We start from the raw sequence: 288358 nt of genomic DNA on the forward strand, positions 1-288358 counted from the left end.
CATTTCTTCTAGACCGTCCAATTTTTTGGCATATAATTGTTCATAGTAGTCTCATGATACTTTGTAATTCTGTGGTCTCAATTGTAACATCTCCTCTTTTATTCCTGATTTTGTTTATTTGAGTTCTATCTCTTTTCTTGGTGAGTCTAGCTAAAGGTTTGTTAATTTTGTTTATCTTTTCATTCAACAATGGTTGGTTTCATTGATTTTTTTATTGTCTTTTCAGTCTCTATTTAATTTAATTCTGCTCTGATCTTTATTTCCTTTTTCTTACTAACTTTGGGCTTCATTTATTCTTCTTTTTCTGGTTCCTTGAGGTGTAAAGTTAGGTTGTTTATTTGAGATTTTTATTCTGAATGTTTTTAACTTCAGCATTTTACATAAGGAGAATCTAAATTTGATTGGATCTAAATTCCAGGGGAGAAAATGTTAATGAAATCTGTTTGACTAATAATGAACTACTGTCTTAAAATGCACCTATTTTTGCATGCAAATATGTAAAAAACCATTTAAAATGACAATATTATGTTCTCTAGAAACAGAAAAATAAGATGAAGTATCTGGATTTTTATCATCTTTTATATTTTAATGGTTGACTTCCCTGGGAAACCAAGGAAGGTACAATGATTATAATTACAAAAAAAAAAAAAAGATTTTATATATATATATATATATATATATATATACACACAAAGAAAAATATATCGACCTAATCAGAATTTCATGAAAAACTTTAAATAGATTTTATTGAAACTGCAATTTTTTGTCATGCCAGCAACAAGTATTATTACTGATTAAATGTATATCTTAACTCAATGAGCTATGACTCAAAAGGCTAAGATCAAATTAAATCCTGCCTCCTATCTCTAGTAATTAATCTAATGTGTTGAACTGTCATTAATAACTAAGTTACTTAAGCTTACAAATATTAACCTGTAAAAGAAGGACATTAATGAATTCCACTTAGTCTGCTCTTATTTGGAAATACATAATGATAAGAGGCATTCTTCTGGGTACCAAAAGAGGCAAAATGAAGGAAAAGGTTATTAATAAAAATGTGAATTTATTGAAAGACAGAACTGGAAGAGCAGAACTCTATTGGTACCCTAATTACTAATTATTTCTAGTATTTACCTAATTTGTAAAAATTTTTGGCTTACAAGTAATACAAGTTGTCATTAGATTGTATGACATGTGATGACATTTCTACATTTAGAAATTTTACTCATAGATCAAAATGGCAATATTTTACAGTGTTTGAAGCCATCTGTACCATATAAGACTTTAATGTCTTTTTCAAATATGTTTTAGGAGTGATCATAAATACATTAACGCTGCATCTTTATGCTAGTCCTATAATTGGTGATGCATCTGAAAATGAGACTGCACTCTGAAAGTGTTAAACATTTTTAGTAGTTCTTTTTCTTTGCATTTTTTCCAAATTAAAGTTTTAGTAAATTTATGTCAATCTATACCCATTGGTCTGCCTATGTCAGTCCTTTTACTTAATATTTGATCTAAATTTTATTGGTTTCATAACTCAGCATGTACTGTGAGAGTGACAGATTATGTTATTTCCATTCTGAGTTTAAAATAAAAAAGTGACAAATGGGCTATATTTACTAACATTACTACCACCAAGAATTTGTAAATCTAAACAGTCTAATATTGAGTTCTGCAAGCACTTTATTCCTTAGCAACCTTTTCTTGCCTGCATATACAAGGGTTAGAAGATGAATGGTGTTATTTGCTTGGTGCCCTTAGGAGGATATTAAATATTTATTCAAAGTATGTTTTTTACCTTGATAACAAATCCAATAAACAAGTGCTTTGATTAATGAATATTAACATTTCTTATTGTAAGATGCATGGATTCCTTATAGCTTGAAGGCAATTTTAGGCACAGTTTTATGGGGGAGGAAGTGGCATTTGTTCCAGCTTTGAGGATTTAAAGAAATGGTTTTGGGACAGGAGTAAAAAAGTTGGATTCTTGATCCAGCACTGACATCTTTTGGCTAAGTCACTTTAGATAAGTCACTCAATGTCCTTAAACTCAGATTTTTTTCATTTCAAAATTGAGTTTAAAATAATACTTAATATATTCATGCATAACACACCCTGGCATTGTAGAATGCAAGGAAAAACATTCTTACGCTACAAATAACTACATATAACATGTTATTATGTTTAAGATGCAAAATGAACACTGTTGGCTAAACTGTTTTGCTTGTGAACTCTTCCATGGCTTTAGTATTTATTTTCTCTCCCTTCTTTGACTTTATGTTCTACTTACTTACATGTAACTTAATATCTTTTGTAGACATCTTTGAATTATTTTTAAGTGTTTAAGTGAGAGACTATACATCCATTGTAAGAGCTTTGGGGAAGAAACTGTACTTCATTATTATTATATTTTTTAACTAGCATCATCATTATTATTTATTCCTCAATTTTGGAAAAATATTTTCAGGACTTCTAAAGGAAATGCAATTCAAATCACATCTACCACTTAATGACAATATGAGTTTAAGCAAGTTACTTATCAATTCTTTGCTTCATTTATTGTTTTGTAAAACAGGAGCAATACCAATCTCTTAGGGTTGTGTAAGGATGAAATGAGAGAATTTGCCATATATAATTCTTCCAGAGTACCCTGAATTAATATGAGGGTACTTTCCATTGTATATATTAATGAGTTTCTTTCAAGTCCAAATCATAAAGGAGAAGTTATGATAAAGGATGTTTCCTTCAATAAATCAGCTGTAAGACCCAAAACTTTCTAACTTATTGGCCTGTTTATTTCAAAGATTATGGAGATAAACAGAGATATTGAGACAAGAGTAGATTAACTATATTGTCCCATACCACAGAAGAGTTATAGATTAAAAAGTAGAGATTTATTATTCTGGAAAAATTCCTACTGACTACTTGAGTGTCTTTTTGTTAGTTTATTTTAAAATTTGGAGTCCAAACTCTTACGTCAATAAAATATTAGGAGGATTCAATCTCAGAGTAGATTCATGAATGAAATATTTTTATACATGTTGTTTTTACGGTAGGTTCTTTAGAGAAGCTGTAACTATGTTTTCCATGGTTCAAGCTTTATTAAATGATATTATTTGGGTCTCAAAAATGCACCCTGTTTGGCTAAAATACCCAAAGTAGAACAAATTCTGCAATGGATGTATAAAACTGGAGGCAGCTCAACTCTATCTGTGATCCTTGGCAGTCAGTGGGATTTTTAATAGACTCCATGCATTTACGTCTGCATATCATTTAGCTAAGTCCCAAATGCCAAATGCAGTCTTATCTTCCAAAATTTATTAATATTAATTTTGCTTTGGTAAACTAATTATACACATTCTACTAGCAGGGTTAGTCAGGTGAGGAGTTAATTCTTGAAGAATATAATATAAAGTATAAAATCCATCATATTATATAAAATGTAATTGTCTTAGTCAGCTCCAGCTGCCATAACAAAATACCACAGCCTGGATTAAACTACAGAAATTTATTTTCTCACAGTTCTGGAGGCTGGGGAACCTGAGATCAAGGTGCAGGCCAATTCGGTTCCTGGTGAGAATTCTCTTCCTGTTTGCAGAGGGCTACTTTCTCAATGTATCCTTAAATGTTGGAGAGAGAGCTCTGGTATCTCTTCCTTTTCTTATGGGGCACCAGCCCTACTGGATTAGAATCCTGACCTTATATACTCATTTAACCTTTATCATCTCCTCTCCAAATACAGTCCAGTCACACAGGTGTTAGGACGTCAACATATGAATTAGCAGGAGGTGGTAGAGTGGGCACAGACATTCAGTCCATAAGAGATTTCAAGAACCCATTGTGATTCTACACTAGTAAATTGTGTCAGCAGATACCTATGTCTTTAATTTGAACACTTATGGTTTCATTTTTATTTCACCAATTATTTACTTAGTGTTGATTATCCAGGCTCTATCCTAGATGTGAGAGGACAGAGAGGAGGAATTAACCCCATCTCAAGGAACTCCTGATCGACATTGTTACAAGACAAAATGTGAATTTTTCTGTGGGTACACAGATTGACATTTGTCAATCTCAGAGATACAGATAGTGATGGTACAATAAGGAAAATGTAACTAATTTGTTATCACTGTGAAAGAATGATGACAAATGTTGCTGATAAAATAGGGCAGGACAACTTGATGAGAAGAGTTACCTGCCAAATTTTTGCATTTTCTGTTTTTAACAGGAGCTGTGGAAACCATTTATCTTAGAATCTAGCAATAAGTGCACCCAAACAAAAGAACTGTTCTAATGTTTTCTGACCATTCATTTTAAAAGTTACCATTATAGTAAATGAAAAGTGATGAGGTAAAATGTGTCTGATTTATCACCTATGAATAACATTTTTAATTAACTAACCGTCAAAATTTTCTGGTGTTAAGAACATAAGATGAAGGCTAAAGTGGGTATAACAATAATTTTATTAATTCTGAAAAAGCCAAAAATTTATTGAGCTGAGTTTTTTGGTGTCAGATAGTGTCCTCAATTAATTACATATATTTTCTCCTTCCAGGCTTGCCATAAATCTATAAGAGTGATACAGTTATCTCCATTTAACAGATGAGGAATTTAAGCCTCAGTGAGATTCAAGAATGTAACCAGTTGCCTCAGCTAATAAGTAGGATTCCAGTCATATCTATCTGGCTTTAAAGTCCCCCCACTTTCCATTATTCTACCTTCATCCTCTTGAGAAAGGGACTTAGGTTATGTTAACTTGCATCATATAATTGATTGAGGATTTTAACCAGTCACCCTCAGTGGAGAGACTTATGTGGCACCAGTCTGCAACATTAGAAGAACGTCAGTGGAAAGATAGTTGGTTAAGAAGATATTAACTGCAATGTGTCCTTTAGTCTTGTAAGGAAATGAAAGATAATGAGCCACTAACGATCTTTCAGGTTCTTTCTTGCTTTCATACGGTCATTTCCGTTTAGGAAAACTAAAAAGAATTAATTTCCTCTCTAACATTATAACTGTTGATCATTTTAAATGTAAGATAGTTTACTCTAAAGCAATATATTATTATTATTATCATTGTGAATGTTATCTTACATTTAAAAAGGTACATTAAGACTCAGTATCCTTAAATATTACTCATATTCATATTGTATGTTATTTGTGAAAACTGCATAAAATTTAAAACTTTATTGAAAATATATCAGCATTTTTCAGCATCTTTGTATGTTGTAGAATATATGCAATATATCAGGCTCAGTGTTTGGGGACTGTGATAGACACACACTAAGGTGACTCCCAATGAGTCACCCCTCTTTTGAGTACAGGTGAGACATGACTTGCTCTCTAACCAAAGTTGACACCCACTAAGTCTATGCCATCCTCTATTGTAAATATTTTCCCAGGATTTAATCTGATCTGTTTTTTTATGTTGTTGTTCTTGTTTGCTTGCCTGCTTGAATGTGGTTTCCATGAGGGAAGAGATTTTTATCAGTTATGTTCCACTTCTGTATTTCCTGCACCTACAGCAGTACCCAGAAAGTTGTTGGTGCTCAATATAAATCTCTGTTGGATGAATAATTTATTTGCATATTATATATTTGTTTTTCTTTTCTATCTAAAATTAATAGAATTCTTAATAGAATAAGAGATCAGGATAATTATCATCTAACATTTTTACTACTATGTTAAATACATCTAGAGCAGTATTTAGTACATCATAAATAATAATTAAAATTTATTCAATAAATACTGCTTAATAATAATATTTATATGACACTTTACATATTACTATATTGAAACATACAATTTTGCCAGTATGTTTACATAAAGGGCTATTTCATATAACCTGACTGTACAGTCTGTTTCTATCTGATTTATTTCTCACAGTAACCCAATAAGGGAAGTATTACTACTAAGGGAAAACTATAGACTGTAATGGCTTTGATGGATGAAAGAGCAGACTTGAGAGCAATTAATCTTGGGAAATGAAGACTTGTTAAATGGAGAAAGACATGGTTACTTCCTTTTTCTTTGTAGTCTTGAATATAACCTGGACTCATCTTCTATCATCATAACCCTGAAATGGCTTTCGCATCTTTTCATGAAGCCACGTTACATATCAGATACAGTTTTAATTATTGATACCCGAATTTTTTTTCTCATCCTTATCCATCCTACCATTGAGTACCTGCAGCTCCACCTCTATGTTCACCATCTCCTCTGTTACCACTTAGGACAAATCACCAGTATCTGTCACCTCTGATAGGAGATATCAGTTAGGGAGTTAACTAGTTTCCGTATTGCATATATTCTCATTCACACTTCACTCAGCTGCTAATGTTGTGCTTTAAACATGTAATTAAGATCATATCATTCCATTTTTTAAACATCAACCAAGAGATTTCCATTTTCAAAATTATAGTCTTTTCCCATGTCCTATGCTATGACACTCTACATGAGCTATTAAACTAGCTTTTAAACCTCTGGTTGTACCACTTTCATTCTCATAAAATTTGCTGTTCCCACATTGGACTTTTTTCCATTTCTCTAGCAAGCCTTGCTGTCTTCCTCCAGCTCTTTGCAGTTATCCATTCTCTGGTTCTAGTCCAAGTGGTGACTTCCTTCTTTTCATTCTGGTCTTAAATATGATGTTATTCCTCAGAGATAGTGTGGTATCATCATTTCTATTTAGCGATGCCAACCACTGATCACACCCATCAATCACACTGTATCACTTAATTCTGCTTATTTCCTCATGATAGTTTCACTATCTAAAATCTTAATCCTTGTTTCTTTAGTTGTTTATTGTCAAACTGTCCTACTTTTTGTCAGCTCCATGAAAAAGATTGTTTTTTTGTCCTGTTCACTTTGCTATCCTGAGCATCTTGAAAATTATCTGGCATATATAACAACAAATATCTGTTAAGTGAATGAATATAAAATTTAATTTAATGAATCCAAAATACTTTCTCTAAAATGCAACGTGATAATGCCATTACCTGCTTAAAATCTACAGTGGCTCCCCATTACTGGTAGAACCACTCTTTAGTTTGAAATACACACTCTCTCCTATTTTGTGCTGTGCCTTCTGTTTATCATAACTCTAGCCTCATTAAACTATGTGCAGTTTCATCAATATAAATCCAGCTGCCTATCCCTGAATGCTCTTTCCTTGAAGAGAGACTGACTAAAGAGTTAACTGAAAACTTAACAGAGCCTCAGTCTATAAAGGTACAAAACTTGAAGAATTTACACAACATTTGGGTGTGGCTGATATTTCTGACTTGTTCTTATTTGAGTACTTTCATTTTCAACCCTTGCCACACCCCTCTCTTTTTTTGTTTGTTTGTTTCTGATTTATAACATTTTCTTCTATTATCCCAATTAACTATTAGAACAGTTGCTTTTATTAGGAATTTTTGGTTATTGCAAATAAACTTAAATAAAACATGGGACCACTATTGTCCAAATTAAACTAAATCTGGTATTCAAAGGGAAACACAATTCAGCAACCAAAATTAATGAAAGGGGACTCAATCCGTATTTTGTTCTTTAAAGAAATACCAAAGAGAAGTGTGTTTTCTTAAGGCAAGCAAATAGTAAATACCTCTTCTGATTAATGCCTACTTCACTACACTTTGCACTGGTGGTAGCTGCTCTCTAAAGTTGACCGATTTTCTCTATGTTAATTCTCGTAAAATAATAGCAATTATATATAAAATACTATGCATCATGCTGTTGTATTCTAATCATTTTACATATATTAATTAATCTTTACAATTCTATGAAATAATAATTATTTTTAAAGATAAGCATTTATATAATACCTTTATTTTTTGATTGTTCTTTGGGATTAAAAAAAGATAAAAGAAATAGCTTATGAATTCAAAGACTTTAAAACTTCAGCTTAAAATGTTATAGAGGCACACATGTCTGCATTCATCCTCTCACCACCCTAGTTTAGAATCAAATATTGGATTCTATGGTACGGATTCAAAGGAAGATGTTCATTTGTCATAGAATGCCCAAGCAAACCTCCCTTTAGTTGGAATAGTGCTGGCCATGAAGTCCCTTAAAGCAAAAGGTGATAAACCCAACTTAGGCATAGAAGGAGACACTTGAGGCTGGCAAACAGGTTTCTGTTCTGTTTCTGTCAAGAACTTCTCAATTTAACTTAATTTCACAAGGGCGCTGTATGCAAATTTTCAGTATTTTCACTCTTAGAAATTGCTTAGATAAAAAAGTTGGTTTCAGTTACATCCATGTACTAAGACCCAAGCATCCAAAGCAATACCATGTGGCAGACAGGACATTCTTCAGTCTTTATAAGATGGTTAGAAATGTGATATGTGAAGAAGCAGGGTAGATAGAGCAACAGGATTAGTTTAGACATTATAAGTAAAGATATTTGAAGTATCAATGACATAGTAAAATACCTTCAAGAAATCTTTGTGGGAGACAATGGGAATTTGTACGGCTATATTATCTAAAATATTCTTTTAAGTATGATATGAAAATGCAAGTTTTTGAAATATGCTAGAGTAAGAAATTACATATTTAAAGATGAAAGTACAAGGAGAGGACTTTCAAGATAGCAGATGAGTAAGATGTGGAGATCACCTTCCTCTGCACAAATACATCAGAAATACATCTACATGTGGAACAACTCCTACAGAACATCTACTGAATGCTGGTAGAAGACCTCAGACTTCTCAAAAGGCAAGAAACTCTCCACATACCTGAGTAGGGCAAAAGAAAAAGGAAAAAACAGAGACAAAAGAATAGGGACAGGACCTACCCTCTGGGAGGGAGCTGTGAAGGAGGAAAAGTTTCCACACACTAGGAAGCCCCCTCACTGGTGGAAGTGGGGGGTGAGTGGGGGGAAAGCTTTGGAGCCATGGAGGAGAGCACAGAGACAAGGGGGCAGAAGGCAAAGTGGAGAAATTCCCTCACAGAGGATCGGTGCCGACCAGCACTCACCAGCCTGAGAGGCTTGTCTGCTTACCTGCCAGCACAGGTGGGGGCTGGGAGGTGAGGCCCGGACTTCAGAATTCAGACCCCAGGGAGAGGACTGAGGTTGGCTGTGTGAATACAGCCTGAAGGGGGCTAGTGTGCCGCAGCTAAGTGGGAGAGAGTCCGGGAAAAAGTCTGGAACAGCCTAAGAGGCAAAAAACAATTGTTTCGGGGTGCGCGAGGAGAGGACATATAGAACACCACCTAAACGAGCTTCAGAGACGGGCATGAGCGGCTGCTGTCGACGCGGACACCAGAGATGGGCATGAAACGCTAAGGCGGCTGCTGCAGCCACCAAGAATCCTGTGTGCAAGCACAGGTCACTATCCACAATTCCCCTCCCAGGAGCCTTCCAGCCTGAAACTGCCAGGATCCCATGATCCAGGGACAACTTCCCAAGGAGAACACACAGCGCACCTCAGGCTGTTGCAACGTCATGCTGGCCTCTGCCACCGCAGGCTCGCCCTGCATTGTGTACCCCTCCTTCCCCTCTGCCCTGAGTGAGCCAGAATCCCCTAATCAGCCACCCCACTAACTCCCTCCTGTTTGGGAAAAAAACAGATGCCAGAGGGTGACCTACACGCAGAGGCAGGGCCAAATCCAAAGCTGAACACCAGGAGCTGTGCAAACAAAGGAGAGAAAGGGAAATTTCTCCCAGCAGCCTCAGGAGCAGCAGATTAAATCTCCACAAGCAACTCTATGTACCCTGCATCTGTGGAATACCTGAATAGACAGCAAATCATCCCAAAATTGAGGTAGTGGACTTTGGAAACAACTATAGACTTGGGGTTTGCTATATGAGACTGACTACTGGCTGATTTTTCTGTTTATTTCAGTATAGTTCTTAGTGCTTGTTATCATTGGTGGATTTGTTTATTGGTTTGGTTGCTCTCTTCTTTTTTTAAATTACTTTTTAATAATTAAAAAAATTTTATTTTAATGACTTTTATTTTATTTTCTTTCTCTCTTTTTTTCTCCCTTTCCTTCTGAGCTGTGTGTTGACAAGGTCTTGATGCTCTGGCCAGATGTCAGGCCTGAGCCTCTGAGGTGGGAGGGCCGAGTTCAGGTCATTGCTCCACCAGAGACCTCCCGGCCACACATAATATCAATCGGAGAGAGATCTCTGTCTCAAAGTTAAGACCCACCTCCACTCAATGACCAGCAAGCTACAGTGCTGGACAACCTATGCCAAACAACTAGCAAGACAGGAACACAACCCCACCCATTAGCAGAGAGGCTGCCTAAAACCATAATAAGTTTACAGACACTCCAAAACACACTACCAGATGCAGTCCTGCCCACCAGAAAGACAAGATCCAGCCTCATCCACCAGAACAGAGGCACAAGTCCCCTCCACCAGGAAGCCTACATAAGCCACTGAACCAACCTCACCAACTGGGGGCAGAAACCAAAAACAACAGGAACTATGAACCTGTAGCCTGCAAAAAGGAGACCCCAAACACAGTAAGTTAAGCAAAATGAGAAGACAGAGAAATAAGCAGCAAATGAAGGAGCAAAGTAAAAACCCACCAGACCAAACAAATGAAGAGGATATAGGCAGCCTACCTGAAAAAGAATTCAGAGTAATGATAGTAAAGATGATACAAAATCTTGGAAATAAAATGGACAAAATACAGGAAACACTTAACAAGGACCTAGAAGAAATAAAGAGCAAACAACAATGATGAACAACACAATAAATGAAATTAAAAATTCTCTAGAAGGAATAAATAGCAGGATAACTGAGGCAAAGAACGGATAAGTGACCTGGAAGATAAAATAGTGGAAATAACTACCACAGAGCAGAATAAAGAAAAAAGAATGAGAAGAATTGATGACAGTCTCAGAGACCTCTGGGACAACATTATGCACCAATATTCAAATTATAGGGTGGGTCCCAAAAGAAGAAGAGAAAAAGAAAAGGACTGAGAAAATATTAGAAGAGATTATAGTTGAAAATTTCCCTAACATGGGAAAGGAAAGAGCCAATCAAGTCCAGGAAGTGCAGAGAGTCCCATAGAGGATAAACCAAAGGAGAAAGCCATCTAGACATATATTAATCAAGCTAACAAAGATTAAACCCAAAGAAAAAATATTAAAAGCATCAAGGGAAAACCAACTAGTAACATACAAGGGAATCCCCATAAGGTTAACAGCTGATCTTTCAGCAGAAACTCTGCAAGCCAGAAGGTAGTGGCAGGACATATTTAAAGTGATGAAAGGGAAGAACCTGCAACCAAGATTACTCTACCCAGCAAGGGTCTCATTCAGATTTGAAGGAGAAATTAAAATCTTTACAGACAAGCAAAAGCTAACAGAATTCAGCACCACCAAACCAGCTTTACAAGAAATGCTAAAGGAATTTTTCTAGGCAGGAAACACAAGAGAAGTAAAAGACCTACAATAACGAACCCCCCAAAATTAAGAAAATGGTCATAGGAACATACATATTGATAACTACCTTAAATGTAAATGGATTAAATGCTTCAACCAAAAGACATAGATGGCTGAATGCATACAAAAACGAGACCCTTATATATGCTGTCTACAAGAGACCCACTTCAGGTCTAGAGACACATACAGACACATACAGACTGAAAGTGATGGGGATGCAAATGGAAATCAATTGAAAGCTGCAGTATCAATTCTCATATCAGACAAAATAGATTTTAAAATAAAGACTATTACAAGAGACAAAGAAGAACATTACATAATGATCAAGGATCAATCCAAGAAGAAGATATAACAATTGTAAACATTTATGTACCCAACATAAGAGCACCTCAATACATAAGGCAAATGCTAGCAGCCATAAAATGGGAAATCAACAGTAACACAATAATAGTAGGGGACTTTAACACCCCACTTTCACCAATGGACAGATCATCCAAAATGAAAATAAATAAGGAAACACAAGCTTTAAATGACACATTAAACAAGATGGACTTAATTGATATTTACAGGAAATTCCATCCAAAAACAACAGAATACACTTTCTTCTCAAGTTCTCATGGAACATTATCCACAATAGATCATATCTTGGGTCACAAATAAAGCCTTGGTAAATTTAAGAAAATTGAAATCATATCAGGTATCTTTTCCAACCACAACATTATGAGACTAGATATCAATTAAAGGAAAAAAACTGTAAAAAATACAAACAAATGGAGGCTAAACAATATATTAATAATCGAGATCACTGAAGAAATCAAAGTGGAAATCAAGGAATACCTAGAAACAGGTGACAATGAATACACAACAACCCAAAACCTATGACATGCAGCAAAAGCAGTTCTAAGAGGGAAGTTTATAGCAATACAATCCTACCACAAGAAACATCTCAAATAAACAACCTTACACCTAAAGTATAAGAGAAATAAGAACACAAAAAACCGACAGCGATAGGTAAGAAATCATAAAGATCAGATCAGAAATAGATGAAAAAGAAATCAAGGAAAAGATAGCAAAGCTCAATAAAACTAAAAGCTGGTTCTTTGAGGAGATAAACAAAATTGATAAACCATTAGCCAAACTCATCAAGAAAAATAGGGAGAAGACTCGAATAAACAGAATTAGAAATGAAAAAGGAGAAGTAACAACTGACACAGCAGAAATACAAATGATAATGAGGGATTACTACAAGCAACTATATGCCAATACAATGGACAACCTGAAAGAAATGGACAAATTCTTAGAAAAGCGCAACTTTCCAAGATTGAACCAGGAAGAAAGAAAATATGAACCAGCCAATCACAAGCAGTAAAATTGAAACTGTGATTTAAAATCTTCCAACAAACAAAAGCCCCAGATCAGATGACTTCACAGCCAAATTTTATTAAAAATTTAGGGAGGAGCTAACAGCTATCTTTCTAAAACTCTTCCAAAATATAGCAGAGGGAGGAACCCTGCCAAACTCATTCTACAAGGCCACCATCCCTCTGATACCAAAACCAGACAAAGATGTCACAAAAAAAGTAAACTACAGGCCAACATCACTGATGAACATGGATGCAAAAATCCTCAACAGAATACTATCAAACATAACCCAAGAGCATATTAAAAGCATCATACACCATGATCAATTGGGGTTTATCACAGGAGTGCAAGGATTCTCCATATACACAAATCAATCAATGTTATACACCATATTAACAAATTGAAGGATAAAAACCACATGATAATCTCAATAGATGCTGGAAAAGCTTCCGACAAAATTCAACAGCCATTTATAATAAAAACCCTCCGGAAAGTAGGCATAGAGGGAATTTACCTCAACATAATAAAAGCCATATATAACAAACCCACAGCCAACATCGTCCTCAAAGGTGAAAAACTGAAAGCATTTCCACTAAGATCAGGAACAAGACAAGATTGCCCATCTCACCAGTATTATTCAACATAGTTTTGGAACTATTATCCACAGTACTCAGAGAAGAAAAGAGAAATAAAAATAATCCAAATCGGAAAAGAAGAAGTAAAGCTGTCACTGTTTGCAGATGATACGATACTATACCAGAAAGCTACTATAGCTAATCAGTGAGTTTGGTAAAGTAGCAGGATGCAAAATTAATGCCCAGAAATCTCTTGCATTCCTATACACTAATGATGAAAAATATGAAAGAGAAATTAAGGAAATACTCCTACTTACCATTGCAACAAAAAGAATAAAATACCTCTGAATAAACCTACCTAGGAGACAAAAGACCTGTATGCAGAAAACTATAAGACAATGATGAAAGAAATTAAATATGATACAAATAGATGGAGAGATATACCATGTTCTTGGGTTGGAAGAATCAACATTGTGAAAATGACTTTACTACCCAAAGCAATGTACATATTCAATGCAATCCCTATCAAACTACCAATGGCATTTTTCACAGAACTAGAACAAAAAATTTCACAATTTGTATGGAAACACAAAAGACCCTGAGTAACCAATCTTGAGAAAGAAAAATGGAGCTGGAGGAATCAGGCTCCCTGATTTCAGTCTATACTACAAAGCTACAGTAATCAAGACAATATGGTACTGGCACAAAAACAGAAACATAGATCAATGGAACAGGATAGAAAACCCAGAGATAAACCCACACACATATGATCACCGTATCATTGATAAAGGAGGTAAGAATATACAATGGAGAAGAGTCTGCCTCTTCAATAAGTGATGCTGGGAAAACTGGACAGCTATATGTGAAAGGATGTAATTAGAACACTCCCTAACACCATACACAAAAATAAAATCAAAATAGATTAAAGACCTAAATGTAAGGCCAGAAACTATCAAACTCTTAGAGGAAAACATAGGCAGAACACTCTATGACATAAATCACAGCAAGATCCTTTTTGACCCACCTCCTAGAGAAATAGAAATAAAAACAAAAATAAATAAATGGGACCTAATGAAACTTCAAAGCTTTTGCACAGCAAAGGAAACCATAAAGAAGACAAAAAGACAACCCTAAGAATGGGAGAAAATATTTGCAAATGAAGCAACTGACAAAGGATTAATCTCCAAAATTTACAAGCAGCTCACGCAGCTCAATAACAAAAAACAAACAACCCAATCCATAATGGGCAGAAGACCTATATAGACATTTCTCCAAAGAAGATATACAGATTGCCAACAAACACATGAAAGAATGCTCAACATCATTAAACATTAGAGAAATGCAAATCAAAACTGCAATGAGGTATCACCTCACACCGGTCAGAATGGCCCTCATAAAAAAAATCTACAAACAGTAAATGCTGGAGAGGGTGTGGAGAAAAGGAACCCTCCTTCACTGTTGGTGGGAATGTATATTGGTACAGCCACTATGGGACAGTATGGAGGTTCCTTAAAAAAGTAAAAATACAACAACCATATGACCCAGCAATCCCACTACCAGGCATATACCCTGAGAAAACAATAATTCAAAAAGAATCATGTACCGAAGTGTTTATTGCAGCACTATTTACAATAGCCAGGACATGGAAGCAACCGAAGTGCCCATCGATAGATGAATGGATAAAGAAGATATGATATATCCATACAATGGAATATTATTCAGCAATAAAAAAATGAAATTGAGTTATTTGTAGTGAGGTGGATGGACCTAGAGTCTGTCACACAGAGTGAAGTAAGTCAGAAAGAGAAAGACAAATACCGTATGCTAACACATATATATCAAATCTAAAAATCAGAAAAAATTGTTCTGAAGAACCTAGGGGCAGGACAGGAATAAAGACACAGACGTAGAGAATGGACTTGAGGACATGGGAAGCAGGAAGGGTAAGCTGGGACGAAGTGAGGGTGGCATTGACATACATACACTACCAAATATAAAATAGAGCGGTAGTGGGAAGCAGCCACATATTACAGGGAGATTAGTTCGGTGCTTTGTGGCCACCTAGAGGGGTGGGATAAGGAGGGTGGGTATATGGAGATATATGTATATGTATAGCTGATTCATTTGTTATACAGGAGAAACTAACCCAACATTGTAAAGCAATTATACTCCAATAAAGATTGTTAAAAAAAAAAAGAATGGCACTTCTAAATTTTAAAAATTCATGTATATCTATTATGATAACAAAAGGGGTATAATTTGTGCCATGGAGAACTTTCGTGGTGCAAGATTCTAACAACAGCATTTACCCACCACCTCCATGTTACATGTTTTTTCTTTTTAATGTGACTTGCAGGAATAAACTATGGTCCAACACTCAAAAAAAAAAGAAAAAAGAAATATATGGGAATTTATAGACATACACATCTGAGCATATATGTTTTATATCTAGTCAAAAATAATGATTACAATGATAGAATTGCCTAATTGTGTCCATCAAGCTTCTATCATTAATGTACCAATGTAATGCCAATTATTGGCTTCTTTTGAAATAAAACTAGTAAAGAAAATAAAATAAAAATGAAGGTATAGTTTTTAAAATATTAAACTTTCTTTAATACAGTTGTAATAATCTACTAACTGTTCTTTAAATAGCCTTAAATTTCATGTTAGTAAAAATTAAGAATTGCTATGGAAATTCTTCAACAAAATCAAGTGTTGACATACATTGAAGTGCGTGCCTTATGTTTTCCTCAAATACATGAATATTACAGCCTATTAATATCTGAACATATGCACAAAAATCATGCAATTCTCATCATGTGTTAAAATAATCAATATTGATAACAATAACTATGTTAGACTTTAATAAAATCTTCCATGTATGAAATCATATTATTCACAAAACAGTAAGATATATATTATAATCTTAACTTAGTCTTCAAACTAATTTACAAAAGCTAAATTAATACAAATAATATAGCAAATAATCTTACCTATTTCCTTTCCTTATGGAATATTAATTATTTACAATGTTAAGTTTTTAGTATGCAAATTAAAATAATATGGTTTTAAAATGTTTAACACAATGGATATAAGGGATACATTTAAACACATTGGATATAAGGGGTATTGTTATGAAGAAATCTCAGTGGTCATTTATTGATTGCAAGTTAAAAATAAGAAAGTCCAGATTCTGTAATCACCCATGTAGAGTGAAGTTAGACTAGATTTTTAACAATTATCTTAAATGCATGCTAGTTTCGAAAATAATTATAATAAATATGACAAATACATTGAATAGTTGTTACTGTTGATATTTGAATGCTATGTGTGTAGATCCCAAATCTAAAGCAATAACAATTACTGAGGGGGAAAATAAAGCAATAACATGATGTAATTACTATCAACTAGGCATATTTCAAACAATGCATTTGGTTGAATCAGAATAACCTTATATAATGGATTTTTTTGATTTCGTAGGACACATGGATTGTTATCTTCATGATCTTAAGTGTAGAGCTTAATGGTTCCAATTATGTACAAAATAAAATCAAGTTGAAGGAAACTGAACTATGAATCAGTAATACATGTATTAAGACAATTATTGTCCACACTGTTTATGAATGTATTTTATATTTGAAAAATACTCAAACAATGCTTAGATTTCATTGCTTAATCAATACATTCTACCATAAAGATTATTACAATGTTTCATTATGACTACAGTGAAATTTTGCTTATAAGAAATCATTTAAATGTTTTAATATATAGAATAATTCTTAAATATTGCAAAATTTAGTGCTTTTTCTCATATAAACATAAATATTAGAGGCATGAAATTGTATATTATTAGAAAATTACATTGTGTTTTTCGTGTAAACATCTGTAATACAATACGAAATACATAGTTGGTATTTGTCCTCAGTGCCTAAAAGAGCTTCTAAAAACCTTGGAATTTCCTGAGTGATAGGGGTGATAGGAGCATCTTTCTGGTTATTTATAATAAGCCTCTGTCACCCATACCTGAGTTTATGCAATAAGGTGACTTTTAGAATCTTAGGGCCCCCAAGATAGTTTCAGGATGGATGCTTGTCTCCGGAAAGACCAAGGCATGTTTAGAGGGTTGTAACTTTCAGCCCCGCCACTGACTTGGGGGGGTGGGGTGGGAGAGAGCTGGAGGTTAAGTTAATCACCAGCGATCACCTATTTAATCAATCATACCTATGTAATTAAATCTCCTGTTTGGTGAATACGTTGAGGTGCTGGGAGGTGATGTGCCCAGAGAGAGCATGAAAGCTCCATGCCCTTCCCCTATACCTTGTCCTTTGCATCTCTTCCATTTGGCTGTTCCTGAATTGTATCATTCATAATAAAGTAGTAATAGTAAGTAAAGCACTCTCCTGAGTTCTGTGAGTCATTCTAGCAAGTCATCAAACTGATTTATAGAAGTCAGTCAGAAATATGGGAGGCCTGGGATTGTGATTGGCATTTGAAGTGGAGGGCAGTTTTGTGTGACGGAGTCCTCAACTTATGCAGTGTTATCTCCAGGTAATTAATGTCAGAATTGAGTTGAATTGTAGGACACCCATTTGGTGTCCAGAAAGTTGGAGAATTTGTTGGTGTGATGAAAAACCCACACATTTGGTGTCAGACATGTTGTAAATAAAAACAGTTTATAGCATCCCACACTATAATGTAAGTATTGCACTTTTATCAAATAGATGTGGAGAACTGTTTTTGCTATTTAAGATATTCCAAATGGAAAAGAGAACCTTAGGTCAAAAAATTATCACAAAATCATATTTTTAGAAGGTGTCTCAGAAGCCCAAATATTTAGTCCAAAAGGGCTTCACCTAAGTTATGAGGAGAAATGTTTAGTTTGTCTAGCCTTAGAATCTGAAAAAGTCAAGCTTTACAGACACATTTTAGCATAGCCACTGAAGTACAGATACAATAATTGCAAAATTACTAAATCAACATCTCTTTTCCTTCTACAAATTGGTTCATGCCTAGGTCAATATATGACTGTTAGTTTCCAGGTCCAGGACAGTCATTTTTTAATCCCTTGAGAAAAATAATATTTAATGAATATTAAAAAGAGTCACTCTGTGAACTGAGGAACAAAGTTAAAAGTAGAAAAGCTTATTTTAACATTTTTTGAAGAAGAATATTAATCTTGTTTAGCTTAACTCAGTTGTATTATAACTTGAGAAGTGATACCACATGTAATCAAATATGTTTTAAAAATTAGCTTATGAGTGATATTGATATCATCTGAATATAATGATAGAAGTTTTATAAAAATAAGACAAAGTGCAAACAATAAAGCCAAAGGAAGTAAACACTTATTCAAAACCTCAAAAAATATTTCTTCAGTTTATAATTAAACAAATATTTCAAGTTAATGGGGAAAGGATAACTGCTTTAATAAATGGCCTGGAAAATTGGCTATAAATTTGAGAAAAAGAGTTTAATTCCCTCCCACATGCCATATAAAAATTAAAGTTTAGAAGAATTAAAGAGATAAATATAATAAGCTGAATGATAAAAGCATTATTAAAAAAATAAATTCAATTACTTTGAAAATTTGGGGATGGAAAATGCTTTCTTAGGTAAGACACAAAATCAGAATTCATTAAAAAAAAAGAATGATAAGATGATTTTTAACTTACAGCATGTATTCACCAAAGATGGTGTAAATGGTACTAGTAGACAAATGACAGGCTGGAATAAATATTTAGATGGCTGTTATTAACAAAAAGTAAATAATATAATATAAAATCTCTTATAATGCTGTACAAAAATAAGTATTAATCCAGCTTGCCAATGTACAAAGGTGATATGAATATGTAATCCCTAAATTCCAATACAAATACAAAATAATCCACAATTTCACATTTAGTCAGCAGTGAAGACACAGATATAGCATCCCAACATTTAAATATGAGAAACATTTTAAAAAATTGATACTGTTTATTTTTGCCAAGAACTGGCATTGAGATTCCAACAAACCACTTTACTAGATTCCAACAAACCACTCTCCAACACTGTTGGAGGAAATTCAGAATTAGACAAAGTTAAGAAAGTGTGCATCTCTTCTGCCGCAGCAATTCTACTTCTAAAATCGGTCTAACAGAAACACACACATGCACAGAGATGTATGCACAAGATGTTTATTTTAACATTGCCTGTAATAAAGGGGGGAAAACCCTAAAAATTCAATTAGAAAAATGGTTAAAGAATTTATGACATATCCATGGAATAGAATATCATGCTGCTTTAAAAATTGGACATTTATGTTGACACAGAATGATATTTAAGTTTTTAATTTAAAAAGCAAATTGTTGAACCATATGCATGGTATGATCCTATCAGTTTAAAATAAAAAATGTACATATATATGTATATATGTATATATGTGTGTGTGTATATATATATATATATATATGTATTTACATCATGCATATAAAAAGGATTGGTTGGATGCACCAAGTTTTATCTCTTGGTTTAGGGTATGAATGGTAAGTACAGAGGGAGGATGCTGACGAAAGAGGACATTCAGATGCTAATATTATTCTTTATTTGATAACTTAAAAAAACAATACATATTATATATCACTTGTAAGAGAAAAAAATGATAAGCTCCTGCTTTCAAACATGTATTTTATGTTCTGTTATTATTTTAATCAGAGACTCTAATATTTAATTAATATATTCTTCCAATGTACTTTTTGGTCTTCTATTATACAATAAATATTGATACTCTGTTAACATTTCAGAAAACCTTTATATTTATCCCTTCTGAATATAAATGCCTTGGTATCCAATTTCATGAAAAAGATAGCTCAATCTGTGTGAGTGACTCTGGGAAGATCCAGGCGAGTAAATTAAATAACTTCAGTATTACACTTGATGAATTAGCACATCACTATTAAAAAACAACAAAGTTGTAGAAAATATGATGCTACTTTGGAATTCACTACTTCTGCAAATTTGTAATTTGTTTAATGTTTCCCTCCAACAAATATCCTCAGTCATCAACATGAGGGAAAATGCTTCTCTATCAAATGTTTTAATTTTCTTGCAGTTTATGTGTCATAATGCTTTATCATGAACATGTTACCTAGTTGGAGCAACATGGTTGACATTTCCTTGCTAATAGGCCAGTTTGCAGCAGACATTTGTGTGAGTGGAATATCAGAAGGACCAGAAAAATAATATCTCTTGATATCTATACTGTGAAAATGATCTGAAGCTAGAAAAACCTATATGCAAGCTAAATAAATATTTTTCTCTTAGTATATAGCGCCACCCAGTGTTATAGAATTCTCTGTGGAACACTCTACAGAGGAGGCTCTTGTGTCAAGGTAGAAAGGAACACAAATGACACTACGTGTCATACTGTGTCATACTATGAACATACTAAGATGTTCATCTTAAAGTTTATTTAGGGATATTTCACATGCCGACTTGTTAAAAATTATTAAATAGGAATGCAAAATCAATATGAAACAAACTGAAATGGTCACTCCAGTCTCTATATCATGGTAATTATTCCCTTTTGGATCTTTGTTTTTGCTTGAAAAAAAAATTCATGAAAATTGCTGCAGTTTTATTAATTCACTATGTATTTCAGCGTACTTTAAGACATTCCAAAGAGATAATTCCATTGGCCATTATAGATTCAGGCATACTTCATGTTTCTGCATGTCTAAAATAATAACTTTTCTTTTGAATTAAATAACAGATGAAAATGAGAAGGCATTTACAGAAAGAAGCAGTGGAACTTTTAGTTTTCTATAGTGGCTTTTACCACAGGGATTTGATGCTTTAGAGAGATGCTATTTGGCAATTAAGCAACATAATTAGAGCATAAATATTCATATTAAGGAAGATCTAGAAATAAAAAGGAATAAAAAAGATACACTTCATTACTTATTTGCTGTAGTGATAAAGAAAATGTAAACTTCCCTTTCTAAGTCCTCAGAACTTATATACATTTGATAAAAGTAACTCAATCTTCGAAGATAAAACTCTTCTCATTTTATTCAGTTTCTTGAGTGTTCTTTAAGACTCTGCTCCACCTTTTCTTGCTGCCTTTTAAAATTCTGTCTCTGTTGATGCCTGAGTCTTCAAGTGACTCAGGGCTTCTCCTTTGTACAACCCACAGTCACATCACCTTTGGAATTTCTATAACTCAGTAATTTTCCTCACTTAAATTACTCTCTTTCCAGGTTCTGTCCCTGCTGCTAACATTGTTTTATTTTCCTCTGCTTGAAATGTTTCAGTCAGCACTTAGCAAATATAACCTGTTATTGTTCTCGCTGCTCTCACCCTTGTTATTATTATCATCATCATCATTTTTACTCCTCTTTCTTTTATTTCTCAGGCCCTGTCTCCTGGTATACTGACTCCTTTTTTTGTGTCTTTCCTGGTTTGCTCTTGTCATTCTCATGACATCATTATGATCTAGGCCTTTGTTATCTCAAATTGCTATTACAAATTTCTCCTACCTAATCTCTCTCTTGTTTCCATCTTCTTCTTTCAATCCGACCTGCACAGAACAAAATTAATACATTGAAAGTGTTTATCATTGTCTTTCCAAATAGACTGCTAAAAAGTAAGAATTGTGCCTTTCTATATATACTATTGGTATTTGACACAGTGTGTACTTATTTGACCAATGTGATATAGGAGTAACTATGTGACCATGGAGTAACAAAGCACTAATGCAAAACAACTACTGATTGTGTTTTGAATTCAATGGTGTTAGGTGAGAATATTCATGGAATTTACATTGTTTTGTCAGTGGAGATCACTCTTGTCAGATGAAAACATATGTCAGCTTTCTGCAACAAAGTTAGTTTAAAAAGTCTTTCACCATATGTCTGTTTTTGTGCCAATACCATGCTGTTTTGATTACTGTAGCTTTGTAGTATTATCTGAAGTCTGGGAGGGTTATACCTCCAGCTTTGGTTTTTTTCCCTCAGTATTGCTTGGCAGTTCTGGGTCTTTTGTGGTTTCATATAAATTTTAGGAATGTTTGTTATAGTTCTGTGAAAAATGTCATGGATAAGTTGATAGGGATTGCATTAAATCTGTAAATTGCTTTGGGTAGTATGGCATTTTAACAATTCTTCCAAACCAAGAACATGGGCTATCTTTCTATTTCTCTGAGTCATCTTCAGTTTCCATTATCAATGTTTTATAGTTCTAAGCATATAAGTCTTTTGCTTCTTTGGTCAGGTTCATTCCTAGGTATTTTATTTATTTTTTTATGTGATTTTAAAAAGGATTCCTTTTCTTCTTTCTCTTTCTGATATTGATTTTTAGTGTAAAGAAATGCATCAGATTTCTGTATGTTAATCTTGTATCCTGCTACCTTGCTGAATTTGTTTATCAGTTCTAACAGTTTTTGTGTGGAGCTCTTTGGGGTTTTCTATATAGAGTATCATGTCAACTGCATATAATGACAATTTTACCTCTAAGTGCCCACTGACAGATGAATGGATAAAGAAGATGTAGTATATTTATACAATGGAATATTACTCAGCTATAAAAAATGAAATAATGCCATTTGCAGCAACATGGATGGACCTAGAAATTATCATACTAAGTGAAGTAAGTCAGAGAGAGAAGGACAAATATCATACGTTATCACTTATATGTGGTGTCTAAAAACATGATACAAATGAACTTAATTACAAAACAGAAACAGACTCACATAGAAAACAAACTTATGTTTACCAAAGGGGAGAGGTCGGGGAGGGATAAACTAGGAGTTTGTGAGTAACAGATACACATTACTACATATAAAATAGATAAACAACAAGGTCCTGATGTATAGCACAGGGAACTATATTCAAAATTTTGTAATAACCTATAATAGAAAAGAATCTGAAAAAGAATGTGTGTGTGTGTGTGTGTGTGTGTGTGTGTATATATATATATATCTGAACCACTTTGCTGTACACCTGACACTAACACAACATTGTCAACCAACTATACTTCAATTAAGAAAAAAAATCTTTCACCTATCCTGAGCAGAGCAAGAACATAGACCCCACTCAGAGAAATATACTTCCAGGGATCTGGTTAGACAGAAAAGGAAAGGAGTATTATATAATCATTACCAAGATTAAGAAGTAAAAGAATAATGACTGTCTGTGATTAATGACGGAACACTAATGTAAAACTTCTGCAAGGCAGCCAGGGATACACAACAGGATCAAATATATACAAAATGGAAACTAGTAGAATTTGAAGCAAACTCTTAGTTCAGGTATTCTAGATCTTTTCCTGTTTCTGGATAAGGAGGAAAGAAAAGCTGTTATTAAAGTATATTTTATCATTATTAATTTTATATTTTTTATGCAGTGAAATTTAGATATTTTAATAACTGTCTAAACTCTTTTCTTTTTAATGGATATTTTTATCATCTTTACCCATTCCCTAGTTAAAAATTATTTACAGCATATAGATATCTGAAAAAGGTGGATGTTGTTTGATATTTAGGGTTGAAGCTTTGGTGACTATACTGGAGGATGGGGAACATACTCTTAGGAAGAACATAAGCGATAGTGAATTCTCAGGTGATTTCTGATCAAGGTGGCTTTGTGAATTCATATTTTAAACTTCCCCTTTCTTCTAAACATGAAAAAACTAAAATTAAAAAAAATTATTTTTATAAGTTGGTAACAGTATTATGAGCATCCTAATGTTAACAACTTTAAGCAGAGGCATCATCACATTTTACCTCCTGTGGGGTGAAGATATTGAGTGGCAAATCACTGGGACAGAAGAAAAGAACCAGCTGCGTGACATGGAGATGAAGACTGGAATAAGACTTCCCATCCATGTAAGAAAGGTGACCCGAAAAGAACTGAACATTTCTAAGAGCTATGACTTTCATAAAGCAGCTAATCTTGAAAGAATGAGGAAAGTGAAGAAATCATCCCAGATGGGGTCTGGGATAACCTACCCATTAGCTCAGTGACTACATCTGGAATAGCCCTTGGCTGTTGCAGTAGGAGAGCTGATACAAGTCCTAATTCCAGAACGGGGCTGGGGAAGCCAGGTGAAAGCAGATGCAAAACCATTGGACAAAGATGGAGGGAGGAGGTAGGGAAAGGGGGGATGGAGAGAGAGAGGGAAAGAGAGAATTCACATGTGAGGCTTTTGCAAATATGTCAAGCACATGAGAAGAGCAAACACTGAAATAAATTGATCAGCAAAACCAACAGTTGAGAAATAGGAGCAAGGCAATGAAATGCAAGCATTAGAGCAATTTCAAAATGATTTTAGTGTATGTTGACAATCATTTAGACAATGTTTCTAAAAGAGAAAATAGAAAAAATATAACATCCCTAAAAACAGTAGGAAATAATGAAATAAAGACAGAAAGACTCATGTAAAAACTGGTGGATACTAAAATCCAATTACAGATCTTGGATACTAAAATACAGTAACACATAAAAATAAAACTTCTTATGGCAGCATAACCTTCACCATAACAAATTGGAAGTGTCCTGAGAAGTTCACAAGGAATGCAGCATAGAATGATAAAAAAATTAAAAATGAGAAATTGAGAGTATAGAGAATATACTTATGACTCAATCATAGCTAATATGAAAGGAAAGTAGATGGAAAGCTTATCTAGAATGAAAATGGCTAAGGAATTTTCAGAATTGAAGAATTATCTTGTCTTCAGATTGAAATACACACAGACTGCTAAAAGGATAAATACAATTAATCCATCCCTGCTCCATTTTAGTGATACCGCAGAACATAGTAGAGAAAAAAAAAAATCTTTAAAGCTGTAAGAGAGAAAAGAAAATTTGACTACAAAAGAATGACCAATGGTCTGAAAACAAACTTCTCATCAACCAAAATGGATGGCAGATGGCAGTGAAATATATTCAAAGGACAGAGAGGAAGCATACATAAACATACATATAGGCACACACACTATCATTTCTGGATGTGTCAATGGTTAGACTTACCTATTTTATTTGGTTCCCTTAAATAAAATAAAACATAAAGACAATAACATTTACTAAAAATTAATCCTTTTATATAAGTAATGCAGTTTTTAGAAAATACAAAACAATTCTAAACATCTAATTACACAGTTGTTAAATCTAAATCCAGATGCCATTTACTGTTTAGAAATTTCTGTGACCTTAAACTGCCATATTTAGAGCCAGTATTCTAACATTTTCTGCAATTAGAAAAATTAATGGAGTAATTTATTTAAATAATAGTTACTTAAAAAACAATCATTAGATTCTAGTTATTTATTGCTTCATAAAAAATCCACTCCAAAGATAGTAGCTTAAAGAAACAATTTATTTTGCTCACAATTTAAGACATATGCATTTGGAAGGTGATTGGGTGGATGGTTTGTATCTGAATGTGGTTTCTGTCAGCCAGGGCTACTAAAGCTGGATGAAGCACTTTCAAGATGGCCTTTTGCTTACATGTCAGGTGCCTTGGAGCTCCTTGGACTTGGTCTCTGTCTTTCCATGTAGTTTCATCTTCCATGGCCTCTGAAAGTGGCTTGGGTTTTCTATAGCTGAAAGAAACCAGTTAGTACTTTCAACTTCCTTTCTGGATATCTCCTTCTCTGGATTCATTAAAAACATTTTCTGTTTTCTATGTTATCATAGGCACCAGTTTCACTAAACTTTCCACCAGTACATAGTCTGCTTTCTCTAGTCTGAACACAATTCCCTTATTGTCTTCCAGTCTCTCCTTACAGTCTTTTTAAGACCCCTCCAGTTTCCTCTCTCTTATTATGGCAGCATCCTGCTTCCGGTTAACAAAACCCATGTGAAAAAATTAATAAAAACACCCTGAAAAGTAATCATGTAAAAATTATTTTATTTTGCCCAAACTTTTATGTTATTCTGGAAGAGAATGATACAGGTGGTTTATTTCTGATCTATGTGGTATTGGCTGGGGATTGAGCTTTCACTTTTAAAATGGATTTTTTTTACTCAAATGTCTGGAACCTGGATGATTCTGATCTCTGTTTCTCTGTCTCTGTCTGTCTCTACAGGATAGCTCACCCTCCATGAGCATGAACTTTGAACTTTTCATAGCATGTAATTGTACTTCATAAAGCTGAGCAGCTTCCAAGTGACAGGCAGTAGAAGCTTCCAGGCTAGTTAATGGGAACCACTGGACCTGGCACAGCATCATTTCTGTTGTATTCTATTAGTCAAGGCTGTTATAGGACTTAACTGGGTTAAAAGGGGTGTTTACAGACACTCCATCTCTTGACAATAGAGTGACAATGCCACATTACAGACGAGCGTGTCTGATAGGAGATAGCCTTTGTGACCTTTCTTGGAGAGTATAGTCTGTCACAATTATCATTCTTTAATATAACTCAAGTATAAAAATAATAAAATATGCAGGTAGACAACTGTCTTAGTCTGTTAAGGCTACTTTAAGAGAATACCACAGACTGTGTGGCTTATACGTAATAGAAATTTATTCCTCACAGTTCTGAAGACTGGAAGCCTGAGATCAGGGTGCCAGCACGGTTGAGTTTTGGTAAGGGGTCTCTTCTGGGCTACAGACTGCCAACTTCTCATTGTATCCTCACGTGACAGAGAGTGGAGAGGGGAAAGCTGCTCTCTCCTGACTCTCATAAATCTAATCCATTCATGAGGGCTTCCTCCCCCATGAGCGAATCACATCCCAAAGACCCCATCACCTAATACCATCATCTTGGACATTAGGTTTTCAGCATATGGATTTTGAGAGACAGAAACATTCAGACAATGGTAACAATTAAAGTTAACACCTTAACTTGCTAATATGACTATTTTAAGGAAATTAGAGTTTTCCAAACAAACTCTGTGAAATTTGGAAGGTATTTAACAGATTTTCATCAAAGTATAACTCCAACTGGGATATTATTATAAAGAAACATTTTAGTACATAAATTAAACCACCATAATATAGAGTAGACAAATCCACACACAGTAAATTTAAGAATATATAGAAAAGAGATGTCTTTGTTACAAAAATGCTCTCTTAAATACCAAAGAAGGATTAAATTATATTAATCTTTTTAGTTTTTCACATTGACAAAGTATGATTATTTTCTTTGAGTTGTGTAATTCAACAGAATTTTAAAAGAATTGAAGATGAGGCAATGTGAATGGTTTAAAAGCAGAATCCATAGTCCATTACACATCATTATTAAAATAATAATTCTGTGACTGTCATACAGAGTGAAATAAGTCAGAAAGAGAAAAACAAACATCGTATATATCATATATATACCATAACGCATATATGTGGAATCTAGAAAAATGGTATAGATGATCTTACTTGCAAAACAAAAATAGAGACACAGATATAGAGTACAAACATATGGACACCAAAGGGGAAGTGGGGAGTGGGATTAATTGGGAGATTAGGATTGACATATATACACTACTGATACTATGTATAAATGAGAACCTACTGTATAGCTCAGGGAACCCTACTCAGTGCTCTGTGGTGACCTAAATGGGAAGGAAATCCAAAAAAGTGATGACATATATACATATAAGTATAACTGATTCACTTTGCTGTACAGTCGAAACGAACACAACCTTGTAAAGCAACTATACTCCAATAAAAATTAATTAAAAAAATAATCCTGTGGATGAGATTTTACATTGTTATTGGAATAACAGTTGATTAGCTTTACCCAATTAAAAGGAAAACAGATGGCTTTCACAGTTGGAAGATGCTCTTTATGGGCTGAATGTTTATCATCCTTCAACATGTGGTTTTAGTAGTGAATATAAGATTCCTTTTCCTTCATTCAGAGTTGAGTTTTTTACATGTTTAACCTCTTTCTTTCAATTTTATAATACAAAAACATTATTTCAGCATTATTGTTTGGTTTTACTTCATCATTGATCTTAGTCATATCATCATATTGTAGCCACAGCAGCTGATTAATATTACAGGGCCACTTTCTTATGTGGCCATTAAAACTCTCTGTTTTATTTTCAGTGTTTTATCAATGTAGTTATTTAATTGTATTTCCATTTAAGATTTACTCAGTTTAGTAAAATGTGTTGTATGTCACTGTTGGAAAAATCCACTTACATGAAATATAATAGCAGAGTAGGCAAACAATCATTAAGAATCAATCCTTTAAAATCCCACTTGAAATAGTTGTAAGAAAATGGTTAAAAACAAGATAAATTCAAGTCCATTTTCTGTGCACTGCTGTGTTCCAGGTAACTCACCAAGGGAATGTGGTGATTTAATTGTCTGGCTGGCACAGCAAGAGATGCTCTGAAGTTAGCCTGAAGTTGGCTCTGTAGTATCTTGCTTCTGTTTCAAACAAACTCATACTTTCTTTGGATACTCAGCATGATATTCAGTAAGCATAGGTGTGAGAGGCTAACAAAGAAGAAACTCTGTTATTTATTATTCAGTACTCTCCTGGGGTCCCTTGCCACTTAGAGTTAACATCCTCACATATGAAATATTTAACTCTTGGTAGTTCATTCCAGTTAAAACCAAATCAGTCAATATACATAAGTCAAGAAAACCAGCATTAAAAGCTTGAGATTTTATCAATCTAAATCCTTTTAAAAAATGTGGCTAAACAAAGGCTTTGTGAATAATTCCTGTATACCTTGAAAAGATATTAGAATTTATCTCTAGAAATCTTTGCAGTCAGTTCTCACATCTCCATAGGCATATTTATCCACATTGTCAAAATCTTTAGTAAAACAAATGTTCCTGATTGCTTCTTGTTTGCTTTGTTAACGCTTTTTCACTCTTTATTTACAAATACTTTGAAAAGATTGTAAAAACAAGTAAGAAAGATAATACTTGCTAACCCCATGATCCACAAAAGATTTAAGGAACCAGTGTTCCATGAGTATGTGCTTGGGAGAGCACTGTTTATTCCTCACATGCAAATTCTTTACTCTTGTTTTTGAGGGGGGGGAGTCTGTGTTCACATGTAGAATTTTTAAATTTTCATTCCCGTTACTGAAAAGGAGAAAATATATATTTTTATGTTGGCTGCTGTATTAATTTTTTATTGTGATATAAAAAATTACCACAAACTTAGTGGTAATTATGAAGAGGAAAGAAGAAAGTGGTAATTACTTCAGGGGTAATTACTTCAGGGGTAACATCAGGGGTAAGGAGGGATTCTGGCTAAACCAATGTGACAGAATTCTTGCTGAACACAGGCCAGGGTGATCAGATACCCAGGGTGGGGAGCCAAGGAATTTGATCTGATATTGAGTGTGATCAGATATTAAGGGTGAGGATTCTTGCTAAACTCACTCAGCAGGATTTTTGCTAAAACTGGGCAATGCAAAGATGGACATGGAAGTCTAAAGGTAAAGACCTAGTTGAGAAGAGGGTTCAGAGGAACCTGACTAAAGTTTGGACAAGGAGAGCATCTTGTAGGCAGGGTCCTCTGCTTATAGTCTCGTGAGGATGCAGTAGAAGATTCAGCCAGATTGAATTTTCATCAGAGGTTCCACTGGGGGAAAATCACTTTCAGGTTACCTCAGCTTGCTGGAAGAATTTACTTTCTTATGATTGTAGAACTCATGGTGGCTTACTTCTCTGAGGCCAGCAGGACAGTGAGTCTCTGACTTCAGGATGACCACCAGTCCCTTTTTTAAGGGCTTTAACCTGATTAAATTTGGCCCACCTAGGATAATCTCTCTTTTGAGGAATTCAAAATCAAGTGATTTAAGACTAATTACATGTGCAAAATCCCCTCACCTTTGCCATATTCTGTTGGCCAGCAGCAAGTCAAGTTGTGTTCCCACTCAAGGGGAAGGGATTATACAAGGTTGTGAGTCAATGGGGTTACCTTAGAGTATGTCCACTATCACTATCTTAGGAGAAACTGTATCATTGACAGAATGAATCCTTAGTATGAATGTTCAGAAAAGTCACTGTTTTCTATCAAAAATCTGTGTATTTTATTTCTATCAAAAATTGTAAGGATAAGATAAAAAATAGTCAAAATGAGCAGTATGATATGTTTATCTTCGCTTATAATTAAACATTTAACAAATATGTGTATAATTAATGGCTAAAGGGCATTATCTACATTTTGACCTTACTTTTAGTAATGAGAATATTAATAATACTTTCTACAAGTCATAGATTTCAAAATAACTGGAACAATTAAAATGACAACAATAGGGGACTTCCTATTGGTGCAGTGGTTGGGAATCCACCTGCCAGTGCAGTGGACGTGGGTTTGAGCCCTGGTCTGGGGGGATCCCACATGCCGTGGAGTAACTAGTCCCGCATGCCACAACTGCTGGGGCTCGCGCGCCTGGAGCCCGTGCTCTGCAGCGGGAGAGGCCACCACAGTGAGAAGCCCTCGTACAGCAATGAAGAACCAATGCAGCCAAAAATAAACTAAATAAGTTTTTAAAAAAAATTTTTTAAAAATGACAATAAAAATCAAGAAATTTAATTCCATGACCTCACATACTGTTATTGAATATGGCAAACATGAAACAGCCTAGCTTTTCTTTTCTCTCACTACTTCCCACCATGCATATCTGCTGCATATCAACTACATTCCTCTCTTTTCATGTGTCCATTGCTTTGCAATTTCTATATCTTTGTTGATAGTATTGCACCCATATATCAATAGAATGTTGTATTCTTCTGCCCTGTGTATCCAAATCCTACCTTCTCATCAAGGTCAAGCTTTAAAGCAAGTTATCATAGGACATCATTTTTGGAGAAATTTCTGCAGAAAGAAATAGGTCCCTTTTCTGAACTTTCATAGTTCTCTTTTGGGATATCACTTTAATGCACTTATAACTAACTTTATCTTTTTTAGAGATGTTGTGTTTGCATGGAAGAATGTATGTAACATGCTTAATGGCATTCCTAAGACTTATTAAGCACTTAACGCATTATAAATATACATATATATATATATATATAATATATATATATTTTTTTTCTTCCATACTACTGTGTCAAACTTTTCCATGGAACCTATTCCATTGCCTCTTACAGCCATAAATGAGGCATAAAAACAAACAAATTTTTTTGTTTGTGTTCAGTAATAATGTACTGTACAGGCATACCTTGACTTGGAGACATTGCAGGTTTTGTTCCAGACCACAGCAATAGAGCGACTTTCACAATAAAATGATTCAAGCAAATTTTTTGGTTTCCCAGTGCACGTAAATTTTTGTTTACACTATACTGTAGTCTATTAACTGTGCAATAGCACCTGTCTAAAAAGATCACTGTATACACCTTCATTTAAAAATGCTTTGTTGCTAAAAATGCTACCCATCATCTAAGCCTTCAGTGGGTTGTAATCTTTTTGCTGGTGGAAGGTCTTGTCTTGATGTTAATGGCTGCTGACTGATCAGGGTGGTGGCTGCCGAAGGTTGGGGTGGCTGTGACGATTTCTTAAAATAAGACAACAATGAAGATGGCTGCATCAATTGACTCTTCCTCCCATGAATGATTTCTCTTTAGTATGCTGTTTGATAGCATTTTTACCCACAGAACTTCTTTGCAGATTGGAATCAATCCTCTTAAACCCTGCCACTGCTTTATCAACGAAGTTTACGTAATATGGTAAATCCTCTGTTGTCATTTCAAAAATCCATTAAGTTCATTGTCTTATACGGGCACAGTTCAAGATGCCCCCAAAACAATTACAACGGTAACATCAAAGATCATTGATCACAGATCATCATAACAAATATAATAATAATATAAAGTTTTGAAATATTGTGAGAATTACCAAAATGTGACATAGAGACACAAAGTGAGCAAATGCTTTTGGAAAAATGGTGCTGATAGACTTGTTCGACACAGAGTTGCCAAAAACCTTCAATTTGTAAAAAATACAATATCAGCGAAGTGCAATAAAGCAAAACATAAAAGGGGGTTATACCTGTAATGCATAATGTAATATTTTATTCATATGTAAATATACTATAAAATACATTTTGTGAAAAGGTGAACATGGACAAACTGTTCTTTAAAACAATAGAGTAAAAGGTATAATGTAACTTGGGATGTTAATCACAGAATAAGTCAATAATTATTTTCTGCCATTTTTGGCTTCACTGATTTATTATTGCTCAATTATAATCTGTAGTGTCATTTAAATTTAATGGTTTTAAATATTTTTAAAATTTAACTTGGACTTTTTTTGACTTATTTTCTTTAAGGTATCTTGTTTTATTATCTTACTAATATTATGTGTGTCTTACACGCATGATGGTTCCCACCAAGGAATTTTGTAAATATCACTTAATATTAGTTATTGCTCAACACTTTTACCTTCATTTTCATTTTATTGAACTTTTACCACATACTTTTAGTGAGAGGAATGCTTTTTGATACTTTTGGCTGTAACAATCTAGCACTTTTTCATCATTGTCTCCTGGATATTTTCCATCTTTCAAAGTCCAAAACTCAGTAGGTAGCAAAATATGGCAACCCTCTGTGTGTGTGTGTGTGTGTAAAACTCTATTTTGATCTTTCTTACTTTCATATCAGCCAACGTACTTCGAGGCACAGATATTCATGTATTCACATTTGAAGTGGTAGAGTTTTCTTTTCTTATCTTCTGTTAGACCTTGCCCAAACCACATGATGTTAACCTATATAGTGCTTTCAAATTTGCCACTTTTAGACCATTTCTCTGCGGATATTTTTGCCCATTTGACTTTTATATCACTCTTACCAAAAGCATAGGCTTTCAGATTTTTCTGTAACTTGGCACCCAAGGGAATTTTCTACCATTTCTATTGTTGTTCTTACAGATCACCCCAAAAAGGAGGAAAGTGACAGATGTTGATTATTTTTTCCTGCCAAGCCAATCTTCACTCTGATTCAACTAGTTTCTTCCTAACACTAATATTTTTATCTAAACATACTTTTGAACAAAAATATATTTACCCTATTTGATAATGCTCTCTGGTTCATAATTTATTCAATTCTTCTTAACCTTTAACTCTTTTGAATTATAGCATTCTCATATCTGTCAGTGCTTTCTCATCATTTGATTTGTACTTTTGCAGATCCATACATCAGTTATTCTGGTCTTTTTCTTCAACATTTCTTTGAATATCTTTGCCTCTTATTCCCAGTTTCCTCTTATTCTTTTATTTGCTTTTGCTCACTTCAATACTGGGAATAGACAGCCAATTAAAATCTGTCAAGCTGTCAAACTTTCCCTCAGCAGGCAAAATCTTCCAAGCTTCCTTCTATCTATAAAATTACAAACAATTTTTCTTTACATACATACCATTCCCATGTGTTCAAATGTAGACTTCTCTGGGTGAAGACCAGCCTATTGGAATCCTTACTCTGGTAAACCCCAAGATGCTATATTTCTGTGGAGCAGTAACACAATCATGACATAGTAAATATATATATATTTTTTCAAAGGACCAGGGGCTTTTTTACAATGAAACTTTACTTTTTAATGCAAGCCTAGATTCAGAAGGCACATGATTAAATTCACATTCTAATAAATAAAATAAGGTATTGATTCCCTTGTAAAAATACTTCTTTAAAAAAATACTGCCACACAAAATTTGTAGAACTTGCAAATAACTTATAATGATCATCAAATGTGCATTCATCATAGGAAAAATCCTTTGAAGTCATGAGAAATTTATGTATCATAAATGTTCATTCAATTATTTATTTTCTGATTTACTAAAAATTTCCAGCTCTCATGTAGCTAACATTTTTACACAGATGATAAAAACAAACAAATAAATAAACAACTGCATTAATAAGTGAAACGTGTATTGACCAAATGATCATAGCAAATATAGAGAAATACAAAGAAAGGGAGGAAGGAATGTGAAGTTTCAGCAGAATGGTACTTTACAATTTTAAATAGGTTATTCACTGAGAAAGTAAAACTTCAGCAAAGATCTAGAGGAAGTGAGGGATAATCCATGAGAATATTTTTTTCTTTCTCTCCTTTCTTTCTTTCTTTTTTTCACCAAACTCAGGTTTGGCTGCTTGCTACCCAAAAGCCATTAATTTGAGATGCATGTGTCAATAGAAAGGAAAGGTGCTTTAATCAGAAAAACCAGCAATATGAAAAGAAGGTTGACTCATGTCCTGAGACCAACTCCAAAGATTCTGCTGAGCCATGACAGTTTTTAAAGGGAAAAATGGTGGAAGAATCTCAGTGACTCTTTGAGGCAGGAGGTTAAGTCCTGCATTGTTCTCCATTGTGTGCAGGCTGGCTGACTCTCTTTTCAGAAGTTATCATGCTAGTGTGATCTGCCTGCAGTATTGATAAGGGGGCTGTTGGGGGCAGAGAGCTAGTCATTCTTTAACTACTTAATTCTTCTTTTCATCTAGGAAAAGAATCAACAGATTAATTAGGTTCTTTCAAGTTTAGAGGGGAACAGAAATGGGCAAACAGGAAAAGGGGCAAAAGAGCTGCTTTCATTTCTCCCTTCCTTCCTCTCTCCCTCTTCCTTCCTTCCTTCCTTCCTTCCTTGCTTCCTTCTTTCTCTCTTTCTCTTTCTTTCTTTCTCCCTTTCCTTCTTTCTTTCACTCTCTCTCTTTCTTTTCCCATTAATTTTATGTTAGACCTTTTGTAGATGTCCCAAAGTCCTCGAATATTATGTTTTGTTTTCTTTAGTCTTCTTCCTCTTTACTTTTTGGTTTTCAGTTTCTACTGATATATATCCTGTAGCTCAGAGATTTCTTTTCCTCAGCTCTGTCCTATCTACTAATAAGCCCATCAAAGGCCTGCTTTATTTCTCGTACAGTTGGTGTTGTTTTAATCTCTGGCATCTCTTTTTGGTTCTTTCTTTCTCAGAATTTCTCTCTCTCTGCTTACATTGCCCATCTGTTCTTGCATGTTGTCTACTTTATCCATTAGAGTCCTTAGCGTATTTAATCATAGTTGTTTTAAATTCCAGCCTGATAATTCCAACACCCCTGCCACAGCTGATCCTCATGTTTGCTCTGTATTTTCTAATTGTGTTTTTGGCCTTTTGTTAGGCCTTGTAATTTTTCTTGACAGCTGTACATGATAAAAGAAACTGTTATAATTAGGCGTTAGTAATGTGGTTGTGAGGAGTGGGGGAAGGGGAATCATCCTATAGTCCTAGGATTAGGTGTCAGTCTTTTAGGAGCCTGTTCCTCTGGGCTGTAAACTTCCCAAGAGCTTCTCAGAGCTTCCCTTTCTCTAGGGGGCCGTTATTCTGCCTAGAGTGGGCTGGACTTGGATATTCCCCTTCTCCACATGGAAGGCTAGAGTCAGGTGGGATCCAGTATTCCCCTTCCCCAGGTCAAGTAGGCTCTGATAATCCCACAGGTTAGGATCTGGTTAGTTTCACCTGAGGCCTAGATTGTTAAGAAGAACAGAGTGTTCTGCTGTATTTCAAAATGGTTCCTCTTCTCCTCCTGCTTGAAGCATGGAAGTATTTTCCTGCATTATTTACTGTGAGAATCTGGTTAAGTTCTTGGAGGTAAAACACAAAAGTGTGTGACCTCCCACCTGCATGACTGGGACTTCCTGGAGCTTCTAACTCCCAGAATTATCCACAAAAACCTCAAGCAATTAGTCATTTACAGTTCAGTGTTTCCTCCCAAGGCACTGATCCTGACGGCAGTTTCCACTCATGAGTCATTGCTCTGGTAAGTCGTGACTCCCTGTATTCAACTGTGTGTCTCTGCAGTCTTGGGGGTTGCAGTTTGCCTTGTGTCTTCCCTTTTCTTACAGATTCAAGAAAAGTTATATTTTATTCTATTTTTATTTGTTATTAGGATGACTTCTAAGCTTTTTCCAGGCAGAATTAGAAACCAGAAGTTCACTCTTCTTTTCTTTCTCTTCCTCGTTCTTTCCCTCCTCCCCTCTTACACCCCCTTTTTCCCCCTCTTCCCATTTTGCAGAGGAGCTTTGAGTTTAATTTGAATTTTCCTGGTTACTAATGAAGTCAATTATTATTCCCTCTGTTTACTGACCAATTTACTCTATTTTCAGTAAAGTTCAAGTTCCTTACCAAATTTTCAAAGTGGTCTTACTTTTCTTGGAGATTTATAGGAGTTCTGTTTATGTATTATATAATACTATATATTGCAAATATATTCTCCCACTCTCAACTTTGCCTTTCTACACTTTTAATGGTGACTTTTGATAAATATCAATATATCATGAAGATATTCTCCTAGATTATCTTCTAAGATCTTTGCTGCTTTGCTTTACATATTTAGAAGTTTAAATAATTATTTTTCTAAATATTAAATATATTAAATATTATTTTTCCAAATGGTTACACTTTTATCCCAGCTCATATATTGAAAAGATTGTTATTATTGATTTTTAAAGTCATCTCTTACATAGATGAAGTGTTGATATATGTATGAGACTATTTCTGTTTGTTGCTATTGTTACAAATTACCATAAACTTAGTGGGTTAAAACAATGCAACTTTATTATCTTACAGTTCTATGGGTCACAAGTTGGATACTGGTCTCACTGGTATAAAACCAAAGTGTTGGCAGGACTGCCTTTCTTTCTGGGATTTTTGTTTTCTTATTTAGCTTGTTGGCAGAATTCAGTTTCTTGTGATTGTAGGACTAAGAGCCCTTCTAGGATTACAAGGAATGTTACCTGCATTCCTTGCCTCCAACAGCAAAGCCAGCGATGTTGGATCGTCTCTCTCAGACTTTGAATCTCTTCTGTCTCCACATCTACCGTCACATTTCTCTCATTAACTCCTTTGCCTTTCTCTACCATTTTTAAGGATTTGTGATTAAACTGGGCCCACACAGATAATCCAGGATAATCATCCTATCTTAAGGTTCTTAACCTTAATCATAACTGAAAAAATCTGTTCTACCATAAAAAGTAACATATTCACGCTGCCTGCCGATGCGGGGGACGTGGGTTAGTGCCCCGGTCTGGGAGGATCCCACATGCCGTGGAGAGGCTGGGCCCGTGAGCCATGGCCGCTGAACCTGCGCGTCCGGAGCCTGTGCTCCGCAGCGGCAGAGGTCACAGCAGTGAGAGGCCCGCGTACCGCAAAAAAAAAAAAAAAAAAAAAAGTAACATATTCACAGTTCCTGGGAGTTAGAACATGAAAATCTTTAGGGGGCCGTTATTCTGCCTACTACATTGTCTAAATCACTATAACACTATAGTAAGTCTAGAAATGTGGTAGGCTCAATTCTTCCATTTTTTCTTCTTACAAGAAACTTTCCTGTTCTTAAATTTTAGAGTAAGCTTGTTTAGTGCCCCAAAGAAATATATTCTGATGTTTTGATTATATTAAATTATATTGAATTGGGAATATACTGACTAAAGACCAATATCAGAGAATTGGTATTTTACACTATCGAGACCTAATCATAAATACTGTTTTTTCTCACAATTATTTATGTCTTTTTCATGTGTTTAAAGGATTTCTTTAACTTCTCTGAACAAAGTTTTCTATTTGGCCTTAGAGATTGCAGTTTATTTTTTTTAATTTTTATATTTATTCCCAAGGATTTCACATTTTAAAATTCTATTGTAATGTTATTTTAAAATAAATTCCAGTTTTAATAGTCTGACTTCATATAGGAAATTTGTAATCTGTCCTTAAGAATTGCTGTCATTCTAGCTGAAAAGCTCTTTTCATACTCCATCCACATACAGCTTTACCTACTCATGTTTGGGCACTTTACTGTTTTTAGCACTAGATTAATGTCATTGTCTCACATGGGTAATTAACCAAATTATACCTCTAGTTTTCTGAAATAAAAAATGTAGTGTTTTCAGGGTGACTTCAGAGACATAGGTATATGTACTAAAAGAATATCGTTCATAGGCTATAATTTAATGATCTAAATTATAAGTGTGTCAAAAATGAAAAATAGTACATCATTGCCACTATTACTACCATACTGTAGTTCTTTATGTAATCGTGTTATTCACTTAACATTTTCTTATTCCAGTCTCTAGTCATTACACTTCTATCTAAAACAACTAACTTATCTTTCTAAATATTGACACTATTCAAATGGTTTCAAAGTTTCTGTGGCAAACAGTAAAATCTAATGTCTTTGTCATTTACAATTCTAAAAATATATGGCTTTAAACAATTCGCTCACTTTTTTCGCCAACTTTTTCTTGCCCATAGATCTCCTTCTGACACTAAATTTCCAGTCACAACAGGCACCTATGAAAGCCTCTAGTAATCTGTGCAATTTCATGCTTATAAGTCCTTTTTATGTTATTTACTTTAGCTAGAATCCTTTTACCTCTTTCAGCAAAATCATGAAACTTCTTCAGTGCCCCATCGAGTGCAACCTTCTTTTTAAAGTTTTATTCAGCCCTACAGTTAGAATTAAGCAGTCCCTCTTTTGTACTCCCTATAAACCTAATTTTTGCTTCGGTTTATCAAAAATAGTAAACTTCTTAAGTACTAAGATTGTTTCTTATTCAACTTTTTATATCTGGGAACAGCAGGAGTACCTATTGTGTAGTAAGCATTCACTGCTTATTTTTAACTTAAATCATGCTTTATTGTGTGTAAAATACATTTATTTATACACTTGTTATGTTTAATTGAATTCAAGAGAGTGAAGTGAATGAATGGTTTTTTCAGGTTTCAGTGTTCATAGTTATATATAAACTAGACATAGATCAACTTCTATGTTATTCTCAGTAAAACAAGCTGTGCCTTGTATTCTCATTTCTTTGAACCTGAATTCTGTCAGATTTCAGAGAAGAAAGAGATTCAGAATCTGCCAGTTCTGGGAACTCTGTGAAACATTTGTTTCTCTAAGAAATATATCTATGGTTTAGCTGAAGCTAATCTTTCCCCCAGGCCAAAAAAAAGTACACTAAGCCAATTTGAAGGGGTTAGGGATAAGGAGATGTATGGCCATCCTAAATGCAATAGTTGATGAAGAGTCCTAAATATAAATGCCTCTCACAATTTTAAGTGTTCCTCTTTCCCTACATTGTGTCAATGCAAGGCACATCCCAGTGTGGCATCTTTTCAAAGTGAAGGGGATACATATTTGAGATACAGCGCTGTGCTAAAAAGAAAGAAATTTCATGGAATCCAAGGAAAATACAAGTCTTACATCTCACAGATGAGTTGGAAAGATAGATGAATATCAATGTCTGCGTTTGAATATCTAAAGCCTTTTATAACGTATCTTTTGCTCTCAAGCACACAGTTCTTGTCATGAAAATACTTCCAATATTTTAGTTAACAAAAGAGTACTCTGAACAACTACATGGATAAGAGAAGTTGACACATAAATTGTATCTCCAAATATAAAGATGTAGAGAGAATGTTCAAAAAGCAATTCAGTGAGTTAGGTAAAATGCTAGGCATTATCTAGCAATGTTGTATAAGTGGCTATTGTTAATTCTACTGGAGGATAGGTAACAATTTCAGATTAGATTAGTATGCTTTTTTCTTTTGGAAGATTTCTTATTTTAGTGTTTCTTACTCATAAACATTGGAATAGGGTCACTCATTTTCCTATTCTAGACAATATTTACAGCAAATTGTGTCTTCTTTAAAAGTGAGGATTATCTAAATTAATTAATATATTCATTCAAAGGCAAATATTTTGGAATATACATCATGTGTCAGACACTATGCTAAATGTTAGGACACGTCAGTGAACAAACAAAACAGCAAAATAAATCTGATTACTTGAAGCCTATAGTCTAGAAAGGAATTGTAGGTAGAAATTAATAAATATAATGAATAGGTATTGATAGAAAGTAATAAACATAATGAGTAGAAAAAATATTGTATGTTTAATGATGATAAACGTTATGGGAAAAAAAAGTAGACCAAGTTCAGAGGAATGATGTATACTAAGGGTGGAAACGGATGGGTAAGTTTCAGAAATCAAGATAGGCACTGATGAGGTCATTTTTGAGCAAAGACTTGAAGGATGTGATTGAGTTGGTAGTGTGGATTTATAGGGAAAATTTTTTAGAGGGATTACACAACTTGCTATTTATGAACTATTTGAAGGGAAGTGATATGTCTATGACAGAGCTAGACTCTAAAGTGAAATTCTTGTATTTTCTGTCTGTTTTTGAGAGTGTATTAAGTACCAGGAAGTTCGCTTTGTACTACACTTTGTGATTTCCAATCCAATAACAACACTTCGAGGCAGTTTTTATTATTCCTGTTTAACTGATGAGAAAATTAGTCTCAGAGAAATGAAAGATACTTTAATCACTCGTAACTAGTAAGCAGTGGGTCTAGCAGTCTAATAAGAGCATGTGTGTGTATGAGTTTATTTAAAATTTTGAATTCTTTTCAGTACGCAAAATTTTTGTTATACAAAATCTCATGAATATTGTTTGTTTTTTCTGACAACCAGTGGTAAGTTTTTGCATGGAAAATTCAAAATTTGTTTTTGCATGGAAAATTCAAAAGTTTTGCATGGAAAATTCAAAATTAGTTTTAAAATTCATTAATGAGAAATTTGTCCAAGGAATTTTATTCAAGTCATCCTGGGTAATTAGAGTTTAGAGTCCTTGCTCTTTATTTCCTCTTCATCTACGTGAATTAAAATATACCATAGCTTTGAAACAAAATCCTATATTTGGGTCTCTCTGTATTTTAACTTAGTAAGATAGAGAACATTATTCATACTTTTGATCATGTTAGTCATTTTGGCAGTAGACTTGAAACCAATTACCATGTCCCTTTTTCCAATTGCCTATATTTATTTTTAAAATGAGATGTTTCCAATTTGTACAGTTAATCAGATATCTTTATAATGTATTGGACAATAAATTTCATCCATGTAGGTCCCTTACAGGCCATTCCCCTCCTTTTAACTTATTCTTTATATATAATATAGTATGTTTTATATGGTCATGCTTCGATTCTATTTCAAGTTCTTTTGCTTGGTATTTTAACTTTACCAGAGAGAGAGCTTATCCCCACTACAGTAGATAGCTAATGGTATCCTTTAAGTAAAATTTATTTTAACCAGTTAACTCCCAGAAAGCCATCACATTTCTTTGAGAGAATTACATTTTACCCTCTAAAAAGCTAACTACAGGATGTTTTGTATATTATTTGTCTAGGCAACAAAAAAATACAATTGTACACATAGAGCTGGATACAGGATTCAGCTAAGATAAATTGGATTTTGTGGGTTCTGGAGTAGGGGGATGAAGAAGAAATTTAATCTGTCTTAATTGGTTTCATGAAGGATCCAATGACATACTTTTTCAATTTTTTACTGCATATCTTAGTGAAATGATAGACGGCTACTTTACCATAGTGTTCTCTAAGTATCAAATGTTGCAGATTTAAATTATTTTATATGGTAAAGGAAAAGCCACCCACTGTTTTCCATTTGAAAATACTGTTAACTTGAAACTTAATAGTTTTGGCACTCGAGGAATCTGGCTGAAATTCTTACCTTTTTTGTATGTATGTATGTATGTATTTATGTATGTATTTAAAAACCTAGAAACCAGTTGTTTGATTTTCAGATTTAGTTACTTCTGGTAAAGCCAGTCTCTCAGTGGTCCTTCTTTCCCTAGTTCAGCCTTTCATTGGGGTTTTGTGGTTCACTTTCCCTACGCCCTTCAAACTCAGAGTGACCAGATGTCACAAAATACACTTCATTCATAGTGTCCCATGAGATTTGTGGTTTATTACATATGTATTATGTATTTTGTTGAATGGTACTACCATTTACCGTTTTCTCTATAAATGTGCTGGGAGTCATTCATTATTTTGAGTATTTAATTGGTTTTGTATTATATAAATTTGATCCCCATTTCTTGTTATTTATTTAATTTCTCTTTTCTCTCATTCTTCTAAATTTTAAAAATAGCCTCTGAACTCTCTCTTCATGTCCCTCCAATCTATTCTCTATACTACTGCTAATATAGACTTTCAAAATGCAAGTCTTATTACTATCCTGCTTGCATTTCATTTGTATTATATTATCTGTAAGGGGGAAAAAAACCTTGGATTGGCATTCAAGGCTTTCCATGTCCTGGCTATGCATCGATCCTCATCTCCTGCTACTATGAGGCATGTCCTAGATAGTTGTATTTTCTTAAATATATTGTGTTGTAATTATTTCTTTAAATATAACTTCTCACCTATTAGACCTTGAAATTATTGAGAACTTGAATTTTATTACACTTATCCTTGGATCTAGGTGTCACATTCAGTGCCTGACAAGTTCTTATTTTGGTATGTTAAATTTTCTTATTCTTTCAAGTATTTTAACTTGAGAAGTATTTTTAAAGTTAACTGTAGTTTAGCAGATTATTGGATAAAAGAAAATGAGCAGCGAAATGGGAATCAGAAGTGCTAGTTTATCATTTCAGTACTACTACCTATTAGCCACCTGACTGTGTAAACCCTAGATTCATTATCTATAGAGTAGGAAGGACTGTGTGGGTCATGAGTGATGATATTTATAGAGATACTTTGTGCATGATAAATTTCAATAAAAATAATATATATTATTGCTATTAAAGCAAGGTGAAAATACTGAATATTTTACCTATTCAGTAAGCACAGTAATATGAATGGCAATGGTTGTTTAAATAAGTATTACTCAAATATATTCCTCTGTAAAAAGAAAGTTTTTGCCTTATGACGCTTTTGAAAACCTTCGTCTATGTTCTTATGGAGGAGGTTTTGTGTATATTTCTGTTTACGTGTATGTGGTTATTGCTTACTATGATAGGAAGAGTTATGACTTTCTCCTCTATATTATTTAAGGATTTGATAAAACTATGTTCATTTTATGATTTGCATACATAGAAGAAATTCCAATCATTTTAATAGTCCTGTTATTATATCTTCTATAGAAACATATTATTGAGTAGTAAATTAAAATTATATGGAGAATAAATGTTAGGATCACAATATTGATCATTTACAAATTTCAGTGACAATAAAAGGAGGAGGAAAGAAACTAGAATATTTTTCTTTGTATTATGTACATTTCTAAATATCAAAGATATGAAATAGTTCTCAGATACTCATTTTTTAAAAAAATTTATTTTAAAGAGAGACAGATGGGAAGAGTGTTTCAGAAATTGATGGATGTTTTAATCCAGGAAGCAGGTTTCCGAGTGTTGAATATACCCTGCCAATTATCAACAGTAGCTTTGCTTTCACACTCAGATCATTGCTTCAGTGTGAAAAGAGAACCAACAACTGATACTGGTGTTGCTTGCAGACACTGACATGACCCAAGAAGTGTTGTTTGTGGGAAAGTGACAGTGGTACCGCCTGTAACAAGAATGATTAACAGCTGTGAGATATCAGTGAAAGTACTTATCAGAATGTTAAACTTTTGAGATCAATTCTGGGGACAGGCAAAGAAGATATTGAGTTATAATAAACACTTTCTATCTTGTCCCACACTACTTTTTATCATTTGCTACTTTTTACTGTTCATTCCCATAAATTCATTTTGTATTTGTTAATAGAAAGCAAGAATAGTTCTTTACCTAACACTTTGCAAATGTCAGGCCCATTTAATCTTTCTTTCCATACTAGTTTTCAAAAGTATGTCCTTAATAGTCACATAAACTCTATAGATTTGATAATAATTGATTATAATTTAACTTAGTGGCATTATTTTCATTTTAGTCATAATTTCCTAGGGAAATTATAATATTTTTAGAATGATATAGAGCTGGTCAGTTCTGCCTCCTTTTCTCATCTTATTCTTTTCCTTCTTGAGCCTCAGTTTATAATTTAAGCAGAAAAAAAACAAAGTTTTATATATATATATATATATAAAGAATTCCTTACTGAACTATTATTGAAGTCAACACCGTGTCTGAAAGCATTATTGTTGGCTCAGCTGCAAGTTGCTTTTGAGAAAGAAATAAATATTGATATTTCTATTCTTTCACTTATTTTTCTGGCTCACCTTTCAGCAGTGCAATTATATTAACAAGCTAATGAGCACTCATTATTACCTGGGTCTGCACTAGAGGCTTTATAGGCAATTTCATATTTAATTCTCATAACTGGGCTACAGATGACAGCATTGAGGCCCAGATTGGCTAATTTTCCCAAATTCACCCAGCTCATCTGACTGATGAAACAGGAAATCCCATTAAGATATATGTGACTCTAAAACCAGTGCTCATTTTATTATTAAAGAGAGCTCTGGGTTTTATCTTCTAAAATTCATTTTCTGTATCAGTAATCTGGCTTGCACTTTGTGGGATTTTCACATGGTTTCCTCTTTCATTTTTATCCAAAGAGACTTACTGTAGAGAATGTTAAGGCAGATTAGGCAACCAGACAAGAGAAAGAGGTCCAGGATCTCAAACTTAGATTCCAGTCATCACTCAACCAATTTTAAACTGTAAGGCCCCCCGCACAACAACACCATTCCAAGTCCTAATTTTCACATACGGAAATTGAGGATAATAAAAAAAACAGATCTTGCATGAGAATTCAATGAGATAATATGTAAAATATTAATATAAATATTTAACATGGTGCTTTATACACTGTCATACTTTTTTGAATTGTATTTTATTTTATTTTTTTATACAGCAAGTTCTTATTAGTTATCTATTTTATACATATTAGTGTATATATGTCAATCCCAAACTCCCAACTCATCCTACCACCACCCCGCCCGCCACTTTTCCCCCATTGGTATCCATACGTTTGTTCTCTACATCTGTGTCTCTATTTCTGCCTTGCAAGCCAGTTCATCTGTACCATTTTCCTAGATTCCACATAATATGTGTTAATATACGATATCTATTTTTCTCCTTCTGACTTACTTCACTCTGTATGGACAGTCTCTAGGTCAATTCACGACTCTGCAAATGACCTAATTTCATTCCTTTTTATGGCTGAGTAATATTCCATTGTATATAGGTACCACATCTTCTTTATCCATTCGTCTGCCTATGGGCATTTAGGTTGCTTCCATGACCTGGCTATTGTAAATAGTGCTGCAATGAACATTGGGGTGCATGTGTCTTTTCTTTTTTTTTTTTTTTAACATCTTTATTGGAGTATAGGGGCAGGACAGGAATAAAGACACAGACGTAGAGAATGGACTTGAGGACACAGGGAAGAGGAAGGGTAAGCTGAGACCAAGTGAAAGAGTGGCACTGACATATATACACTACCAAATGTAAAACAGATAGCTAGTGGGAAGTAGCCACACAGCACAGAGAGATCACCTTGGTGCTTTGTGACCATGTGTCTTTTTGAATTATGGTTTTCTCTGGGTATATGTCCAGTAGTGGGATTGCTGGGTCATATGGTAATTCCATTTTTAGTTTTTTAAAGACCCTCCCTACTCTTCTCCATAGTGGCTGTATAAATTTACATTCCCACCAACAGTGCAAGAGGGTTCCCTTTTCTCCACACCCTCTCCAGCATTTGTTGTTTGTAAATTTTCTGATGATGCCCATTCTAACTGGTGTGAGGTGATACCTCACTGTAGTTTTGATTTACATTTCTCTAATAATTAGTGATGTTGAGCAGCTTTTCATGTGTTTCTTGGCCCTCTGTATGTCTTCCTTGGAGAAATGTCTATTTAGGTCTTCTGCCCAACTTTTGATTGGGTTTGTTTTTTAATATTGAGCTGCATGAGCTCTTTATATATTTTGGAGATTAATCCTTTGTCCATTGCTTCATTTGCAAATATTGTCTTCCATTCTTATTGTCGTCTTTTCATCTTGTTTACAGTTTCCTTTGCTGTGCAAAAGCTTTTAAGTTTCATTAAGTCCCATTTGTTTATTTTTGTTTTTATTTCCATTACTCTAGGAGGTGGAACAAAAAAGATCTTGCTGTGATTTATGTCAAAGAGTGTTCTTCCTACATTTTCCTCTAAGAGTTTTATAGTGTCCAGTCTTATATTTAGGTTTTTAATCCATTTTGAGTTTATTTTTGTGTAGGGTGTTAGGGAGTGTTGTAATTTCATTCTTTTACATGTAACTGTCCAGTTTTCCCAGCACCACTTATTGAAGAGATTGTCTTTTCTCCATTGTATACCCTTGCCTCCTTTGTCATAGATTAATTGACTATAGGTGTGTGGGTTTATCTCTGGGCTTTATATCCTGTTCCATTGATCTGTGTTTCTGTTTTTGTACCAGTACCATACATGATTACTGTAGCTTTGTAGTATTGTCTGAACTCAGGGAGTCTAATTCCTCCAGCTCCGTTTTTTTCCCTCAAGGTTGCTTTGGCTATTTGGGGTCTTTTGTGTCTCCATACAAATTTTAAGATTTTTTGTTTTAGTTCTGTATAAAATGCCATTGGTAATTTGATAAGGATTGCATTGAATCTGTAGATTGCTTTGGATAGTATATTCATTTTCATAATATTGATTCTTCCAATCCAAGAACATGGTATATCTCTCATCTGTTTGTGTCATCTTTGATTTCTTTCATCAGTGTCTTATAATTTTCTGAGTATAGGTCTTTTACCTCCTTATGTCCGTTTATTCCTAGGTATTTCATTCTTTTTTGTTGCAATGGTGAATGGGATTATTGCCTTAATTTCTTTCTGATCTTTCGTTGTTAGTGTATAGGAATGCAAGAGATTTCTGTGCATTAATTTTGTATCCTGCAACTTTACCAAATTCATTGATTAGCTCTAGTAGTTTTCTGGTGGCATCTTTAGGATTATCTATGTATAGTATCATGTCATCTGCAAACAGTGACAGTTTTACCTCTTCTTTTCCAGTTTGTATTCCTTTTATTTCTTCTCTGATTGCTGTGGTTAAGACTTCCAATACTATGTTGAATAATAGTGGTGAGAGTGGACACCCTTGTCTTGTTCCTGATCTTAGAGGAAATGCTTTCAGTGTTTTACCATTGAGAATGATGTTTGCTGTGGGTTTGTCCTATATGGCCTTTATTATGTTGAGGTAGGTTCCCTTTGTGCCCACTCTCTGGAGAGTTTTTATCATAAATGAGTGTTGAAGTTGTCAAAAGCTTTTTCTGCATCTGTTGAAATGATCATACAGTTTTTATTCTTCAATTTGTTAATATGGTGTATCACATTGATTGCTTTGCATATATTGAAGAATCCTTGCGTTCCTGGGATAAACCCCACTTGATCATTGTGTATGATCCTTCTAATGTGTTGTTGGATTCTGTTCGCTAGTATTTTATTGGGGATTTTTGCATCTATATTCTTCAAACACTGTCATACTTAATATGTTTATTACTGTGTGGCATTTGACTTAGCATTTGGATTTTTTATTTAAAAATATAATTTTTATGTGCCTGTGAGATTTTTTCCTCCTTGATGACACTTTTTTATGCAGAGATTTCTGAAAGTGGTTGTCATATAAAAGAATCTCTCGGAAAAAATAGAAGCTTACTTCAAATATTGAGACATACATGGCAGGACTGGGGTGACTAGAGGTCCTTGGATAAAAAAGTGTGACTCAATAACTTCTGCCTTTGGTGAATGCAGTAATTTCTGTAGAGAAAGCCGTTGCTTTATAGATTATAACATGCAAGCCCTTTAAACCTCTAACATATGTGTATTATAGTTTAGCTAAGAGACACATGCTTTATACTGTTTTCAACATTTCAGTTAATTTGGTATTGCATGTGCATGGTTTCATGAGGCATTGTAGAGAGTTTTTTTTTTTTTACTAATATCACACTATCATATCTCTTTTTACTTCTGAAGATTTTTTAAATAACAGGGTATAGTCTTTGATCACTAGTGGGATACAGGCAGTCAAGTGTTGGTAATTGTTTAACAACCAATATTTTAGGATAAAAGAAACACACACACGAAAACACTACTCTTCCAATACACAAAAAAAACAGGACCTTATTTATATTTTTCTGTTTTAGCATTCTTTCTGCTTTCTGCTTGCTCTACTCAAATTCATAGTTGAAGAGCCACCAGGTTCTTTCTCAAATGCAGTTTAACCACATTATTCCTTTGCTTAAAAACATTCAAGGATTTTCTTTCACTTGTGGGGTACTTTACCTTATATTCAAGGGTGGCCATGAAGTGCCCTCTGACTGTTTCCCAGACACATATCTAGTCATGCTGTGCCTTGTATTTTATGTTTCCAAAGATCCAATTTAGTTCTGTTCTCCCCACGTTCATTGTGCTACTTTTATTAGCATTTATTGTTTCTTATTTCTAGAATATCATTTTCTCCTCTCTGAGTCTAAGTAATCTTTACTCACCTACTGAAATTCAGCCTGTTCCTTTGGAAAGCTGATTCTAACTAACTGCAGTTTGGAATAGCTGTCCCTTCTTTTGTTCACATAATCTGTACACATTCATGATCACTGCATTTGAAATTAAGTCATGAGACTTCAGGATTAAGCCTGTAACTGTTGTATATTAGACAATTAATAGTTACTTAGTGGATAAGTAAATGAATACGTAAAATATGCTAAAGAAAGTTTTCTGATGTTTCCCACTGGAACAGAATATCTACATGCATTACAAATGTTTCAAATGTTTTTTATAGGGAAATGGGAGGAATATGCTCACCTTTTTTTATATTATACACTTAAATCTTCTCTTCAGAATTGAAACAAACTAAAGCACTTGCCCAGGACCATAAATTACTTTGGTAAATATCAACACACATGCACTTTCAATAGCTTTAGAAAACCTCCTTATATATTTACTAATATTTCTCAGTATATTCTTTTTTGGACAGATACATTCAGTTGAGAGGTGAAGACTTTTCCTTTGTTAGAACCATGATTTTAGAAGTCAGTTATTTTACTCTGAATGGTAAATCCCCTAAAGTTTCTTTTTATACTTTGCAATGATTCATGAAACCAAACAGACAACTGCTCATGTTGAACAAATCACTTTTTCCTGGTTAAATAAACATTTTGATAACCTTTAACTAGCAAAACTTTATTCTGTTATTGAAGCCAAACACTCCATTCTTATTCACAGGGTTTGCTTTTCAAAATGTTAGTTGTTGACCTTAGAAATAATAAGTCAATAGGCAATAATTTAGTCAATAGAAAGGACCATTTAATGAAAAGTTATGAGGACACTTGAGGACAGAAAATTTTTTTAAAAGGTTATTTTTCCAATGGGTTTCTTAAGCAATTCTCTAGATTCAGTACTTATGTCAGTGAACTATTTTTGCAACAACCCAATTTAAAATTTACAGCAGTACTTTCAATGTCTACTGATGATCTAATTCACTTTCAGTCAACAGATAACATGAGATTTTAATATAGAAATATTTATTATAATCATAAAAATTGTATATCAGAAAAAATACCCTTAAGTTAGTTTTTATTTCTTTGTGTTATCTGAAATTGTATGCCATAACTCTGACATATGGGGTTATCACATCAAATAAAAGCATAAACCATTTTCACTTTTTCAGTTTAATTGGAAAAAAGCTTATTTCAAAAAAGAAATGTGGCTGAATGCTTATTAAATGGCTTTAAAAATACATTATTATCTTCCAGGATTTTTTAAGTAGGTCGCTGGAATGTCACATTTAGGATTTATTTATTTTATGTGGTTGAATACCTAGGAAGATTGTGCATTGGATTTATCAATGCTTATTAATTATTTATGGTACAGAATGTTTCTTTCATTCTTTGTGTGAATACTATACTTGAACATTTTCTTCTGTTATTAAGGATTTTATGCATTTTTTCTTTATGGTCTCAAATTATTATAAAAGTATTCATAATTTCTTATGTTAAATGTAACTCATCTAGGAAAATAATTAATTACAATTTTAAGTTACAAAAGCAACATTAACATCATGTAAAATAATTATTACTATAAATAAAACAACCATTTATAAAAAATAAACAAGGAAAGGCAATTTAATATTGTTCCTGAAGCTAGACTAGAAGATAACTAAGACACTGACAAGTTATTCTTTACTTACTGCTGATCCAGGGAAATTAGGAAACTGGTTTTGATTTATTTTTCTTGTATTTCTTGTATTTGCTCTTGTATTGAGCAAAAGTTCTCATTAATGAACACAATTTAAATTCAACAAATATATCAAGTTCATAATGTTTCCAGATATTTGTTTTTAAAAGAATATAAACATGAGAAAGGTATGATCCTTCCCTTTAATATAGTAGAAGGGAAAGAGCATATGCCTATAGTCATATAAAACAAGACAGTACACATATGTGATGAAACATACATGCACACACATTGATACACACACACAGAATAGTCCCAATTCAGGGAATTAAAAATGAAAGAATCATGAGGTGGATTTGAAAGAAGTAGGGTTTGTAGAAGCAGTGATGGTTGTACAACAGAGGCAGAAGGAAATGAAATAGCTTAGGCCCTAAGGTGGGAAAACATAGAACATATCCAGTAAAAAGCAAGTTTCTCAATATGACTGATGCATATAATAACTCATTTTTCTGGATAAGGTCATGTAAAAAGGCTGATTTAGATATGAAAACAGTAAGCCATGATTGCCATGGTGAGTCATCTGCACATTATCTGTAGCCAAGGGGGTATACATAAAGCTTTTTGAGGTCTGACTTAATGAAATTTACCCTCTCTAGTAACGGTATATAGGCTGAATTCTAACAGCGATCAAATAGGTATACACTGTTGGCAGAATATTGTTGTCTACATGATGACAGGCATATCCATCACTATGTTTATTATATGCTCCATAGAAGTACAGGAAGAAATAGTAGAATGTCTTTATTTAAATTTTTTATCTAAATCATGAAAGCATTTAGTTTTCACAACTTAATATATAGCTTGTTATTGGAACTCTAGCTCATTTCATAAAGTATATAGTCTCAGGGAGGCAGAGGCTTGTCACTTTGCTGTCACTGTGGCATATACTTTCAGCTGATTTAACATACTATAGTTGTGAACCAACAATCCTAAACATGGTTACTACTATAATAAAACACATTTTAATTGTAAAATGTTATTATATTTTCTATTGAGATAAATTATCATGAAAATCTTTGTACAGACTAACATAGTTACTGTTATGTAGTCCCTAAGAATTGTCAAAGTTAAAGATGAATTATATATTTTTCTCTTACAAAAAAATTATTGCCCTGAATTTGTTGACATTTTACTAAATGATAAGTGATTGTCAGTAATAACCTATTGATAAACTGTTTGTAAATTGAAAATAAATATAAAAGTTATTTCAACATAAAGGTGACCTTTTTACAATAAATGATAGAGTTAATGCTTTTCAAAAGAAATTTGTGCTATGAACAGTGTCATTTTGAAAACAGGTGTCTGGAATTGTAACAGTTACCATATGACTTTATTGTCATAATGAGATTAGTAACATCTTTAAAATCTTATGTAATGCACGTAAAAACAGAAAAAAAGATAACTGCAAATAGGATTTTCTTATTTCTTTAAAATCTTCTAAATGAAGAGATTCAAGAGAGGTTTCTACCATTTTAATAACAATTTCAAAAACATTCCCATTCGTTTCTAAATATTTATTAGCAACCTTTCAGTAAAAACCCATGAGCAGTTCGTTGTTTGGGTTAAACATGCTAATCAGCATAAAGTCATCACAGCCACTGATGGTTTTCTTCCTTTTAGATCTGTACATCTTTCATGGTATAGTTTTCAGGTATGATGGTCGTTAAAATACAGTTATGAAATATATTTGTATGGAACAAGGCTTATAAATAGTTATACCACAAATTTCTAAAAATGTTCAAAAATAGAGATGCATAATCAATCCTTTCATTAAAATATTATCAATATTAGATTTTAATGAGGCCTGAAACCTTGTTTAATAATTAAAATTAAAATGTTATGATCCTTTAAAATCTCTGGTATACATGATTATAATGAATAAGATATTTACAATGGCATGAAATTTAATGACTAAATACATATTAATATTTGAAGAGGCAACAAGTCCAGCTCAGTAGTTTCTATATCTTTATAGCAATGGACTCTTTCCTTCAAATAAAATCTTTGTGAAAATCCAATCACGTACATTAATAAAAACAAAATTATTATGATCCAGATAGATTTGCTGTGGGCTTTGGATTATATGTGAGAAATCCCAATCACTTACCATCCTCTTGCTTGACTCTTCTCAACATCTGGAAAGCTCTGGACTCTGATAGCACAGTTTGAAAAGCATTCATTTAAATGACAAAGATTGTTTTCAATCGGGTAATGGCATATATATATATATATATATATATATAATATATATATATATATATATGGCACATTCTATCAGTTGCATTGTTTTACCTTCCACACCTAGAACAGCATTTTTACTCCTGTTTATTCTAACAATTCAGTCATCTTCTTCTGAACAATATCCTAACAGCATATACTCCATAGAAGCTTGATTCTTGACCCTCATTAGTATTCCTAAATTTGACTTTAATCAAAGTTGTCATTCTTAAAATGGAAATTCATATATAGAGATTATGGGGACAAATTCAGGCATGCTACATTTTATTTCCTGACCTCCCTTCATTTGAAAGACATTTCTGGAAATCCCCCAGCATATAGGTCCCCTTGATGTAAAAAACAGTGAATATAGGACAAATGCTGGTTGGACTGGTCTCAGAAGCTTGCTCTACCCTTGGACTCTACTGTTATCCATCCATGGGAAATACTGAGAATAAACTGTATCCCAGCAAGTGTCTTTCTTTTAGAAGCCACCTATTTTAACAATTATCCCTCCTGGGCTTGATGTTGGTTCTGAAAGATAATGATTGACAGGGAGTGATTTTAACCTTTTCCTGAGACTATTTCAAATCTGACATAGAGAAAATTGAGTAGTTGGTCCAGCCTCCTGAGCTAATGTTCAGATGGGGAGATATATAGCTTGTACTCTGCTATTATCTATCTTTATAATTTAATACTTTGTGCATAGTTAACAAAATATAATGGCATTTTAAAAATCATTATTTTATATAGAACCTTGAGATATATTTTCCTGACATATATTCAAGTCACAGTTACTGTTATTTAAACTGCAATAAGTACTGTTAATTTTCTTATATTAAAAAAACCCCATAATTCTACTTAATAGCAGGTATTAAATCAGAAACACAAATAATTCAAACAGAAAACACATGTAGATGGTGAACATATCCTTAAATTATTGACAATTTTATTACACTATCTTTACCTATATCCCTTTAAAAGTTAGTGGACACAATGTTTTAAAAAAATTTTTACTGGGGTATAATTGCTTCACAATGGTGTGTTAGTTTCTGCTTTATAACAAAGTGAATCAGCTATACATATACATATATCCCCATACCTCCTCCCTCTTGCGTCTCCCTCCTTCCCACCCTCCCTATCCCACCCTTCTAGGTGGTCACAAAGCACCAAGCTGATCTCCCTGTGCTATGCGGCTGCTTCCCACTAGCTATCTATTTCACATTTGGTAGTGTATATATGTCCATGCCACTCTCTCACTTAATTCCACCTTACCTTTCCCCCTCCCCGTGTCATCAAGTCCATTCTCTGCGTCTACGTCTTTATTCCTGTCCTGCCCCTAGGTTCTTCAAAACCACTTTTGTTTTTAAGATTCCATATATATGTGTTAGCGTACGGTGTTTGTTTTTCTCCCCCTGACTTACTTCACTCTGTATGACAGACTCTAGGTCCATCCACCTCACTACAAATAACTCAATTTCGTTTCTTTCTATGGCTGAGTAATATTCCATTGTATATATGTGCCACATCTTCTTTATCCATTCATCTGTTGATGGACACTTAGGTTACTTCCATGTCCTGGCTACTGTAAACAGAGCTGCAATGAATATTGTGGTACATGATTCTTTTTGAATTATGGTTTTCTCAGGGTATATACCCAGTAGTGGTATTGCTGGGTCATATGGTAGTTCTGTTTTGTAGTAAGTAATGTCTAATGCATCTTCTCTTACCTAAAGAATTACATGGCCTTATCTCTCCAGCCACAGGGGCGGTTATGTGGCTCAGGCTGGCTAACCAGGCCCCTTTTTCCATGCTACAATATTGTTATAGGTACTGTCCTATGACAGTCCTATAAAGTCTGTCCACTCAGGTTATTCCATGGACATCTGAGCAAGTGAAAGAGAGTGAAAGCAAGAGAGAGATAACATAGTTTGAACCGTGTGTCTAGCCTCTCTTGGAAACTAACTGGATTTTTTTAAGTAGCCAGTATATTTACCTACTCTTCTTAGTCTTCTCTATCAATCTGACAATTTATTGTATATTGTTTCATTTTTTATTTCAAATTTTTTTCTTAAGCTATATTGTTTCATTTTAATTGAAAGATATCTGACCAGTTAATCATGTACACAAATCCATACATAAAATCGTGACAGATTAAAAATGGCCACAAATTCTTCGACATTCCTCCCTTTGAAAGATAGGAACTATATCCCTTCCCCTTGAATCTAGGCTTGGAGCATGACAGAACTAATGCTTGCCAGTTTGGGACCTAGCCTTTAAGAGACTTGGCAGTTTCCACTTCCTTTTTCTTGGAGCACTGACCTTCATTGGAGAAGTCAGACCATTCTGTGTGCAAGCAGTGTGAAAGCTCAAGGTAGTAACATCAAGAGGCCTTGGGGGAAGTAAGGAGAGAGACAGAGACAGAGTCTCTCTGGACAGAGAAGCTCCACCAGCTCTAGTTGTTCCAGCCCCAGCCATTCAAATCATCCCAGCAGAGACAGCAGATGTTGAGAAGTTGAGATAAGCCCCTTGACCCCACCCAGATTCTTGACCCACATAATATTGAAATAAAATAATGATAAATTGTTTTAAGCCATTGATTTTGAGTAGTTTAACAAAATGGAAAAAATTGGTGAAATAAGTATCAAAGATGTTTTTCTTGATTATATTCTTATTTTCCAAGTTTTCTGTCCTTAGAAGATATTATTTCTGCAAACAAACAGAAAAGCCAACTGATACATATTAATAATAAATCACTAATTAGTTTTTGTTTGGCTTTATTACTGTTCTAAGTACTATAACTGAGAATACAGCCCCATTGTTGGCTGCATCTGGTATAGACAAATTCTATCACCCCAACTCTTCCATTCCACTGCCAGAGAATACCCAGACTCTTTACACTTTTCTCTTTCATCTTCATATATTTACAAAATGTTACCATCTTTTTGAGTAGTTTGTATACCATTTAAAACTTTTGCGATATACTGTGATCATTTACTTGACAATAAATATTTTCATATAAGTGATTTAGATATCTTCACATTTCATTATTTTGCTTAAAATCTGCTATTTAATATTTACTTTTTATAAATTTGGTTACTATTACTTTCCCTTATGTTTTCAAAATGTCTACTGTAGGTTTAATCTCATGCCCATGTTCAAGGCAAGAAGATAAAAAACAGCAACACCTGCCTTTGTCACTTTTTAACAAAAACTTAGATACCTTAGAGTTTTTCACCATTGAGTATGATGCTTGCTGTGTCTAATAAGAAACGTTTTTGCTTTAAACAGGATTTTCTTATGATTACAGATATACTTTGGAATAATTACTTTGACAGTCGTAAGTAATTTGGATTAGAAAGTTTAGAGAAGGCACTTAAAAAATGCTGAGTGCCTGCTAACACAACATCCATTTTGCAGCCCATGAATCAAGGAGTAATTTTGACTTTCAAGTCTTACTATTTTAAGAAATATATTCTGTAAGGCTATAACTGCCATCAATAGTGATTCCTCTAGTGGGTGTGGGTGAAGTCTATTTGAAAACCTTCTGGAAAGGATTTACCATTTTAGGTGCCATTCAGCACATTCATAATTCATAGGAAGAGGTCAAATATCAACATTAGCAGGAGTTTGGAAGAAGTTGACTTTAGCTCTTATAGAGGGGTTCAAGACTTCAGTGGAGGAAGTAACAGCAGGTGTGTGAAAATAACAAGAAAACTAGAATTAGAAGTGGAGACTGAAGGTGTGACAGAAGTGCTGCAGTCTCATGATAAAACTTTAACGGATGAGGAATTGCTTCTCATGGATAAGGAAATAAAGTGGTTTCTTGAGATGGAATCTACTCTTGGTGAAGATGCTGTGAAGATTGTTGAAATGACAACAAAAGATTTAAAGTATTACATAAGCCTAGTTGATAAAGCAGCAGCAGGGTTTGAGAGAATTGACTCCAATTTTGAAAGTTCTACTGTGTGTAAAATACTATCAAATAGCATTGCATGTTACAGAGAAATCCTTCATGAAAGGAAGAGTTAATCAATGTGGCAAACTTCATTATTGTCTTATTTTAGGAAATTGCCACAGTCACCCCAACCTTCAGCAACTAGCAGCCATCAACATTAAGGCAAGACCCTCCACCAGCAAAAAGATCACACCTTGCTGGAGGCTCAGGTGATGATTAGCATTTTTTAGCAATAAAGCTTTTTTTTTGGTACGCCGGCGTCTCACTGTTGTGGTCTCTCCCGTTGCGGAGCGCAGGCTCCAGAGGCGCAGGCTCAGTGGTCATGGCTCACGGGCGCAGCCGCTCTGCAGCACGTGGGATCTTCCCGGACTGGGGCACAAACCCGTGTCCCCTTCATCGGCAGGCAGACTCTCAACCACTGCGCCACCAGGGAAGCCCTGCAATAAAGCATTTTTAAACTAAGATATGAACATTATTTTTAGACATGATGCTGTTGCACACTTAACAGACTACAATATAATATAAACAAATTTTATATGCACTGGGAAAAGAAAAAAATCATGTGACTCACTTTATCACAATATTGGCTTTATTGCAGTGGTCTGGAAATAAACCTGCAGTCTTTCCCAGGTATGCCTGTACTTTCTGTTTATTTACTGTGAGTTTTTGAAATTGATGTATATAATGTAATTATAACGTTCTTACTTCATTCTTAAGAACTTGGATGCTTTCAGTGGGGCACTTTACCCTTCAAATTGCTAGATGATATGTACTATTGCTTAATGTTTCTGGCTCTCATCCCACATGCTTATCTCAGTTTAGAAATTGCCTACATTTGGAGTAGAAGTAATTTTTCTTTTCTTCAATTGTGAAAAAAAGAGCTAAGCTTCAAATATTAACTGAGATTATATTTCTCATCATGCTAAACTTTAATAGACTTTTTGTCCCAAATATAAAGTACAGAAAAAAAAATCATGTGAAACCCTGAGGTTTGTAGTCTTAGGAAAAATGTTTGACATGAATTATGGCTGAAGCAATTATTATTGGAGAAAAACTGATGAAAATTTTAAAAAGAGGAAACAACATTTTTTCCCTATCTTTTCTTTTTAACTTCACTTCTATTTGGAGTCCTGTCTATTGCATGCCTCACTCTTTTCATTTACATTACGTGTTAAATATTTTTGAGCAACTATAAGTCAAGGACTGGGAATACAATGGTGAACAAGATAGAAATAATCCTTGTGGTAAGAAAACTTGTAGTCTAGTTAGGGATACAAGAAGTTAAGGGTCTTATATCATTGTTCTCAGTGGTCTGAAGAAGTGTTGTATCTAATTATAAATCAAGGTTTTTAATAGAGGTATGGCTAACCTCTACCACAAGCAAATGTTAATAATGCTGTGCTTAGCTCAAAATATTTCTGAAAATTTAAGAACTGTCTCTGGAGCACCAATATGAGCCAGCTTCAGCACACTACTGTATAGTAGCCTGATAGGAGTGGATTGAGGTACGAGTAGAGATGAGGGACTAGATAAAATAAAGATTAGACAACAGATTACAGAAGGTTAGCTGTAAAGGAAATCAAAATTATATTAGGTGTGGACCTGTGCATGTACACATGACAGGTGTGCGGGCGTTGGTGCATCCTTATATATATACATGTTTTAAGAAGAAAAAAATTATTGAGCATATGTATGTAATGAACCAGTGGAGAGAGAGTTTAAAGAAAAAGAATTAATGACTACATTACATTACTAGCTCACTATTGGTTCTCATCTGGATGAAATCATTTCACTCATGTCACGTGTCAATGACAAACTGCTAATAGTTCATACCTCATTTGTTATTATTGGTATTAGATATAAAATGATATATTAAGTGTAATGCACTTAAAACATACTACTGAGAAAATGATTTGAAAGTTGAAATATAACTAATTAGGCAATGTGTAGATTAATTTTGATCATATATAATTTTGATCATATATCTATACACTTAGATGGAATTATTAACATTATTTAATCCCTTCCTCTCTCCTCTTCCCTTCAGTTCAAAAATAATGAGTGGTTTGATTTATAGTTAGCTTATTCATTCAAACATGTAATTGTTTCTTAACTCATAAAATATTCTGTACTTCATAGAAGTTTGGGGCTGACAGATCTAAAACAAAATATGAGACAAACATATTACTGAATTAACATTGATTATAGCTAATGAATTATTCTTCTGTTCTTGGACATATTTCCTGTAATTTTCTCTCATTCCACCAAGAGTTGTCTCACTTCAATAGCTCAGGCTGTTGGGAAGTATTAATCATCATTTGGCATTAATATTTTTAGGTTACTTCGTGAAAAAAAGGAAATGAATAATATACCTAATAAATAGGACTGATATTTTGTGGATAAGAGTAAAGAAAACAGAAGAAATAATTCACTGATTTGCTTGGAATGAGGAAAGTTTTATGTTTTCCCACATAACTCAATTATGCTATTTGACTCACACCATCAAAGAGGCTTATCTCCACGTATTGATCTTGTTTAAAGAGACTTATATCTGAGCCAAAGGTACACCAGGCATCCTAATATACAGTAAATATATATCTAAATATACACTGCATCTAAATATAATTCTATAATCTGGCTATAGTGATTTTATTAGAAGCTTTAAATGTAGTTTTTAAAATTAATTTTTTTCTAAGAACTATTTGACCAATAAATTCAACTAGTCATATGAAGGCAGCATGGTAGAGTGGGTTAAAAATACAGACTTTTGGGCTTCCCTGGTGGCACAGTGGTTAAGAATCCTCCTGCTAATGCAGGGGACACGGGTTCCAGCCCTGGTCTGGGAAGATCCCCCATGCTGCGGAAAAACTAAGACTGTGTGCCACAACTTCTGAGCCCGCGTGCCACAACTACTGAAGCCCGCGCACCTAGAGCCCATGCTCTGCAACAAGAGAAGCCACTGCAACAAGAAGCCCGAGCACCTCAAGGAAGAGGAGCCCCCGCTCGCCTCAACTAGAGAAAGCCCACGTGCAGCAATGAAGACCCAACATAGCCAAAAATAAATAAATTAAATAAATTTATTAAAAAATACAGACTTTTGCATTTATATATATATATGGGTTTAAAACTCTGCTGTATGATTTAGTGCCTGGATGAACTTCAGAAAATTTCTTAATCGTGCTTCAGTTTCCTCATCTATAAAATAGACATAATAATAGTACTTATCTCATGGAAAAATGTGAAATTTATGTGAGTTCATACTTATAAAGCACTTGGAACTGTACCTGAGGCATATTAGTGATGATGTGGTTGTTGTTATTATGATTACCATCATCATCATCTTTCTCCCCTATACCCAGTCCTGTTCTGACTTATCTTTTCTGTTAGTGGTATGAAAAAAGCACTCAAAATACAAAATTATTTTTTATTTTATTTCATTTTTTATTCTCAATCAAGTAATTGCCTATTGTTGGTTTTTCCTCTTTGAAATCTCCATTGGTATATAATTTATATTTCCATTATCATCAATGTAATTCAGAACCTTATGATTTTTCACTAATATAATCACATGAGCCTGTTAATTGAACTTCTGCCTACCTTTCTTCACTCAGCATTTTTTAAGTGCCTTCTCTAAACTTTCTAATACAAATTACTTGCCACTGTCAAAGTAATTATTCCAGAGTGTATCTGTAATCATAAGAAAATCCTGTTTAAAGCAAAAATGGTTTCTTATTAGACACAGAATAAAATAACTTGGAAAGCATGAAAGTTCCCCCCCACCAGGAGCTTAGCTCAATGTCATTTCATTTCTTACTATTCCCCTTCACAGAGGATATATTCCCAGCCAAGCAAAATTAATCAGTATTTCCAGAACACAGGAGTGTATTTATAATAAGTTATTAGATTTTTGAAATCAGTTTTGGAGACTCCATTTATTAGAATTTAAACACAAACTGAAAAATAAAACAAAGAGGTAAACTAAAATACTATTATGTGAGTAATGGGTAAATCACTAATGATGAAGCTTCCTGAAGATATTGAAGTATTTGAAAGTTTATTCTATGCATGAGAAATTAGATATTGGTTTTTAAGACCTCAAAAATGGACATACAGAGGATGGAACATATAGGGAGATTGATTTCAGTTCAAGTGAGGGAAAAACTTTTTTTAACAGTGGGAGTAATCTTCAGATAGATTATGCCTCATAGAATAACATTTTTTTTTGTCCAAAAGCGTTTTTAAAAGTGTTTTATTTTCACATATTATGAATTCAGAAAAAGAGGGATTTGAGTCAAATTGCCTGAGATTTGCTTAAATAAAGTATGCTTAAAATAGAATCCAAGTGGTCTATTTTAAAAAATTTTAGGCAATATTATGTATGTCTGTATATGTGTATTTTCTGTTTTGATAGAGAGGGGGACTGTGGTTTTAAATACTGTTAAATGGCTCAGCAAATACATACATACCTTTCTGTCTATATCTCCATCCAGAAAGACAGAGGCAAAAATGGCAAAATATTAGCAATTAATGAATTGGCATACTAATATTATTTTTATAATTATTTATATGCTTTTCTTCTGAAAATTTTCATAGAAATCGAAGGAACTGGAGAGCAAACGGACAAAATGAATTTCTAAATATTATTAAATTACATTTATATTTATTTCTTATTTAGGGTTTTAAATGGGAGAAAAATAATCCCTTCACTCTTATAATCTTTTTACCGTAAAGTAAATAAAATTGGTCTGCTTGTGACCATGGTGGAGTAACTGGTACCAGAAATGCCCTTCTGATGCAACTATATAGCTAGGCAAAAAATGAGTCAACTGTTTTTAGACATTAGCAAATAGGCAGTAAAAACTGTATTCTTGAGGAGACAGCTGGATGCTAGACTCTACTTTCTCATCGGAGGCACATTCTAGACCAGAATACATGAAGATAAAATAAGAGCAGGGTATGGTAGTATTTTGAGATGAGGAAGCAGAGATGGATGTTACAGACTGTAAAAATGGTTCGAACTTGTGGGACAGTGTACTGTAGAGAAGGGAACTCTGAAGCAGATAACCCCATATACTGTGCGAGGTACACTGCAATTTTTTTTGGCAGAAGTTTGGAATATATAAGCACAGAATTGGCAAGGCTTAGCACAGAGCAGTTACTACAAAGCTGAGAGGTAAGTGGAGACACACAAATTTGCACAATGTTGAGAAATGTTGCATTTCTCACCAAGCCACTGTAGAGTGATCTTATTGTGTATTCCAGGTGTTTAGTTGAGATTCCAGAAAGAACATACTTTAAGAGAAAGAAAATAAATTAAAAAATAAAAGAAACCTGGAAAGATTGAAAGAATTTACCAGAAATATAAGTGGTTACTCAAAAATATTTCAGTATCCTTTAAAGGGAGGTCATATAATCCAGGCTCCACCCAATGTGTCACATAATGTCCAGCATGTAGTTACAAATTATTATACATGTAAAGAAGCAGGAAAAGACCTTTAATCAAGATCCCAGTATGGCCTGCCGGTTAGAATTGGCATACAAAGACTTTAAACATCCATTAATATATAAGGAATGTGAGCAGAGAAATGGAACGGTTAAAAAGAACAGAAGTTCTAGGGTGAAATGTTACATTATCTGAAATTTTTAAAAAATCAATTGATGAGCTTAACCAAATATTTGAGACTATATAGAGAAAAAAAATTTGTGAACTTGGACACAGATTAACATAAATTATCACACTGAAGAACAGAAAAAGAAAATGTGAACAGCACCTTAATAACCCATAGAACAATATCAGGCATTCTTACATAGGCATAATTAGAGTTCCAGATAGAGAGCAGATATTATGGGGCAGAAAAAAAAAAAAAAAAAACTAGAACAAAATGATGCCTTTAAATTTCCCAAAGGTGGTCAAAAATATAATATCACAGATCCAAGAAGTATAATACCAAGTTAAAAAAATACAAATAAAATCACAACAGTGTACATTATAGTTATATTGTTATAAACCACAGAGAAAAAGTTTTAAATCAGAAAAATTACACAAATGGGAATATGATGTATTCACTAGCTAATTTCTCATCAGAAATGATGAAGCTCAAAAGACCATACAATGACATCATCAAAGTACTGAAACAAAAAAACACTGTCATGATAGATTCCATATTCCATAAATTTATCCTTCAAAATTGAGAATAAAATAAATATATTTTCAGAAAAATTAAATGTGAGGAAATTTGTTACCAATTGACCTGTATGATAAGAAATGATTAAGGAAGTTCTTCAGTCTAAAGGTAATGATAACAAATAAAAAACAGATTTTCAAGAAAAATGAAAAGCACCAGAAAGTTTACTCTGTGAACAATATTTTTTTAAAAAAGCACAAAATGACCTTTACTTTTTATCTCTTATTTCTGTAAGAGACAAAGAATAAATTATATTAATGTATTCATAAAATAGGTAGAAATAAAATATATGACTCCATTAGAAAAAAAGGAAAGGCTGAAAATGAAATTATACTGTTGTGTACCTATTACATGAAGTCATAATAGTCAATCTAAATAGAATAAACCTATTAAAATAAAAAAAGAGCAAAAGCTAAAAGTTAATTAAAAAATTTGAAAATGAAAAATAATGAAAAACAAAAGAATGCACAGATAAGTTGAAAGCAAAGGGTTGGATAAAAAAATACTATAGGAAAGCTAATATGTATTATATTATAGTTAAAGTAGACATAGGGAGTGTTATCAAAGTTAAAGATGGACAATTCATTATGATAAAAGGGGAAGTTCTGATAGTTTTATGGGTGTTTGTCCTTAACATTAGAATGCCAATGTACATGAAACATAAATTAACAGCACTGAAAGGAGAATAGATAAATTCATAATAGTAGTTGATTTAAACAGAGCTCTCTCAGTAACTGACAAAACAAGTAGACAAAAGAACAGTAAAGAATTTCTGTTTCCCTTCAGTTCCCCATTGCTTAAAGAAGATTCATTTGTTTTTCTATTGCCTTCTCTTCCTCTCTCTTTTCTTCTCTTGAGATACCAGTGCTAGCAACATCTGTGGAGGAGTACTATAAAGTTGGGTGTTGGAAATGGCAGGACTGACAGGGACTGGCGGAAGATGGCAGTCAAGACTGACAAGACCAGCAAAGTCAGCAAAGCCCGTTTAGGTGTTTTGGGGCCAAGGAGGGGATTGGTAGTTTCGTGTGACTGGATATATTGTGTATACGGGTATGTGTCTGTGACCAAGTCAGAAAATATAATGAGGATAATGGGAACCATATATTTTTACTTTCAGAGAAGATACCAATAAGGAAAATACAAGAATAAATGAACACTGTAGTGTTGGCTTAGAATTGGAGCTATAAATGAGAAATAATTTTTTTACTATACATATAAATGTATAGATATAAATACACATACATACATACATACATATATTTTCTAATTCTCTCTTTTGAGAGGACCTAATAGCAAGGAGCACAAATAGTACTTAGATTTTAGTTTCTATGTACCATTCTCCACTAAATGGAAACTGAGATACCAGGAGAAATAGCTGATCCCAGACTGGGACAGGAAGAGAAAACAAGCTTGGGATATCTTGACGTGCCCCAAAGTAAGGAAGTACTCAATGTTTATTCTAGGAAATCATTGCTTACTTCAAAGTTGTAAAATTTTCTCTTTTGTTTTCTTTTAGAAGCTTAACATCTTTAGGTTTTATTCACAGATCTAATACATAAATTAATTTTGGTGAAAGCTGTGAGATGGAAGTCAAGGAGTTGTTTTTGTTTTGGATATCCAAATTGATATCCACTTGTTTCAGCAGATTTTTTTCTTGAAAAATTGTCAGTTCATCATAAAGTCACCTCAGTTCCTTTGGGCTCTGTTCTGTTCCATGGATATATTTGTTTATTCTTATGCCAATAGGTTACTCTTATTATTACTGCAACTTTAGATTAGGTACTATAACTTCACCACGTTTTATTCTTCTGTTTTCAAAGAAAAAGATTCCTGTCCAGAATCCAGTAACATTTTATCTTATTTTATTTGCATTTCATTATGATATCTCTTAGTTTCCTTCAGTAGGAAACATTTTCTCAGATGATTCTTTTTCTTGTGTAACCGTGAAATCCTTAAAGACCACAGACTAATTATTTTGTAGAATACCCTTCAATTAGATTTTGTCTAATATTTCTTCATGATTATGTTAGTAATATTCATTTTTAGCAGGAATGCTTCAAAAAGTATGTTGTGTTCTTAAGTGTATATCATCTTATGGGGCATCCAATATCAACGTGTCCTATTATTATTGGTGATACTAGATCACTTGATTAAGGTGTAATCTACCAGATTTCTCCATTGTAAAGTTATAATGTTTTCATTTTTAGTAAATGTTTTTTGTGGAGTGATATTTTGAGAATATGTAAAAATCCTATCCCTCAATAAACATTCATTTTATTAACATCATTTTATTAACATCCATTGATATTTTTTTTCATTTTATTAACATTTTATTAACATCCATTGATATTTTTTATTTCAATAAATTATTACTCTCATGGTGACTAAATGATGATTTTTCTAATTCCCTCCTTCTACATTTTTTAGTTAGTGTTCTACTGTAAGAAGGAAATTTCTCATCTCTCCGATTTAATTACTTATTTATATCAGTATGGATTTCAGGATTCCTGTTTTTTTAAATAAACTATCATTTATTCCTCTCATAGCTTTATTGTACAATTTACCCCAGATGTGGCCAGTGGGAGCCCTTCCAAAACTGTTACTACATTGTTTGAACCTCTTTTCTTGTGTACTGCTGATGGCATGGTGAAATGGTACAACTACTTTGGAAACTGGTAATTTCAATACTACCTGTTCATCTAAGAGATATCAATGCATACATCCACAAAAAGACTTGTACAAGATTGTTCATATTAACTTTGTTAATAAAAGTAGCAAAATAATGACATATGCTACAACAGACAAAATTCAAAAAAAAAGTATATTGAGAAAAGCCAGCCACAAAATTGCAAAGTTTGATTCCATGTACATTTATATTTAGAAGAAGCAACCAACTGTGGTGATATAAATTAGATTAGTGGTTGTCTGATGTATGTGTGGGTGGGAGGGGTGGAGACTGACCATAAACAAGAATATGGGAACTTCCTGGGCAGATAGAAATATTTAATATTTTGATTGCTGTGGTGCTTACAAGATTCTGTCAGATCTCCTTGAACTTAAAAAAAAGTGTATCTATACCTAAATATGGGTATCTTATTGCATAAAAATTAGAGCTCAGTAAAATTGATAAAATTGAAAAAGCTTGAAAATATACTGGTAATATATATAAAATATAAAATATCACTTTATTTCTGGTAAAAGTGGTACTATTTTAAATCTTTAAGTTCTAGTCTGATTATTGTTGTGAAAGAGGTTGTTTGTTAATTGAATCAGTGTGTTTAAATGAACCATCTACTACTATGATTAGTAGCTATTTTCTCTTAAAGGAGACATAATTTGCTCTTGAAACAATTACCTTTTTTTCTTATACCTGAATGTAGATATTCATTCTACCTTTGGTTATTTAACATTAACTGAGCACAAAATAGTTCTGAGCACTTTCCTGGGAGCTGGGAATAAAATAATAAAGCTGAATATGTTTGCTGTCTTATGAAACTCACACTCCAGTGATTAAAGAGAGAGAATATTTAAGTAATAACAGAAATATGTGCAACATTTCACCATAATAAGAACGGTGACAGAGTGGTAAATGGTGCCAATGGTAACAGAAAATTTGACCCAACCAGGATGGAAAAAGGTTATGAGGATCTCAAATTTGAGCTGAGACCTTAAAGATATAAGAATTAACCAAGAATTAAAGGGAGAAAATAGCATTCCACACAGAGGGACCGACAAGAGATGATAGTGGGGGTGACTATGATTTATATGAGTGAATTAAACACAGATTGTATAGAGAAAAGCATAAACGGGATGTGGTGCCAGGGAAATTTGGAGAGGTAAATAGGGACTAACTAGTGATGGTTTTAGAGGTCACATTAAGGGTTTTCTCTTTACATTAAGAGATACAGCGAAAGAAATATTCAAGCATTTTCAACAAAGATCCAAAGAATGTGTTTCACATGAAAATATCTGTATTTTAGCAAATCACAGACACTGCCTTGAGAACTATTTGGAAGAGAATATGTGAATAAATATAAAATGTTTAGTAATCTACTTGAGTAACCTAATTGAGAATTGATGTAGGATGGACTAAGGTAGTGGTGGTGGAGATAGAGCAAATGGAGGAATTGCACACATCAGGAGGCATTCAACAATACTTGGTAATGGATTAGATGTTTGGATTTAATTGTAAAGTGTAAAGTGTAAAGGTATGTATGTTGGGCTCAGGTAAGGGAAATTGAAGGGTCAGGTATAACGCCCTTACTCCAATAGTTTCATCATATGAATGACAAATCCATTTAATGACCTGAAGATCACTGAAGATGGCCAGTAACTTTTCTTTTTTGTATATTTTGGTATACTGGACTAGGAAAAAATAATGTCTTATATTGATATTGTGTTGGCTTTGATATATATAATTCACAGTGTCAATTAAATAGCTGAATGTTGATGTTTGGAACTCTGTGTAGCATCCCAGGATGGAGAGAGAAATATGACTTATCTGGGTATGGATGATAATTGAAGCCATATGAGAGATGATTTCTCCTAGGAAAAACGTGGATAATTAAATACAAATTTTTTTTAATTCATGAAATAAAAATTTGACATCTACATTGAGGAAATGAGTTAACTGTGTGGCTTAGAAAAGTAGCCAGTGTAGGAGACTTCCCTTTTCTCCACACCCTCTCCAGGATTTATTGTTTGTAAGGTTTTTGATGATGTCCATTCTGACTGGTGTGAGGTAATACCTCATTGTAGTTTTAATTTACATTTCACTGATAATTAGTGATGTTGAACTTCTTTTCATGTACTTTTTAGCCATCTGTATGTCCTCTTTGGAGATATGTCTATTTAGACCTTTCACCCATTTTCTGATTGAGTTGTTTTTTGTTTTATATTGAGCTGCATGAGCTGTTTGTATATTTTGGAGATTAATCCCTTGTTGGTTGCTTCATTTGCAAATATTTTCTCCCATTCTGAGGGTTGTCTTTTCATTTTGTTTATGGTTTCCTTTGCTGTGCAAACGCTTTTAAGTTTAATAAGGTCCCATGAGTTTATTTTTGGTTTTATATTCATTATTCTACGAGGTGGATCGAAGAAGATCTTGCAGTGATTTATGTCAAAAAATGCTCTGCCGATGTTTTCCTCTAAGGGTTTTATAGTGTCTGGCCTTCATTTAGGTCTTTAATCCATTTTGAGTTTATTTTTATGTATGGTGTTAGGGAATGTTCTAATTTCATTTGTTAACACTATACTGTTGGTGAGAATGTAAATTGGTACAGCCACTATGGAGAACAGTATGGAGGTTCCTTAAAAAATTAAAAATAGAGCTACCATATGATTTAGCAATCCCATTCCTGGACATATAGCAAGAGAAAACCATAATTGAAAAAGAAAATGCACCCCAATGTTCATTGCAGCACTATTTACAATAGCTGGGACATGGAAGCAAACTAAATGTCCATCAAGAGAGGAATGGATAAAGAAGATGTGATTATATATATATATATATATATATATCAACAGAGGAATGGATAAAGAAGGTGTGATACACACACACACACACACACACACACACACACACAATGGAATATTACTCAGCCATGAAAAAGAATGAAATAATTCCATTTGCAGCAACATGGATGGACCTAGAGATTATCATACTGAGGGAAGTTAAGTCATACAGAGAAAGACAAATGTAATATATCACTTATATGTGGAATCTAAAAAAAGGGTACAAATGAACTTATCTATAAAAGAAATAAAGTGACAGATGTAGGAAACATACTTATGAAGACTGGGGGTAAGGGAGGGAGGGATAAATTGGGAGATTAGGATTGACATATACATACTACTATACTATATATAAAATTGATTAGTTAATAAGGATTTACTGTATAGCACAGGGAACTCTACTCAATACTCTGTAATGGCCTATATGGAAAAAGAATCTAAAAAGGAGTGGATATATGTACAACTGATTTACTTTGCTGTACACCTGAAACTAACACAGCATTTTAAATCAACTATACTCCAATAAAAATTAAAAAAAAGAAAATTAGCCAGGAGAGTAATGAGCACCAAAAAATAGTGGGTCAAAGAAGCCAAAAGAATTCTCCCAGCTCTGCTTCCCCTTTTGGTCAGAAACATTTGGTCAGCTTCTGAGTTTCACTTTTCAGGGATTGAACTATTTCCTTTAGTTCTAGTTAAAAACAAAAAAAAAAATATAGTGGCATTTTAGATACAAGCTCAACACTGCCTTACTTGTGGTTATATAAGTGAATTGAGTATTCTTCCAATAAATTCCCATTACCTCCTAAGATGCTTTGAATTGGGCTTCTGTAATTTCAATAATATAATTCTGAATAATATATTTGTAACTTGTGTGGTATTGCTGTTGTTAAAATCACGTTCAGTTTGTGAAATATCAAAACAGCATAGTCTTAAGCTAAATACCTCAGGCAACAATTACTTTCTTTAGAAATGAATTTACCAGCTTAAAAAAAAATGGTGGCAGAAATGTTTTACTATTTACAGTGAACAGTTTACCTGTGTTTGTTGTTAATACTAGTTTACTATTTCAATAGTAATACCATATGTATGAGACATTTATTAAGAGCTGTGAGGAAGAAAAAGGATGTAAGCTTAGACTCCACATTTTAAAAATATAATTTAAAAATGACACATCTTTCAAAAACCTCCTACATATTCTATATAAATGCATAAGAATTCATAGGAATAAATATTATTTATAATGATAATTATTTTTACAATTTTTCTTATTAACTGTGCATATTTAGAGAAAAGCTATGTTGGAATGAAGTCGTGAACATAAAGAAAAAAATATGTCTAATGTCTTTTAAAATGTGTAAGAGGAATTAATCAAGAGAGTGAAAAGTAATCAAGGACTTGAATAATTAAAATAGAATCAATTTGAGAAAATGACAAAAATAATAGGTTATAAACCTTAGATAGTGAATTTAGCAGAGCCCTGCATTCATTTTGTGGAGGTATAAAAATGTATGCACTGAGATTAGGAACGAGGATGGCAGAGTAGAAGGACGTGCTCTCACTCCCTCTTGCGAGAACACCAGAATCACAACTAACTGCTAAACAATCATCAACATGAAGACACTGGAACTCACCAAAAAAGATACCCCACATCCAAAGACAAAGGAGAAGCCACATGAGATGGTAGGAGGGGCACAATCACAGTAAAATCAAATCCCATAACTGGTGGGTGGGTGACTCACAGACTAGAGAACACTTGTACTACAGAAGTCCACTCACTGGAGTGAAGGTTCTGAACTTGATGTCAGGCTTCCCATCCTGGGGGGTCCGGCAACGGGAGGAGGGATTCCTACAGAATCAGACTTCCAAGTCTAGTGGGATTTGATTGCAGGACTTTGACAGGACTGGGGGAAATAGAGACTCCACTCCTGAAGGGCACACACAAAGTACTGTGTGCTTTGGGACCCAGGGGAAGGAGCAGTGTCCCCAGAGGAGACTGAACCAGACCTACCTGCTGGTGTTGGAGGATCTCCTGCAGAGGCAGGGGGTGGCTGTGGCTCACCATGGGGACAAGGACACTGGCAGCAGAAGTTCTATGAAATACTCCTTGGAATGAGACCTCTCAGAGTCCACCAATAGCCCCACAAAAGAGCTCAGGTAGGCTCCAATGTTGCATTGCCTAAGGCCAGACGACCAACAGGGAGAGAACCCAGCCCCACACATCAGCAGTCAAGCAGATTAAAGTTTTACTGAGCTCTGCCCACCAGAGCAAAGGTCAGCTCTACCCACCACCAGTCCCTCCCATCAGGAAACCTGTACAAGCCTCTTGATAGCCTCATCCACCAGAGGGCAGATAGCAGAAGCAAGAAGTACTACAATCCTGCAGCCTGTGGAACATGAACCACATTCACAGAAAGATAGACAAGATGAAAAGGCAGAGGGCTATGTACCAGATGAAGGAAGAAGATAAAACCCCAGAAAAACAACTAAATGAAGTGGAGATAGGCAACCTTACAGAAAAATAATTCAAAATAGTGATAGTGAAGATGATCCAGGACCTCAGAAAAGATGGACACAAAGATGGAGAAGATGCAAGAAATGTTTAACAAAGACCTAGAAGAATTAAAGAACGAAAAAACAGAGATGAACAATACCATAACTGAAATGAAAACTACAGTAGAAGGAATCAATAGCAGAATAACTGAGGCAGAAGAACGGATAACTGACCTGGAAGACAGAATGGTGGAATTCACTGATGCGGAACAGAATAAAGAAAAAGGAATGAAAATAAATGAAAACAGCTTAAGAGACTTCTGGGACAACATTAAACACAACAACATTCGCATGATAGGGGTCCCAGAAGGAGAAGAGAGAGAGAAAGGACCCAAGAAAATATTTAAACAGATTATAGTCAAAAACTTCCCTAACATGGGAAAGGAAATAGCCACCCAAGTCCAGGAAGCGCAGAGAGTCCCATATAGGATAAACCCAAGGAGAAACACTCCGAGACACATAGTAACCAAATTGGCAAAAATTAAAGACAAAGAAAAATTATTGAAAGCACCAAGGGGAAAATGACAAATAATATACAAGGGAACACCCATAAGGTTAAAAGCTGATTCTCAGGAGACACTCTACAAGCCAGAAGGGAGTGGCATGACATGTTTAAGTGATGAAAAGGAAGAACCTACAACCAAGGCTATTCTATCTGGCAAGGATCTCATTCAGATTCAGTGGAGAAATCAAAAGCTTTACAAACAAGCAAGAGCTAAGAGAATTCAGCACCACCAAACCACCTCTACAACAAATGCTAAAGGAACTTCTCTAAGTGGGAAAAGCACGAGAAGACAAGGACCTACAAAAAGAAACCCAAAACAATTAAGAAAATGGTCATAGGAACATACATATCAATAATTACCTTAAACGTGAATGGATTGAATGCTCCAACCAAAAGACACAGGCTTGGGCTTCCCTGGTGGCGCAGTGGTTGAGAGTCCGCCTGCCGATGCAGGGGACACGGGTTCGTGCCCCAGTCCGGGAAGATCCCACGTGCCGCAGAGCGGCTGCGCCCGTGAGCCATGGCCGCTGAGCCTGCGCGTCCGGAGCCTGTGCTCCACAACGGGAGAGGCCACAACAGTGAGAGGCCCACGTACCGCAAAAAAAAAAAAAAAAGACACAGGCTTGCTGAATGGATACAAAAACAAGACCTATATATATGCTGTCTACAAGAGACACACTTCAGACCTAGGGACACATACAGACTGAAAGTGAGGGTATAAAAAAGATATTCGATTCAAATGGAAATCAAAAGAAAGCTGGAGTAGCAATACACATAGCAGATAAAATAGACATTAAAATAAAGAATGTTACAAGAGACAAGGAAGGACACTACATAATGATCAAGGGATCGATCCAGGAAGAAGATATAACAATTATAAATATATATGCACCCAACATAGGAGCACCTCAATACATAAGGCAACTGCTAACAGCTATAAAAGAGGAAATCGACAGTAACACAATAATAGTTGGGGACTTTAACATCTCACTTACACCAATGGACAGATCAGCCAAAATGAAAATAAGGAAACAGAAGCTTTAAATGACACAATAGACCAGATAGATTTAATTGATATTTATAGGACAGTCCATCCAAAAACAGCAGATTACACTTTCTTCTCAAGTGTGCATGGAACATTCTCCAGGATAGATCATATCTTGAGTCACAAATCAATCCACAGTAAATTTAAGAAAATTGAAATCACATCAAGCGTCTTTTCTGACCACAACGCTATGAGATTTGAAATGAATTACAGCGAAAAAAATATAAAAACACAAACACATGGAGGGTTAAAAATACATGACTAAATAACCAAGAGATCACTGAAGAAATCAAAGAGGAAATCCAAAAATACCTAGAGAAAAATGACAATAAATACAAGATGATCCAAAACCTATGGGATGCAGCAAAAGCAGTTCTAAGTGGGAAGTTTATAGCTATACAAGCGTACCTCAAGAAACGAGAAACATCTCAAATAAACAATCTAACTCTACACCTAAAGGAACTAGAGAAAGAAGAACAAACAAAACCCAAAGTTATCAGAAGGAAAGAAATCATAAAGGTTAGAGCAGAAATAAATGAAATAGAAACAAAGAAAACAATAGCAAAGATCAATAAAATTAAAAGCTGGTTCTTTGAGAAGGTAAACAAAATTCATAAACCATTAGCCAGACTCATCAAGAAAAAGAGGGAGAGGACTCAAATCAATAAAATTAGAAATGAAAAAGGAGAAGTTACAACAGACACCACAGAAATACAAAGCATCCTAAGAGACAACTACAAGCAACTCTATGCCAACAAAATGGACACCCTGGAAGAAATGGACAAATTCTTAGAAAGGTATAACCTTCCAAGACTGAACCAGGAAGAGACAGAAGATATGAACAGACCAATTACAAGTAATGAAATTGAAACTGTGATTAAAAATCTTCTAACAAACAAAAGTCCAGGACAAGATGGCTTCACAGATGAATTCTATCAAACATTTAGAGAAGACATAACACCCATCCTTCTCAAACTCTTCCAAAAAATTGCAGAGGAAGGAACACTCCCTAACTCATTCTATGAGGCCACCATCACCCTGATACCAAAACCAGGCAAAGATACTACAAAAAAAAAATTACAGGCCAATATCACTGATGAATATAGATGAAAAATCCTCAACAAGATACTAGCAAACAGAATCCAACGACACATTAAAAGGATCATACACCATGATCAAGTCAGATTTATCCCAGAGTTGCAAGGATTCTTCAATATATGTAAATCAATCAATGTGGTAAACCCTATTAACAAATTGAAGAATAAAAACCATATGATCATCTCAATAGATGAAGAAAAAGCTTTTGACAAAATTTAACACCCATTTTTGATAAAAACTCTCCAGAAAATGGGCATAGAGGGACCTACCTCCACATAAAAAAGGGCCATATATGACAAACCCACAGCAAACATCATTCTCAGTGGTGAAAAACTGAAAGCATTCCCTCTAACATCAGGAACAAGACAAGGATGTCCACTGTCACCACTATTATTCAACATAGTTTTGGAAGTCCTGGCCATGGCAATCAGAGAAGAAAAAGAAATAAAAGGAATACAAATTGGAAGAGAAGTAAAACTGTCACTTTTTTCATATGACATGATACTATACATAGAGAATCCTAAAGATGCCACCAGAAAACTACTAGAGCTAATCAATGAATTTGGTAAAGTTGCAGGATGCAAAATTAATGCACAGAAATCTGTTGCATTCCTATAAACTAATGATGAAAAATCTGAAAGAGAAATTAAGGAAACACTCTCATTTACCACTGCAACAAAAAAATATATAATACCTAGGAATAAAGCTACCTAGGGAGACAAAAGACTTGTTTGCAGAAAACTATAAGACACAGATGAAAGAAATTAAAGATGATACCTTAGATGGAGAGATATACCATGTTCTTGGATTAGAAGAATCAATATTGTGAAAATGACTATACTACCCAAAGCAATCTACAGATTCAATGCAATCCCTGCCAGATTACCAATGGCATTTTTTACGGAACTAGAACAAAAAATCTTAAAATTTGTATAGAGACACAAAAGAACCCAAATAGGAACAAGATAGAAATCCCAGAGATAAACCCATGCACCTATGGTCAACTAATCTATGACAAAGGAGGCAAGGATATACAATGGAGAAAAGAGAGTCTCTTCAATAAGTGGGCCTGGAAAACTGGTCAGCTACATGTAAAAGAATGAAATTAGAACACTCTCTAACACCATACACAAAAATACACTCAAAATGGATTAAAGACCTAAATATAAGACTGGACACTATAAAACTCTTAGAGGAAAACATAGGAAGAACACTCTTTCACATAAATCACAGCAAGATCTTTTTTGATCCACCTCCTAGAGTAATGGAAATAAAAACAAAAATAAACAAATGGGACTTAATGAAACTTAAAAGCTTTTGTATAGCAAAGGAAACCATAAACAAGATGAAAAGACAACCCTCAGAATGGGAGAAAATATTTGCACACCAATCAACAGACAAAGGATTAATCCCTAAAATATATAAACAGCTCATGCAGCTCAATATTAAAAAAACAACCCAATCCAAAAATGGGCAGAAGACCTCAGTAGACATTTCTCCAAAGAAGACATACAGATGGCCAAGAAATACACGAAAAGCTGCTCAACATCACTACTTTTTAGAGAAATTGAAATCAAATCTACAATGAGGAATCACCTCACACCAGTTAGAATGGGCATCATCAGAAAATCTACAAACAACAAATGCTGGAGAGGGTTTGGAGAAAAGGGAACCCTCTTGAACTGTTGGTGGGAATGTAAATTGATATAGCCCTATGGAGAACAGTATGGAGGTTCCTTAAAAACTAAAAATAGAATTGCCATATGATCCAGCAATCCCACTACTGGGCATATACCCAGAGAAACCATAATTCAAAAAGACACATACATCCCAATGTTCATTGCAGCACTATTTACAATAACCACGTCATGGAAGCAACAAAAATGCCCATCGACAGATGAATGGATAAAGAAGATGTGGTACATATATACAATGGAATATTACTCAGCCATAAAAAGGAACGAAATTGCGTCATTTGTTGAGATTTGGATGGATCTAGAGACTGTCATACAGAGTGAAGTAATTCAGAAAGAGAACAACAAATATCGTATATTAACGCATATATGTGGAACCTAGAAAAATGGTACAGATGAACTGGTTTGCAGGGCAGAAATAGAGACACAGATGTAGAGGACAAACGTATGGACACCATGGGGGGAAAGTGGCAGGTGGTGTGGGTGGTGGTGTGAGGAATTGGGTGATTGGGTTTGACATGTATCCACTGATGTGTATAAAATTGATGACTAATAAGGACCTGCTGTATAAAGAAATAAAATTCAAAAAAAAGAAATTTATGTCATTGGCAAAAACTTTGATTTTTCCTTTACAATGTTTCTACTTGTGTACTTTTTTCCCTCTTTTCATTTTGCATTGGTTAGAATGCCCAGGATAAACCCAAAATTTATTGGTGATAGCAAATATTCTCATCTTATTCTGGATACGAATAGGAATGCCTCCATTGTGTCACCACAAAGTAAAATGATAGATGATCATTTGAAATACATTATTCTTTATTATGTCAAGCAATGTTTTTCTTCTATTACTAGTTCAATAAAATGTTTTAAAATTAAAAACAAAATGTATGCACTGAAATAATCCTTTGGTAAATCGTTTTTATCCCCCCTCACTCTCTGAATGAATTGGAATCTGGAAGCCATAGAAATAATACTGAAACTATTAATCTGTCTTTAAAATGTTTACTTACAGTTATTTCTGTAGATGGATTCAGTGGCATTCTATTATTTTTGCCACATGTTATTTTATCTATTGGATTACTTCATAAAAAGGAAAACATGACAAATTTTATAGCTCCTGCAGGTCTATTTTAACTTATTTTAAAAAAATCTCTCTACACCGTCAATACTAACAGCCAATAATATCATTCCTAAAATAGCTAGAGGATCAAGTTGGATTAATAAAAAATATAGATACCTTGGGTATTAAGAAAACTTGATAGTAATGCACTATCTGTTTATTTACTTGTCCTGACATGCTGAAAGTCTGATAAAGCAAAGTAGATTTTCCACATAATTACATTATAAAATTGCTGTTAGTGTTTGAGTAGGCAGAGCAAATTTCAAGCAATGCCACCTGATACATCTGATAAAACATTCCAGCAAGTTTAAGGGAAAAGTTGTGGATATTTAGAAGTCAAGAGTTTGTAGGATGTTTCATGAAGTTCTACTTTGTTAAATTACTGAAATAACTTGAATAAGAATTGATGCAAAATTAACACACCCTCACCATGGTTTAGACCTAAATATTTGTTTTTTAATGATATATTTTAGTATGTATTTAATAAAATGCTTTACACGAAATACAAGTTAATAACTGGTTACACCAAAATCGACTTCTATTGGTTTACAAATAGTGGTGATTCCTCATTTCACTCACTTCGTTTTGTCATTCTTTTCTAATTCTCACTTTCAAACTTGCTTTTTTTCTCTGTCACACCCGCAAACAAAGGACAAACAAACATATGTATTCCAACTTGCCTACTGTTGTGATTTTTATGAGCTGGTATCATTAGTATGTAGAGCAGAAAAGTGAATTCAAAATTCTATGCTATTGTGTTTCTTAAATATTTTGTAACGTGTGAAACTCCTTTTTTTTTTTTTTTTTGTGGTACACGGGCCTCTCACTGCTGTGGTCTCTCCCACTGCGGAGCACAGGCTCCAGACGCGCAGGCTCAGCGGCCATGGCTCACGGGCCCAGCCGCTCCGCGGCATGTGAGGTCTTCCCGGACCGGGGCATGAACCCGTGTCCCCTGCATCGGCAGGTGGACTCTCAACCACTGTGCCACCAGGGAAGCCCTATTGTATCTTTTAAATGGATTATACTCCCATTGTTTGTCTAAGAGTCCTAGGCATAATGTTCACATTAAATAAATATTTATTCACTTTAAATGGAAAAAGAAGGATATTCTTAAAAACACACAAGTAGCAAGGTAAAACTTTCAATTACACACACATGTAAATATATACACCCATATACATGTGTATATATGCACATACGTAATTTGTATAAACATATATAATACAAATATATATACGTGTGTATATATATTTGTATGTATTAATTTTAAAGTATTAATATTTAAGATTCTGAGTGAACTGGAAGAGTTATATGACTGCTGGAACTGGGTCAAGAAAATGACTCTTTAACAAGTTTAAATTAGTTAGTTACAAACAACATGTTTCAGTCAAAAATAAGGTTGGGACATTTTAGTCTATATATTATGCACTCTCTTCTGACTGTTGCATAAAGAATATAGAATACTACAAGTTAAAATGTGTACTCTATGTTTTTTGTTTGTTTGTTTGTTTTAATATTTATTTATTTATCTCTGGCTGCATTGGGTCTTCGTTACTGCGCCCGAGCTTTCTCCATTTGCAGCGAGCGGGGGCTACTCTTCGTTGCAGTGGCTCCTCTTGTTGCGGAGTACAGGCTCCAGGCGCGCGGGCTTCAGTAGTTGTGGCATGTGGGCTCTAGAGCACAGGCTCAGTAGTTGTGGCGCATGGGCTTAGTTGCTCCGCAGCATGTGGGATCTTCCCGGACCCGGGATCGAACCCGTGTCCCCTGCATTGGTAGGTGGATTCTTAACCACTGTGCCACCAGGGAAGCCCTGTACTCTATGACTAATCTTTTTTTTCTTCTAGTTAATTTATCTCATATTAAACACAATCAGATCTGTTTCTAAGGTGATGAAGAAGAAACAAAGAGTAACACTTACTTCTTCTGATCATCAGCATTATTATGGAGCTAAAATAGAACACCCACATGAATTGTAAGCATGGGTTATACAGAATGGCATATAGAACATGATTTCTGTGTGTTCACATAGTAGTAGCACTGTTAGACAATTTCTCTCCTCTCCACTTCTAGCTGTTGGCAAGTACCAGGGAAACTGTTTATTACTGTGTGAAATTAGCAATACTTCTAGTGATGATAGTCAATGTAGTAAGAGTTAGTTTTATGTAAACATGTTCCAGTTAATGTTTGTTAACAGAAGTCACAAGGGAGCCAATTCTAAGCCAGAAATGAAAATCTGAAGATTCTGTAGTCCCACAATAACTTCTTTATAATTTATAGTTTAAGGAGAAGAGAAAATGTGAGTATTCCTTATATTTAGATGTCCAGAATCTCTTTTCCACTGTTTCTTTCCTTTTTAATAATTTGATTACTAATGATCATCAGATTTGTGGTAGCAGTTTTCTGATATGGTACAAACTAGGAATGGCTCTGAATATGATTTAATTCAACTTCAACATGGATTCGTTTAAGAATTGCTAGATGTATTTATACTATCAAGGTAGAACACATCTTACAATTAATCATAATGTAGTATTTTTATTTGGACAACTCATTCACAGTATTAATATACATAGAAATCGAATATTTGTACTCTGTGATAATTCTCAGCCCATTTTCCTATGAAACTATTTTTTGAAATATAATGTTTTCTTATTAGATATATCTAAAAGCAAATAGAATGCTTTTATACCTAAGTCCCTCTCTAGGCTATATAGAGCTAATTTTTATGCAGAGTCCTGATAAGCAGTTATTATTGAAAAATTTACTAACTATCTATAGGTCTTCATGGTTAGTCCTGGAATGGATCTGGAGATTAAAATACATATAGAAAATGAAAAAAACTACTAGGTGTTTCAGTGTTTTTTCTTTTTTTCTTGCCATCTTTGGAGGTACAGATAAAAAGGCCTCAATGTTTATTAACAAGTTAATATAATTTTGACAGATTTTTAAAAATTTTTGAATATCTCTACTTTAACTTTTTTGTGTGATTATTAAAGACTTCCCAGTGAAGTATTTTATTCCCAGGTTAGGACAATATGTTAGAGAACAATGACTACAAAACTAACAAGAAAATTTTAAAAAGTGAAACAATAAAGCGAAAACATTTAATCCAAATACCATGATTTGGACAAAGATCATTAGAAACTTCCTGTCAAATAGAGAAAGATGCGACCTCATTTAAGTGCTTGTAGTTTTCCTCATTTCAAAGGATTATATTAATTTCTTGACTTTCTAGAACACTTATTCTTTGCTTAGGTAGGAAAGACTATACAAAGTTTTAGATTCTATTTGTTTAATGACTTTTTCATTCAGATATATAGAGAGAGTATAACAGACAATAAAATAGCAAGGATGGAGTTTTCTAAATATTTTTTATAGTATTTAATGGCTAATGTGTAGAGAAAATGCTTTCTTCCTAATGTGCTCTCTAGAGAGATAGCCATAGTTAGAACCATATTTGAATGCTGAGTATACTTAATTTTGTAGTGCAACTAAATTTGAGAAGGTTGGACAGTAAATTATATATCAGCTGCTTCTTTACGTGTTTGATGGTATCGAATGTGTACTATCTTAGTTTATTCTGTGTGGTCTCAGGTGGATAGCTTCCCAAACTTTTGGAAATTAAAGTAAAAAGATTTCATATGAATATATTTATGAAATTATTTCTAATAGTCTTTCAGTTATAAAATAGGCTTTCTTGGGGTGTACTGAGTCTCTACTATTATAGATATTCAAACGTAAACTTTGGTTATGATTTTTTTAGAAAAGAAATAACAGTATAAAGATCCAAAGAGTAATTAAATTTCCTTTAATTTTTTTATTTTTATTTTTTTAAATTTATTTTTATTGAAGTAAAGTTGACTTACAATTTTGTGTTAGTTTCAGGTATACATCAGTTATCCATACATATATATCTATTTTTTTCAGATTCTTTTCCCTTATAGATTATTGCAAAATTACAAAATATTGAGTACAGTTCCCTGTGCTCTACAGTAGGTCATTGTTGGTTATCTTAGAATAGATTTCCATTAAAATCAGTCCCAACACTTAGTTTTTTTTTTCACTGACTGGTTGAATAAAATTATTCAGAGTGAAATTCAATTTTCCCTAGTAAGAATGACAATCAAACTTTACAAATCCTTATTTTTATTATTCCAAATAATTAAAAAATTTTGCTGTGATAAATCATTTTCACATTTTATCTACCTGTTTCATCAGTTCAGTGAAGTTCATATCTACTTTATGATATCAAATTCATCTTTTCATACTTTGTAGCCATAATAGCATTGTATGGTCAACACCAAAGTTCTATTTTTTTTTTTTAATTTTACTTCCATCTGTTACACAGAATTTGAAGACCAAGGGGTTTGTACTTAAGCTAGTTCACAGGAATGCTTGTGTGTTCCTGATTTAATTTAATCATTTTCTTTCGGTGACCATCAAGAGCCATGTTAAATGACGTGTTATTAAAGTGAAGTGCTCTGGTATTTAGAATCCACGATGTGGGTATGGGGAGTGTTACTTGCACAGAGTAAGGACATGGACTATGACATTTAAATGCAGTGCTCTTTTCTTGTAAAGTCAGTGATAAAAAACCTAGAGAAATCTTCCAAAGTGGTCCAAAAAATCAATTTATAAGATAAGTAGCACAATTTATTTTGATTGCACTTGCAGGGAGAATGCGAATTTCAAAGCAAGCATAATTTTCCAAGGCAGTGTTAATGGATTGTCCCCTTTTGCCCAATATGATAGATGTGTTGTAATAATCAGCTAAAAAGTAAAGGGTTGAGAAAACAAAAGCACTTATAATCATTTTTTATAAGAACAAGTTTAATATGCATAGGATACAATTTTGCAAATAAAAAACATACTAAGGATGTATTTAATTAATATTATAAATAAAATTATTTGAATATGTTTGAATATATGATTTCCAAACATGTAATACTATAAAATGTGGGTTCTGTTGTATAATCAAGGGATTTGAAGCCCCTGAGAAGGCATTCTAAATGTTATTATGTTCATCTTTGGCAAAGTTGTAGAGATGCTAGTACGAGTATCAGAAATAATATATTTTGTTAAATGATTTAGCAGTGATAGAAAGTATATTGACCTGTTATTATCTTTGACCAACTCAACAGTGTTCTGCACTGTCTTCAAAGATGATGAGTTAACATAAAGTGCATATATGAATTTCTTAAGATGTTTTTATAGCAATAAAATGCACTTTTCAGAGATATGTTGTTCTAATAAGAATAGGAGATATCTTGGGTTATAAAGGATGAGGAGGGATGCAGCAAAGTAAAAAAAAAAAAAAAAGAAAAGAAAAATACAGCTTGTGTGTGAATTTCCTAATGGAAGAGAGAGGGAGAAAAATGGAAAGATAGAGACAATGATTAGAAGAATTCCCTGAATGTAAACATGTAAAAGGGAACAGATTAGCATATTTATGTTTTTAGGGGAAATAATTAGTATCAAGAATGACTATGGTTCTCATAACAACTGGAATTAGAATTAAATATTGAAAGGAAAAATGACTAATCACTTGGGAATTCCAAGTAATGCAGCTATTCAATCTCAGGCTATTTGAGTATCTTCCTTAAATAAAAAAATCACAAAATATATGAATCAGGGCCAAATTTCAATAGAGCATGGCAGAAATTCACAGGAACAAGTAACATCGAAATGAGTCTATGTCGTATTGAGGATTTTATAAATTACGTAAATAAAACAAACTTGGCTTAAGAAAAATCAAACTTACATGTAAAGTTCTGAGACATTCAGACAAATTTCGTGAGGTTAGGATTCAGTTGGATATACACAAAGCCAGAAAATATTTAGGATGCTATTATGTCTCTCTTTTCTATTCTTCATTATGGTATATTACCTTCTTTAAACTTTCTTGGCCTAAGCCAAATTATGCTTAGTATGCTTTCTGGAGATGAGACAATACAATTTCTCTCTCTAACAGTAACAGGAAAATAAATAAATGAGTGAAAAATGAGATGAACAAGCAGCTATCCCAGTTCCTATTGATGATGTCTTGTAAGAAAATAATGTGGGAAAATGTCCTATGAAAGAAAGTTTTCCCACACATATGACTTCAAAATTTGGCAATAAAACTCCGTTGACTAAAGCATTTAGAATGTAAAATAAAATAAAGTTAGATTCCAGGGAAAATGGTAGGATTCAAAATAAAGAAATAAAATCTTTTTAAGAGACATTTTTATAAAGTACTTTTCCTTTGTTAGTGTTACTTCACACTGTTTTTTTGAGTTTTATAGGAATTTTATATATGGAAAACTCATATCACTATTCTCTTCAACCTTAGTTGCAATAAGGCACCATATTTATATTCTTATTACGGAATTTTAGTCTGTAATCTTTTTGAAGTCCTATGGTATGTTATCCTTCTGGAGATTTATATGACCCTGAAATACAACCTGTAGGAAAAAAAAATCATCCTAGGTTCTCGCTTAGAACTTAGTGCCAGCTCCAAACAAAACTATGCCATTGATCAAGTTTATCTTTAGTATACATACTCCTTCCTTTTGAAACATCTTCCTTTTCTTTGGTGACAACTCCCCTTCTCATTCCTCTGACCCAAATACTTTACATTTTCTCATCTGTTAAATACAATTTACAAAAAAGGAAATCTGTGTTTTCACCGTTTTCAAGACTTTGATAAAATACCACTAGACACAGAATAAATTCGATGATTGTAGTGGTGATGATGACATTTGAAGTCTTTCCAGGTCTGATCATATTTTATATCATAATTTCCTCTACAACCCATTCAGTTAGCCACTCAACCTATTTTTTACACATTCTGTCCATTATCGAACTTAGTACTAACTTAACATTATTCTCTGGAGTGATATTCCTTCCACTTGACTTGTCAATGTGTTTTCCAGTCTTTAGTATTGAGGAAAAAAAAGCCAGTATTAAATTAGATGTTCTCTTACTCTCTCCCTCCTTCTTTTGCTTGAGTGCCAAAAGTTTTTTATTAATGATTTTGTTTTATCGTATTTGTTGTCTGTCTAGTATTTTTCTAATGGTTTCATTTATTAACTAGCTAGCAATTTGAAGGTATGGGTTATTATTTGTCCTTTATAACTTCTATATAGCATGAAATACAATATACATATTAGTTATATATATGTACCTACTAACTCTCCTTTTACTACAGGTATATTGTATCATTAAGTGTGTGTGTGTATGTGTGTATACTTACTGTATTTTTAAAGAAGCATTTAGAGTAGTGACATGTTGAAGCAGATGATATGAAACAGCAACAACAAAACCTATGTAGATTGTTGGCTTTATCTATTACCAAAATTTTATTGGTTTTATCCTCCCATTCCTATTTTATAAGGACTAAATAATTTTGAAATCAAAGTCTACCTTTTCTTGCAAAAAAACTTTAAAATGCCATTTTTCTCTCCATTCTTGTTTTCCTAGTCATTCTCTGTTTTTCACCAACATAGTAACTCCCGTGATTCCATGTTGAAAATAGATTCTGATTCACTATATTTTCTTCTCTGTGCTTTTTCTTTTCTCAGAGATCTCATACCATGTTTAAGCCTTAATAGTGACTATTGTTGAAAATTAATTATTATTTCTAAGATTGTAACTAAATATATAGATCAAAAAGATAAGACTTTCTAGAGATACTTCTGAAATAGCAGCGTGATCTCTTAATTAGGATTCAGCTTTTTGTTTTTGATTCCATGACAAGAATCTATCTTACATCAATACATCAATTTTTGGGATAAATATAATATTTATATATGAAGACAGGCAATATCTTAGTCATTTTCATAATCTGTCTTTGTTACAGTGCTGTCGTAATATGGCATTTTTTTCTTTTTTTTTTTTTTTTTTGCTGTACGCGGGCCTCTCACTGTGGTGGCCTCTCCCGTTGCGGAGCACAGGCTCCGGACGCGCAGGCTCAGTGGCCATGGCTCACGGGCCTAGCTGCTCCGCGGCATGTGGGATCTTCCCGGACCGGGGCACAAACCCGTGTCCCCTGCATCAGCAGGCGGAATCTCAACCACTGTGCCACCAGGGAAGCACTATTATGGCATTTTTTGAATGCCTTCTTTTCCTTGGGATCCTGATAGGGGTATTCACTTTCATAATTCATATATTCAAGATAATTTTATAATGTGTGCATTAGTATAGGTGTATTTTGAAAAACTTTAAAAATATATCTTAGATATTCATGATGATTTTAAGTATTGCATTTTAGCATAACTATTTTAAAATATTACATATGATTCATTTATTACATGTTGCTATTATTATCAGTTTATTAATAAAACATTTGTTCTTCAGTTCCAGGCTAAATTGTCATTTTCTCTCATATATATTCTGTCATTTTCTCAAGCATCAATTTTATTCCCTAAACACCCATTACACTTTTTATATCATCTTAGAACTTACATAGTTTATTTCTCTCTTTCACTGAATTTTATAATTCAGTAATAAAAATAATCATTGACTACTGAACTACCAAAAAACTAGTTAATACCTGCTCTTGGAAAAACTTATTTTGCAAAGATGAAAAATCATGCACATGTATTTGCTTCCCTGAAAAAACTGAAAGCCAAACCTTACAGAAAAGATTATGGTGAGGTTTTCAATTTGAGTAGGAAAGTAGACTCTAACCCAAATCATGTAGTTTGCTCCAATACAATTTTACACTCTTTGATTCTTTTCAGCTGATTTTCCAAGACAAGTGTTTGTTTTGGAGACTTAATTTTCAGGTTTGTTAATCTTTTAAGATTTATTTTGAAGCTCCATGCAGTTATGTTCTAAAATACTACCTAGCAATATTTTAATATCTGCACAGTTTTAAAATAATCCATAAATTCAAAACATTTAAGATATATTGAATTTTTCCATTTTGGTTTTTTAAAAAATGACTCACTCATCACTTAGCTTACAGTAAGCAGATAGCAAATTAATTATTAGACATAAAGATACCATCTTCCTTATTATATCTTTCTAAGCCTAAGTTACAAATTAAGAAGTTTGATCTCTACTATAAAAGGCACTAGTGTCTGATATTCTTACTTCTGAAATAAAAGACTTTAAAATATTTTACATTTATATATGTAATTGTAATTAGTATGTCACTAGCCGGATAGTATATTTTTTGTCATTTGCAAGATGATCAATGTGTCATCAATCTCAGTTCCCAGTAAAGAATATATTTAGAAGGCAGTGATGTTCACCACTATACCACCAATGCCAGTGTTAAGTAAAGAATATATTTGAAATTGAGTGATTGACATTTGTCTTCATAATAAAATTGTCATGCTATCATGACTCATAAACTCTTTTCCAAAATATATGGAACTGCCTGAGTTCAAAATAGATACCTCAACCACTTACCTTGATGACACAAAATTGTTTGTTTATTATTAGTGAGGAAGAAACACAAAATATAAAGAATTTCTTCCCAAGATACCACAATGGTTTAAAACTCCAGTCTAGTATTCTGTCTTTTGTTATGAATTTGACAGAAAAAAAACCATGTAAAAGCAAGACTTATACATGCCCCACAATATCTGACATTTGTTTTTAGGAGAAAAGTTGCACACATACACACACAGGCATATATGAATAGTATGTATGTAAAGGTTATCTCTCTATATATAGATAACCTTTTTGTTTTTACACATTTGTCAGATATCTATGGACTTCCTTTCTTTCCTAGAAACTGATTTTAGCCTTAAACCACAAGAGAAGATAAAGATATAATCATATTCTGAACGTCTAATGAACATGCTATTTCCCTTTTATGTCATGTAAAATATTTTCAAATTAATATCTCTAATCTTATAAAATGATTTTTTCTCTCAATTCAATGTTTAATTCAACTCTCATATTTTTTCTGTGAAACCAAATTTATGCAAATCAATAATAATTCATTTGGCAAACTATTGAGTATACTTTCTAATGGAATTCCAAATTCTTTGGAGAAAGAAAAGGCTTGTGCAACAATTATGTCCAAGCTTGTGGTCAAATAAATTTCACTTATTTATTTTTTTAATTCTAATTTCTTAAAGAATCTGGGTTACCTCCCATTTACTTAAAATATAATTCTCTATTGGTTTAGAGAAAGATCTTAGAAGAGTGATTGAATATATTTATAATGGCTAAGATATAGATATTACATTTTTCATAAAGAGTAAGCCCCAATTTAAAAGTGATTTTAAACCCAAAATGTGGTAACCCCAATCATGATGTGGTGGAGGTTGCTTGTGAGAGCCAATGGTTAAATTTCAGTAATTTTTGTAATTTGGTTGTTAAACACAGCTATTACTAAAAATTAAATTGTATAAAGCTACAATTAAAACTTATGAACAAAGCTCATAATTATTTAATTTTTACCATTACTTCCTAATTATCTTACTGATTTATCTTTTGCCTATGCTCTTGATCTTATATCTATTGTATGTATAGAGTAGAAATTTTACATCATGATGTATTGCTGCACATCTCTTCCCAAATTCATGTGCAGTGAAAGCTCCCTTGGTAGCTTGGAATCTGGCATGGTTGCAGGGTTTACACCATGCAAATGGATGAACATTACAAATTAGGGCTTGATTTATTGTTCTGCTGATTGCCTAGAGTTAGGAAAATAATGGAGAACATTTTGATGTAGATTAAAGTCTATCATATAGGTAGCCCTTATGTTATAAATAGAACCAAAAAATTGAGGAAATATTGCACCTCACTCTTTTTGTTTTTTTAATTGGGGTATAGCTGTTTTACAATGTTTGTTAGTTTCTACTGTACAGTGAAGTGGAGTTCCCTTTGCTATACAGCAGGCTCTCATTAATTATCTATTTTATACGTATTAGTGTATATATGTCAATTCCAATCTCCCAGTTCATCCCACCACCACCCCTTTCTCCCCTTGGTGTCCATACGTTTGTTCTCTACATCTGTGTCTCTGTTTCTGCCTTGCAAACTGGTTCGTCTGTATCATTTTTCTAGATTCCACATCTATACGTTAATACACGATATTTGTTTTTCTCTTTCGCACATCACTCTTAAAACAATCAGATTTAGCAAAGAATTCACTCATGTCATTGAGAATTGAAGTTCTGGCATAGATCTTCATTGTTTCATGTTGGCTTACCTATTAATGTACATGAAGATCTCAAACAATATTCATATTGGAACTATGCTTATGAATCACTGACTTGAGTGATTCCTTCCCCTTTCATTAGTAATCAAACATTATTCAGAATCTGATTTTGTGAAATTGTCATAAGTGCCAGAATGATAAAAATTTGTAGTAGATTTTGTGAGAAATAGCCAGTCACACTGAATTTAAAGGAGTATATTTTTTAAGTGTATGTAGTTTTGTTAAATTGCTGTTTATTAAATTATGTAAAGGAATAACCAAAATAGTAAAACTAACCCTCAAGTGGTATTGTGAATTTTACTAGCACATATAGGTACACACACACACACACAATGCACACTGCATCCCATACATACTTTCCTTTTGAAGAGCGATTAGTAAACATTTTCCAGGATATGACTGCCCAACATCATAGTTTAGGCATTCACCACCTCTCACTGGAGCTCTGCGATAATCTTTCACATCATTTACCTACTTTCCACCGTACCACTACTCCCTGCTTTTTGTGAGCTTTACAGTCTAGTAGTCAGGACAGACATATTTCTCCTACATAGCCTACGAGGTTCAGTGACTTCATGACTTTTATCTTCATAATTCCTTTGTTTAAAATGCTTTTTCTTCTTTTTGGACTAGTGAAATTCATCCATCATGGTCTGGCTGAGGTGCTTCACGTACATAGTAAATGTTCCATTATTTATCCCTTGGTTTCATATTATTTTTGCTTTGTTTTAATTTATGTAAATTTGTTTATTCAAATGTTAAGTGGATTGTTACTCCCTTCTGCACATATTTACTCAAGTCTGATATGTGTCAGGCATTGCTTTAGGTGGTAGGGTGGGATCGGGTCATTTTAAAAGGCAGAAATTTCTGACCTCACAGTGTCTATTGATGAGGCATCATCTAGACTAGTGATGAGATGTGTAAAGCCTTTGATCATTGTGAACATTTGTCTTAGTGAGCCTGCTGCTGTAACAAAATACCAGAGACGAAGTGGCTTATACAACAGCAGACATTTATTTGTCACAGTTCTGGCCACCTTCTAGCTGTATCCTCACATGACAGCGAGAGGAAGCTCTGGTGTCTTTTTCTCTTTTTATAAGAGCACTAATCCCAAAATAGGGGCTTCCCTGCTATGATCTTATCTAAACCTAGTTACTTCCCAAACACCACAGGTGCTAATGTACCATCGTGTTGGAAGTTGGCTCTTCAATATATGACTTGGAGGGGGACACCAAAATTCAGTCCACAGCAGCATTTAAACTTTAGTCATGATGATGATGATGATTCAAAACTGAATAATTTTTCCCTAAACTTAGCTTCTTTATGATTTTATTCATTTACATGCCTTAAGATGAAGTTTCTTTGTAAATTCTTCATTGTCCTTCCCTTGCTTGGGGCTCCCATATGTTTGTGATTCATTACCTAAGGATAGATTGAATATTAAAAGAGGAAAAATCAAATGTATGTTTTTGTACGTTTTAAGGTTACAGTTCGTGGATTTACATGTTTAAGAATTCAGTTTATAGAGCTAATGTTGGTATTTTGTTAAAGAATAAACAGTGGTTTGTATGAATTTTGGAAATATAAATAAGCAATTTAGAAACTGTAAATTGAAAATATATATTGCCAATTTAGATTTTTGAAGTCCCAAAGTCAATTTAGTAGTTTGTTCTAAGACATGACAGAGTGCTGATTGCTATCATTTCCTCTGAGTAGTGTTCAAGGCAACTTTAACTGGGAAAAATATTTCCATTTCTATCCAATAGCATGTTTCTGAAAGCTTTTGATCATAAATATATATTCTTAATTCTTTTATATAATATTTAATATGTTTCCATTTACAATAAACCAGACATGATCATTGCTTAAAGATATTTAATAGAATTGATTTGTTTTTCAGTATTTCAAAACAGGCATATCTGATTTTATTGCACTTCACTTTAATTGCATTTTTTTTACAAGTTGAAGTTTTGTGGTAACCCTGCATTGAACAGGGTTCAATTTTTCCAACAGCATTTGCTCCCTTTCTGTCTCTGTGTCACATTTTGGTAATTCTCACAATATTTCAAGCTTTTTCATTATTGTTATATTTGTTATGATGATCTGTGATCAGTAATCTTTGATGTTACTATTATAACTTGCTGAAGGCTCAGATTATGGTTAGCAGTTTTTAGCAATAAAGTGTTTTTGTTTAAGGTATATACATTGGTTTTTTGGCACAATGCTATTACAATAGACTACAGTATAATGTAACATTTATATGCACTGGGAACAAAAAAATTTCTGTGACCATTTTATTGCAATATTTGCTTTACTGCAGTGGTTTGGAACTGAACTCTCATTACCTCCAAAATATGCCTATATAGCTACAGCTGCATATCTATTCATAAGTCATGGGTTCATTATCACATAATATATATGTGTGTGTACATATATATTTACTTCATTTATTTCACATATACTTATGCAGGAAATTTCATAACATTCTAGATGAAGAAAAATCAAGATCATCGAAATTTTGAAAGCCTATTTCAGTGTAGTTCCACATCTCTTGCTTCATCTCAAGACACACTATATATAAAATTACAATTTGGTGATGAGCTTTATTAAAGAGAACAGATGGTTTCTATGAATAATAAGATCACAATAATTTTTCATAAATGACTCTAGCCAGAGTTCATGTGAACTGACATGAATTATGGTACAGCTCAGAAGATTTAATTTGGCATGTGACATAGAGTAGAACAAAACCTAGCTTACAGTTGAAGAAAAAAGTAAATATTTGAATCAATTATTAGGTCTTGAGATTTAAAATTATGGGTTATGGAAAAATAGTAATAGAAATATTTATAGCATCTTTGATTTAAAAAGCTTTGATTTTGAAAAATAACCTAAAATATCAAAATTTAGATATTTATCTTTCTGGGCCATTTATTACAACTATTCACTAATTATATATATATATGTGTGTGTGTGTGCATATATATGCACACATATGCATATATATAAACATATATATATGCCTATACATATATATTAAATTAGTGCATATATATTTATAGCACATATGCACATATATAGTATACATAAACATGCTATGTAAGGATTTTAAATATTTCAAAATCTAATATGTTCTTAAGAACATTGATGATTTAAAATAAGGTCATTTTTCAGGTTAAGCATTATTGAATAAGTAGAATAAGTAAGAAGACCAGTGTTGTGATAAGATCTATCAAGAAGTTTCAGTACGTAAAACTCCTGCCTATTATAGTAAAGGGGATAAAACAATACCTGTTCCTTAGTCACTTATTAAGTAAATGTATTTTTTGGCTATTTTAGCATCACCATTTTTGTGTTATTGCCACGATCATTATGTGTCATTGCCAAAATCAACTTCTTTCCATGTGATATCCACATTAACCATATTTTGGGATTGCAGAATAAATAAATATAAACTGTTAAATATTATCATTTTACTATTATTGTTCTTCTACTTGAGTTCTCATGATAGAGTAAAAAGGACAGTTTGTCTCAACATTTTGTAAACCTAATTTAGATAAAGGTAAGCAATATATAGAGGTTAAGAACTTGTTGTATAAGAAAAACCTCTTGTTGTTGTTTAATTTCTAATTAGTGTATAAGAACATTTAAAACCTTGACTGATAAGCACTCTTCTAACTTATTTACAAGTATGTTCTTTGTATTCTTGTAATGCATAGGTATTCTTGTAATTTAATGTGATTTATTTTGTCCTAGTGCTTTAAATATTTTTAAAGAAAATGTATTATTTTATGAATCTAAACATGTCACATCAAATGAATTTTTTAAATACCGTATGGTCAGAATACTTTGGAAAATTATACATTTTCAGAATTTGGAAGGATCTTAGAAAATTTCTATAAATTTTCTTTTCAGTGCCCAATGGAAAGGCCTGGAGAGTAGTCGTTAGGAGTGCAGGATCCAGAGTCAGACTTGCTAGATAGGAATCTTGTCTCGACACCTAATAGTCAACTACACCTAACATGTGAACCTAAGTCAAGTAACTTAACTTCTCTAAATGTCAGTTTTCTCAGTAACCACCTTACATAATCCTTAATACAAACAAGGGGAGCCCAGGTTGATAAATCTATGGATCCTGGGTTTGTTCAGTATACGTAATCCTTTAGCCAAGAATGTCTTGCTAAGGACATTTCAGATAAGATCTCTTCCTTTTAGAAATTTTTATTGGTATATTTACATGGAGATCCATTTGCCGATGAGATTACATCCGGTATAACAATAGTAATAATAAAAGGAACCTAGGTTCATGTTTCACTTGATATTTACCAGTTGTGTGACCTTGGAAGAGAAAGTCCTCTTACCTTTGTTCAGCCCCAGTTTCCTCAACTGTGAAAGGACATAATAGTGACTACTCTGATTATCTCATAACATTTGACATTCATCAAATGATATTTTGTTGATTTTTTAAGATTTTTTTATTAATTAATTTTTATTGTAGTATAGTTGCTTTACAATGTTGTGTTAGCTTCTACTGCACAGCAAAAGGAATCAGCCATACATATATCTCCTGCCTTTTGGATTTCCCTCCCATTTAGGACACCACAGTGCATTAAGTAGAGTTCCCTGCACTATACAGTATGTTCCCATCAGTTGTATATTTTATACATAGTATAAATAGTGTATGTGTGTCAATCACAATCTCTCAATTCCTCCCACTCCCCCCCACCTTGGTATCCATACATTTGTTCTCTACCTCTGTGTCTCTATTTCTTCTTTGAAAATAAGGTCATCTATACCAGTTTTCTCGATTCCACATATATGCGTTAATATATGATAATTGTTTTTCTCTTTCTGACTTACTTAACTCTGTTTGACACTCTCTAAGTCCATCCACGCCTCTACAAATGACCCAATTTCGTTCCTTTTTATGGCTAATATTCCATTGTATATACGTACCACATCTTCTTCATCCATTCCTCTGTTGATGGACATTTTGAAATATAATTGACATGTAACATCATATTAGTTTCAGGTATACAGTGTAATTATTTGATGTTAAAGGTTCTTATCGGGCTTCCCTGGTGGCGCAGTGGTTGAGAGTCCGCCTGCCGATGCAGGAGACACGGGTTCATGCCTTGGTCCGGGAAGATCCCACGTGCCGCAGAGCGGCTAGGCCTGTGAGCCATGGCCGCTGAGCCTGCGCGTCCGGAGCCTGTGCTCTGCAACGGGAGAGGCCGCAACAGTGAGAGGCCCGCGTACCGAAAAAAAAAAAAAAAAAAAAGTTCTCATCACAAGAAAACAAAATTATAACTTTCTCTGGTGATGCATATTAATTAAACTTATTGTGGTGATCATTTTGCAATATATCACAAACTTTTAAAAATTACTCATTCCCAGTAAATGCAAACTTCAGAAAATAAACACCTTAGATTTGGTCTGTTTAAGACGGTGTCTGTAAATGTGTTTCATTGTTTTTCAGTTTGGTGTTAGGGCTTCTCTTTCTGTGTTAAAATTCAAACATTAGATTGAGGCCTTTTCTTGCAAAACATCTTTAATCTTTTTGAGATTTTGTTCCTATGTTCAATTATAAATAAAGCTGAATTTGAGCTTCCTAATAGAGGCTACACCTACATTTAAAAATAACTAACACTTTAGCTCGCTTTAAAATTCAGCATATTTTCAATTATTTAGCATAATTATATGTATCTCAATTACTTTTTAAGAATGTTTTGTAGCTAAGAATGTTCCTTATTATAGATAACTGTAATTCAAAACTTGACCAAAAACTTGTTTATTGAATGTACATAGCTACTTGGGGGAAGGCCCATCTAAAATCATGTCTTTGTCAACTCTATTTTATCATGTATTGTTCCAAGATAAAAAGAAGAGGTCAGTGTCTTCCTTGCTCACATTGCCATTTTGGATGATTATTTTGCTACCCAAAAGATTATCTGAATATTTGAGAGATATAGTCTCCAGTTCTGCCATTTTTTAAGAACATCTGATTATTTGAGAGATATATTATCCAGTTCTGCTATTTTGTTAAAGGTTATAACAGATATTTTTCTTCCAGTTGTATTGACATATAACTAACATACAGCACTGTATAAGTTTAAGGTATACAGCATACATTTATCATGAAATGATAATCACAGTAACTTCAGTGAATGTCCATCATCTCATAGAGATACCAAATTAAAGAAATAGAAAAAAATTTTTTCTTGTGATAAGAACTCTTAGGATTTAGTCTCTTAACAACTTTCATATATAGCATACATCAGTGTTAATTATATTTATTATGTTGTACATTATGTCCCTAGTACTTATTTATCTTATAACTGTAAGTTTGTACCTTTTTTGTTTTTGCGGTATGCAGGCCTCTCACTGTTGTGGCCTCTCCCGTTGCGGAGCACAGGCTCCGGACGTGTAGGCTCAGCGGCCATGGCTCATGGGCCCAGCCACTCTATGGCATGTGGGATCTCCCCGGACTGGGGCACGAACCCGTGTCCCCTGCATCGGCAGGCGGACTCTCAACCACTGCACCACCAGGGAAGCCCAGTTTGTACCTTCTGACTGCCTTCATCCAATTCCTCCTCTCCCTCTACTCCACCTCTGATAACAAATCTTACCTCTTTTTTTATGAGTTTGTTTGCTTTTGAAGTATAATTGACCTATAATACTATGTTAGTTCCTGTTACACAACATAGAGATTCAATATTTCTATACATTTCAAAATGATCACCAGGATAGCAATATGTCACCATACAATGATGTTACAAAGTTATTGACTATATTCCCCACATTGTACATATCATACCTGTGACTCATTTATTTTGTAACTGGAAATTGGTACCTCTTAACCTCCCTCACCTACTTCTTTCCTCCTCCAACCCCCTCCCTTCTGGCAACCACCTATTTGTTCTCTGTACCTATAACTCTATTTCTTAGTCATCATTATTGATTTGGGGTTTTTTGTTTGTTTTTTATATATTCCACATACAGGTGAAATCATACAGTATTTGTCTTTCTCTGTCTGACTTATTTCACTTAGTATAATACCCTCTAGATCTATGCATGTTGTTGCAATTGGAAGATTTCATTCTTTTTTATGGCCAATATTCCATTGTATATTCCATTCCGGTTCTGCCATTTCTGTCCCTACATTTTGCAATCATTTATGGACTTCACATGAGTCTTGTAATTTATTAACAATTTTGGAACCAGTCTTAGAGTCTTCTTCACCATAATTTCTGCCAGGTTTTGGAATGACTTCAATATTCATATGATGAACGAGGCAGTATTGTGTCTCTCAGTTTCATTTCTGAAATGATTAGTTTGTGCTGACACAGGTAGCTCAGCTCTTTCCATCAGAATAATTCTAACTTTCTTTATACTTTGAACAACAGTACCACAGTCTGGAATTTAGAATACAGCTATATTCCACAAGAAGCTTTATATGCCAGTGTCTTCTAGCAGAGAGTTCAGAAATAACTCAGTATTCAGAAATAAATATTATGCTTTATTTCCTTTGCTGGTGCCTCATGAGATAGAACCAGAGAAATTGTCAGTTATATAATTCAGGATTTTTTTTTTTTTGTCTGAAAAATAGAAGTGGTGTTCAAGGAAGCATTTGCTGGTCAGGCATGAAATATTCTCTCACAGCCTTCAGAAAAGGAGAGTGGTTTTGGTTAGATCTTTGGTATGTCATGTGGATCAGCATCATTCCTGATGACCTGTTCTACTTAAGTATTAAAGAAGTATTTATTGAGCTCTTCTTATTTTCCAGGTCCTGTTTGAGTTGTGAATGAAAGAGAAAAGACCCTAGCTCTAAAAGAACATACATATAAGTTGGGTTAGGAAAAACATAAACAAACCAATGATAAAGAGTAACATTCACAGAGGGATCACAATATAAAACAGGGATTTTGGAGGACGAGTTAAAGGAGGGACAATTTGGATAGGATGATCGGGGGGAAATAAAGCTGTTAGAAATAAGGACTTTTGAGAAGAGATTAATGATTTAAAAAATCCATACATTTCAGGACTTGGAGAGAAGATTTGAAGTAGAGGGAAATTCAAAACAATACCTTTAGGCAGACGTAAATTTCAATTATATGAGAAACAGAGATGTAACTAATGTGGCTGGAGTTTAATAAATGATGAAGAGAGTCATGTGAAGGCTGATAGTCCAGACAGAAGATAACTGAGGCCTGGATCAGGGTAGTAGAAGGAAAGTTAGTGAGAAGAGTTCAGAGAAGGGTAGAGAGATTAAGCAGCTTTAGCTGGATGGTGGCACCTCTAGACTTGAGAAAACGAGGAAAAGAGGTTTGAGGTGGTTAATCAAGATGTCTGTTTTGCACTGTTATAGACTGAACTGTGTCCCTGCCAAATTCATATGTTAAAGTCCTAACACCCAGTACCTTAAACTATGACAGTATTTAAGGAAATGGCCTTGAAAGAGGTAAAGATAAAATAAGGCCCTTGTGGTGGGGCCTTAATCCAATGGTGTCCTTATAGAGAAAGATAGCAGGGATGCATGTACACAGAGAAGAGCCCATGTGAGGACACAGCAAGAAGGTTGCTCACTGCAAGCCAAGCAGAGAGGACTTAGGAGAAACCAACCCTGCCAGCACCTTGATCTTGGACTTAGTTTCTGGAACTGTGAGAAAATAAATTTCTGTTGTTAAGTTACCCAGTCTCTAGCATTTTGTTATGGCAGCCCTGGGAGAATAATACATGCTGTTTGCATTTGAGATGCACAGTAGAAAACCAATGCAGATGCCAAGTAAACTATTGGAGTGAGAAGATGCTAGGGTTCAAAATTCAAATTTTAAAGACATAAGCATTTCAATAAATAAGCAAAATTATCTAGATACTGTCTATTGATCTCAGTACCATTCCTGTGGATGGAAAGGCAAATTCTATTACTCATATTTCAGCTGAGCTAAGAGATAATCTATGAAAAGCTTTTTGGTTCTGTTTATTGTTTCTGCAATGCCATTGTAGGGGAAACAACACTATTATAGAGTTCTAGAATTGACAAAAAGATATATAGTCCAGTTTTAAAATTTGTCTCCAATAATACATAGGTGGAAGCCTGCCAATTACAAAGGATCAGTCTAAGAATGCTAATTTCTTATAAAGGTTAGGTAAAATCAGACACAAAAAAATTAGACATTACTCTTTGTAGAGATTGTTTTCAAGAATGGCTTTCTACTCTAAATCCAGACAGTAGACTTGAAACAACACTAAAAAAGTATATCCTGAAAGAGTTTCTCTGATGCCCCATTTGGTCTTTGAAACATTGATCAAAAGAGACTGAAGGTATGGCTGGCAAAGTTGAACGACAAAGTGGAGGCCTTCAAACCTGCACAACACTAAGAAAATATTATGAAATCTGAGAAGTTTTAAATAAGACAGTGGCCCTCATGCTATGAGATAAAAGTGGTTTAACTGAGTAAAGGTAAGGACTATTTATCTGATTGGGAAAATGTTATTATTTCCAAAAAAGATAGTAAGATACTTGTTTAGTATCTCTCTTAATTTCTAATGATCATGTAGACCTGAAGAGATAGGCTCCTAATATACTGAGGAGACCATTTTGTGCCTGGTTTCTTTCACCCATTCTCCTGACTATGTTGGAAATTACTGAGTTGAAAATTTTAAGAAAAGCTCATGCCTTATCCTGGTGTTGAATTTAGAAATTACTGTCATTTCTAAGACAGAAAATAAAAGGTTCTTTAAGGCAATGATTTATGTCTACTTAGCACCTACGCCTCTTACCTTTGTTTCCCCAGGAAAGCATAAACTTTGCTCAGCTTGTGCCTCAGGGAACCCCCAGCTCACCTCAGATGAGGCCTGCTTGGCCCAAGGGGAAGTCAATTCCCCTTACTTGTATTTGCTTTAGAAAATGGACATGTGACCCATATCTTGCCAATAGTTCATGAGAAAAGTTTGTTGAGGGTCTTCTGGAAAAAAACTTGCTGCATGAAGAGAAGGTGTCTGTTTTTTGGGGGGGGATACATTCAAATCTATATATGATGCCTAGAATGCTTTACACAGACTATAAAATAGAGAATGACACTGCAAGGAAATGAAAATAATCTGTGTCTTTGGTGGCATCATGAATCCACTGAATCAAGCAGATTTGAAACTTGCCCTACCTTGGGACTTACTGTTATATAAGAATATACTTATTTCATAAACCATTTTAGGTCAGGATTTCTGTAACTTAATGGTGAAACCATCCTATCTGATACACGAGGAGAGCTAACATTATTGATCGACGATTAAGAGAACTCAAAGGCATGCTGCTTTTCTGGTAGAAATATTAAAAATAAACTTCAATACTTCTATTTTTGCTCATAGGCCTGAAGCCATCTCCTGCATGTGAATGAAACAGAGCTGCAACAAATTTTGATGTATTGGCTGAATCTCTGGATACTACTTAAGACTCTTAAGACATAGGATTGAGTTAGGAAGCAAACTCTCTTCCCAAGAGAATAGATAATACTTGGAATGAATTTTGTTTATGGGATGGAGCAGAAAACTTGAACTTGAGGATAAACAGACATAGGTAGGAGTGAAAGAAACTTTCATTGGAAGTTCCCACTGGGAGCTGGCATGCATTGATAATCCGTTCTTTAAAAATGTTCAGCGAAGGGCTTCCCTGGTGGTGCAGTGGTTGAGAGTCCACCTGCCGATGAAGGGGGCACGGGTTCGTGCCCTGGTCCGGGAAGATCCCATATGCCATGGAGCGGCTGGACCCGTGAGCCGTGGCCGCTGAGCCTGCACGTCCGGAGCCTGTGCTCCACAACTGGAGAGGCCACAACAGTGAGAGGCCCTCATATGGCAAAAAAATAAAAAATGTTCATTGAAAAGTTCAGGTTAGTTAGAGATTTCACCTTTGTTTCTCCAGCATTGGAACTTTTTTTCTTAGTTATTTATATTTTGTATGGAGTCTGAATGTGTTATTTTGTGGAGGCTAAAGAGTCAAGATGGCAAGGGGAAAGGGCACCTCCTATACCTTAAACTCTCCCAGAATCCTAGAGGGATAGGATTTTTCCCACAAGGAGAATTAAGGCCAGCTTGCCAGGCTGATTAGTGATATCAGAAGAAAGAGACTCAAAATCCTAGAAAAATTTCTGAGAGGGACGTATACAAGAAAAGAAAGAAAAGGGCTCAGTAAATTTCTTGTCTTTATAATAATCAGAAAATAATTCCTACGTAGCAGACAGTAATACTTGCCAGAATATTTAGAAACATGACAGCGCTAGTCTCAGTGTTCACTTATGCAATGTTAAGATAAATTTTCCAATTTTATTTTAATTCTAGTTTTGAACTGGAAAGAAATGAATACAAGAAGTAGTAGTGTGTGATACTGAGTGAAAGTTTTTTTTACTCCTTTTTCCTATTCCTTGATGTTGCTGTTAAACTATGAAACTCAAGAATTCTTTTAAATGGATATAATTCTTCTTAAATGAATTATGTTATCTTAAAGAATAATGCCTGAGTCGGTTTGTTTTGTGAAATTGGAGAATATTAGGTAATAAGACATGTTTCAGGAGAATAATCAAGAACATAAAGGAAATCCTATATCACAGATACCCAAAATACACCCTTACTCTAAAGAGAGAACTGGAATTAGTTTGTCCCTGTCAAAAGTGAGAGATAACTCTGGTAGTGGAAAATGTTGAAAAGTGAAATCACATCACCTAAGAAACAACAAGCAGATGAAGTTAAATAAAAAAGAAAAGATCTTTAGATAAAGATAGAAGTTAGGTCTTAAGGGAGAGAGAAATGATTTGGTGGTTGGATGATATTAAAATCTTAATGTCATTTCGGTAAGCATTCTCATCTTGTACTTTTTAAATTTAGTTTTTATTTTATATTGGAGTAAAATTGATTTACAATGTTGTGTTAGTTTCAGGTGTACAGCAAAGTGATTCAGTTGTACACATACATATATCCATTCTTTTTCAGATTCTTTTCCCATATAGGTTATTATAGAATACTGAGTAGAGTTTCCTGTGCTATAAAGTAGGTCCTTGTTGATTATTTATTTTATATATAATAGTGTGTATAGGTTAATCCCAAACTCCTAATTTATCTTCCCCTCCACCACCACTTTCCCCCTTTGGTAACTGTAAGCTTGTTTTCAAAGTCTGTGAGTCTGTTTCTGTTTTGTATATAAGTTCATCTGTACCATTTTTTTTAGATGCCACATATAAGTAATATCATATGATATTTGTCTTTCTCTTTCTGACTTACTTCACTGAGTGTGATAATCTCTGGGTCCATCCATGTTGCTGCAAATGGCATTATTTCATTCTTTTTTATGGCTGAGTAATATTCCATTGTATATATGTACCACATCTTCTTTATCCATTCCTCTGTTGATGGACATTTTGGTTGCTTCCATGTCTTGGCTATTGTAAATGCAATGAACATTGGGGTGCATGTATCTTTTGAAATTATGGTTTTCTCCAGATGTATGCCCAGGAGTGGGATTGCTGGATCATATGGTAGTTGTACTTTTAGTTTTTTAAGGAACCTCGATACTGTTCTCCATAGTGGTTGTACCAATTTACATTCGCACTAACAGCGTAGGAGGGTTCCCTTTCTCCACACCCTCTCCAGCAACTTATTGTTTGTAGACTTTTTGATGATGACCATTCTGACTGGTGTGAGGTGATATCTTATTGTAGTTTTGATTTGCATTTCTCTAATAATTAGGGATGTTGAGCCTCTTTTCATGTGCTTTTTGGTCATCTGCATGTTTTGTTTGGAGAAATGTCTGTTTAGATCTTCTGCCCATATTTTGACTGGGTTGTTTATTTTTTTGATATAGAGCTGCATGAGCTGTTTATATATTTTGGAAATTAACCCCTTGTCAGTTGCTTCATTTGCTAATATTTTTTTCCCATTCTGTGGGTTGTCTTTTCATTTTGTTTATGGTTTTCTTTGCTGTGCAAGAGCTTTTAAGTTTAATTAGGTCTCATTTGTTTATTTTTGTTTTTATTTTCATTACTCTAGGAGCTGGATCCACAAAGATACTGCTGTGATTTATGTCAGAGTGTTCTGCCTATGTTTGCTTCTAAGAGTTTTATAGTATCTGGCCTTACATTTATGTCTTTAATCCATTTTGATTTTCATATTGTACTTTGTTTAGAGTTAGCTGCAAGTAGCTGTCTTTCCAATGTTAAACAAGTCAAGATAAATTGTTTCCTGTTTTTCTGACTTGAAAGAAGTTTGAAGAAGTGGATACATCAAAGTTGTATCACTGTCAGGTTGGTTACCTCCAGTGATTTGGGTAGAATGTAGATGCCCAGTGTGTTGGGTCAAACTTTTAATTTTCCATATGAGGAAACCTAGGCTCAGAAAACTTAACAGATATGAAGGCAGCTAGTTGGTGGAGGAGCCAAGACTAAATATCGGACTCCCCACCTTGTGAATACCTTTCCTTTTATGATTGTTTTAATCAAGTTTTCACATAAAAACATGGTCAGAAATATGATAGACTGGTATCAGCTTTTATTGCCACATAGCCCGGGCATCAGAATAATAGTTTTTGACATGATAAATTGCAATATACATTTCACTTCTATCAGGACTTTTAAGTTTGTGATCTTAATTCCCATTTTTAACTTAAAAGGCCACAAACTTGCTGAACATGTATCTTTATGTATCTTTACTGTTTTTCCATAGGTTTTCCATGGAGCAGCAGTATACATCAAATAATTTTCTTTAAGGGTGCCAAACAAGGACACTTTATTGGTTTCCTAGAGCTGCTATAACAAATTGTCACCAACTGGGTGGCTTGAAACAACAGAAATTTATTTTCTCACTGCTTTGGAGGTTAGAAGTCCAGAATCAAGATATCAACAGGGTTGGTTCCTTCTTGGTGCCTTGGGGGAGAATTTGTTCCATGCCTCTCTCCTAGCTTCTGTCGGTTACTCACAATCCTCAGAACTTCTTGACTTACGGATGAACCTCTCCAATCCCTGACTCTGTTTCACATGGCATTCTCCTCTCTGTATGCTTGTATCTCTTCTCTTGTAAGAACACCAGACATATTGGATTAGAATCCACTAATCAAGTATGACCTCATCTGAAATTGATAACATCCACAAAGACCCTATTTCTAAATAAGATTATCTTCACAAATACTGGGAGTTAATCTCAACATATCTTTTTGGGGAACATAGTTTACCCCATAACAGATACCAATATAGTTACTCTGACCCATGTTAGACCTTTCAGAATTAAATATTTCTTCCTTATATCATTGAATGTTTTACACAATATCTTCATCCACCTAAATACTGATCACAAATAACTCTATTGCTTGATTAGCCAAAATCAGCTGATACCTTGTTGAGCGTAATATCACAAAGGGACAGTGTGGACAGGTGTTCCTGGAGAGAGAAGGGAGATATTAAAATGGAGAAGAATCTAAGACAACTTACAATATTATGATTTGGGCATTGCGGCCAGCTCAAAACCTTAAAAGTTTGTTTTGTCTTCTCTGAAGGACATTTTACGAAAGGATATTTATTTACCTCATATTTCTTAACCAAGACTAGATCTGTTGCATATATGCAAGCAGCTTTGTGATAGAAAATATAATCAGTACATTACACTAGAAACTAAACTTTTTCCCCAGTTCTAGTATTAGCATCTTGAGGAATTATAGGAAAAGAAAAGGTCTATCAAATGGAAAGCTGCCAAAAACAGTTGCAAAGGAAATTATAATGTTTTTATGAATTTGATTACTTAACCTATCTAGAAAAGCATGTTTGTAAAATAAAGAGAATCCATGATTCAAAGATGTTTTTAAATAATAAATACTGATAAGTTTTCAAAGCTGAATTTTAAAGTTCAGCTTTGAGATACTTATTTTAGGAACTATTTTCAAAGTCATAGTAAAGAGACTATTGCATTCACAGGAGTCACAGAATCCTAAGGGGACTTCAGAATGTAAGGTGATATTTAAGTAGAGAAAAATAGCATCCCTGAGATACACTAAATCTGACATCTAGAAATCTGCATTCAAATAGGGGATTAAAGTGGCCCTGCTGAGTGGACTGGATGGGCATACTGATAACAAAAAAGTGTATGTTGAGGCAAGATAATTTTTTGTCCTTTCAGCTTGTTAGAGATTAATGACTACAGGCATTTGTTTGGAATCTTTTATTCTTACTTCTTTTATTGTGAACTCTTGACTAGAATTGCTTATGTTAATGAATCTATTTCACAATATGAAAATATAGTAGCTCAAGAAAAATAAATGATTTTATCCATTCATTTCCAATTATGAAGATGAAAAATATAGTTACATATATATAAATTGTGTTGTTAATTTGTATTGTAGGAAGTATCCATTTATATTTAAAATAATATAAATATAAGTATGTTATATAAAATATTGTATAATGGAAAAACTTTGTGCGGGCTTTTTTTTTTTTTTACATCTTTATTGGAGTATAATTGCTTTACAATGGTGTGTTAGTTTCTGCTTTATAACAAAGTGAATCAGTTGTACATATACATATGTTCCCATATCTCTTCCCTCTTGCGTCTCCCTCCCTCCTACCCTCCCTATCCCACCCTTCCAGGCAGTCACAAAGCACTGAACTGATCTCCCTGTGCTATGCGGCTGCTTCCCACTAGCTATCTACCTTACGTTTGGTAGTGTATATATGTCCGTGCCTCTCTCTCGCTTTGTCACAACTTACCCTTCCCCCTCACCATAATCTCAAGTCCATTCTCTAGTAGGTCTGTGTCTTTATTCCTGTCTTACCCCTAGGTTCTTTCCTACTTTATTCTACTACTATGTTGGGTTTTATTTATTTATATTGAACCATTTTGCATATCTCATCTTTAATTCTGTATGTAGGATGCTTTGCTTTTCGTCAAAGGATTCTTTTTAAAAAAAAATAACAAAGAAGGACTATAGTTCTATATTGCACGGTATAAGTGCAGACATTACTAGTATTTTCATAGGTAGTCACAAATATACTAAATATTTTGGAGTGCCCAGGTAGAAAAAAAACACATTTGAAAATTTTCTAATACATTATATCAAGAAGTCTGGGGTGGGGAGAGAAAAAAGAACTCTTGAAAACATGCTTAATTAATATTTCTGGGAAATATAGTTTTATTTCACCTTTTAAACTAGAAAATGTTCTTTCCTACAGAGATTTTAGATAAGTAAGATAGTTCATTTTGGGGGCTAGAACTGTTTCAGTACAGAAGTACAAATACATATATCTTAAAAAGCTTGCGTGCTGATGCAAGGCCCCTCTCCCAGCACACTGAAGTGCATTTGTATGCATACAGTCATACCCTGTGCTGGGTAGGTATTGCCTCACCTCTGAATGGTTCAGTGTTCATCCAGCAGCCATATGTTTAGTCCATCAATGTTAGATGAAAAAATGTAAAATGGTTACTAGTGAGTCACAAGAGAGGTGTGGCAAGAGCATGTGGGAAAATAGAATCTTATACAGAGAAGAGCATGTAGCTCCTGAGCTTCAGAGAGAATTCTAAAATGATCCTTGGAGATGTCAGTGCTGGGCTTCAGCTCTATCTGACAATGGCTGGTGACCTGATAAGGAAGATCTATCAGAGCTAATTAGGAGAAGGGACTTCAGAGCTTCCTGGAAAATATTCTCCTAAGGAATTCATACATGGTCAAGTAACAAAGTGTTGTTCCCTGACAGAGGGTTTGGGTGATTGGGAATGCAGCATTCTGGATGTCTCACAAGGATTTTTCTTCCTGCCTAGCACCTTGTGGTTTTCCCATCCAGCACATCTGAGACGTGTGGAGGGATTTTTAAAAAGCTATATGTGGAACCACAGTAGCTTTTTTTCCAAAAAGCTTTGTGTTTTGGTACTAATGTGGTAAATTACAACACAAAATGATAGAAGGATATAATTGATTGACTTCTGTAGGAAACATACCGTACCTTTAACACCTTCTACATATTAAATGCTTCCTAGACTATGGCACTCAGCTCCAGAAAGTTTCCAACAGATCAGGGTGCCTGTGATCCTGGTGAAAGTGCCAGGGTCCCATTAAAAGAAAAAAAAAAAGTACCAATGGAAGCAGAAATGTGCCTACAGGGAGCAGAAATGCTATACAGGCATGTTATCTGTAGTACATGATAGTGCCCAACAGAAGAGTGCATCAATAAACAAAGGGAAAATTGTAGATGCCTTAGGGAAACTGAACCTGAAGGTTCTCATTAATGAACTCATGTGGGACATCTTCAAACTACATAGGAGGGACCTTTGTGGAGGCTAGTATCCATCCTGAGTAGGAGCAAGAATCAGAGGAAAGTGGAAGAAATAAAGATGAATAAGTGATAGTTGATTGATAAGTGATAGATAGATGGTTGATGGATAGATAAAGACAGATAAACTTAGTCTGGCTATTTTGGTAAGGCTAGTAAGAAAGAAAAGGAAATAAATCTGTATTGGCCAGTTGATATGCTCTTCTATGGTGCTGAGAAATTTTAAATACAAGTGTTTTTTTGAACTACAAAAATAGTTTTGTCATGCCTCTGGAATACATTGGTGGTGATATTTTTGATGTCCACTTATATGGCATATGTAAAGAAATGTACTTTTAAAACTTAAAAGAATTGACAAAACTGTCTTCTGTGTCCATCTCCACTTTGTAAAATTAATATAGGCATCCTGAGCTCCCCACAGAGCCACAAGAGATGGAGGTTAAGACATTGAAAAAGGATGGGGAAATATTAATCCCAGGACCAGGCATGCTCTAGTCTCTGGTACCATGCTTTTCCTAGAGGATGCTTTCATATTGTTGGTATGCTTGTGCCTGCTTGAGTGAGTGAGATAAGAAAGGATCTGGGGAGGAAGAATCAGGTGTCCAGGCTGTGAGTTGCCATAGAATTTCAGCTTGAGGTAATCATGTTGGAGTAGTTTTGCCCAAGATCTGGGGTTAAGGAAAGAGAGTGAGATCTCTGCCAACATCCAAGGTACATTGAAGAAATTTGCCCCAAATCACTCAGGAAGTGTCAGATCCTAGAACTGGAAGTAAGACTTTTCTCTATTTCCATATTTTAGGTATTGAATTTACATGTGAATACTTCCATGTAAACTACAAATTTGGTTAAACAAACAAACAAAAACCTGTCTGAATCAAGTCCTCTAATAAATCCCTTGTCTCTGGGTAAAACCGAATGTTTACAACATAGACCTCAGCTAACTTTCTACCATTGTTTGAAAATAAGGCACAAGTTTCTGAGTTATTTATTGATCACCTCCAGGTGTTGGAACATCCAGTGCCATTTGACTAGAATGAATTTCCCACCTTGAACTCCTTGAAAAGTCTTATATTTTTAGGACTCTGCTCAAAATATCTGCCTATTTGGAAAATTTACTTGGGATCTTCAGTAATACTTAAGTGCTTCCTTTTATGTGTTCCTAGGCACCTTCTGTATTCTACCTTTATCATAGCTTTCATTAGTTTTGATAGAGGTTGGACACTTTTTTCTACCTTTATCATAGTTTGCATTAGTTTTGATAGAGGTTTAGCACTTTTTTTCTTTACTTGAAACAAAATATCATATAAAAATAGAAGATAATCTGCTATGGGTGTAGTGTACAAAATAAAGTCAACACAAATGACAAACAGTACACCCAAGCCCAAAGAAAATACTTTGTACTTGCAATAAAAATTTGGTGAATGAATATTAATAAATATAAAATATTGACATCCGTGGGATTTTATTTTTCTGATTTCCAGTTTTTGAGGAATTTTTAAAAAATTACCCAACTCTATTGATTTGGATAAGAAGTAATCTGTTGTGCTTAGTAAATATTTATTTAATTAAAATTAATCTACTGTAGTGCTGGGAGTAAAACTTTGGGAAGGAGAGTAGATATTTAAAATAGATTCATTCTAAAACTTGGGAATATAGTCAAATTATAACATTCTTTGACAGTGAGATCAAAAGTATAAAAATAGATGTCTTGAGACGTTCTACATACAAGCAGCATTAATTTCCCTGGAGCTGAAATATTGTACAAACTCCTCATCTACTTTTATTCTGACAAAATGCTTGTAAAACAATGTTGTTGCTAATTGAATTCTGCAGGCACTTAGAAATTAGGAAGGAGATCTTGGCATGCCAACACAATTATTCCACTATGTTTTGTTTTTTTTTTAACATTTTATTTTATATTGGAGTATAGTTGATTAACAATGTGGTAGTTTCAGGTGTACCACAAAGTGATTCAGTTATACATATATAAGTATCTATTCTTTTTCAAATTCTTTTCCCATTCAGGATTTTACATAATATTGAGCACAATTCCCTGTGCTATACAGTAGGTACTTGTTGGTTATCCGTTTTAAATATAGCGGTATGTACATGTCAATCCCAAACTCCCTAACTATCCCTCCCCACCACCTTTCCCCCCAGTAACCATAAGTTCGTTCTCTAAGTCTGTGAGTCTGTTTGTGTTTTGTAAATAAGTTCATTTGTATCATTTCTTTTTCAGATTCCACATATAAATGATATCATATAATATTTCTCTTTCTCTGTGTTTTTAATTACAAATAAATAAGTTGATATTATGATTAAGATATAACTTTCTATAAATCTGTTTAAAACTTATATGTAATATAAATCATATGGAATGTGGCCATTAATAAATAATCCGATAAATTTGATTGTCTGACAATAAAACTTTAGTATCTCTCATTAAGAAGAAAACCTCCTCTGATACCTAGAATGAACAGCTGGATACTCTCTTTTCTTTTGAGCCCAAATCACAAAAATAGTAATCACATATTAGACATCAAAGGGATGAATGTAATTATGTATCAGATATGTACATGTGAAGCTCTGGACTATACTAATGTACATGACTTTTATATACTCATACTTCGGTTTGGATAAAACTTCTTGTGCTGGGAAATAGGCAAGATTATATTCTAATATTTTTAAGTTTCACTTTATCAAAATGCATTTTATAGGTAGTGGAGAATTTAAGACATGCAATAAAACCGAACGGAGAAGAGTTCCTTTCAAGAGCAAACCTCTGTTAGATATTTTATAGCTTATTATGGTTGAAATTGGCAAATCACCTATGAATTTAAGCTTTCATTTGAAATCTGATATTAAGGAATGATTCTAGGTCATATTTGAAAGTTTAATTCTCTGTATGTAGTCAGTGATTCTTGTCATTCTGTTCAAACTCCCTGGACTAATGTTAAACTTGATAATATCCTAAAAAGTTGGTTATTACATGGTTTTCTGATGACTTACACACTTGTCACCAAAGTACACAACAACGAGTAGATTATACATATTCTATAACATATAATTATACATATTTTATATGTGTCTGTATGTATATATAATCTTTATAACTAATACTATTTATTAAATGTTAGATGTTAGATTTGGTTTGAAAGTCACATTTTATCTTTTTTATTTTCTTCATAAATAGAGTATATGTTTCATTCATTAAGAAACAATTGCTGTATGTACTGAACTAAAACTTTTGAAGTTTACTGTTTCATGAAAATTTGATACTTTGAAACTAGCTTGGAAAAATAAGTTATAAAAAATAAACTTCAGAGCATGAAACTAATTTTTTTATTTAAAAATCAGAAGACTTCTGTTGCTCAAATAAATGCATCAAAAATTTACAATAATTATTCTTTTTTTTCTCGATCTTAGAATCTCAGAATAAAATATTGAGCTCTATTCTTTAACTAACATTTCTCTCACTAGAGGACACCAAGTTAAACCAGAATTTCGAGAACCAACAAACTTGTGTGTTTGGCACAGTAAGCCAAAATTATTTTTACATAATGTAGGAGGAAAGTGGGAAAAACTTTCCAGTTTAATTTTCTTAGATTATCTAATTTTAGATTAGATATCTAATTTTCATTAGCATTAGGATTAATTACTCTCTGTGAAATTTTTGAATGCAATAAATTTGTTTTCTAGAACCAGGCCATTTTTAAACGATATAAACAATCTAGTTTTTAGATTTTTAAAGAGTAACCACAATGATAATTATAGCTGATACTTACTATGTAATTATTAAGTACAAGACACTATATGTATTAACTCACTTAATTTTCACTGCAACACTTTGACCTAGGTTAGTACTCTTAACCTTTAAAGGTGAAAAAGTTAACATGTGGAGTAGTATCTTGCACAATAGCACACAGCTAATGTGTGGAATCCTCAGTATTCAAATGGAACCAGTCCTGTTCAAGAGTTGACTATGGCATCTTCAAAGGTCAATGAGAAAAAGTTTCAAATACCAATAAACACAAAAATGAACTTCTTAAAGAAATGCCACTTCTAACTTCTCTACATTTTCTACAATGAGCTATTTTTGTACAATATTTACCAAAGCCAATAATCTTTGTTCCCAAGAAACATACATAAAGAATATCAACTTTTATTTCAATAAAGTTAGTGCTCCTCAATTGTTTTTTGAAGGGGACAGGTAGTAAATCATAAATTTTTTTAAAAAGTTTCTGTTTTTTATCTCCTTTTCCATCATAGACACAAGTCTTGAATCCTTAGGTCATCTATAGCTCACTAGATAAAAATATGTGCGCCTGGCACTTAGAGTTGAATAAAGTACTGCTGGATAAGCAGAAAATAAAAATGTAAAATAAGATTGGAATAGAAACTTGAAGTGTTATATGAAAGTAAAGGGGAAAAGAAAGAAAGCATAATGAAGAACAAACAATGAAAATTAAGAAATAAAACAGATAAAGGAAGAAACCTGTATTCTGGACACTCTTGTCCAAGGTCTGATGTCACGTCGTTAAAGGAAGCAGGATATTTTCTGTTCATAAACAAGAAGATGTGGTGTTGTTTTGGAAATTTACAGTCAAGTGGATAAAAACAAAGCAAAATGTCTCTGATTAGTTGGCATAGATTGATCAATCAATTGATCAACAAATTCAGGTAAAGTAAAGCATATAATTTAAGTAAAAATGGTATAAAAGTAGTGTTTTAATAAATTTTATTAAATTTCCTCTTAGAAATCACCAACAACCTTCTGAAATACTGTACTTAAAATGTCACTTCTATCAAGAACTCAATTGACCTGCAAAAGGTTATAAATACCATTGTTTTGGCTAAATGCAAATTTATAAATGCCGCATCTTTCCTGATAATTCCTTCTTCTTCAAAGTTCTCCTAATTTCATTAAAAATTAAAATTAAAAATAGCATAGCACTTATAATGAATAACTTACATCCTTGTAACTTATAATGCTATTTTCTGCCTTATCTGACTACTCTGCTATTTATTTTAAAAGAGAATTTCAAGTTCAAATTCACTTTTGAATCATGCCACATGTATGATTTGCTTACAAACTCTTAGGTTACTGTTTCCTTAAATCAAGTGAAAGAATCTTGATGTCAGATTACACGTCATTTTCCAAGGTTTCTGGCATCTAGGGACATAAAAGACACTAAAATATATGTTAATTGTATGATTTGTATCTCTACAAGTTTGACTGCAATAAAATCTACCAAAAGGGCTTATCAATAATCCTGTTGTAAACTTGTGTTCTTACCTGAGAAGAGTAAAAATAGATAAAAGACAAATTCTTTTCTCAAAGAGGTTATCTTGAAGGACAAAAGAGAATATTTCCTATAGTAAATTAGTAGTGTCTGGTGAATTCTCTCCTAATTCCAGTTAATACACCTGAAAAGTTTCATTGAAATATTTAGAAATTCAGCAATGCTATACAGAGAAATTTAAATATAAAAGTGTGAATGATGAGATTTTGATTAAGAGGAACTGAATGAAAAATTCATTCCTGGATGATCCTTTGAGAAAATAAAATTTTAAGAGTAACTACAAATAATATAGAAAAATAACTGCTATTGATTATTAAATTCTGTTAGGGATACTCCACCCCCTACCCCAAAACATCAATTGTTATTACACCTACAAGTGAAGAAAATTCCCTGCATTTTACAGAGCTGTAGTTAGAGAAGGTTAACATAAGCTTGGTAGGAAAATCTACAAATGTGAACTCTTCTATGAACTGTAAGTAGTTTAAATTCCAAAATTTTTATCATGGCTTGTAAGAATCCAACTGTCCAGCTTCAAATTTTTAAATACTTTTGTCTATTCCTAGGCACTAGCCCTTTTCTGGTTCTTCACATAACAAGGTCATTCTTGATCTTGGCCTTAATCTTGTCTGCTATGTTGACCTGTAATGTTGATCTGCTGATGTCTCCATAGTCTATTCTCTCTCAACAAGGGCTGTACAGAGTTACTGTTACTGAATAACACTCAAAGGGAATTATATACCCATATCTTTATCCACGAGAGGGTGGTCACCGCTCATCTATGCCTCCTCCAGTTATCACTTTGGAGTGGGATTCTTGGCTTTTCCTCTTTACCATCACTGGATAATATTTCTGCAAGTTTCCAGAGCTTTTACAATCAGTTTGGAGTATAAGGGAAGTCTCTGATTTAGGTATTAGGAAATTCAGTTCAATCTAAACTTCAGTCTCACAGCTTATACAAGTTTTTCCCCTTATCCCTGGCTCAGGACTGGTATTTTACAGCAGGAATGGGATGAGAAGATGTCTATTTCCTGCTTCTCCTGAAGGGAGACTGTAATCTGGCATTGTTGCCCTCTGTGTGATAGGTAACCAAATATTGGTTATTTATCACGGGAACAATTAAATGCTGGCTAAGGATTGTAAAAAAAATTAACTTTTAGAAAAAAAAGATATTGTCACAAACAAAATCAAAATAACTCCTCTCCTATAATGAAATATCTGAGATGGAAGGTCTCTCCATATGTATAAATTTACTGGTCTAATTTGATACAACAATAATGTTAATTAAAACAGTATAAACGTTGTACACCTTAAACTTGCACAATGTTGTATGTCAATTATTTATCAGTAAATATGGCCAAAAAAACCCTCAGTATAATATGAGGACATGATTCATATTGATCTTGTCATATTGACTTTGGGTTCCAGCTCTACTTGGTGGGCCAAAAATTTCTAAGCCTAGTGGAGAGTAAGAGACCACAGCATAGGCTGAGTAACTTGGAATACTAATATCTGACCAAGACAGCCATGTTGGAAGGACAGAAGTGATCTCAATGATGAAGAGACAAGGCAGTATTGGAAAAGCATATGGAATAGGCAGGGTGCATCTGAAAGAGTTGAAAAGGCAGCAGCAACAGGGAACTATTGTGTTTTATCAGTTTAGATACCCTAAGAATGTATTTGTTCTTGAACAGAATTTTGAGGTTAGAAACCATAGGTAATAGGAGGTAGTATTATGCAGTTATGCAAAGCTTCCTAAAATGTGCATTTGAAATTTAGTGGTCTGTAGGTTTGCAAGGCCTGAGGAAAATCACATTTTAGGAATAATTTCTGTATGCTACATCTCCCACTCCTTCGTTTCTTGTTGTTCTAACTTTAAAAATAATGCCTGCTCAGTATTAAAATAAGTATAGAACAGAAAAGCATAAAAACAGGAAAGGTCATCTGCAACCTGTTTACCCAGATACAAAGTTTGGGAATAATTTTACTAATTTACTTTTCAATACACTTTAAATATATTGCAATCATAACATATAAGAAATTGTGTATGCTTTTCTACTAAGCTTTATATTATAAGAATCACATATATACACTACCAAATGTGGGAAGCTGCTGCATAGCACAAGGAGATCAACTTGATGCTTTGTGATGACATAGAGGGATGGGATAGGGAGGGTGGGAGGGAGGCTCAAGAGGGGGGTATATGGGAATATATGTATACATATAGCTGATTCACTTTGTTGTACAGCAGAAACTAACACAACATTGTAAAGCCTTTATACTCCAATAAAGATGTTAAAAAAAAAGTATCTACATTACTAAATGTGTTTTCTGATATTCATAGCCATAAAATGCCCTTTCTTGGAGTAATGCTTATAAAGATTTTCCTTTCCCTGTGCATATTATTTGTGTTATTTCCAATTTCCATAAGTAAATAAGACTATGAAGGATAATTTAGTTAAAACTTTCATACTTCTCGGACTATTTCTGTGAGATAATTTCTTAGAAGTAGCATTTCTGAGTCAACAAAATAAACTTTTAGGGTTGGGATAAATTTGAGCAATTTTTAAAATCAAAACTCTGCCAACGTATTCTTCCATCTGGAGGGTAAAATAGTAGACTTTTTTGTTTTGAACCTATATCTACCGGCCTTTCCTATATAGACTTCTATGATTTTAAACAACTTTATATTAGTTTACTATGAAGGAAGGTGACATCTTTGAAAGTGGTTTTGAATTTGCTCACATTTATCAGGCGTTTGAATTTCTTCCTTATTGAATTATGTATGTGTATATTTGTCCATTTATTACTTAGACTTGTATATTTAATTACTGATTATATATGTTTTTTAAATATCAATATTAAGAATATTCTTTTGTTATATAATTAATAATTTTCTTTTAAAAATAAAAGCCCATTTGAACACTACCCCCTTTTTAGAGGCATGTACTAGTAACTGATCCATGTGTAATCTTTTTAAAATTACAAATATTAATACATAGCCATGGAAATTTTATATTTTATGTATTTCTTAACATAAATGCCTTACAATTTGCATAATGCTGCAATTTCTTCTATCATTCACAAGTATATTTTGAAGATCTATCTGTGTTGACTGAGTAGTTTTAGTTTTTTAACTTTCAACTGCTATATTTATCATATGACTATGCCACATTTTTTCCTTTCCCCAATTTTACCATTTAAAAATAAAGCTAGAGAAGCTCCAGTGGCGCAGTCGGTTAGCGTGCGGTACTTATATAAAAATAATGCTAGAACAAATTTCAACATATATGTCTACATTTAGATTCCTACTAGCATATATAAATATATACCTTTTATAGTGCAACTTTGTCAATAATTAATTTTTAATTCTGTAAAACTTTTGGGCAAAAACATCTCCTTTTGCTACATGGTGAAAAACAATTCAGACCTTCATATTGCCTGTTATCAGACCCTCTCCTGTTAGAAAGTAAACATGGAAAGTTAAATTATTTTTCTTCAGGAAGCTGATATGATTTGGATATAAAGTAACTTTAGTTTCTGATATTCTGAGTTAAGCATCCGAAAAAAATGATATTTATGCCAGTATGTCTGAGAAATCTATCAAGTTAGTGATTAGATGGATGTTACTGATATTTTCCTTTCTGATTCTCAGATTTTTGTGTTTTGTTTTTACTCTCCCTCCTTTTATTGATATATGCTATTTAAAATGTATTTCTTCCATTAATTAATTTACAAAGCTAAACCCTGATCTGGTCTGTGATTTATTCTGTTTCTTCATGCAAGAAAAGCAAGTTAGTGACACAAGAATTTTACCTGTCCATAGACATGCATGCATTTTTTATTGTTGCTTTTCATTTCTGTTTTGGCATTCAGTCATTTTCCTTTAAATTTCAATGCCTTTTGTAAGAACTTCTTTCTCACAGTCCTCTTGACTCCCTGTTGTCTTGTGCTTGAGTCTGTTAATTCACATTGTTAATTCACATTAACTGTTTGTTTTCTGTGAGTAGGTGAATATTTAGCCCTTTTATTAAGTTGACTTTTCCTCTCCATGAAGTACTCCATTACCAGCTCATCCTCTATTTTCCCTTCCTCAAGTAACCAATACTAAGAGTTTGCATCTCTTCCTTAGCCTCTTGGGGGTGAGGATGGATGGAAAAGGATAAGGCAGTACACTAATTAACTAGAGCCCAATGAGTTCAGCTGGAAAAGTTTTCTATCCCATCTTCCTAGCCAAGCTTTACCCAGAATTCATTCCAAAATTGTTTCTCTCCTTTGGATATCACTGTTGATCAGTTTCTATTAATCACAAGTTTTGGGTTGTCTGTGATTTCACCTGTGCTCCCACCACCATTATTCCATTTCTCTCTATTTAACTGAATCTGAATCTCCTTCTACTTTATTGTTTGCTCATCAGGAAAAATACACTTCAGTGTTTTTTTCTTTGGTTTTTATTAATAATGTCCAAATATTAACTATTTCCTAACAATTCAACAATGGCTGTTTCATAAATGAAAAAAATAGAACATCTTTTCTCAACATTTCTCATTCTCACTTCATATCAACTGTTCTATTGGTGGAGTACTACCTCATTTCTACATTATAAATGTTCGTGCCACTGTCCTGTAACCCTGTTACTCACAAAAGTCAGAATGTTATCACTTTCTGTCCCAAAAATGGCAAAAGAGGCTACCATACTTAATGTCATTTAAAAATTTTAAAACTGAAAAATTAGAAAACATTAAAAGGCTCTCAGACTTCAAATGACATCTCTGAAATTTGCCTTGTGTGCTATCATTTAAGTGTTAAGGCATGAGGCACAAAGAGTTCTGATTTTTTTTTCCTGTTCTAACAAAGGCACATCCAGAAATAGATAAGGATAAACAAAATAGTACTAGAGAAGAATCTTGAAATTTTCTGATGAATGGTAGAGACCTTCCTTTGATATCAAAATAAAGAGATTCTGAATAACTTAACTCTAGAGAGCAAGAAAATCAAAGCTGGAGTCTTTTGATCAGTTCCCAAGACATGAACTGTAATTCTGTTGGGCATTAAACAATAGCTTATGGAAAGTTGACACATTTTTACATTGTTCACATTATAAGAATGGCAAAGGCTCTCTTAATTATGAATTTATTATTAATTTACATGATTTAATGTTTTTGAACTTGTGGGTCTTATAAATGAATGACATAATCAGACTGCTTAATTTTTCTCTAGGAAATGTATTGTTTCTTCTTATCTTAAACCGTATTACCTTTCTCTCCTGTCCAGTTGTCCAGAAAAACATATCAAGAAATTATAATACAGATTATTCTTGATTACAATCAGTTTTCTCAACGTTGTCTCAGAACCCGATATGTCTGTCATCAATCATTATTTTATTCTTATTAAATCATCTTTAATCTTTCCCTTTTCTGTTTGTATTATAAAATACAATGCCTTTAAAACAACTCTGAAAAACCTAGCTATATTAAAATGACAGCAAAATCTCAACACACAGCCCATAGGACTCAATGAATTTCACATGAAGTGAATCTCTCCATGATAGATAACATAGTGTTTGTCCCTCCTCCTGAGGCCCTTGGGTTTGTTACAAGGGGCTTGGGTGTCTACTATATCAATGTAATTGCCATATTGTAGCATTTCAGGTTTATTTCTGTGGAACACTTGTCAGTGAGGACTGCCTTCATTTTCTGTTTTTCTCTGCTATTCAAAATTCAACACTAAGCCCAGAACAGAACAGACATTTTCTTCTGCTGTTAATAGATGATATATAATGAAGAACAATCTCTGTTCTTTATTTTTTATTTTATGTTATTTTTTTTTTCCTAACTGGAATCCTATCTTTGGAGAATGAATTCTGGTGGGACAGTAAAAATCTATAATAGACACAAAGAAAAAATGTTGAAGGTTTATGTTTTTCATAGGAGGTACAATATCTGCTGCTCTGTTTTTCAAGAGCAGGAGCTCATCTACTCTCAGGGAGATAATGGTGCTATAGCAATAATATTTTTGTTACTTAATTTGTGTGTGTGTGTGTTTGATTCTTTATTCCTTCTGACTACTTCAGATTGCTTATTGTGTGCCCCATGGTCATGCACCAGTGCTTGTCAGGGCTCCGATTTCTTGACAAACCAGCTGAGCCAGCACTACAGCTAAGAGTGAACACTGTCTCCGTCAAGTACTTCTATACATTACTTTTGACTATTCGCTGCTGATTCTTTGTAGGAAGAAGCATGAGTTACCTCCTTCTCTTGGGTATGAATGGATCTAATTCCTTTGGGAAAATTTTGTCTAGATAATTCTAACATTTCGCTCCTAACTTTTCATCAACCATGAAAGTACCTTTAGTCCTCACTAATCTCCATACTTTTAATAATTATTATTCTTCATAGAGATATAATTCACTTACCTAGAATTAACTCTTTTAAGCTGTACAATTCAGCATTTTTTTAAAAAATGTAGTACGTTCACAAGGTTTATCTATGCTTTGCTGCCTTTATATCAACTCTCTTTCCCATTGTTGTTCTCTTTATCAAAACATGTCATTCTGCCTTCCGGAACTCACATTCTCAGCTATAAAACTCTCCCACAACCTGAACATTTCTGTATACTTTGCCTCAATCTCATTGCACTAATTGAAATCTGGCTGTCTGCTAAGAGTATTACTCTTCTTATAGCCTCCTCGTTATCTTGTATCCCACCTACATTAGTACTAGGAAACAGGGATGATAGCCAATTCACTCCTGAATATAGTTTCAAGATCATCACCTTCACGTTAAAATCATCTGTTCCTTTGAGCATTATGCCATCTGGGTGTGCCTATTCCTCCAACTACTCAATTTTAATCACCATTCTCTCAGTTACTGAAGAGTGTAGTACCTAACATGAATGAGTCCGCTGTACTCTAAATCCAGCCATTATTCTCGTTGACTACCACATTCAAATGGACTCTATACCCCATGTTATACAACACAATGCAGATTCTTGTTTCCCAACGTTAAGTAAACCCTCAGTGCTTTCTCCTAAATGTTTCATTTTCATAATTTCCTCTCTTCTCTACAAATCCTATTGCAAACTTAGTCAAACACCTCATCACTTATTCATGTAGAGTTCTTGTTTCAGAACTTCAAGAGAAAATAATAATAAAAAATTTTTAACTTCCTAATACCACATTTAGAACAAGGCTCTGTCTTAATATAAGCCTTTGTTTCCTCCCTTTCCCACTTGATTTGTGGTATGGATCCATTTCCTTATCCCAACTCTCTCATACGTTTTCAGTTTGTCCAGTTCTCTGTATTGACATATTACCATATATTTAAGTGATCATATGTATGAAAACTTAAAAAACAAAAATCTTAGAAGCGTAAACATAAAAAGTTTGCCTCAAATTCATACGCTACTCCACCAATTAGTTTACCTGTTTTTCCCACTTCATAGCCAAATTTCTTTGCGGATGTTGTCTACTTTTGCTCTATTTTAAAAACTCTCAGTCATTCCCAAACTATAGAAATCTGTTTTATTTCCACCGTGTAATTTATTCATACCTTCGAATAAAGCATTATGCTTTGTCTTAGTTGTAGCTGCTATAATAAATAAAATATCATAAACTGAGTGGCTTAAACACAAACATTTCTCAGGTTTCGAGGCTAGAAGTCAGGTTCTTAGTGAAGTTTACAGATGACTGTCTCTTCATATTCTCACATGATTAGGAGAGAGGGAGAAAAAGAGGGAGAGAGGAAGAGAGGGAGAGAGGAAGTTCTCTGTGTCTCAGGACAGTAATGCCATCATGAAAGCTCTATCCTGAGCTAATCACTTCTCGAATGCCCCATCTCCAGATACCATCACATTGGGAATTAGGGTTTCAGCATATGAATCCGGTGACACATTCAGTTCATAGCATGCTTTATTCCAAAATATGTTTTTGTTACTAAATGCAGTGAAAAATTTGAGAACATTACAGTTTTTATTTACTGTATTTTTGAGTAGCATCTGAATTATCAATTTTTCCCTTTACTTGAAGCACTCTTCCATGGCCTATTCTGTTTTTCTTCCTGTTTTCTATGGCATGCCATTTCAAGGCTTAAATGTTTTTCCTTTAGCCATTTATTCATATTTGTGCTTCTTTTGTATACCAGCTAGAATTCTATTGTGAGATATTAAAAATTCATATCAAATTAACTCAATCACTAGGGTGAAGATATTGGGTCACATAACTAAAAAGACAAATAGTAGGGCTGTTTAGGGTGAAGCTTTAGAAAGTTCAAATAATACCATCAAGCACCCTGATTATTTTTTTTCTTCTGTGCCTTCATTTTTCACTCTTTTCTATCATGGTGCCAGTTTTCTTTTTGGGCTCCACGTTGGGCACCCTTACTCCAGCATCCTCAGAAAATCTGCCTGAATCATACATTGCTATGGCAGTTGTACACCTCACAGTCATACTACACCATCCAGGGGAAGAAAATCTATTCCTGCTTATATGAAAAAAAGGTCTCTTTCCCAGAAGCCTCACAAATACCTTCTCATGTCTCACTCTTCATGAGGGGTAGTGATCATTGTATACAAGGAAAAGAAATACTCGGATTGGTTTAGCCAGAGAAAGCCCACCTCTGGAGCTTTAGATACAGCTAAACCCATGCAAAGCAGGTTGAAGGTTGAAGCATTTTTCCAGAATGCAATTATAATAATATTTTATCTAGCAAAGGGCAAATACATATTTGGAGGTTTATAAAATGTTAACATGCATCTACTAAAATGAGATTTCATTTTCAAAACTCTTGTTTATGCTATGAATCCCTCATAGATAATAGCATCCATTCCCAAATTTCACTGATCATCTCTGTGCAGCTTATGCCCAAATCTTATATCGCCCACCTCAATTATTTTTACTGAGCTCCAGAAGCCAATATCTACTGGACATATTTACCAAGTATCTTCACTAAGCCATCACACTGGCATCTTATACTCAACATACTAAAATTTTATTTTCTACTCCAAAATTCCCTTGTTCTCTGAATCATGTTGGTATTGATTAGATTTGCTAGAGGAATCAAATAATTCAAATTTCAGTGATTTGCAGCAACAATGTTTATTTTCACAGTTTACGAGGGTTTCACGTTGCCTTTGGATTTTCTCTGGAGTGTAGGTCTGCTCTTGCCTGATTTTTGCTCCACTGCTGTCTCATCTGGAGCTCAGAATAAGAAGGAGCTCTCATCTGAGACATGCCAATTTTTATGTCAAAGGGGAAAATCAAAGTGGGGAGATGAACCATGCAGTCATATTTAAAGCTTCTGCTCAGACCTGACCACGTCAAATGTACTTCTTTACATATGGCCAAAACAACTTATAGGCCCAAGTCTATATTAAAAGAGAGGAAGGTATAAGTGAAAATTTTCAGGAATAATACAGTATCCCATAATATTCTGTTTGCCCAATATGGAAACATAGGAATTATTTTATCTTGTTTATTATCCATATAAAGGATAAATCACTGAGACCTCTAGACCAGCATTGTCCCATGGAACATTCTGTGATGATGATATTTATAATATGTGTTCTCCAATAGGGTAATTAACCACATGTAGGTATTAAGATTTAAAACATTGTAGTGTGATTGGGGAATTGAGTTTTTAATTTTATCTAACTTTAATTAATTTAAATTCACTAAATGGCCACATGTGGCTAGTGACTACTATATTGGACAGCATATCTCTAAACTCTATTATCTAAAAAACTCAAACTTCCAGTTTTTCCTTAATCTGCACTTTATTCTCTTCTCTTCATTTATCAATCTTTCTCAACTGGCTGGAAAAAGTTAATTTTGTTCAATTTTAGGTATTGCTACAACCAGTTTCCAGGATAGTCTCCAAATCCTAAGGAGCTTTTAGAATATTGCGTTTGGTTGGTTGATTGTCTTTTTTTTTGGCGGGAGGGTGGTTGGTATGCTAAATTCTTAAGTTATTTTCCTTGTAGTTATCTGCTAAGATAATTCATATTTCTTCTGTCACATCTTATAATTTTTAGTCTTTGCTGTAATTAAAAACCACCAATATTTTAGTGGTGAATGACAAAATTTATTTCTTACCCAAAAGCCTGTGTCTTGGCTTGCCTTACATGGGCTTAACCGGACTCAGCTGGACCTAGCATCAGGCTGCAAATCAGATCAGGTGTTCTCCATTCCAGGACCCTGGCTGGAGGAGTAATAGCTACTTGGAAAGTGTTTTTTTTTTTTTTTTTTTGTAACTGATGACATAGCACAAGGGAGACAAGAACAAGCACATTATGCCTCTTATAGCCTCTGTTTAGAACTGGGGAGTTCCACTCTGCCCACAGTCCATGTGTTAAAACAAGTCTTGGGTCTTAAGCTCAAAGTCATCTGGGGCAAGGTAACATAGGTTCACTGTTGCCTGCAGTAAACTAAAGTAAGGGCAGAATGAAAAGAAATAATTGTGAAACTTCTCAAAATTCTGTGTACAAGTGGCAATCACCTTTATGTCATAGAAAGCAAGATATCCAGCAAGTATCTTTGTTCTTTCCTTGTTATTATAGGGCATAATAATTGCTTTTATTGAAGCATAGTTAGTTGATTTACAATGTTTTATTAATTTCTGCTGTAGAGCAAAGTGATTCAGTTATATATATATATGCACTATTTTTTATATTCTTAATCTTTACAGTTTATCACAGGATGTTTACTATAGTTCCCTGTGCTATACAGTAGGACCTTGTTATCCATTCTATATAATAGTTTGCATCTGCTAACTCCAAACTCCCACTCTATCCCTCCCCCACCTCCCCTTCCCCTTGGCAACCACAAATCTGTTCTCTATGTCTGGGAGTCCATTTCTGTTTTGTAGATAAGTTCATCAGTGTCATATTTTAGATTCTACACATAGGTGATATTATATGGTATTTGTCTTTCCCTTTCAGACTTACTTTACTTAGTATGATAATGTCTAGTTCCAACCATGTTGCTGCAAATGGCATCATTTCATGCTTTTTCGTGGCTGAGTAATATTCCATCATATATATATATAACACATCTTCTTTATGCATTCATCTGTTGATGAATATTTAAGTTGTTTCCATGTCTTGGCTATTGTGAATAGTGCTGCTATGAACATAGGGGTGCATGTATCTTTTTCGATTATAGTTTTGTCTGGATATATAGGGCATACTAATTTCAATGAGGGTTCTATGACTTCATTTCCCTAGATATACCCATATCCATATATCTGATCTCTGGAGACTTCCTAGAACTCTGACCAGGAAATATGACACATTATTCTTAGACCAATACTGTTGGCCCCACTCTTTAGTTTACATAGTCCTTCCAGCCCAGGAAAGTAATGTTACTTTTTCTTTCTCTGAAACAATTTGCTTAGATTCCAAATCTAAATTCTCCCACCCACACCTTACCACTACATAGGCTTAGGTTTGGGGTACTCAAACACGAGGCAAGACTTACACATTTCTCTTCTTTGGGCTGTGTCCTCTCCCCATTTTGGGGCAATGAGAACCAGCCATCAGCTTGAAAGCATAGATAGGATACAGGAAATACCAGGAGGAAATGCAGATGGGATATTATCTTTGAAAGAGTATCACTTCACAGAAATAGTCTAGGATAACTTACACCTATACACATTTTATTTGTATCATTTTTAAACATTTAGTCTTCACTTCTAACCAGAAAGGCAGTAATTATATTAAATCAAAAGTCAGTATAGAGAATGAAATTATTACTGTCATCAGAAAATCATAATACAGTCAGAATTATTTCGAGAACTGGAAGTAAACTTTGATGTAATGTAATCAAGTAAATATGAGAGAGATAAAGTAGCATGCTTGATTTCACACATCTGGGTAAGAGCAATACTAGGGAGTCATGGTAATGACAAGGAGTTTGTCTGGGAATAGTGTAATTACTTCTTCTATTGGGGTACAGCTAAAATAAATATCATTTTTGACAAATGTTAGCTATATTCCAGATTCCTAGCATTTAGTGGCATGTTAAATGTCAAAGCATCTCTTGAGAATCATTACCTGAAAAACGCCAAAATTTAAAGTAGCTAAAATTATGCAAGTCATAATTATCCTTTGCATCAAGTCAAAGATTACTAAATACTAGATCAAATACTAAAATACAATTAAACACTAAATTTTTTATAGCAAAATCCTTTACATTATTCCCCATTCTGTGTTATTTGTGAGAGAGTTTGAAATGTATGCTTTTTATTATGCACTGTAGAATAAAAGTACAATTTTCAAATAATTTTAAAAGGAGTCATATTCTTAATAGAGCACAGTAAATAAGTTATATATTTAGGGAGAAGGAAAATTTTGTGCACTAAATTTGAGTTTTTCATTATTCCCCCTTAAAACTAATTGCTTATAGTTGGGTATAATGGATTCCACTGTCTTTTTTTATCAAAATTGTTGCCATAAGTCATTATATTAGCTTTATTTTTATTTTGTTAGTGAGGATCTCTTACATTCTTTAGTGTTTTCATTATTCATGCTTATTGCTAATTAAATCTTACTTCTCTTTTTTTTCTCTATTTACCATAAGGAAAAGAGGATGTAGTCCAGACACTGACTTCCTAGTTGCACAGAAGGAGTGCTGCGGTATCACATGTAAAGTAATGTCTTTTCTCTGATTAAGTGTGTGTAGGTGATCAAATTGCATTGATATCAAGTGTTTCTAAAGCACTGAAATATTAAATTTAAGAAAGGTAAATTAGGTGGCTAGGAAGTGTGTGTGCAGTCAGAGTTTGTTAATACTGGAAACATCATAGATTTCAGATTAAAAATCCTCCTTAAAGCAGCTTAAGAAAAGAACAGTTTTGTTGGATAATAACTCATCATATTTGTTTGGAATCATATCGTATCAAAGAAAATCTCACCTGTAAGTTCTCTGTGCTTCAAGGAACGCATTACCCAAGCAGAAGCAATGTGGCCAGACTCTAATGGATGAGACCAAAATCTACCCACAAGTATTAAAACTCGAAGTTAATTATTGTGATAGTTAACTGCTTTTCCAATACTATAAGCTATAAATTAATTATGTATGTTTTCAAATTCTTCTATTAAATTACTGGCTAGCCTGCTGGGAGAATCATTAACAAATATAAATAAATCCCTGCTTTTCCTCACCCTGGAGCACACGTTTAGAGCTGTCCATGTGAGAGTTGTCTTGACTGCAAATCAGTGCATGTAATTTGGAGCATCTATCTTTGCAACTTTCATTTAGAGACCCTGTTTTAAACCACTCTGTGTTTGTTTATCCACTGCATATGAACACGTATTGGTATGTTATCTCCCCTTCAATAACCAAACAGACTTATAGGTAGTCATCAGTTCTATCTGTCATTGAGGAAGTTTGCAAAGATCTTTGAGGTTCTCATCAGATTTCCCAAGGCAGGTATTCAGGAAACTAAAAAACCTACACTTTTAAGTAATAATCCCAAACATACCCACAAAATTGGGTTTAAAATCTGTCCCACCACATGTGCATTATGCTGGAAAGAAAAAAACAGCAAAAAAACAAAAATGTTTATACATTTTAAGAAATTCAAAGATGACCTACCTTTTTGTTAATCTACATCTTAGGCTAGCTTTCCTTCTTATAATAAATTATAATTGCTAGTTTAACATTGATTCATTGATATGACTAAAATCCAACATGTTCAAAATCATTATCTTCCTCTGACCAATTCCCTGCAACATTTTACAGTCTCTCGTTTAATGAAACCATCAATCCTCATAGTCACTCAGACAAGAAGTCTCAGGGTCATATTAAATTCTTTTTTTTTTTTTAAGAAGATTTTGGGGGTAGGAGTTTATTAGTTAATTTATTTATTTTTCCTGTGTTGGGTCTTCGTTTCTATGTGAGGGCTTTCTCTAGTTGTGGCAAGCGGGGGCCACTCACTATCGCGGCCTCTGTTGTTGCAGAGCACAGGCTCCAGACGCACAGGCTCAGTAGTTGTGGCTCACGGGCCTAGTTGCTCTGTGGCATGTGGGATCCTCCCAGACCAGGGCTCGAACCCGTGTCCCCTGCATTGGCAGGCAGATTCTCAACCACTGCGCCATTGGGAAAGCCCTAAATTCTTTCTTTTACACATTTCACATTCAGACCATTTTCAGGTCTTGTTAATTTTATATTTCATTCATTTATTTATTCTTTTCATTCATGCACTTAACACGTATTTATTGAATGTCTACAATGTGTCAGGAAATGTTGAAATGGGCATTTCTCAGGAAACAAAATAGACAGAAACCTTTGCCTTTTCATTGCTTATACTTTGGTAGGAGAGAAAGAGATATTTAAAAATCAGACCAGTAAGTAAAATGTGTGTACTGTAAGATGGTGATGTCAAGAGGGGGAAGTGGAGCAAGAGTGGAGGAAAGTGGAATAAAGAACAATTTTTTAAATATCTGATTTATTTTTAAAATTTTACTTTGGTTGTTGTATTAAGATAGACTGTGAGTAGCAGTCAGGGAGCCTGAGAAAGCAGAAATAAGGAGAAAGAAAAATGTGAAGTTTATTGTAAGAATTCAAATGAAAATCGTGACTTTGGCATAGCGGATGCACTGGATGTGGTAAGAAGTGATAAGATATTTGAAGTCTTTTTAATAACTAAGGGAAATTCCTAGTTGATGTATTCTAGTAATGAAAAAGTAAAGAAGAGTCAAAGATACATTGAGGATTTCTCAACAACTAAACTAAAAAACTAAAGATACCTTTCATTGAGATAGGGAACACTGTTATTAGAAGACATTTTGGAGGAAAGATTTGGAACTTGGTATTAGAAACATTATATTTATGATGCCTTTCAAACATCTAAGTGGAAATATTGGGTAGGCAGCTAGATTCAGCTATCTGGAAGGCAAGGGGTGGAGAGAGAGAGAGAGAGAGAGAGATTTGGGACTCAGCACATAGATGGCATTTAAAGCTTAATTACTGTGGAGAACAAATATAAATAGAAAAGATAAGCTATATGGAAACTGAATCTTGGAATACTCAAAGATTTAGAAATCAGGGAAATGAGGAAAATAATTAAAGAAGATATAGTTGGAACACCTAGTTATGTAAAAAGATAACGAAGTTAGAACTTAATTCTAACTGTGACACTTGAGGAGGTAGGAGGAAAATTCACAGTGTAATGTCTTTTTTAATTTTTTCACACACACACACACACACACACACACACACTGTATTTTATTTTTACAAGAGATAAATAAACTGACACCAAGCATTGTAAATGGATGAACACAACAAAAGCAACAATGATTGCAATTACCAAACACGAAACACACTCATACTATGTTATAATATTGATATTCAGTCCAGTAATCCTCCACTGTAACAGCTCCTTTACTTTGCAATGAAAATTGATTTGTATATTTTTTGCTTCTGAGTCCCTGTGGGATTTTTTTTTATTCAAACAGAAAGTCACAAAAATTATAATCATCCTCATCAGTTCACTCAGTCCCAGGTAATTAATTTCTTTTTTCATCTTGATCTTTTGTTAGCACTTTTAAGAATTCATCAGTTTTCTGAAAATGCTTATTAATTCAGTTTGGCAGTATAGTCAGTTACCAGAAACCTGTACTTGTCAGAATCCTTTCCATGAATTCTTTGAAGATGAAACCCTTTTAAAGGAACATTTTTGCAAAAGCATCAGAGTACACCCAGAACTGTTTGTAAATGACAAAGGACTTAAAAATGACCACGGGTTAAAGATTTGATGAAAGTTTATAATAATGCAATTGACAAGGAAATTCAGTTATTTCTGAGATATACATTTTAAAGTAATAACAAGAATTATGACTTATTATACCAGAACATATAAGATTTTTAAAAATTTCTTGTAATATCTTAAATATTTATATTAACATATTTCAATACAAATAACCCAAATAACTTTAGTGTTAGTTTTTTTGTTTGTTTGTTTTTTTATACTGCAGGTTCTTATTAGTTATCAATTTTATACACATCAGTGTATACATGTCAATCTCAATTGCCCAATTCAGCACACCACCATACCCACCCAACCACGGAATTCCCCCCTTGGTGTCCATACGTTTGTTCTCTACATCTGTGTTTCAACTTCTGCCCTGCAAACTGGTTCATCTGTACCATTTTTCTAGGTTCCACATATATGCGTTAATATACGATATTTGTTTTTCTCTTTCTGACTTACTTCACTCTGTATGACAGTCTCTAGATCCATCCACGTCTCAACAAATGACTCAATTTCATTCCTTTTTATGGCTGAATAATATTCCATTGTATATATGTACCACATCTTCTTTATCCATTCATCTGTCAATGGGCATTTAGGTTGCTTCCATGACCTGGCTATTGTAAATAGTGTTGCAATGAACATTGGGGTGCATGTGTCTTTTTGAATTATGGTTTCCTCTGGGTAGATGCCCAGTAGTGGGATTGCTGGATCATATGGTAATTCTATTTTTAGTTTTTTAAGGAACCTCTATACTGTTCTCCATAGTGGCTGTATCACTTCACATTCCCACCAACAGTGCAAGAGGGTTCCCTTTTCTCCACACCCTCTCCAGCATTTGTTGTTTGTAGATTTTCTGATGATGCCCATTCTAACTGGTGTGAGGTGATACCTCATTGTAGTTTTGATTTGCATTTCTCTAATGATTAATGATGTTGAGCAGCTTTTCATGTGTTTCTTGGCCATCTGTATGTTTTCTTTGGAGAAATGTCTACTGAGGTCTTCTGCCCATTTTTGGATTGGGTTGTTTGTTTCTTTAATATTGAGCTACATGAGCTGTTTATATATTTTGTAGATACATCCTTTGTCCATTGATTTATTTGCAAATATTTTCTCCCATTCTGAGGGGTGTCTTTTTGTCTTGTTTATGGTTTCCTTTGCTGTGCAAAAGCTTTGAAGTTTCATTAGGTCCCATTTGTTTATTTTTCTTTTTATTTCCATTACTCTAGGAGGTGAATCAAAAAAGATCTTGCTGTGATTTATGTCAAAGAATGTTCTTCCTATGTTTTCCTCTAAGAGTTTTATAGTGTCTGGTCTTACATTTAGGTCTCAAATCCATTTGGAGTTTATTTTTGTGTATGGTGTTAGGGAGTGTTCTAATTTCATTCTTTTACATGTAGCTGTCCAGTTTTCCAGGCACCACTTATTAAAGAGACTCTCTTTTCTCCATTGTATATCTTTGCCTCCTTTGTCATAGATTAGTTGACCATATGTGCGTGGGTTTATCTCTGGGCTTCTATCTTGTTCCATTGATCTATGTTTCTATTTTTGTGCCAGTACCATTTTGTCTTGATTACTGTAGCTTTGTAGTATAGTCTGAAGTCAGGGAGCCTGATTCCTCCAGCTCCATTTTTTTCACTCAAAACTGCCTTGGCTATTCGGGGTCTTTTGTGTCTCCATACAAATTTTAAGATGATTTGTTCTAGTTCCATAAAATATGCCATTGGTCATTTGATAGAGATTGCATTGAATCTGTAGATTGCTTTGGGTACTATAGTTATTTTCACAATATTGATTCTTACAATCCAAGAACATGGTATATCTCTCCATCTGTTGGTATCATCTTTAATTTCTTTCATCAGTGTCTTATAGTTTTCTGCATACAGGTCTTTTGTCTCCCTAGGTAGGTTTATTCGTAGGTATTTTATTCTTTTTGTTGTAATGGTAAATGGGAGTGTTTCCATAATTTCTCTTTCAGATGTTTCATCATTAGTGCATAGCAATGCAAGAGATTTCTGTACATTAATTTTGTATCCTGCAGCTTTACCAAATTCATTGATTAGCTCTACTAATTTTCTGGTGACATTTTTAGGGTTCTTTATGTATAGTATCATGTCACCTGCAAACAGTGACAGTTTCACTTCTTCTCTTCCAATTTATATTCCTTTTATTTCTTTTTCTTCTCTGATTGCCATGGCTAGGACTTCCAAAACTATGTTGAATAATAGTAGTGAGAGTGGACTTCCTTGTATTGCTCCTGATCTTAGAGGAAATGCTTTCAGTTTGTCACCATTGAGAATGATGTTTGCTGTGGGTTTGTCATATATGGCCTTTATTATGTTGAAGTAGGTTCCCTCTATGCCCACCCACTGGAGAGTTTTTATCATAAATGGGTATTGAATTTTGTCAAAAGCTTTTTCTGCATCTATTGAGATGATCATATGGTTTTTATTCTTCAATTTGTTAATATGGTGTATCACATTGATTGATTTATGTATATTGAAGAATTCTTCACAACAAAACGAATCAGTTATATATATACATATGTTCCCATATCTCTTCTCTCCTGCGTCTCCCTCCCTCCCACCCTCCCTATGTGTAAATATGGGTTAATTCTTATTTAAATATTTGGTAGGATTCTCCAGTGCAACCACTGGGCCTGGAGATTTCTTTTGGGGGGAGTTTTAATCACACATTAAATTTATGTAATGGTTATAGAATTATTCAGATTATTTAATCTTGATTGAGTTATGTTAGCGTGTGGTTTTCATGGAATTGGTCTAAATCTTCTAAACTGTTAAATTTATGAGCATAACTTGTTCATAGCATTCTCTTATTATCTTTTTATTATAGCAGGATTTGTAGTGATATTCCTCTGTTTAATTCCTGGTATTGGTGTTTTATCTTTTCTCTCTTTTTATTTTTGTCGGTTTTTAGAATTTTATCAATTTTTTTTTTGCAGAACAAGATTTTCTTGGTTTCTTTAATTTTCTCTATTATTTTCTTATCTATATATTCAAATGTAAGTAATTAGTGTTATCAGTTTTCCTTCCAACATTGCTTTAGCTGCAGTGCACAAAGTCTGTGGGCTCTTGGAGTGGTATTTGTAAAGCTCCTGTCTCTAACACCTCCATGTGCCAATGGGCCTGGGGCAGCTATTGGTCAGCAGGACCAACCATTGAGAAAATAGCTGGATGAAGGACAGGGGTGAGTGAGGATAAGCCAGAACTGCCAAATATCTCTGCATCTATTCTTAAACTTATCTGACAACTTCAGAAAGTAATGGCTAATGTTTTACTTATTTTTTCCCACAAGTTCCTTTTCTGGACTAATCTAATCTGGAGCTACATAGTGAAGCATATTTAGGGAAATGTGAGTTCCAGCTTAACCAATCTGACAGAGCGCAATTCAGAACAAACCTTTTGTTAACTTGAAATTCATACAAACTCTCTTAATCATATTTACTTACAAATAAACACAATAGTAAAATTGTGCTTCTGCCTAATTAATAGGGCTATCGTAAAAAGCAAGAAACATGGTGACTTTTTCGATAATTGAGCATTTACAAAATCCGTGTTGCTAAACCAACATTAAGCACCATCCCTACTGTTATGGCCTCTTTGTTCCTTGCATAAGGGCAAGGTTGGCTGATTTCCATCCACAGTTTGGGGCACTGCCTTCATCTGATAATTAATACCCTCTTCTTTGGCAAGCATTCAAATGGGGTACAGGTAATCACTGTGTCTCACACTTCTTCCTAAACTTTCTTGTAACCAATTTTCTAATTGTATTCCTTCTGAATCCCTGATCATCTATGCAAATTGTTAGTTATTGCCCATGAATTGATGACTCATAGTTCTGTATATCTCTTTCCTGAAAAAAAAAAAAAAAGAATAATAAGAATGATTTCTCAGAGTCTATATCCCTTTTTGGAAGGTTTTTATTCCTTCCAAATATGGAGGTAGCTGTCTGCTTTCAAACATACAGCATTTTATGTATAACTGTCTGTCGAAGATAACTGAATTATTCTCCAGTAAATTGATCATAGTAAGTTTCCCATGAGATCATAATGCAAATTGAGAGAGGAAGAATTATAGGAGAAACAGAAGCTATGAGAATCAGAGATAATTTTTTATTTGGCTTACTTATACCCTTAAGACCTGTTCTATCCTGATATGGTGTATACCACTTCCACTGGATGATGGAATACTTAAAAATTTATGGCCTGGAAGGTCAGAAAACATCACAGTTTATGATGGGAAGGTCAATTTTCATGATAAAGTCTGACACATGGTCACATGATCAGTCTCTACTAGGACCCAGTAGCAAGCCAGATGTTATTTCTTTGAAAAAGAAATTTTTTTTAGGAGAGCGCGTAACTTTGTTCCAAAATCTCAAAGGCTCCATACAACATCTATATCAGCTATAGCTAGGTCAAGCCCCGTCAAATCATTTTAGTTATATGGCCCAAGTGTCAGCGTTGTATGCTTCTGTTTAAGAGACTTCTTTTCCTATGGGATCTATCTGAAACTGGCAGCCTTTTAATTTACTCAGTAAATGGGTAGAATTAGCAAGTGAAAATTTCATATATGTTGCCTACGAACTCTAAGGAGGCCCACTAAGCTTTGTACTTCTTTTTAAGTGGTAGGAGAGGCCAGATGCAGAATTGTCCTTTACCTTTGAAGGGCTATCTTCACATACACTAGACAACTAGACTGCTAGATATTTAATTGAGGTATCAGAACGATGACTTTTTGTGAAATTTATTTTCCACCTCTGGCATACCTGTACCTTAGCAAGGTATCAAGGATAATTGCTACTTCCTGCTTAGCAGGTGTAACCAGCATGATAGAATCAATGTAGTGAACCTGTGTGATGTCCTGTGGAATGAAGAGGCTATCAAGATTCCTATAGAAAGATTATGAAATAGAGCTGGAGAATATGAACATGAAATTACATGGATAACTTTGATGGTTTTCATTAAATGGTATAGGGAAAAAATAAATTCCCTCATCAATAGCTGCTTACCAGATGGCAGGGGATATTTTGAAGTGCAACAGCAAAGAACCCACATCTGAAGCAGAAGCTGCAATGGAGCCTATAACTTATTAAAATACAATAATTCTCTGACATACACCAGTCTTAGACACACCCCAAGTGGGCAAATTGTATGGAGATACGGAAGGATTTCTTTTGTGGGTATTAAGTCCTTGGTGGTAGAACTGTCTTCTGCAAGTTCTCTAAGAATGTTATATGTGTTTGGTTTACTGGTTAGAAAGATGGCAGCGGTAATAGAAGCTTCCAGTTGGATTTTCTTACCATAATAGACATCAATCTACAAGGCTAGGACATCAAATTAGGGATTTTCAGTTTCCTAGTATGTCTACTGCAACTGTGCATTCCAGAAATGGGAAAATAACCAGAGGTCGGTTTCAAGAACCCATTGTACCTTCTGTGAGACAGATCCTTGCTAAACTCCATTAATCATATGACCTTCATAAGGCCTTAATTTGATGCACCATAGTGGTATTTGCATCCCAGGAATTAATTTCACTTCAGAGCCACTGTCCACTACTCCTTGAATATCTAGTTATTTCCTTCTTTTTCATGTATGACGGCCCTGATAAATAGCCACAAGAGTTTATAGGAGAGACTAAGAGTAAGATTTACAACACGAAATTTGGAAATTTAAGCAGGGTCCTTCCTAAAGGGGACCTGACTTTCCCTTCATTCAAGATGCTCTGGATCTCTGAACTCAAAAGCTCAGTTCTGTCAAGTTCAGAGGGATCATTTTGGAGGGGCCATCATTCTCTGTTTTGGTGATTGAATTTAGACTTCTGTTCACCAGACCCAGGATATTTCTGCTTATAAAATCAAGTAAACGTTTAACAGGCAGCCTATCTATTTCAGTCCTGGGAACATCATGATGCATTATCCAATACTAAAGATCTCTCTTTCTCAGAACTTTCTGATTAACACTTTAGTCTGCTGCTTATGATGGTAATCACACCAACCTTGTCTATGACACTTAAGTACTCTCACTTGGCCCCATTTCTCTGGGATCACATAATCTCCTTCAAGAATTTTCTAGTGCCATTCCTGTCCTGCAGAGAAGAGCCACTATGGAGATCTGAGAACTTCAATAAATAAGATATAAAAAGTCTGGGTCACAACAAAGGAAAAGTTAAGAACTGCTAAAAGGAAATGAAAGATAAGTAAATAATTATTTAGTACATACTTATGGCCTCCTTTATCTAAAACACAGCCTTGCCAGCACAAAGTTAATTTTAAGGTAACAAGTGTATTGAGAATAAGTTTTGGGGTAACTAACTGTCTTAATATTTCACTAGCACAACCCCATGTATCTAAACAGTTTATTTTATTTATGTTATTTGAATCCAGAACCCATGCTTTAACAATTACCTAAAATATATAGGAAATAAAAGAGCCAGAATTCAGTGTGGAGAGAGGCACAAAAGTGTCATTGATAAAGGACTACCATAAATTCTCCCCAAACTAAATTGCCTAATATTGTGACAAGTGCCACACTACTGGTTGCCAGAGATTTATAGGTTTACAAGGCAATGTATGGCTTTTTCGCCCCTTTATGTGGTCTGTCTGAAGCTGTCTACATATTTGACTATATTCCCAAAAGAAGATGGCTCTTTTTGCTCAGGTATGTGTCAGGAAGTGCCACTTGCGTCACTTGCCTGTTGAGTATGCCATTCTTTATTTATTACCTGCATTCCTATATCTGTTTCAAGTTATTTAGGGTAGTCTCCTGTGTCTCAATGTTATTATTTGATTTTTATGCCTTAATGTCCTGAAACTAGATATTCATGGTCTGATGTCCTTTATAAAATATAGAGAATCAAACCTATGCTGAGCTGACCTACTTTTCATCAGCTACAATATTAGAGAAATGGGTTGAAGTGCTCACCACACTACTGGCTCATGATTCTAGCATAGCTGATAATTATCAGTGTCATAGTTGTTTCCCTCTCATTCACCATTTCCCTGTAGTGCTTAAAATGCTCATTTGTTTTATATTCAGTCATTCTATCTTTCATAATGCCCAAACAATTAGTGTCAGATGAAGAGAAAAATTTGACATAAACAGCAATTTTATCATGCATATAGAACCCTTAGTCTGAACAAAAAAAATTCTCTTGCTTTTAACAAGAGATTTTAAATTAGAGATTTCATGGAAACATTAAATTATTGTAGAGTTGCAGTTATTTTTACCTTCAACTTGCTCCTAAATCATTGCATGTGACTCTGAGTTATTGGCTGGCCACCACTAATAAGTACAAAATTTCAGTTACACCAAAAAGAGATGAGATGCAGGCAGAATTGTGAAATAAGATTGTTTTGCTTCCTATTTTGTCTCATGTCTCCAAAATCCTAATCTTGCTTTCTCAAGAGTCCCCTTTTTTTATTTGATCTCAGAATATATTCTGATCTGGATTCTATCCTTTCCTAGGGAGTGACAACCCATTAATTTTCTTCAAGCTCCTTTAACAAACCTTTCTTGTTCTATATTTCATCATTACTTTAAAAGGCTTAGTTTTCATATTTTTGAAACAAAATAGCAATAATAACCACAGTAAAAATATGCTTTTCAAACTCCCTCTACCCAGTGTATCTCTTTAAATCCAGGTGTGTTCTTCTTGAAAGAATAGACTGCATTTACTGAGTCCATTTTTTCATCTCCTATTTGCTTCTCAACATTTCACCATCTGTTATGCCTCACCCATGGCCATCTCTGCTAAGGCTACTCTTACCAGGATTATCATTGAAATAATTTATGAGAAGAAAAGGGATACCATTCATTAAGTCTTTTCCTTGTTACTGATCTTTCTACACATTGTTGCTGCAAAACACTGTCTCCTAAGCAATGTTATTGACTTCCTTGACGTCACTCTCTTGAGGTTTTCTGACCTCTCTCTTAAGTGCTATTTCTGTTCTGTGCTGCATATTCTTCCTAGATGAACTCATGCACCCTCATGGTTTCACCCAAGATTTTTTGGACTGGTGTCTCCAAAACAGATGTTTAGTCCATTAATACCACTGGGCTCTAGATCAATACATTCCATTGCCTTCTGCATTTGGATCAGTCTATACTTTGGTTGACCCACAGTAAATCAAAATCAAAATGTCTGAAACTGAGTTTATCCTCCCACCTCCATCTGCTGCTTTTCTACCTAGTCTCTACTCTTTTTCTTCTTGTTACCAAATAGTAAATTTTGTGTGTCGTCCTTAATTTATTCCTTTTCCTCGCCCTCATTTCAATAAGTCACCAAGTAATATCAATGATGACTTTACAATATTTTTGAAATCCATAATCCTCACGGGATTCTCAATTCCATTTCCATTTTTCATTGTTTCAACCAGAGGAGAAGGAGGCACTATGTTATCCACAGTTATACTTTACCAAATTTTTAAAACATTCCCATGGCATACAGAATAGATTTTAAAACTGTTAACATATCTTCATTACAGCCACATATCTTTACACACTTCTGTCAAATTGTGCCACCTGTTGAATCAGTTAAGTTTCTGTTTGGCTACACATAAGAGAGATCTATTAATGGTGACTTACGTAATTTTTAACTTATTTTTCTCAGGCAATAATAACTCTGAGGTATACAGCCCAGACTGGAATAGTATGTCAGAAGGAAACACTTTTTTCCCAATCTTGTTATTTCTTTCATGTATAAAGGGACTAATTATGGTAATTCTGGCCTTTGGCATCTCTTAAAACTTAATTTACTCTGCTCCAGGGGAGTGAGGGTGCTTCAACTGATAATTAAATGTGTCTGCTTAGCGTTATCACTCCATACTTCCTTTCTTACAGGTGAGCTGAAGATAACAAGCAAACATTCTTCACTTCTCCTCCAAGAGAAGTCTCTTCCCCTACCACACAGGGACATCTACCCTGGTTCAGCATTGCTTGTGACTGGGTGAGTAAGTTTGCCTAATTGTGACATTTAGTTAACAATCTTGCTCCACATTAAGCCACATAGTTCAATCTGAAACCTATCAATAATAATGGTGATGCCATCCCTCCTCCTTATTTTGTCTTTTGTTTGATCTCTCAAGATATTCATAAGCCATAGGGACCTCATAGGACATTAACACAGTGAAGAGGTCATTGAGGGCTCAGGCTCTCCTTATCTTTCCCCTCTGGACCCTGCAATATGTATCTTTCATCCTCAAAGCCAAAATAAGGCTAATGCATTTCCAGAACTTTCTTTTAAGTTTCCAGTAGGAAAGAAGAGGAAAGAGTAACACCAAAGAGATACCTGACAACAGATCATGTCCCTTTTTGTCACGAAAATAATAGCTTTATTGGAAGTCCTATCTAATATACTTCTGCTTTGTCCAGAACTGGTCACCTCTAGCTGCAAGGGAGCCTGAGAAGGAGATTTATACTTTGATAGCCTGAATGAATCAGATCCACATTAAACAAACAAACAAGCTAACTGAAAACAGGAGAAAGAATACTGTATAGGTAACACTGTATATTTCCTATATAATATCATACTGTATAATATTACATAGGCAGCATGAATATTATATAGGCAACATGACATGTAAACTCCAAGCTCCAAGAATAACTATCCACCTGTGGATTACTGAACTAACCAAACATTTGTATCTCCAGATCTCCTTATATGATCTTTTCTCTTTCTGTATAGTCCACTCTTTCTCTATTTACCTATTCTGCAAGATTCAGCCAGGCACTTTCTCTTTCATAAAACTTACTCTCTCCAAGGTTGTGGTAGGAGTCTCTCCTAAGAGAGTTCCTAGCACTCTGAACTTAGGTTTATCATACTAAATTGCCAATATCTAGTTTGAGATGTAAGGTGCTCTCAAATTTCTGTTTTCCCTTTTGTATGCTTAAATTCATTTATATGCTTTAAAAATTCTAAGATTTGTTTGAGCAGCATTCCTCCTAGACTGTAAGACCTTAAATCAGAAAATGAATCATAATAATCTCTTAATTTTTGATGCATATGTAGCACACACTGATTTGGACTCAACTGTATTCCACATCAATCAGGTCTGCTGTCTTATGATATGTTTCAAGTGATATCATCTAACTATAATACTTTCTCCTAAAGAAGTGATCCTGATGATAAAAATATCCTGTTTAAAACAGTAATAAAATAACTTGAATGTAACTGATTTTCTAGTATGCTTAAATCACAACACAGAGATATCTTCCTTTCCATTTACTTACGGATTCCAACTGAAACCTAGAGATTAGACAACCGAAGAGATAAGGGAGTGAATAAAAGAGTATACATGTGTGAGGAGATGGAAATGGGAATCCTGTTAGGTGTATGCTCTTTTTTTTTTTTTTAACATCTTTATTGGAGTATAATTGCTTTACAATGGTGTGTTAGTTTCTGCTTTATAACAAAGTGAATCAGTTATACATATGTATATGTTGCCATATCTCTTCCCTCTTGCACTCCCTCCCTCCCACCCTCCCTATCCCACCCCTCTAGGTGGTCACAAAACACCGAGCTGATCTCCCTGTGCTATGTGGCTGTTTCCCACTAGCTATCTATTTCACATTTGGAAGTGTATATATGTCCATGCCACTCTCACTTTGTCACAGCTTACCCTTCCCCCTCCCCATATCCTCAAGTCCATTCTCTAGTAGGGCTGTGTCTTTATTCCCGTCTTACCCCTAGGTTCTTCATGACATTTTTTTTCCTTAGATTCCATATATATGTGTTAGCATATGGTATTTGTCTTTCTCTTTCTGACTTACTTCACTCTGTATGACAGACTCTAGGTCCATCCACCTCACTACAAGTAACTCAATTTCGTTTGTTTTTATGGCTGAGTAATATTCCATTGTATATATGTGCCACATCTTCTTTATCCATTCATCTGATGATGGACACTTAGGTTGCTTCCATGTCCTGGCTATTGTAAATAGAGCTGCGATGAATATTTTGGTACATGACTCTTTTTGAATTATGGTTTTCTCAGGGTATATGCCCAGTAGTAGGATTGCTGGGTCATATGGTAGTTCTATTTGTAGTTTTTTAAGGAACCTCCATACTGTTCTCCATAGTGGCTGAACCAATTCACATTCCTACCAGCAGTGCAAGAGTGTTCCCTTTTCTCCACTCCAGCATTTATTGTTTCTAGATCTTTTGATGATGGCCATTCTGACTGGTGTGAGATGATATCTCATTGTAGTTTTGATTTGCATTTCTCAAATGATTAATGATGTTGAGCATTCTTTCATGTGTTTGTTGGCAATCTGTGTATCTTCTTTGGAGAAATGTCTATTTAGGTCTTCCGCCCATTTTTGGATTGGGTTGTTTGTTTTTTTGTTATTGAGCTGCATGAGCTGCTTGTAAATTTTGAAGATTAATCCTTTGTCAGTTGCTTCATTTGCAAATATTTTCTCCCATTCTGAGGGTTGTCTTTTTGTCTTGTTTATGGTTTCCTTTGCTGTGCAAAAGCTTTGAAGTTTCATTAGGTCCCATTTGTTTATTTTTGTTTTTATTTCCATTTCTCTAAGAGGTGGGGCAAAAAGGATCTTGCTTAGATTTATGTCATAGAGTGTTCTGCCTCTACCTAAAAGTTTGATGGTGTCTGGCCTTACATTTAGGTCTTTAATCCATTTTGAGCTTATTTTTCTGTATGGTGTTAGGGAGTGATCTAATCTCATACTTTTACATGAACCTGTCCAGTTTTCCTAGCACCACTTATTGAAGAGGCTGTCCTTTCTCAACTGTATATTCCTGCCTCCTTTGTCAAAGATAAGGTGACCATATGTGCGTGGGTTTATCTTTGGGCTTTCTATCCTGTTCCATTGATCTATCTTTCTCTTTTTGTGCCAGTACCATATTGTCTTGATTACTGTAGCTTTGTAGTATAGTCTGAAGTCAGGGAGCCTGATTCCTCCAGACTCGTTTTTCGTTCTCAAGATTGCTTTGGCTATTTGGGGTCTTTTGTGTTTCCATACAAATTGTGAAATTTTTTGTTCTAGTTCTGTGAAAAATGCCAGTGGTAGTTTGATAGGGATTGCATTGAATATGTAGCTTGCTTTGGGTAGAAGAGTCATTTTCACAATGTTGATTCTTCCAATCCAAGAACATGGTATATCTCTCCACCTCTTTGTATCATCTTTAATTTCTTTCATCAGTGTCTTATAATTTTCTGCATACAGGTCTTTTGTCTCCTTATGTAGGTTAATTGCTAGATATTTTATTCTTTTTGTTGCAGTGGTAAATGGGAGTGTTTTCTTAATTTCACTTTCAGATTTTTCATCATTAGTGTATAGGAATGCCAGAGATTTCTGTGCATTAATTTTGTATCCTGCTACTTTACCAAATTCATTGATTAGCTCTAGTAGTTTTCTGGTAGCATCTTTAGGATTCTCTATGTATAGCATCATGTCATCTGCAAACAGTGACAGCTTTACTTCTTCTTTTCCGATTTGGATTCATTTTATTTCCCTTTCTTCTCAGATTGCTGTGGCTAAAACTTCCAAAACTATGTTGAATAAGAGTGGTGAGAGTGGGCAATCTTATCTTGTTCCTGATCTTAGTGGAAATGCTTTCAGTTTTTCACCATTGAGGACGATGTTGGCTGTGGATTTGTCATATATGGCCTTTATTATGTTGAGGAAAGTTCCCTCTATGCCTACTTTCTGCAGGGTTTTTATCATAAATGGGTGTTGAATTTTGTCAAAAGCTTTCTTTGCATCTATTGAGATAATCATACGGTTTTTCTCCTTCAGTTTGTTAATATGGTTTCCTTCATTTCTTTTTCATTTATTTCTGATCTGATCTGTATGATTTCTTTCCTTCTGCTAACTTTGGGGTTTTTTTGTTCTTCTTTCTCTAATTGCTTTAGGTGCAAGGTTAGGTTGTTTATCCGAGATGTTTCCTGTTTCTTAAGGTAGGATTGTGTTGCTATAAACTTCCCTCTTAGAACTGCTTTTGCTGCATCCCATAGGTCGTGGGTCATCGTGTCTCCATTGTCATTTCTTTCTAGGTATTTTTTGATTTCCTCTTTGATTTCTTCAGTGATCACTTCTTTATTAAATACTGTATTGTTTAGCCTCCAAGTGTTTCTATTTTTACAGATCTTTTCCTGTAATTGGTATCTAGTCTCATAGTGTTGTGGTCGGAAAAGATACTTGATACAATTTTAATTTTCTTAAATTTACCAAGGCTTGATTTGTGACCCAAGATATGATCTACCCTGGAGAATGTTCCATGAGCACTTGAGAAAAATGTGTATTCTGTTGTTTTTGGATGGAATGTCCTATAAATTTCAATTAAGTCCATCTTGTTTAATGTTTCATTTAAAGCTTGTGTTTCCTTATTTATTTTCATTTTGGATGATTTATCCATTGGTGAAAGTGGGGTGTTAAAGTCCCCTACTATGAATGTGTTACTGTCGATTTCCCCTTTTATGGCTGTTAGTATTTGCCTTATGTATTGAGGTGCTCCTATGTTGGGTGCACAAATATTTACAATTGTTATATCTTCTTCTTGGATCAATCCCTTGATCATTATGTAGTGTCCTTCTTTGTCTCTTCTAATAGTCTTTATTTTAAAGTCTATTTTGTCTCATATGAGAATTGCTACTCCAGCTTTCTTTTGATTTCCATTTGCATGGAATATCTTTTTCCATCCCCTCACTTTCAGTCTGTATGTGTCCCTAGGTCTGAAGTGGGTCTCTTGTAGACAGCATATATATGGGTCTTGTTTTTGTATCCATTCAGCCAGTCTATATCTTTTGGTGGGAGCATTTAATCCATTTACATTTAAGGTAATTAACAATATGTATGTTCCTATTCCCATTTTCTTAATTGTTTTGGGTTTGTTATTGTAGGTCCTTTCCTTCTCTTGTGTTTGTTGCCTAGAGAGGTTCCTTTAGCATTTGTTATAAAGCTGGTTTGGTGGCTCTGAACTCTCTCAGCTTTTCCTCTTCTGTAAAGGTTTTAATTTCTCCATCAAATCTGAATGAGATCCTTGCTGGATAGAGTAATCTTGGTTGTAGGTTTTTCTCCTTCATCACTTTAAATATGCCACTCCCTTCTGGCTTGCAGAGTTTCTGCTGAAAGATCAGTTGTTAACCTTATGGGGATTCCCTTGTGTGTTATTGGTTGTTTTTCCCTTGCTGCTTTTAATATGTTTTCTTTGTGTTTAATTTTGGGTAATTTGATTAATATGTGTCTTGGTGTGTTTCTCCTTGGATTTATCCTGTATGGGACTCTCTGTGCTTCCTGGACTTGTTTCACTATTTCCTTTCCCATATTAGGGAAGTTTTCAACTATAATCTCTTCAAATATTTTCTCAGTCCCTTTCTTTTTCTCTTCTTCTTCTGGGACCCCTATAATTCGAATGTTGGTGTGTTTAATGTTGTCCCAGAGGTCTCTGAGATTGTCCTCAGTTCTTTTCATTCTTTTTTCTTTATTCTGCTCTGCAGTAGTTATTTCCACTATCTTCCAGGTCACTTATCTGTTCTTCTGCCTCAGTTTTTCTGCTATTGATGCCTTCTAGAGTATTTTTAATTTCATTTATTGTGTTGTTCATCGTTGCTTGTTTCCTCTTTAGTTCTTGTAGGTCCTTGTTAAATGTTTCTTGCATTTTCTCCATTCTATTTCCAAGATTTTGCATCACCTTTACTATCATTATTCTCAATTCTTTTTCAGGTAGACTGCCTATTTCCTCTTCATTTGTTACGTCTGGTGGATTTTTATCTTGCTCCTACATCTGCTGTGTGTTTTTCTGTCTTCTCATTTTGCTTATCTTACTGTGTTTGGGGTCTCCTTTTTGCAGGCTGCAGGTTCGTAGTTCCCGTTGTTTTTGTTGTCTGTCCCCAGTGGCTAAAGTTCGTTCATTGGGTTGTGTAGGGTTCCTGGTGGAGGGGACTACTGCCTTTGTTCAGGTGGATGAAGCTGGATCTTGTCTTTCTGGTGGGTAGGTCCACGTTTGTTGGTGTGTTTTGGGGTGTCTGTGGATTTATTATGATTTTAGGCAGCCTCTCTGCTAATGGGTGGGGTTGTGTTCCTGTCTTGCTAGTTGTCTGGCATAGGGTGTGCAGCACTGTAGCTTGCTGGTCATTGAGTGAAGCTGAGTGTTGGTGTTGAGATGGAGATATCTGGGAGATTTTCACCGTTTGATATTACGTGGAGCTGGGAGGTCTGTTGTGGACCAGTGTCCTGAAGTTGGTTCTCCCACGTCAGAGGCACAGCACTGACTTCTGGCTGCAGCACCAAGAGCCTTTCATCTGCACGGCATTCTCCAGTTCATTGGGATGTGCTGCTCCCTGTGGACTTCAGACGGTTCCCTATTACTACTCAGATAGCAGCTGGGTGCTGGTTTTTTTTCCCTCTCTTTTTCTTTGTGCTTCCTCTAGTTTCATTTGCTGGCAGGATGCCAACACAGAGGCCTTGCACCGTGCTGGCCCTTCAGACCAGTGTTCCTCCAGCGAAATGGCTGCTGCAGATACCTCAGCTCCACAGCCCAGGTGTATGCTCTTTTAAGGTCCTCTAATCTTCCCATTTTTTGCCTTATCCCTGTTGGATGCTCCAATTTTTGAACTGACACAATCCCCTCTTCTGGTTTTTCCATTCAAAAGGTTTGCAGTCATTGGTGAATTAGTTAACATCTCCACGCCTCAGTTACATTATCTGTGAAATGGAGATAATAATCACAAATATCTGGTAAAAGTTTTGTTGTACTAATTAGATCAACATATTAAAATGCTACGACCAGTGCCTCCTACATGCTAGTGTTTAAATAATATTGGCTAATATTATTATTATATTTATGCCATTTTCTTCCTTTTGAAAGACTATGCAACAACCAATAGAGACGCATTTGATCTCTAAATAAAGTGTGTGTGTGTTTATAAAAAATTACCAGCTATTCTCAGTGCATCAGATCAAATGAATACACCCCAAAACAAGTTCACAGAGATTTGGTGATATGTGCTGTCTCTGATGTGAAGACAAAATTTAATCATAGCTAAAAATAAGTATTGATGAGTTTTAAAGTTGTTGCTAGGAATATTCTGATATTGTTTTATGTATTTTGGGGTTTTTTTGGTCTACTGACTTTAACAAGTTTGCATTTACACCAGGAAAGATTAGTTCTTCATGTGGATTTGAGCACGCTATGGACCTAAATTTAAATCTGATTAGGCTTCTTAGCTATGTGTTCTGAGGGAAGTCACTGAAACTTTGTCAACCTTGTTAGCAAAATAAAGATATTTACATCGACTTTGTTTTTATGAGAATTTCTGTGAGGCATAACTAAAATAAGATATATAAAGCATCTATAATAGTTCATGGCACATGGCAGAAACATAAGTTTATAAATGTAATAATTCTTAGCATAGTTACTCAAGCTCACAAGTTAACTATATATTATAAAGAACTAGAAGGCAACTTATTAATTTATAATTACAACCGTTCCTGCTTAGGAAACTATTGCTTCATACCTTCTAGTGAGTAAAATATCTCTTTAAAAAGAAATCTATTTGGAATAACTAAATCAGAAGAATGATTGATAATCATAGTCTATGAGGAAGGAAAGTTATTTTTATGGCAAAAATATTAATGACATCACACTGATAAGTTGATGCTTTTGTCTCTTCGAAAGGGCTAAATATTTACCCAAGTTTGAACAGACTGAGTCCTTAAAAGAGGATGTCCACCCCTTGAATAATGTTTGAATGTGTCAACTCTTTCTCATTGAAGCTCTTATTTCTAAGTCCTAACTTCACTATGCATGGGGTAACTAGGCAAGAGGGATTGTAGGAAGTGGTTTTAGGATTAACATCTGTGGAAATGAAAGAAAGGAGCTAGACTGAGCAAAGGAACAAGTTGAGCTCTTTTGCAGCCCTAAATAGATGCCCAGACAACCCCACAGACATATCTGGAGCATGAATTGCCCTTTAGATTTCACCAAATCAGTGTAAGAAGGCCATATTTTTACTATCGTTTTAATAAGTCATTGGATGTGTGCTGCCCTGGGAAGGGGGTTGTGACTAATGGTGAGGCAATCAGCGCTCTTCAAATCGGGCAGTTCTCAAAGGGAATTGCCAGCAGCAATTCCACTCGCTGTGTGATAAGGCCTTCAAACCTTAAGGGCTTCTGGGTGGTGCCACACAGCATTTAACACACAGAAGAGTCATGACAGTTAATGGTAGGATACTTCCCCTAATCGACTAGTAAGTGCCACTTAAATAAGATGTAGCCCCAGCATAGATGCTCTCCTAGTATTTTTACTAGAATAGATAAACACAGCCTTTGGCTCTAGTAAAGCATTTAATAATCTAGTATGTTCTTTTTAATCCCAGTCAATAAATAGTGTCCAAAACAGTTTACATTTACATGGGAAGGAAAGAATTTTACATATCATCTGGTCCCAGGACTAAGCTAATTTCTCTGTTTGTCAACGTTTGGTCTGAAAGGACCATGATAATTTTGATATAACATATAATAACTAAAACATTGATGACATCAATCCTTGCCTCTTTTCACATACACTTGTGTAAGAGTATTTTATGAATGGCAAACCACTATGAAATTGCTAATAAATATTTAGTATAAATTAATGCATGTACTAACTAGGCCTAGATATATTTTGGTTTTGCCAACTTTTCATTTTAGCTGTTATTTATTTTGCTTTATTTTATTTACCCTTGGTGAATATGGATTTCTGTTGCTTTTAATTTACTCTTCATCTAAAACTGGAAGGCATTGGGAGTAGTATGAAGAAAATGTGATAATATTTTATGCTCAGCTATGTATGAAGAAAAATACCAATGAGTACAGTGTTTGTAGACATAGAATAACTACATAATTCATTATGAATTTGTGAAAATCTGTTTCTTCTAATTTTTATCTCAAAAAATTTTATGTTATCCCAGTTTCTAGTTTATTCTAAGAAACTAAAGTCAATGGAAGTCAAATGATCAAACATATATGGCAAAGTTTCTTTAAAGTACTATAATATTGTGGCATGAACTTTAAGGTTATAGAATTATTAAGAATTGTAATGTTTTAAGATACATGATTCTGTATAAAGTTTTAACTTCTTACACAAATAACATCCAAAGTTTTAATTCTGTAGCATATTCAAGTATAGGCTACTGATGTTACCTTCTGAAGCATTAACTTTGATCTAAGAACTCATGTTTAATTTTTCTGTCCACTAGACTTAAATAAAACTCTAAATCTTACAATACTGAGAACAATTAGTACATCATTCTTCTCTATTGCTGAAAAAAAGAAAGAAAATTGCATTTTGTGATGGGTATAAAGTTGCATAATTGCAGTCAATCTACATAAAACAAAAAATGCATATAAATGTGATATAAATATGATAATTAGGCATTAATTTATGCCACTTTATATCTGTAAAATGTACAGATGTATCATCTGATTCACTTTAGCCTACAACTATTTAGGAGTCAACTGCAATTTAAGACATTTAATGTTGTTCATAATAAATTAAGATGAGGGAATGAGACTGCTTCAGGTAACTCAATGATGAATATTTCAATTAAAAAAATTATTTACAGTAAAATGGTGCTGCACAAAACGTCAGCATACCTCAAGAGAACTATAAGATTTACATTAGAAAAAAACAGAAGAACAAAAACTACCTACTATAAACCTTCATGCAAACACAATAACAGCAATAAAAACTTTCCTGTAAGTTTGAAGTACCAAACCTGTTAACCATAGACAACAGAGGGAATTCTGGGAGACCGTCAATTTAGATGAAGAAAATTATATATATGTTTTTTTTTCCTCACTAACTTATAACTGAAATTTATATTTTCTTCCATTATATATATCAGGTAATAAATTATGGTAATATTAGTGATGCCTGTAACTTTTTCAGTAAGAGAACTCACAGACATTTTCATATCCTATTACACCAATTGCAAATATGTCCTAGTGTCTTTTATTCTCATCATTATTTTGAAATTATGACAATTAATAACTCTCCCAATAATTTATTTAAAACATCAAGATGGGCTTCCCTGGTGGCGCAGTGGGTGAGAGTCTGCCTGCCGATGCAGGGGACACGGGTTCGTGCCCTGGTCTGGGAAGATCCCACATGCCGCGGGGTGGCTGGGCCCGTGAGCCATGGCCGCTGAGCCTGCGCGTCCGGAGCCTGTGCTCCACAACGGGAGAGGCCACAGCAGTGAGACGCCCACGTACTGCCAAAAAAAAAAAAAAAAAAAAAATCAAGATGCATATATTTAACTACAGCACACTTCTAATATTCTACATTTATTATAATTAATTTCCTTTGTAAACACATTTAAAACATTTATTTTAAATATCTTTTCTGCAAAATGTTTAAAAACATTATTCTGAGAAAGAGGCCATAGGCTAAACAAAACTGCCAAAGAGGTCCAAGGCAAAAATAAAAACCAAACAAACAAGCAAACAAAACAAAAGACAGGCTATTTGATAACAACTCCCAGATAAATTGGGAGCAAAGACTCACATCACTGAATTTATGTCAGAAAATCTGGAAAATTATCCCCAAATTCAGAAAATGTCCTGCTTATTTGCTGTATATGGTGTAGCTATATATACTAGCTGAAGAGAACAGATGGTCTCCCCTTGAGAAGAGAACATTAGGCACAGTACAGAATAATGTGTAATCTTTGAAATAGGAAGGGTGGTATAATAATTACTGACTGATATAATAACTACGTTGATATAAAAGAAAGAAAGAAGTTCTGAGTTAAAATAAATTGAGTAAATCCAAAACAGGGTATTATTTTCCTATGACATAATATATGTATATGATTTATTAATATATTAGTTAATATAAAAATATATTATGATATATTATATATTTTAATATATTTACTATATATACACATATCTTTTAGAATGCTTCATTCTTTACTGAGGATTGTGATAATTAAGCATTTCTAAATATTTAGTAAACATGGAGCTTTCTTTTCTTGAGCATAATGTAAGAATACATTGGAAAATTCTAGCTTAGAATTATAAAAGTAAAAATAGAAATTCTTAAATGACTACTCCTTATCTTAACAAGCAATAAGGAAATTTCAGAACAAAACAGGAGGGAGATCGATAAGTAAAAGAGAGGACAGGAATTTCCAAGGTCAATTACTAGGGTCTCCAGAGAAGGTAGTGGAGTTTTCAATGCCAGTGCTGGAGGGCCTGAAAGCTAGAGTAGGATTTGGGGGGAGCTAGGAAGTTAAGGAGTAAGTAGCTTCAGTATTTTATTTTGCGGAGTTGACAGATCTGCCAAGAGTTACAAAGAGAAGATATATCTGTGCAAGAAGATGTACCTAGCAGGAAATTTCAAAAGCAGCTATAATAGCCATATCAACCGTCAGGTAGCCTGGGCTGAGTCTGTGTTACTTCCAAGATCAATTATGGTCTATAACACTTGTTACCCATTGCTAACTTTTAATTTTAATATGTGCTTCCTTAGAGCTAATAAGGCATATTATTAATAAAACACACTCCAATTTACATGAGAATGTTTATAATACCAAGTTCCTGGGTCTTGAGAGAGGGAAAGAAGGTAGAAATAATCCAATTTTGAGATAAAAATTTGGCCACTGCAGGTTAATTGATAGGAAGCTCGAAAATCTGCAGACAGTACACTGGAATTGAAACCTTAACCTTTGTTTAGTGTAACTCAAGATGATAACAACAATAAAAATAGTAAAAGCTGCCATTCACTGAATACTTACTAGGAGTCAGGCAGTATGATGGGAACTTTACCTGTACTTTTCATCTATTCCTTACAGGAACATATGAAATTAGTATCATTGTTAGCCTAGATTTATAAATTTTTCAAACCCTGATTCTTACAGAAATTGAGTAATTTCTTCTAGATCACTTGGCCACTAAGTGGCAGAGATAGGATTTAATTCCGGTTCCTAAGATCCCAAACATAGGCTTTAATGACTTGAACATTTTGCCTCTATATTCAAAGCAAAAATAAGGTGTTTTTTATAAAGGGGTAATGGGTCAGTTTTGGATATTAACTTCTTTTCCCTGTTTTCCTAAAGTCTTGATTGCAGAACTATAGTTCTAAAAGGTATAACTATAGTTCTTACATAGGTTAGTTAATCAGTGAAATTTTGCTCCAATACAAACCAGCCACAGATTTAGATTTCTAGGTAATAACAAGAGTTTCATTTTGTCAAAAAGAAAACTTGAGTTTGCAATATGTTTTCATAGAAAGAAAGATAGCTTTGGGACCCAAAGGTTAAATAACGTGTCATTGTCTGCCTCTATTAACTTTGTTATCTTAAGCACATCACTTCACAATTCTGTGGCACAATTTCTGTGTCCTTAACAGGGGGAAAATACGTATCTGCCTTCTAGTACATTGTAAGCCTATAAAGAGGCAATGAAGAGAATGCATCCAGAACAATTATTCTTTTTGCAAACCTAAGAGCTTAAAAGTCCAGTTTAATAAGACTAGCAGTTTTCAATCAAACTATTTAACTGAGAAGACAATTTAATTAACTGAGCACAGAATGCTTACCTGTGCTAGGCATCCTGGTCTTTCAATTAAGACTGATGGAGCATTTTAAGTTATATTAATTCCATAAAAGATTATCAATTATAAGTGCATTTCCCCTATGTTTCAAATAAACCTTCAGGAGACAGTGCCTCTGCAGAATCACCAAAACTCTACTTCTAACCTTTGGTATGTCTTGATTGTTCTTCATTATAATTTTATTGATAAGGCCTTGACAAGAAATAGAGATCTTTTAACCTTCCTTGTTATTAAGTAAAGGAAAATGCTTAAGCTGGAATTCATTATAGATGATGAACCTATAAAGTAGAAAACTAATATTCATGACTTTATGTTCATTGAAAAACCTTAACCTTTAGGAATCATTAGTTTTCAGGAGAGTCCATAAAGTTAAACCGAGCAGCACAAGGACAGATGTGGAGAAGCAGGGAGGGAAGTAGATCATGAACAGCATTACCATTTAACATTGGTTGAGCAACATTCTTCTATTCTCCAGGCTCTCAGCAAGTAGCAAAACATTTTCAGAGCTCAGATTCCTCAAGGAATCTACCAGGGGAAGTAAGTTGCTTTCTAAAACAATACAAAATGGTAAGTCTCCCAAGGTATGTGGGACTTAAGCTGTGGATATAGAGAAATCATTCCCACTCACTCTACTCCAGGTTATTGAGGCCCATGGGAGATCAGTTATTAACTTCATTTGGGATAATACAGAGCTTTCCTGTGCGTGTGTGTGTGTGTGTGTATGTGTGTGTGTATTTCAGTTTTCTTGTGCCTCAAAAATGTATCCAATAAACCACCCCAAACCTCAGAGTCTTAAAATGATGATTGTTTCCTGTAAATCTATGGGTTGGCTTGGTTGTTCTGCAGATCTGGATTGGGTTAGGGTGATCTTGACTCTTCTTGCTTGTGAGTCTGCAGTCAGCTGGTAGGCTGGCTGGGGGCTTGCTAATCTAGGATGGCCTCAGTTCTCCTGCACATGTCCCTCACATTCCCTCCAGTAGGCTCAGGTTTGATCTCACACTGGTGACAGAATTACAAGGGCGAGAAGACAGGACATGCAAAAAAGGCAAGCATGCACTTTTCAAGCCCCTGCTTGTATCATGTTTGCTGACACTGACTGACCAAAGCAAGTCATATGGCTCATCTCTAAGTCACAGTGGGAGAGAACTACAAAGCCACAGGGCAAAGTGTGTAGATACTGAGAGAAAATTAATTCTGGTGATTAACACTGACCATTCTGAATGTAAATGGAGAGTTGAAGTTAAGAGTTAAGATTATCCTCCTCGCTTACCCTTGTGTTCATAATGGGATATGGAACAGCAGGTACTGATTTCATCGACTCACAGATAATAAACTAGATGTTGTCTTGCTTGTAGTCTCGCTTTTTTTCCCAAGTGTTCTCCCAGAAGGGAGAAAAAGGGATTGTTTCATTTTTTTTCAGATGAAAGTAGTCTTGTCTGTTAATTAACACAGGATTCCAGAAAAGAAAGACATGAACCCTTAGTAAGGTACAGTCTTGATGTGGGATTTCTGTCTGAGCTATTCTGCATCGAGCCTACTTCAAGAATAGCTAACAGTACTTTACCGTTCTATCTACAATTTCCAACAGCTTATTGAGCACACATTATGAGCTGATAATGAAGCTTTATTGCTCCAATTCACCCCTTAAATGCTTTGTTGTGGGAGACTGGGTCTCATTATAACTCCAAAATTATGCCTTCAACTAGTTCATTCTTCCTTTCTTTTTGAATTTCATGGTTGGTGATACATTTATTTCTGATTTTTAATCCCAAACTTATTATAGATCACTTTATCAATGTATCTATGACATGATCAAGGTAAAGACTCTAATTCTCATCTTTTTTCCATTGTAATCTATCTCATAATTTCTTGTTTTTGTCTGGGATAACCCACTAGGCCTTAGAGAGTATGTAGTGTGCATTCATGAACTTACTTTAAACTCCTAATTTATTCGTTGCTTCTTTCTGTCACCATCGGCTCTTTTATATTTATGTCTACTATTGATTGCTTGCTGACCTCCCATTTCCCTTGAGAGAAGAGTTATTAACTGTATGTTATCACAAATCAGTACATCTTTATAGTAGAGGACACTAATTTTCAGCAGGGTGAAGTGGCTTGTGCAACGTGATTAAGTGTTTAAGTGAAAGAAGAAGGATTCAAAACCCAATCTTCTCAAAATATCAAGTATTTACTGGCTATTCATATAGGGAACCAAGCCAAATTTAACCAACGACATTTGAGAAGTAGATTGTTTTCTTTGAAAAAAGTAATTATTTCTTCAATATTTAAAGTGATTCCAAGCATAAGCTCTCTTCTAAAAGGGAGCTAAATTATGCACATAAAAAAGTACTGATGCATTTTTCAAGACCAATTTTTAACTTTTTACCTCACAAGATAATATTATTGAGACTAGACAGTAGAGAGCCAAACCACATTATGTGTCACAACTTTGCTCTCACCTCTAATAAGTGCGGCTTTTCCATTCTTAATGCAGTTCAATTTTTGACATGCAATTCTTGACTTAACTATGTTTTCTGTTGCGGGACACTATTCAAGGTATTTTAGAAGCATGCTGTATCATATTTATTCAAGACAGTTATTAAAATATGCATTTTTATTGTGTAAATTCTAGACTGAGAGGTATTTTTTGTGTGACACTCCCCCGTGCCCCCAGAATATATAACACTTTCTCAAGAATACATGAAGAAGGTAACAAGGTCAAAAGGTGAGATGAACTGAATGAAATGTTGTTAATGAGCATAGGAGGATATTCAGGAAAAGGATTGAAAAGAAAGAAAATGAAAATTTTAAAGTTTTTTCTTTTAAATTTGCTGTATAAATAAACAAAAGAAGCTAGTAACATTTTTCTTTTTTTTTTTTTGAGAATGAGTCATAAACATGCCTCTTGCTTTTCTCCTCACTTCAGTTTACTCCCTCATCGTTAATACAATCTTTAGCCCTGGAGTGTCAGAACCACATCCAATAGAGGGTTGGAAAGATTTTAATAGTAACTTTAACCTGCCATTAATATAGTGAGTGGACAGAAGTACCTGATATAACTAGGCAGCTTCAAAAAGTAATGGTTTCGGGCTTCCCTGGTGGTGCAGTGGTTGAGAGTCCACCTGCCGATGCAGGGGACACGGGTTCGTGCCCCGGTCCGGGAAGATCCCACATGCTGCGGAGCAGCTAGGCCCGTGAGCCATGGCCACTGGGCCTGCGCGTCCGGAGCCTGTGCTCCGCAACGGGAGAGGCCACAACAGCGAGAGGCCCGTGTACCGCAAAAAAAAAAAAAAGTAATGGTTTAGATACTGCAAATGTTGCTCTGTCACTATAGTGAAGGATTTTACATATTTTCGAATGAAGAGGAAGTCATTGTTTTAGTAGAGACTGCTTTCTGATGTTATGGGAAGAGATGAAATTCTTTATTTACATATACAAAGTCCAAAAGGGACAGAATTTTATTGGACTAAATCTGAACCAGCCGCCCTTAGCAGAATGAAAATTGTCATGCAGCATTTTAACACTATTGTCAGCTCAATGTTCTGTGGTTTTTCATGTAGGTCAAATGGTAATAAAATCTAAAAGGTTTTTAAGAATGACTTTTTGTTATAAAGGACATTATTGGGATAACTGGAAAATCTTGAATGGGGTCTAAGGATTACATGCCAGTAATGCATCATTATTAATTTCCTGGTCTTGGTGTTAATGTTGTGGTTATGTAGGAAAAAGTCCTTATTTGTAGGAAATACAGACTAAAATATGCAAAGGTGAAGCGGCTTAAGTCAACAATTTACCCTTCAATGGTTTCAGAAAAAGAAATTATCTTTGTACTATGTTAAAACTCTTTGTAAGTTTGTGAGCCTATCAAAATTCAATAAAATATTTTAAATAAAAAGAATGACATTTTAAAACAATTGTTTCAAAGATACTATTATAATGATAATATTTTATGAAAGTAACCATAATTTAATTCTTAATAGTTAAGAAAATTTTATTATGGCCATTTTTGAATAATGTATTTGATTTTTAATTTTACCCATTTTTAAGTTTTAATAGATATAAGAAGATACATAATTCATTTATAAGTGCCCAAGTAATATCAGGTAATAATGACTCTGGATAATGTCAGTGTTAAATGCAGCAATGAAATGATAAATCACATATTAAACTTCACATAAGCATATTATAAATAAAATAATGTCCTAATGAGAAAGTGACACAATTTAGAATATTTAGCAGGTGAAGGTATTTCTGAATTATCATAACAAAGGGTGACACAACCTGAATATGTTATGAGATAAAGTCAGATATTGTGGTGGTCATAAATAGCTCTCCTAATCTTGGTATATGGAGTGAATAACAGGGAAGGGGCAACTTAAGACTAGAGCTTAGTTAAAAACAGAAGATAAAAATATTATGTGTAGCAGGCTGACATATGCAGCGTATTAAAATCAGTCTAGGAAGAGGCAGTGAGGGTATTGAAAAAGAAGAATGCAAAAACATGCAAACAAAAACAACAGGGTGACATATGGCATTACTAGTTCAAATGTGGTTACATAGCAATGTTCAAGTATGATAGGCCTCTTTTTAATGTTAGAACTTTATTTTGTAGGCTAGAGTGATTTTATATGATAAAACTGATGAATAGATCTCTTCCAAAGAGGTATGTATCTTTACAGTGGCTTGTGTGTCCCAGATAGAGTTCAACTCCCTTGCTTGATGAAAACTGCGAAAGCTTATTTCTTTTGAATATATTTTTACACAGTTGCCTTGTATGATTTAGCACAGAATTTCTTCAGTTGATCAATTTAAAAACAATTGATTTAGTGAAATACTATTTTTTGAAACAGTACCTTGTTAGTCTTTATTCATTTACTGATTTCTTCAATGGATTCTGAATATCCCTAAAAAGTATTTTGTTTACTTTTAAAACTTCTTAGGCTTTATGAACAGGAATCATCTTGAATATATTTATAAATAACTCTTTTTACTAAATATTATAGTTTTGGATATTAGTCCATATCAATGAATGTATATTTAATCTAATCCTTTACTGTTTTATTATATTCATTCATTGTACTCAGACTTTTAAAGTGGGTAAGTTATAAACAACAAATTGAAGGAGTTATCTTCTTTGTTTATTATTCATTTGCACTGTCTTTTAACTACAAAATTCAGTGAAGTTATATTTATTATAACTGATATATTAGGTTTATTTTTACATATTAGTTTTGTGTTACTTTTCTGTTTCTATGTCAAGATACTTGACCCACAGAAATTGAGAGATAGTAAATGTGTTGTTCTAAACCACTAAGTTTTGTGGTTGCTATGCAGCAATAGATAAGTGATAAAAATCACTAAAATATTAAGATAAAACAACTGCTTAACTAACATTCTTTTTGAAGAATGACTTTGACCACGTATTTCTCACCTTCATTAGTTCATTATGCAGTGGTAAATCATTATGATATTTGATTCATTATCTGAGATAATGCATATTTTATTTTCCTTTTTATACATAGAATCACTGCTTTCTAAAGATTCTGTTACTGAATGAATATCTTTGGGAAGAATGTGCGCAGTAATTTTAAGAAGAATAATGTCAGCTCATGTGGTTGTCCTGGGATACAATAAATTTTATGATGCAGAAAGATCCATCATTGGTACTTTTCATATACAATAAGTACCTTTGGTTTATCCTTCCAGAGTCATCCTGCACTCTTCTCCTTCCAGATATCTGCCCTTGGAGGATGACTCTATGGACTTCATCAGTGGCTTCCCCACTCGCTAGATTCCTATTGGGTTCAGATAACTTGAAAACCTGGGTAGGAAGTCAGAAGATGGTTGGAAAGTGAGGTTGAGACATTTATTCCTTTGTTGTCCTGTCTGTGCCATTCTGTCGGACTGATTTTGTCACTAGCTGGAAGGCACCTGGTCCTCTCAAGGTAGCCTGCTTCTTAGGAATTTCTTTCTGTATTGTTATTGTAACCGTTTCCTTTCTGGTATCCCTAGCTGTAGTATGACACACTATTCATAGTGGTCACCTCATACAAATATGTATAAAATATTTCTTTGTAATTAAAATTTCCTCAAATTATTCTGAGTATGCTTTCTGTTTCCTCTTGTGACTCTGTCTGACACATCTCATTAAAATCCAGAATATAAGTTAAAAAAAGGCCACTTTGATGGCAAGAAACTGCAGATGAGAAAAAGAAGAGCAAAAAACTACTCACTATGTGTTAAATCCAGGAGCAACCTACTTGGTATTATATTACAGAGAGTTGTAAAAAGATCAGAGAGTAAGCCACCAGGTTCTTCATTCCACTGAGGATAGTGTTTACTCTGTTTACCATCATTTTTAACTTTGAAGAAAGATACCTGGGTTTTAACAGAAAGGAAAACTTTACAAGGCTTGCTTACAGATCCTTATTTAAATGCATGCTTTTTTATCACTGCATGTCTTCAAGGTTGCTTCAAAGGTATATTAACCTGTCTCCTGTTTTCCATTTCTATCATTCTTTATGTTGGTTTAGAGCTCCTCAGAAACAGAAATTGAGACAAAGATTTCAGTGCCAATAGAGTTGTTAAGGGGGGAGGTAATCTCAGAATTACTCCCCTGTAAGGCAGTATAGAAGTAAGGCAGGAACTCCAAAAAGGGATTAAGTATCAAACTAGATACCATGTGGCAGCTGAAACTTAACCCCACAAAGGAGTTCTGGGAAACAGTGTAGAAAATTGCTTAAGGTTAGCCCACCTAAGCAACAAAGGGTCTGGGGTATTAATATACCAACTCCAGTCAGTTATTGGGCATTAATTCCCTAGAACTTCCAGCTTGCTAAACTTGTGATTAGAATGAAGCCTAATTGCAAGAAAAAGTCCTCAGGCCAAGAAGAAAAAAAAAATCCAAGTACTAGCTTTGGGAAGTCTGGCTGGTCTGCGATGAAATGGTAGAGACCAAAGGGATATGTGCAAGGCACGAGCAGTGCCTCTTATGCTCTATGTAGAAAATTCATTTTCTACACTGCTACCAGAATGTTTTTTGTCAAAAAGTAAATTTGATTCTGTAACCCATTTGCTTAGATATTTCAACGTTTTTCACGGAATTCCTAAAATAAAGTTCAAAATCCTAAACATAATACAAAGAGTGCCTGCAAGATTGAGTCTCAACTACTTTTCCATCTTCATCATCATTTTATGACCTACTCCACCCACAATAGGCTTCTTTCAGATTTCACAATATAATGTGGCACCTCCCAACATAGGACATCCGTGTAGAGTAGACCCTCTTTTCCCTATTTAGTTAATGTGCACTCTATTTTCTGAATTTAGCTTATTAATTACTTGTTGGCTAGGATAGCCTTCCCTGATCTCTGTATGTGAAATCTACTAGTATGTCTTTTTATAATACCTTCTTTTTCTTCTTCTTTTTATTATACCTTCTCTTTATAGAATTTACTAGAGTTATTATTTTGCATTTATTTAAATAATATTTTGTAATGTTTACCTCCACAAATTGATTATATGGTTGAAAGTTTCAGGTTTTTCCCTCCCCAGTTATGTCTCCATCATTTGACACGGTAACTGATGGGTATTCTATAGAGATTCTATAATTAGTTTAAAAAATGAAGTTATTTATAATGTTTGGAGCCATTATTAAGTACATATTTGTGATACTGTTATTACAAATACTGAATAATAATAATAAATAATGAACACTTATCCATATATAGAATGATACTGAACTAAATCCTTTTCTTGTATTACCTTATATAAAGAAAGTTATAATTTATTATTACCCTAACCACAGGAATGTATTGGGCATCTAGTATAAGTAGATACTGTAAGGAACTATTGATGTATAAGACATTCAAACATTTCATGGTCCTGTGGGGACACATTTTATGCATGTATATAAGAATAAAAAATTATATAACAATTCTATGTATTAGTTGAGTTAGGGATTTATACAAAAGGCATACTAAGCATTAAATAAATGCTAATGAATATAAAGACAGGCAAATGTTAGGGAAATGGCACTAAGGACTATGGTGATATGTCGGGGAAGAAATGGAAAGAACTGTGGCTTTTTAGTAGGTCTTGCAGTGTGGCTAGGTTGGAATAGTTTGACAACAGTGGGAATATTATAAAAATGATTAATGAACAAAATATTATTTCAAGTATGGCACCATCATTTTACATGAAAATGAAAATCATAGAATGTCTGAAAGTGAAAGTTTATTTACTTCCCAATAATATGAACTAAATTATGTGAAAATCATCACACCTTAACATTTCATTGCAGAAAAGCAAATGCATACAAATATTTCTTCATATAACGCAGCTGCTTGACTACTGTTGAACAGATCCTCTCATTAAGAGATACACCAGTGTGGTAGGCTTTTCCCCTTCCTCTTTTCCCTTTCTCTCCTTGGCAGTAGTGCAAATATCAGGACATCATGAAAGCTGAGGACAAGCAATCTTTCCTAAAATTAGAGGCAATCCCATATGTTTGTTAACAAAGGCAGTGTGAATTATTAGAGGTAATATAGGATAGTAGTTAAGAATCTGCATAGCAAACAGACTTCTCAGGCTCAAATATGTGATCTGACACTATGTGACCTTGGGCTATTTCATTAGTTTCTCAGAGCCTCAATATATATATATATATTTGTATTAATTTTTTTTCACATCTTTATGGAGTATAATTGCTTTACAATGGTGTGTTAGTTTCTGCTTTACAACAAAATGAATCAGTTATACATATACATATGTTCCCATATCTCTTCCCTCTTGCATCTCCCTCCCTCCCACCCTCCCTATCCCACCCCTCCAGGTGATCACAAAGCACCCAGCTGATCTCCCTGTGCTATGCGGCTGCTTCCCACTAGCTATCTACCTTACGTTTGGTAGTGTATATATGTCCATGCCTCTCTCTCACTTTGTCACAGCTTACCGTAAAATGGGTTTGAAAATAAGATATCTATCATAGAGTTGTCAGAATTAAATGAAATACTTCATGGAAAGTGGTTAGAACAGTGCCTGGCCTATAATGAGCATTAAAGTAACTAATTATCATCTTGAAAAGACATTTTCCTGAGAGACCTGACCATTGGAATGATTTATTTCCCCTTCTTACCCTATACCTTCCCAAATCTCCAAGGAACCAGATATCTAGGATATCTAGCATTCAGTAGGAAACCATGAAACCAAAGGACAAACAGCATAGGGAAAGTCTGAATCACAAGAGACAAAAGACTGGAGATAGGAAGAAGAAGAGGAGGGAGTTCAGGGTGGGAGAGTTTGCTCTAAAGACCTTGAGAGACATTTGATACCCTATTGTCAATAACTGAGCCCAGGCACCAGTAAGAAAAACCTCGAGAGGGGAAAACAGAGGAATAGGGCAGCAGAGCTTGTTCCCAATCTCTACCAGATGAGGATATGGTAAAGGACTGGAATTTACAATTTGAATTGAAAGAAAACAACTTCTCATTGATGCTCTGCATGTGCTAACTAGCTAGAAGTAAATCCTTTAGGATTATAAATTGTATTGTCTTTTCCTTTCAGGATAAGGTGGTAGTAGTACTCTTAATACACAGAGAAAAAGAGAATCAGAATATTATTAAATGTGATTTTAAACAATTTATAAATAATGTTAAAATTATGTGTAATTTTATATTTCTCAAGTGTGCTGCATATATGAAGAACTAATGGGTACATAATATTTCCTCATTTTCTAATTGAAGAGACTATTCCTAAATTTATAGCTACATGTAGTTTACACAATCAGGTGATAATTTCCCATCTTTTTTTTCCACAAGCATTTCTTTTGTTCTATTTGCAGGTTGATGTGTTGTCATTGTGTTTTCCAAAATCTCAGAATTTGTGCCAAAATGTTAAATGTATGGTCCAATATTTATTCATTTTCTCCATTTACTTATGACTATTTAATCATAATATTGTTCCTTAGTTCTCCCTGCAGATCTGTGCAATTAGACAGTTAAACAATGTTTCAACTGTGTAGCTTCAAGTTTAGTGGTGATCTTAGAGTTTTCAGAAATTTGCCATGTGTACTGTGCTATCCACTTGCTAATTTAGCTCATAGAAGAGACTTTTGAAATATTTCCCAAAGTCAGAAATTTAGTGATCTTAAGTTAGAATCCGTAAACTCTAATTTTAGTATTCTAGTAGGTTTCCTTTTGAGAGAAAGATTTTTTATTTCTGGAATTTTTGTTTGCTCACTTAAAAAAAAGAAAAGGATAGGATGGTTTTGGAAAATAAATCATGCCTTCTAGACAAATAGATTCAAGTAATTAGAGAAGTTTGAGTGCAGGAATAGGGTAAAAAGAAATTTTTTTTAATCAGATATAAATCTGATAGTAAAAATTGTAGGAAGCATAAATTTTTTTTCTTTTTTTCGGTATACGGGCCTCTCACTATTGTGGCTTCTCCCGTTGTGGAGCACAGGCTCCGGACGTGCAGGCTCAGCAGCCATGGCTCACGGGCCCAGCCGCTCCACGGCATGTGGGATCTTCCCGGACCGGGGCACGAATCCGTGTCCCCTGCATCAGCAGGCGGACTCTCTACCACTGCGCCACCAGGGAAGCCCAAGCATAAATATTTATATTTCTTATTTGTAATAACTAAAAAATAATCAAAATATTTTGCATTTTTATGACTCTTCTTTTTAACTCGTCATGTTCTGGCTTACTAAAGTGACAGTTCTGCTTAATTGTGGATATAGAACTCATTAAATAATTTTAACTTTGGTGGTTACTGTGGAAGAAATAGATATATGAAATGTATGTAGCAATCTTCTTTCTGGGAAGCTTTCCTAAAACTTTCTTAATAATCCAAATGTATTCCAGTTATGATATAATTGCATAAACCTTATGATTTGTTGTTGCTAGACTCCATTTTTCATTTAATTATTAGCTCTTATAAGTAGACCATATTTTAATAGGAACAGTTATTGTGAAAAACATAATTAACATTGTTAAAACACTGAAGGCACTTGATTTTCTCAATTATTTGCAGTTGTCTTTCTAAAACAAGAAATTACAAAAGAAAACTATTTCTAAACTCAATTTTAAATGAATTCAAATTAGTTTTCAAGTGTTTAAAATATTATTCATTATTTTTTATTCATTTAGTATATGTTGTATTATTCATGTGGTTTTGATTCCCCTTTGTAAGGAAAATATTCTGAAAGCATTTCACAGCACTTTATCCAATTCTAAAGAAAGTTACATTATAACTAAGTAAAACATTTAATTGACAGATGAATAAATGTTACATGACCTATTTAATCACAACTATTAATATGGAAAAATTTGGGACAAGTTTAAATAACTAAATAATTGTTCATGTTATGTCTCATTCAACACATTTATTCCCGCGAGCTGGCCAGACAACTGCTTTTAGCAATTTCAGCAATTTAGCCTTTAGCTTTTTAAAGATTACTCTCCACACATTATATTAATTCCCTAGAGTTAGATATTAAGTAAATCTCCTCAGTTCTGTTAAAAGAAGTATACTCTTTATTTAATTTGCTGGGAAAAAAATGCACTGAAGTCAAATGTTATAACAATCATTTTTAAAGTGGAAATGTACATGCCAATTAAACCACTTCTGCTGTGCTTTAACCTCTTATCACAATAACACATTTTCATTTTTCTATTTTTAATACTATGGAAAATTTTAAATTACCCTCAAAAACATCTTAGAACATTACTGCAGGGAATGTTTAAGTGGTCTTTTAATTTTAATACATACCAAAGAAAATAAATAAAACCAAATTAAAACCTGAAAAACCTGGACTACTAGTTTAGAGTTCAATAAGAACTGGTTATGAGAAGTTGACATTGCAGAATTCTGTAAAAGATACATATTTTTTTAAGAGTGCAAATACATCTGAGACGTTGTGAACTTATACTGCACAATTAAGACTTTTTTTAAGCCCATAGATTCTCACTTTTTTTCATCTCTTAAAATTGTGGCAAAAAACACATAGCATAAAAGTTACCATTTTAACCATTTCTAAGTGTGCCGTTCAGTGGTATTAATTTTATTCACATCATTGTACAATCATTCTACAAAACGTTTTCATTTTGCAAAACTGAAACTCTATATCCATTAAACAACAGCTCCCCATTTTGCCCTCTCCCTAGTTCTGGCAACCACCATTCTACTTATTCTCTGTTTCTATGAATTTGACTACTCTATATATCTCATATAAACAGGATCATACAATATTTGTCTTTTTGTGACTGAATTAATTCACTTAGCATTATGTCTTTTAAGTTCATCCATGGTGTATCATTTCTCAGAATTTCCTTCCACTCTAGGGCTTACTAATATTCCATTATATGCACATACCACATTTTGGTTATCCATTCATCCATCAACGGACACTTAATTACTTCTACCTCTGAACTACCGTGAATAGTGCTTCCACTAACATGGGGATGCAAATATCTCTTTAATATACCGATTTCAGTTGTTTTGGGTATATATCCAGTAGTAGAATTGCTGGATACACTCTTTATTTTTAAATTTTGATACTTGGTCACTGTAACTTCTATGGATGTGATTTCACTTTGGTACTATATTTAACTTACAAAAAAAGACCATACTACCATAGTTAGTTATGATTATTAATTAAATTATAATTTGAGGTTATTTATTAAATTATAATTTGAGGGAATATTATTTTTATGAATTTTAAAATTTATTTCATTCATCATTAAATTAGCTATATCATTAAATATAGCTTGGGTCATGGTTGAAACCAGAGTTTGATAACTCAGTTCTCTTGTTTAAGGTGTAATATTAACTTATGTAATTCTAAATTCTATATTCATCATAGTATAGTATGATAGTATATCACATATACATAGTATATTATAGGGTATAATAATACTACATCCAAAAATTCCTTGATTTCTTGCTGCAAGTATTAATACTTTTTATTTCATAATAATCAGCATTTGTGGGAAATTCTTAGGTTATATATGGATGAAGAAACTGTTCTTCAGCTATGTTATTTTTCTTCATTTTATTTTTTTCTTTGTATTTATCTATGTGAGACCAACAACAAAGTAAAGAAACAAAAGGCAATCAATTAAAATCTTATTATGAATTATCCATGCACTCCTGAGGGTCTCTGAGTTAAAGCATTTACTTCAAGAGAAGTGTACCTTGATATTTTTTAAAAGGTTGCTGTGAATGTTATCAACAAAAATCAGAGGAAAGAAAAAGCTCCAAGCTGGTGTGATTATACACACCCACACCATCAGTGAAAGTCAAGTTTACTGTCCTTAACTGCCAAAGGTGTAAATGAGCATCTGAGGCTAGTGCTAATTACAGCAATCTAAATACAGAAACTGCTGTTCTTAAGTCTAGAAAGCAAAGTGAGATCCAGCATTGATTTCCAAAGTGTGTAATTATAGAACTCCTTCCTGTGATACTATGTTTGATCTTAATAATGATAATTCCTATTTAAATCTAAAGCATTTTATTTAAAACTGTTTTTAAAGCCTTTATAAATACCAATTTGTAATTACTGTCAATGTAAAGATATTTTTAGTTAGTAATGTCATTTGGTATGATTTCTGATGGTTCAAGTTAACTGAACATTCAGAGTAATTTCACTGATAGCTTTTCAAAAAATCAAAATACTGTAAAGAGCCCACATTAATTTTGGCAATGATGCATTAAGTTGCAAATATGGATGACTGATTTGGATTTTGAGGGTGAGGAATTGGCATTGTTGAATTATGTAAGCATAAGTGCTTTTTTTCCTATCTTATGCCTCTTACAGGTAGATGAAGCAGTCTGCTATAGTATAATAGAGCAAAACATGGGTTCATAAAACGAAGTGCCTGAATAAGTTACTCATTCCTTTTGAGCCTGAGTTTTCCATAGAAAATGAAGATAAGAGCTTTTTAATGGGGTTATTATGAGGATGAAATGAATTTTTATATGTACCATACTGAGAAAGAATGCCTTACAAGTAATTATTAATGATTAATTTTACTGTAGTCATTGAATCCTTGATAGCTCTCTCTATACTGAATTATTCTCCTCTACTTAAAATCATGTTAATTTTCCCTATCCTAAAATCATGTTCTATTGATGCTATGACCTATAAGGTGTCTCATCCTCTCTTTTGTCCTTTTACAAACTCCTTAGTAGAATAATTTATGGTTGTTATCACCAATAATAGTAGATTCCATATACTTTCACATATATATATCATTTATAGACATGGGCTTATAATATGTTTAACATTTTTGCTGTGATTCTCTTCACTGAATTATTTGTTCAAACGTTTTACTGATCAGCAAGTTTAGAATGGCATTATCAGTTTTCCTGGCTAATAATTATAGTACCATAATTCTGCAGTACTTTGTTGAACATGCTATATTTTTTCCTGTTTTTGATTATTTGTTCTTTCCCTTGTTGGAAAAGCAGTATGGTATAGTGCTTTGAATCAGAAGCTCGTAACCTATACAGCTAGAGTGCAAATCTTGGTCCTGCTACTTAATAGTTGTGTAATCTTGGATAAACTACTTATTTGTTAAAAGCAGAAAGTTGTTATTGGACACCATAATGAAAAACCTTACTATCTCATAGCATTTTTAGACTTGAGTCAGTTCTCACTACTAGAAGCCATAATTTAAAGGATAGGTCAATCCCCAAGAGGAAGGACTCTGAAATACCACTGCAATTACATGCAATACATATATCCTATTCTTCCCATGATTGTACACTAGGAAAAGAGGAATGCCCAGACTAGATATAGGCATTGGACACCCATTCTGAACTGACACTGGTATCATTGTGTCAAAAGCCAGTAGAGTCCCTGTAAGTACATAGGTAGTTGGACTGGGTGATAAATTGAATCCTAAATGAATTTTGTCTTATAAAGTTTATTTCCCTTCTTTGAGAGTGCATATATGGCATGAGTATTCTTAGTGGTTGACAGAATCCTCTCATAAATCCTTGACCTGAAGAACAAAAAGCCATCAGGATTGGAGAAGCTAAGTTCCTTTTTAATTCACTGTTCTTACTTACTGCAAATGCTATGAAAATTGGTGGATATTATTGAACAACTATAACATACCAAGGAATAGCTCCAATTACAGTTCTTGTAGAGGAGATGGTAACTTTATTTTAGTAGACTGTAGATCTTCTAGGTCTAATATATGGCTGTTTCTCTGGTGAATGTCTTCTTTTCAGTCTCCAACAGTAAAGAGTATCAAAAGCTGTTCACATGCGTCTGGGATAAAGAGTGGTACACATGTATATATTTATATTTGGCCAAATGGTAAGCTATATTTTTTCCTATCACAATATATTTCAAAGGAAACTTAATTGTCTTGACATTTACCAAGAACATTATACTGATCTAGTATATTGATGACAGAAAAAGGCAAGTACTCTGGATATTCTGGAGTACATGCCAGGAAATTTACGTGTTTTTCATTTAGATAAAAATGTAGGTGCCTAAATATTCTCAGATATTCTATCCAAGGTAAAGAACAAATGTGTTTCCTAACACCAGAAGAGAAGGATAGCTTCTGTTAGGCCTCTTAGGGCTTGGAGACCAATTTCTACTATACTTAGAAATACAGGTCTAAATCATGTAGTGGGTATATTATTTTCCTATTGCTGCTGTAATAAATTACAAAAAATTAGTAGCTGAAAACAACACAAATTTATTATCTTCTAGCCGATAGCTCCAAATCATTCCCATTGGATTGAAATCAAGGTGTCAGAAGGGCAGTTCCTTCTGGAACTTCTGAGGACAGAACCCGTTTCCTTATCTTTTTCAGCTTTTCAAGTCCACCGTCAGTCTCTGGATCCTGACATATTCCTGGCATAACTCCAGCCTCTTGATTCATCATCACAACTTCTACTACTGACTTGGTTCATCCTGCCTCCTTTTCATAAAGACTCTGTGATCACATCTCTCCACCTAGATAATCCCAAATAATCCCTCCAACTCAAGGTCCTTAACTTGAAGGTTCTGCAAAGTTCCTTTCGGCTTGTAATGTAACATAATCACAGGTTCCAAGGCTTAGGACATGGACATCTTTGGGGAGCCATTATTCAGCCTACCACAATGGGTAACTCAGAGAGCTGCCATTTTTGATGGAACTCAGAGAATGAGAGGGCACAGAAAATGTGCAAACATCAGTACAAACTGCTCTGTCATTTCTGACATGTGATCCAGCAGACTCTTGCCTCAATGGTAAAGCTTTAAGAGTCTAATTTTTGAGGCATGACAGGATATTCTCTATGAATTAAGAGGCAAGTTACTATACCTAGCAGCCACTATCCGTAAGATTCACAGTGATTATTGGACCTCTCTGAATTTTGGAAGCAGCATTTACCCAACTGCAATCCTCCTCAGACTTACTTGTTCAGTAACTCAGATTGAAGTGTAGCCCTAAGCAGGAGAGGCTTCTGAATAAGTCCTTTGTGTTATAAATCAAGGCCATGCTCTCTGCATCAAACTATTTAAAAAACATCACTCCTGGTATACTACTGAAACTTAGGTGACATTGAGCATCTGATCATGAAACAGTAAATATTGATGTACCTGGAGCTACCCATCCTTAACTAGGTGTTATCAAGTCTACAAAACATAAGTTTGGATAGGTGGAGAAGCAATCCACCATAAGATAGGAGTGACATATTTTCAATTGAGGTCCAGATGGTCCAGATGGCATGAATAAGTTACTTTTACAGACAGCACCAATGATCTTGTCACCTACATCTGTTTCATTGATGTCTATCCTTTAATTTAAACCTATTTTCTCCCAGGTAGTTCCCAATGGCTAACTTAAAAAAGAAAAACAAAACAAAACAAAAAAACAGAGGGATTTGATTCAAAGATAGATTCAAACAATCTATGGTTTCCTGGCTGAAAATGAAATGGCTGTCACATATAAACCCACATAGGAGTGGCCCTGAAATATAAACATTAAGTGGAGAAAGTTGTAAGAATATGCTAGGATACTCATTTTGTATGGAGGAGATGGGACCTGAGTTGTAAAAACACACATGCTTCCTGTAGAGTAAAGGATGGCCTGAATAGTTTTTCAGGAACCTTGAAAAAAACAGCATTAGAAGATCACAAAAAATGAGTTGCAGAAGAGTCCTAAAGGAGAGCGCACTAAGCATATGCATCCATGGAAGAAGAAGCTGTTATTCTGATAGGGAGAGAACTAATATTTAGTAAAGTACAGTGGTCTCATTTCTGGTGATCTTCCTGGGCCCTGTTTTAGATCTGAATATACATCTCTACAAGTGGGCTAAAGAACCTGTATTTTAAAATTTCTGCATCAAAGAATGGTCAGCTGATGCATGGCTCAGTGTTTGGAAACTCTGCCTTATGTAACGCAACTTATTGATCAGTTTTTATCCTAACTGCAATCTTCAGGATAGACTTTAATTGTAGATATTAATAGGTCTCCAGTTTCTTAACTCTGATAGTGAGAACTGTTAGCAGTACACTAGATGATGTTTGAATAATAGAAAGTAAACTGGGACTATTATCACTTAACTTGAGAAATGTACCTCTAGTAAAATAGGTGGGCATAAATGCATTAACAGCTTTATTAATTATCATTAACATAACATAAAATTCATCCATTTAATGTGTACAATTCAATGGAGTTTTAGTATATTCTGAAAGCTGTGCAACTATTACCATAATCTAATTTTAAAACATTCTAAATACGTCAGATACGCCTTAGCCAAAAGATAAAGTTTAATATAACCAGTTATAAATCATGGTGTTATTGTATAGCCCCCTGAGATGGGCACATCATCTCTCTGGTATCCTTCCCAATAATGCATAACTCAAAGCAGCCATGAGAAAACATCAGAAAAACACAAACTGGAATAATCTACAAAATAACTGGCCAGTTACTCTGCAAAGTTGTCTAAGTAATGAAATGTAAGGAAAGGCTGAAGAACTGTTACAACTGAATTCAATATGGGATCCTGGATTATCAGAGAGAAATAGAAATTAGTGGGAAAATGTATAAAATCTGAATTAGTTCTGTACTTCAGTTAATAATATTGCATTAAGGTTAATTTCTTAGCTTTGTTATATGTTCTTTGCTTATGTAAGACATATTTTTTGTTGTTAATGTTGATATAAAAGGAAGCTGAATGAAAGGTATATTGGAACTTTTTGTACTATTTATTTAACAGTATTATTGAGGTAAGATTCACATGCCATTTAATTAAACCTTTTAAAGAGTGTAATATATAAGGGCTACACTTTCACCACATACCTACCAGCAGTTGTTATTGCTGTCTTTTTTATTTCAGCCATCCAAGTGAGTGTGGCATTTTATTGTGGTTTGGATTTGCATTTCCCTAATGACTAATGATGCTGAGCATCTCTTTATATGCTTACTGGCCAGTTGCATATCTTCTTTGGAGAAATGTCTATTCAAATCCTTCTTGCATTATTAAGTTGGGAGTTATTTATTGTCCTCTGTATATTATTCCCTTATCTACTATGTAATTTGCAAAATTTTTTTTCTGTCCTGTGTGTTATCTTTTCATCTTCTTGATGTCCATTGAATCACAAAAGTTTTAAATTTCAGTGAAGTTCAATTTATCTATTTTTTTCATTTGTTTCTTGTGGTTTTGGTGTGGAATCTAGGTAACCATTGCCTAATTAAAGGTCATTATGGATTATTCCTGTTTTCTTCTAAGAGTTTTATTGTTTTAACTATACATCTATAACCCATTTGGGGTTAATTTTTTCATATGATGTGATGTGGCTAATATCTTCAGTATATTTCAGTGTTGAATAGAGCTGATAAAAGTATGTATCTTTTTTTTTTTATTCCTCATGTTAGGAGGAAACTATTGGGCCTTCACTATTAAGTAAGATGTTAGCTACAGTTTTCTTGGAGACTCCCTTTACCAGATTGAGGAAATTCCCTTCTATTGCTGGTCTATTTAATATTTTCATCATGGAAGGGTTTTGTGTTTTGTCAAATGCCTTTTCTGTGTCTATTTAGTTGATCATGTGGTTTTTGTCTTTTATTCTGTTAATATGGTATATTTTTGATTTTTGGAAGTCAGAAAACAGCTTCACATTTCTGAGATGAATCTCATTTTGTCATGGTGTATAATGCTTTTTATAAGATACTGGATTCAGTTGGTTAGTATTTATCTATATTTATAATGATTATTGCACTATAGTTTTATTTTCTTGTTCTGTAATTTTCTGGTTTTGTATAAGGGTAATGCTGGCCTCATCAAATTAGTTGGGAAATATCCCGTCTTCTAATTTTGGAAGAGTTTATGAAGGATTGCTCTCAATTCTTTAAATATAATTTACCAAGCATTTGTGAAACCATCTGAGCCTGGGTTTTTTGAGAGAAATTAATTACTAATTCTGTCTTTTTAATTGCCGTAGGTATATACAGATTTTCTATTTTTTCTTATGTCAATTTTAATAGTTTTATTAGGCAGCATAATAGCCCCATAAAAATGTCCAAAAATGACCTGGCAAAAGGGAATTACAGATATGATTAAGTTGAGAGAATTTAGATGGGGAGATTTTCCTAGAATTATCCACGTGGGCCCAAGGTAATTACTAGAGTCTTTATTAGGGAAAAGAGACAAGAAAATCAGAAGAGATATGAAGATAGAGCCAGTAGTTATAATCAGAGAAAGACTGGAAGATGCTATGCTGCCAGCTTTAAAGATTATAGATAGTCTACTGGGTATGATTAATTTCCACATATTTGTGAGTTTTTCAAATTTTATTGTTATTGATCTCTAACTTAACTGTAGTAGGATTACATACTTTGTATAATTTCAATATTTTAAAATTTACTGAGGATATTTTTTTGGCCTAGAATGTTTTTTATCCTGGAGAAAATTTAATGTGTGTTTGAGAAGTTTATATGTATTTTATTTTATTGAGTGGGGTAGTCTATACGTCTGTTAGGTCTAGTTAGTTTATACTGTTGTTCAAGTCTTCTTTATATTATATGTGATTGCTCTATCAATTATTGAAAGTGGCATATTAAAGTATTTAACTATTGTTGAATTTTCTATTTTTTAACTTCAAATTTAGTTTTTCTGTATGTAATTTTCTCTATTGTCTGGTGCATATATGTTCAAATTATTATATCTTCCTAATGGATTGCCCCTTTTATCATTACATTTATTTTTGATCAGAAGTTATTTTTTGAACTTCTTTTCTGATGCTTTATCTCTTTTCTCTCCTGTGAAACTTCCATTATATGTCTGTTGACACACTTATCGGCATCCCACATTTCTTTGTCTTCATTTTGTGTGTGTGTCTCTCTCTGCCCTTCAAACTGAATAATCTATATTGATGTTTCTGCAAGTTTGCTTTTGTCAGCTCACATTTATTGCTGAGTCACTTTAGTAGTTTTTATTATTATCATTGTGCTTTTCAATTCCAAATTTCTATTTGGGTCTTTTTTATTAATTGCATCTCACTTTTTTTATTTCTTATTTCATGAGATATAATTATCATATTTTCCTTAAAGTTTTTAAACATTTAGTTCTTTGCATATATTTATAACCACTGGTTCAAAGTCTTTCTCTGATAAATCTAACATATGAGCTCCCTCAAAAATTTTCTGTATTGTCTGCTTTTTTTCCTATATGTGGATCAAAATCTCCTATTGCTTTTCATGTCTCATTTTAAAAAGTAAACATTTTAGATAATATATTGTAGCAATACTGAGACAAATAAATACTTTATCTTGACCTCCAAGCCTTGTTGTAGTTGTTTGCTTGTTTTTGAAGATAAAGTATACTATAATAATTCAAGGAAGCTTACAGTAATCCTTACTGTAGTCACTGAAAGAATAATATAAAAATGTATAACTAAAAACTAATTGTGGTGATTATCAGTTAATTCAAAAGTAAGTAATGGATGAGGACATGAGCAAAGAAATAATGGGACAAATAGAAAACATATAGTAACGTATGGTAGAATTAAGCTCAGTTATGTCAAGAATTGCATGAAATGTAAGTGTACTAAAATTATGAGTTAATTAGAGAGCCATTGAAAGAATTTGAACAGAGAATTGTTAACTGATAATTAGACACTGAAATAGGCATAGAATTTTCAGAAACCAGAACATAACAGACATATAAACATTAAAATGTTATGTAAAATTGTATCATAATTTTATAAAAATTATGTTTTTATTCTTTATTATAATACTTGCATACTATGTATAATGATTATATTTTGTTATTTTTATAATGTATGTTCTTATTTGTATACTATGTGTACATGCAAATATAATATACAAAATCTATTGAAAGGTGGTAAATTTATGATACTGGCAAATCAGTTGATATTAGATAACTGAAGAAAGAGTTGAAGAAAGTTAATTAAAGAGAATATTTCATATGTAATAAGGTGCCTGGTGTTCGTAATCTAGAGACAAATTTTGCAATGGTAGGCATTGGTTTAAAAGAAAATGGAGGTTCTATTGAGCTATTATAGTTATAATATAGTCTTATCCAAGTTGAAGCAGTGAGAAGAACAATTTTATCTTACCGAAAATTCAGCATCTCCTAGACTGGAAGGAGTTATATATTATTTTAAGTATCATATTATAGCATTTTTCATATAATAGACTCCTTCTTGACCTAGAATACTTAGCATTTACTTTCTTTAGCCTAACCTTTAGTGATCAATGATCAATCCTTTCTCTTACTGTACTTATTAAAACTCCTTTAGGATATGCATGTATAATAGAAAACCTTTTACAAAGAAGTTTCTCCATAATTGTGAATTTTAATTGCTTTCTTTTTAATTTATTTATTATTTTTTATTCCCATTACCCTTTTCTCTACCAAGGACCCAAACTTTTTCTGGCTCCATGATAACCTGTGTAGAGCAGCCTTCTTAGAAGATATACATCCTAGTGTCATCCACAGGAGAGAGTGATAGCCAAAAAACTCCATTTGCCCTCACTGTGAGTCAATCAGAGATGTCACAGTGACCCTAAAACCAGTAATTCCCTTCTGACATCAGTTCCTGACTCATGATGAATTCTAAAAATTCTGGCATGAAATGTCAGCCAAGTAATATAGCATTTTGGGGGCATAATGTTACAGTCTATTTTTCTTCTTCTATTGTGGTAAAATACACATAACAAAATCTACCATGTTCACTACTTTTAAGTATACGATTCAGTGGGATTAAATACATTCATAATATTGTGCCACCATTACCACAAAGTATCTCCAGAACTCTTTCATATTGTTAAATTAAAACTCTATACCCATTAAACAATAACTCCCCATTCTCTCTTTCCATCCAGCTCCTGGCAACCATCATTCTACTTTCTGTCTCTGATTTGGACTATTTTAGGTACCTTATATAAGTGGAATCATACAGTATTCTTTCTGAGACTGGCTTATTTCACTTAGCATAATGTCCTCAATTTTCATCCATCTTGTAGAATGTGTTATACATGTGTAACATATGTAGCATTTTTAAGGCTGAATAATATTTCATTGTATGTATATGCAATATTTTGCTTATCCATTCATCCATTTATGGACACTTGGCTTGATTCCATTTTAGTTATTGTGAATAATGCTTCAATGCACCAGGGTGATAAATATCTCTAAAAGACCTTGCTTTCAATTAATTTTTGTGTATACCCATAAGTTAAATTGCTGGATCATGTGGTAACTTTATTTTTAATTTTCTGAGGAAACATCATATTATTCTCCATAGCAGCTGTACCATTTTAGATTCCCACTAACAGTATACAAGGATTCCAATTTTGCCACATTGTCACCAGCACTTATTATTTTCTGATTTTTGATACTAGCTGTTTTAATGGGTGTGAGTTATTGAAGTTTCAATTTGCATTTTTCTAATGATTAGTGATCTTTAATATCTTTCCATGTGTTTATTCGACATTTGTGTATCTTCTTTGGATATACAAATTCTATTTAATTCCTTTGACAATTTTTGATATTGGGTTGTTTGTTCTTGTTAAGTTTTATGAATTCTGTCTATATTTTGGATGTTAATCTCTTATAAGATATATTATTTGCAAATATTTTCTTCCACCATTTAGGTTGCTGTTTTACTCTGTTGATAGGGTTTCTAAGTGCACAAAATTCTAAAATTTTCATGAAGTCCAATTTGTCTCTTTTCCTTTGAGTTGCTTCTGGCTTTGGTGTCATATCCAACAAATAATCACCAAATCTGATGTCACGAAGCTTTTGCCCTGTTTTCCTCTAAGATTTTTATAGTTCAAGCTTTTCCATTTAGATCTTTGATTCATTTGAGTCACTTTTTGTATGTAGTGTTAGGTAAGATCCAACCTCCCTCTTTTGGATTTGGATGTCCAGTTGTTCCAGCACCATTTGTTGAAAATATTGTATTTTTCCCATTGAATAGTCTTGGGACCCTTGACAAAAATCATTTGACCATATATATGAGGGTTTATTTCTGGGCTCTCTTATTCCATGATATTTATGTCTCTTTTTATGCCAGTTCCACACTGTTTTGATGACTGAAGCATTGTAGTAAGTTTTGAAGTCAGGAAGTGTGAGTCTCCCAGCTTTGTTATTCTTTTATCAATATTGTTTTGGTTATTTGGGCAGCCTTTAAGATTCCATATAAACGTTATGATGGATTTTTCTATTTCTTTTTTTTTTTATTTCACAAGCTGGAGTACATTTGTTTTACTTCAGATATTTACAGTAATTAAAGTACGAACCCGAGCACTGTCACAGTCAGGAGTAAGAGGAGTCACTTATTTCCTATCTTCATATTATGTATTTCAGGGTATGTGTATTTCTTTTTTTTAACTTTTTATTTTATATTAGAGTACAGTTGATTAACAATTGATTAACAAGTTGATTGACAGTTGATTAATTGATTAACAGTTGTTAATTGATTAACAGTTGATTAACAAGTTGTGTTAGTCTCAGGTGCACAGGATAGTGATTCAGTCTCACATACACGTATATCTATTCCCTTTCAAATTCTTTTAGTTTGTTATATAATATTGAGCAGAGTTCCCGGTGCTGTACAGTAGGTCCTTGCTGGTTATCCATTTCAAACACAGCAGTGTGTACATGACAATCCTAAACTCCCTAACTATACCTTCCCCCCACCATTCCCCCCCACCACCACCGGTAACCATAAGTTCGTTCTCTAAGCCTGTGAGTCTGTTTCTGTTTTGTAAATAAGTTCATTTGTATCATCTCTTTTTAGATTCCGCATATAAGTGATACTGTACAATATTTCTCTTTCTCTGACTTATTTCACTCAGTTTGACAATCTCTAGGTCCATTCATGTTGTTGCAACTGTCATTATTGCATTGTTTTTAATGGCTGAGTAATATCCCGTTGTATATATGTACCACATCTTTATCCATTCCTCTGTTGACGGCCATTTAGGTTGCTTCCATGTCTTGACTATTGTAAACAGTACTGCAATGAATACTGGGGTGAATGTATCCTTTAGACCATGTTTTTCCCTGGATATATGCCCAGGAGTGGGATTGCAGGATCATGTGGTAGCTCTAGTTTTAGTTTTTTAAGGAACCTCCATACTGTTCTCCATAGTGGCTGTAACAACTTATATTCCCACCAATAGTGTAGAAGGGGGGGTTCCCTTCTCTCCACACTCTCTTCAGCATTAATTGTGGATTTTTGTATGATAGCCATTTTGACTGGTGTGAGGTGATATCTCATTGTAGTTTTGATTTGCATTTCTCCAATAATTAGCAATGTTGAACATCTTTTCATGTGCCTCTTGGCCTTCTGTGCGTCTTCCTTGGAAAAATGTCTATTTAGATCTTCTGTCCATTTTTTGATTGGGTTTTTTGTTTTGATGACATTAAGCCACATAAGCTGTTTGTACATTTTGGAGACTAATCCCTTGGTGGTCACATCGTTTGCAAATATTTTATCCCATTCTGTGTGTTGTCTTTGTGTTTTTTATCGTTGCCTTTGCTATGCAAAAGCTTTTGAGTTTAATTAGGTGCCATTTTTGTTTTTATTTCCATTATTCTGGGAAACAGATTGAAAAAGATATTGCTGTGATTTATGTCAGACAGTGTTCTGCCTATGTTTTCCTCTAAGAGTTTTATAGTGTCTGGTTTCACATTTATGTCTTTAAACCATTTTGAGCTTATTTTTGTGTATGGTATTAAAGAATGATCTAATTTTATTTTTTTACATGTAGCTGTCCAGTTTTCCCAGCACCATTTATTGAAGAGACTGTCTTTTCACCATTTTATAATCTTGCCTCCTTTGTCCTAGATTAATTTACCATAGGTGCATGGGTTTCTTTCTGAGGTTTCTATCCTGTTCCACTGATCTGTATTTCTATATTTGGGCCAGTATCACACTGTTTTGACGACTATAGCTTTGTAGTATAGTCTGAAGTCAGGGAGTCTGATTCCTCCATCTCTGTTTTTCTTTCTCAAGATTGCTTTGGGTATTTGGGGTCTTTTGTATCTCCATACAAATTTTAAGATTTTTTTGTTCGAGTTCTGTGAAAAATGCCATTGGTAATTTGATAGGGATTGCATTGAATCTGTTGATTGCCTTGGGTAGTATAGTCATTTTGACAATATTGATTCTTTTAATCCAACAACATGGTATATCTTTCCATCTATTTATATCATCTTCAATTTCTTTCATCAGCACCTTATAGTTTTCAGAGCACAGGTCTTTTGTCTCCTTAAGTAGGTTTATTCCTGGGTATTTTATTCTTTATGATGTGATGGTAAATGGGATTGTTTCTTGAATTTCTCTTTCTGATCTCTCATTGTTAGTTTATAGAAATGCCACAGGTTTCTGTGTATTAATTTTGTATCCTGCTACTTTACCAAATTCATTGATTAGCTGTAGTAGTTTTCTGGTAGCATCTTCTGGATTTTCTCTGTATAGTATCATGTCATCTGCAAACAGTGACAGTTTAACTTCTTCTTTTCCAATTTGTATTCATTTTATTTCTTTTTCTTTTCTGATTGCCATAGCTAGGAATTCCAAAACTACATTGAATAAAAGTGGCAAGAGTGGACATCCTTGTCTTGTTCCTGATCTTAGAGAAAATGCTTTCAGCTTTTTGGTATTGAGTATGATGTTAGCTGTAGGTTTTGTCCTATATGGCCTTTATTATGTTGAGGTATGTTCTCTCTATGCCCACTTTCTGCAGAGTTTTTATCATAAATAGGTGCTGAATTTTGCCAAAAGCTTTTTCTGTATCTATTGAGATGATCATATAGTTTTTATTCTTCAATTTGTTGATGCGGTGTATCACACTGATACACCACTGATTGATTTACAGATACTGAAAAATCCTTGCATCCCTGTGATAAACCCCACTTGATCATGGTGTATGATCCTTTTAATATATTGTTGGATTTGGGTTGTTAGTATTTTGTGGAGGATTTTGCGTCTATGTTCGTCAGTGATATTGGCCTGTAGTTTACTTTTTTTTGTGGTACCTTTATCTGGTTTTGGTATCAGGGTGATGGTGGCCTCATAGAATGAGTTTGGGAGTTTTTCTATGTTTGCACAAAATGTCATTGGGATTTTGTTAGGGATTGTATTGAATATATAGATTGCCTTGAATAGTATTGACATCTTAACAATGTTAAGTCTTCCCGTCTGTGAACATGAGATGTGTTTCCATTTTTTAATGGTTTCTTTCAGCAATGTTTTCTATTTTTCATTGCACAAGACTTTCACGTCCTTGGTTAGTTTCTAAGTATTTTACTCTTTTTAATGATATTGTAAACGAAATTGCTTTCTTAATTTTCTTTTAGGATTATTCATTATTAGTGTATAAAACTGCCTTTTTTTTTGCTTGTTTACTTTTATCCTGTTATTTTGCTGAATTGATTTATTCTAGCAATTTTTTTGTGTGTGGATTCTTTAAGATTTTCTACGTGTAAGAGAACAGAATCTGTGAAGAGATAATTTTACATCTTCCTTTCGAATTTAGATGACTTTTATTTCTTTTTCTTCACTAACTGAGTTGGCTACATCTTTTAGTACCATGTTGAATAGAAGTGTGAAAGTGGGCATCCTTGCTTTGTACCTGATCTTACAGGAAAAGATGTGTCTTTCACTACTGAACATAATGTTTGCTATGGGTTTTTCATATATGGTTTTTATTATGTTGAGATAGTTTCCCTCTAGTCCTAGTTTCTCGAGTGTAAATTTACTTCTTCATTTTATTTTTCGCCATATGTCTTATAGCTTTTGTGTCTCTCATTTCTTGTCTTATTATCTTCTTTGGAGTTTAGTTGATTTTTTTGTAGTGAAATGTTTAAATTCCTTTATCATTTCCTTTTGTGTATGTTCTATAACTGTTTTCTTTGTCGTTACTGTGGGAATTACATTTAACATCCTAAAGTTATAACACTCTAATTTGAATTTACACCACCTTAACCCAGTAACATACAAAAATTATGCTCTTTTATAGCTTCATCCCTGGTCCTTTCAGTTGTTGATGTCATAAAATGTGTGCCCAAAAACATCAACTAATAATTCTTTTATATAAATTAGTCTCTTGAATTATGTAGAAAATAAAATGTGGAATTACAAATCAAAATTAGAATACTACCAGCTTTTAGACTAGTAATTGTTGTTTTTTAAAAAAAGTACTAGTTTTTAACCACGTAGAAAACAAAAAGTGGAACTACAAACTGTTGTTGCAATAATACTAGCTTTTATAATTGTCCATGTATTTACCTTAATTGAGGTCTTCATTTCTTCAAACACTTTTGAGTTCCTGTCTAGTGTCCTTTCATTTCAACTTGCAAAGCTCCCTTTAGCATTTCTTACAGAGCAGGTCCAATAGTAACAAGTTCCCTAAACTTTTGCTTATCTGGGAATGTCTTTATTTCTACCTCACTTTTGAAGAAAAGTTCTGCTGGATATAGGACTCTTTATTAGCAGGTTTTTTTTTTTCTTTTAGAACTTTGAATGTATCTGCTCACTGCCTTTTAACCTCCAAAGTTTCTGATGAGAACTCTACTCATAATCTTATTGAAGACCCCTTGTATGTGATGAGTCATTTCTCTTTTGCTACTTTCAAGAGTCTCTATGTATCTGTGACTTTTGAAAGTTTTATTATAATGTGTCTTGAAGTGAGTCTCTTTGAATTTATTCTACTTGGAGTTTGTTCAGCTTCTTAGATGTTTATATTCATGTCTTCCATTAAATTTGAGAGATCTTCAGCCATTATCTATCAAATATTCTCTCTAACCTTTCCTTTCTTTTCCTTCTGGGACTCTCACTATATGCTTAATGGTGTCTCACAGTTTCCTTAGGCTCTGCTCATGTTTCTTCAATCTTTTTATTTTCCCACTCTTCAGATTCAGTAATTTCCATTACTTATCTTTAATTTGATGACTCTTTCTTCACCTTCCTTATATCTACCTTTAAATTCCTTTAGTAATTTCTCATTTCAATTGTACTTTTCAGCTTCAGAATTTCCTTTTGGTTTCTTTATAGGTTTTCTCTTCACTGATATTTTTACCTTTTTCCTACATTATTTTCTTGAGTTATTCCACATCTTTTAGTTCTTCAAGCATCTGTAAGACTGTTATTTTAAAGTCTTTGTGTAGCACATCTGCTGTCACGTCTTTTTAAAAAGTTTTTATTTTATATTGGATTATAGTTGAATAACAATGTTGTGTTAGTTTTGGGTGTACAGAAAGTTGATTCAGTTATACATATACAAGCTATTCTTTTTCAAATTCTTTTCCCATTTAGGTTGTTACAGAATATTGAGCAGAGTTCCCTGTGCTATACAGTAGGTCTCTGTTGGTTATCTATTTTAAATATAGTAGTGTGTATATGTCAATCCCAGTCTCCCAATTTATTCCTCTCCCCACATTTCCCCTTTGGTAACAGTAAATTTGTTTTTGAAGTCTGTGAGTCTGTTTCTGTTTTGTAAATAAGTTCATTTGTATCATTTTTTTTTAGATTCTGCATATAAATGATATCATATGATATTTGGCTTTCTCTGTCTGACTTACTTAACTTAGTATGGTAACTCCAGGTCCATCCATATTGCTGCAAACGGCATTATTTCATTCTTTTTAATGGCTGAGTGATATTCCATTGTATATATGTACCACATCTTTATCCATTTATCTGTTGATGGACATTTACGTCGCTTCCATGTCTTGGCTATTGTAAACAGTGCAATGAAGAATCAGTATTGTTAAAATGACTGTTCTACCCCAGGTAATCTACAGATTTAATGCAATCCCTATCAAATTACCAATGGCATTTTTCACAGAACTAGATCAAAAAATATCAGTTCTGGGCTTCCCTGGTGGCGCAGTGGTTGAGAGTCCGCCTGCCGATGCAGGGGACGTGGGTTCGTGCCCCGGTCTGGGAAGATCCCACATGCCACGGAGCGGCTGGGCCCGTGAGCCATGGCCGCTGAGCCTGCGCGTCCGGAGCCTGTGCTCCGCAATGGGAGAGGCCACAACAGTGAGAGACCCGCGTACCCCCCCCCCAAAAAAAAAAAAATCAGTTCTTTTTCAAGTATAGTTTTTGTTGATTATTTTTCCTTTTGAATGGACCATGTTATCCTGTTTTTTGTATGCCCTGTGATTTTTTTGTTGAAAATTGAACAGTTGACCCTAAAAACATGATAACACTTGAAATCATATTCTCCCTGGTTCCCAAGTTTTGCTGAGTTTTTGTTGTTATTGCTGCTGTTTTAGTTTATTGTTTTTGTTTTTTTGAGTGTTAGAGGCTGGCTCTTTGGCAAGGATCAACCTGAACTATAAACTTATGGTCTTCTCAGCTGTTTTCTGAAACGTTACCTTTCCCTGGGCATGTACAGTAACTTTATAATTTCCCCCATATATGTAATTGCTTTTGAATGCCCTTGTCATTAATGTCTGTCTCCCAGAAGAGGGAAAATAATGAAGATGGGGGAAAAGGGTCCCTTTAAAACCCCTGGAAGTCACTTTAGTTAGCAAAAAAAGTGGGCTTGCAACAACAGGGGGAGGTACAAGAACAGTGGTCACACAATTCTTAGTCTGCACTTCTGAGACCAGAAGCAGCAATGAATGAGCAGAGCACAGATCTCTGATATTTGGAGGACAAGCCCTTTTGCCCACTCTGGCTCCACAAGCTGTGCACAAGCTGCTCCAGGAAAAAGTACACAACCACCTTCCACAGGACTGGGTGGTGGGGGAAGGGGAGGCTGGATATCTGCTGCCAAGCTAAGAACTGAAATTAACCTGAATTTACCTTTTAAGCCAGTGGTCCCCAACCTCTTTGGAACCCAGGACTAGTTTTGTGGAAGACAATTTTTCCACAGACCAGAGGAGGGGGTGGGATCGTTCAGGTGGTAATGCAAGTGATGGGGAGCAGATGAAACTTCGCTGGCTCGCCCGCCACTCACCTTCTGCTGCACAGCCTGTTTCCTAACAGACTGTGGACCGGTGCTGGTCCATGGCCCAGCGGTTGGGGATCCCTGTTCTAAGCCTTCCCCTGGAAGTTGCAAGCTTTTAATAGACTCCAGAGTTCCAAAATATTTACATCAGACAGAGTCTGCCAGTGCAATTATTGCCTAGGTGGGAGACAAAGCCCTTGTACTTCCTACTCCACCATCTTCCCAGAATTTTAAAGTCTGTCTTTCGTAAATCAACATCAGGATTTGCCAAGGAGTCTACGTTTATGATCTTAGTACTATTCAGTCCCAGAAGAGAATTTAAAACAGAACAGGGAAACAAGAACTTCCTTCTTTGGATTAAGGTGGAAGCTGACTGCTAATATCACTGGTAAAGATTCTTTGACCTAACAGACTTTGTTAAGTTGCTTAGAGGCCAGAAGTTGCCTACCTCATCTTTATTCTCTCTAGCATTCAAATACCTTTCTCCTTGTTTTCCTTGATAGTTGACTTGCTTTGAATTTTCCCTGTCTTGTTCTATGATATTTACCGAAACTTTTCAATTTACCTGAAGAACATGTCCTGGATTATCCTAGCTGCTTCTGAGGGGTTTTATATCCTATTACCTATATATTGGAGTAGCATATTGAGTGGGTAGAATTTGGTTGACTCTTGACTCAGTGACAGTGGCTATTAAAGGATTATCTTTAAGTGATTTGAATGTTTCAAATTAGAAATTGAAATTACATGTTGGCACTATTTCTTTTTAAATTGTTGTTAAAGAAACAATTATTGCTTAAAAGTATTTTAGTAATTATTTGCTCATTCATTTGCTAAAAACATTGATAAAGAAATACTATGTATAGGACACACTTTGCAGGAGACAAAAATGAGTAATGCCTAATCCTTGCTCTTGGATTGATTATTCAAGTTACCTTCTAGTTGATGGATTATGCTAGAGACTTGATGTCAACTATTGATAAAATGTGATAATCAGTGCTGTGTGTATGTATGCATGTGTGTGTGTGTGTGTGTGTGTATTACTTAGCAGTTTATTATTTTCATAGAGATTCTTATTAGGCCTGAGAATGGATAACAACTTGCTTTTGGATCAAAATAAATGCTCTCCTCATTGGATTTGGTGCAGTCATGAAAGTGGAAATGATCTTCCCACTGCTATAGAGATCTAATTCAGTAAATTAGAAATTATTTCTCTCAAAAATTTACTATCAAATAGGGTGAAGTACTACCAGGTAGTGACTTTTTAATAACCTGTGCTTTGAAAGCATATTTATAGTATGACATGGTGATTATAGACTATTAGGGTGATTTTTCACTTATATTTTTCTTACAAAACATGTCGGCATAAGCACAAAAGAAATAAATTATAAAGAAATTGTCTCAAAAGTAACCAAAATTATAAATTATAGTTCTAGTTTATCCTTCACTCACCTACGAAATTTATCAAAAGCCTCCTATTCATGAACCTTTCTTCTGTGCCAAGAAAAAAATAGAAAAGACAAGGGATGGAGACTATATCTTAGCTACTTAAAATAACAATGCACTAGGATTGATAAAAGTGGTACACACACACACACACACACACACACACACACACACACGCAATGGAAAGGAATGCAGTTAAAAGTAAATGCCATCAATATGGTTCAGACAGTAGTTGTTAAAAGAATTCAAATGAGGATAAGATCCTTAAATGTCATCAATTTATCCAAATCCTTTATTTCCAGTCCTTAATTAGGGTACTCTTTTGTACTCACTCTATTTTTCTTAAAGTGAAAAATAACTCCTTCCCAGGACTTGTTCAGGGCTTCCTGGTGTCATAAAATGCATGTAAGTGAATTTTCTCATCTGTCAAGGGCTTCCTTCCTTTAGAGAGAGGTTTTTTCTCCTTGTGAATGTTCCCAGTTTAATCAGGGAAGCTTTGAATTACCATCTATAGTTAAGTTTCTTCCTTGATTTTTTTCTCCATTCATGGAAACAACTTAGATTTGAATTATACAGTTCATTTTATAAAAATTGAATTACCTCTTTTGGTGTATTTTCTAGATGAGAAATAAAGATAACTGATGCACCCTTGCTCTCATTAGCTTTTAAATATTTTCTTTAACCTTGATTTATTGTAAGAATGAAATATACATTTTATGATCCCTTAGTATGCTAGATGCTCAGTATGCTTTTTATTTATTTAATATTATATTGATTTTAATATGGTATAATAAAATATTTAATTTTTAGTTTGAACAAATTAATATCAACTTTTAAAAACATAGAGTTATATTTTAAAGAGCAAAATAAAGTGTTTTTCTCATCTCATTTCTACACTCTGAGATATCTAGCCAAATGAAGCTAATTTTATTCTTAAATGATGATGAACTTAGCACATTATTAGCACTGGTTATAAATTTCCCCTATGGATTTAACAAGTTAAACAGTTGATCAAACCTTTTTTTTTCCTATACAGCATTTGGGTTTCTATCAAGCAGAATAATTTCAGATATACTTAGTGTAACACTTCTCGGGATAAATGGGGTAAAATAAGGAAAATAACATCTATTGAACACTTAGCACCTACCACATACTACAGTCATCACTGTATTGGTTAGAATGTTTTGTTTGTAAATTACAGCAAATAACAAATTGTACTTAAAATAAAGGAACATTTATTATCTCCATAACAAAACTTCTAGAGTTATTGTGGTTCCAGCAATGGTTAATCAGATGAGCGGTGATAACAGGTAGAACTCCAGCATCTTTCTGCCATTTTCAGTTTGATTTTAACCATAAGCTTATAACAAGATGGCTGCCGTATCCCCCAGCATTATATCCAGACATTAAAACATATTTGGAAAGAGAATATGTTTTCATCATGAAAGAGTTTCACTTTTAGGGAGGAAGAAACTCTTCCCATAACTCCTGTGCCTGTCATATGTTCTGTCTAGAATTGGATCATACACTTTGGCCTAGACCAGTCACTGGCCAGCAAAATGGGAGTACCATGATTGGATTAGACCAATTAAGAGCAATCCTTGATGCTAGAATAAGGATTCACTCCCCCAAAGCCTATTGCCTTGTGGAGAAGTATGGATATCTTTATAGTTTTGGGCTTTGATGAAAGGAGGAATATGTAAAGGATGGAAAATGTGCTGTAGAACTTTGCACATTTCTACAGAAATGTGCTGTAGAAATTTGCAGTACCATCAGTTCCTTCATCTATTCTCCCTAAGGACTCTAAAATGTAGTTTGTTTACAAAATAGAAACTGAGACCTGGAGAGATTTCCCCCAGATAACAAAGCTACAAAATTATTGACCAGGATTAGAAACTTTATCCAAATCCAAAACCTGCATTCTTTCTACCGAACCATGGAGTGTTAATCTATAAACCCAAAATAATCTAAAAATATGTTAAAATAGTTCCAATTTCCTCAAATATTATGATGATACAAAATCATTTATTAGCTAATCCTAGGTAAAATTCAAAAATTTATAAAGTTTTTCTTCTGCTTTTTCCAGTTATTCTTTTCTAAAATCATTTACCAATTAAATCCCTTTGGGAGGAGAATTTTTCTTCTATGCCAAAGCAAAGCTAAATTTTTTGGATTCAGGTTGTATTCAGAATGTTTATAGGAGAAACAAAAACTCTCAACACCTTTTAAGTTGTGTCAGCAAAAGAATCAAAGATTGATGAAGGTAAAATTTTGTATCTACTCTGAAAATTTAAGAGTGCTTCAGGGATGAGAGGATAAATATCATTCCATAGTCGAAATAATTAAAGCTGGAAAATAATCAAGAATCAAGCTTGCTGAGTCTTTCAAATTGAAAAAGACCTGCCAAGACTGATCTTTTCTATTTGAGAGTTTAAAAATGTTGGATTTAATTACAAGCAAAAGCAGGATACAAAGACTGAGGATGAAAGCAGTTTAGAAAAGGTATTTTCTTCTGTAAACTTCAAACCCCAGGAAAGTATAAGAAACATAATATGATTGAGGTCTCTGCTAAGGCATTAAATCAAAAATATAACCAAAGATTGTATGCCAGATGGAGCAGACTGAGGTGGTAAGCTTTCATGTTTATTATTTTAAAAATAAGCAGAAGACTGGGTGTGTGTGTATGTGTATGTGTGTTAAACAGAGAAAACAATTTTAGAGTCTCTCTAAACCCTTACCATCCAAACTACAACCTCAAACATTAAATGAGAGGTTTTATCTCCCTCTATTTCTTACCCTAAAGTCTCTGAGTACAGGACATAGGAGAGAAAATAGAGAAGACAAGACAGATCACATTCATCTTTTCAATGCAGCCTTCTAAGCTTAGATAAGGGAAGAAGTGTGAATATTTAAACCTCATAAAATGTTAGAACTTGTTTATATTATCCTGTATACTTTCATGCCTAAAAAGGAGAATTTGTTAATTCCATAAAGTGAATATAAATGTTATTTGGTTAGTAGAGATGGCATTTGGGACAGAAAAATAAAATAACCACTATTGCAAGAAAAATAAAGCTATGCCATGATTCATCTTGCTGTATCCACACCATTTGATAAAATGCTTATAGGTACAATGTCTGGCTTTAATGAAATAAGTTGGTTAAATAATAAAATGATACTCAAAGTCAAAGCAGGGTTTTTATTTGTGTAAGCCCGATTGAAGTTTGTCACGTCTGTAGGCCAACTTGTCAGATAAACACTAATTCCTAATAAAGTCTGATGTTAGAGACAGTTTATGGTTGAATAACTATGACAACAAACTTTAAGTGTTGACACAAAATTTTTATATAAATTTAACTGATTTTAGCTTGTTATTTCCCCTTCCTCCTCCTTTTCCTTTTCCTCATCTTTCTCCCTCTTTCTTTTCCTTCTTCTCTTGCTGCTGCTTTGTTTTTCTGGGGAAAAAAGGACATAAGTTCTGAATCCGTAAGTTTGATGGCAACTTGGTTACTTTAGACATGCCCAAAGAACTAGTCATTAATGCCCTTATTAGTTATAGCTTAAATGACAAGCCTTAAAAACTTAAAGGGCAAATCCAGAAATTTTTTTCATTTCACAGTTTTATGTCATCTAATTTCATATCATGTTTAGAGGGAAATTTTTTATAATGAGATTTGAACAAAATTCCTTGTGTCTGCCAGACTCCTTGGCATTTTCAATTGACCCCCCTCAAAAAAAAACATAAAGAACAGTCAGACTTACCTTGTATACAAATAAACCTGATATCATTCCTTTTTAAAAAACAAATATTTACTAGAATGTTTTTGCACTTAACACTAAATTCAGATTCATTCCTGTCCTACAAGTCTGTCTGTGACCTGACCTCTTCCTGACTCACCAGCATCATCTGACCTTCCTATACCCCTTCCTTGATCATTGGGCTTCAGCTACACTAGGCGTCTCTCAGTTCCTTCAACATGCTAAGCTCGCTCCTGCATCACAGCTTTTGTACGTGTTGTTTCATCCACCGGGAACACTTTTTCCACACTTTTCACACTTGCTCTAGGAGTACTCTGTTCTTTGCATTCATAAAACATGTCACAATTTGTAATTATGTGTTCTGTATGTTTGTTTTAAGATCTGTCTCATTACATAAGACCAAATTTGTTTGATCACATGGAGAAAAAAATGTGAATCCACTATCTATGAATATGTATATATTTACATATATTTATGTATTTGTACAGGCACCGGAATTCTGATTTTTTTTTTACCTTATGAGGCATAAACAAAAATATATTTTTAAAAAAGAAAATCAAAATATATATGCAAATAAAACATCCAATATTTTCTTCTCCCACCCCAATAAATTAAATATCCTCTTAGCAAACTCTTCCCACTTGGGAGGACTCAGCACTCATTATAAGCAAATTTATTTCTGCATACTCACTACTATATTCTCAGTGCCTCTGTGTAAAATAGGAATTCAATAAGTGATTGCTGAATGTATGCATGAATAAATAAATTAATGACTCTTTATGCCAAAGCATAGCAATAAGAAGGAAAAAAGAAGTGATACACTGCAGAACTTCTAAAGTTATATTTGTGTTTCTTGGGTTTAATGTTTCTATCAACTTATTTTGTGCTTTTTTTGGGGTAGGTCCACATTTTTGGTCTATAAACAGGAGACATCAGTAATAAATTTCTATTCTTATGAAGATGTAAAGATACCCAAATATCTAATTCATTTCATAAAAGCTTTTGTAATTAATAAGACAATATTGTCTTCTGTTTTATAAATTGGATTCTTCACCAAACAAATCACTGAAAAACAATAGCAAATAAAGGCCAGGTTAATCCAGCCTGAATCTTTTATTTAAAAAAATATTTTAATTAATAAACTTTATTTTTTAGAGCATTATTATATTCACAGAAAAACTGAGGGGAAAGTTCACATATACTTCCTGTCCCCACAAGTTCACGACTCCCCTATTTTTATCCCTCATCACAGTGATTTGTTAAAATCAATGAACCTACATGGATACACTATTAACACCCAAAGTCTATAGTTTATTTTACAGTTCACTCTTGACGTTGTACATACTATGGGTATGGACACACGTATAATGACATATAATCACCATTATGGCATTATACAAAATAGTTTCATGCCCTAAAAATCCTTCGTGTGCCAACTATTCATCTCTCCTTCCACCCAACCCTTGGCAACCACTGATCTTTCACTGATTCCATAGATTTGCCTTTTGCAGAATGCCATATAATTGGAACCATATAGTATATAGCCTTTTCAGAATGCCTGTTTTCACTTAATAACAGGCATTTAACTTTCCTCCATGTCTTCATGGCTTGATATCTCACATCTTTTTAGCTCTGAATAATATTTCTTTGTCTGAATGTACCATGGTTTATTTATCTATTCATCTATGAAGGACATCTTTGTTACTTCCAAGTTTGGGCAATTATGAATAAAGAGGCTATAAACATCCATGTGCAGGTTTTTATGTGGACATAGGTTTTCAGCCCCTTTGGATAAACATCAAGGAGCATGATTGCTGGGTTGTATGATGAGAATATGTTTAGTTTTGAAAGAAAACTCCAAATTTCCAAAGTGGCTATATCATCTTGCATTCCCACCTACAAATGAGAGCTCCTGTTGCTCCACATCTTTGTCAGCATTTGGTGCTGTCAGAGTTTTGGACTTCAGCAATGTACAGATGGTCCCTGACTTACAGTGGTTTGATTTAAAATTTTCAAATTTATGATGGTGCTAAAGTGATACACATTCAGTAGAAATTATACCTTGAAGTTTGATCTTTTTGTGGGCTAGCAATGTGTGGTATGATACTCTCTCATGATGCTTGGCAGTGACAGAGAGCTTCTCCTTCCAGTCAGCCACAGGATCACAAGTTAAGCAATCAATACACTTACAGTCTGTACCCATACAACCATTCTGTTTTTCACTTACAGTATAGTATTCAACTAAGTATGAGATATTCAACAATTTAATATAAAATAGGCTTTGTATTAGATGATTTTGCCAACCAGTAAGCTAATGTAAGGGTTGTGAGCATGTTTAAGTTAGGCTAGACTAAGTTATGATGTTGGGTAACAGGTGTATTAAATGCATTTTTGATTTAATGCATTTTCAATTTATGATGGGTTTACTGGGATGTAACCCAGTAAAATCTCACTGGTTTTTTTTGTTTTGTTTTTTTTGAAGTATAGATGATTTACAATGTTTCAGGTGTACAGCAAAGTGATTCAGTTATACATGTATATAAATATATGTATACTTTTTCAGATTCTTTTCCATTATAGGTTATTACAAGATATTGAATACAGTTCCCTGTACTATAAGTAGGTCCTTGCTGTTTACCTATTTTATATATAGTAGTATGTATTGTTTAACCCCAAATTCCAAATTTATCCTCCCCACTCCCTTTCCCCTTTGGTAACCATAAATTTGTCTTCTCTCTCTGTGAGTCTGTTTTGTAAATAAGTTCATTTGTATCATTTTTTAGACTCCACATATAAGTGATACCATATGATATTTGTCTTTCTGTCTGACTTACTTCACCTAGTATGATAATCTCTAGGTCCATCCATGTTGCTGCAAATGGCATTATTTCATTCTTTTTTATAGCTGAGTAATATTCCATTGTATATATGTACCACATCTTCTTTATCCATTCCTCTGTTGATGGACATTTAAGTTGCTTCCATGTCTTGGCTATTGTAAACAGTGCTGCAATGAACATTGGGGTATATATACCTTTTTAAATTATGGTTTTCTCTGGATATATGCCCAGGAGTGGGATTGCTGGATCAAATGGTACCACTATCTTTAGTTTTTTAAGGAACCTCTATACTGTTCTCCATAGTGGCTGTACCAATTTACATTCCCACCAACAGTGCAAGAGGGTTCCTTTTTCTCCACACCCTCTTGCAGCATTTATTGTCTGTAGACTTTTTGATGACAGCCATTCTGACTGGTGTGAGGTGATACCTCACTGTAGTTTTGATTTGCATTTCTCTAATAATTAGTGATGTTGAGTATCTTTTCATGTGCCTCTTCGCCATCTGTATGTCTTCTTTGGAGAAATGTCTATTTAGGTCTTCCACCCATTTTTTGGATTGGGTTGCTTGTTTTTTTGATATTGACCCACATGAGCTGTTTGGAAATTTTGGAGATTAATCCCTTATAGGTCACATCATTTGTAAATATTTTCTCCCATTCTGTGGGTTGTCTTTTCATTTTGTTTATGGTTTCCTTGCTGTGCAAAAGCTTTTGAGTTTAATTAGGTCCCATTTGTATATTTATTTAATTTTCATTAAGAGGTGGATCAAAAAAGATCTTGCTGCAATTTATGTCAAAGTGTGTTCTGCCTAAGTTTTCCTATAGGAGTTTTATAGTATTCGGTCTTACATTTAGGTGTTTAACCCATTCTGAGTTCATTTTTGTGTATGGTGTTAATGAATGTTCTAATTTTATTCTTTTACATGTAGCTGTCCAGTTCTCCCAGAAACATTTATTGATGAGACAGTCTTTTTTCCTAATGGACTATATAATTTTAGTCTTGCTTCCTCTGCCATAGATTAATTGACCATAGATGCATGGGTTTATTTCTGGGCTTTCTATCCTGTTCCATTGATCTGTATTTCTGTTTCTGTACCAGTACCATACGGTTTTGACGGCTGTAGCTTTGTAGTATAATCTGAAGTCAGGGAGCCCAGTTCCTCCAGGTCCCTTTTTTTTCCTCAAGATTGTTTTGGCTATTTGAGGTTTTTGTGTTTCCATAGAAATTTTAAAATTTTTTGTTCTAGCTCTGTGAAAAATGCCATTGGTAATTTGATAAGGACTGTATTAAGTCTGTAGATTGCCTTTGGTAGTATACTGATTTTGACAAAACTGATTCTTTCTATTGAAGAACATGCTATATCTTTTCATCTGTTTGTATCATCTTTGATTTTTTTCATCAGCCTTTCATAGTTTTCTGAGTATGGTCTTTCGCCTCCTTAGGTAGGTTTATTTTTAGGTATTTTATTCTTTTTGATGCAATGGTAAATGAGATGGTTTCTTTAATTTCTCTTTCTGATCTTTCATTGTTAATGTATAGGAATGCAAGAGATTTCTGTGTATTAATTTTGTTTCCTGCCACCGTACTGAGTTCAGTGATGAGCTCTAGTGGTTTTCTGGTAATATCTTTAGGATTTTCTATGTATAGTATCATGTCAACTGCAAACAGGGACAGTTTTACTTCTTTTCCAGTTTGGATTCCTTTTATTTTTTCTTCTCTGCTGTGACTAAGATTTCCAAAACTATGTCGAATAAAAGTGGTGAGAGTGGACATCCTTGTCTTGTTCCTGATATTGGAGGAAATGCTTTCAGCTTTCTTCCATTGGGTATGATGTTAGCCATGGGTTGCCATATATGGCCTTTATTATGTTGAAGTATGTTCCCTCTGTGCCCACTTTCTGGAGAGTTTTTATCATAAGTGGGTGTTGAATTGTGTCTAAAGCTTCTTCTGCGTCTATTGAGATGATCATATGGTTTTTATTCTTCAGTTTGTTGATGTAGTGTATCACACTGATTTGTGGATATTGAAAAATCCTTGCATCCCTGGGATAAATCTCATTTGATTATGGTTTATGATCCTTTTAGTTTATTGTTGGATTTGGTTTGCTAGTATTTTGTGGAGGATTTTTGCGTCTACATTCATCTGTGATATTGGCCTGTAATTTTCTCTTTTTATGGTATCTTTGTCTGGTTTTAGTATCAGGGTGATGATGGCCTCATAAAATGAGCATGGAAGTGTTCCTTACTCTGTAATTTTTTGAAATAGTTTGGGAAGGATAGGTGTTAACTCTTCTCTAAATATTTGATAGAGTTCAACTGTGAAGTCACCTGGTCCTGGAATTTTCTTGGGAGTTTTTAAATCAGTTTCAATTTCAGTACTTGTAATTGGTCTGTTCATATTTTCCATTTCTTCCTGGCTTAGTTTATGGAAATTGTACCTTTCTAAAAATTTCTTTATTTCTTCTAGGTGGTCCATTTTATTGGCATATACTTACTTGTGGTAGTCTCTTATGATCTTTTGTATTTCTTTGGTGTCCATTGTCACTTCCCGTTTTATATCTAATTTTATTGATTTGAGCCCTCTCCCTTTTTTTCTTGATGAGTCTGGCTAAAGGTTTATCTATTTTGCTTATCTTTTCAAAGAGCCATCTTTTAGTTTCATTGATGTTTCTACTGTTTTCTTCATCTCTATTTCATTCATCTGCTCAGATTTTATGATTCTTTTCCTTCCACTAACTTGGGTTTTTTTTGTTCTTCTTTCTCTATTTACTTTAGGTGTAAGGTTAGGTTGTTCAGGTGAGATTTTTTCCTCTTTTATGAGGTAAGATTGTATTAACTTCACTCTTAGAATAGCTTTTGCTCCATCCCACAGTCTTTTGATCACGGTGCTTTTGTTTTCATTTGTCTCAAGGTATTTTAAGATTTCCTCTTTGATTTCCTCAGTGTTCCAGTGGTTGTTCAGTAGCATATTGTTTAGCCTTCAGGTGTTTCTGTTTTTTTCTTGTAGGTGATTTCTAATCTGAAAATGTGGATGGAAACAATGCTTAATATGATTTCAGTTTTATTAAATTTACCGAGGCTCGCTTTGTGGCCCAGGATGTGATAAATCCTGGAGAATGTCCCATGTGCACTTGAGTAGAATGTGTATTCTGTTTGATGGAATGCTCTATAAATATCAATTAAGTCCATCTGATATAATGTGTCATTTAAAGCCTGTGTTTCCTCATTTATTTTCTGTCTGGATGATCTGTCCATCGATGTAAGTGGGGTGTTAAACTCCCCCACTATTATTGTCTTACTGTTGATTACTCCTTTTATGGCTGTTAGTATTTGCCTTATATATTGAGGTGCTCCTCTGTTGGGTGCATATATATTTACAGTTTTTTGTTTTTGTTTTTGTTTTTTTGTGTGTGTGGTATGCGGGTCTCTCACTGCTGCAGCCTCTCCCGCTGCAGAGCACAGGCTCCGGACGCACAGGCCCAGAGACCATGGCCCACAGGCCCAGCTGCTCCGCAGCATGTAAGATCCTCCTGGACCGGGGCATGAACCCGTGTCCCCGCATCGGCAGGCAGACTCTCAACCACTGCGCCACCAGGGAAGCCCCATATTTACAGTTTTTATATCTTCTTGGATCGATCCCTTGATCATTGTGTGGTTTCCTTCTTTGTCTCTTGTAACAGTCTTTCTTTTAAAGTCAATTTATTTTAACAGTCTTTATTTTAAAGCTGCAGTATGGCTACTCTAGCTTTCCTTTGATTTCCATTTGCATGGAATACCATTTTCCATCCCCTTACTTTCAGTCTTTATGTATCCCTAGATCTGAAGTTGGTGTGTTGTAGGCAGCATATATATGGGTCTTCATTTTTTATCCATTCAGCCAGTGTATGTCTTTTGGTTGGGGTATTTAATATGTTTACATTTAAGATAATTATCAACATGTATGTTCTTGTTGCCATTTTGTTAATTGTTTGGGATTTGTTTCTGTAGCTTTTTTCTTCCCTTCCCCTTTTTTTCTCTTGTAATTTGATGCCTAACTTTGGTGTTGTATTTGGATTCCTTTTTCTTTTTGTGTGTCCATCTTTTGTAGATTCTCAGTTTGCATTTATCATGAGGTTTTGATATACCAGTCTGTATATAAACAAGATTGTTTTAAGTTGCTGGTCTTTTAATTTCAAATCCATTTCCAATATCGTGAAATTTGTACTCTCCTCTTCTAATGAATAGTGATTTTGATATCATACTAGTGTGTAGATGATTTCCTACTTTACTATATATTTGCCTTTACTGGTGAGCTTTTCCACTTGTAATTTTATTGTTTCTCATTGTGGCCTTTTCTTTTCTGTGTGGAGAAGGTCCTTCAGTATTTGTGGCAAAGCATTTATTGCAAAGCTAGTCTAGTGGTGCTGAATTCTCTTAGCTTTTACTTATCTGTAAAGCTTTTGATTTCTCCATGAGATATGAATGAGAGCCTTCCTGGGTATTCTTGGTTGTAGGTTCTTCCCTTTCATCACTTTAAATATATTGTGCCACTCTATTCTGGTCTGCAGAGTTTCTGCTGAAAAAATCAGCTGATAACTTTATGGTGATTCCCTTGTATGTTACTTGTTGCTTTATCCATGTTGATTTTAATATTTTTCTTTGTCTTAAATATTTCTCATATTGATTACTATATGTAACAGCCTATTCCTCCCTAGATTTATCCTGCCTGGGACTCTCTGCATCTTCCTGGACTCTGGTGAATATTCCCTTTCTCATATTAGGGAAGTTTTCAGCTATTATCTCTTCCAATATTTTCTCAGGTTCTTTTTCTTTCTTCTCCTTCTGGGACCATTTATAATGTGAGTGTTGGTGCATTTAATGTTCTCCAAGAGGTCTCTGAGACTGTCTTCATTTCTTTTCATTCTTTTTTTTATTCTGTTCCACAGCAGTGATTTCCACCATTCTGTCTTCCAGGTCACTATCCGTTCTTCTGTCTCAGTTATTCTGCTACTGATTCCTTCTAGTGGATTTTTCTTTCAGTTGTATTGTATTGTTCATCTCTGTTTGTTCTTTTGTTCTTCTAGGTGTTTGTTATACACTTCTTGTATTTCCTCTATCTGTGCCTCCAATCTTTTTCCAAGATCTTGGATCATCTTTACTACCATTACTCTAAATTTTTTTTGGGGTAGTTTACCTATCTCCACTTCACTTAGTTTTTCTTCTGACGTTTTATCTTGTTCCTTCATTTGCAACATATTTCTCTGACATCTCATTTTGTCTAACTTTCTGTGACTGAGATTTCTGTTCCACAGGTTACAGGGTTGTAGTACTTCTTGCTGTTGCTGTGTACCCCTTGGTGGATGAGGCTAAGAGGTTTGTGCAGGTGTCCTGGTGGGAGAGACTGGTTCCTGCCCACTGGTGGGTGCAGCTAGGTCTTGTCCCTCTAGCGGGCAGGGCCACATCAAGGGGTGTGTTTAGCCAACAGCTGTGTCCTCAGGAAGACTCTAAGCATCGGCCTGCTGATGGGTGGGGCTGTGTTACTGCCCTGTTGGCTGTTTGGCCTGAGGCTTCCTAGCACTTGAGCCCACAGGATTTAGGGTAGGGCCAAGTCCTGGTGAGAAAATGGTGGCCTCCAGGAGGATTCATGCCAATGAGTACTCCCCAGAACTGCCAGTGTCTCTGTCCCCATGGTGAGCCACAGCCATGCCCCACCTCCACAGGAGACCCTCCAATACCAGCAGGTAGGTCTGCCCCAGGCACTTATGAGGTCACTGCTTTTTCTCCTGGGTCCTGGCGTGCATGAGACCTTATGTGTGCCCCCCACGGGTGGAGTATCTATTTCCCCCATCCAGTGGATTTTCTGTGATCAAACCCCACTGGCCTTCAAAGCCAGATTCTCTGGGGTCTCCTCCTAACATTGCCAGACCCCCAGGCTGGGGAGCCTGACATGGGACTCAGAAATTTCACTCCAGTGGGAGAACTTCTGTGGTATAATTTTCCAGTCTGTGAGTCACACAACCATCAGGTACAGGATTTGATATTATCACAATTGCACTCCTCCTACTAACTTGTTGTGGCTTCTTTTTTGTCTTTGGATGTAAGCTATGATTTTGGTAGGGTTTCAGAATTATTTTGTAGATGGTTGTTCAGCAGTTAGTTGTGATTTTGATGTTTTCATAAGAAAGGTCAACTCACCTCCTTATACTCTGCCATCTTGTACTCTTATTAATTTGAAATGCTTTTGTATCAATCACAGTTCAAAAATAGAGGCAGAACTAACTAGAGATTTATGTGTATAAGTATAAGGCTATCTATCTGTCTAGATACCACATATAATCTATAATCTCATTTGTTATAATGGGACATATTAAACGGAATTGAATTATCAAACTGTGGGAACTACTGCACTTTTCTCTGTAATACTGTTGTCTCTTTATCTGATGCTGTAACTTAAAGCTCTTAGAAAGGGCAATCTATAAGGGAAGATTTTAAGTAGTGTGAAATCCACAAACATGTTCTTGAATCCCACTGGAATGGACTGAAAGCTTTGTACATTCTTGTTGTTTCTGACTTTGGTGATGATGATGTCCTGCAGAAGCTGGAGCCATGGAGCTAACACACACTGTGCCTAGGAATCAGAGAAGGTAAAAGGGAATCCAGGTGTGTATAGAGAAATCACAGGCCCAGCTTCTACTTCACACTAAACATATCAGCAGTCACATTTATGTGCTGGAATAGCTTCTGCTTCCCTTCCATTTTTCAAATTATACACAAATCTCCCTTGTTGCCCACCCAAAGCAGAAACATACAAAAAATTGAATTCTGGAATATTTAGTACAAATTAACACATCACAAAGCCATCATACCATCAGGACCATTTTCTGTACATCTTGTGTGTAGCCAAAAAGAATGGCATAGAACTTTACTGAATGTAGATATCAGTAGAAGCAGAAATATAGACATACAGAAGCATAAATCTTCACATAATGATTCCCCCCCCACACTTTTTATCTCAGAGTTCTTCTTTTCCAGTTTGTTTTATCCTAATTATCACATAATTTCTTTGGGAAATCTATCTTCAACTTTTTATTTTAAAAATTTTCAAATCCACAGAATAGTAGAAAGAACAGTACAATGAACACAGATATTCCTTTTACAAAGATTTATACTTGGCATGCTCATTTTATCATGCTTTCTTAATTGTACACCTCTGACTACACACACACACACACACACACACACACACACACTTGTGCTTGATTTGAGAAAATTTATACTTCATCTCTAAATATTTCAACATGTATCTCATAAGAGAAAAGGACATTCTCTTATAATTTAATTGTCTTATCTATATATTTTATATAATTAATTTATACCCTAAATTTATAATTATCACACAATTGAAATTTAACATTATCTAATGCTGTTATTTAGTGTAAAACCCTTATTAAATATTGCCGAATGATTCCTAAATGTCTTTTATGGCTTTATTTCACCTACTTTTTTCCCCTGATCTAATATCCCATCACATATCATGCATTTCATTCAATCATCATATGCCTTTGGTCTTCTTTAATATAGACCTTTCCTCCTGCATTTAAAAAAATTCTGTCATGCAAATTTTTTAAGAGTTAAGGACAGTTTTTTAAAAAGACCCATGAATTTTGGTTTGTCTGATATTTGCATTATTTGGGAAAGTATATTATAATGAAGTATTTTTGTATGCTATCAGACTTTAGAGAAGTTTGAACATTTTACTGATGACCAAGTACATGGAAGTCTTATATAATTCATTTCCTGAAAAGTGTCTTCATCCTCTGGTTATATTATTTTTCCCTCTACAACCAGGTTTGCATATGATGGCAACAACAACAGAATATTTTTCACTTTTTGTTATGTTGAAGGTAAGTACTGTTGTGTTTGTATGGTTATCAGGGTGTTCATTGATGATATCATTGTTGGGGGATGACCTTTCCTGAGGTGTGTAATATCCTTCAGCATTTACATTGTATTAGGAGGTGGAATACCTATGAACAGAAGTTTAGGAGTTTACTCAGTTTTCCTGGGTTTCTCTGATGTATACTTGTTCTTAAACTTTTGCAAGATTTTCTCTTGCTAACCTGTCTCAGCTAGAAGGACTTAGAAAGGTAGAGGAAAAATTGTTCCTCCCTGACAGTTGGTGTAGGAGTCAGGATTCAACTTGACTGACTGGACACTACTCACTCTGAGGCTGCTGTAGCTAAGAGATCCTTCAACAACTGACAGAAACTGGCAGAAGGCTATGGGTTGTCATATAAACTCAACAAGGGAAGTGAATTTTGGAAATGCCTCAAGAAACTCCAGATTCACAGGCTATTGACTGCAGAGTATATCACAGTCTGTGAGAAGAGGCAAACTGAGATGGGAGGAGGACCAAGGGGCTCCCCAGTCTGCTTGTCCTGCAATGCTGCCCAGAGCTCCACCCAACAACCTGAAATCTCCAGTGCTGGAAAGCCTCAGGACAAACAGAAAACAAGATAGGAACACAGCTCTACCTATTAGGCTGCCTAAAGTCATCCTGGTCTCACAGCCACTTCTTGACATGGCCTTACCCACCAAAGAGACAAGACACAATTCCACCCACCAGAGGGCAGGCACCTGTCCCTCCCACGAGGAAGCCTACACAAGCTTCAGAACCAACCTCACCCACCAGGGCACAGACACCAGAAGCAAGAGTAACTATGATTCTGCAGCCTGCACAAAGGAGACCACATACACAGAAAGTAAGACAAAGTGAGACAACAAAGAAATATGTTGTAAATGCAGGAACAAGATAAAACCCCACAAGAACAACTAAATGAAGAAAGAGGCAATCAAACTGAAAAAGAATTCAGAGTAATGATAGTAAAAATGAAACATAATCCTCGAAAAAGAATGGAGGAAAGGATCGAGAAGATGCAAAAAATGTTTAACAAAGACCAAGAAGAACTAAAGAACAAACAAACAGAGAAGAACAATACAATAATTGAAAGGAAAAACACACTAGAAGGAATCAATAGCAGAATAACTAAGGCAGAAGAACAAATAAGTGAGCTGGAAAACAGAGGGGTGGAAATCACTGCCACAGAACAGAATAAAGAAAAAAATGAAAAGAAATAAGGACAGCCTCAGAGACCTGTGGGACAGCATTAAATGCACCAACATTTGCATTATAGGGGTCCTAGAAGAAAAGAAAGGGAAAGTGCCTGAGAAAATACTTGAAGAGATTATAGCCAAAAAATTCCATAACGTGGGAAAGGAAACAGTCACCCAAGTCCAGGAAGATGCAGAGAGTCCCAGACAGGATAAAGCCAAGGAGGAACAGGCTAAGACACATATTAATCAAACTGATACAAATTAAAGACATTAGCCAGCCTCATCAAGGAAAAAAAGGAGAGAACTCATCAATAAAATTAGAAATGAAACAGGAGAAGTTACAATGGACACCACAGAAATAAAAGAGATCATAAGAGACTACTGCAAGCAACTATATGCCAATAAAATGGACAACTTAAAAGAAATGGATAAATTCTTAGAAAGGTAAAATCTCTGGAGACTGAAACAGGAAGAAATAGAAAACATGAATAAACCAATCACAAGAACTGAAATTGAAACTGTCATTTAAAAACACAGCAAACAGTGACAGGGCGAGAGAGAGTCATGGACATATACACACTAACAAACGTAAGGTAGATAGCTAGTGGGAAGCAGCCGCATGGCACAGGGATATCGGCTTGGTGCTTTGTGACCGCATGGAGGGGTGGGATAGGGAGGGTGAGAGGGAGGGAGACGCAAGAGGGAAGAGATATGGGAACATATGTATATGTATAACTGATTCACTTTGTTATAAAGCAGAAACTAACACACCATTGTAAAGCAATTATACCCCAATAAAGATGTTAAAAAAATAAAATAAATAAAAAATAAAATAAAAACAGAGCAAACAAAAGTCCAGGACCAGCTGGCTTCACAGGTGAATTCTATCAAACATGTAGAGAAGAATTAACACCTATCCTTCTGAAATTATTACAAGAAATTGCAGAGGAAGGAACACTCCCAAGCTCATTCTATGAGGCCACCATCACCCTGATACCAAAACTAGACAAAGATATCACAAAAAAAGAAAATTACAGGCCAATATCACTGATGAACATAGATGCAAAAATCCTCCACAAAATACTAGCAAACCGAATCCAACAACACATTAAAAGGATCATACACCATGGTCAATTTATCCCAGAGATACAAGGGTTTTTCAATATACATAAATCAATGAGTGTGATACACACCATTAAAAAACTGAAGAGTAAAAACCATATGATCATCTCAATAGATGCAGAAAATCCTTTTAACAAAATTCAACACCAATTTATGATAAAAACCCTCCAGAAAAGTGGGCACAGAGGGAACATACCTCAACATAATAAAGGCCATATAGGAGAAACTCACAGTGAACATAATTCTCAATGGTGAAAAACTGAAAGCATTTCCTCTAAAATCAGGAAAAAGACAAGGATATCCACTCTCACCACTTTTATTCAACATAGTTTTGGAAGTCTTAACCATGGCATCAGAGAAATAAAGAGAATCCAAATTGGAAAAGAAGAAGTAAAACTGTCACTGTTTGCAGAAGACATGATATTATGCATAGAAAACCCTAAAGATGCTAACAGAAAACTACTAGAGCTAATCAGTGAAGTTGGTAAGGTTTCAGGATACAAAACTAATACACAGAAATTTGTTGCTACCTATATACTACCAATGAAAGATCAGAAAGAGAAATTAAGAAAATTATCCCATTTACCATCACATCAAAAAGAATAAAATACCTAGGAATAAACCTACCTAAGGAGGCAAAAGACCTGCACTCAGAAAACTATATGATACTGATTAAAGAAATAAAAGATGACACAAACAGATGGAGAGATATACCATGCTTTTGGATTGGTAGAATCAATATGGTCAAAATGACTGTACTACCCAAGGCAATCTACAGATTTAGTGCAATCCCTATCAAATTACCAATAGCATTTTTCACAGAGTTAGAACAAACGATTTTACAATTTGTATGGAAATACAAAAGACCCCGAATAGCCAAAGCAATCTTGAGAAAGAAAAATGGAGGTGGAGGAATCAGACTCCCTAACTTCGGACTATACTACAAAGCTACCATCAAGACAGTATGGTATTGGCACAAAAATGGTAGTATAAATTCATGGAGCATGACAGAAAGTCCAGAGATAAACCCACACACCTGTGTTCACCTAATCCATGACAAAGGAAGCAAGAATGTACAATGGAGAAACGACAGACTCTTCAGCAAGTGGTGCTGGGAAAACTGGACATCTACATGTAAAAGAATGAAATTAGAACACTCCCTAACATCATACACAAAAATAACCTCAAAATGGATTGAAGATCTAATTGTAAGACCAGTTACTGTAACACTATTAGAGAAAAACATAGGCAGAACACTCTCTGGCATATATTGCAGCAAGATATTTTTTGATCCACCTCCTAGAATAATGAAAATAAAATAAAAAATAAACAAATGGGACCTAATTAAAATCAAAACCTTTTGCACAGCAAAGGAAGCCATAAATAAAACAAAAAGACAACCCTCAAATGTGAGAAAATATTTGCAAATGAATCAACTGACAAGGAATTAATCTCCAAAATTTACAAACAGCTCATGCAGCTCAATATCAAAAAAAATAAATAAATAAAATCAAAAAATGGGCAGAACATGTAGCTATTTCTCCAAAGAAAAAATATAGATGGCCAACAGGCACATGACAACATGCTCAACATCACTAATTATTAGAGAATTGCAAACCAAAACTACAATGAGGTATCACCTCACACTGGTCAGCATGGCCATCCTCATCCTCAAAAAATCTACAAACAAATTCTGGAGAGGGTGTGGAGAAACTGGAACCTCCTGCACTGTTGGTGGGAATGTAAATTTGTACAATCATTATAGAGAACAGTATGGAGGTTCATTAAAAAACTAAAAATAGAGCTACCATATGATCCAGCAATCCCACTCCTGCACATATATCCAGAGAAAATCATAATTTGAAAAGATACATTCACCCCAATGTTCACTGCAGCAGTATTTACAGTAACCAAGACATGGAAGCAATCTAAATGTCCATCAACATAGGAATAGATAAAGAAGATGTGGTACATATATACAATGGACTGTTACCCATAAAAAAGAATGAAATAATACCATTTGCAGTAACATGGATGAGCCTAGAGATTGTCATACTGAGTGAAGTATGTCAGACAGTGAAAGACAAATATTGTACAATATTGCTTATATGTGGAATCTTAAGAAAAAAGGGTACAAATGAACCTATTTACAAAACAAATTGAGTCACAGATGTAAAAAACAAACTTATGGTTACCATTAGGGAAAGAAGGGGAGGGATAAATTGGGAGATTGGGATTGACATATACACACTACTATAAAATATATAACTAACTGTGTATATAACCTACTGTATAGCACAGGGGACTCTAATCAATACTCTGTAATGACCTATATGGAAAAGAATCTTAAAAAAGAGTCTATATATGTATATGTATAACTGATTCACCTTGGTGTAACAGCAGAAACTAACAACATTGTAAAGCAACTATACTCCAATAATAATTAAAGAAAGAAAAAAGAACAGAAGTTTATCTATGCCTGGATTTAGATTTATTGCCCATTACAAGTAAAAAACGAGCAATCAAACGCATCAATTCTACTTTACAGATAGGACAGCTACATTGTAAGAAGATCAAATAATGTGTAAAAGAATCATTTTTTAGAAAGTTATAAAATGTTTAGCATATTTTTATTGAAGTATAGTTGATTTATAATATTATGTTAGTTTCAGGTGTACAGCATAGTGGTTCAGTATTTTTGCTGATTATACTCCATTATAGGTTACTACAAGATAGTGGCTTTAACTCCTTGTGCTATACAGTATATATTTGTTGCTTATCTATTTTATACGTAGTAGTTTGTATCTGTTAATCTCATACCCCTAATTTGTCCCTTCCCACTCTGGGAACCACAAGTTTGTTTTCTCTATCTGTGAGTCTGTCTCTGTTTTGCATATACATGCATTTGTATTATTTTTTAGGTTCCACTTATAAGTGTTAGCATTTCTTTCATAATAAGAATTTTAATTGTATGTTTTACGATTTTCTAATTTTTGTCTCAAAGTGAAATGTAGAAGTGAAGGTTTATGGAATAAAATTAGTGTGAGCTTACCTAAGTAGGATCAAGTCAAAATTAAGCAGCATGTTTGTTTCACCATTGCTATATCATAGGATGGCCCATGTATATATACACACACACACACACATACACATTTTAAAAGATTCTAAATCTACAATATACTTTTGTAACAATGAACACAGAATAAAGAAAGCTACTATCAATTTGGGGAGATAGTAAATATTTTGACTTTTAAGATAACTTCTTTGCAGTTCTGGGAGACCTTGTTCTACATTCCTTTTTAAGGAGGATCAGGTATTTTGCTTTCTTTCAAAGCTATTTATTTTAAAATAGGTAATATATAAACATTTTTCAAATCCCCACATTTTCAAATGTGATTCTTTTCAAAGCTTGTTTCCCAGCCACCTCGTTCTCCTCAGAAGCAAACATATACCTGTTTTTTATCATTCCAGAGAGCTGGTACACCCTGGAAAGGCCATGTGATGGGTTTCTGCATTTTAATGTTGAAACACTTCTCACCCAGTAGGTGGTCCACCTTCACCACCCTGACCTTCCAAGCTCCTTCCCTGGTTCACACCCACCTCCCCTTATTACAACAAATGAAGCATTTATGTCTGGCAGAGAAAGGAGGTCCAGGATCCTGTTCTGGGGAGCTGGTGGTGCCTATCTTTATTGGTCATCTATGTCCTGACTCACATCCACTAAGCTTTACCTATACTCAACTGAAGTTTGTATGCCACTTCTGTTGAAATCTTCAATTTGCTTCAGTCTAATAACATCTTGCCTCAAGGCTACTGTATCTCTTCAGTTTTGACCTTCTGGTTGTACCTCTTATTTAGCAGAATGTGCTCTGACAGCTTTCTCACAGATCTGCTGCAGCAAGACAATTTTTTTCTTTGTTAACATTGACAGAACTCTTTTACTATAGCTTCACTTGTGTATTAAGATTATTGTGACCTTGTTTGTACCCTAGACTGGTAAGGTCTAGAGAAAGCTGGTTCACAGATTTGTTCTTCTTGGAATCAAAAGCTTTCAAAGAACATAAGAAAATTTGTTTCTTGTGAAACTTTCATCTCAAATATTATTGAAATATGCTAGCAATCTCACCAAACTCTATTACTCTAAAACCTCTAGTTTAAAGTGAATAAGTAATTTTCATCTATAAGAGTTTAATGCCAGCACTATTTGACCATTTTTCAGTGACAAACCTTCTACCTTAGAAAATTTTGACACAAAAGAACTTGACACCTGAAAAGGCAGCAGTGCGCCATGAATGTTCTGTTTATTAGATTCTCTAGAGTCTTCACAGAATTTGTTTTTTGGCATGCTAACCCCCAATGTGATGGTATTAGGATGTGGGGCATTTGAAAGGTGATTAGGACATGAGCCTATGTGAATGGGATTAGTGCCCTTATAAAAGAGACCCCCAAATATCTCCCTCTTCTGCCATGTGAGGACACAGTGACAAGATGGCTGTCAGTGAGAAACTAGGGTCTGTTGTTTAACCAGCCCTGTCTGTGGTATTCTGTTGTAGCAGCCTGGAAGGACTAATGTAGCAGAGGAGAAGTGAGGAGAGGATGAGGAAGATTTTTCCCAGTGTGAAAGGATTTAGAGAATTTATGTTTACATGATGGTCGTTAAAGATTCCGTTTTGGTTGAAAGATGTAGAATATTCCATGGAAACTCATATAATCAATAATATAAGGTTTTTAGGAATATGGAAGGAAATATGTCCAAGAACCCAGAAGGAACACCTTGGCTTAGATGGGATGAGCAAACAAAGGAACAAACTGAAGATGGGTCCAGATGCCAGTAGATAGAACATTAACAGATTTCTCATGTTGTAGCTCTAGTTTCTCTTTGATCTAGCGTGAGATGATAATGTTGCATTAATATCTCTCAAGATTATTTATCTTTATTTCCAGAAAATCTTATATATTTCTTTGTTATGTAGTAAGAGACATATAGGAAGATCATGTTAAGTGTATCGCCAATGTGGATTATAATTTTTGTCAATAAAAAAATCACATGGTGGATAAGTGTGCAGACAATAGAACACAGCTGCCAGGAATCAAATATTAGCTACATATCAAACAAATTAGGTGATCTTGGGCTATTTGCTTAATCTCTCTGGTATTAAATTTTTGATCTGTAAAATTAAAATGATAATACCTACCCTCTAGGACTCTTATGATTATTAAATGAATCATCATGTGTAAAATATTTAGAAGAGTGTTTGGTACATAGTAAGTACTTATGTGGTAGTTAAGAAATAATTGTGGAGATCAGACAAGATGGTGGAATAGAAAGACCCTGAGTTCATCTCTTCTTCCAGGCACATCAAAATCACAACTATTTGCAGAACAACCATCAGTGAAAAAGACTGGAACCTACCAGAAAAGATCTTTTACAACTAAAGAGAAAAAGAAGGAACCACAACGAGATAGGTAGGAGAGGCAGACTCATGATATAATCAAGTCTCATACCCCTAGGTGGGAAACCTGATGAGCCCCTAGAACATTTAGATTTTTTGCCTCAGTTATTCTGCTATTGATTCCTTCCAGTGTATTTTTCATTTCAGTTATTGTATTGTTCACCTCCGTTTGTGTCTTCTCTAGTTCTTCTAGGTCTTTGTTAAACATTTCTTGTATCTTCTTGATCCATGCCTCCATTCTTTTTCTGAGATTTTGGATCATCCTTAGTGTTATTACTGTGAATTCTTTTTCAGGCAGATTGCCTATCTCCACTTCACTTAGTTGTTCTCTTGGGTTTTTATCTTGTTCTTTCATGTGGACTATATTCCTCTGCCATCTCATTGTATCTAACTTTCAGTGTTTGTGGTCTCCTTTCTGCAGGCTGCAGGGTTGTAGTTCCTCCTGTTTCTGGTGTCTACCCCCTGGTGGGTGATGTTGGTCCAGAGGCCTGTGTAGGCTTCCTAGTGGGAGGGATGGCTACCTGCCCAATGGTGGGTCAAGCTCGGTCTGTCCCTCTGGTGGGCAGGGCCATGTCAAGGGGTGTGTTTAGAGGTGGCTGTTAGCTCAGTATGAATTCAGGCAGCCTGTCTGCTAATGGTTGGGGCTGTGTTCCCACTCTGCTGGTTGTTTGGCCTGAGGCATCCCAGCACTGGAGCCTGCCAGCTGTTGGATGCGGCCAGGTTTCAGTGCCAACATGGTGACCTCTGTGAGAGTTCACACTGATCAATATTCCCTAGAGCCCCAGCCTCCAGTGTCCTTTCCCCTATGGTGAGCCACAGTGAATCCCCATCTCCTGAGTAGCAATACTTATATAAGACAAATAGACTTTAAAATAAAGATAGTTAGCCAGTTGGGCAACACACAAACTGGAAAATAATTATATCACAGAGGTTCTCCCACAAGAGTGAGGGTTCTGAGCCCCATGCCAGGTTCCCTAGCCTGAGGGTCTGGCACTGGGAGGAAGAGACCCCAGAGCATTTGGCTTTGAAGGCCAGTGGGACTTGAGTGTAGGATCTCCACAGGATTGGTGGAAACAGAGACTCCACTCTTGGAAGACGCACACAAGGTTTCATATGTACTGGGCCCCAGCACATGGCAGTGACTACATAGGATCCGGGGCTAGACCTACCAATGGGTCTTGTTGGGTCTCCTCAGGAGAGAAGCTGGGATGGGCAATATAGGGATTGGGGATTAAGAGGTACAAAGTACCACGTATAAAATAAGCTATAAGGATCTATTAGACAACACCAGGAATATAGTTAATATATTATATTAACTATAAGTGGAGTATAATCTTTAAATATTGTGAATCACTATATTGTACACCTGTAACTTATGATATTGGACATCAAATATACTTTAAAATAAAAAAAAATTTTAAAATTACAAAAAAATAAAATTTCTTTATTCATTTAGTACTTTTATCAGACTAAGTTTTGGTCAACTTAAAAACATTTGAGGGCTTCCCTGGTGGCACAGTGGTTGAGAGTCCACCTGCTGATGCAGGGGACACCGGTTCGTGCCCCGGTCCGGGAGGATCCCACATGCTGCGGAGTGGCTGGGCCCGTGAGCCATGGCCGCTGAGCCTGTGCGTCCAGAGCCTGTGCTCTGCAACGGGAGAGGCCACAACAGTGAGAGGCCTGCGTACCGCAAAAAACAAACAAAAAAACATCTGAGACCAGCTTATCTGTTAACTTTTTAGTCCATCTCTTTGGTTTTAATAATTTAAATGTTTTAATATCTGGCTCATATAAAGTAATAAGAGAATGCTGATGTTTTTAGGTGACATTGATTAAACAAAAATACAACTCAAGTCAGCTAAACATCTACTCAATATTCTTCTCCTCCAGCCAATGTAAGTTACATCAGTGATCCAGACATTCACTTCAAGCAGATATGTCAGACCACAAATGTGATGTTAGTAACTTCTCTCTGACGGTGAGTTGAATAACGTTGGGTTTCTTTTTCTTGCTTGTTTGCTTATTTTTATATTAGGAAATTGAAGGAGCACAAACTTAGATTTTTAACCATGATCTAAGGAGCCAAAAGATGTACCACCCAGTTTAAGACTTGGTCCTCTTATTGTGTTCTGTCTCACTATACCTAAGGCTTGTTTACTGGAGACAGGTATAGTTCTAAATAATGAGGCTATTACATCATTAACTGGTTTTTCCTAAGATTCAATCACAAGAATGATCAGAGTGTGTGTGTGTGTGTGTGTGTGTGTGTGTGTGTGTGTGTCTGGGTATGTGAGTTGTTAGCAGCTGAATCATTCTATCTTATTAACAGCACATAGTTGTCTATGACTTCTGGTATATTCTAAACAAAATGGCACTAAAACTAAATATAATTTGCTTTTCATTTGTTTCCCTTCTTTCAATGGCAATGTGGCAGATATTATCCCAGGCACTCTTTTGAGATCTTTAACAAATAACCACTCCATATAATTCTCATATCAATCTTGCAAGATAAGTACTGTTATTCCCATTTCACATATAATGAGACTGAAGCACAGAGAAGTATACATTCCTAAACTGAATAGCTAGTAAGATGTGGAGCTAGGACTTGATCTTGGGCAGCTGGCTCCATAGTTTGCCTTAAAAAACATAAAAGAGTATGAGGTTGCCCACATAGCTATACTGTCCTTCCCTTCCTCTCCACCAAAATCTTTTACAGTCTCCCTTAGAGCTAATTATGACCATGGGGCTAAATTTTGGCCAATGAGATATGAGCAATAGTGATATGCCAACAATGATAAAATTTCAGTTAGACAAGAAGAATGAGCTCTGGAGATCTGCTGTGCAACACTGTGCCTCTAGTCACCGATAACATATTGTACACTTAAAATAGTTAAGATAATAAATCTCATGCTAAGTGTTTGTTCGTACCTTAATCAAGTAACATCCAAAAAAGTGTTATGTGCAATTTCTAGGTACTATCTTTCAAGATAACTAGTGGACCCTTGTCTTGATTTATTTTCTCCTTTCTCCTTGCTAGAACTGATGGTGGGATTTAGAGTACTCATAGTGGATAGTGAAATGGATGCCACATATTAAAGATGGATAAAGCTACCTAGACTTTAAGTGAAGGAGACTAAAATTTTGTCACATCTAAGGTGGTGTCTTATTGAAGCTGAGCCAGTGCCCTGAAAAATGAAGAGATAATCGTAATAGTTTTTGTAGGAACAACATATACACTGATACTTATTTTACTTCATCTTAGTCATGCAAATATAACATGAGGTTTATCTTGCTTGCTTTGCAATTCTGCTTCCCTGTATAAAAGGTTAAGCTTTAACATATCTAGGAAAAACCCTACCCAATGAGCCCTGCGTATAGGTATCTTTGCTTGACTTTTGTAGCTTTGAGCAAATCGTTTCAAATACATTGCTACATGTCATTGAAAATTATTCTAAGTAATGTGTCCAAAACCTTTCAGAGTTTGTACTCTCATCTACCGCGGGTCCTTCTATATTATTTAGAAAGGTAATGTAATAAACTTATTTCTTTTGACATTGAATCACTTTCAGTCCTTCTTTATTATGGTTCCATCTCCATTTTTAGCAGAAAATTCCTCTGAAGGGGCTGGCCTTTGAATGATATCGATCGAAAAATTCTAAAAGTGACTCAGACTTCCCTATCTCTTCTACATTTTTAGAGTAATTTCATTATTTCCAGTTGGATCTAAATACTTTTATCTCCTCAACTCACCATTATACCCAAAAGTGTTATAATTATACCCACTAATATCATTTAATTTGTAATTGTTATTTTAAAGATGTACTTATTCTTAAAATAGAGTTTCATATCAATAGCAAACATATAAACAGATTTACTTAAGTTTGTCATCATAACAACTTATTACTCTAGAATAATCATAGTACAGCATGCAAGATTATTAGCAAGGCAGAAGTCTTAAATTTCATCTAAATTATAAAGGAATAAATACTTGGATCCCACTGATTATTATGTTTCTATTAACTTGAAATTTCATAAAAAGGTTGGTGGAGTTTTAGTACCCTGAAATAAGTAAATATGTTTCTATACCACTATGTATGCTAATTTGAAAAGTTTTCTTTAAATATAGGAAAAATGCTCAAAATAATCAAGTTGGAAAATTATGCCTTTAAAATTGCAAGGTTTTAATGGTTTTTAATGTCATTTTAATGGCAATAATTATCCTTATTAACTTCAACACAATGTCAAATACAATTATCTCCCAGTTATAAATTTGATGTCCTCTGTCTGAGTTTCCCTGTCCAAAGTTCTATAATTATAATCAAGCTGCTCTATTGTAATTGAGAAACCCTCTAGTAGCATTTTAAAGAAGAATTATGAAAGCTGCTCCACAGGAAGTATCATTCTATAATTTACATCAACAAAGCTGCTGCTAGTAATATTCCATTCACATTCACCAATAGGTTTCCGTTACAACTTTTTACTTACTTGTCTTAAATGCCATCTATCCTTGTTATGATGTATCTCTCACTAGATGATGAGAATATATAGATCAACACTTTTGTTCCCAATTTTTCAAGTTCACTGAGCTTTGTCTGGAAACATTTTCCATCCCTTTTTCCAGAATGCACACTATAAAGTGATTAAAATTATTCCATTTTTGCCCCTTTCATTTTCTTAAATTTTCATATAGCATAAAATTCTCAAAATTTGGATAATATTTGAATTGTATGACAAAATTCTATGTAAAATGCAGAATTTATCTTAGCTATTATGTTTCTTAAGTTCTTTAACTTATAAGTAGAATAAAATTCCATGATATACCAATTTCACCTTTTTTAAGATACTGCAAAATTTTTTTAATATTTCTATCGCTGCAGTACATGTGAAGAAATGAAGTTCCCCATACAAATGTGAATTGCCTCAGTAAATTTGTAAATTATTTGATCGTATCTATTAAAAATGCATATACTTTTTGACCAAACAATTGCTACCTGGTTAATCTAAGCTACATAAATAAATAAAAGTAAGCATGAATATATATACACCTAAACAAACGTGTATGGTTTATTTTGCAGCACTATTACAAATCTGATTTTAAATCAATAGAAAATATATTAATTATAAATTATGTAATAAGCAGCTCTTAAAGTTAGATATATTACCTGTAAAAGTTTTTAATGATACTATATATAGTTTGATCCCATTTTTGTTAAAACCAAATAAAAGAAACGTAATACATGTGTTATATGTATGTTTTGCTTTTGTATATACACAGAAAAAGAAAATTATATACCACGTTGTTAACACTGGTTACTTTAGGGTTAGGAAATTGAAGGGGAGAAAAGAAAGTCTATATTTTTATGCTTTGATTTAATTTTAGTTTTTACATTTCTTAATAGTAGAAAGCTAGAAACTTTAGAGCTGCTACTTCATTCTATCTAATGTTTGTCATGACAAAGCCCATTTTATGGGGCTTAATGTGGAGAAATACTTTTAATATACAAAATTTTCTAGATGGATGTTTTCTGGGAATCTATCTATATAGTCATCTATAAGTTGGTGTACTTAAAAACATGATGAACATAAAAACACTCAGTTAATGACAGATACTAATGGACTATTTTGTAGATTAACAGCTAGCATCAAGTCTTTCTAGGTCCATGCTCTTTATTTCAATCCTGGGCTTTAAAGGATGCATGAGCCACATTCAGGTCTCTAAGCACATTTAATTCAAGTGGACAGAAACACATGATTATATATCCAAGCTGACTATTGAAATTGCAAGCTTTATCTTTCAGCTGTTCTACTGCTTCAAGCTGTGGAGATATAAAACGCCAGCCTTGGGACAAGTAGTTGGAGTGTCACCAAACATTGATGAACAAAGAACTTACTGAGTGCCTTTTTGTTCCTCTGAGGACAAAGAAAAATTTTCATTTTTATAACATTGTATCCCCAATTCTTAATTAATATCAGGCACAGGTGGTGTAAGGGATAACCACAGTAAATCACAAAAAGGGTATGAGCCTCCAAAGAACTATTATTAAATATAGGCAGGTCATAAAACAATGCTTTAGAATGATGGGACTGTCAGGTGCCACATTTTCAATCTATACTTCTGAATCTGGTTCCTCTATATCTGCAAAAGGAATTTTAGATTACATAATGGAGCTTACTTTATTATAATTAGAAGAAATGTCATTCAATCTTTGATTAAAATACAATTTGATTATTTCAATGATTTGCTTTTCCTGTATATTTTTACAGTTTTTCAAATGTATTTAAGATGCAAAGTAGGATGGGCAGCTTCAAGTTAATAACAGAGGTTTCTTAAAATATAGGAAAATACTAGGGTTATTCTCTTCTCATTTTCTTTGAAAATGAAGTAAATCACAGTACTGCAAAGTCTTCATAATTATATTCTCACATTGAAAAACATGGTCATCAATCACAAATATACCTGAAAGTATGTTTATGCACTTACAAGAATCTTAATGTCAATTTTTCATGGAGACGTATTTCCAGATATTTTTACATAAGTATTAGTTCTCCTCTTTATTCCTAATCCTCTAATCATGACCTCTCCCTGGCCAGCAATCAGCAATTAGACCTGATTCAATTGCTGGACTGAACTCCTAGAAGGCAGTGATGTTTACACATCTATAATATCCCAAGACTCACACATAGCTCTAGTGATCTGCTGAACTTTACTCCATTTCCTCTATAGACTTCTTGGAACTTTCCTTTAAAGGAATCTTGAACCATTCAAAAACCTGAATTTTAACCCATAAAATGGTATACTTTCTTTCATGTCTTGTGGCAGTTTCAGTGCCTGCTATTTTATGTCAAAACTGTTTGCCTATCTGATTTTTATTATTTCTTTCCTTCTGCTAACTTTGGGGTTTTTTTGTTCTTCTTTCTCTAATTGCTTTAGGTGCAAGGTTAGGTTGTTTATTCGAGATGTTTCCTGTTTCTTAAAGTAGGATTGTATTGCTATAAACTGCACTCTTAGAACTGCTTTTGCTGTATCCCATAGGTTTTGGGTTGTCCTGTCTCCATTGTCATTTGTTTCTAGGTATTTTTTTATTTCCTCTTTGATTTCTTCAGTGATCACTTCATTATTAAGTACTGTATTTTTTAGCCTCCATGTGTTTGTATTTTTTACAGATCTTTTCCTGTAATTGGTATCTAGTCTCATAGCATTGTGGTCGGAAAAGATACTTGATACAATTTCAATTTTCTTAAATTTACCAAGGCTTGATTTGTGACCCAAGATATGATCTATCCTGGAGAATGTTCCATGAGCACTTGAGAAAAACGTGTATTCTGTTGTTTTTGGATGGAATGTCCTATAAATATCAATTAAGTCCATCTTGTTTAATGTATCATTTAAAGCTTATGTTTCCTTATTTATTTTCATTTTGGATGATCTGTCCATTGGCGAAAGTGGGGTGTTAAAGTCCCCTACTATGAATATGTTATTGTCGATTTCCCCTTTTATGGCTGTTAGCATTTGCCTTATGTATTGAGGTGCTCCTATGTTGGGTGCATAAATGTTTACAATTGTTATATCTTCTACCCAAAGCAATCTACAGATTCAATGCAATCCCTATCAAACTACCACTGGCATTTTTCACAGAACTAGAACAAAAAATTTCACAATTTGTATGGAAACACAAAAGACCCCGAATAGCCAAAGCAATCTTGAGAAGGAAAAATGGAGCTGGAGGAATCAGGGTCCCTGACTGCAGACTATACTACAAAGCTACAGTAGTCAAGAGAGTGTGGTACTGGCACAAAAACAAAAAGATAGATCAATGAAACAGGATAGAAAGCCCAGAGATAAACCCACACACATATGGTCACCTTATCTTTGATAAAGGAGGCAGGAATGTACAGTGGAGAAAGGACAGCCTCTTCAATAAGTGGTGCTGGGAAAACTGGACAGGTACATGTAAAAATATGAGATTAGATCACTCCTTAACACCATACACAAAAATAATCTCAAAATGGATTAAAGACCTAAATGTAAGGCCAGAAACTATCAAACTCTTAGAGGAAAACATAGGCAGAACACTCTATGACATCAATCACAGCAAGATCCTTTTTGACCCACCTCCTAGAGAAATGGAAATAAAAACAAAAATAAACAAATGGGACCTAATGAAACTTCAAAGCTTTTGCACAGCAAAGGAAACCATAAACAAGACCAAAAGACAACCCTCAGAATGGGAGAAAATATTTGCAAATGAAGGAACTGACAAATGATTAATCTCCAAAATTTATAAGCAGCTCATACAGCTCAATAACAAAAAATCAAATAACCCAATCCAAAAATGGGCGGAAGACCTAAATAGACATTTCTCCAAAGAAGATATACAGATTGTCAACAAACACATGAAAGAATCCTCAACATCATTAATCATTAGAGAAATGCAAATCAAAACTACAATGAGATATCACCTCACACCAGTCAGAATGGCCATCATCAAAAAATCTACAAACAATAAATGCTGAAGAGGGTGTGGAGAAAAGGGAACACTCTTGCACTGCTGGTGGGAATATGAATTGGTACAGCCACTATGGAGAACAGTATGGCGGTTTCTTAAAAAACTACAAATAGAACTACCATATGGCCCAGCAATCCCACTACTGGGCATATACCCTGAGAAAACCATAATTCAAAAAGAGTCATGTATCACAATGTTCATAGCAGCTCTATTTACAATAGCCCGGAGATGGGAACAACCTAAGTGTCCATCATCGGATGAATGGATAAAGAAGATGTGGCACATATATACAATGGAATATTACTCAGCCATAAAAAGAAACAAAATTGAGCTATTTGTAATGAGGTGGATAGACCTAGAGTCTGTCATACAGAGTGAAGTAAGTCAGAAAGAGAAAGACAAATACCACATGCTAACACATATATATGGAATTTAAGAAAAAAAATGTCAGGAAGAACCTAGGGGTAAGACAGGAATAAAGACACAGACCTACTAGAGAATGGACTTGAGGATATGGGGAGGGGGAAGGGTAAGCTGTGACAAGGCGAGAGAGAGGCATGGACGTATATACACTAACAAATGTAAGGTAGATAGCTAGTGGGAAGCAGCTGCATAGCACAGGGAGATCAGCTCGGTGATTTGTGACCACCTGGAGCGGTGGGATAGGGAGGGTGGGAGGGAGGGAGACGCAAGAGGGAAGCGATATGGGAACATATTTACATGTATAACTGATTCACTTTGTTATAAAGCAGAAACTAACACACCATTGTATAGCAATTATACTCCAATAAAGATGTAAATAAAGCCATCACTTGGGGAAAAAAAAAGCTGTTTGCATAAAAGTATATATAGGTTGCTAAAAATACAAAACTCAGAAATGCTTTGTAGATTGCTTATTTTAACTGAGTGCTTAAGTGGCCACACACAAATATTCAGTAACCATATATACAGAAATTGTTCAACTAGCTCTGATGGCCAGAATATGAAAAGCATACTATAATGCAAGCACACACAAAGACTCACAACTTCTTAGGTAAATATTTCAGAGATCACTAATATTATAATAAACCTGAATTGAGTGAGACATGTAAAATGGAGTATGAATGTTCTTGATTAGAATATTTCACCCTCACCAAAATGTAAGAAAGCCTACTTAAGTGTCACATTATGACACCAGTCTTATCTAGTACTAATATCACAGAATGGTAAATATTTTAGTGTCTTCTGGTATCATCTATATTAATTTAACTGAAACATTGTTTTGATATATTTACCACTGTGGTTATCTGACCCTATGTGCTTGATCTTAAAACAATAACCACAAAAAGTGATGCATAATGGAGACTGGCATTACTAAAATGTATCAATAATATTGAATTGTGTCACAAAGAAAGTACCTTTTGTCCTTAAAGTGATTTTATATATGATGTATATGATTGATATCATACTTGAGATATCTTACAATTAAGAAAAAACAATTTAGAGAGGAGAGGATCAAGATTGTGGCGTAGGAAGATGTCAAATACATCAAAAATACATCTACATGTGGAAACATTCTCACAGAAAACCAACTGTAAACTGGTAGATAATCTCTTATACAACCAATGCTGCAAGAAAAATCCCCATGTAACTGGGTAGGTTGGGAAAAAAAGGCATCAGGATGGGAACAGCATCCCTAGGAGGAATCTGTGAAGGAATGAAGGTAAACACGGGTAGGCTGCTGACCTGGGAAGCCCCCTTGTCTACTGGTGGGTCCACCAGGACATATTGAGGGGGGCTGTAGGAGCTTGGTCTCTGCTCACAAGGAGTGTGCGCATGCTGGCTAGCTGGCAATCAGGGCTAAGAGAGACCTGCGCTGCAGACTGCCACCTCTCTGCACTTCCCAGATCACAATGCACACTGGGCAGGTCTGCTAGTACACAAAACTAGGCACCAAATTTTGGGTTGACTGGCAGGGGAGAGAACTCGGTCTAGCTGCAAAGAAGATAGCCCAGAGGGCCTAGGGTATGACCTGGGCTCAACCTTGTAGCCCATTGTCAGACTGTGCCCAGGCTGTGTGGGCACATGCACTTAATGGGTGGTGCTGACCTGGGAGCCAATTATCAGTGCTCACACTGTGGGGGTAGGTCTGGCAGTGACAGATCTCATCACCATGAACACTGAGTGTGCCACAGATTAAGTGTCTCAGGGAGACAGCCCCTGGGGAGGAGTATGCAGCAGTTCATTTCCCAGCAGGAGTCCTCCAGTTCCACCCACCACAGCTTGGAGTTGGATCTGGGGCAGACAGGTCCAGGGAGAGTCCTCCTACAGAGGTGGCACAACCACATTGACACCTGCAGCCCCAGTGCCCAGGCACCCAGCACCAGTCTAGCACTAGGTCTGGAACAAACACAATGGAGAAAGGGATGCATCCTTGACTGCTTCTGGACAGAACCATGGACACCTGCACAGATGGCTCATAGTTTCACTGTGATCACATGGACCTCACTCACTTCAGCACTGAGAAAGGCCTGTATCACTATGAACTTCACTCTTAGAACTGCTTTTGCTCTATCCCATTGATACTGTAAGTTTGTGTTTTCATTGTTTGTCTCAACATATTTTCTGATTTCATCATTGACCCACTGGTTTTTTAGTAGCATGTTTTTTAGTCTCCATGTGTTCTTCCCCCCAACCCCATTTTTCTTTCTGTGGTTGATTTCTAGTTTCACACTATTGTGGTTAGAAAATGGATTAATTGATATCTACAGGACACTGTATGCTAAAAAACAGAATACGCATTCTTTTCAAGCATGCATGGAACATTCTCGAGGATAGACCACATAATAGGTCACAAAACAAGTCTCAACAAATTTAAGAGGATAGAAATTTCAAGCATATTTTCTAACCACAATAGTGAAACAATGAAAACACAAACTTATAGTATCAATGGGATACAGCAAAAGCAGTTCTAAGAGTGAAGTTCATAGTGATGCAGGCCTTTCTCAGAAGCAAGAAAAATATCCTAAGATACCACCTAAAAGAACTGGAAATAAAACACATAAATACCAAAGTCAGCAGAAGGAAGGAAATAATAAAGATCAGAGTGGAAATAAATAAAATAGAGATGAAAAACAAATAGAAAAGATTGAAAAAAACAAGATCTGGTTTTTTGAAAGATAAAAAAAATTGACAAACCTCTAGCCAGGCTCATCAAGAAGAAAAGGGAGAGGACCCAAATAAACAAAATAAGAAATGGAAGAGAAGACATAACAACTGATACCACAAAAACACACACAAAACTTAATAGTGTGAACAATTATATGCCAACAAATTGGACAACCTAGAAGAAATGAACAAGTTTCTAGAAACAAAGCCTGCCAAAACCGAGTCAAGAAGAAATAGAATTTCAACAGACCAATCACTAGAAGTAAAATATTATCTATAATTATAATAATAATAAAAACCTCCCTGCAAATAAAAGTCCAGGACCAGACAATGTCACTGGGGAATTCTACTAAACATATGAAGAACTTATTCCTATCCTTCTAAAACTATCTGAAAGTCTGAAGAAGAAGGAACACCCAAATTCATTCTATGAAGACACCATCACCCTGACACCAAAACAAAAGACGCTACAAGAAAGAAAGGAAGGAAGGAAGGAAGGAAGGAAGGAAGGAAGAGAGAAAGAAAATTACAAGCTAATATCCTTGATGAATATATGTGCAAAAATATGCAACAAAATATTAGCAAACTGAATCCAACAACCCATGAAAAGGCTCATATACCATGATCAAGTTGGATTCATTCCAAGGTTGCAAGGAAGTTTCAACGTACACAAATCAATGTAATATACCACATTAAAAGGAAAGATAAAACACCTATGATCACCTCAACAGATGCAGAAAAAGCATTTGATAAAATTCAACATCCATTCATGATTAAAAAAATTCTAACCAAAGTGGGTATAGAGGAAACATACCTCAGCATAATAAAGGCCATTTACTACCCACAGTCAACATAATACTCAACAATGAAAAGCTGAACACCTTCCTGCTAAATTAAGGAACCGGGCAATGATGTCCACTCCCACCACTTGTATTCAAATTAGTATTGGAAGCCTTAGCCACAGTAATCAGACAAGAAAAAAAAAGATATCCAAATTGGAAGGGAAGAAATACAATTGTCACTATTTGCAGATGACATGATACTCTATACAGAGAACCCTAAACACTCAACACAAAAACTATTAGAATAAATGAATTCAGCAAGGGAGAAGAATACAAGATTAATATACAGAAATCTGTTTCATTTCTTTACACTGACAATATCACAAAGTGAAAGTAAAACAATCCTGTTTAAAATTCCATAAAAAATACCTAGGACTAAACTTAATCAGGGAAGTAAACAACCTATATGCTGAAACTATGAAACACTGAGAAAGGAAACTGAAGATGATTCAAAGAAATGGAAAGGTATCCCATGCTCTTGGATTGGAAGAATATCATTAAAATGGCCTTACTACCCAAAATAATCTACAGATTCAATGTGATCCCTATCAAATTACCTTTTTATTTTATTTTATTTTTTACAGAATTAGAACAACAATCCTAAAATTTATATGGAACCACAAAAGATCCAGAATTGACAAAGCAATCCCAAGGAAAAAGAGCAAAGCTGGAGGTATAACACTCTCAGACTTCAGACAATACTACAAAGGTACAATAATCAAAACAGCATGATATTGGCACAAAAACAGACATCTAAATCAATGGAACAGAATAGAAAGCCCAGAAATAAACCCACACATGTACAGTCAATTAATCTATGAAAAAGAAGGCAAGAATATACAATGGAGAAAAGACAGTCTCTTTAGCTAGTATTGGGAAGGCTGGACAGTCACATGTAAATCAACAAAAACAGAACACTCCCTCACAACACACACAAAAACTCAAAATGGTTTAAAGACCTAAATATAAGACATGACACCATAAAACTCCTGGAAGAGAACATAGGAAAAACATTCTCTGACATAAATTGTATCAGTATCTTCTTAGATCAGTCTCCCAAGCCAAAAGAAATAAAAGAAAAAATAAACAAATGGGACCTAATCAAACTTAAAAGCATTTGCACAGCAAAGGAAACCATCAACAGAAAACAAAGATAACCTATAGACTGGGAGAAAATATTTGCAAATGATGCAACTGACAATGGATTAATTTCCAAAATATACAAATAGCTCATACAATTCAATAACAAAAAAACCAATCTAATCAAAAAATTGTCTGAAGACCTACATCAACATTTCTCTAAAGAAGACATCGAGATGGCCAACAGGCACTTGAAAAGATTCTCAACATCGCTAATTATAGAGAAATGCAAATCGAAATCACAATGAGGTATCACCTCACACTGGTCAGAATGGCTATCATCAAGAAATCTACAAATAACAAATGCTGGAGAGAATGTGGAGAAAAGCGAACCCTCATACACTATTCATGGAAATATAAATTGGAACAGCCACTATGAAGAACAGTATGGATGTTCCTTAAAAAACTAAAAACAGAGTTACCACATGATCCAGCACTCCTACTCCTGAGCATATATCCCCAAAAGATGAAAAATCTAATTTGAAAAGATTTATGCACCCCAATGTTCATAGCAGCACTATTTACAATATCCAAGATGTGGAAAAAACCCAAGTGATGGTCAATGGATGATTGGTTTAATAAGATGTGGTATACAGATACAATGGAATATTACCTAGCCATTAAAAGGAATGAAGTATTCCCATTTGCAGCAACATGGATGGACCTAGAGATTATCATACTAAGTGAAATAAGTCAGAAAGACAAGCATTATATGTTATCACTTATATGTGGTATCTAAAATATAATACAAGTGGATCTATATACAAAACAAACACATTCAGCCATAGAAAACTTATGGTTATCAAAGGGGAAAGGGAGGAGGTAAGGGATAAATTAGGAGAACAGATTGGCAGATACAAACTACTATACATTACATAGGTAAGCAATGAACATTTACTGTATAGCAAAGGGAACTATACTCAATATCTTGTAATAACCTATAATGAAAATAATCTGATTTTTGCTGAACCATTTTGCTGTACACCTGAAATTAACACTATTGTAAATCAACTATACTTACAATAAAAAATTATATAAAAAATAAAAAAGCAATTTATAATCCATCTCTAATCCTTACAATCTTGATATATATTTTATAAATCTGTACACCTATCATATTCTCATCTCTTCCTTTATTTTCTTTCTTCTTTCCTTCATTGACTTATACTTCAATCTAGATCTCAGATAGATATATAGTTGGAAAGAATAAAGTATTTTGAAAGTTGTGATCACACTATTGATAGAGTTAACATTTTTAAAATTTGACAAAAGACTGTATTGTGTTTGCTCAGGCCACTGTAACAAAATATCACAGACTGGGTGGCTCATACAGTAAGCATATATTTTCTCACAGTTCTAGAGCCAGGAAGTCCAAGATGAAGAGGACGACTAGTTTGATTTCTCCTGAGACTTCCTGGTTTGCAGACTGCAGAAGTCTTACTTCATCCTCACATGATCTTTCCTCTGTGCTCACACATCCCTGGTGTCTCTCCCTCTTTTTGTAAGGACATTAGCAGTATTAGATTAGGACTCACCCATATGACCTCATTTACCTCTTTAAATTACCGTAATTACCCCTTTGAAGGGCTTACTTCAAAGAGGTAATTCAAGTACAGTCACATTCTAAAGTACACTGGGTGTTAGGACTTCAACATTAAATTTGAGGGTATACAAATCAGTTCATAACACACTGTAAGCATTTTCTCATGTCATTAAGTATTTTTAAATTGTAGAATATTCTAATATATTGATACACAATTATTTTACCATTTCCTATTGTTAAACATTGATTATTTTTGATTTTTTACAATTGTAAAGAGTGCTATAAATAATTTCCTTAGAAAATAAGTAGTTGTGTGCATCTTAGGTTACTTTCTTGGTCTCAAAATCCTAGAGGTGAATTTATTCCATCAAAAATTACAGGTGTTATTGCTAAGAATTCAGAACTTTCCCCAACTTAATTACCTACCAGCAATTTGTGAGTTTTGTGTTTGCATGCCCTGACCAAAGTGACTTATTAAAAGATTATTGCTATTTAAATATGTATTTTATTTAGAAATGTTTTTATATACTAGTGTGATTGATTATATTTACCATTCTTTTGCAATTTTTTCATTAGCATTTAGTATTCATTTGTAATTTTTATTAGCATTATTTATGTGATAGGTGCATATTTATAGCAATCTTTTCCTTAGTTTTTAAAAGAATTCTCTTTAGAAAAGATGTTAAATATTGTCATAAAAGTATATTTTACAATATTATCTCTAGTGTTATATTTTCACTTTTCTTCAATCTATAGAAAATATTATTTGCTCTATAAGATGAATTAGGTTTCAATATTTTATGGTTAATTACACATCCCATATTAATTAAAACTTTATTGACTGCATTAAACACATCTATTTTACCCTGATGAAAAAGTTTATCCACTATTTTTATTTTTAGGTAATGATTTCAATTACTGTTTTAGTGAAAACTTCCACAGGCCTCCACCACATCTTCCGAACTAGTACCTGTGCCCAACATTCTACCTTTTCTATGATTATGGATGGATTATTCATGCTTCTACCTTGTCCATTAGCCATCCTTTTGTGCAGTAGATATCATTCCTTGACTACTCCTGGCAATGCCCCAGCAATTCTACCATGTATCTATAATTCTTCACTCTTTACAGATTCATCCCCATTAGCATTCAAACATGTATTTACATCAGCCATCTGAAAACAACAAAAACACACATATTTCTGAACTCCACTCCTTCCTCCTGCTGCCACCATATTTACTTTCCTTTAAAGAAAAATCACTGAAAGAGTTGTGTGTTCTCCCTAGGCTGAATCATTCATCTTAGTTTATCTGAGTTAGTCACAGTTTGGTTTTTCCTGAAGAAAATTGTTCTGTATTAAATAATAAATCATATGCTAATCCTGATTTTGTCTTCATTGTTTTTCTCCCATTCTTTCTTGAATTCTTACCATTTTGACTTTTTCCCACCACTGCACAGAAAGTTCCTTTACCTATTTCATGACCTCCATCTTGCTAATATCCTTTATTTTTGAACTGTAAGTAGCTTTTGTTAGGTTTGATCTCATTTCTCTTTAAAAATCATAGCTCCCTTGTATTGGTAGACACCACACTCTCTCGGTTTCCCTCCTACCTTACTGACTCTTCCTTCTCCAACTCCTTTTCTGGTTTCTCCAAAACTCTTTAACCTCCAAACATTTGGGTTGTCTGGTTCTTAGGCCTTTGATCTCTTCATTATATTTACTTCCCCAGATTTATTAATCCCTTTATGATCAATACATTGATTTCTTTGTGCTCATTATTGTATTAGTTAATGTGCCCAGAAAAATACTCAGTACTGAATAGAAGTAGGGAAATGGACATATTCATCTTGTGGCTTTTTGTTATTTATTTTTTTCCTGAAATTACATCCTCTGTTAAACACCTTAGATTTTGTCTCAGTCTTGGGTTTTAGGGAATGAATCCAAGTTAAGAGAGATGTCTTTATATTTAAGTCCTAGAGCTTCTTTTAACTACACCAAAGATCCCTGTTTGCTAGCTATTCTCAATGCCATTCTTATCTCGATGTCAATTATGGTCATCAACTTCTTGCTTCTTGGAATTAATTACTTCCACTTTCTGACATTTCTGAATGACATTTCTGGCATTCTGACATCTTCACTAAAATCAGGGAATGGCAGCCTCTCCCATCTTCATTTCCACCCTACAGACGACAATCCCAGTAGTACATTTCAGAGATGCTGGTAACCTACTCACCAATGCATATCTCAGTGATGGTAAATAAAGTATTCTTTGAGCCCTCTCAGTTAGACAAAATTGAAGACTTGCTGGTTGGGTAGAACACGTTAAATCTGCTCCAAATTTGCTATTTTTGCAGCTTATCTTGAATTAGCACAGGCTGCACATAAATGCAAGTTTTAATTAACAACTTGACTAAAAAGTGAAATCTACTCTCTGGTGAATGAGCTAGTGCATGAAATCCAGATTCATTACCAAATGTGCTCTATCAGTAGATTCAGTCCAACAGACAATCATATTTTTTTCCTCCTTGGTCCAGTACCATCAGTATCCATTTCAACATATAATTCCCAGGTTTCTATCACAAAAAATCATAAAATTCTTGCAAATATTTTGGTATATAAATCTTACCAGAGTTCAGATTTAATTCTTATCCATCTGAGACAGGGTGAGTTTTGACTCAAAAAGTCAGAAAGGTGGTAGAGATTAGTCATGAAAAGATTGACATTAACTTGCAAGGTAATTACCTCAAATGAGTTCCTTACAAGTTCTTTAATCAGTGACCAAACAACCTCATTCTTTTTTTTTCTTTTTGCCTTACGCAGGCCTCTCCTGAGCACAGGCTCCGGACGCGCAGGCCCAGCGGCCATGGCTCACGGGCCTAGCCGCTCCGCGTCATGCGGGATCCTCCCAGACCGGGGCACGAACCCGCGTCCCCTGCATCGGCAGGCGGACTATCAACCGCTGCGCCACTAGGGAAGCCCCAGCCTCATTCTTAACAGAGAATTTGTTTCTTCTGCTTCCAAGGAAGACTCAGAGGTGCTTAGAATTCAGATTAACCAGTCAGCCAAATATATCAAAAAGTCCGGTTTTCCTTGGGATTTCAATCAAGCATTTCACATAATGACCTGACTAGATTGTGAATTCAATATATGCTATAATATAGCAACTCCCAAAGTCAGATTCTAGGTCAGATCTTCAGCTAATTCTTCCTTAAGATTATGAAAGAAACTTCCCCTTAATTTTGAAACATCTTAGATTCTGCTGATCAGGGAAATAGTCTAGAGATGGATTTACAAGAAGAGAGAAGGACTTCAGGGCACAAGAAATATGTAAAGCCATATTATCTTGTTCTTTTAGTGACAAAGAGAGAAAATTATATTTTGTTTAGGCACATTTGAGTCTCTACCTCATTTAGCTGAATCAGTATCTTGATACTATATCCATGATTCCTCTAGATTTGCATCTTTTTTTCCCCTAAAGAGTAAAATTGGCTCTATTTTATATTGGATTATTTTATTATGCATTAAATTAAGCACAGCACATGTTGCAGGCAAATTGATTATTTGAAAATAGATTTCTATTCTAAAAGAAAGCATATTAAAATGGTTCAAATATAAACTTAGGCCCCTTTTACAAATTTCTGCTAATGTGGCTTTAACGAATAGTTGAAACAGTATCTCAAGTTTGTTGGCTGTAAAACCAAAACATAACACAACACAATCAGCAATGAAAGAAAAAAAAAAAAAAAGCCCACACATTTCACAGATCTGATTTAGCTAGAAGCACCAGTTTTCTAAGCACAAGGGATCTTGAAGTACCATAAAGTACAAGCAATTTATATTCTAGTTTTCTGTTAGTTTAGTTTATAAATTTTTTTAATTTGGGGGAAAATATACAAGATGATAAGAGCCCTGAGTGCGTGATCTACTGCAAGAGTAAACTCCACATTTTTAGTAAATAAATTTGAGGATTATCTTCTGTTTACAGAAAGAGGCACCACTGAGCCTGGCAATGGAGCACAGAGGTAAACATGCCACTACCTTGCTGTTGGGCTGCACCCCACAGACCTACAAGCCTTGTAGTTGCCCAGCCTTCAGATCAAAGAAAGAGCCCAGGAACAGTGACAGAGACATCAACAATTCTTTGGATAGGGGATCTTACACATCTGCGGCCAAAGGACCTGGAGCAATACCTCACTGTTAACAGCAGACTGCAGGCAGGATATGGCAGCGATCTTGGCTACTCAGGGGAGAAGGAGGCTACCATTTATAGTTGGAATTGACATCAGGTTGGCTCATTTGTTACCAGGGAAACGAGCAGCTGGGGTGCATCCCTCCCTGCCCCTCAGGTCAACGACCATCACAAGGGCAGATTTTTCCCTTTAAACTAACAAGTGGAGCTATTCTGGCCTAAGAATTAGAACTAGCTGGGGCAGGGGGCAAGAACATTCATGTGAGTAGGGTGTAAGTGAAGCAGGGACTGGTTAAGCAGGAGCCATGCAAAGAGCAAGAGAACAGCCATCTTGAGTGTCTGACCAAACATTCCACCCCTACATACCCTGCACGACCCTTATGATCTTGATCTGTCCCTCTTCCGTGATATCCCTGACATATGTAGAGATGCACTGCAACCAAATACCACAAATGCAATACAGACACCAGCAGCTAAAGAGTATAAAGAGTAAGCCAGGTGCTTATTGGGTCAATTTCTCATGAAAGTCCAGAGGAGAACGACAGCACCATTTTACTATAGACCCAGCAATCAGACTCATTTTGCAGTGAGACCACCATGGTTGCTCAGTCCACAAACTGACTCCCTCCACTCAGACTAGGGACAAAATGTAAGATGTGTAACAGGCACAATACAGGGCAGATCATTACCATTAAGCAAAATATAAGCAGTAACAGCATTCTGAGCTAATACCACACCTGCCTGTGGTTTTGGGCCTGACCTGTGGTACCATACTGCCTGTACACCCTCAGTTCCCACAGCCCTTGCGAGCAACTCACAAGGCTCCTCAGCTTACTTCAAAGAAACTAGCACTGACAAAGAGGTCAAGTCACCTGCCAGTTAGGTCCCTACCTTGGGACCATTTTGCACTCAGGCGTCTTCAGTGTCTTTTTTTGAACTTGGATCCTGTCTCCTCGTTCTGTTTTGTCAGGTTGTCTTTATGACCTGGGCCTTTTCCTGTTCTCACCTCTCAGTCACCTTCCCACTGGAGCTGAGATAAACCCAGAGTCTAGTGCATAGCTGCAGGCTAAAAGGCCATGGTCCATCCCACCTGGGGTGCTAAAATATTTTTATCAACCCTCTCGAGTTGGTCTTCAACAAGGGCCCTTCTGCTCAGTGTTCTGGCCAACAGAACCTGACTGAGTTTGTTCAGAAGCAAAGGAAAACTGTTCTTTAATCAGAGAATGGAAAAGTGCGAGGTCAGACTCTAGAGCACATGCTCTCCCGATAGGCTGTGGGCGGGGCTGCTTTATAAGGCTCTCCTCGGAGGGGAAAGAGTGCAGTTCTCGCTGGGCCGGCGCAGCTGTGCTCGCTCCGGAGCGCAGTGCCAGGTGCAGCGTCTCTGCTCACAGCCCGCTGCCGCCTCCATCTTGAATCGAGGTGTCGGGCGCAGCACTTCTGCGCACGGCCCGCTGAGCTGAAGTGCTCGCGCTGCCGTTTCCCATTTGGGACTCGGGTCTGAAGGGCTGTTGAGAGGCCTGTGAACGCGGCACCCTGTGAGCAAGTGAAGCTGGACTACACACAAAGAAAAAAAAAGGTCAGACTTTATTACCCAGATTCTATTTTTATTTCCTGGTAATTATTTTTATTTATTTATTTTTAAAGAAGATGCTGTGTTGGGTCTTCGTTTCTGTGGGAGGGCTTTCTCTAGTTGTGGCAAGCAGGGGCCACTCTTTTTTTTGTTTGTTTGTTGTTGTTTTTGTGGTACGCGGGCCTCTCATTGTTGTGGCCTCTCCCGTTGCGGAGCACAGGCTCCGGACGCGCAGGCCCAGCGGCCATGGCTCACGGGCCTAGCCGCTCCGCGGCATGTGGGATTCTCCCGGACCGGGGCACGAACCCGTGTACCCTGCATTGGCAGGCGGACTCTCAACCACTGCGCCACCAGGGAAGCCCGGGGGCCACTCTTCATCGCGGTGCGCGGGCCTCTCACTGTCGCGGCCTCTCTTGTTGCGGAGCACAGGCTCCAGACGCGCAGGCTCAGTAGTTGTGGCGCACGGGCCCAGTTGCTCTGCGGCATGTGGGATCCTCCCAGACCAGGGTTCAAACCCGTGTCCCCTGCATTGGCAGGCAGATTCTCAACCACTGCGCCACCAGGGAAGCCCAGTTTTCCTGGTAATTGTTAATGGGCTCTGCCAGTGACAAAATGAGAGGTACTTTAGGTGTTGGTAAATTTAGTAATTTTGGACTAAGCTTTTGATAAAGACTACAAAAATTAGTGGACAAAATATACGAAAATATCCTCTTAAAAGTATCAAAGAACTACCAAGATAGTGAGGAATTGCAGGACTAGAATCTGGAAGAGGAGAGAAAGGCGATTCTGGTACCTGGGGTCAATTTTGTCCTGTTGGCAGACTGAGTATTATTTCCACCACAAGATTCTAAATCTTCCTCCAGGTCTTCTCCAAAGAGTCTAGCAGTCATGTTTGAGAGCAGCTGTGCACTAGAGAAACTGGCATAAGAACTTTCAGAATCTATGGGACTCTGCCTTGAACTAGAGATACAGAATGCTTTATGTTAGAGTTCAGAGATCAGATAATTTGTGAAGTTTTCACCAAAACCATTTCACTATATGTCTTTTGGGTCCTGTGTTTCCGTTTTGTTTCCAGGCAGGTCTTAAACAAGCAGTTGGAATAGACATATGTGTCAAACTATATCTGAAAAATGGAGTAACAGCTATTGTGTGAAAAAGAGCCCTGGCTTTAGCCCTCTTTACCAGGATAGTAAAGCTAAAGCACTGTTTCAAATTACAGATTCAAGCCACATGGGTAAATTACAGAGCTTGGTGCTAATCAGAGACTAAATTGCAACTTTAGTGATTCCATTCATATTCCCTTTATTTGTTGGTTTATCCTGAGCAATGACAGAGGGTTCTGGAAGAGTGACATTGGATTACAGACTTAGGTAGTGATTCTAATTGGAGTTCTGTCAAAATATGATTAATGAAGAGATTTAAAATGCTCCAAGACAACAACCGGTTAAAAAAAAAAAAAAGAACTGTTATCTGGTCATCTTTTCCCACCTCCAGCCCCTACAAGCAATAAGCAGATAAAGGTAGTGACAGCTTGTGTTCATCTGTCATGCACAGAAGTAACATTTCACTCTCATATCTGTCTACATCAGCTTCTCTGCTGTCCTAATTTAATTCACAGGGAAGTTGGTCATCTCACAAGATCAAAGATCTCAAGCTGGTCATTACATTAATGACATTCTGCTGATAGGAGGTGGTGAGCTTGAAGAAATAGAGACCATAAATACCTTAGGAGCATACAAAATTCTGGGGGTTGCAGATAAAGCCTATGAAATTTCAATGGCCTGTATTTCAGTGAAGTTTTTGGTCTGAGATATGTTAGAGTATCCCCTTAGTAAAAGATGGATAAATTCATCTTGTATCCACTACCACTAAGAGAATAGCACAACACCTGCTAGGCCTCAATGGACTTTGGAAATAGCATCTGCTACATTTGTGTGTGCTGTTCTGAATATTTATAAATAACCTGTGTCAAAGAAAACTCAAAGACAAATTTGAGCTCTGAGTTAAATTTTTACTTGAGTCCTTGGAGGAGAGACCAATTATTGTAACAGTGGTTCCCTGAATAAAAATACCAGGCAGGCTTACCTGGTGGCACAGTGGTTAAGAATCCGCCTGCCAATGCAGGGGACACGGGTTCAAGCCCTGGTCTGGGAAGATCCCACATGCCGTGGAACAGCTAAGCCCATGCACCACAACTACTGAGCCTGCTCTCTAGAGCCTGAGAGCCACAACTACTGAGCCCATGTGCCACAACTACTGAAGTCCGTGTGCCTAGAGCCTGTGCTCTGCAAAAAGAGAAGCCACCGTGATGAGAAGCCCCCGCACGGCAACAAAGAGTAGCCCCCGCTCGCTGCAACTAGAGAAAGCCCGAGTACAGCAACGAAGACCCAATGCAGCCAAAAATAAATAAATAAATTTATTAAAAAAAAAAAACCCAGGTAGAATTTAAAGGCAAAACTTCAAGTTCAATTTGTTACCTGGAAATTATAAATTCTGATTGTATGATATTTGAGTTAGATTTGATATAGCTAGAAACAAGATATTCTTACTTTCCTTGGCTTTATTCAGAATGCAAAGGTTTTTAGGCATTTTTTAAAAATTTTTCATGACTTAGTATATAAGGCTTGAGGAATATGATTCTTTTTGGACATTAGTATGACATATATTTTATATATGATATATTTTTGTATATGATATGTTTGTTAGTCATGATGTTAGGCAAAAGAGGTGAGGAGGACATGATGACAGTTTTTCACTTTTTTCTTTTCTTTTTTGGTTTATTTCTCTTCCTTAAGACAGATTTAATCAAATATAGTTATTCAATGATTTTGTGATTCCTTTTATTACATTTTTCCCTTTTTGGTTGATTTTATTTACATTGGTGCAACAGAAGTGTTGATTATATATCTTAATTAATTATAATATGATTAATTTTTAAAACCTCTTTGCTTTGTAGTGAACAAAACTAGAGACGTAAAATACTAGGACTAAAAACAGGAGTTTCCTGGAGACTTTTTTAAGTGCTGAGTGTCATTTATGAATTAATTATATAGTTCTTTAAATATTGTCACTGGGCCTAATAGTTTCTCTCTACTGAGTCCAGGAAACAAGGACATTTTATTCACTGCCATCAGATTTTGTCTAGAATATTGAAAATTGACAAGTACCCCATTTTCTCTGTATTTTTAAAATTTTGATAATTTGATTTAATTTTACTTCTTGAGTATTTATAATTATTTAAAATCTGGGAATATTAACAATATTTGGATCTCCTGTAACCTGTTTCTGTTGTTAATTTTTCTTTTTGGCTTTAACTTAACAAGTATTTTTGATTTCATGTTATTTGTTATTGAGTACCAGGTACTATATATGAAAAATTGTAGAGCTAATTCAGCCAGGGGAAATCACCTTAATCACATCAGGGATTAACCGTCTGTCTTCAATTTGGACCTAACCTTGTAAAATGTGATAGACTAAAAAGAAAAAAAAAAAGGGAACAAACTCTTTGTAGCTCTTCTCATCAATATATGGAATCTATTTATTTAGTCTTTGAATCTAGGCTTGGCAATATGATTTGCTTTTGGCCAACAGAATGTTAATAAATAGGGTATAAAGAGAACTTGAAATGTACTTGCATATTGTCCATGACCTTTTTTTGCTGAAGGGAACCCCACTTTCACAGTGTGAGAAAGGTTGAGTAGTTCACTAGAGAAGACATCTGCAAAATAACCCAGACCGCTTGGCTCACAGCCTACCAAACATCAGTCATATGAATGAGGACTTCTTAGATGATGCAGCCTCAGTCTAACTGTCCACTCACTGCAGTAAGCCAAGGCAAAACCAGCCCAAGTTGCCAACCTACATAATGATTGTTGTTTTAAGCTGCCAATATTTGGGGTGATTTGTTTTATATCTAGGATTAACTCAAATTTTCAATTTCTGCTCCACATTTACTCTTTTCGTGGGTATCCCTTCATGGGATGTTTATTTCAGAGTTTCTCCTTCTTGGCAGGCACTAAACTCAAATTTTTCTTGCCCCAGATGCGTGAAACTGTCAAAAACTCTGTTCCAGCTGCTTTGGTTCTCAGAATCTCAACTGCTACTTCTTTCTGTCAAGCTTCTCAGCACATTAATCATGGCTTTTGAATAGACCAATACCTCAAGAGAAAAAGTAGCATCAAATATTGGGCTCTCTCTGGCATTTCCTTCTCTCCAGAATTTTACCTCAGCAAGTTCTATCTTTTCTGGCAGCAGTCCAGTACCTTAAAATAGATTTTTTTAAATGTTCAATCTTTCTCAGAGAATTTTGGTTTGCAATAAGCCAATATTGAAGAAAACATAATTATATATAATTAAATTCTACAAGTTTTGTTTCCCTGTAGATTATGAACTCCTTGAGAAAAAGGGCACATGATTTATTTATTTTGAGTTTCAACATATAACTTAATGTCTGAAACATAAAATTCCTTAATTTTTTCTATTGGAATTCAATTAAGTTGCTTATGAGAAATGGAAGAAAGAGAATGGAATGTGCTGATTAAGGAATGAAAATTAAGATATGTATGTATGGGCCAAGGAGAAGATTTAGTTACAGATAAGTTTTGATATTTATTATCCAGAAGAAACATTCTTTCTTTTTAAGCAGTCTTTGAGCATTCTATTTGGTATGGTTCTATTATAGACATAAGGCATTAAAAGATAGTTTAAAAAATGGTTCTTTCAGGAGCTCAAAATTTATATAGAACCAAAGAACCATTTAAACTTCACAGAACTGTATAATTTCTAAGTCCAAAATATATCTCAAATACACTCTTTTACGCCATTGTGGGGCTTCAGAGCAGGCCTACCCAAGATGTGCTACTTTGGCATGTGAATTATTTTGCACTAAAGGCAGTGGAGAGCCTATAGGCTCAAGAAAAACTACTGCACCTCCCTTAACTATCCATAAGAGTTTAAATTGGGAATTTTTCCCAGAAAGAGTATTATTACCAGATATAAATTTTGTCTAAATGGCCCCATCTGTACGGCAGGGCAAACAACTAATTTCCAAATATGTGCCCCTCTTCTAATTGTCTCGTGAATGACCTTCCTGTCTTTGGAAGCCCTAGGCCCCTATCTCACTCCTTAGCTCAGGATGGAATATCTACTTCCTTTTACCTTTCTGTATTTAAACTTCATATATATGCAAGGTTCCTGTATGTGCAAAATTAAATTTTATTTTCTCCAGTCATTAATTTAATTCTTAGACCAGCCAGAAGAACCTAGAAGCATAGAGGAAGTTTTCTTTCTCTCCAACACCACCTCCACTATTTCCATCTTATCTCAAACCACAATTGCATCAGCCTGGTTTACAGAAACAAATTCTCAAATGGTCTCCTTCTTTTCAACAAATACCATTCCCTCCAATCTATTCAAGTGGAGAGGTCAGAGTGATATTTTAAAAATTGTAAGTTAGATTGTAAATTATAGACTTTGTCTCCCCTTAAAGCTTTTCCTTGTCTTTTTACTTTTGTTAGAATCTAAATTTCTTAGCCTGCAATACCTGAATAAACTTGCTTCTGCTTTCATTTCCAACCTCTTATCTCATGAATCTCCCCATCTAGCTTAAACATTTACTACTTTCCAGTCTCTTTTGTCTTCTCCTATTAGTTCTATCAAGCTCTCTCATGCCTCTCTCAGGACTTTTGTGCTTTCTGTTCCCTTGGTGCAGAGTGTTCTTACCTTTGTTTCCTCAGGTGAGCTACTTATCATGCTACAGGACTCTGATAAGGCTATACTTTAGAGAAGCTTTTCTTGACTATGCTAATATAGCCCCCCTTCACCTCCCCACTCCCCTCCCCCCAGCATATATGACCACAAGACTGCATATCAGATCAGTCCTTGAGCTTGGACATCTGGTCAAAAAGCTTTCATCACACCCAGGACTTTTCCTAATTTATTTAATAGCAATTTGCTTGGTGAATCAACTTATTATATTCAAAGAATATACTTGGGTAACTTACATATTTATTAGTTGATTTATCATTTCCACTAAAGCACAAGACAAGCAAGTATACAAGGCTTGTCTCTCTTGTATTCTGTTTAATCCCCGGTGTCAACCATATTGTAGTCAAATAATATGTGCTAAATAAATCTTTATCAAATCAATAAATGAAAACATGAATGTATAATAGGCAGTCTGCCAAGTATTGGGAATCCAATGATCAGCACAAATGATTCTAACCATTAAGTAGCTTTCAGTGTAGTGGAGAAGAAATACTAGAAGCAGATAACAATATAATAAAAATCCAGTGAGATAAATGCCATGCAAAAGGAAAGAAATGCTCACTTAAAACTGACCATAGTAGAAAAAACATTCTATTCATATTAAAAATAATGTCCCACTATTTATCTTTCATCAAAGCACATTTCCGAAGCTTGGGATCACAAAACCTCTAAGAGACACTTAAACACCTAGTATAATGACTATCTAGTAGCAACATATTTGCTTTCTCTTTCAGAGAAGCTGAATTAGTGTGGAAGTAAAACTACTAGTGGTGAGGAATAATGTGCAACGATTTCTGGTAGCTTTGACATCAAGTTTTCTGTGTCTTATTGCAATGTTTTCATGATCTTACTATATAAAAATTTTATGTATTATAAATATACCTAAGTATGTAAGACTATAGACTCTGGATTAATCCAGAGTCTTAGTATAGTCTCTAGATTAAAGATAGCCTAAGGATAGATTTAAATCACAGATCACTCACTTTCCCATTACAATGCAGTGTAACCATGAGCAAATTGTTCAAACTTTCTTTACTGTACTTTTATAAAATGGGAATAAGAAAAAAACCAATCTCATAAGGTGTTTTACAAGTTTAATAAGGGCATTTATGTAAAATAATTACAATATATAATAATGATATAAATTGTATGCAAAATATTTAATTTTAATGATTTTGTTAAAAATTTAAAAAGAAAAAATTGAAACCCATGTTGGAGGTCAATTGGATAATATGTTTAAAAAACATAATATGTATACTTTTGCCCAAGATTTTCACACTTCGAAGAAGATATTCTAAAGATAATCTTGCATTTCTTAGCAAAGGACTACCTGCATCTTTTCAGATAGATATGTGTATGTATGTGTATATACATACACATATATATATTTATAAGCATCAAATAGTTTAATATATGTTAAATAAATAGTGCATTTACATATGTAGTCATTAAATGATATGCTAAATGAACACTTACTTTTAGGGATAATCACAATGTATTATACGGTTGAAATGTGTTTTCAAACAGTATATTTATTTACTCTATATGCATAGAAAACATTCCGATAAAATATGCATCAAGTAATAATTATTGAAACATATGGTTAATGAAAGAGTGGATGTTTCTTCATATTTTACTCATTTCAGTTTTCCAATATTTCCACAGTGTACCTGGATTTTGTATATTGATTGTGATTTTAATTGGAGAAAAATAAAGGGTTTTAAATTAAAAGAAGATAGTTTACTAGAAATTCTGTAACCAGGAGGCAAAAAATATAAAATTACTCCTATGGGTTCCTTCTTATCTGCCTATTTGGGAAATAAATTAACAGGAAACAGAATAACATCGGGATATAATCCGTGCTAGCATGCTAGAATGTTCTCAGTACTTGGCTGGTTGTGTATATCCTTTTAGGGGAATAAGATTTGTTGTTGTTGGATTTTTCCCAAATCTCCTAACAGAAAAGATCTCTTTTAAACTAATATTGCACACTTGTATCTCTCAGGCATTTAGAGATAGAATTCTAAAAGATTACATAGAGAGATTCTGAAAAAATAAATAACTATAAAATAATGGGGTTTTTGTTTTGTTTCTTTGTTTTGTAACTTCATGCAAAATCTAATGTCACAGGTAGGGTAGTCTGGCAGAGTAATATAGGGGATTGATGACAAAGCTGGTGCTGAACATAAAATCAGCATAGCAAGTAAACACAAGTATATGGAATCAGAAAGGGATTTAGTATGAGTAAAGTTTTAAGACCTTTAGTTACACAATACACCAATCTGACATCATGAAATACTGAATAACAAATAAGAAAATATAATATTTAAAGGATAAAACACCTTTAAATATGTTCATGGCCACATATAATTTAAATTCAATAAGTTATAGTTCAGAGTCATCGGATGGAGGTGTTCAAAGGCAATATTTTGAGCCACTCATTGAAAAATATACTTTTTTTAGAAAATACAGTTACATTTCCAATGAATGTATGTCTGGTCAATATAATCTTTGCTGTGTTTTATTTATATTCTAATTCTATCCTTGTTTTCTTAGCTATAACAGAAGGTTCTCTCTATGCCTTTATAACTGAAGGCTTATACTGATACCTAAAGGAAATGGTCATAACAGTTAAGTTATTCGATGATATATTGTCTGGATGCTAAAGAGTGTTTTTAACATTAATTGAATATAATTAAACTGCTTCTAGTGTATCACAGGGAGTATGATTACATTACTGAATAATTTTATGTCTACATATCAATACTTTAAAGCTCATGTACAAGCAGGCTTTGTGGGCATATGACATGTACAGTTACAAGGACCCTACCCTCAGAAGGACCCTGTACTTGGTCTAATGCTCTACTGTTGTTGTCTTGGAATTTTTAATAACTTTTGAACAAGGTGACCCACATTTTCATTTTGCCTGACCTGAAAATTATGTAGCCATTTCTGTGTACAAAAAAATTAACTAGTCTTATTTTAATAGCCATAATATCCTAATACATCAGTCTATTCAAGGCTGTTCTCTGTCATCCTTAATATACCCCAAACTTATGTTTCCAATTATCTATTGATGCATAACATGATATTCCAAAATTTAGTGACTTAACAAAAGCCATTTCATTATATCTTTTGAAATTTTGTTGAGGAATTTGGCCAAGGATTGCATGGCTGTAATTGGTATCACTTGGTGTAATTAGGCTGATAGCTGGAAGGTCCAACATGGTGTCAGTTACACACTTGGCACCTTGATGAAGACAGTGGGAAACTGGGCTCAGCTGGGCCCCACTCCCTTATATTTTTGTCTCAGGGCCTCTCTATGTAGTCTCTTTGGTAGGATAGACAGACTTATACAAGGTTCCCAGAAAAAGTGCAGTGAAAGAAAAAGAGGAAGTGAAAGTTGCCAGTCTCCTAATGCCTGACTAGATATTGGTACAACATCATTTCTACAGTGTTCTATTACTCAAAGTAGCCACAGAGTCCTCTTATATTCAAGACGTAGGGTGATAGACACAACCTCCTACAAGAAGAGTGTCAAAGCATTTGCACCCTTCTTTAATCTACCAAACCAGGATTAGGGTAATATAGACAGAGACTTTATTCTTATACATAAATTGTTTTGTATGTACCACTTTTATGTCTCTTATGGCATTTTATAGACACAGATAATTATATACTTAGCTATAACAAAGTAAAATAAATATAGATAGAAATTGCTACTTATTCACCAACCATCCACTAAATAGCTTCTTTTGATGAATTAGGTACAGTTAAGATAGAGAAATGTGAATTAGTTTCTTTGCTGACAACAACAAACTTAGACTTTATTAGAGAAAACAGAAATACAAATAAAGTTACATAATAGCTTATTCTTTTGTGTTTAATATAGAGAGATTGCATTATCAAAATGCAAAAAGGTATATGTAAATCTTATTCAGTGAGGTCTTTATATGTTCAAAATGTTGCATTTAATAATCTTTTGAATATTTCTTCAAAATTCTGTGCATGATTCTATATTGTTTTTGATGTGTTTGGAAAAACAGTCTTCCAGATTAATATGCCATCGATAAATTTTATCACTTAAAAAGTATAACATATTGTCCATCTTTGATTATTGGGAGTAAAAATGATAAGTTCTCTATTACATATCAAAGGACAAAGTCTAAACTTCAAATTTTGGTATAAGTCATGGATATTGAGATCTCAGAAGTTGACATAAGCAATTCTAAACCAAAAAGTAATAGGGAAAACCCCTTTTTTACAGAAGTCCACAGGAAGAAAAGAGAATATGAAGAATTAGAATTCTCACCACCTCTGAATATTATCGGCCCTTGAGGTGGAGTACACTACAGAAAATTCCAGTTTGGTTAAGGAATAAACCTGTAAGTATGGAGCTTGTCTTTGTCTTTCTTCATTGGTATGTAGGGAGCTAACTCAAAATGTATTCCTGAGCCAATAAGGCTGGGCCACCGTTGATTGGGAATGATACATTGATTTATTAAGGCAGAAGAGAGAGCCCTTAATTCTTCCCTGACCCCTCTGTGATGAGGACGGGATCCAGGTATTGGTGAGTACTCCCGATGAAGGAGGCAAATATAATTTATAGGGCTATTCATTGGCCTTGGCAGATAATCACTGTGCTTAAAAAAAAAAAAAAAAGTAATTCCAAGACAGATACTGCAACATGGACTACTTGGGCCAGTGATGAGATAGAGAAAGGAACAGAGACTCAGAGGATCTAGTGCAGGTCACAGCTAAGACTCTTCTGAATCAATGAATAGGACATTACTTGACCCTAACAATGCTGAGAAAACAAACCACTACAAAAAATATCTTGGTTGTGACTTCAGTAGCATATGTCTCAGGATGTCCCATGAGCAGCACAGCTCCATAGTCCCTCTCTTTCACTCTGAGAAGATGTAAAACTTGTTGCAATGAGAAGTAGACATAGTAACCCTCTTTAACATATTTTATTCATAACCTTCTCTTGGGTATTTTTCTGTGATAATCGTTTGGTATGTACTGTTTCATTTTTAATGTCTATAATAAGAGATTGATTACTTAATCCTATTTTTAACTATTAGAAGAAATGTCAGTTTTTTATGATTGTGCACACATCTTTTTACACTTGTCTAATTATTCTTTTTTATGCATCCCTGTGAGTAAAACAAATGGATCAAAGGTTATCATAATTTAAAAATTTTGATACATTATGCAGATTTTCCTCCAGAAAGATTGTTACCAATTAGTATTATCACAAAATATATAAAAGTTCCTATTTATATATACCTTTACAGTGAGGAGATATTTTCATAGATAGAAAAATAATTTTGTGTATGGGTGTTTTGGGGTTATTATATCTTTTTTCATGTTATTTGCCTTTTTTTCCATTGACATATATCTGACATCCAAATTTTTCATTTCAGTTAATTTGGAACAGACATTTCTTAAAAATTAAGAGTTAGTTTACTTACTTCAGATTAGATAATACTAAATTTTGAGGGAAAACACAATAGGATATATTACTGAAGATATCTAAAATGTCTTACAGATATAATCCTTATACCAAACCAAATAGGAACAGCCCATAGAGGAAAGGACTAAATACAAAAACTCTAAACCCTGCACAACAACTGTTAGATGCTTGAAAAGTACAATTTTGCCCTGAATGAATATAGCGAAAATGTAGAATACATGCCAGATAACTTGTCTTCTTTTCTTATAAATTTGATTGTTTTTTAAATATGATTATCTACAGAGCACTCCAAAATTCTTTCAAGAGCTCATTATAAGTAAATATACTCTCAGCAGTAAAACTTATAATGAGCTAAAGGGTGGTAGGCTTTCTTCCAGCAGTTTGAAGGGACACATATCATAGGTCATAAGCTACCATAGGGAAACTAGGCTTAAAGAGCACTATTTCTGCATAACGGGCTTGTTCATTGTATATAAGCAAATTATTGTTACAGTATAATACCATTGTTGACCTTAAACAAATGGACGGCCAGTTATTTCTCCAGCAAAAGCAGGTTTATTCAGAATCAGCAAAGAATTGAAATTTGAGCTCTGCCACTATGGCAAGCCATGTGCAAGTCCCTGCACAGCAATGAGAGAACTCTTTTAAAGAGGGGAAAAGGAAGTTGGGAGGGGAGGGCTCTTGTAAGTAGAGTCCATTGGAGGAACTGCGAGTTGGAAGTATATTGACTTTTGGTTGGCTGAGTTGTGACAGTCTCACATTAGCTAAACTCTTGGCAGACAAGAAAAAGAAGTCTTTCTTCTTCCTTTTTGGGCCCTGCTATGATCATAGGGCATGAGAGCTGCTCCTTCTGGTCTCCCAGCTCTGTTTTAATTGAGGTTTCTGTATATTACGTTTTACACCGTATAAAATTTCACAAATATAGGTGTTAGGTTATTGATTATGAATTTACATTAAATTTATAGAAAAATTTTCCCTCATGGAAACTGAGCTTTTGTGCCAGTTTTACATATCTGGTAGGGTGTTCCCTGTATATCTGTGATATTGTGATTTATAAGAAATATATATTTGGTCATTTAGATTACCAGATTTTATTTCTCATATATATTTGGCATTTGTTCATGGTCCCTAGCTCCTGATTCCTAAAACCCTTGGAATTTTCTATGATAGGAGTTTAAAAGGTGTCTTTTGTTACGTTAATGAGATGACTTTTGGAAAACTCTTTGGTAACCTAAAGATGGGTGCCTGGTTGCCAGGAGAACCAACAGTGTGTTTAGAGGGTTGGAACTTTCAGTCTCACCTCTCTCCCCACCTACAGGGAGGGAAGAAGGGCTGGATATTGAGTTCAATTGCCAATGGCCAATGATTTAATTAATTATGTCTATGTAATGAAGCCTCCATAAAACCCAAAAGGACAGGGTTTAGAAAGCTTCCAAGTTGGTGAGCACATGGAGATTTGGGGAGAGTGGCGTGCTGGGAGATAGCATGAAAGCTCCTTGCCCTTTTCCCATACCCTACCCTATGCATCTATTCCATAAAGTGTTTGAGTTCTGTGAGTGGCTCTTAAACACGAGGAGTGGGTCCTGGGAATCTCTTATGTATAAGCAGTTGTTCAGAAGCACAGGTGATAACCTGGGCTTGCAACTGGCTTCTGAAGTGAGGAGTAGGGGCAGTCTTGTGGTACTGACCCCTTAAGCTGTAGAATTTGATGCTATCTCCTGATAGGTAGATAGATCAAAGTTGAGTTGAATTGTAGAACACCCAGCTTGTGTCAGAGCATTGCTTGTTGGTGTGGGGAAACCCACAACCCTATTGGAACTGTTTCAGAGACAAATTAATATGTGTAATCACTACTTCTTTGATAACTTGGGGGAATGTTAGAGCAATTAATGAAAGAGAAGAGGACTGAATATTAGTTGTGAATTTCTGTAAATTATGAGTACTTTTCCCATCAAATACTTTGGTTTAGAAGAATAATTTGGCTTTTTTTAGCCAGCGTAAAACTAAGGTTAACAAGAACAATGTAATAAAGTAAACTTTCAAAAGTTTGTTTTTATAAGCATAAATACAAGCTATGACGAATTGTATTAGTTTGATTTTCCTGAAGAACAAGTCAACAAGTTATTTTCTATAAATAAAATTTTCTTCATATATTCAAATTTCAAAAAATTAATAATTTTACTTTGTATTCATCAAATGGCATCTTGTAGAATGAATTTTGAGAAGTGGTTCATGAGTTTAAATAACTCTGACTTTTTTAATTACAAGTGAATAGACAGAAGTAAATCAATGTCATTTTCCTTTCAAATATATATTATATATATATTTAAAATATATATTATACATACATTTAAAAATATATATATATATGATTTGCAACACTAACATAAGAAACTAAATAATGACAAGCAAGACTGGGACTCTTGAAAATCCTTAGAAGTTTAGTAAAACCACAGGGATTGGAATTTCAAAAGTAAATAAACTTAAGATTTCTGGTAGAAAATTATTTTCTGGTTGAACACTATTAAAAACTGAACATTTTAGGAATGTTTAAAATCTGTTAGCGAAACATCAATTATCTGGTAGTTACCTAGGAGATACCTTAGCTATACAGAACACAGATGAGAAATTTTGCAGACAAGCAAAGAACCTCTATTTAATCTAGTCCCAATTATAGCACACTGTTTATCCCCCACTTGCCAGAGCCTTGCATATTAGAAGCAACAAATTAAAAATATTTGAAGGCACACTTACATCCATAAAAAAAAAATCTTTCTGAAAGGAAAGGAAATAAGATAAAAAGCTAATCCTTGAACTCAACAAACACATCAATTTGTCTGAATATATTATAGGAAAAATAGAGATTCCAAAGTAGAAATTCTTCCTGATTTTGCACTTAATCCTCAAGGAGCTGGAACATTGTAAGGATAAAAGCTGAAGGCAAGATCCCAATCTGGCTGTAGCACTAGATGTAATAATTTTGCATGACATATAAAGAATTTCATATTATCTATGTATAATCATTTTTTCCCTAAGTATTTAAAAATGTCTTTTAGTTTTGAATATATATCATTCAGATATTTTTTCCCCTTTTGTACATCTTCTTATTCTTTTTGCCTGTTTTCATTTCCTTGGAATAAGACATTCCAGGGATTGCTGTTTGAGATACATTTTCCAAGAAAGGAGGGCCAATATTAGTGAATTTGTTGAGTGAGGGAAATATGAAGCTTTGTACTGGAAAGGGAAAGTTTATCATAATATCCAGACCATCTACCGAAAGATTTTTTTAATCCCATGGTCATAAATATTGTATATATGATTCTTACTGTTTTCAATGACACATTTCCTCGTATCTTAGAGAAAGTGACAAAAGTCATGTTAGATAATGGGTAGGATTCCAACTCTCTTTCCATTAAAGATGTAGCTTTCTCTAGTTAAAATAATAATGTCTTGGGTTAAACCTCAGGACAGTAACTGATGTTTGTAACACCCTGAGCTTTATAGAAAACTTTATTATTTTTAGTCCATATATCCAGCATTTAAGATACAGTGTTGTTAAGAATAGTTAATTTTAGCACAGTGGTTAAGAGCACAAAGAGTGAAGCCAGAGGTCTTGATCTAGAATCCCAGTTCTGCCATTTATTAGTCAAATAACTTACCTATGTACCTTGGTTTCCTTGCCCTAAAATGAGCATAATTATAGTATGTACCTCACAGGCTTATGCTAAGCATAAAATTAGTTAACATATACAAAACACTCTGAGGGGTCCCTTTCTCTATCATATTGTGCTATATCAGTGTTAGCTGTTTCCGTAAACTGTTCAATTTAGCTTTTCTGAAATATTCACTTGCCAGGTTTATAAGATGTTACTTTATACATTTAAGCTTCTGATTTACATCATTTACATAGCTACCTCTTTTACTAATAATCTCACCTTTCCAAAGTAACCTAAACTAAAGTGATAATTTGAGAAAGGAAAGTTGAACACTCTCCACTGCTTTATGAGCAATGTGCAATGGAAGATCTGTTAATTTTCAAGTAGTTTATTTAAAAGGCCCATGAAGGTGAGAATAACATTAAGGTAAAACAAAACAAAACAAAATCTACTTGAGCTTTTATTTGCCAGATCCTGTGCTAAATGCTGTGTGACTATTTAATCCTTACAACAAACTTACAGTTATTAAGAGCTAATGAGGCACAGAGATAATTCAGCTAATATATCAAGTTCAGTAAGTGGTAACATCTCAGGTTCAGTAAGTGGAAGGAAATCAGGATTTGAACAGACAGATTCAAGAACTAGCTCTTCAGAGGAATTTGGCAAGTATGACAAGGAATATTGCCCTAATTATAGAAGTAGAAGACATGAAGAAGACAGGTCAGAGGTACCAAGACAGGAAGATGTCATGTGTTTTCCCAGAAATATAATTGATATAAATAAATATTTAAAAGACTAGTTTGCTAGGCTTTTTTTGTTTGAATTCTGATCCTGCCACTTATAAGCTTGAGACTTTTTTTATGTGACTTAACATCTCAAAATCTCAGTTTTGGTTTCTGTAAAATAAGAAAAATAATTTCTCTATCAAGAGGCTATTTTATAGATTAAATAATATAAAGCACAAAGTCCAGTGCAGGACACTTAACGTAAGTACTCCATAAGTGATAACTATTATCATTTTTATTGTTATTTTCATAGCAAGTTGTAATTTTTATTCGGTTAAAAGAACATGTATATGTGTAGAAAATGTTTTAGATGTGATGACAGAGGGAAGAAAAGGGAAACAAAAAATCTTTCCATATGTTCCAGCTACTTGTTCAGAGCATGACAAAAATAAAATTCGAACAAGCCAGAGACATAAGTATTATCTTTGTCTCCTGCCTCATTTAATCTTCTACCTCTGATTATTACTGTTTAAAGGTCTCTTGAATATACTAATTCAACATATTTCTTTAATAACATAAATATTTATTATTGCTTACAAATTAACGGACCAACTGATGGTTCTGGTCTTGACTAGGGTCACTCATGCGTCTATAGTCAGCTGCAGGTTAAATAGGCAATTATATTGATTTATTTAAATAGACTTTATTTTTTCCAGAGCAGTGTTAGGTTCACAACAAAATTAAGTGGAAGGTACAGAGATTGCCCACGTACCTCTTTTCCCCACACATGTGCAGATCAATAATCCCTCCAAAGTGGTACATTTGTTACACTTAATGAACCTACATTGACAAATAATTGTCATCCAGTGTCCATAGTTTACATTAGGGTTTACTCTTGGTGTAGTACATTCTATGGGTTTGGGCAAATGTAGAATGACATGCATCTACCATTATAGTATTACAAAGAGTAGTTTTGTTGCCCCCCAAATCCACTATGCTCCACCTATTCATCCTTCTCTCTCCTCTAACTCCTGGCAACAATTGTCCATAGTTTTGCCTTTTCTGGAATGTCAAATAGTGGAAGTCATACAGTATGTAGCCCTTTCAGATTGGTTTCTTTCACTTAGTGATATACATTTAAGGCTCCTCCATGTCTTTTCATGACTTTTTACTTAGTCTGGATGTACCATATTTTATTCATTCACCTCCTGAAGGATATCATTGTTGCTTCCAAATTCCAAAATTTTGGAATTCCAAAAATTCCAAATGTTGACAATTATGAGTAAAGCTGCTATAAATATCCACATGCAGGATTTTGTATGGACCTAAGTTTTTTACATTTGGGTAAATACCAAGGAGCATGATTATTAGATCCTGTGTAAGAGTATGTTTAGTTTTGTAAGAAACTGCGAAACTGTCTTTCAAACTGGGTGTACTATTTTGCAATCCCACCAGCAATAAATGAGAGTTCCTACTGCTCCTCTCCCTTCTCCCTCCCAGTCCACATACTTCTTTTAAATTTCCAGTCATTTCCCTGGTTTATTCTGATTAATTTTCACAGGTGTCATGATAATTTTTTATACTCTTGAAGCCCCTCTTGGGTTTTCGAGTCCATGTGCCACATTGTAGCTAGGTTATCTTTTAACTGACAAATGTGATGAGGCTCTTAAATCCAAGTACTGCCATTAGTAAGTGGTCTCTCTACTCAATATAATTTTACATTATATCACATGACATGAAATGACAGCACAGAACAGCATAAGACATAAACTGTATGATCTACTCATCACTCTAACTTTATTTCACACCAATACCTCCTTAGGAATTGTCTAGTCCCTTTAATGAAAATGCTTTTTATTGTTTCCTCCCTCTTTTATTCTTTTTCTTACCACTATCACTAGGCCTCAACTATATTTTCAATAAACTACAAGCTACTTGAGGGCAAGAAATGAATCTTGTTTAAAACAGATGCCTAACATTGAATACAGAGTCTGATGTCTACTATACCTACAGTTTATATTTATTGAATATAAAAATAAATATGAATATGTAAATATAAATAGATTTATTGAATAAATGATATAGATGTATATATAAGCATATTTGGAAAAATATTTTCTTTCTTCAAAATTAATTTTTAAAAATTTTCCAATCATGTCCAATAAAATCAACTGCTTCTAAAATTTCAGTTGATTTTTTTGGGACCTTATCAAACTTTACTGTAATGTATTGTCTTTTAGATAACTAGATTCAGTTTGGTAAAATTCTGTTCCTAATTTTTTCTTAATATTTTCATAAGAAAGAGAATGGATACATATATGTGGAGATATATATATATATAGAGAGAGAGAGAGAGAGAGAGAGAGAGAGAGAGAGATGTTTATATATATATATAAAATGTCCTTGCCATGTTAGTATCAAAGTTATGCTGGATACATACATGATTACAAATAATGACTTTTATTGGTTTGTATGTTGAATTTTGTTTGAAATTTCTTTATTTCTTCAACATTGGAAGGATATTCTCAGTTAATATAGACTTCTAGCTTGGTCTACAAGGACTTTAGGCAGATCTTTTTTTTGGCGGCAGAGGGGGGCGGGGGGGAGGGATCCATCATTTCTTTTGAGAAGTTTCCTAGCAGTCTTATTTAGCTCATTTGAAGACAGTGTATTTCCATTTGCTCTCACTGTTTTTTCTTTGTAGTTCATTTTTACTAATCTTATCACACACTTGGAAGTGATTTTTCTTTCTATTTATATCTCATAGATTTCTCTGAATTTGTAGCTTTAAAAAAAATTGGGGGGCGTTACCTCTTAAAATTATTTATCTTCCATTTTCCCTTCTGCTCTTCATGGATTCTAAGCTTGAGTTACAGATATGTAAGGCCTTCTCAGTATTTGTAGTTATTTGCCTTTTATAATTCTCTATATACATTAGCCTGGACATTTTCTATTGACCTATTTTTCTAGTTCACTAATCCTTTCTACTGTCGTTTCCAATTTGTAGTTACAAGTATTTTTATTATTTTTAATTCCAATTAACACATTTTTTAGTTTTAGAGTTACATTTGATTCTTTTTATAAATTCTTATTTCCACAAGAATTTTCCATTTTAGCATCTGTGGTAGGCTGAATAATGGCTGCCCTAAGATGTTCATGTCCTTCTCCCAGAATTTGTAAATATGTTATTTTACATGGTAAAAGTGACTTTGTAGATGTGATTACATTAAGATTCTTAAAAAGGGAGATTATCATGGATTATCTGGGTGGGCACAATGAAAACACAAGTATAAGAGGGAGACAGGAGGTCAAAGGAGAGAAGACAGTGTGAGAACAGAAGCAGAGACAAGAGTGAGGTGGCCACAACCATGGAATTCCAGCAGTCTCTAGAGGCTGAAAGAGACAGGAAATGATTCTCTGTTAAAGTTGCCAGAAGGAACCAACCTAGCTGACACTGATTTTAGCTCTGTAAGACTCATTCCAGGCTTCTGATTTCCAGAATTGTAAGATAATGGCTTTGTATTGTTTTAAGTCTGTGGTGATTTGTCACAGCAGCAATAGGAAACTAACATATGCATCACTTTTCTTCATATTTATTTATAGATGTATTCATTTTAAAGTTTGTCCCTGGTAACCACAATCATAAGGTCATCAATCAGTTAATTTTTATTATCTGTATTCTGGGTTTTGCTTAATGATATATCTGATAGTTTGGGTTTGGATGCTTAACATTGCATATGAAAAATTATAGACATTATGGATACATTTTATCTTCCTCTACAGAAGTTTCACCTTATACATTGTTGGGTTAATTTACCTGCTTTGTTTTAGGGCGTTTTTTTTTTTGTTGTTGTTGTTGTTGTTGTGAGGCTCAGGCTATATGTGGTTTCCCTATGGTAGCTTATAGCTCTCCAGTAAATAAATCGCCTGAGGATGTTTACTACCACTCCTCCCTTGACTGTCTGAAACCCCTAAAAGCTGTGACACCACTGAAAACTTCACTGTAATTTTCATTCATTTTCTGCTTTTTTACCTGCACAAGATTGGAGCTTAAGGATTCAGCAATGTGTTGGACTCATTTTCTTGTGACTCCCTTCTCCCTGGGATTTTGGCCATGCAAGTTCTGGTTACCTCGGCAGTCTCAAACTCTGAATTTCATTTCTTTTTGTTAAGGTCTATAAGATTTCCGAATGTTTTGCTGGCTTCTCTATTAGATGAAACCCTCTGCCTTTACAGTCACTCACTGTAAATATTTTGAGGACCCAGTCTGATATTATCTAGCTTAAGATTTCTATACACTGTAAGTTAGAATATTGCTTTCATTTTACATATGTGAAACTTGAGGCTTAGAGGTGATACATAACTTGCCCAAAATGGCACAGGGAGGACTGGAAGCAGCTGTGTCTCTAAACTCCAGATGCACTTCACTCCATAGGAATGACTCTCAAATATAATTTAAAATAAACTGAGAAAAGAAATGATAACAGAAATGGAAATAGGAACTCAATTTATGAAAGTGCTAGTTAATTTTAACTTCTTTAAACAATATATTTTGTTCTCTAGTTGAAAGATGTGGGAGATAAAGTGGTTTTCAAAATTAAGTATTTTAACTTGTTATTAAAGTTATGAGTATAAGCACTAGCAGCCAACAATTTTTGCAAGAAGACTTTTTAATATAGATGACATAAATAGAAATTAATATACCATAATTACAAGGGAACATAACCTACAGCTCCCATGGAAATTTTTTTAATAGTGCCCATCATAATTTGTCATTGCTGCATTTTTTTAACATCTTTTTTGGAGTATAATTGCTTTACAATGGTGTGTTAGTTTCTGCTGTATAAAAAGTGAATCAGTTATACATATACATATGTTCCCATATCTCTTCCCTCTTTCATCTCCCTCCCTATCCCACCCCTCTAGGTGGTCACAGAGCACGGAGCTGATCTCCCTGTGCCATGTGGCTGCTTCCCACTATCTATTTTACATTTGGTAGTGTATATATGTCCATGCCACTCTCTCACTTTGTCACAGCTTACCTTTCCCCCTCCCCATATCCTCAGGTACATTCTCTACTAGGTTTGTGTCTTTATTCTCATCTTACCCCTAGGTTCTTCATGACATTTTTTTATTTTCCCTTAAATTCCATATATATGTGTTAGCATATGGTATTTGTTTTTCTCTTTCTGACTTACTTCACTCTGTATGACAGACTCTAGGTCCATCCACCTCACTACAAATAACTCAATTTCGTTTCTTTTTATGGCTGAGTAATATTCCATTGTATATATGTGCCACATCTTCTTTATCCATTCATCCGATGATGGACACTTAGGTTGCTTTCATCTCCTGGATATTGTAAATAGAGCTGCAATGAACATTTTGGTACATGACTCTTTTTGAATTATGGTTTTCTCAGGGTATATACCCAGTAGTGGGATTGCTGGGTCATATGGTAGTTCTATTTTTAGTTTTTTAAGGAACCTCCATACTGTTCTCCATAGTGGCTGTACCAATTCACATTCCCACCAGCAGTGCAAGAGTGTTCCCTTTTCTCCACACCCTCTCCAGCATTTATTGTTTCTAGATTTTTTGATGATGGCCATTCTGACTGGTGTGAGGTGATATCTCATTGTAGTTTTGATTTGCATTTCTCTAATGATTAATGATGTTGAGGATTCTTTCATGTGTTTGTTGACAATCTGTATATCTTCTTTGGAGAAATGTCTATTTAGATCTTCTGCCCATTTTTGGATTGGGTTGTTTGTTTTTTTGTTATAGAGCTGCATGAGCTGCTTGTAAATTTTGGAGATTAATCATTTGTCAGTTGCTTCATTTGCAAATATTTTCTCCCATTCTGAGGGTTGTCTTTTGGTTTTGTTTGTGTTTTCCTTTGCTGTGCAAAAGCTTTGAAGTTTCATTAGGTCCCATTTGTTTATTTTTGTTTTTATTTCCATTTCTCTAGGAGGTGGGTCAAAAGGATCTTGCTGTGATTGATGTCATAGAGTGTTCTGCCTATGTTTTCCTCTAAGAGTTTTATAGTTTCTGGCCTTACATTTAGATCTTTAATCCATTTTGAGCTTATTTTTGTGTATGGTGTTAGAGAGGGTTCTAATCTCATACTTTTACATGTACCTGTCCAGTTTTCCCAGCACCACTTATTGAAGAGGCTGTCCTTTCTCCACTGTATATTCTTGCCTCCTTTATCAAAGATAAGGTGACCATATGTGCGTGGGTTTATCTCTGGGCTTTCTATCCTGTTCCATTGATCTATATTTCTCTTTTTGTGCCAGTAACATACTGTCTTGATTACTGTAGCTTTGTAGTATAGTCTGAAGTCAGGGAGCCTGATTCCTCCAGCTCCGTTTTTCGTTCTCAAGATTGCTTTGGCTATTCGGGGTCTTTTGTGTTTCCATACAAATTGTGAAATTTTTTGTTCTAGTTCTGTGAAAAATGCCAGTGGTAGTTTGATAGGGATTGCATTGAATCTGTAGATTGCTTTGGGTAGTAGAGTCATTTTCACAATGTTGATTCTTCCAATCCAAGAACATGGTATATCTCTCCATCTATTTGTATCATCTTTAATTTCTTTCATCAGTGTCTTATAATTTTTGGCATACAGGTCTTTTGTCTCCTTAGGTAGGTTTATTCCTAGATATTTTATTCTTTTTGTTGCAATGGTAAATGGGAGTGTTTTCTTGATTTCACTTTCAGATTTTTCATCATTAGTGTATAGGAATGCCAGAGATTTCTGTGCATTAATTTTGTATCCTGCTACTTTACCAAATTCATTGATTAGCTCTAGTAGTTTTCTGGTAGCATCTTTAGGATTCTCTATGTATAGTATGATGTCATCTGCAAACAGTGGCATCTTTACTTCTTTTCTGATTTGGATTCCTTTTATTTCTTTTTCTACTCTGATTGCTGTGGCTAAAACTTCCAAAACTATGTTGAATAAGAGTGGTGAGAGTGGGCGACCTTGTCTTGTTCCTTATCTTAGTGGAAATGGTTTCAGTTTTTCACCATTGAGGACGATGTTGGCTGTGGGTTTGTCATATATGGCCTTTATTATGTTGAGGAAAGTTCCCTCTATGCCTACTTTCTGCAGGGTTTTTATCATAAATGGATGTTGAATTTTGTCAAAAGCTTTCTCTGCATCTATTGAGATGATCATATGGTTTTTCTCCCTCAATTTTTTAATATGGTGTATCACGTTGATTGATTTGCATATATTGAAGAATCCTTGCTTTCCTGGAATAAACCCCACTTGATCATGGTGTATGATCCTTTTAATGTGCTGTTGGATTTTGTTTGCTAGTATTTTGTTGAGGATTTTTGCATCTATGTTCCTCAGTGATATTGGCCTGTAGTTTTCTTTCTTTGTGACATCTTTGTCTGGTTTTGATATCAGGGTGATGGTGCCCTCGTAGAATGAGTTTGGGAGTGTTCCTTCCTCTGCTATGTTTTGGAAGAGTTTGAGAAGGATGGGTGTTAGCTCTTCTCGAAATGTTTGATAGAATTCACCTGTGAAGCCATCTGCTCCTGGACTTTTGTTTGTTGGAAGATTTTTAATCACATTCTCAATATCAGTGTTGTGATTGGTCTGTTTATATTTTCTGTTTCTTCCTGATTCATCATTGCTGCATTTTTATACCCTCTCCTGATATTCCAGTTTGGGACAAATTTATTTTTCTTATGTTGAGCAGTAAATAAATCACCTATGTTTGTTTCTATTGGTTTTTTTTTCTGGTTACTAAGAATAGATTTTGACTAACATACTGGGGACATGCATACACTTGTGAGGAATATAAAAGCAAGCAAAGTATATTAAAAGGTTAAGATAAACTCCAAAATAATAGGGTGATAATTTTAACCAGAATAAATAAGAGAGAATCAGTGGGGGAGGTGATAATGCTATGCTGTCATAGTTAAGATTGTAATGCTTGAGCAAACAAATTGTTCTATGCTGGAATTTCAAAGTGAACTAAACAGCAATGCATGTCTTTGTGAAATGAGTACAAGAGTAGTTGGTTGCTTAGTTTTGTTCCTTAATATATTCTCAAACTTTTTCTATAAAATATATTAAAGTGCTAACAAGAATACTATTATGAATACATTAAATCAGTGGTCCCCAGCCTTTCTGGCACCAGGGACTCGTTTCGTGGAAGATGAGTTTTCCATGGACGGATGTGGAAGGGGTGCAGTGTGTGATTTAGGCGGTAATGCAAGCAATCGGGAGCGGCAGATGAAGCTTCGCTGGCTTGACTGACGCTCACCTCCTGCTTTGAGGCCCGATCCCTAACAGGGTGTGGGCCAGTATGGGTCCGCGGCCCAGGTGTTGGGGACCCTTGCATTAACTAATTACAATAGCTTTAGTAACATATCAGATATTGTCATTGTTTTAGACCAAACAATACTGTTAACTTGGATTTTGAAGGATGTGGGGATAGGAATTTGAACTTAAGTTTTTATAACCAATATTTATTATAACCAACATATTTTTCATATTTCTTACATTTGCAAAAACCGAAGAAACCTCTGGTATTTTAAAGCCATTGAACATTTTAAAATCTTCATCTTGCCTGACTCCTTGTTATTTGACGTGGGTAGTAACTATTCTCAAAAATCTCTGTTCCCAGTCTCTGGAGCATTAGTCATTTCTCTGACAACTCACACCAGTTATTCTATTCTGTTTTTCCTTTTCTACCTCTACTATTTCTACTGTTTTTTACTCCTTAGAATTATATTCTGGATTCTTTTCACTCATTTCACAAAGTCTGTATGGTAAATGTCATCTACTTTCAGATGTTTAAATATTTATTTTATGTGCCTCATTAATGATTTAAAGAGCCAGGGTCTGGAATCAGCTAGATTTGGGTACAATTACTAAATTATTAATCACCTGAGTTACTTAATGTTTTAAGCTTTTAAAAAGTGTTATTATTGCAAAAGGAAGACCTCTTCGTCTTCTCTCACAGGAATAAATAACAATCTGCATTTTGTCACATTCTAAGACAATAACTAGATCATGACGACACGTAAGTTTGATCTCATCACATGGATGAGAGACTATCCTTTTTACCTACTTCTCCCATGTCTCACCTATGCATCCATTTCCCTCCACCATTGTGACAGAACTCTCACTACCTCAGGCTGGTTGTTCCCCTGGGGGGATCTCCAGAAAACTTGGCATATCCACAAGATACATGCAAGGAGCTGTGCACTTAGAGTTCCCTCCCCCAGATCTCACTGTTGCTGAGCTTCATGCATATCTTCCTAGAATCTCAGGTGAGGAAGCTACTGTAGGCTGATCTGATCTCTTTTTACCAACTCTGTTTCTGACCAGAATGGTTTATGGGAAAAAGCAAAAGAGGTTTTTCCCTATCCTTCTCTTACATCATAGCTACCTCCTTTGTTAAATATAATTTATCTTTTCACCCAATTTCATGCTATCATAGTAGATGATATTCAGTTTAATGATGAAGAGCACAGAATTTTGAGCCAGTTTGCCTAGGTTTGAATTACAACTCTGTCAGTTATTAAATATATGATCTTGGTCAAGCCACGTAACTGTGCCTTAATTTTCTTGTCCTGTCATTAAAAATTATTATAGTACCTACTTCATTGGGATATTGAAAGATGAAGTGAGTCAATCTAGGTAAATGGCTTAGAATAATGCCTTACACTTAAGCACTAAATATATTTTAGTATTTATTATTAGTGTAAGTTATAGAAATTGATATTAAAAGAGCATTTAAATCTTTGCATCTCCTTTGAAGGACTCCCCAGTATGCTTGACTTCCTCCCACACTTTCCAATCTAACTTAGAAGTTCAACTCTTAGCCACCTAAAACTCATCCACATATATTATTAAAACTTCTTCAGATCCAGGAAAAGCATTAGATATATCTTGTTTAGCTGCATTTGTTTAAATTTGACAGGAAGTATGTGTTAGTCCCTAACTGCAATCTGATGCCATGTTCTTTTTTGACTGAAAAAATCATAATCCAGACTCTGGTCTTAGATTTCTAATTTAACAGTGCAACTGGTGATGAGGGAGTCTGGTGTTTGGAGATTAACAGTATGGTTTCACTCTGATTTTCCAGAACTCTAGCCTTACCACAGTAAGAGAATTTCTTCCTTTCAACTTTCTCTTCGCCCCTCTTCCCCCTCTCCCTCTCCTTTCTGTCTCTCTCAATGTCTTTCTGATTTTACATCAAATCTGAGGTCTTTCTCCAGAACAAAGTCATTTCTATCATATCCTTGGCCAATACATTGTAGCTTGAGTTAGTGCAACTGAAGTAGGGCTTCCTTTTCTGAAAAGCAGCTGTGTCTCAAAAGTGCAGGTTCCAGAGGTGTCTTAAAGACAAATTTCCATGTCTCTCCTTTCCTTCCCCTCTCTTGTGCCTTTCTCTTCCTTTTTATTCTGCTTCAGGGTTGGAATCCGGACCTCATGATGACTCAGTACTCAATAGTCTGTAGCTTTGTAATTAGACTAGAGCTCACACAAATGATGACCAATGATCTTGAAAGCAACTGTGGCTATATCTGTAAATTCTATGAGAATGTATTTCATGATTGGTCAGTTCCACCCAACTAGTCAAACTGGGGTTTCACCTTTTACCTTTACTGCCTCTCTGGTTATCACAAACAATTTTTTTGTTTATTCTTCAAGTGTACTGGGACTTTTACCAGGCCAGAGCTCCACCCTGGCCTATTTAAGTATCAGCAAATATTTTAAAATGACTTATTTTAAGGCCATCTACTATACAAATTATTTTTTACAATACTTTTAACATAAATGCAAATACCAAACTTGCTAATTTTTGGTATAGTCTTTTTTTTCTTTTGACTTTGCTAACTCCTATCCATTCACCCAACCAATGTTCCACCAAATAACTCATATAAAGAATCTAGTATGAAGCACTATAAAGTTAACTATTTTAACTATCTAGACAGTACATAGGGTTTTTTAGTCATCTTATGTTTTTCAATTGGAAACATTTTCACAATCTTTTCTGCTATTCTCAGTGAACAATATTTTATGGAAATTCTTCCATGTCTACTGGTCTATGTGTAATTCATTATTTTTAATGACTGAATAATACTTCATAGTGGAGATATACCACAATTTATATAGTTATCCTTCAAATAATAGTCATCTACTTTATTTCTGCTTTTTTCTTCCACTAAAAACAATGCTTGCAATTAAATTTTTGATACCTATATTGCTATGTAATGTGTTTTATTTCTATGGAGTAGATATCCTGGTACAGGATATTGTGTTTAAAAGGAAAATTTATTTTAATAAATTTTATTTTGTGCTGTTCAATTGCTTGTCTTAAAAATAACTGACATTTTTACAAGCAATAGATGAGTGTCATTTTCTAGTAATCTCCAAAAGCAATAACACCTTTATGTCTTTTAAATTTTTTAACAGTTTGAAACATGTAAAACATAAAAAAGGACAATAATGAGTCAACATTTGTTTTATTTGCATTTTTCTGAATATTGCTATGTTTCCTGATTTGTATTTATTTTTTTGGTGTATTTACTCTTCATAATACCTGACCATTATTTTTTGTTAATGTTTCATCTTTTTCTTTACAACATGTAAGGACACTTTGCTTATTATCTGTATTACAAATATGTTTTCCATTGCCATATATTTGTTATTAATATCTATGTAGGCTAGTATTACTATCATTCATTTTATCTGATGGTCTCTTTTTCAGTTGTTATTGTTCTTTGCCTATTTACTGTAGTTTAATTTTAGTTAAGGTTGTGATGATATTACAGTGGTGGAAATCCAAGCCCTCCCCATGTGAACCATCAGAAGAAGGGAGACTGTATTCCCCTGCAAATGTACATAAAGGAACATTCCCACCTCTCTCTTTTCCAGGTATTCCCCAAGAATTACACAGAGAAAGAGGATTCAGCTAACCTACTCAATTCATTTTTGTGGGTTAGTGAAATTACTTGATATTATTGTTAAATATTGTTCAAATTTCAATTGAGGATACAAAAGAGGCAAAGAAAGCTCTTTAATCTATTTTCCAGGCACCTGCCAAAAATACTGAGGGAGAAAGTAAAATACCAGCTCTTTTTTCCCTAGAACTCAAAACTTTATTTGCATGTAAGCTCAAATTATCATTTGACTCAGAAGAGGAAGATTTTATTATGTTTTTAGCATAAAGGAAAGGAGACAATTTCTCATCATAGTCTTAACAGAATCCCTTCTTTAGTCCGTGTCTGTGTTTAAAGCTATTTTGTTGTTGCCACGGGGAAAAAATGCCATGGGATTGATTATGGTTAATTAACATTCTCATGAAATAGTTCTAGTCAGTTATTCCACTGTTATTAATATATGACAGAAGTGCATTTATGAAACACTGCCTAAGTCTTCTAATCAGTTTTATATAAATTACACATTTTCCTTAAATTTGGAAACTAGGAAAATTAGGTCTATTTTATAAAAGGAATATGTTTATCCAAGGTCACACATGACTTGATATTTCTTTGTCATTTTTTTGTGTGTATTACCTGTGATGAGCAAGAATTTAGGTTGTCACCAGTCCTTTCAGTGATGAAAAATACCATTTTATTAAAAAATACAATTCAGTAAATCATTAGTGCCTCCAAAACTGAACAACTCAGCTAAAATGATTTCCTTATGTGAAGAAAAATGACTGATGTGATCCAAAACCTTTGAATTTGTATGCATTGAAATTACTGTTCTAGATACGGTGAGGAAGGGATGAGAGGAATTAATCAATTTTATTAATATGATATTCAAAAGAGTGTGCTTTTTCCTCATTTTTAGGACTAACATATCATATCTGACACATTTATTTTTGTCCTTCACAGTGAGTTACATTTCATCTTTTGGGTTATTGGCACAAGGAAAAAGAGATAGTCTTGCTGAGGGCCATTAATAGTTTCATATATCACTTTTTTGCTGTGACTCAGCATTGCCATTACATAAGTTCAGTTTCTGCTGTTCAGTATTATTCATACATTTGCAGCACAATTCAGAGAGGTCAACATTTATTCTCCTTCGACCATAGATGATTGCCTGAAAAGATCATTCTTCCCACGAATCAACATAGAATAGTTCCTGAAACATTTTAACTGTGATAAACACATTTCACATCATAACTATACTTAAATATAGTAATATAATTGTGATCTTGGCCAGATCACAATATCCTTTGACTCATTTTATTTATGTATAAAACTATACATACTACACACTATACATACATATTGATTAGACTATAGATGTTTTAGAAAAACTTTCTTTTAGAAAATGTTACATATCTGCATATCCTAAAGTTAGTATAAAAAGCAGAATTTGACTGTTACTAACGAATATCAATTTTAAGACTGGTTAGCAAATAGAGAAAGAACAACTTCTATTTTCTGTTTTGCTCTGTCTAGTCTCAGTAAACAGTGTCTACTTCTGAGGTGCTATTGTCATTGATATTACAAGAGTAGAACTGGTTTTTACGACTTTTGTAAAAGAAGAGATATCATTGTTTGTAATTTTATAGCAGTTGTCTTAAGGAAACACTATACTTTTTGTATGTTTCTGAGTATGCAAACAAAATATTTTATCAGTTCTAATAATTTGTCCCATTATGATTTCAGTTTTTGAATCTATGATATGTCAAACATTAGTTACCAAATGGATAGAATCTGCAGGAAAATAGGGAATAGAAACATATTTATGATGATTTTAAGCTCTGCCATTCAATACATTATATAGCAACACTGTCTTAAGACTTCGAACACTCAGATTTTATAACTCTGTATTATTTGATCCATAACAAGAGTATTTTACAGGAGTTTAAAAATTGCATCAGTAAAATAAGCTATGTGATTTTATTTTTTTCTGATTTTAGAGTAAGCGACTTTCCCAATTACCTTTTTATTCATGACTGTGGTTGTTAAAAACACATCTGGTTTTAAAATGAATGCATCAGATCTTTTTGATAATGCATGAATTTATTAGATAAGGTGGTTTAATCAGTGAAGACTTCCATGTATACTTTATACATATCACAAAAAGTTGCACAAAAACTCTTTTAGAGATGTCTTTTTTTTAAAAAGAGCATTAATTTCTTAGAAATACCACGTTATCTGTCTTATAGGCTAACTCAGATCTGGTCTGGCAAATTGCATTTTTGTGGTATCGTTTACTTAGTTTCTCTATTCATCATATTTCCTATAAAATGGCAAATATAACTAGAGGTTTGATTAGAGTTATTATCAACTTTGGGGGATAAAAATAATCATGATTCTTTGTACTTCCTATTGTGTTAAATTATGAAGCATAAAATCTCAGTTGTTCCATGTTTATTAATGTAAACATTGATTAGTGGATAAAGTGCTTCAGCCTGATCACTCCACTATAAAGTTTCCTCACTAAATTTTCATGTAATCATTTAATATCATATTGATTATTATTTAGATTCATTGTCCCATTATAAATTGCAAAATGGTAATATTTTAATTCCATTTTTACTTCTGAATTTATTAGATAAATTTTTCTGTCAAAAAAATTTTAAACAACTGGTTTTGCTGAAATAAAATCAGTAAGGGTAGATGAGATAATGCTTGATTTTATTCTTAAATTGTCCATTTTCAGATTAACACATTGCTGTCCTAACAACCTTAATATTGAATTATTATGAATTCATGAATTTCTTAAATATAAATTATTATCTTTATGATTCTCAGATTGTCTCATCTTGGGCCAGGGGCAAAACCTTTGAGTGGCCTTTTGTGTTCTTTGGACAAGGTGCTTTTAAAATTTGATAGTTTTCTTGCTTTCTAGTTCAAGAAAATGCCCATCTGGAACATTTCTTCTCCAGATCTGAATTAAAACATTTCTTAAAAGATCGCTCATTATTTTCACTTGGAAATAATGTTTAGAGGTTGTAGCCGAAGATCTAGAAATGCAATCTACTGTTTAAGAATAAATTTTTCTAGGCTTTTTTTCTAGGCTTTTCTAGGCTTGATCTTTTCAATGAAAAGATCAAGAAATTAAATGTTTTAGAAAGTACTTTGTGTATATGTATAGCTGTCCCACTAATTTAATATATAGTTAAGTTCATTTGTTTTATTTGTTTCCAATTTTAAAAGACTTCTCTTTTCTTTGTGACTTACATTTTAAATTATTCCAGGTAAATGTCATACTAAAAAAATTAAAAGAAATAATGAAAAGTGAAATTACAGGCTCATTTCATTCATAATATAAATTTTAATTCTAAATAAAATCTACAATGAAGCTTCTATTCTATGAAAAATACATTACTTAATGACCCAGTTCAAATTATTCCAGATTATGTTAAACTAGGTTATTACTTAAAAAATTCAATGTAAGTTACTCATTAATAGATAAATGAGTAAATGTATATGATCATTTTAATAAGGGCATAAAATATTTTAAAATAAATATCCATTTATAATAAAAAATGAAATCTCTTACAACTAGGAATGGAAGGAAACTGCTTTAAGTGGCAAATGAATATATAAATAATTAAAGCAAGTATCATATTTAACAGTGAACATTGAAAACCTTTCCTTTACATTGTAAGTAAAGTGATTATTACTACTATCACATGAACAGTCAGTATCAGTTCAGAAAGACAAGGTTATTTTATAAATTATACACATTATAATAATTCAAACAAAAATCTCAGTTTCAAATGATATGATTATATACATAGGAAATTCAAAATAATACACAAATGAATTCTTAGAATTAACAAGATATATTTACACCTTTGTTAGATAAAAATAAATTAAAATTAATTATATTTCTTTGTGCACTTAGGAAATAAATTTACAGTCATACTTCAGAGATATTGCAGATTTGATTAGAGACCACTGCAATAAAGTGAATATCACAATAAAGCGAGTCACAAAAAGTTTTTAGTTTCCTAGTTCATGTAAAAATTATGTTTACACTATACTGTAGTCTATTAATTGTGCAATACCATAAGTCTTAAAAAGCAATATATATACCTTAATCAAAAGGTAATTATTTTGGAAAAATGGCACCAACAGACTTGCTCAATGCAGGGTTGCCGCAAATCTTCAATTTGTAAAAAATACAAATTTTTGAAAGAAGGTGGTCAAAAGCCATAAACTTCCAGTCATAAGTAAGCACTAGGTATGTAATGTACAACCTGATGCCTATAGCTGTATAATATAAGGTAACGTTGTTAAGAGAGTAAATCCTGAGTTTGCATCACAAGGAGAAAGTTTGTTTCCTTTATTTTTTCCTTTTTTTTTTTTTTTGTTTTAAATCTGTGTGAGAAGATGGATGGTAGCTGTACTTACTATGGCAGTTATTTCACAATATATGTAAATCAAACCATAATACTATACTCCTTAAACTTATACAGTGATGTATGTCAATTCTTTCTCAGTAGAACTGGGGTTGGGGGAAGACTATGAAAATATAAAAGTCTCTAGAAAGACTGATCAAATAGAATTAAGAGAGGACATTAATTATTCTTAGTGAGTGGATAAGGGAGCTTTGCTACAGATCTTACAGACATTAAAAAGATAAGAGAATATATAAACATCTTTATGCAAAGGAAAATTTTTTATGAAATAGACAGATTCTTAGAAAAACACTTTATAAAACTGTTAAAAATAGAACTTTTAAATATCTAAAAATTCCAATATCTATTTAAGGAATTGAATCAATAAATATGATAATGCTGGCTGGTGATGATATTTGAAGAACCTGTTAGACCTTGGCTTCATTTTTTTATATTGTGGGATTTTAATTAGCCTAACACCTGGATTCTCTCCCCACCTCTTATTTATTCCTCTTGAGAAGAGAAGGGATTACCTGATAGAGGAGTTGAGAGAAGGAACTAGGCATGCTCAGTTCAGTCTTTTCTTCCCTTTATTCAGTTCTGACTTCCCATTGAGATGAAGACTTCTGGTCTCTTCTTTTCTCTGCAGCTAATAACCTGCTTGCTTTTCCTGAGGACACCTGCAATTGTCCACTGATGTCCATAAGTGGGAGGGCAAATTGTCCTCTGGGACAAAATATTAGCAAGGCTGCCAATCTGAAGATCTTTTCTCTGATTGACTATATCAATAATAAAAGTAATATTTAGAGCTTCATCTGCCTTAAAAAATAATAGATGTGTAAACCCCATATATCTGAAAAAGAATTAATATCAAAATTATATCATGAAAAATAACAGAATCTATAAGCAAAAGATACAAAACCTAATAAAAATAGGCAAAATACATACATCAGCATTTAACAGCAAAGAAAACTTAAAGGGCAAATCAATCTATTAGAACTACTAATAGTTGTAACATAGTATCTAACAGCTAATATACTTGTCAGTTATCAGGTAAATGCAAAGTATTACCATAATGTGAAACCATTTTATTGCATCTAGATAGCTAAACATTAATAAATTGGACCTTATCAAATGTTAGTGAGAATTGAACTATGTTATACAGTGTTCAACTGTACATACACACATATTTGGTGTGAAGTATCCCTCTGCAAGGTAGAATAAAGCATCTCTTTCCTGTTAAAATAGGTATGGTGAAACAACTTGTTTTGGCCTATGAAATATGAGTGTAATTTGAGATTGGGGATACTCTGTGCACTAGATTTCCAGAGTGATGTTATCGTGGAGTACAGCCACAGCCATACCATAATAGAAATGTAATGTGAAAGTTCTAAGTTGCTGAGATTTAGGCATCATCTGTTATTTTTTGTATAAGTTTGTTAGATCAATGGCTGTCAATGAATCATGCCTTCTGGTGTTTATGCCCTCATGTAGTTCCCTTCCAGATTACTCAGGGCATGGCTATGTGACCTACTTTGACCAATGGGAAATCAACAAGTATGAGAATTGATAAGGCTTTAACTCTTGGAACACCGCCATCTTTTTAACAAACCTGGTCTATCTTCCCTAAGGATGTGGTCCCATGTGGAAAGAGACCACCTGGGGGGAGAAATCAGCTACTTCATCCGTTCTAGATATCTGAGCTGAGAAACTAGACATGTGAACGAGGCCATTTACTTCATGTAATTTTAATGCAATAGGGAATGAAAAAAATAACTGAGCTTTAGAGCCCAAGATAGAAACGCATATTAAAATCAATGAATTTATCTACTTTTTGGGCCAATATTCTATATTGATAGATTTGACTACTTACATATGTAAAGTTGTATATATTTTTAAGTATTGCTCTTACAAACTAAAAGCTACAAAATATCATCAAGGTAAATTACAGAATACCACATTAAATGGGGAGATAAAAGATGTTCATTATTGAAAGACTCAATACTGTTAAGATGGCAATTCTCCCAGAATTGATCAAGATGTTAAGGTAATCCCAGTCAAAATGCTAGTAGGCTTTTTTAAAGATGAAAAGCTGATTTTTAAATGTGTATGTAAATACAAAGTATCTAGAATAGCCAAAACAATATGAAAAAAATAAGACATTTGAAGGGATTATACACCTATTTTTGACACTCAGAGCAAGACTACATTAATCAAGTCACTATGGTATTGGTGAGAGGATAGATTTACAGATCAAATGAACAGATTAGAGAATTCAGAAATAGACTTACTCTTAGATGGTCAATTTATTTTCAACAAAGGTGTCAAAGTATAATGCTTAATGAATAAAAATTTGAATATGATTATTTTTATTTTACTAGGGTTATAAAAAGTAAATTAAAATTTTTGGCTTGAGATAAACTAGGTTTTAAATTTAAAAATTTTTAAAAGCAGTTTTTGATTGAAAACACAAGTAATTGTTAACAGTTATCACTATGTTCAAATAGGCTTTTAAAACTTGTTTTAAAAATACTCCTATAGGCTTTTTAAAACTTATATTCATTCCCACAGCTGCTGGAAATGTTGGCTGCTGCCAGCACCCAAATGAGTCCCTCGCCGAGAAATGCCCTGGGCTAAATAATCTGCACCAATCATTGACTGGTGTGGGGATATAAACGTCTAGCCTCACCACAGTGCAGGGCAACTCTGTAGTGTCCTGCCAGCTCCAGAGCTCCTTGGGCTGCCTTCACTCCCTCTTGGTATCAACCCCAACGACTTGCCCCAGTAAGCCCTCTATATACAATTTCAACTGAACCTGATATACAACAAATTCTATCCTGTAAGAAAAACTTCAAATCTCAATTCCTGTGTCTTAGTATTCACAGATCAGTTACACTTTTAAACGACTGTGAGTTAAAGACAAATTTATAAATCTCCCACTCCATGTGTAGCTTTTTGCTCTTAGACACAATGGCTTAATTTTTCTTACCATTTGCTCCCAGTTACTATGTCACTGCTTAATATCACAGTTCACTGTTTCTAGGCACACAGCCAGATTACAAGTCCAGCTATAGTTTTTAACATTATCCTCTCCCAAGACAAATACACTTAAATAGTATTTAATTGAATTAATTAGAAAATTACCACTTAGTTTAAGTAACCTAATTGTTCTCCACATTGGCAAGAATCCCAACATTTACGAATTGATTTAAATGTGTGTTACCAAGAATAGTGCAACACAAATCCAACTCAGAATGTTAAAGTATAAATGAAATGTTGTTCAAAGAACTATAAAGTTACACATATAGATAGTATAAGAAGATGTATATAAATATTAAATGCACCAAAAAACAAGGGTTTATAACTAAAAGGTATGATGTTTCCCTTTGGCACCTGACATTTTTCAGAAAGTACAATTTATTTCTACAAAAATTAATGTCTATAACTAAAAGTGCAGTTCTTTATATGTTATTTTAAGAGATATATATATTAAGTATGTCATTCGACATGTTATATTTCAAATTATAAAATGTTTTATGCAGATGAATTTTTAATTTACAAAAATATTATTATTCAATAGATATAATTCTATTTAATATTATTACACTCTAAACTATGTTTCTTAAGTTCTACATATATTACTGTCTATAAAACCAACTTACTATTTGTGAGAGTTTAATAATACTCTTTCTTTAAATTGAAGTATAGTTAATTTACAATGTGTTAGTTTTTGGTGTACAGCAAAGTGATTGAGTTATATATGTATATATGCATATATATATATATACACACACATATATATATATTCTTTTTAGATACTTTTCCATTATTGCTTATTATAAGATATTGAATATAGTGCCCTGTGCTATACAGTAGGACCTTGTTGTTTATCTATTTTATATAACGTAGTGTGTATCTCTTAATCCCAAGTTCCTAATTTATCCCTACCCCCTCTATGTCTATGAGTCTGTCTATGTGTTGTACATAAGTTCATTTGTATCATTTTTTAATATTCCGCATATAAGTGACATCGTATATTTGTCTTCCTCTTTCTGACTTACATCCATTTTGCTGCAAATGACATTATTTCATTCTTTTTTATGGCTGAGTAATAGTCCATTGTGTGTGTGTGTGTGTATCACATCTTCTTTATCCGTTTATCTGTCAGTGGTCACTTAAGTTGCTTCCATGTCTTGGCTATTGTAAATAGTGCTGCTGTGAACATTGGGGTGCATGTATCTTTTCAAATTAGAGTTTTTGTCTTTTTTGGATAAATGCCCAGGAGTGGGATTTCTGGATTATATAGTAACTTTATCTTTAGTTTTTTAAAGAACCTCCATACTGTTCTCCATAGTGGCTGTACCAATTTACATTCCCACCAACAGTGTAGGAGGGTTCTTTTTTCTCCACACTCTCTCCAGCAATTATTATTTGTAGACTTTTTGATTATGGCCATTCTGACCAGTATGAGGTGATACTTCATTGTAGTTTTTATTTGTATTTCTCTAATAATTAGTGATGTTGAGAATCTTTTCATGTGCCTGTTGGCCATCTGTATGTCTTCTTTGGAGAAATGTCTATTTAGATCCTCTGCCCATTTTTGGATTGGGTTTTTTTTTTTTTTTGATATTGAGTTGTATGAGCTGTTTGTATAGTTTGGAAATTAAGCCCTTGTCCATTGCATTGTATGCAAATATTTTCTCCCAGTCCATAGGTTGTCTTTTCATTTTCTTTGTGGTTTCCTTTGCAGTGCAAAGATTTTAAATTTAACTAGGTGCCATTTGTTTATATTTGTTTTTATTTCCATCACTCTAGGAGATGAATCCAAAAAAGTATTGCTGTGATTTATATCAAAGAGCATTCTGCCTATGTTTTCCTCTAGGAGTTTTACAGTATCCAGTCTTACATTTAGGTCTGTAATCCATTTTGAGCTTATTTTTGTATATGGTGTTAGAGAATGTTATAATTTCATTCTTTTATATGTAGCTATCTAGTTTTCCCAGCATCACTTATTGAAGACACTGTCTTTTCTCCATTGTATGTTCTTGCCTCCTTTATCAGAGATTAATTGACCATAGGTGTGTGGGTTTATTTCTAAGCTATCTATTCTGTTCCATTGATCCCTATGTCTGGTTTTGTGCAAATACCGTGCTGTTTTGATTAGTGTAGCTTTGTAGCATTGATTGAAGTCTGGGAGAATTATGCCTCCAGCTTTGTTCTTTTCCCTTAGGATTGCTTTGGCTATGCTGTATCGTTAGTGTTTCCATATAAATTTTAGGATTACTTGTTCTAGTTCTGTGAAAAATGTCATGGGTAACTTGATAGAGATCCCATTAAATCTGTAGATTGTTTTGAGTAGTATGACCATTTTAACAGTATTAATTCTTCCAATCCAAGAGTGTGGGATGTCTTTCCATTTCTTTGAACCATTTTCAGTTTTCTTTTATCAGTGTTTTATAGTTTTCAGTGCTTAAGTCTTTTACCTCATTGGTCATGTTTATTCCTAAGTTTTTTGTTTGTTTGTTTTTTGATGCAATATTAAAAGGACTTTTTTTTTTTTTACTTTCTGATGTTTCATTGTTAGTGTAAAGAAATGCAGCAGATTTCTGTATGTTAACCTTATATCTGGCTACCTAGCTGAATTCATTTTTCAGCTCTAGTAGTTTTTGTGTGGAGTCTTTAGGGTTTTCTATATATAGTATCATGACATCTGTATATATTGACAATTTTACCTCTTCTCTTCCAGTTTCGATACCTTTTCTTTTTCTTGTCTGGTTGTTGTGGCTGGGACTTCCAATCTTATGTTTAATAGAGATGGTGAGAGTGGGCATCCTTGGCTTGTTCCAGATTTTAGTGGGAAGGCTTCCAGCTTTTCACCATTGAGTGTTATGTTGTCTTTGGTTTCTCATAAATAGCTTTTATTATGTTGAGCTATATTCCCTCTGTATCCATTTTGGTGAGAGTTTTTATCATGAATGGATGTTGAATTTTATCAATGCTTTTTCTGTACCTATTGAGATGATCATGTGGTTTTGTGCTTTTTTTTTGTTGATGTGGTGTATCACATTGATTGATTTGCATATGTTGAACCATCCTTGTGACCTTGGGATGAATGTAATTTGATCATATTGCATGATTCTTTTTATGTGCTGTTGGATTCAATTTGCTGATATTGTGTTGAGAATTTTTGTATCTATATTCATCAAAGATATTGGCCTGTAATTTTCTTTTTTGGTAGTGTCTTTGTCTGATCTTCGTATCAGGGTGATGATAGAATGACTTTATAGAATGACTGTGGGAGTATTCCCACCTCTTCAGTCTTTTGGAACTCTTTGAGAATTGGTATCAGTTCTTCTTTTTATGTTTGGTAGAACATCCCAGTGAAGCCATCTGGTCCTGGACTTTGCATGAGTTTTTTGTTTTTTATTACAGATTCTCTTTCACTTCTTGTTTTAAGATAAACAATAAACATACAATAAATAATGTGAGTGGGCATAAATTGAATTTTGAAAATGACAATTTTGCAGTAAGTTAGTTTTGACTTGAATTAAGGCATTTATTCAAAATCTATTTTGATGGAAAAAGGACTAAAGGGAAGTTGTTTTGTACTTCAGTGCTATTGCATACAGTATTTCATTTAACAGTCATATTTGAGAGAAGTTCTAAAAACATTTTTATTTTACAGAAAAGGAAATATAAGATGAGAGGTCTTTCTCAACCAGCCCAGTATTAAAAGTCAGAGTCCACCAATGTTTCTGACTGCAAAATTGAACACTAACCTCTATGTTATATAATTGATTATAGAAAACTCTTTAGGAGCCTAAGTAAGTTTATATTATGAATATTCTATAACTTTTGTATATAACAGAAAGATGTTAACTATATCTAAAACCAAAGCAAGCATATTTACTATCCAGCAGGATAATAATAATGAAATGTTGCTTTTCACCTCTCTGAAACATTGACCTCATTTTTAAATAAAATCTGCATGTGCAGTTTCTGTTTTTTCCCAAATCAATGAAAGTCATCACTTTTATTTTTAATTCTGTTTGTTGGAGCTTAAGATGTAAGAAAAGAATTTTACTTTACATATTTAGAGATCAAGGATAAGACCAAGAAATGATGTTTTGAGGACAAAGAATTCTTCCTCAATGTACAAAAATATGAATTTATCACTTCAAAGTATCACAGATAGATTTATAAATCTGAAACCACTGTAATAATCACTTTCAGCATTATCTTCTCTAAATGTATTGAATATTTTTATATCCTACCTAACTGAATTCCTTAACTGAGTAGAACTCTTATAAACTTGATGTAGATCAATACCCATGCATGGTCTTCTACAATAGTAGAAAACTGATATGAAAAGAAATTTTTTGGTCAATCCTCATGGATTAAGTAGATTTCTCTAAAATCTGGTTTTAGCATTACTTTTTTTGGTCTATTTTAAGCAGCCAGGCATAGTATTCAAACTAATGCAGTTTATATTCCTGATGTGATATTTTAAGCAATTTTGTTTGCTATTCCTAGAAAACCCTTAAAAGCATGAAATAAAATCTTTTGCATTACTAAATAACTCAAATTTTGAAGGATTGATGATTCTCTCCTTGAATTCAGCCTGCCTGGATTTCAGCACATGTTCAACAACTGGAGCCTGACCAGTAAAAGTAGTCAGACTTTTCTTGGCATTCTTGGCAGATATAATTGCCTTAGTGAACAGTTATTTAAACTTCCTCATTTAAGAAGGCTTCATTTGAAAGAATCAAAGTCATACAGTTAAAATAATACACATTCTGAAACATAAACCACACAACATATTTTAAGTTTATGCTGAAAAATAAGATTGACTTTACTAATAGATTTGACTTATTTTATCCTTACTAAAATTTGATTCTGCATTTTAATGATTCTAAACCCTGCTCCATCTACTACTACTCTAAAATATTACAATGAATATTATATAACTAAGAAAGTTACCCAATGACCACACTCACATCTTTGCCTTGTCACTTTTGCCTCAGTTTTAAAGTGCTTTTATTGATAAAATAGACTTCAGTCTATTATTACATTACAAAACATATTGTTTATGCAACACTAACTTAAACATTAAGTTAACCTCAACTAATCTTACTTTCCAAACTTGTTTTACCATGTGTTCCTTGTGTCTGTTAATAACACAATTGTACTCCCAGTTTTGTTTTGGCTACTTTTTTTTTCTTCCTCCCCAGCCCACACTCATTTTTCATTTAACCTGCCTAGGCTTACCTATTCCATGCATGGTTTCTTTCTTCTCCATCCACATGGTCAATACCCTAGTCTCACTTTAGCAGTCTTTCCCATCAAAAACTATTCTTGAAAATGCTACAAGAGTAATCTTCCTGTAACACAACTCTGTGTATTCCAGAACTCCAGTGGCCTGCAGAATCAAAAGTGAACCCTTATGATTTCAGGACATAGTTATAATCTTAAAATCTTCTCTTATAAAGTGATTTAACATATTCTTGGCTCACATATTACTTACTCTAGGACTTGCCCTGTTCACATATATGCCGTGCAATTCTAATTTCCATAATAGATTTTTCCCTGCTGAATTTTTTTTAATAAGATTAAAAGATTGCTAAGACTGCATTCGAACAGTTTGTATCAGATACTTGACTACAGTCTTATTAACAAAACATAAATTTTATTTTACTCACCTAACAAAATACAAGGTTTGTGCTACTGCTTGAGAAAGTTAACAAAGATCCAGCTTTTATATTCTTCCCAAACCCACCATATCCTTCTCAATCTTAACTGATAATCATTACCCTTAAGTTTGGAAGATGGTGCCTTCATGAATCTTAGCGAACTCTAGCGAGGAAGAAAGGGAAATAGACGAGTGGTCCATTCAAAACTAGTTCCTATATACAACCTTTGTTGTAAGGACATCTGGGGAGCTAAGTATTTTTAATGTTGTCCATTGTTGTTTTGCACTCCAAGGGGGAAGAAATGGTTTCTCTTAGGAAGAGAGTGTGTATATGACAATGTTGTCTTCAATATACCTGCTCTCCACTCCAAAACTATATTTTAAATTCTTATTCATCATTTAAGTTCAAATTAAATTCAATCTTTAAAGTGAATCCTATCCAAATCCTAAAATCTAGAATCATCTCTCTATATCCTGAAGCCTTATAGTAATTTCTTCCATACCTCTTTTCTTTTACCTTGAAATAGTATGTGCATTTCTGTGTACTTATACGTGTTTATGAAGTAAAAATACTAACACAAACATAAACCTGCTCCTCTGCCCTTTTGTGAAGCACTCTGGCACTCCGTAGGCTTAGTGAGTTTGCAATGTCTATCAGATTCCTTGTAGTTGAATCTTGGTTAAAGAGCCAAAATTTCCCTACACAGAATCTCCCTATAAGTTGTTCAAGTGTTTGTTCCTTAACAAGATAAATGAAAATGACCAATATTTCACTATTTTTTCTAGTGTCCAGGAGTTCTGAGTTTTCCTTTTCTTTGGACAGGGTTTGTTCCCACAGGCTGAGTCTGATGGGGAGCTGTGTAATATCTTGATTCATACACAGAGACAGTCGCAAAAGACAGTCAGTGGGTAGTTCTCACAGGATACTTCAGTGACAGGCACAAAGTTTCTTTCTCAAACTCAAACAGAGCAGTTTCAGTTTTTTTGCTGGTTGTAAAGAGGGCCTACTTATGCCTATGTGTGCAGGTTGGGGAAGATAGGACCCTTTATTTTATAAAGGAAGAATTTGGTGAAGACAGTGAGAGAGCATAACATAGAGATTATATGCATACATATACATCATCTTTATTAAATTCTCAACATATATCTCTTGGAAGTACTGAATGATACCTAAAATTTATCAGTAACTATTCCTACTCAAAAAGTTTTAGGATTGGTAAACAAGCAATAAATCAACCTGATAATCTGAAAAAATGTATTGTTTACAAATTTCTAATATAAAAAATCTTGTATAATATTATAAAAATAAATTTCTCAGTATTTCAGGTTTCACATTGAATTTTGACTTTATATTTTGTATAAACAAATGTTTTGTGAAATATACTTTCCCAAACAAAAGAACTGATTTCTATCTACCAAGGATGATGCTTATCTCCATCTCAACAAAAATAAAATTATTTAACTTAAAAGCAGATTTCCAACTAAGAAAAAAATCTGCCTGTCTCTGATTAATCTAAAATTTATTTATGTGTAAAAATTATACATTACTAAAATATATAGAAATTATTTATATATTTTAGGGAACATATATCTCATTTGGCCTGGGATAGGCTTGGTTTGTTCCTGCTGTACCTGCATAATTATTAATAAATTCCCCTTTTCACCATCATAAAGGTGCCATTTTTGAAGTAAATTAACTGGTCATTTTGTCTGCTTTCAACCTAAAATGAAATATTCAGATTCTCAAATTAAGTGTATTTTTTCAGTTAGCTGAATCTTCATTTCAGTGTTCAGGTCATTATTTGCTTTAAATATATTTAGTTGAAATATTACTGGGGAAAAAACCAACACTGAATAAATTCCTTTCTTCTTAAAGAGTACCCAGAAAATAAATTAGTTATGTTTTATTTTAATGTAGTCCTTGGATAGTATTGTATTATGCCTTTGTCCCTATTATGTAAACTTGATTTTTAATTCTCTGATGGTTGATATTGCTAACATTTTACTCTTAGCGATTAACCTTTATTCCTTTCACAGTGTATCTACTTTTAACAGCTGTTTTCTAATGCATTAATTTTAACCAGCTATGGCTTCCATATGTTCTGTCTTGAAGTTTAAATTTGCAGAGATAAAAGACCTATGTGACTATTCTGATTTGGCAGTTTTTTTATCCCTGTATCTTTAAGTACTTTCCTAAATATTCTGAGTCTTAGCATCTTCATTTAAAAAAAAAATTGTTTTTAAAGAAGATGATCTCCAGTATCTTGTTAGCAATAATTTATTCATGAGATTGCCAAATTTCTTAGAGGAGAGTTTAGAAGAAATAGTTAACATATTTAGATTGTGACTCTCTTTAATGAAATATATCACAATATTAGTTATCTATCTCTAGAATCATATCACTTATTTTTTATATTCTAACTAGATTGGTTGATGATGCTGAAAAAACATTATTTATTCACCTAATGTTTACACCTGTCACTGTTAGGTGCAATGGATATAAAATGAAAATATATGGTTTCTATTTTCTTAAACTTTCATAGTATAATGGGTAAGAAAAGTATAAAATAATGTCAAGTTTTTTTTGTCAAAGATATGCTTAGTGCTTAACATATGTTTCTACAAGCATACATTTGTGCATACATGTAAGCCACACACATACAAACATACTTCACTCCTATAATATTCTCTAAGGTTAAGTTTGGACAACAGGACTCTTCATCTATATGCTGTCCTTGCTGATTAACTAAGGTCCAAAAAGAGCTTTTGTGGATATTTGAGAAATTTAGTAATTCTTAGTAAGTTGAAAGTATAGAAAGCAAAACGGAACTGAAAGAAAAACTCTAAATTATAATGCCTTTATGGGATGTTATAAATAATTTGTTTCACCCAGAAAAGTATCGCAGCTAGGGGCTACTGACCTTGACCTGGCTAATCAGAGGTATCTGTATCTCCAGGAAACTAGTTGACTGAGACACATAAAATGTGTGGCTGATTTATTGGATGGAGGAGCCATATTAATGATATGCCCAGATGTAAGAGTTCTTGCCCTATGATGACTTACAAATGTTACCTTATCATAATTGTGTATATTTTTAATAAGCTGTCCTTGTTAATGGTCAATCCACATATTTCTCTTCTAGATACCTAGCTGAAATGAACAACCCGAGATAATATTAAATGATACAATAAAAATATGTTCAAATATTATGAGACTTTAGTAATAAGAATAATCATTTTTTTCTGAATGAATCACAGAAGACCTTACAGAGAAGCTGATATTGTAGCCTTATGAGTGCAATTTTCCAGATAGAGGAGGGACAAACATTTTAAGAGGTATTCCTAGAGCTTGGCATAGCTTAGGCCACTTGACAATGAGGTATTCCAAAATCATATGGATATACAGGCAAATACTTTCATACATTTTTATTTAATAATGTATAAATTTAAAATCTTTCCAATATTCCAAGTGAGAATTACACTTATGTCAAGCTTAATCTAATTTAAAATCTTGACACACAAATGGTATACTATGTTGCATCAACATTGGCATTTTCAATACTAAATTCTGTTTTTATTTACATTGCTCTTGGCATGATTTCACATTAAATAGAAGTTTTGAGAAACAAAATATGGCAAATTTGAAAATAAGACCTTTACCCTCCATCTTATTTAATCTTATTTGTATGTATTTCAACATATCCAAGATCCCATTTTAGCTTTCTCTTTCTATTTATGGCCCTGAGTTTTGCCTTTCATTTCCAACATACATCTTGGAATTGAGAGCAATAAATAATAATTACTCTGAGAAATATCATTTAATTTTATTAATTTAAAATAACACCAATAAATGCTTTAATTGTGTTGCCAATACCTGGCACATCACATTTGCTTCATTTTCTCTATAAGTTATAGACTATAATATTAGTCAAGATGAAACAGTTTGTTTTCCATATTAAAGTATGTTTATTTAAAGGGAAAAAAAAGGTCTTTTTCTGTATACACTATTCTCACTTTCCAATATAGTAAAAGTAAATTGCAATTGTCTTCTCTGATTTGCATTTATTTATTTCCTTCCCTTTGGAGCACTTTTTTTTATTTATATTTTCACTACAATGGATTGAGTTTAGAAATTCCCATATCTTGACTAGTTAATGAAAATACAGGTAAATCTAGCTCTGATGTTATTAAATTTCAATAGTCCCCAAATGCAGTTTAGAAACAAATATGGATGTTATGAAAACTTCAATATGAAAACTTAATATGGATGATTTTATTTCATTTCCAACAAACAGATGTATGATAACAAGAGGGAAATAGAAACCAACTGTTCTATCTACTGAACCTACTTCATTAAGAGGTGATTAAGTTATATAATTTGTCCTAATTTATATTACTTTTATATGTCATAGTCTTTGACCTATCACAAATCTTTATTCAACTGTCTTTTAATTATTCTAAAATCATTATTCATTTATCTTTAATGGTCGTATAAAAACATCAGTATGATTTGTTTTTATTCTTCACGTCCAGGATCTACCTATGAAGTTATTGTATTCACTTGTTATCTCTCTTTCATATCCTTTAATATAGAAATGCTTGAAGTGCCTCGCTGTGTGTGTCTTTAATGACATCAGTATTAAAAGAACAGCTGTTTTGCAGAATGTCACAATCTGAATCTTAGTGAGTCTTTGCTCATGATTAGATTCAGGTTAAATATTCTTTTCTAACAATACTACTAAAGTGATATCATTTTCTTTCCACTGCATCACATCAGGAGGCACGCTATGTCATCTTATTACTGGTGATGCTAGATTTGATTATTTGATGAAAGTGGTATGTTTCAGAGCTCTCTATTATATAGGTATCTTTTTTATTCCATTTGTTATATATAAGCAATTGAAGGGGTGATAATTTTGAAAATTTACAATGATGATTTTCTAATTATATTGTTCTTTCTACATTTATTTTTTATTTATTTTTTAAACATCTTTATTGGAGTATAATTGCTTTACAGTGGTGTATTAGTTTCTGCTTTATAACAAAGTTAATCAGCTATACATATACATATATCCCCATATCTCTTCCCTCTTGCGTCTCCCTCCCTCCCACTCTCCCTATCCCACCCCTCTCAGTGATCACAAGCAGCCGCATAGCACGAGGAGATCAGCTCGGTGCTTCGTGACCACCTAGAGGGGTGGGATAGGGAGGGAGACGCGAGGGGGAAGGGATATGGGAACATATATGTGTGTGTGACTGATTCACCTTGTTATGAAGCAGAAACTAGCACACCATTGTAAAGCAATTATACCCCAATAAAGATGTAAAACAAACAAAAAAAAGTACCATACCCACTTTGCAGATGAGAAAAAAAACAAAACAAAACACCGAGCTGACCTCACTCTGCTATGCAGCTGCTTCCCACTATCTATTTTACATTTGGTAGTATATATATGTCCATGCCACTCTCTCACTTTGTCCCAGCTTACCCTTCCCCTTCTCCATGTCTTCAAGTCTATTCTCTAGTAGGTCTGCATCTTTATTCCAGTCTTGCCACTAGGTTCTTTATGCCCTTTTTTTTTTTTTAGATTCCATATATATGTGTTAGCATACAGTATTTGTTTTTCTCTTTCTGACTTACTTCACTCTGTATGACAGACTCTAGGTCCATCCACCTCACTACAAATAACTCAATTTTGTTTCTTTTTATGGTTGAGTATTATTCCATTGTATATATGTGCCACATCTTCTTTATCCAGTCATCCGATGATGGACACTTAGGTTGCTTCCATGTCCTGGCTATTGTAAATAGAGCTGCAATGAACATTGTGGTACATGACTCTTTTGAATTATGCTTTTCTCAGGGTATATGCCCAGTAGTGGGATTGCTGGATCATATGGTAATTCTATTTGTAGTTTTTTTAAGGAACCTCCATAGTGTTCTCCATAGTAGCTGTATCAATTTACATTCCCACCAACAGTGCAAGAGTGTTCCCTTTTCTCCACACCCTCTCCAGCATTTATTGTTTGTAGATTTTTTCTGACTGGTGTGAGATGATATCTCATTGTAGTTTTGATTTGCATTTCTCTAATGATTAATGATGTTGAACATTCTTTCATGTGTTTGTTGGCAATCTGTATATCTTCTTTGGAGATATGTCTATTTAGGTCTTCTGCCCATTTCTTTCTACATTTAATAGCTATTGTTCTTCTATAAGGAGACCTCCCTTTTCCCAATCTTCAAGTGTCATTATGAATTCATGGCTTTCTTTATTCAATACATTATAATGCACATGCCACTGCTTTTGATGCTCAAATAGTCTCAAAATTGAGAGCCAATTCAAACATTTCCCTTTGTTATTTACATGTTCTCCTTAGTCTTCTAACACTACCTTGCTTTCTGATAGAACAAAGTATTGCAGGTTCATCTTATATTTTCCTGGCCTCTTAGATGGAATTTGCAACTTATTTAAAGCGTCCTAATTTCTTTTAATCAAGAGTTATAGATAACAAACATTATAGAGGTGATACATCGTACTGTAGTATCATAGTTTCAAGTCCTTTCAGAGGACAACCTAAGAAATATCTTTTTTAAAATATGAAGAATTAATACCACTATTTCCAAATCAAATGTAAAAATCACAGTATTCTTCCTTGTCTTCCCCACTTCCATTGCTCTGACTTCCTTTTCCCAGAGTGAGAAACTTGGTTCCCCAAAACATCAATATATCTACTCATCTGTTCTGTCCTGCAATACACAAAAAATAATTGCAAAAGTACTAGTAATACCATGCTAAAAAGAAACATGCAAGATATTTTGCATTCCATTTTTCCTTAGGATAGATTCACACTCAGGGTATCCTGGCAGACCACTAGGTTCAAATTTTAACTGAATTTTAATTTTTTTCTCTGCAGTTACAATATCAATTTGATATAAATATAAGATTTTTTCCCTCAATTTTAGAGTTTATCCTGATTTTTTTTTTTTTTTGCGGTACATGGGCCTCTCACTGTTGTGGCCTCTCCCGTTGCTGAGCACAGGCTTCGGACGCACAGGCCCAGCGGCCATGGCTCATGGGCCCAGCCGCTCCGCGGCATGTGGGATCCTCCCAGACCGGGGCACAAACCCGCGTCCCCTGCATCGGCAGGCAGACTCTCAACAACTGCGCCACCAGGGAAACCCTATCCTGATTTTTATTTAATTTTATTAATTTTTTTTCATCTTGATTTTTATTTATTTTATTTTAATATATGTAAACTGTTATCATGGCTGAAAGACAAAATAACATATAACAAAAACAACATTAAAAATTATAGATATCGCTATCATGCTTATCCTATTCCCAGTCACCCTATATGGCTAAGTATTTACACTTGGCTCTGATTTATCTTTCCTGTTTATTCTTCTAAATAAGAAAATATATTTTTGTTTCCCTAAGCAAGAGGTTTTGTACTGCCTACTATTTATACATTTTTACACTTAACCACCTTGCTTTTTTTTACCAATATAGTCTTAATATTACACCAGATATGTGATATTTATCATTCTTTTTGTACCTGCTATTTCTCCATTATATAGATGTTCCATAGCTTAATAAGGTTTCTATGGATGAGTATTAAGATTGCAACCAATATTCTATTTTTACATATACTTTTATTGATAACTGCTCTAATTGTGTGTGTGTGTGTGTGTGTGTTTGTATGTGTGTGTGTTTGGTAGAGCGCATCTCTAGAGTTAAATGTTAGAGAAAAGATATTGTTTGAAAGGGTAAATTCACATGTAGTTTTGTTACATATTCCGAATCCCACTTTATAGAATACACTATACAACACTTCTAGTAATAGTGTTTGAGTTTACCGCCCATACAGTGGTTTTAGTTTCAACTAACCTATAGAGGAAGTAAATTAAGTTCATTGATAACTAATTGAAAGTGAACAAAAGATCTGAGAAGACATTTCACCAAAGATAAAGAAATGGCAAATAAGCAAATGCACGTATGTTGAACATAATTTAGTCATTAGGGAAATGAGAATTAAAACCACAAAAGGTATCACTTTCATATGTTGCAATGTCTAAAATATTTGTCAACATCCAGTGCTAGGAAGGCTGAAGAGCAATGGGAATACTCATAATATGGTACAGCCATTTTGGAAAATAATTTTGTACTTTGTCATAAATATAAACATGCATCTACCATATGACTTGTTAGTCCTACACCTATGTAATTAGATAATTACACCTATTTAATCCCACACTCATTGTTGAAAATTATATGTAAACAAAAAACTGTAGATAAATATTTATAGCAACTTTATTCACAATTGAGAAAATAGGAAATATCCTAGATAAAGTTTCATCAGTGAAAAAAATAAATTGAGGCATGTTGGGAGAGATTATCTATAAAGGACTAGCATAAGAGGATTTGGGGTGATGGGAGTGCATAAAACTGTGTTGGTAGCCACACATCTAAGCATTGGTTATAACCCAAAGAAAAGTGCATCACAAAAAGTGGATTTTATTCTATGTAACTTTTTAAAAAATATCAACAAGTATGTGGGAGGAGAGATAGAATAAAAACAATTACAAGTGAATCTAACTATATTTTAAATAAATAACTTAAATACTGAAGAGGAAGAAAAGGAGCTGACCTAAATAGCTTTGGAAAACTTTTTAAATTGGAGTATAGTAGATTTAAAATTTTATGTTACTTTCTAGTGTACAGCAAAGTGATTCAGATATATATATATATTCTTTTTCAGATTCTTTTTCATTATAGATTATTATAAAATACTGAATATAGTTACCTGTGCTATACAGTAGGGCCTTGTTGTTTACCTGGGTTATATATAATAGTTTTATGTGCTAACCCCAAACTCCTAATTTATCCCACCACTCCCTTTCCCCTTTGGTAACCATAAGTTTGTTTTTTATGTCTGTGAGTCTGTTTTGGTTTTGTAAATAGGGTGATTTGTACCATTTTTCATATTCCACATATAAGTGATATCATATAATATTTGTCTTTCTATCTCTGACTTACTTCCCTTAGTGTGATGATCTCTAGGTTCATCCATGTTGCTGCAAATGGCATTTCATTCTTTTTCATGGCTGATTAGTATTCCATTGTATGCATGTATATATATATATACCACATCTTTATCCATTCATCTGTCGGTGGACATTTAGGCAGCTTCCATGTCTTGGCTACTGTAAATAGTGCTGCTATGAACATTGGGGTGCATGTATCTTTTCAAATTATAGTTTTGTCCAGATATATGCCCAGGAGTGGGATTGCTAGATCATATGGCAACTCTATTTTTAGTTTTTTGAGGAATGTCCATACTATTCTCCATAGTGTCTGCAAAAATTTACTTTTCCACCAACAGTGTAGGAAAGTTCCCTTTTCTCCACACCCTCTCCAGCATTTGCTATTTGTAGACTTTTTGATGATGGCTATTCTGACTGGTGTGAGGTGGTACCTCACTGTAGTTTTGATTTGCATTTCTCTAATAGGGATGTTGAGCATCTTTTTCATGTGCTTTTTGGCCATCTTTATATCTTATTTGGAAAAATGTCTGTTTAGGTCTTCTGTCCAATTTTGAGTGGGTTGTTTGTTTGTTACTGAGTTGTGTGAACTATTTGTATATTTCAGAAATAAAGCCCTGTGGGTCACATTATTTGCAAATATTTTTTCCAAGACCATAGGTTGTCTTTTCATTCTGTTTATGGTTTCCTTCACTGTGCAAAATCTTGTAAGCTTGACTAGGTCCCATTTGTTTACTTTTACCTTTATTTCTATTGCCTTGAGAGACTGACCTAAGAAAACATTGCTATGATTTATGTCAGAGAGTGTTTTGCCTATCTTATCTTCCAGGAGTTTTATGGTGTCATGTCTTAAATAATATTTAAGTCTTTAAGCCAGTTTGTGTTTACTTTTGTGTATGGTGTGAGGGTGTGCTCTAACATCATTGATTTACATGTGACTGCGGCTGTCCAATTTTTGCAAACACCACTTGCTGAAGAGATTGTTTTTTCTCCATTGTATATTCTTGCTTCCTTTGTCAAATATTAATTGAGCGTAGGTGTGTGGGTTTACTTCTGTGTTCTCTATTCTGTTCCATTGATCCATATGTCTGTTTTGGTACCAATACCACAGTTTTGACTACTGTAGCTTTGTAGTATTGTCTGAAGTCTGGGAAGGTTATGCATCCTGTTTTGTTCTTTTTCCTCAGGATTGCTTTGTCAATTCTTTTTTTTTTATGGTTCCATCTAAATTTTAGAATTATTTGTTCTAGTTCTGTGAACAATGTCATGGGTAATCTGATAGGGATCTCATTAAATCTGTAGATTGCTTTGGATAGTATGGCCATTTTAACAATCCAAGAGCATGGGATATTTTTTCATTTCTTTAAATCAGCTTCAGTTTCCTTTATCAGTTTTTTATAGTTCTCACCATATAAGTCCTTAACTTCCTTTGGTCAGGTTTATTCCTAAGTATTTCTTTTATGTGATTTTAAAAGGTATTTTTTTTACATTCGCTTTCTGGTATCTAATTGTTATTGTAAACAAATGCAACCGATTTCTGTATGTTAAACAGCACCTTGATTTTGATACTTATGTGTGTCTAAAAAAGGAACTTAATTATATCATCATTTTCTTTTTAATTTTTTTTTTATACAGCAGGTTCTTATCAGTTACCATTTTTTTTTTGCGGTACGCGGGCGTCTCACTGCTGTGGCCTCTCCCGTTGCGGAGCACAGGCTCCGGACCCGCAGGCTCAGCAGCCATGGCTCACGGGCCCAGCCGCTCCGTGGCATGTGGGATCCTCCTGAACCGGGGCACAAACCTGTGGCCCCTGCATCGGCAGGTGGACTCAACCACTGCGCCACCAGAGAAGCCCCCAGTCATCAATTTTATACACATCAGTGGATACATGTCAAACTCAATCGCCCAATTCATCCCCCCTCCCCCACCACCACCCCACCGCTTTCCCTGCTTGGAATCCATACGTTTGTTCTCTACCTCTGTGTCTCAATTGCTGCCCTGCAAACCGATTCATCTGTACCATTTTTCTAGGTTCCATATATATGCGTTAATATACGATATTTGTTTTTCTCTTTCTGACTTACTTCACTCTGTATGACAGACTCTAGGTCCATCCACCTCACTACAAATAACTCAATTTTGTTTCTTTTTATGGCTGAGTATTATTCCATTGTATATATGTGCCACATCTTCTTTATCCATTCATCTGTCAATGGACATTTAGGTTGCTTCCATGTCCTGGCTATTGTAAATAGAGGTGCAATGAACATTGTGGTACATGACTCTTTTGAATTATGGTTTTCTCAGGGTATATGCCCAGTAGTGAGATTGCTGGATCATATGGTAATTCTGTTTTTAGTTTTCTAAGGAACCTCCATACTGTTCTCCATAGTGGCTGTATCAGTTTACATTCCCACCAACAGTGCAAGAGGGTTCCCTTTTCTCCACACGCTCTCTGGCATTTGTTGTTTGTAGATTTTCTGATGATGCCCATTCTGACTGGTGTGAGGTGATACCTCATTGTAGTTTTGATTTGCATTTCTCTAATAATTAGTGATGTTGAGCAGCTTTTCATGTGCTTCTTGGCCATCTGTATGTCGTCTTTGGAGAAACGTCTATTTAGGTCTTCAGCCCATTTCTGGATTAAGTTGTTTGTTTTTTTAATATTGAGCTGCATGAGCAGTTTATATATTTGGGAGATTACTCCTTTGTCCATTGATTCATTTGCAAATATTTTCTCCCATTTTGAGGGTTGTCTTTTTGTCTTGTTTATGGTTTCCTTTGCTGGGCAAAAGCTTTGAAATTTCATTAGGTCCCAATTGTTTATTTTTGTTTTTATTTCCATTACTCCAGGAGGTGGATCAAAACAGATCTTGCTGTGATTTATGTCAAAGAGTGTTCTTCCTATGTTTTCCTCTAAGTTTTAGAGTGTCGTGGCTTACATTTAGGTCTCTAATCCATTTTGAGTTTATTTTTGTGTGTGGTGTTAGGGTGTGTTCTAATTGCATCCTTTTACATGTAGCTGTCCTGTTTTCCCATCACCAATTATTGAAGAGACTCTATTTTCTCCATTGTATATCCTTGCTTCCTTTGTCATAGATTAGTTGACCATAGGTGCATGGGTTTTTCTCTGGGTTTTTTATCTTGTTCCATTGAGTTATGTTTCTGTTTTTGTGCCAATACCACATTGTCTTGATTACTGTAGCTTTATAGTAAAGTCTGACATCAGGGAGTCTGATTCCTCCAGCTCCGTTTTTTTCCCTCAAGACTGCTTTGGCTATTCGGGGTCTTTTGTGTCTCCATACAAATTTTAAGATTTTTTTGTTCTAGTTCCGTAAAAAATGCCATTGGTAATTTGATAGGGATTGCATTGAATCTGTAGATTACTTTTGGTAATATAGTCATTTTCACAATATTGATTCTTCTAATCCAAGAACGTGGTATATCTCCCCATCTGTTGTTATCATTTTTAATTTATTTCATCAGTGTCTTAAAGTTTTCTGCATACAGGTCTTTTGTCTCCTTAGGTGGTTTATTCCAAGGTATTTTATTCTTTTTGTTGCAATGGTAAATGGGAGTGATTCCTTAATTTCTCTTTCAGATTTTTCATCTTTAGTGTATAGGAATGCAAGAGATCTGTGCATTTATTTTGTATCCTGCAACTCTACCAAATTCATTGATTAGCTCTAGTAGTTTTCTGGTGGCATCTTTAGGATTTTCTATGTATAGTATCATGTCATCTGCAAACAGTGACAGTTTTACTTACTCTTTTCCAATTTGTATTCCTTTTATTTCTTTTTCTTCTCTGATTGCCCTGGCTAGGACTTCCAAAACTATGTTGAATAATAGTGGTGAGAGTGGACATCCTTGTCTTGTTCCTGATCTTAGAGGAAATGCTTTCAGTTTTTCACCATTGAGAATGGTGTCCGCTGCAGGTTTGTCATATATGGCCTTTATTGTGTTGATGTAGTTTCCCTCTATGCCCACTTTCTGGAGAGTTTTTATTAAAAATGGGTGTTGAATTTTGTCAAAAGTTTTTTCTGCATCTATTGAGATGATCATATGGTTTTTATTCTTCAATTTGTTACTATGGTGCATCACATTGATTGATTTGTGTATATTGAAGAATCCTCGCATTCCTGGGATAAATCCCACTTGATCATGGTGTATGATCATTTTAATGTGTTGCTGGATTCTGCTTGCTAGTATTTTGTTGAGGATTTTTGCATCTATGTTCATCAGTGATATTGGTGTGTAATTTTATTGTTTTGTGGTATCTTTGTCTGGTTTTGGTATCAGGGTGATGGTTGCCTCATAGAATGAGTTTGGTAGTGTTCCTTCGTCTGCAATTTTTTGGAAGAGTTTGAGAGGGATGGGTGTTAGCTTTTACTTAAATGTTTTAGAGAATTCACCTGTTAAGACATCTGGTCCTGGACATTTGTTTGTTGGAAGATTTTTAATCACAGTTTCAATTTCATTACTTGTGATGTGTCTGTTCGTATTTTCTGTTTCTTCCTGGTTCAGTCTTGGAAGGTTATACCTTTCTAAGGATTTGTCCATTTCTTCCAGGTTGTCCATTTTATTGGCATAGAGTTGCTTGTAGTAGTCTCTTAGGATGCTTTGTATTTCTGTGGTGTCTGTTGTAACTTCTTCTTTTTCATTTCTAATTTTATTGATTTGAGTCCTCTTCCTCTTTTTCTTGATGAGTCTGGCTGATGGTTTATCAATTTTGTTTATCTTCTCCAAGAACAAGCTTTTAGTTTTATTGATCTTTGCTATTGTTTTCTTTGTTTCTATTTCATTTATTTCTGCTCTGATCTTTCTGATTTCTTTCCTTCTGCTAACTTTGGGTTTCATTTGTTCTTCTTTCTCTAGTTCCTTTAGGTGTAAAGTTAGATTCTTTTTTTGAGATTTTTCTTGTTTCTTGAGGTAGGCTTGTAAAGCTATAAGCTTCCCTCTTGGAACTGCATTTGGCTGCATCCCATAGGTTTTGGATCATCGTGTTTTCATTGTCATTTGTCTCTAGGTATTTTTGGATTTCCTCTTTGATTTCTTCAGTGATCTCTTGGTTATTTAGTAACGTATTGTTTAGCCTCCATTTCTTTGTGTTTTTTACGTTTTTTTCCCTGTAATTCATTTCTAATCTCATAGCGTTGTGGTCAGAAAAGATGCTTGATATGATTTCAGTTTTCTTAATGTTAGTGAGGCTTGATTTGTGACCCAAGATGTGATCTGTCCTGGAGAGTGTTCCATGTACACTTGAGAAGAAAGTGTAATCTACTGTTTTTGGATGGAATGTCCTGTACATATCAATTAAATCTGTCTGGTCTATTGTATCCTTTAAAGCTTCTGTTTCCTTATTTATTTTCATTTTGGATGATCTGTCCATTGGTGTAAGTGAGGTGTTAAAGTCCCTTACTATTATTGTGTACTGTCGATTTCCTGTTTTATAGCTGTTAGCAGTTGCCTTATGTATTGAGGTGCTCCTGTCTTGGGTGCATATATATTTAAATTGCTATATCTTCTTCTTGGATTGATCCCTTGATCATTATGTAGTGTCCTTCCTTGTCTCTTGTAACATTCTTTATTTTAAAGCCTATTTTATCTGATATGAGTATGGCTACTCCAGCTTTCTTTTGATTTCCATTTGCTTTGAATATCTTTTTCCATCCATTACTTTCAATATGTATGTGTCCCTAGGTCTGAAGTGGGTCTCTTGTAGACAGTATATATATGGGTCTTGTTTTTGTATCCATTCAGCAAGCCTGTGTCTTTTGGTTGGGGCATTTAATCCATTCACGTTTAAGGTAATTATCGATATGCCTGTTCCTATTATCATTTTCTTAATTGTTTTGGGTTTGTTTTTGTAGGTCTTTTTCTTCTCTTGTGTTTCCCACTTAGAGATGTTCCTTTAGCATTTGTTGTAGAGCTGGTTTGGTGCTGCTGAATTCTCTTACCTTTTTTTGTCTGTAAGCTTTTGATTTCTCCATCAAATCGGAATGAGATCCTTGCCGGGTAGTGTAATCTTGGTTGTAGGTTCTTCCCTTTCATCACTTTAAGTATATCATGCCACTCCCTTCTGGCTTGTAGAGTTTCTGCTGAGAAATCAGCTGTTAACCTTATGGGAGTTCCCTTGTATGTTATTTGTCTTTTTTCCCTTGCTGCCTTTAATAATTTTTGTTTGTCTTTAATTTTTGCCGATTTGATTACTATGTGTCTCAGCATGTTTCTCCTTGGGTTTATCCTTTATGGGACTCTCTGTGCTTCCTGGACTTGGTTGGCTATTTCCTTTCCTATGTTAGGGAAGTTTTTGACTGTAATCTCGTCACATATTTCCTCTGGTCCTTTCTCTCTCTTTTCTCCTTCTGCAACTTCTATAATGTGAATGCTGTTGCATTTAATGTTGTCCCAGAGGTCTCTTAGGCTGTCTTCATTTGTTTTCATTCTTTTTTCTTTATTCTGTTCCACAGCTGTGAATTCCACCATTCTGTCGTCCTGGTCCCTTATCCATTTTGCTGCCTCAGTTATTCTGCTATTGATCCCTTCTAGTGTAGTTTTCATTTCAGTTACTTTATTGTTCATCTCTGTTTGTTTGTTCTTTAATTCTTCTAGGTCTTTGTTAAACATTTCTTGCATCTTCTCCATCTTTACCTCCATTTTTTCCCAAGGTCCTGGATCATCTTCATTGTCATTATTCTGAATTATTTTTCTGGAAGGTTGCCTATATCCATTTCACTTAGTTGTTTTTCTGGGGTTTTATCTTGTTCCTTCATCTGGTACATAGCCCTCTGCCTTTCCATCTTGTCTATCTTTCTGTGAATGTGGTTTTTGTTCCACAGACTGCAGGATTGTAATTCTTGTTGCTTCCACTGTCTGCCCTGTGGTGGATGAGTCTATCTAGGAGGCTTATGCAAGTTTCCTGATCTGTCATTTTCTTGAGATGGTAATTAATTACCTATAAATGCATGTTTCTTCAACTGTTGAAGTAAAATAGCATAAAAAACACATCTTAGTCTTTAACACATAGTCACAGAATTTTGAAAAAGTATTTTATATTTTTAAAGTTAAAATTTTCATAATTATGAAATTATTACATAATTTGTGGGGTTTTATCTATGTTATGGAATAATGGTCAGTAAGCAAATAGATTTAAAGCATAAAAGCACAAATATAGAATATACTTTGTTTTCTTTCTTGAAGAACTGTCTGTTTTCTTGTGCTTCCTCATCTCTAGGTTCTTGACAACTGTAAAAGTATCTGAAATAGATATCTTCATATTAAATTAATTTATATTTTTGGAAAAAGAAAAAAGGGGAAGGGAGAAAAATCAAAAAGAAGGAAAAAACAAAAAGAGGGAAAGTTTTTTTTTTTAAATGCCTTATAGTAACTATAGATATAATCCTAAGAACAATTCTCTTATCTCCTATTCCTGAAGAATTTCAGGGTACAAAGATTTTTCTCTTAATTAAACTGAATATAGTTACCTATAAATTTAAAACCCTATGGATAGAGTTTAATAAAATGCCAATAGTCAAAGAAAAATGTCCTAATTGATTCATACCAATTAAAAAAAACTTCTCAGCATCTCCTTTATCCTGTACCTTAAGAATACAGAATAATTCTTCTCAAGAGCACATGGATATATTACAATAAATCATATGCTGTCTGGCCATAAAAGAAGTTTCAGTAAACTTCAAACTTCTCAGATCATGATGGAAATAAACTAGGTAGAAATGCTATAATTAAAAATACACACGTATTTGAAAATTGAGCAGTAGTCTTTTAAATAATCCAGGAAGTAAAAGAAAATTAGAAAAAAATTGAAATGAATAAAAATAAAAATGTGACCGAAAAATCTCATGGAATGGAGTTAAAGTATTGCTTATGGAAAATGTATGATTTTAATGAATATATTAGAGAAACTACATGTTAAAAATACCAAATTCTATTATCTACGTTTTTTAAAAAGTCTATTAAAAAATATCAAATGAAACCCACAGAAAGTAGAAGGAAGGAAATAATAAAAATGAAAAGCAAAATCAATGAAATAGAATACAAATACATGTTAAGTAAAATTTTAGTTTTTACAAAATATTAATAAAATAAACCTCAAGTGTTTTCTCAACAGGAAATGAAAGCAAAAAAATTACCAGAGTGAGGTATAAAGAGGAGGATATCAAGTCCTGAAAATATTAAAAAGAAAATAAAATAGTATAATATGTAGCCTAATGCCAAAATTTGACAATATGATTAAATGAGTAATCACTTGAGAAGCACAACTTATTTAAATTGAAACAAACAAGTTGAAAAAAAAGAAAATCTGAGTAGCCCTATATCAATTAAAGAAATAGAATCTCTAAATTTCTTTCCACTAAGAAATGTCTTTATCCTGATGATAATATATTCTCTCAAAGAGTAAATGAGGAATCTAAGAAATTTTTTCAGAAAATTGAAAGGGAACATTTTCTGACTCATTTTATGAAGTCAGTATAAGCCTAATATCAAAACCTGACAAAGTCATAATAAAACTGGAATATTAAATATCTCTGTTACCAGAACAGATGCAAAAATTAAAAAAAAAAACAACAAACAACACTTTACAAAGTAAACCCAGAGATGCAAATGAATAAACTACTGGGTATTATTTCAGAAATGCAATGTTCGATTAATATTTGAAAATCACTTAATATAATTCAGTTTATTAACATTTAGAGAAGGTAAACTATATGATCATCTCAATAGATGCAAAAAAGAAAGCATTGGACAATATCCAACACCTCTTTCTCATAAAAATATAGAACTCTCAGCAAATTAGAAAAAGGGAGGCTCAGTAAACTAGTAAAATGTGTCTTAAAATAATCTTTTACTTAGAATCATATTTAATGTATTTGCAACTAGATGAGGAAGTAGACAAGGGTTTGTAACATCACCACTTTTTCAACATTTTACTTGATGTCCTAGACATGTAAAATGTACACAAGGATAAACAAGTAGACCAATGGAGCAGAATACATTGTCCAGAAACAGACTCATATTTTTATGGAACACATGATTCATGTGAGTATGCTATTATATTTCAGTGGGAAAGGATAATCTTTTCAATTGATGGAACTGGTTCAAATAATACACATAGAAAAAGAATGAACCATGACGTCTACATCCCTCTAAGTCTCAAATTTAATCAAGAAGCTTTCTAGCCCTATATGTGAAAGATAAAATAGAGTATATAAATATTTCTTTTAAATTATCCATAAAAAAATTGAAAATTTTGATTAATAAAAAACAAGAATTTTTGTTCATAAAAGGATGCTTATAAGAATGATAAATCAGCTTCAGACTGATAATATATATTTGACACAATATTTGCGTATGTACACATTGCTACATTCATATGTATGTATACATATTAATGTGGATATAGTATTAATCTGTCTAAAACCAACAAATGAGTTCTATTCAGAATATTTAAAGAATATCTATTGATCAGTAGGATGACAGAAAACCCAACAAAAATGGGCAAAAATCTTGGACAGGAACTTCAGAAAAACATACTTACAAATAGACAATAAGCATGTGCAATTATGTTTAACATCAAGAGTTATTAGAGTGGCTTCCCTGGTGGCGCAGTGGTTGAGAGTCCGCCTGCCAATGCAGGGGACATGGGTTCGTGCCCCGGTCTGGGAAGATCCCACATGCCGTGGAGCGGCTGGGCCCGTGAGCCATGGCCGCTGAGCCTGTGCTTCCAGAGCCTGTGCTCTGCAACGGGAGAGGCCACAGCGGTGAGAGGCCCATGTACCGCAAAAAAAAAAAAAAAAAAAAAAAATGAGTGACAATATCCACTACAGATTTGTAGAAGAATGATCATAGCACCTTTATTCAAAATAGCTCAAAACTGGAAAACTACCAAAATGAACATTTATAATGGAATAGATAAATTAATTGTGGTATATTCATTGGAATACTACACAGCAATAAAACAAAGCAGTGCTACACACAACATTATCGGACCTCATGCACCTAATGTTGAGCAAAAGAAGCAAGATGCAAAAAGGTAAGTGCAACACAATTCTACTTATATAGATTTCAAGAGTAGGCAAAATTTTTCTATGGTGATTGGAATCAGAATAGTGGTTACCTCTGGGGATGTTTGATGAGAATACGGTACAGAAAAGCCCTTTGAAGTGCTATGTGCATTCTACATATTGACCAAAACGGCAATTTTACCCTCACATTTGTGTTCCATAGTGTATTATATCTCAATACACCTTTATACAAAAATCCATTCTGGATGTCATATGGAGAATTGATTACAGAGAAACAAATTGAGAAATTCTAGTAGCAATCCAGGTGATAGTTGATGGTGGCTTGTACCAAAGAATCAATAGAAATGGAGCAAAGTAGGAAAATTTAGAAAGTACTTTTGAGACGGAACTGTCAGGACGCTTGCTTTGCAATGGCATAGGATAGGCAGGTTAATATGGGAAGGTTAAGATAAGGCTAGAAACAATGGACATACTTTTAGAAGAACAGAAAACAGTAGGTAGCAAGTCCTTAAATTATCTTTAAGTAGTTATTTCCCAGAGTGAGCACTTACATAAAATAGAAGAAAAGGAGGAAAGTGGTAAAACAACTCCTAATTCCAACTTTGATAACATATGGATTCTAATATATTCTGGTACTTAACTTGTATTCACAATGTAATTAAAATTTCTGTTTGCCTAGTTATGTGCTTAGTATGTTTATATCTTTTGTGATAAATTATCAAACACACGGCACAGCTGGCAAAAAAAATTTTTTTACAAAAATGCCTCATTAGAAATCACCAACTTATCTTTAAATTCTCTGAACATGTGGTGCAAAATCTGAATTCATGCAGTTATGTGTTAGCTGCAGACAGCCTGCCTCATTAATCTTGCTGTGTGATAGATATATTTTAGGAGTGAGTTGTGGAGAAAGATGATTTTTTGCCTAGCTATTTAAATATTTTATGATTAAAAGATGTCTTTTTTGTTCAGAATAAGTACTCGGTAGAATATTTTCCAAAAGTTCTTGTTTTTTTCATAATGTTGATAAGCTCTGATGCACTTCAAAAAATGTAGGTTTCTTTTTTTCTCATTTTCTATATTTTTCATCTTTTTTTAGAATTACTTTTAGAACGAATATATTATAAACTATTGCTTTAGAATGACAGTATTATGAACTTTTGAGGTTTTCTAATTAGTTTTTCTTCTGATAAGTAAAGGTAAATTTAGATATACACCTTTATCAGCAGAATGTTGTCATACAAGTAAAAATATTTTTTTAATCATTCCAAAATATAGTTAGCCACTCTATTTATTGTAACATGAATGTAGCCCTCTATTAAGACACAGCAAATCAGTTATTTTTCTGATTGAAAACATTGTTTTCTTTTTTTAAGCATTTTTTTAAATTAATTAATTATTTTTTTGGCTGTTTTTTTGGATCTTCATTGCTACCTGTGGGCTTTCTCTAGTTGTGGCGAGTGGGGGGTTACTCTTCGTTGTGGTGTGCGGGCTTCTCATTGTGGTGGCCTCTCGTTGCGGAACAAGGGCTCTAGGCATGCAGGCTTCAATAGTTGTGGCACATGAGCTCAGTGGTTGTGACTCGCGGGCTCTAGAGCGCAGGCTCAGTAGTAGTGGCACACGGGCTTAGTTGAAAACATTTTTAATTATTTTAGTATTTGGTTAGATTTTCATTATAGGTGTCATTTGACAAAAATGTTTCCTTAAAGATGACTGAGATGTTTTTATATTAAAAAATCAATCAATTTTTCAATCTGTTCCTTACTCAGATTGCAAAGCATTTATTATCTTATGGCTGCATATGCAGTCATAATTTAGTAATATAAAGTTGACTTATAAATCTGATTTCCATATTAAGTTATTAGAACTTAGTGTCTACATGTTATTAATGACAAATAGAAGAGCTTTATGGAACTGTATTCATAATTTTGACACTTAAAACAGATCTCAAGTCTTTTATCTGCACTAAATGATTTTAAAGTCTGAAGGTTTGTTCATAGTTTTTGCTTTTTTGCTTAGTCTTGCAATATTTTACTTCCTATGTTTAGCATTAGTCAAAAATAGGACTGCATGTATATGAATCCACATGCTCTTTTTACTTCTGGTTTTTACAACTGTATTACATGAGAGTGAATGAAGTTATCATTATCTACACTACTGCAATTGTCTGCTAAATAAAATATCCTCGTTGCACTAACAATTTCCCCTCAGAACAATTTTTTCTCCTAAAAACTGGAGAGATCTTTTTAAAATTTCAGATTTGATCATGTCATTCTTCTGCTAAAAACCTTTAATGTCTTTCCACTGCTTTAAGAAAAAATAAAATATTTGACAAGTTCTCTCAATATAATCATCCCAAGTGGCAAGCTGTTGTACATCCTGGCCTGTGTCTATCTCTCCAGCCAATCTCAGTTCACTCTGCCTCTCTCAATGTTCTAATAATAATGTTTGAGATTCTTTTTCTTTTCATTTTCTGTCCTTTTTTTTTGCTTTTTATGTTATTATAGAGTAATAATTGACCTACAATATTATATTAGTTTCAGATATGCAACATAGTGATCCAACAGTACATTGTGAAATAGACACCACTATAAATCTAGTTACCAACTGTCACATTACAAAGTTTATAGAGTATTAGTGAGTATATTTTCCATGATGAACATTATATCCCCATAACTTATTTATTTTAAACCTGGAAGATTGTACTTTGTAATCCCCTTCACCCATTTCACCCCCCAACCCCCCTCCCCTTTGGCATCAGATACAGTCTGTTCTTTGTGTCTATGGGTCTGGATTTTATTTTGTTTTGTTTTTTGTTTTTTAGGTTCCACAGATAAGTGGAATGATGTGGTATTTGTCTTTCTCTGACTTATTTCACTTAGCTTAGTATGCTCAAGGTCAATCTATGTTGTCACAAATGACAAGACTTCATTCTTTTCATGACTGAGTAATATTTCATTGTGTGTGTGTGTGTGTATACACATATACATATATTTTTATTCATTCATCTATTGATGGGCATTTAGGTTGTTTCCACATCTTGGTATTAAAAATAATCCTGCAGTGAACATAGGGGTGCATATATCTTTTTGAATTAGTGTTTCCATTTTCTTCAGATAGATAACTCAGTAGTGAAATTGTTAGGTCATATAATAGTGCTATTTTAAATTTTTGGTGGACCCTCCACACTGTCCTTCATGGTGGCTGCACCAATTTATATTCTCACCAGCAGTGTACAAGGGTTCCCTTTTTTCCATGTTCTCACCAACACTTGTTTTTTTGTTGTCTTTTAGTCATTGTAACAGGTTTGAGGTGGTATCTCATTGTGGTTTTGATTTGCAACTACCCTGATGATTAGTGTCATTGAAATCTTTTCATGTGCCTACTGGCCATCTGTCTTCCTCAGAAAAATGTCTATTCAGGACTTCTGCCCATTTTTTAATTGGACTTTTTTGTTCATGTTATTGAGTTGTATGTGTTCATTTTATATTTTGGATATTAACCCCATATCTAATATATGATTTGCAGATATATTCTTCCATTCAGTGGGTTGCATTTTCATTTTGTTGATGGTTTCCTTTGCTGCACAGAAGCTTTTAGTTTGATGTGTCCCATTTGTTTATTTAAGCTTTTGTTCCCTTGTCTTTGGAATTAGTTCCAAAAAATAACACTAAGACTGATGTCAAAAAGCTTACTGTCTATGTTTTCTTCTAAGAGTTTTATGATTTAGGTCTTACATTCAATTTTGTATCCTGAAACTTTATTTATTAGTTTTAATAAATTTTGGTGAGCTCTTTAGGGTTCTATATATAGTGTCATGTCATCTGCAAATGGTGACTGTTTTACTTCTTTCCAATTTATATGCCTTTAATTTATTTTTCTTTCTAATTGCTCTGGCTAAAATTCCAATACTTTATTGAATAAAAGTGAGGAGAGAGGGCGTCGTTGTCTTGTTCCTGATCTTAGAGGAAAAGCTTTCATATTTTCACCGTGGAGTATGATATTACCTGTGGATTTGTTATATATGGCCTTTATTATGTTGAGGTACATTCCCTCTATAAGAACTTTGTTGAGAGTTTTTATCATAAGTGGATGTTAAATTGTGACAAATGCTTTTTCTGCATCTGCTGAAATGATCATATTATTTTTATCTTTTGTTAATGTGGTGTAGCATGTTGATTGATTTGAAGATATTGAACTATCTTTGTATTTCTGGATAATTCCAAGTCAATCGTAATGTACGATCCTTTTAATGCATGTTAAATTCCATTTGTTAATATTTTTGAGGATTTTTATATCTATGTTCATCAGAGATAGTGACCTGTTTTTTGTTTTGTTTTGTTGTTGTTGTTTGATGTCCTTGTCTGTTTTCAGTATTGGGGTAATGCTGGCCTCATAAAATGAGCTCCAAAGCTTTTCTTCTTCTTCAAATATTTGGAAGAGCTTGAGAATGATAGGTATTAAATATTCCTTGAATACTTGGTAGATTAACTAGTAAAGCCATCTGGTCCTGGATTTTGATTTGTTGTGAGGCTTTTGATTACTGACTCAGTCTCCTTACTAGTAATTGTTCTATTTCTTTATGATTCAGTCTTTAAAGATTGTAAATTTCTAGAAAGTTATCCATTTCTTCTAGGTTGTCCAGTTTTTTGGCATGTAATTGTTCAGAGTAATCTCTTATGAGCTTTTGTATTTTTGTCATATCAGTTGTAATTTCTCCTCTTTTCTTTCAGATTTTATTTATTTGAAACATCTCTTATTTTCTGGGTGACTCTAGATAAAGGTTTGTTAGTTTTGTTTATCTTCTAAAAGAACAGCTCTTGGTTTTATTGATCTTTTTTATTGTCTTTTTAATCTCTATTTCATTTATTTCTGTTCTGATCTTTGGGATTTTCATCCTTCTACTAACTTTAGGCTTCATTGTGAATCTCAATAAAGTGAAGCTCAATGAAACAATGTATTCCTGTAACAGATTTAGGACATAATTTGAAGATAGGCATAACAGAATTTTCTGATGGACTGGATATAAAATATGAAAGAAAATGGGATTCAAGGATGATTTCAAAGATTTCAGCTTCATTAATTCATTTTTGTCTAAAAATACTTGAAATGATTCAAAAGGATTACACACACACTTACACATATATTCAAAATATGTACTAAAAGCAACATATCACTTGTCTTCTTTTCCTGTCATTTCTTGCCTTTATTGAAACGTGATAATTGCTCTATGAACGTATTAGTTGCTCTTGGATTTTCAGAAGATATGGATGATGATCATTAAAACATCTATACTCCTCATATATTAAAATTCATGTTCCCAGCTTTGGAGCACAAATTGTTACACTAATTTAGGAAAAGTGATGTGGCAATAAGGTATGAAGATTGCTAATGAGATTTTGCCAAGTAATTCCATGAGTGGGAATTTAACCTATGTAAGTAATTAGTATATTAACTAGTAGAGTTAGTATATTAATATCAAAACCTTCAAAAATCTAAATGAAAATGATTCCTATTAAGCTAAATCTCAAGTGTGAAGGTAAAATAGCTCAAATTTATGCAAATTTTTAAAATACTTGCTCCCACACTCATTTTTATAAAATAATAGTATAGGAGGTAGTGGGAGTAGATCAAAAGAAGACGCGCAACACAAATTGAATTCACTTGATTATAGTGAAAAGACTTCTAGAAATGCAGCAGTGCAACATGACTAAAGTAGTACACATTCCAGATTGGATTAGGAGTCCTGAAGCTCCAAAAGGGATGTCTCCTAAAAATAAAAAAATGAAACAAAATTTGCATTGTGTGTTTTAGCAGATTGAGAAGTGATTTAGAAAATGTAGGAAAGTCTGGCACTAAATTATTAATGTGTATACAGAAAACTAAAGAGAAAAATATAAAGCAATATTAACTTCAGAAAGGTGAAAGTTATATAATAAAATTAATTTAGTAACACTCTTGTAGTGGGTTGAATAGTGTCCTCTAAAATAAATGTCGATGTACAACCTCAGGATGTGAACTTATTAGAAGTAGGGTCTTTGCAGATGTAATTAAGGATTAAGATGAGGTCTTATTGTATTAGGATGGACCCTAATTTCAATGAAAGTGTCCTTATAAGAGACAGAAAATGATGCATAGGGAGACACAGAGAAGAAGGCTATGTGAAGATGAAGATGGAAAATAGAGAAATGCATCTACAAGCCAAGAAATGCCAAAGATTGCAACCACTTACTTAAAGTTAGGATAGAGGCATGAGATGGGTCTGCCTTAGAGCCTT

Source organism: Pseudorca crassidens, chromosome 4, assembly GCF_039906515.1.
Source record: "Pseudorca crassidens isolate mPseCra1 chromosome 4, mPseCra1.hap1, whole genome shotgun sequence".
Lineage (NCBI taxonomy): Eukaryota > Metazoa > Chordata > Mammalia > Artiodactyla > Delphinidae > Pseudorca > Pseudorca crassidens.